The 222,019-nt window shown below is 38.6% G+C and overlaps 3 protein-coding genes and 1 long non-coding RNA gene across 4 annotated transcripts in view; all 4 read right to left on the bottom strand.

The window, feature by feature from the left end:
- Positions 1-19,709: 19,709 nt before the first annotated feature.
- Positions 19,710-37,452, bottom strand: LOC139728027 (A disintegrin and metalloproteinase with thrombospondin motifs 13-like). Its single transcript, XM_071638992.1, has 18 exons — positions 37,373-37,452; positions 37,000-37,131; positions 35,774-35,927; positions 35,246-35,335; positions 34,703-34,918; positions 34,091-34,208; positions 31,575-31,723; positions 31,142-31,265; positions 30,248-30,328; positions 29,580-29,847; positions 29,058-29,136; positions 28,318-28,446; positions 27,701-27,860; positions 24,877-25,035; positions 23,696-23,866; positions 22,561-22,745; positions 20,644-20,777; positions 19,710-19,731 (listed from the first exon to the last, which is right to left on the bottom strand). Exons 2-18 carry the CDS (start codon positions 37,077-37,079, stop codon positions 19,710-19,712), a joined length of 2,319 nt encoding a protein of 772 aa, XP_071495093.1. The 5' UTR covers positions 37,080-37,131; positions 37,373-37,452.
- Positions 37,453-37,463: 11 nt separating this feature from the next.
- On the bottom strand, positions 37,464-144,665 carry LOC139728026 (A disintegrin and metalloproteinase with thrombospondin motifs 15-like). The gene is made up of 25 exons (XM_071638991.1): positions 144,408-144,665; positions 143,653-143,953; positions 142,836-143,092; positions 141,988-142,077; positions 141,512-141,660; positions 140,745-140,903; positions 139,900-140,031; positions 139,094-139,265; positions 133,283-133,366; positions 130,717-130,932; positions 124,337-124,457; positions 123,729-123,886; positions 123,188-123,314; positions 122,866-122,946; positions 120,743-120,971; positions 118,802-118,880; positions 116,391-116,519; positions 115,676-115,880; positions 114,297-114,431; positions 63,722-64,017; positions 57,773-57,971; positions 49,250-49,428; positions 48,449-48,538; positions 38,255-38,403; positions 37,464-37,512 (listed from the first exon to the last, which is right to left on the bottom strand). The coding sequence occupies exons 1-25, from the start codon at positions 144,663-144,665 to the stop codon at positions 37,464-37,466; spliced, it is 4,044 nt and encodes a 1,347-aa protein (XP_071495092.1).
- Positions 144,666-156,018: 11,353 nt separating this feature from the next.
- Positions 156,019-222,019, bottom strand: part of LOC139728024 (low-density lipoprotein receptor-related protein 1-like) — a 232,661-nt gene continuing 166,660 nt past the window's right edge. The window contains exons 44-89 of the mRNA XM_071638990.1: positions 221,145-221,378; positions 220,457-220,634; positions 219,363-219,567; positions 218,702-218,894; positions 218,147-218,272; positions 217,254-217,379; positions 216,838-216,954; positions 216,138-216,251; positions 214,433-214,597; positions 213,501-213,638; positions 212,553-212,678; positions 211,515-211,643; positions 210,486-210,605; positions 209,724-209,843; positions 208,981-209,109; positions 208,427-208,549; positions 206,886-207,091; positions 205,855-206,042; positions 204,835-204,884; positions 200,312-200,459; positions 199,372-199,565; positions 198,719-198,958; positions 196,496-196,627; positions 195,415-195,534; positions 193,542-193,664; positions 192,602-192,727; positions 191,756-191,763; positions 188,284-188,371; positions 187,092-187,217; positions 186,022-186,135; positions 184,883-185,008; positions 183,906-184,025; positions 182,847-182,978; positions 181,830-182,089; positions 176,420-176,598; positions 173,474-173,697; positions 172,240-172,431; positions 171,520-171,663; positions 170,466-170,541; positions 168,960-169,178; positions 168,243-168,439; positions 167,195-167,318; positions 166,714-166,757; positions 165,181-165,265; positions 164,177-164,333; positions 156,019-158,947 (exon numbers count right to left, since the gene is read on the bottom strand). Of these exons, the coding sequence (XP_071495091.1) occupies positions 158,798-158,947; positions 164,177-164,333; positions 165,181-165,265; positions 166,714-166,757; positions 167,195-167,318; positions 168,243-168,439; positions 168,960-169,178; positions 170,466-170,541; positions 171,520-171,663; positions 172,240-172,431; positions 173,474-173,697; positions 176,420-176,598; positions 181,830-182,089; positions 182,847-182,978; positions 183,906-184,025; positions 184,883-185,008; positions 186,022-186,135; positions 187,092-187,217; positions 188,284-188,371; positions 191,756-191,763; positions 192,602-192,727; positions 193,542-193,664; positions 195,415-195,534; positions 196,496-196,627; positions 198,719-198,958; positions 199,372-199,565; positions 200,312-200,459; positions 204,835-204,884; positions 205,855-206,042; positions 206,886-207,091; positions 208,427-208,549; positions 208,981-209,109; positions 209,724-209,843; positions 210,486-210,605; positions 211,515-211,643; positions 212,553-212,678; positions 213,501-213,638; positions 214,433-214,597; positions 216,138-216,251; positions 216,838-216,954; positions 217,254-217,379; positions 218,147-218,272; positions 218,702-218,894; positions 219,363-219,567; positions 220,457-220,634; positions 221,145-221,378 (6,635 nt within the window). The 3' untranslated portion in view covers positions 156,019-158,797. The remainder of the gene's footprint in view (positions 158,948-164,176; positions 164,334-165,180; positions 165,266-166,713; positions 166,758-167,194; positions 167,319-168,242; positions 168,440-168,959; positions 169,179-170,465; positions 170,542-171,519; positions 171,664-172,239; positions 172,432-173,473; positions 173,698-176,419; positions 176,599-181,829; positions 182,090-182,846; positions 182,979-183,905; positions 184,026-184,882; positions 185,009-186,021; positions 186,136-187,091; positions 187,218-188,283; positions 188,372-191,755; positions 191,764-192,601; positions 192,728-193,541; positions 193,665-195,414; positions 195,535-196,495; positions 196,628-198,718; positions 198,959-199,371; positions 199,566-200,311; positions 200,460-204,834; positions 204,885-205,854; positions 206,043-206,885; positions 207,092-208,426; positions 208,550-208,980; positions 209,110-209,723; positions 209,844-210,485; positions 210,606-211,514; positions 211,644-212,552; positions 212,679-213,500; positions 213,639-214,432; positions 214,598-216,137; positions 216,252-216,837; positions 216,955-217,253; positions 217,380-218,146; positions 218,273-218,701; positions 218,895-219,362; positions 219,568-220,456; positions 220,635-221,144; positions 221,379-222,019) is intronic.
- LOC139727998 (uncharacterized) lies at positions 188,372-191,451 on the bottom strand. Its single transcript, XR_011710783.1, has 3 exons — positions 191,335-191,451; positions 190,721-190,840; positions 188,372-188,397 (listed from the first exon to the last, which is right to left on the bottom strand). It is a non-coding gene; the product is annotated as an uncharacterized lncRNA (long non-coding RNA).

Below are 222,019 nucleotides of genomic sequence, written 5' to 3'. Positions count from 1 at the left end.
AATAAGACATTGTTATTATTATTATTATTATTATTATTATTATTATTATTATTATTATTATTGTTGTTGTTATTATTATCATTATTATTATTATCATCATCATCATCATCATCACTACTATTATTGATGCATTTCGAAATAACTTAACAGTCTAAATGCTAGTACAGGGTATGAAAGTATAATTTGTTTCCAACATTTTGCAGAAAAGCCATTAAATTTGGTTTAGTGGTCATGGAGAAATGTGAATCTTCGTCATGAATGTCATGGGTCCATTTCTCCCAAGTTTAGCACTTTGATGCTTTTGGCATCCATGTTAACGAGTAAAATAGTTTGCTCACAACATTACTGACGGGGCAATCAAAAAAATCAACTCAAATTTTGTACATTACATCAATATGTGAGTGTACAAATTCGTGATTAATAACTATTACTGTAGCGTTGACGAAAGAGAGAGAGAGAGAAAGAAAAAACAAGAAGAAAATGAAAATATAAAACGGGGAGTCAAAAGGAAGAAGACTTAATCCAGACTTCAATGAGTCAATGATTTCTTGTCTTTATATCTTTATTTAATCGTTCATTTTCACACCTTGCTGTTGTTTGCAAAAGTCAGAAATCTGTATCCTTTTTGATGTAATATTTTGTTCATCTTTTTTAGTCGAAAATGAAAAGAAACAAGCAGTCACTCTTTCAATAGAGATTTTTGTCAGACGACACGATGAACAGCTTGGTATTTGTAAGGTGTGAACACAATTATGTGCCTCCATATAAAACTTGGAGGGAATTAAGGGACTTCTGACATGCTTTACAAACATCCCGATTTCTCTGTCACCACTGAAGCAAATCGAATTGGGTTTTCTGCAAGATGTAGGCAATAAGCTGTAGTTTCATGCCCTCAAATTGAACTTTGATTGATTACTTTCAATGTTATCGTTGCATTAAGTCCGATTGTATTTTGGTACATACGTGATATATATATATATATATATATATATATATATATATATATATATATATATATATAGACTCTTCTTTTCACACACTATATATATATATGTATATATATATATATATATATATATATATATATATATATATATATATATATATATATATATTTATATATATGTATCAAATCATGTGTAGATACTGTAGATCCCTTGACAAAGGTCAAACTTTCCGGAACAGGCGTGTATGTTACCACTGACGTTGCGCATGATTTTGCTCATCGTTTTTCTGGTTAATACATTTAATCAGTTAGCTATTTGGTCAGTTGTGCGTGCATGCATGTCTCTAATCCTCATCATGCTTCAGTTCAAAGCTTTGGAATACACTCATGTGGCAACCCCGTGATCATTAGTTCTTTACAAAGAGAGGGCAAGAAAAAAGAAGAAGAGATAAACGAGTAGCAGCCAAGATCTCGTCTTTCAATGAGCATTCCCCACACTTAATAGATCTTGGATAATCCTTAGATGCATGGTTAAAAGGGCCTAACGCTTAACTCAAAGTTGTGAAATCAGTGGTGTTTAGCAGGATGACCTGAAGAGGTTGTGGGAAACTTTCAGTTAAAATCTCCACCATTATTTCACCTTCTCTTGCAATCCTGATAGCTGAATTCAATGCTAGCTAATGTCAGCTTGGTCTATATATTGAAGTGCAAAGGAAATAATTCATAAAGAATGATTTATTATGATTAAACAACTAAAAAATAATCGAACAACAAATAATAATAAGTGCAGAGTAAGGGTACGGATAACAGAGAGAGAGAGGGGGGGGGGGGAGGGGGACGGAAAGCGGTCATTTTTATGATAGTGATAGTGATGACCGAAGGCAAATCTTTGGTGTGAAATCACCGTCGGCATAATATGATGGAAAGAATTGCAACCATGGTAACGAGGACTGTCACGCGGTAGCAGTAGCAGTAGCAGTAGCAGTGGTAGTGGCGTTAGTTGTAGTGGTGAATAAGAAATGAAGTAGCAGTTTTCAATTTGTAATCTAATGTTTCAACCAACGTGTAATGTTCAAGTCAAGAAGAACTTCAATTCCGATTAATCATCTTTGAGCTACACATTGGGTGATTTCGAGCACAATGCTAGTGCTGGTGTTAGTGCTATCTCAACACTATAGCAACAGTGATAATCCCGAACTTGAAATCACTTTAGCAGGATGACCTGAAGATTACGAAGCAATACCCAAGGCTAATGCTGGATGTCGTCTTCTGAACCCGAGCTCCTTCATTTTTGTTACCTAGTTAGTTACTGATGTAATTTATAGGGGCAAAATCAAGATCGTTAATTTTTCAAGATGCCATGCCATTTTTGGCATTCTGGTTGTTCTACCGCATGGCCGGTCTGATATAATTATGATATTGTTCGTGGCTGCATCTTTTCATATTTCTCTTGAACCAAACGCAACAACTTTCTTTTTCCGTCGTGCAATTTCCTCGCGTTTTTGCGCTGGTAGTGTGAAGGTAAAACTTGGGTTAGCATGGGGATCGATAATCTTTATCAGTATTGCTTGCATGAATCTGACCGTCAAGAAGATTTAAAGAAGACTTCTTTTTTATGGGGGGGGGGGGGGGGGGATATAACACCAGCGATAGCACGAACACCGAACTTATTAAAGTTACCTTTATGAGTAATTTCAAGTTCAAGATTACAAATTTACAACAAAATTATGATTTTGTTATGATTTTTTTCTTGCAAGTTATGATTGTTTTGGCTCTCAAGTCTCAGTAAATAAATGTGGTGACCTGTTGAGTTCAACCACGGAGATTGAACAGATGTCACTCCATGTGAGTTCACACGTAACCTTGAGATGTTTCCGGACCGGATACTACGTTATATGCGTATTCACGTGGTAACGATCAACAAGCCAACTCCGTTGAACAATTGCGAATTATCACTTGGATGCATATTGCATTGTTACATAACCTATTGTTGCCTTGTTACCAACGTATAACCAAAAAACGTACAGTTTGAACGAACCTTGTGATGGTCACAAGATTTCTTTGTGGTGAAAAAAGGGTTTAATTGATAAGAAAACTATCTTTCCTGGAGAAACCACTCCAACTAAAACTCGATGCCAGTATATAATTACACTGGAAAGGCAACAAATATTAGGTCGTTATTGTCACCGTGCTCCATGGTGCGACATTGCACTCCTACTCAGTCATAGCATTTGATTCGTGTGACTCCAGATGGAACGCTGCAATCATTAATATCATTTTCTTGAATGTGATCTGAGATTGTGTTCTTTGATGATATGTTTGACGAAACAGCGCGTACAGACACCAGGCAACGGGTTCAGATCCGACTCATAACAAAGTTCTAGACTGGATAAAGGGTTAAGAAGGATGCTCTCTACCAAAACATAGATCCATACACTCAACGTCAACTTACAGGCTTTTCAGGGACTTTTCTTTTCTTTTAGGTAAGTTTGGTCGTCGATTTTTCTTAGGCCTATGAGACCTTTTCCGTCATCCGATGGAGCAACGTACCTATGTCTTGTATGTCGAGTTTCCCCAAAACATAATAACGATTCACATTATCTTAGAACTGTGTTAAGAGTAAAGTAATGAACAAAATTATTTGTGGTAAAACTTCATACATATTCCATCAAAGCGTGCAGTGTGTAGATGTAAATAATGCATAAAGTCACTGCAGTGCTACTTGTGATAATGTTCCCACAATAAATTGTATCGTCAGATTAAAGTTATTGTCAATGTTTTTTCCTTGCTTTCCGGATATAGATAAAGGAACAACCCACTCTCTATTATGAAGCTTGAAACCCCGAAATGGCGAACGAAAAGGTAAGTTGAAATTTGTTAATATTTTGGATATCACTTCTGCCTGTATGAATGTGGAATATGGTCTATCCAATTACGATATCACATCCAATGACATGGCTGCGAGTTAGCTCAGTGCATGGGGTTAGTGTATCTGTCTTTTAGTCGAATGGCTGGGGTTGGGGCCCGGGTTCGAATCCCAGTGAGTCTTAGCAAGGAGCCAGGAGGTACTTGATAGGCTATAGTCACCAGTACCGCCTTAGTCTTATTGTTTAGTAGAATACATCAGTGAAGATTTGAGGAAAATCGGACAATCCGTTCAAAAGTTATGAATTTTTGAAATTTTGGTGACGAGACTGCTGGATAAGAAGACTATTAGAGAGCATCATCACATTAGTACGGAAAACAATGTTACAAAGAAAATATAAAATTTCAAAGTTTTCCCTTTTCTAGCATAATGAAAGACACTAGACTTACCTCTTTCAGAAGCAACAAGTCAATGGAATGTGTACTTTTCATATGAAATGATATTTTGTGAAATTTTCTTTATATTTTTCTTGTATCCATAGACGTCATGATCTGTAGAAGTCTCCTGATCACGTGACCTCGTCACCAAAACTTAAAAAAGAATTAACTTTTGAATTGATTGTCAAAATTTCCTCAAACATTCACTAAAGTGTTCTACTAATATTGCGGCATTCACTCAACCCACATGTATGATTGGGTTCCATTCCCCTTTAAATGTCGCTCTTTTCGTCTCTATGATTTGACTGTAGGCCTACTTACCTGAACTGATTATCATATGTGTTGCAATCATCGAGGCACCTAAATATGTATAAAGAGCAGGACGGATCCAGGGAGGACCGCAACCGGCGTACGCCCCCCCCCCTTTATTTTTTGTTGAAACAAAAGAAATAAAAAGAAAAAATGGGGGAGGGGTGCGTGCGCCCCCTTCTTTAATTTTGTAAACGCGCCCCCTCTTTACGAAATTCCTGGATCCGCCCCTGAAGAGGAAGAACAATGTTCCCAATCCTTCCTGTGAATCAGCAAGTAAAAAAAGAAAAAAAGAAAAAAGAAAGCAAACACTTTTTCGAGTTCATATTTTTCATAGAAGATTTTGATGAATATCAATGTATAATATACCATATCAAAGGTAATTTGATTGGCTATAAAGCAAATAGGTTAATACAAAGGGAAACTTTACGCATGAGTGAACACATCTATTTTTGCCCTCCATGGCACAAAAGTAAAAATGACAAAAATTGACATGCTGTCTTTCAGTTGCAAATGCCCTTCAACATAACAATAACAAACGACCAGATAACACAATGCGTGACATGAATGAAACAGCAAATATACGTCTTCGTTCTCTTTATCTATTTATAGTATTTAGTATCTAAAAGGAGCCATAATGTCTTTTTCCAATGTTTAGGTCCGACGAACCAGAATGTAACATGAACATTGAACTGATTCCTATCGAGAAGCATTCAAATGGAGAAATCGCTTCATATGGTGGCCTTCAAGACTCAAGCAGAGATAAAGGTGACCAAGCACATGGGTCAAAATGATGTAGGCCTATGGAGGTATTATAATGATAGAACATAATCTTGAATGCACCATGTTATAATATATACAGAACATAATTATGCCTAGTTAGTTCAAGTGCAGTTTTATTACACCAAGGTCGAAGGGAGTCAATTATGCATTTGGAGTGTATATTGACTAGATTAGTCCATGAAAGAGTACAGTCAATAAAGTTTGTCTTGTCTATACATTGATTTATAATAAAATATTTGTTTAATCACACATAGGCCTAATTTGTACAAAAATGAAACGATTTGGTTCATGATCGTAAACTAGAACAAACTCAATGAACGCTATGTGGTACAAATTCGAAAAAAAACAACACCAAAAACTTGTTATATCCCTGCTGGAAAGAACACACTGTGAATCAGGACATTATTATGTAAACACTTTTGAGAAAAACCACACCACAGACAAGTCATCTTCACACTGCTAAGTTCGAACGTTTTCACATAACCGAAGCTACATGCAAATTCACAGTGAACGCAAGTACCAACAACAGTGGATCCTTATATTGCATACATTGAATCAGATTAACGGATTCAGACAAAACGGAAGCATTAAAAAATTGGAGAAGAAAACTAAATTCTAAAAATGTGTGGAATCAGGTTCATCTCAATGAGGATTGTATCTGTGAATATTATTTTGCACTTTTTGAGTCACTAGTTGTGCAGCCAAACCAGTAATGTTTAAAACGATTCATTAGATTTCAGACAGGAGCATAGAATTCAAATACGGTTGAATAGTTAAACCCTATTTCTCTCCTTCACTCTCTCTCCATTTTGGTTCTCATTGGTCAAAGATATTGCTCACGGGAATGAATTATTTTTTCTTTCAAATTCTAGAGTTTATTCATCATTATTCGAAGCATGAAAGAATGCAAGAATGGAGGAACTGATATAAAATTACGCCCATATAGTGCAAGTTTTATGTTTATGAATATTAACTGCGTTAACATAGCAAGCGCTGTATATAGTATGACACGTCTTTAATAGGAAAACATGTGACGCTTTAAAGGAGATAAAATTATCCTTTCCAAAATTCAAGCATATGAAATATCCTTGTTTGGTTGATTGCATCGTGCATTCTATACAGTTTTAAGCACATCAATGTAAACGTAGGCCAATAATCATCCCTGATCGTTGGATGGAATATGTAAAATGGATTTTTGTAGTTTAGATGACCTTTGCATTATACAGCCAGAAAATTACTATGAAATGAAATAGAACATTTGTATTCGAGCTTACTGATGTGAAAAGAAAATTGTATTTTATTACTTGGTATTTGAATTCATAATATAAGAAATTGTACAACTAAGCAAACTTGTAGGTCCATGATTGGAGTCTGTCAGTATTTTGATCAGCACGCATCCGCATAATCCACTGGAAATGTACACCGTAGAATTTTGGATTAACTCTAAACCAAGTCGATTAGCTCTTATTCGAAATCACTGTCTCTACAGCAATGTGCAATGTCAATGTTACAAGATCGATTTGAATGTAAAGTGTATAGATAGTCCCTGCTGAATTTGTCCTTGCTTTTACAATCATGTAAACACAGATACTACTTGATGCTATATGTTACATATATATATATATATATATATATATATATATATATATATATATATATATATATATATATATATATATTTCATATATTTGCTTTATGTCTCCAGGTTTTATGAATTTCTCCTCTCGTTTTCTTTCTCCGATATACTGTCAGAGAGAAAAACAGACACCGCCACCTTTTGGAAGCATGTATACTACATCAGTGTCGTATCTCTCGTTCTTCTGTTCCTTGTCGGAGCATGTTCAGTTGGTAAGGCGAATATCTTTATTTAAATATGTCTTCTTCTAACGTTCAGAAGTCACAAAAATCATCAATTTTACACATCTTTTTTTTTTTAAATTTCTACCAGCTGGAAAAGTCAGCGTTGTCAGATACCGAGTAAAAACGAAAGATACTGTAAGCATATTCTACTAACATGTTTGTATTTTCAATTTAAGTTGATAGAAATTATTACTTGTGAAGCTGTGCTTGTGGATACGAGAGAAGTTTGCGAGTGGGGTAAGGCAGAATGCATGGAAACTAATTTACATAGATTTCGAATCTAGATAGTGATACATATATCCTGTAGAATTATTTAAATTCTTATGCTTATACATTTTGCATAAAACAATATGTGGCTGAACGACATCATAGTAACATCACGAATATTTGATGAATCGTGATGAAATCTCGCTGCTTCAGACTCACTCGAACTGTTTGTTATCTTTAAACGTTATTTTTCATTTGTAAATTCATGGGTTGTACATTTGAAGCGTTATTATTATCAATAATTCTTTCATTTCAGCATTTGGCAAGGCAATGGACCGTGCCTCTGTACTTGCTTTCGGGGTAAGAAAAACGCGTTGTCTTTTTTATTTTGTTGTGCTTTTTGTTTTGTTTTGTTTTCTCATTTCAGGAATTTATACAAAACTAACATTTTGAATAAATTCCCGAAATGAAAAAAACAACAATACAAATCTTGAACAGCCTTGATCTTTACAATATTGAAAATCTGCAATATCAAAATGAGATGCAATCTATAAACTCGTGAATGAGCACCACATAGTTGGGCCTCACCAAGGCACATTGCAGTCCCTTTGTCTTTTGGTTTACCTATATGACTGTATATATTTCCCGAAACAATGTGTGTTCTCTTTGTAGCTTGTAGGCACAATAATTATTGTTTCCTAGTTGAAAACAAACGTTTGTTTAGGTCCCCCATAGTGCATGATTCCTAACTTTTCGAATTGATTCATTTATTTCCACTTCATTAACACAAATTTTGCGTAATAATGGAGTATGCATGGCATCAAGTATGTGGTGGTGGAATCGAGTGGAAAATATAAGCTTTGTAAAAGTGATAAGAATATCTAAATAATACTGTAACTGCATTTAATAACTAATATTGATGTTATAAATAGTTCAAACACAATTACAATTAATATGATTGTTCAAAATACGCAAGAAACATTGAATTCATACAAAAGTCAAAGAAGAGAAAAAATAAAATCCCCCACATCGAGATACTCATCAATTTGAAATCAGCATCAAAAAACGTTTTTATATCTTTGTGATCTTTTCGTTAAGTTATACATACCTGCTGATCACCATCCAGTCGTTATCTCCGGCCGGAACATTTAACAGGTTAACAGGAGACGCGCGACCCGGGGCCAGTTGCATAAAAGTTACTATTACGGTAACTTTGCCATCCAATGGTAACTACCATGGCAACAATACTCAACAGCCAATCAAAATCAAGAATTCCATGGAAGCTACCATTGGATAGCAAAGTTACCATAATAGTAACTTTTATGCAACGGGCCCCTGGTCAAGTAATGGCAATCTTAATAAAGGAGCAGATCACTGGGTATATCCTCTGAATTACCGTAAGGCCGTGTCACACCAGCCTTGCGTGCGACTTGCAAAGAACAATTTTGACTACCCGGAGGTCCCCGTAGATATCCGCACATGACAGTACCTAGCATGTATCTCAAAAGTAGTCGCCCGGAGGTGCGCACGCATATTTTTTTACCCGCAACCGTGTTTAGGCCCTGTCACACCTTTCCGGGCAAGCTACTCGGGCTTGTTACGTGTAGGGATTTTCTAGCATACCGGACATTCCTGAGGGCGGAAAAGGATTTGTGCGAGTCAGCGCATGTGTCTTACTTGCTGGACGCGTTATACTTGCGAGTATACTGTGTGACCTTTGTACCAGTCGCGTGGGGGCTGACAACTTAGTGAAGGAATTCCTCTAATGGAATGGCTGAAATCTCACAGAATTTCATTATCTTGGCTGCATATGGGACTGCGAAGTACCTGCGTGGGAATTGCCTGGGAAGTACTGCCGCTAAGGGTCTCCTACTGGCGTTCTGCGTGGACCTCTACGGGCATTCCCGCGACTCACCGGAAAAAGTTTGGGTCATGCTCAAAACTTGGCTGCGGTTATATCGGACTTGCGTGAGCACCTCCGGGCAACTACGCGCTAGATACTGACAGGTGCGGACCAACTGCGGAGAGCTCCTTGGAGTAAATTTGTTTCCCCGCAAGTCAAGCCGCAGAAGTTCCCCCGTACGGTATGACAAGGCATGAATGAAAATTGCAAACATTCTTGTTCGCCCGCTGAAAATCTTCTACGTGCTGGAAACTACCTCCTCGCCACAAGCCCGCGTTATGGTGTAACACGGCCTTAAGAGTTAAAGGCCGTGTCACAACTTTCCGGGCAAGCTACGAGGGCTTGTGGCGAGGAGGTAGTTTCCAGCACGTAGAAGATTTTCCGCGGGCGAACAAGAACATGAAGAATGTTTGCAATTTTCGCACTTGTTTCTTACCTACTAGACGCGTGCTACTTAGATTCTACTTGCGTGCATTCCGTGTGACCTGCGTGAGAGCTTTGAAACCGATCCGTTTTCTGTTACGAGCGACTTATGGGTACTGAGAAGTACCTGCGTTGGAGTTGCCTGCGAGGTGCTACCGGGGTAAGGGTCTCCTACTGGTGTTCTGCGTGTACCTCTGCGAGCAAACCCCCACGACTCACTCGGAACAAGTTTTGAGCATGCTCAAAGCCTTGTCATATCGTATCTGGGGAAGTTTTGCGGCTTGACTTGCGGGGAAACAAATTTGCTACCAGGAGCTCTCCGCAGTTGGTCCGCACCTGACAGTAACTAGCGCATATCTCGCCTGTAGTTGCCCGGAGGTGCTTACGCAAGTCCGATTTAACCGCAGCCAAGTTTTGAGCATGATCAAAACTTTTTCCGGGTGAGTGGCGGGGATGCCCGGAGAGGTCCACGCAGAACGCCAGTAGGAGGCCCTTAGCGGCAGCACTTCGCAGGCAACTCCCGCGCAGGTACTTCGCAGTCCCCGTATGCAGCAAAGATAATGACATTCCGTGGGACTTCTGCCATTCCTTCATAGGAATTCCTTCATTGAGTTGTCAGCCCCCAGGCGACTGGTACAAAGGTCACACAGTATACCCGCAAGTATGAATTTAAGTAGAACGCGTCCAGCAAGTAAGACACATGCACTGACTCGCCCAAATCCTTGTTCGCCCTCAGAAATTCCCGGTATGCTGGAAAATCCCTACACGCAACAGAATGCATAGCTTGCCCGGAAAGGTGTGACAGGGCTTAAACATGGTTGCGGGTAAAAAGATTTGCGTGCACACCTCCGGGTGACGCGGGTGAGATACGTGCTAGATACTTTTTATGTGCGGCTCATTCCGGGGACCTCCGGGTACGAAAAATTGTTCTTTGCAAGTCGCACGCAAGGCTTGCTCGGAAAGGTGTGACACGGCCTTTACATGAGCGACGTGCATGATTGGAAATACGCATCGGTTAAACAGCTCCAGTTTAAGATGAAGTGCAATGCTCGTTATCGCTATAATCACCAAGCGAAATTGAGTATTCGTTAACATTAACCTTTTTTAACCGTTGTGTTAAAGTCACTTTTATAAGTGGCCGAGGACCGAGACCGAGGCCTCGATCCCTGTCAAGCTGCTGCTTATGATCGCGGTCTCCTGCTTTTTTGTTATTATAATAGCTAAAAATGCTTAATTCTAAAATCAATACATTTAAATCCCCCTCTTTTATCTTATTTTTTTTACTTCTCTGAAATTTGTTTATTGGAACGACATGACACACACTGAATGAATAATCAATCATTATTTACCTAATTTACAACTGTTAATTCAACGATTCGCTTCTGAACATTTTTTGTGAATGACATTATGCTACACGTCTCTTACATCGAATACTGTCATGTTCAGTAGTGTGTATTATGTGCTGTGAATTAATTTATAAGACAGTATGCTGGCTTATGCGTCGTGTAATGTTAATTTCTAAATTAAGTGCATTTTTTTATTACATGTGATTTGGAAAAAGGCAGAAATAAAACCAAACCAAACCAAGAATGGTTTTAGTTATGAATTAGAAAACTTGGAATCAATTGTATTCTATTACATTGCACCACGTCAATAACCATACGGGTTCTTGAAATCAAGCTTATCGAAACTCCATTAGTAGTAAGGTGCATGTCCAAGTCGTTAAATGAAAAATAACAAACAAGCAAGCATTTACCCCGCGTTCTTGATGTAGATCTCATTCATCTCATGAACCATTTCAAGGTTCTGTCCAATTTTTTCCCTTGACGTTATTAAAAGTTTATGGCACCCTGACTTATCATTGCCTCGGGAAGGGATACTCTCTGATATGTCAAAAACTCACCAAATCATTTTTCGTAGAAGACATATACCGAGAAACCTGCCTTAGCGGCCACCTGTCTATAACGGACGTTTTCTGCGTCTGCCTTTGGTGGCCGCCATAAGCAGGAGGGTAGGGGAATAGATTCCGCGGTACGTTTGTTTTACTTCCGTGTATATATCTCTAGCATCAAGCTCCCCGGCCACAAATTTATTGCGTGGACAAGAATTTGAATTGGCACAATAATTTGACAGCAATTGATCATTCATAATATCATTGTCAGTGCAAGCAATGAATATCTAAGAACGTCGCATCAAATATCATGTCATTACCACGTTGGAAATTAAGCTGTTCACAATGTCATTCGTTGTACAATAAATCCTGAAAGGTCATTGCACGTGTATAGACATAAATGAAAATAATGTGTAATTAGTTCAAAGATATGAGGAGATTCCAAAGTCGTTAATTACCTTTGAAGACAGATGATAAAGACACTATCATACACACACCTAAACCATATATATATATTTTTAATTATCTTCTTTTCAAACAGCTGGAGTTGTTACTTGAAGGCGTATGTGCAGGGGTTGTGGTTTGGTTATCCCACTCAATGCGGAAAGGGCACACATCACAAGATGAACATCGGAAATTGGAACGCATGTGCGTATTACTCGGCGGGTGGTGACTTTCATTTGCTGTATAATGACTCTCGTCTTACACTTTATAATCATTTTTAATGACAAGTAGGTTCTACGCATTCCCTCGCTAGTTACTGATGTAGGTCTATGTAAAAGGTAATATCATCCCCTGCCTTTTGAAAGAGGTAACTCCTGAGCGCTTTCATTACGCTGGAAAATATGTGGAGTTGTCCTAAATTTTCGTTGTATTGTTGCCCTATTGTAACATCATGAGTTGTTGTAATCTTGTCAAGTGATGACGGTACATACCAAAACTTTAAAAATCCAAATCATTACTTCTGAACTGATGGTCCCATTTTCCTCAAATTTTAAAGATGTGTTCCACCATATTTCTGCATTCACTCAATCCACATAATATGTATTTGGGGGTATATTGCCCTTTAAATCAAATTCTATGTTATTGAGGCCTTCCAGGCATACAGAGTGATAGTGATTTTGCTATGGAATCATCATTTTGACCCGTATGAACGTGAGAATGACATAGTTATCACATTAATTCAAGTTTCCTTTCTCTGTTTCTTTGCAGAGCCCAGTTTTTGCTGAGCGTTTTATTCTTCACCGCCGCCGTCCTGATTGTTCTTAACTCTATTCATAAGTTATATCATCGGAAAATTGAATCAGTGAGTATGATGATGTTTCTTTTCTTCATTTGGTAAAGGGAGAAAGGCGCATAATGCAGTTAATATTTCATAGCATATATATATATATATATATATATATATATATATATACATACATACATAACATATATATTCTCTTAATTCGTGGTTGCTTGACATTTCCATGATAAACATTGGCAAACCTGGCGACCCCTTTGCGTTAGGTTTAAGTTGTAACATATCATTTGAAGTGATTCTGTTGAGATGAGATTTTTCAATGTAACCTTTTGATAACATAGAATTATATGTATATTGATGTACGAGAAGAAGAGAGACTGTATGCAGGAAAATTGAAGAAAAGATGCAGAATGTGTAGAACAGGAATGAAAAATGTTAATAATACTATTAAGATAGGGAGATGAACATAAAACGCCCTATGACCTTAGACAATTGTTAGACTGAATAGAGACTGTTAATTGACTTGATGTTTCGTCTTTATTAAACTCTACAGTCGTGCCTTCTAATCGCGGTGGTAGCTACTGGGGGATTGATGGAGATTGTCTTCAGTGTGTTCAAAATTCATCTCGGCAGAAAGCTGCAAAGTTCTTCAGTTTTAGCAGACGGTAATTTCAAGCCTTGAAACATCAGAATTTTCAATAATACAATCGTTAGGGATATGATTTTGTTAAATAATGGCACTGTCGTTCATCTGATCTTATTTCAAAGTTCTTCTCACACGCTATTTTCTTGCTCTGAAATGTTGCATGCTGGTCAAAGAGATATTTGTTGTTACAGAGCCGCTTGATGTACTCTTTCTAAGTTTCGCAAGAAATGCAAAAAAAAAAAAAAAAATCCGAAAATGGATAAAACAAGATCTCAATATTAATCCAAGAGCTTTTCGGAACCACTAGGCTTCCTCTTCTGTGATGGAGGAGAAGGGAGATGACCCTTCTCCACAAACAGTAAGCTTGATCCTCTCCCCCATCAATTAAGACAAAAGACATCTGCACCTGTTGGCTGCTGTTGCCTTCAATCCCGATTGTACTAGATAGAAAGGATAAGCAAGAGTAAACACAATTTATACAAACTTCCTTCATACATAATATCTCTATTCACAAAAAAAACATATCATTCAACTACTGTAACAGATGTCTGCAGAAACAATCTATCAGTCTGGTAACACCTTCACAGCTGTAGACATGTATCGGTTCAAGATGGGTTAATGTTCGTTATTCCGAAGGTTCCTTAATCCAAAATTGAAATAATGTTCAATGATCCGAAAGTGAAAAAAAAAATCGTGCTAACGAGCCTTCTGACTTTGATTAACGAACCTTCTGAATAACGAACGATAACCGTTTTGACGACCCATTCTGAATTTGCTTACCAGGGAGGTGTGTGATACCTTCTATGCCTACCAAATGTTGGTTATTATAATACCTGTTTTATGAAGAGTTAAAATTGATTATATACTTGATTTCAACTGTAAGTCTATGGCAGCCGGTGTGGTAAGGAAATCTAAAATCGATTTTATCTTTTGATAAAACGGGGCCCAGATATGATAAAGATATACCGTTGGCGAGCTTTAGGGGCTTATCATTCGAGAAGGCAACACCAGTCAGCCTTCGTAGTCTCACGGAATCGGGCGAATATGATGACGTCCTTAAATTGCTGCTTCTCTTTCTCACACAGGTATGACCTCTCTCGTGTCTGGCGCAGTTGGATTAAGCATCATACCATGTCAGTACTTATCTCCTGACGTACCAAAGGTATCACTGGATCACGTGGTCGGTATCGTTGAGGGAATCTTCATGGCTCTCTACGGACTTTGGTAAGTTAACTTAGCCCTTCATGTGAACGTCTTCATTGTTTTGTGTCTTCAAAGTATTCCTCTTTCCTACATAAAAATCATGCGACTGATGCTTATATCCCCTTTTATTTAATTTCTTTTGTTTTTAGTAATAGCTACTCTGTCAGTAACAGCCTACGTTTTGAGTCATTATTTTCGATTCAATTCAAATCAATTCAATAGTTTGTTTATTTCCATCATCAAAAAATAAAAGAAAAAGTGAACATGATCCAAAGTGGTACAATTTTTTTTTCATTTTGTCTTACATTCGTGTGATAAAGGATTTTTATTTCAAGTACAATGTAAAGTATATGCACGAATGATGTCATAAAAAAGAAACAATGCACTTTGCCATGGTAACAAAAATAGTCAATAATAACAACGATGGAAAACAGTGTTCCACTAAAAAGCCAAGCTTGTAAGACGTGGAACACTGGAACAAAACAACAACAGCATCCGATGTTCCCAATGAAACATATTCATTTTAAATTCTTCTATATACTATTGTACATTGAAATTACTCATTGATATATGATGCTGATACTATGAACAATATTTACTAGAATTTTAGGATGCAAACATATAAACTATATAACCTATCACATTTATGGCAGACACTTTATGGCCAGGTATGCCAGGAAAATTGACCAGAAAGGAAGATATGCAATCGGCCACAGAAAAAAACAACAACAACATAGCGACAACAACAACAATAACAACATAAAACACAGAAATAACAGAAATTGAGGAAATACACTCAGACAGATACTGGACAACGAAGAATGAGGAAAGAGGAGCAGGGAAGAATAGAAAAGGAAAAGGAGAGGGAAAAAGAGAGGGATGGAAAAGGTCTGTGGACACACTACAAAATCTCAAGGACAAGTGAAACATAACAGGTTTTTTCATTAAACAGAATTAACTGGTATATATAGAAAACAAATATTTTTTAAAGTTTATACTTAAGTGTAATTAACTTCACAGATTCTTTTTAATCATTATCTAAGCTATTCCAAAATCTGGGTGCGGTATAAACAAAGGTATCTTGAGTGTGTACAATTCTCACTAAGGGAAGATGAAATTCTTTAGATTGTCTCGTGGGATAATTATGTACGTAGCTATTACGGTGAAATAAAGAATGAAATATTTTGGGTCGATGGTTGCCGTTGTAATTAAACATAAATCGACCAAGTTGAAATAAATACAACTCTTTTATTTTCAGAATTTTGTGTTCAAGGAACAGCTTGTCAGTATGTGCTCGGATATAAAGGTTAAAAACAATTCTGAGCGCCATCTTTTGCAGAAGAAAAAGTTTATCTAGCAATGTCGAATATGTATTCTCCTAAGCAAGAATTCCGTTATTCAAGTACGGCAGTACCAAACTTGAATAAAGCGTAATCAAAGCAGAAGGAAGATAATGTTTCAATCTATTCATTATACCTATGTTACGTGCAATTACAAGTATTATTTATATGACACTTCCATGATAACTTATTATCAACACAAACACCTAAGAATTTAATAAACGAAACCTCTTCTCGGGGAGTAGTGTCAAATATAACATTACCTGGTAATCTATCTAAGGAATTACTGAAAAACATATACTTTGTCTTCTCAATCTTCAGTGACAATTTATTTGCATATATCCATTGTGAAACATTCTTTAATTCATAATTCACTGTTCTAATTAAAGTATTAGGGTCAGGGTGGGAATAAAAAAGATTGGAATCATCCGCAAGTAATATAAAAGAGAGTTTATCGAAAGATCTATAAAAATTATTAATGTAAACTATAAATAACAGTGGGCCTAACAAACTTCCTTGCGGAACGCCACATTCGATTTTCTTCATAGAAGAATCAAAACCGTTCACATGTTCATATTGAGATCTGTCAGATAAATAAGTCGTGAACCATTGCAAGGCTTTTCGACGAATACCACAATGGGATAACTTAGAGAGAAGTATTTTGTTCAATGTACGGCTTAGACTTTGAACCTTGTAAAGAAATAAATACACATAAGTTGCCGTCTGAGTCATCCACCTACTGCATGCTGACATAATGTGACGATAGTTAGGATTAAACCTTTCATTGGATATTGCGTACACTTGTAAATACGTGTATCTTCAAGTAAACACGATAAGTGTGGTTGTGGCGATATCTCTTTAGAATGATAACTGTGACAGGCAGTGTGTGTCATAAAAAGACGTTTTAATTCTCACGGATGAACTGATGTTTATACAATATGTGTATTCACATTCAGGATGCTCTTCCTTGGCATTTCCAACGGAGCCACCATCTGCAAACGGAGAGTGAAGGAAACCCATGGTGAGGAGTTAGAAGATCATCGATGACCACAAGATATCAGATTGTGCCCAATTCTTTGTAATTAATTTTGTCTTTCTCACTCACCCCTCTTCCTCTAAAATTTTCCTTTCCCCTCTCTCTCCCTCCATATGTTTTGTTCACTTATCGTACGTAACTCTTTCTGTACATTTTTCTTTTTTTTTTCGTCAATATGCTTATTGCATTATGGCTATTTTGTAAACAATTGTATCACTGAATTGCTATTGTGAAATATGCTTCAATGTATTCGTGTTTCACTCCGATACCAAGAATGGGTTGTTGAGTATAATACACTTTCAAGTATATCACATAACTTTCAAGTACGTGTATATGAACTTTCAAGCAACACCTGTTGTTTGTCTTTTGCTCCTAGATAGGCTAGTGTCTACTGGAAGCATATCTCCCTTATAGTCTTGGTTATATCAGACCATGAAGAAGATGAAAACGAAAATGTTAAAAGTTGACTGAAGTCCGACGAAGACTGTTGAAAAGTGATAAGAATAGATCACTTGAGGCAATGCTTTTTACATGAATTTCCTTGTATGTATGTTTTTTTTATATACTGTATTATAAATTTATTTATAATATACCGGTATAATGTATATATATATATAATACAGATAAAGAGATTTATGTCTTATGGAATCATACCTTCCATATCATAGTTGGTTTGAATCAGACCATGAAGAAGATAAAAACGAAAATGCAAAGAAGTTGACCAAAGACGGACAAAGACTGACGAAAAAGCGATTGCAATAGCTCACTGAATATGAGCTTTTATATTTTTCTACATGTAAGCTTATTTCCTTATTATGTATGTGTGGATGTTATACACATGTTTTATATACTATAAATATACCTATACATATATTCATATAATATTGACTGGCCTTGAGGGAGATACCAGAAAATATTGCCCAAACTGAAAGAATATTGCCCTCGTCTTCGACTCGGGTAATATTCTTTCAGTGCTGGCAATATTTTTTTCTGGTCTCTCCCTCAAGGCCAGTCAATATCATAATTATTACATATCCCCTTGGTAAATTAGGAAAATATGTGAACACGGCTATACACTATGATATAGATCAAGTCACATTTGACTACCTGTAGATCATCACCAACGTGTCGAATAATTGCAAAATTGTTCATCAATGTACATCATTCAACTCCAGCTTCCAAGTATGTAATTGTAACAGGCGAAGTTCAAACATCTGAACGTATTTACACTTTGTTTTTGCTTCTGTTCGTATCTGGAGAGTTGTAATACAATTCACTGATGGTCACTGTGATGTTATTGAGCACAATGTACTCGTCATTGTTTGACGCGTAGTGCTGCTGGAAGTAGTCGACCTTGTATGAGCTGATTTATTGGCCTTCTTCTGCTGTGCGTGTGTCCAAGATTTGTGAATGTCGCCTCTTTGTGATTTACAGGAATGTTTACATGTAAAGTGAATGGCGAGACCCGGATGGAGGGTGATACGCACTAATATCGCCCGCTGACCTCGACGACCGATCAAAATACCAACTACAATTGCCCCGCAAAACTACCTTATGTAGGTAATGATTATATCTAATATATGTTTAGCAAAATATATATATACTTATATATATATATATATATATATAAGTACATACAGGCCAAGACTAACCAAAAAGCTATCGCAATAGTTCACTTGAGCAAATGCAAAAGTATTTTCTTTTATGTATGTTTTACACATATATTTTATATATCATAAATATATTTTTGACCCGTAATAGCACATATGTATATATGTAAATATATATATATATATATATATATATATATAACGTGAAATTTAGGCAAAAACCGCATTGGATTGGTTTCTTTTCTTATTAGTATTAACTGTATTTCTCCATTGATTCTATTTCCGTAAAAAGAATGTATAAGAGTATTATAAACTTTCTGGTATCATCGATTTCAACCTATATACTAGTGCTTAATCGATTTGCAACACTTCAAAGAGTATCAATTCAACTGAATTAATGTGATAACGTATACTACAGTGTCAGTCCAAGGAAAATATCAATAAATATGAATACACCATGCAGTGATATACCTGGCGTCACACGAATTTACGTCTGTGGTTACTAGTATGCGGTTATGGTTATGTGGTTATGTAAGGCATTATGTCAAAACAGCCCGTGACGTCTTTTCTTCCCACGCGTGATGTCACGAGAAATTTTTCATGCAAGGCATCTCAACAGACCAACACATTATGTCACAACATTGTGATTATTCGTTGCTTACGTTTATGGGTCGTGAAATATTTGTATTAATTCACGATTATGATCTTGGCTTGATGTTATGTGGCAAACGTGATTTTAGCTCATGTGTATGTGTGCCTGCGTGCCTGTGCCATTTTTCCTTTTCACCTGTGTGTATGTGCGCGTGTAACTGTAGAGGCTCGTTTGTGTGTAATAATACATGTATTACCTACTTGTCAGGCACACTTTAAAGATGACTAAAGCACATGTAAAACACAAAACATAGGAGTCTTATTATAAGAGGTGATTCACAACACCATGTGACTACAAACTTTAAATGACATTCTTCTTAGACGGTCGACAAAAATAGTTTAATGTTCTGACATATCAAGAGTCAACAAAATAACACCTGGTTTCAAACCAACAGACAAAGGCAAATAATTAACACAAAATAACATTTGTTTATCGAACTGAAGTAATACATGTAATGCACTTTGAAACCAAAGAAATATTTTGTAGGAATACTCACATAAATACTCTTTCTACCCGTTTGAAATGAATAAAAAAGGCAATGTGATCGAGACATTCACAACCGAAACCTTTGTTCGATAATAGTGCATGGGTCTGTGCTTAAATCGTCAAACTAGACGTAAATCATCATACCAATAGTGACATGTATAATCACGGAGTTAGCTCTATGGTATAGTTCAAAGACAGTACGTTCAAAATACTGTCATTCACATAAAAAAACCCTAACAAAACGGACAAGCAAATCTATGTGAACATGACATACGTAATAATTCATATACATACGTTCTTTTCCCCCTTTCACAGTGTTTCCAGGAATTTGAACATTGCCCAACGATAGCTACAGGCGCTTGATTCGATGGATTATTTTAACATGGCAAAGAGGTGAATGTGAATGCTAGAGAAATGCACCATGTCAACAGCATGGTACTCATAACAAATACGAAGATGCATGCACACTACACACATACGCACATTCATGCAAACATATCATAGACATACATCTTACACACATATTCACGCACACACAGACGTTATAAGTACGATTTTATCACAATACCTAACCAGAGGCCTTCTCTTCAAATCGGATGCACAGATGACATATTAAGGTGAATATTATTACCCTAAGCACTTAGGAAAAATAATATTACTCACCGAGAAAGTGGTTAAAATTCAAAACAATATTTACTGAAACGAAAAAAAACAACAACAACAACACTGGCACAAAAGCAGAGGACCAAAAGTAATTTGAATGTATTTCATTTTGCCACTGTTTCCAATGACGGTACTGTACTTTTTAAAACCATATTGGCCACTTTCGTTCGAAGTAAATCGTATTAAACCGTCGTATCCTGAAAGTCTAACAGTGTATTTTGATGACGTTGTACCGCATCGAACCAGCTTGTCCATGGTTAACAGGTCTAGCATCTGAAATACAAGAAAACAATTATGTTTTCAATAAATGAATCGCCCAAGCAGCATGTTATCACACAGTAACAGTTAATCATCGGCTATAGTATACATAAAATATCAGCTATAGATAATTATAAATGAGTGGCCCACGTTTCTTCAAGCTTTTCTTTTACGTGGGCCTCTCTTATCCAATAACACAATTATATTGAACATTGATGTTAGTTTCATATATACAGTGTATAACACGTATAGTTATAATACATTGTACTTTTTCTCCTGGAATCGGTATCAACAAAAATGTGCAGTTGGAAATTAAAATCTCATTTGAATGTGAATTTAAGGGAAATCCTCCTCTACATCATGATTGACAAAAAAGCGCCCTGGGAATTAAAAGGAATTTAAATGATAATGATAGATCGTTTCAGTTCAGATAGTTTGACCGTACATTTAACACAAGTGCCCCTGATTCCAAAACACATCGGAAGACGGCGCAGAAGAGTCGTTCACATGTTCGTGGGCTGTAGTGTACACACAGACACAGATTAGCTGCACTTGATTAGCTTGATCAGCTTACACTACGCTTCTTTCCCGTAAATGCAGAATGATTATAAGCAATGAATCTAGTAGAAAAGTACTCATTTCCACCCATTTGACAGGATCCAGACAGTGAGCCGGATCAAACATTAAACATCATCCTTGTGCCATTATATATCAACTTTTCCAAAAAATCTTTTCATAAAACATTGAGTTATTCTGCAAACAACACACAAAGAAACCACCACCGATAAAACATAACCTCCTACGCTGAGGGAAATACCATGATTTTTCCTAGCTCTCTTCTTGAAGTTTTAGCGGAGATTAAGTGGAATGCGCCTGCGCACCTGTTATAACCGTGCTCTCGTCATTTTGTGCAGAAGTTATAGTGTGTATAGTATGCATTCAAATCGTGAAAGGTGTAATGCCAGTATAGGGTGGGTGAAGACAAGGAGGTTCAAGAGACGGAGTTCTAATTGGCTATGATTACTCAAACAGCTGTCTGTGTCCTATGGACGCACAAAAGTATTTCATAGGTTCATTTGCGTCTTTGCTGATCGGGTTTCGATGCCGCCGTCTTTCTGAACAGTCAGAAGAATCGTTTCTAACGCGAACACAATATCTGGTATAATATCATTTTGCTTGTTTAAAAATCAAACGAAAATGAAACTTCACCTAGTGACACCAAAATCATATAACACAAAAGACAATGCCATCCAAACATTTCGTATGTGCAAAAGTGTGGATCTGAGCTGTATGTTGTGAAATATCCACCTAGAAAGCTGATTTTGTCACTAAAACTTGTGTGATTTTTTTTCACGACAAATGAGACTGATATGGTATAATCTTCAAGTATAGTTCTTAATAAATCGATGTTTCAGATTAGTGTCCAAACATGTCGCAGTCGAGCAATTCTGATTTTTATTTCAGAAATATTTTGCGCAATTTTTACTCGCGCATCCCCTAGTCTTTACCATATTAATCGACAGCTCATAATTCATAAGTAGGGATGGCCAAAAGGAATTACCGTCATAAAGACATAACGTCCTTAGAAAGAGGCTGGTCATGATGCAATAGGACGTGTATCCATTCATTGTCTTCCTATCTGTTGGGCAGATCCAGTTTGGCACATAATTCAAGTTTGTTTGACTGATGGCATCGAACATGGGTTGTAAGGTGATATACTATTGTGACTCCATCTCTCGAACCTCCTTGCTATGGTGAACATAGGCGAATGCAGAGATTCACTTCATGATATACATACCTCTACTCGATCGTGCTTACACCTTGGTTCTTTTCCTTGCAACTTGAAGGCCTTCACGCGAAACGTAATGATGGACCCCGGATGACCAACGAAGCGATACGTGCAGTTCACATTAGGCGGATATCGGTCCGGCCAACCAGGGCTGGATAGCTTGGTCTTTTTGGCAGTTATCAAATGATCGCAGGCTATCAAAATTGAAGAGAAGAGTAATTGTGCATTATCACAGCAACGGGATGTGCTTGTGGGTATGTGTGTTAAATGAACAGGTAGATTTCGCTACAGTAGCCTAAAGAAAAGAAGAAGAAAAGTCGGGGTTTCTTTTTAAATAAAACTATGGCAGCAAATGGAAGTGACATATAACTGTAGGTTGATAAAGATACTGAGACTGCAGTATAAAAAAAAAATCCAAATTTGTAAACACAAACATCAACTAGGACGATTGGCACTGGCAAGGTTTCAAGGCAGTCACTTAACATCGCACAACCTATGCATCTGTTTCATGACATCCTTTTACTGTGATTACACTCATGCTTCTGAAATGACGTCAAGTAGAGCAATATCTACCGTGATTAGCACACGACAGAGCAAAATACATGAAGAACCTCAATGGGCTAGAAAATTGGGAATAACGGACGGACAGAGCTTTTGACGCAATTGATACGCCACAAAAGATAATGGATGCTAGGTGGGAAGAGGAAGATTGAACAGCAACAGTGTTGATAATTATGGGGTAGGAGAGGGAAAAATGAAACGAAATATCGAAGTTGGCAGATTGGTCATCAAGTGTATAAGGAAAGGAAAGGCAATGAATGAACAAGCGAAGTGCGACGGCTGCGGAAATTATCTACTGACAGGAAATAATAAGGAATGTTTGTAAGTGAACAGATTCAATCTGCTGAGAAGTATCTACAAGTGGCAGAGGTGGTAAATAAAAAAAAATGGGAAAACATACGGTTTGTACGCGTCTTCGATAAAGGGATAGTGAGAAAGATGACACACAGGATACATATTGGAATACGATGGAAAAAGAAACACAAGGGAAAAGATTAAAATGACGACAAAATGTCACAATGAACATTTTTTTATCTTTTGTGCAGTTATCACAGGTTTGGACATAAGAAACTTGGCAACTTACCACTAATATCTATACGTTTCCGTAGATGATATTCCAATCGGTATCCGTGACTTTTTCTATGTGTTTTATGCTCTATGGCCACAACGTTGCTATGTGTATCTATCACGTAGTTATGACGCTTGCCGCATAATCTTTTCCTTTCTTCTCCTATTCTGATCTCCAAAGATTCGCCTGAAATTTAAATGACAAGATACAATGACAGAAAACGATACAAATTTCCAACATTGCTTTATTTTGTGTACAACCATTGCATGAGTTGAGTCTTAAGGCATGCACAACCTTAATCTACTGAACATGAAGGGTTCTGCATGTATCATCTATCAACTGCGGTATATAATGTTTATATATATATATATATATATATATATATATATATATATATACATGTATATATATACCCTGTTATGAGAAGACTGAATGAAGACTGAATAAATAAATAAATAAATAAATAAATAAACAGCTTGAGTGATATCGCTTTACTGATGCTTATAATGGCAAACAAATAATCAGAATTACATTTCAACCGTACATTGAACGTCAGAAAGGAAATATTGGTTCCGCTGTTCATCTGAACAAGTATACACAGGACTACAACGTACCGGAAATAGCCACAGAGCGAATATAAAATCATATACATTTAGAGATTTTTTTTTCGCTGCTACAAGTCATTGTTGCTATCAAAGGTTCTAATGAAATCTATAAAAACAATGACTGCATAAATATTATTTCAGAATTAATGAATAACTTGTTAAAGTTGACAGGATAAACATTTCTAATAGTAACAATACCTTTAATGACTATTTGATTCAGTTGCCCACAATCATACGCACTAACTTTAATTGCTAAATTAATTTTGGCCCCATATCAGTATATAGAGTTACATATTATCAAAGTGTGTAATTCATGTCATACATGAGATAGGACATACATGAGTTAGGACTCCTTTTACACTGCACTTCCTTGCTAAATTGTAACATTGGTTATTTGAGCTCAAAATCATACCGGTGTCTTCTACTAAACGTATATTATATATTGCAAACTTTCGAAGAGCAACTTAGTATGCAGGGCACAATTTCATTTTTTACCATTTCATCTCGTTTCGTTTCGTTTCATTTCATTTTATTATTTCGTTATTCATTATTCAGGAAATTGTATACGAGGATGCGTGGTCGTGACTATACCTGCTCGACAGTCGATATTCATGTCTTTTATGATGACCATGACGACTTTCTGGATTGGTGCAGTGATGACGGCTGTGCAGGCATCGCCGCCTGTAGCTTTCCTCATCTGGTCGATGTAACCCTGTTTGCGCTTGATGAGTCCGTTGCAGGCAATGTCAACTACAAGGGAAGAGAACATTCGCAACATTAGGTCATGCTCATAAATTATCATGTACAGGAACGGCCAAGAACCGGGGGTCACTTTGTTATCCTACCGTCACATGGCACGAAGGAAAGCTACATAAACCGAAAGCATACGCACGCGCACATAAGAACACACAAACGATATACAAATTGATACATAGATAGATGATGGATAGATAGATAGATAGATAGCTAGACTGATAGATAGATTGATTGATAGATGGATATATAGATAAAGAGGCGGAGGGAGAGTGTGTGTGTGAGATTCAGCTAAGTTGTTACGAGTTTGCACAAGAAATTTGTATCAGACATTATGATGACCGATTGAGTCACCCTGCGATTTTAGGAAGATAATCTCCATCATTTGGCCTTGTCGGTCATACAAAAAAAAAAATAGATAAATAAAAATCTGAGCTCTAAGGAGGTACAGAGAAGATAAAGAAAGTAATTTGAAATCAGAGATCACAGAAGACGACAAAAGAAGAGAACTATACTTGCCGAGTGTCTTCTACTGCGGGTCATGCAGGAGGGGTTGCTAGGAGACGGCATTCACTGCCACTTTCACGGTTTGGCTCACAATGCAGGATATCATTACCAAGCATGCTACATAAGATACAAACCGTTGACATTGACCAATGAACAGCAGCGAAGCTATACGTCATTTCAGGAAGTTTGACTGATCGAAGCACTAATCCATCCACATAGATTTATATACTAGTACCATGCGCTCAAACACTATGCTTTCATGCAAACTCAAGGCAAATACAATTTGCGACAAGAATTAGACAAACTGACGTATAGCATGATTTCTCTATATAGTTCAATAATTTATTCATTGCTTTGTACAATTGCACATTCATAAATTAGATCGATTGTACATAAATATTTGTTAGCAGCGTAAAGGTACATGGAGTGTTTGTGTATGAGTTGTCCGGTTCTACATAAGACAAAGTAGGACGGTTACAGTCCATGCAAGCAAACAAGCACCAGGAGTAGCAAGGAAAAAGTACAACGTGCATGCACGTGATGTTGGTGTCCATTCGGTAGTCATTTCGTCATGTGAAGCATCGTGGTTGTCAGTGTCATTATCACTTGTCAACTCCAACTGAAAACTTTCGGTCGTCGACGGGGGCAACGATGGCGATGACGATGTCGAAGATGTTGAGGTGGATGTTGATGCTGGCAAGGATGATAAGTAGTCAGATGTTGACGTGGGAGGTGTCGTTACTGTCGACGTTGTTGCTGTCGAGGTATGAGGCTGTGTGGATGTTGATGTTGTCGTCACCGATTTACGTAACGTCGAAGATGACAATGAAGTCGGACTCGATGTAGAATAGGACGTTTGCTCGACTCTTTCTCCGGTGGTCGTTTCCATTAAAGACATAACAAGTCTATGAACTGCGTCAGGCATTTGTATGGTTGTGCTAGAGGACGGAGCTGGAGATGTTTGTGTAATATGCGTAGTAGTATCTAGTTCAGTAGAGTTTGTACCGGGGTTGGTTGTACTGGGGTTTGCTACAGTGGAGTTCGTGCTATTTCCTATGTCAGGCAAGTTAGTTGCGGGACTGCTGTCAGTGACATTTTCTACGGTATCAAACATAGTTGTATTCTCCCAAAGACTCGGGTAGGGTGTGGTGTAATTGAAGCGGACCGGGGAAGCAGGCGTGGATACTATAATGCAACACGTAAGAAATAAAAGAATAAAGCGAGCAAAGCACGACACACGAGCAACATGCATTACATTATTTTGCAAACGACGGAGCAATAAAAAGTATTATGGGGATTGTGTAGAATTGTCTTTAGAGGTAATGTATGGATCACTAATCGTTGTCTAAGACATTTCTGTCGCGTTTAGGTCTCGACATCGATAAGTTCTGGTTGTTATGTGACTTTTGACAGCCTTTAAGGTCGGTATCTCGGTATCTATCAAATATGTTCATATCTAACTTATAATTACTGATGTCTTAGAAATGGTTGGTCTCGGCTAATTTTTGTCCCTTTTGCCTTCTTTGTAATCACAATCCATTGAACTGGGGCACAAAGATTAAAAAAGAAAACAAGAACCGCACACACCCAAATGACTAACTTCCATTTAACAACACCTCACTTGTATTATTTCCCAATCTATCATGTTTATCTCTCGATTGCCATGTTAGTTGATAGATTTCATGTACATATGCCCCAGTTATGTTAAACTCGTTGGACTTTTCCATTTTATTAATCCGTATAAATGTATTGCTTGAATCAGTTAAAATTTATTAAACCAGAAAATCTCAAAATACAATCACATCAAACCTCCAAAGGGGAAAAATGTCTTCAACATAGCTTTTCTTTCCATTTCTATTCAATTGCTGCCAGTTCCAAGAAGAACTGAATAGCTTTGATGCGTTGAAACAGACTAAGAAAACAAGAATCTGCATTATTTTGATTGGAGAAGACTGAAGATGCCCTTCAGCTCAGGTAGAACATAAAAAGACCACTTTGTAAAAGTTGTGTGGCAGTGCGTGTGGTAGATGTTCCTACTATCAGGATGTGGAGCCTGGAGGTTGGATCTTCATTAGGGGCACGTTTGCAACATAAAGTCAGGAAAATGACATGCACTCTGAGCTTGGAAGGGTTCGTGTCAGTAGGAGAACCTTACCTTGTGGGGCTAGGTCTGTATAGCAAGGCGCATTCGAACACCTCTCCACCTTGCTCGGCCTCTTGGTAGGATCGCATTCGCCTTCTCGCGGCTCCAGCGTCGTGTTCAGCCGGCACTCCACCACCCGCTTGCGCCGCCCAACCCCGCAGGAAGAAGAGCACTGGATTGAGAGACAGCAACTTTCATTCAATTCAGTTTAATTGAATTATACTTTATTTTCATCAAACAAAAATTGATACCTAATACAAGGTATTCATCTGTCAATTCATATTCTTAAACAATTAAAAAAAAGTACATGGCATAAAGTAATACAAAATAAAATATACGGATGATTATAATACGCAAAAAACACTTTGTAATGGTAACCAAAATAGATAAATCGATGGAAAAGAGTGATTTATTGAAAAGCGGAGCTTGCAAGACGTAAATCACTCGAAATTTTCAGCAGCAACTTTCATGATGTATATCACACCCTTACCATGCGTTAATCTATACAAAAAAAATACATATACATAGTTTAAGGTCCTTTAAACCGCTCACTCTCTTGTGGACGGAGCAACATTTTATTGCGAAACATCCGTTCTTTAAGAAGATACAGCGTATATGAAAGAACTTACCGCGCTCCACATACTTGTCATCCAGACGGGAGTGGGACATGGTCGCAGGCTACAGCTATGATGGTCAGCTGGTCTAGTGTCAGCTTGGCAAAATAGGTCACTCACTTCAACCGCCACACCTGCGATTTCCTATTGTGAAATGATGGAAAACATGAAGTACTCTTTGAAAGAATTAACAATGCCGCAAAATTAGAGAAAAAAAAATGACTTGCGTGATGACCTGTTTGGTGTACTTTATGTACTTAAAGGAAAAGGAATTATTGCCAGAAGTTCATGGTAATAAGAACAGAGCAAATGCCGTGTGTAGATCTCAAAATGGAAATAACAATTACATCTAATGCTGGCAAACTGAACTTTCAGTTGTAATCAAAAGGAATGATCTAGAATGATTGGAGGGTCAAAAATTACATCGAATTGGCTAGCAAGTGCGTTGAAGATTGTTTCACACATCTTGGGATGTAGTCAAGAAATGCAATGTCTTTTCGCCATGGAGATTACAATATCACTTGTATCAGATTCAAAGGTTGGTTTTAGCTGTACATTGTTTTTCCTTTTATTGGGGGGGGGGGGGGGGGCTGACGGCTAATGGGAGTGTAAGATCTTTGTTAGACTGGGTAACAGGTGATGATAGATAGATAGAGATAATGAATGATATAGAGACGGAAGGTCCCATTTCAATCCTCGCAATGTAGCACACGTACACAATGTGAGTAAATAATGTGTGGCTTGAATCAATTTACCTCCACACAGTAAACCCTTCTCCATTGGACACCTGGGCCGCAGGACGCCGAGCACTCTCCGCCTGGACGGTACTGCCAACTGTCAAAATTGAATGAGTTACGCATATGAAGCATTTTTTCTCTCTCCAAAAGAAGCAGTAAAAGATAAATGCTTACATGATTGTACCGTAAAACAGAATCAGTAATCTACTATCTCATTCTGGTACTTCCAGAAATAAATGTTGCGACACGAAAACATTTAAAATCATACATACAGTACTAAAAGAAAAGAATCAAGAAAAGGATCAGTGTCGTACTTGGTATTGTGAAATTCAAAAAATGTATTTAGTCACATCGGCATATAGACACCGTAAATGGGTGGGAAGCTGATGTATCGTTAAACGAAAACCCAGAGTGCGGAAAAGAAAGTAATAATTATGTTCAATGTCATGTGTGACTAGAAATGAGTTGATACAAAGAAGCTGAAACATCACTGTCCAAAGCAACACTGTCCATCACGAGAAGAACGCCAAGACCACTTACTAATACGTGACGGGGTCGCTGATGGGTGTGTAGTATTCCCACACGATGTCCGGCCTGACCCGGTTGCCCTGGTAACGTGGGTTGTGGAGGAGGATAACGGAGACTTCCAGAGTCTCGGTGGTGGGTCCGGACAATAGCCAGATCTCCTCCTGGTTTATAGACGCGTTGGCAAGGTACTTGATGAGCATGCCGCGGTGGCTGTACCGTTTGCTCAGCGGTGGGATGAACATCTCACCCCGAAAGACGATTTCATCGCCCGCGACTACAGCTGTAATATTTAGGTATGAATACGTTCTTATTTGAAGATAATGACACATAAAAGCCCTATACATTAGGTAAAGTATTACGATTTCATTTCATTTATTTCCAAATCCATTCACTGAAAACTCAAACCCATTTTTGTGCGCGCGTGTGTCAGATTCAACCAAAAATGATGAGTCTTCATTTCATAATCAAACAACAACGAATTTAAATCCTCACACACACATCATGGGATTGAAAAGTCCACCTTTATGAATGAAATGAGAAGGTGATAATGATAGATTCTGAAAATTAGATTATTCGTAACATTCGAAACCCCGTCACTTCATATCGTTTCTGTAAAGTAATAACAGATGCTAAGAGGAATGATTTTACTTGTGCTCGATATGTGAAGAAGGAAATCTTACACATGTGGGTGTATCGGAGGTTCCGATTGATGATTTTTACACGAGTTGAATTGACCGGTATCGTCAGAAATGTTTTGAAGTCTGTGAGGACAAGGAAAAGATACAATATAGTGACAATCTCACCGACCACGGAAATACTGCTTCTTTAAAGCTGAAAGACAGAAAGCACGCTTTGTAAACCTTTACTTTCATTTCACAACCATATTTCGGAATGCAGAGAACTATACTTGTGTTATGTACGCTACTTCAGACCATGATACCCTGGTATTATACAGTGTACCTATCATGCCTATTCATTACTGACGCATCCCTTCACTCGCAATCGCTCCTTTTTGTCCTTTTTTTTTTTGTTTTTGCTCTATTCTTAGTTGATTTGTTACTTATTTATGGGTGAAATGAGCTAGAATTTTTGGAATTTGAATTAAATACTATTTACGACAAAATTTCTTTCTGTTTCGATTTTGTTTTCATTGAACTGTCGATTCATACAGTCAAATACTTAGTTACGTGATTACAACAAAAATATAACTGCCAGTGTTCATACTGGAATATGATTATCTGTAACGTATAAAAGTGATAATTCAATACTTACTGATTATGCACGACAATTATCTAGAATCAATTAACTTCAGAATGAAATTGTGCATAGTTTTTTTAGAGAACAAAATGAAATGCAGCCGGAAAAAAAAGCGAACAAACTAAGCCTAATTTCAGAAGAAGGAAATAGAAACTTATTACGCAAACGAAATCACAGTACTATTATCACACTAGATAATCGATAAAAACGTCAGTCTATTCACTTTTTTAAATCAAATTTTTCATAACGTTGAAGTGACAGACGAGTGTCTATGATGTCATTGATATGACGTACACTAACTATGCATGAATGCATACCGTGAATGGCACCAACGTTCCGCACCCTGCCATCTCGACGTCTGCACGTCCTGCCCGATCCGTCACACTTCCAGCACTCATCTCGAACGCGACCCGAATTCATCGTCCCATCGCATCCAAACTCCTGTCGGTGAAGGTTAATACCGTGATGCTTAACACAAACATCCTCCATTCTATTATTATCATCACTAAGTTGATGATGATGATGATGATGATGTTGTCGTTGTTGTTGTTGTATTCTGTCGTTTTGATAGTAATTATTCATTCTTCTATCAAACCAGTATCGGCATTATGTGTGAGATCTTCCAATGCACAACAGGGACCATGGCTAAGGATGCGGTTGTAAAGTATAGTAACTTATGAAAACTTCAGCAATTTTGTTTTAATCTTATGACTAGTTTTGGCGCAAAACAGATAGAATAATTCATAGTACCTTACATTGTCCTTCCACGCATACTTTGGTCTTCTGTAACTCGTTTGTCTCGCTGTCCCAACACTGTGTGCCATCCGCAAAGGAACCCGGCTCACGTTGTGCGTAAAAATTGGCGTTAGATATACACTGCAGCTTACATATTTCATTCCCTGCGGAGGGAAAGAATAAAGGAAATAATTATTGATATTCTTTCTTCTAGAAATTATTACGCACGTGAAAATACAAACAAATTAATGTGATGTTATTTAACCCTATTTTAACTGGGCTATTTGAGACCAAGTTTTTACTGGGGGCGGGGGTCAATTTGACCCCCCCCCCCCCCCTTCAGATCTCGGCCGCCGATCGCGCGATCGCCGCAAAATTTTGCCTGAACATAGAGCCGGATGTCAACTACAAGATTACATGGTCATACAATACAAAAATGTTGATTCAATATTCTTTAATAAATTAATTATGCAAATGTACCTATGAAATCATATTTTCACCTATAACTCCATCAAAAAGACTGAAGGATTGCGAAATTTTTGTGTCAAGAGTTCCTCAAGACACATCGAACAATTTTCTTGTAAAAAATAGCGCAATCAAAATCAGTTTCTTTTGTTTTTTATTGTTTTGTTCATTTCTTATGTATTTCACTGTTTTTTCGACCTTTGTTTTCTATTGTTTTTTGCCAAAATTTGTTGCAGGCACTTTTTCAAGCTTATCTACATTAGAATTGATTAATTTCAATGGTTAAAAGTTGAAATAATGTAATCTATATTAATTTAAAAAAAAAAACAACAACAACGCACACGAAATCATGATTTGAGCTGTTTTCGGGTTGACATGCATGTGCAAAACATTGCCTAACTTCAGAACGGTGTACCCGGAGGTCGCAAATTTGGTCTCAAAATATGCGGGAGACTTCAATGAAAAAAGTCATGAAACGACGCGGCAAAATCTTTGCGCGTTGCGGAATCGTGGCGCGAAATGTCGAGGGGAGGGTCAATTTGACCCCCCCCCCCCCCAGTTAAAATAGGGTTAACGTACGAAATGTACAATCATATGCTGTAAAGGCAAGTATACTTATTAGAATCATGAGCATTACCAAACGACTTCTTCAAGGTTGCAAAGACATCATTGTAAAACACACACACAACGAAAACTAGTACCTATATTCGCGTCATGTTCATCAGGCAGCGTTCATCTTAGACACTCTGCTACGTAGCTACTAGATATCGGAGCATGTTTTGACTGAACGAATAGTCAGTTACTATAGTGCTTATCCCCTTACTGTCTCAGGTCACTAACTGATGTTCGTTTGATTTGTCAGTTGAATAGGACGTAATTGATACCAGATCGATATAAAAGTATGGAATCGACTTTAGGAGAGGTATGGTATTCTATCTACTGTTACAGTTTGCCTGACTTCTGCCTTTATTATGCATTATGCATCATGTGTATTTTCCTATTGAGAATAACAAAAAACATTTTAATCCAGTCGACAACTCCGTGGCAAAATATCACTCCACAGATCATTGCTGCCAAAACTTACTATCACAATTTCAACCTAAAGATGACGCTATTCATGAAAAGTAAGGCGGTAAGATGTCGCGTAACAGCTCTCGATGATAAAGAACATCCACCTCTCAATAATTACTGACGTTGGCGGCTAAGTTTATATCTGATGCCTGTTTGCTACAGGACAGTTGAAATGGAAATGCGAAGTTACCCAGAATATAAGATTATTCTGCAGTGAAATAGCAAATAGATAGTAGACCATACTCGATCAAATTTGCAAAGTTAAAGGGACAGTGAGTATTGTTGAAACAGTCTTCTTCACACGACTACAATGTAATCCAAATGACAATCCTGCGAACTCATTGGTTCTTTTATGACATGTCACGCATTTTCTATCTTTCCCTTTAGGAAAAACAAAACAAAACAAAAAACGTTGAAACACGCTTCACACACATTCTCCTCACAAAAATATATCGACAGAGTCCTGTATAACAGCTATGGAAGCAAATAGAGCTTTTTGTGCATGACATATGTGATTGACACCCAAGTCACGGCAGTCACGACTTGGGGTTTTCCTCAGTCTTAAAGGGGAAGGCTAGTAACTGATCAGTGGAATCAGTGGAAATGCTGGGAGATGATTGATCCAATCCTTATGGGATTCATTCAAGAGTTCATTGTATATCTATTGTTGTGTGAAAATGATTTGCTTCAGAATGGTCTCATATTCAAGTAATGTGCAGTTTAATGCTTCCAGGTTAGCGTCCCTGGTCAGTGACGGAGCATTAATCTGCACATTACTTGAATATGAGACCGTTCTGAACCAAATCATTTTCACACAACAATAGATATACAATGAACTCTTGAATGAATCCCATAAGGATTGGAACAATCATCTCCCAGCATTTCCACTGATTCCCACTGATCAGTTACTAGCCTTCCCCTTTAAGCAGTCATTGATTTTTCCATATCGATCTGATTTTTTCGACAAAATTTCCCCTATCGCAATATCTTCTCACCTACTAGAGCGGACGGTAAGAAGGCTTTCCACGTGTAGTACTGATGCATAAATTGCTTCGAATCGGTTGCCGCACATTGCTGGTTCTTGAAATCATCTGAAGTTGTATTTTCGCAAGGCTGCAAAGTGTAAGAAATAAAGTCAAATGGTTTGATTATGATGTGACCAGGACTGAAATATTTCGAAATTTTTTTTTTTGTAATAAGGTTTGCCATTGTGTCTCAACCACGACATTCAGCGAAGGAACTTGAACTGCTTGTTGTGTAAAATGATGACAACAATAGAGGGCGCACTAACTCTTCCTTGCCGGAGACTGTCGTTGCAGAAGTACAGGACCCCTCACACGCCAGTCTCTCTGAAAGTTACCGAAACGCGCTGACATACCATAAGAAACAGACGCACTTTTTGTCATTATTGTAAGTCCTTCCTTACTGCTTATGAATAAGATTCTCACACTTGAACGTAGTAATACGACGAAATAATATGATGTGCTTGAAAAGTCATTTATTAACGTTGAATCATTTATCACTGGTTCAGCGGAACAGGCTCGTTCGATCCGTTCAGTGCAGATTTTTAAAGAGAGGAGCTGTCGTTGACTCGTTTTATATCTTACCTCCATATTGCATAGCTCCACTTCTTGAGTTTTACCGGGGCAGGCGAGGCCGCCGTACATCGGCGCTGGATTAATACAGTACCGCCTCCTTACTCTCACTCCAGTCCCGCATGTCCGGGAGCACTGGCTGAAATATGGCTCCCATTCAGACCAACCGCCGTCCACTGGTTCTGGAACGCCGCCGCTTGACGAGATGCATTCACCACTGATACACCACTGAACAGAGATTACGAAAAGCAGACTACATGTCAAGTTCATTGAAGGTCATTTGATTCTACACTCAGATAATATAATCTCCTTGCCATTTGTTTTCCAACAACTTTAATAACATTCTTGTCGTTATTGTGGGTATGTTTCAAGAGGGGAAATCAATTACTCTTGAGTCAAACATGGAGACTTCGTGATCCTTTACGATATCATATCATATCAAAAGTTGATTAGCTTTTCACTCGTCACTGATGACAAATATTCTAACTGATGGGGATAGGGGACTATCCCCACCCCTCTTCACAAACACATACACACGTAAACTGTGGGTCTTACCTTGTTGTGTCCACACGTCGTGCCTTCCATGACTGTAACCCCCGCATAGTGACAGTAACCAGCTCGTTGACAACCAAGACTTCCACACACCTGTTTGCAGCAGTTATGTAGCAGTAATATGGAGCATGAGAACAACAACATCACAACATAAACAACAACAACAACAACATTCTAATAATATTACATACTAGAAAGTTAAGTGGGGTTCTTCATTAATAAGGCATTATCTGCAGGTGATCAGGAAACACAGTCATCGAAGCGATGTTCTAGAACGGCGCAGTGGTGGTAAAGCGATTGGCTTACCGTCGAGGACTCCTCCATAAGCAATAAGGGTCATTTCACAACTGAGGAATAGAGGGAGGTTTTACATCTGCAGAAAATCTGCTAATTTGAACATCGGTTAGATCAGCAAATGATGCAAAGTGTCTTGTCAAAACATAGATTAGACGTCTCCATGAAGGCAGTTCAGTGATTTAAGTCACGACAACGGAGTATTGTATTCTAAATGTATAAGTGAGAAACCCCTACCGATGACGAACACACAGTAGAGCCTGCTCCGTATGCCAGTTCGCATTGAGAGTCCAATCCGTATCTTGTACCCGGAAGATCATCTACTGGTAGTAGATCCACTTCCGGGTCTTCTATTGCTGGTGGGTCCTGAAGACATCCTGAAAATCGAGTTCTGTATCAAAATATAAGAACACAGAAAGCACATTATTATGTTTAAGGCCTGCTCCAAATATTGTCGAAGTTCAGGTTTGAGTTTCTTCAGTTTGTCTCCCTCTACAAATGAAAATTTGTTAAGATCGCAACTGCTGATCTGTAAATTAACAAACTTGTCGGAAAAAAGGAACCAGTGGGACTCGAACCTGTCATCTACTGCTTTCCGGGCAGCGACACTACCAACAGGCTGTCCCTGGTTGCCGGCAGTGACACGATGAACATGGAACAAATACCCACGCTCCGAGATTCCGACATTGTTATGTTAAGTAGTCCAAGGCGGACAAGGCATAGGATAAATGAAAGAAAGATATTATTCAGAGGGGTGAAGGCTCAGGTTTGAGTTTCTTCAGTTTGTCTCCCTCTACAAATAAAATTTGTTAAGATCGCGACTGCTGATCTGTAAATTAACAAACTTGTCGGAAAACTTGTCCATGTTCATCGTGTCACTGCCGGCAACCAGGGACAGCCTGGTGGTAGTGTCGCTGCCCGGAAAGCAGTAGATGAAAGGTTCGAGTCCCACTGGTTCCTTTTTTCCGACAAGTTTGTTAATTTACAGATCAGCAGTTGCGATCTTAACAAATTTTCATTTGTAGAGGGAGACAAACTGAAGAAACTCAAACCTGAGCCTTCACCCCTCTGAATAATATCTTTCTTTCATTGTCGAAGTTGTTGTCAAAAGGCCGTTAAGTAATCAAAACGTAAAAATTAATTTCATCAATAATCTTGTTTTTGGCAATGTTTGATGATTGTCGAAAAGTCAAAATTATGTAAAGACTAAATTGATATTTTAAAAATAAAGTACTGTTTTTCATTTGAATTGTCAGTATATAATATTGAATATCCACCTCTTCCATGTTGTTGACAAAAACGATTTAATTTCAATACAAAAGATCTTATTTCTAAATTTCGTTCAATAGGAGTGTAGAGCTCATCCAATGTAAGTCAATTCTACATCACTCTGTTTGGCGTCATGGGGCAATCGTGCTAACGGTTAGTGAAAGCATGCACTGTCTATCATTATTACAACTCACTTGAGGAAAAGCTTGATATTTTGAGCACTACACAGCGACCACTTGAAGGATTCCACCCCTACGGGTCTGGCGGACGACATCACATGGTGTCCGTTATTGCAACCGTAATCCGCATCGTGGTGGAGATTCAAGCTGGTGAAGAAAGAGAATGAGTGTGTTAGTTTTGTGAGCTGCATGTGTTAGGTGAATGTTACAATCAAGAAAAGAAACAACACAACAATAACAACAACACAACAGCATCATCAACGGCTATTTCAGACCAAAATGACTCGTGCCCTTTGTATACGTAGTAAGTGATAATGAAATGATGTGCAGGTTGACACTAAATGGACAAACACTCCATGTTCTTCGCGGGTCATTATTGGTAACTTACTTGTGGCCCGTCTCGTGAGCGATCACAGACCCCGTGGTGAGTCCATCTTCCTGGTTTACTGAACACTGCAGGGATCGCTGGCATGTTGTCCCTATGTAGGCTCGTCCAAGGAGATTCGTGTCCCGGTATTCCTTGGAGAGCTTGAATAGATCTTTCCTGAGGAAAAACAAAATGGAACACAGTTTATATTCCATCGCTCCCCTGTACAGAAACGTAATCATGTGACATAACATACTATGGTTATTATGCTTGTGGAAGGAGCAAGACTCGCTCTTCAGTGAGTTGTACGTGTCAGCCATTACACAAAGTGAATTTCTGGAATGCTTTGCAGTAGAAATTGAACTGCTAGTCAAGTCTCGAAACTATGATGAAGTTCTGCCGGTGTTTTTCACCCGTCAGAGTGATGTCACCATTTAGCCGCTTTCGGCAAGAGACAAGCCCTATTAATTACGCTCGTTAGAAGTGCACCAACAGGAATGAATTCTGAATAAAAACATCCCTTACACTTAAATACGTGTTGTGCATTTTATCGTTTTATGGGGGAGAATCATCATATCAAGTGGGGCGAGGAGAAATAGGAGTGATTGACACCTGTATATGAAATATTTCTGATAACATCTACTACCATTATCTGGAGAACACGATGTAACTATACTTACTAAGTGGAATTATATCTTCGTATATCCAGCATCATTCTCACTTTTTTTCTCACTGTCTTTGTATGTGTGTACGCGTCTACGTGTACTGACTCTATTTATGAAAATCTAATGAAAGACGTGCAGAAAATACTATAGCAGACGAATTAATGTATATGGCTGGCTTAAAGATCAGGAAACTGACGAGAAAACATTAAAAAAAAAACATATATTATCGCAGGCTAACCTGGTCAGAAGAGTGGCGATGTCCCAGTGTTCTGGGTGCTCGTCGCTGAACGGGTTGAAACCGGCCTGCCATCGGCAGAAATCCTCTAGAAGTTGCGGACCGTTTGCTTGCACGTTCAGGCTGATGTTTCGACCCAGAAGAGACATGGCCTGAAACGCATAGGAGGAATCGAGAACAAACAAATAAATGCATTAATTTAAAAAAAATAATCTGTTGGCATGAACGGTGGTCATCTAGTTTGATAAACATGATCAATAATCAACGATACGTTTATGATGTATTATTGTCATGATAATCTTCTTAATATTTGTCTGATTTCCAACATTTTTCCCTTACGACCTTTTGAAATTGTTACAGTACAATAATTAGTTGTAATTTTGATTTTATCATCTGTTTAGTTCGGTTAGCTTGTGATAACATGTCAGGATTAATGAATGCAGTCACGGCGGCATTTTGAATGTGATCTGAAAGAAGGAAACAAACACAATATCCCTCAAATAGGACACAGAAAGGCGGTCCCGTGTGTGAGAGAGTCACATCGCAAAGAGCAGGGTGCCTAATCCGGTAAAGTGGTCCGCCCCAAGCTCATACAACTTGGACCCCATGGGGGACCAGTTAGTGCAGTTGAATATGAGCTATCTAGCCACCTTGTTAGATGGCAAATGAAACAAAAAAAAACAAAAAAAAAAAACAACAACACAAAGACAAGCAAAATGTTATTCTAAAATGCGACACACTGTTGCTTCTTGTCTTCGAGCACCCGAACGTCCCACAATGCCTTACAATTTTATTACAAGTGCAGGACACCAGCCACTGGACCAAGAACGACTTGACTGATAAACGTAAAATACTGGTAAAGTGTGTTTGAAAGCCTGTGACTGTTTGAATTTTACGAGGTTTTTTTTTTTTTTTGGGGGGGGGATGATTTTCGGATATACACATCATATCACGTAAAATATCGATAGAATTAAGACCATTTGTCCTACTTTAGTTTATTTTCGTATGTCATCCCATTTTATCAATCACATTTCCTTTCATTGAAATTCATGAAATTCTTCCTTCGAGTTTTTTTTTTCAATCAGTTGCAACATTTCATTTCAGTTCAATTTAAGTAAGCCTTATCTAGACTTTTAGAGTATGTAATGTAGACTCATTACTGCATAAACGATGACCTCTGTCTATTCATACTTTTCAGATGACAACACTGTTTACGATGATGATTTATCTGTCTCAAACCTCTTGTACAAACACTTTGCGAGAGCTGTTGGTTCCTTTTTTTTTTATTTCCTGCTTCTATCCATCACGTTCAACGAAGTCCGGATTAAGAAGCAAGCTCCCTCTGCCGTAAAACATGTTTTTAACAGTTTTATACAGTTTGTATTATTTGCGGCTGTCCCCTCCAGCGCCTGTGACTATACAATTATGAAGGCTCGTACTTTGTGAAATGAGGATTCCTCAATTCTATATTCTGACAAAAGTACTGGAAAATTAGAGGTCTCGAACCAGGCAGTATAAGTGATTACGATGTTGTCAGTTTTCATTTTCTTCTATTCCTCTTTTTAATTCTTCTCCATTTCCTCGTCTCTCTCATTGTTCTTGTTGTTCTGCTATTCTTTTTCTCCTTCTCCTTCTCCTCCTCCTTCTTCTTCTCTTTTTTCTTGTTCCCCTTCTCCTTCTTCAATTTCTTCTACTCATTTTTTTCTTCTGTATTTAGATATTTCGATTATGCCCGTACGTCAATTATCTGTAATTAATAATCTTATGGCCATTTAAACTTTTGTGGAATTTGTGTTCCTCTATATTGCATTATGATGAAATAAAGTCACGTGGTATTCAAGAAGTGCAGTATTTATAACACATTTAAGTCAACATCTTTGGTAATGATCATGCTTTCATGAATGTTTCTGGTAGCAAAACGCGTGTGTCAAATTCGTTGGCTTCCACAGGAAAGCCCATAAGCGGGCGTAGATTATCCACGCTTACCTCTCGGCTGAAAGCAATGTGTTACTGTATTGTAAAGGATTTGTCAGGCAATTTTCCAAAGCTGCCTCGTTTGCGATGAAAGAGAGCGGTATTTTCCATTAGAAATATCATGCGATTAGGCACACAGCATTTATATGACATGTCATGACGTGAATAATTACCTCTCATTATTGAAGATTTATCTACGCCCGAAGGTAACACAAGTCGCAATAAAGCAAAGCTTTTTTTTTTAACGACAGCCTTTACAAGATGAGACTGACTGTGAACATGCGTTGTAAAATCTAGTGACCCGTTCACCAGTGCATCACGTTTGACTCATCCAAACAAAACGTAAATGCCAACTCTTGATCATTACATGAACGCTAGTATACGAATTAGTGAGTCATTTGTAACAAAATTTGAAATGAGTCCATAACCTTTTAATGGTGCGTCTATCTGCAGCAAAATGTCTAGCATTTGAAATTTTATGCACACTTTATTTGAAGTCGTCATCATCAAATCATGCACTGTAATTCTACACACACACTTACACTCGTTACTCAGACCCGTCGTTTATTGAAATCAGTTTTTATCATTAATATGGTACCATTTATTGAGAAGTTTTCGATGAATCGTTTTACTGACGCCTCTGTCGTAATATTTGTCTTTAACTAGACAAGCATATGTCACATTTAACTCTTCATCTTCAGACATTAACAATCACACTTGAAAAATAGTGATAAGACAGAAAACGGTGATAATGAGGATAATGCTTACAATGATGATGACGATACTATTAATATATAGCAATAATCATTATAGAATAATGACAAAGATAACAATGATAATAATAGTCATAATTATGATGATAAAATGAGACAAAAGACCTTAAGTGTTGGTGAATCATCTGTGAGATAGAATGAGACTCTGTCTCTGTGTAAATGACCAGAGAAAGCGTAGCCTTTGGAAACGCATATTTCTTTTTTTTTTTAATATAAATGACTATTCAAACGTACGTCGCTTTTCTGTGAGATTCATATTTGCTTATCACGTAACTCTCTGCTCGTTAGTGTATAGATATTCATTTCAATTCAGACTTCCAATATCACTCAGATTATTTCGAATACAGTAAGTACAAGTATTAAGGTATAGGCCTACATGGTAATTCAAAGGTAGTAGCATACTGCTATATTTTGGGACCCGACCCAGATTGACTCGCCCTTAATTATATACGTGATTTGTCCCCCTCCGGTCAATTCAAGGCAAGACTGAAGCTGACCAGGGGTCATTCTAGAGTAGGACAGGATGGGGAGAAGTCGATCTAATTACGATCAGTAGTTTGTCACACTTTTTCTCCTTCAATAGTCAGACTCAAATATTGTCGGCAAGATTTATTGTGACGGAAGGCAAAACGTCCTTCTTCTATCTCTAATACTTTATAGGGGTAGGCAAAAGTTCAAAGTGAGGGCACTTCAATAGTCTTTAAACAAGCGACTTCTTCCAAAACCACGATTTAGAAACTATGATTGTTGATACTGATATAAACTTTTATACAACTGTGACAACATTTACTTAAGTTGTTAAAACAGAGGTTCGAAAAGGTGACATCCGTATAAATGACATTGAAGTGCATATTGACGTATCAGAAAAGCATATCGTGCCAAATCTCGGCTCATTCATTTCACTGTATGGATGTCATGAATTAATATGCGGTATTTTTTTCCTCAGCTTCCATGGAGAGTGTCCTGATAATCTTAGCGAGCGATTTAATCACGGTCTTCCTTTACGTAACATCAGTTTCGATTTGACCGTGAACAGAATGTTGTAATGACAATTGAGCGTGCCACTATTGTATAGCATCACGTTTTTATCACGTTTGCATCAATGTGAGGAAAATGATACAAACCGTCGAATGAAAGGTCAGTATTCCGCACGACTTCCGAAAGTTTCGAATACATCACCAACAAACGTAAGCAGCCCTAAATACAGCCAAAAAAAAAAATTCTCCTTCTATTGGCAAAAGATGAATTTTGACAGAGATGAAAGACATAAGATGTGGACAAAACGTTGAGAAATGGGTGATTTCTATCTAGTATACAGGAAAACTTGCAAGCCCTTTCTACAATGATCCTACAACGACGACTCCACTCTTCAGGTAGGGTATAAAAATCAATCTACTTCGGAGGGACCTGCAACATTTGCTCTTATCAGTCGTTGGGATGAAGAAGGGAGAAGGGAAAGAGGAGGGGGTAACGTTTCTGAGCAAAACAATCGTTTTCGAGTACAACTCGACACTGATCTCCTTCATTTGAAATAAATGAATTTTACTACAACGTTATAACCACTTCAAGCACAGTGAACTTCGTGGCTATCATAATAATAGATTGCGATTCAGATGTGAAATGTATCATCTAAGAAGTTCTTCTCTGACGGTTTCCATGGGAACGCGTCTCTGACATCTGCTGGACTTCATCAGAGACGTGGCCTATTTGCGTTCGACCATTCGTTTTGGCAGGAGGAAACTGCCTTGGATGCGGACGCGGTATTCGTCCCAATCCGTCTAGACCAAAGAGCGGAAAGGGATGAAGGTATTAACATCATAATCATAACGCTCTCCCCTGAGAACGGGTGTGACAATCCCAAACCTCTAGCCGACCTCAAGAAGATGGTTCAGATGTTAAATATCATTTCCCTTCTCAATGCTTGGCCCACTAACCGAATCGACACAACACGTTGTTGGTCTCTTATGTCCCCTATTGTCCCAGGAGTTTACCAAGCACAGGGATGAATTATGATGATTTTACAATACCGTTGCTGTCACGAACTAGGACGAAGAGAAAGAGGATTCACGCATTCACCTACATAAAAACAAACCGTTGTCTTAAATTACCACTGTAGAGATTCGAATGAATGTTTGTTTCCCTGCTATTTGCGCTGCTTCTGTTTTCTTTACGTGATTAAGTAGATACATTTTATGACATCTTCCAAAATCATGATTTTGCCTCCGGACAATCACCACAAGAAGGACTGGACACTGATCTTTGACCTTTACGGTTCTCCAAACGACATTTGATAATACCAAGGATAGCATACTTTCCACAAGCTATGTAAAGCTATGTAAGAGTAAATGTTTTATCAATAAAAATACAAAGTGACGTCATTCTGACGTCATGCAAGAGTGACCAGACTGAAATTGTAACCATGTCATCTAGAGGTTATAAGCAAGAAATGACAGAAGTTTCAAGCTAGAGACGAGATGATACTTGAGATATGCCCTGCACACACAAAAAAGGAAGGCAGAAAGAAATAAAGACGAGATATGAAACTCGTCACACTGAAGACGAGTTAGGTGATACGCTTGGGGTCATCAGATGTCGGTCATCCGTGATCGACAAAGAAAAGAATGTAATACAGAACCTTGAAGTTCTAATGAGATACTTAGTTGAACTTTTTTGGGCCTACATTATTCAGATCACATTTGTTTTTCTGTCACACAAACTAAGTGGAAATTCTGTGCGTGTGCGACTAAGTCGATTTACGGACTTTTTGAGTACTTACAGTGCATAAACTTAGACCCCGTTTACGGTGCGGGGCTGGGCCGAGCCGCGGCCGAGCTGCAATCAAGGACAACCTCAATTGCGAGGCCGAGCCCCGCAATTTAGTCCGTTTACACTGCCGGGCTCGGCCGCGCTTTTGATTCGAACCTTTCAATATTTTGTCGTAGTGGCGCTCTACCCTTTTAAACAAACGCAATTTGGTATTGTCTGGTTTTCAGATCCTTTGCCAACTGAATTCCGTGGCGACGAAGTCGCCGTTCGGGCAAAGGCCTTTGTCGAAGGAGAAAATCCTTTGCAGGACAAAACCACCTTAAACTATACTAGTTTTCGACGTTGAAGTAGTTAATATCCTGAATAGCGAAATAGTACAGGCGAGGGTTTGGAAGCCAGACTAAAATTGGCCGCGCATTTAGCCCAGTTTGCGCTTACACTGAGAAAAAGGCCGGGCGCGACCGCGGCTCGGCCGCGGCCGAGACCACCTCCAGAGCGTGGCCTAATGCGAGGCCAATTTTGGCCCCGCATTTGGCCTTTTGCGCGTTTACACCGAACGCGGCCGAGCCTCGCACTGTAAACGGGGTCCAAGTGATCCTCGGCACGTACAAATAAAACATGACAATTAAGTGTTTATAACCATCCTGGCTTTAACAGTGGCCTTTTAAAACATGACCTTTGACCATTATTTACATAACCAATATGACTCCCTCTAATCTTGCTATCACAATGATCAGTTCAGAGAGCTCTTACAACTATATACAAGCCTGTGAGATTTACCAGCAGTAAAACCAATGAAGCCTCCGATACAAAACAGGGGATATAGAGCAAGTGAGTCTGTTTACATGAGAATGTGATTTATCCTGGACGAAAGTGATACCTCAATTAAAGAGAAAAGGGCAAAACATCACCTTTAACCATGTAACTATAGGTCTCCTCCAACTAAGAGTACACTTTGAACGTAAGCTTATACGTGAATGATAATTTATGACGATCTCACGTGATCGACACACATTCAAAGGGGACAGTTAGAAGTGGAAGGAGTGCTTAATCGTGTCATTAATTCCTAATCAATGACACCACTACTTTAGGCATATCATAATTTCTCATCTAAAATCAATGGCCTATAGGACTCATGCACCATTACTTGTATCGTGCATAAACTTTGTTTTTTAAGCTTTGAGTGAAACGTGTCATAACATAATTCTGTAATTCCATCAGCAGTGATCGATATAATAAAGAAGAAAGATATATCACCGTATTGAACGCTTAGAACCTAACGGGGGGGGGGGGGGTATTATAGCATGATACTCGGTTCTTTACTGCCCAGATGCCAACAACACCCATCACCCACGGCTACGCATAGAGAAACAGCCATGGCGAAAATAAAACTTTGCTTTCTCGTAGGCAGAATGACACAGAACCCCGTCAAACACACTTTTATTGGCAGGGATGGGCATGAAAAAGTGTATTACTAATACTAAACAGCGTATGCATTCCATTCATGTGGCGCGAGATACCTCTATAGCAACATAAAGCCTGTCTTCAACTCCGTTGGTCGAACAATGGCAACCTGAAATTTCAAAGAGATGAGCGAGACGCTATATACACCTGGCCCAGAGTTAATTTATTCAGTTCTCATTCCTACTTTAAGTTGGGTTATGCTATTGTAATCATTCCCATCTGCAGTATAACAAAACCAAAGTGAGGGAAAAGGGGAGAGAAAAACGAGAGGTGGCAAAAGGAAAACTGCATGCACAACTGCAATCCATGTCATTGCGTGTGACAGGTGAAGCAAATGTATTAGTTGTTATAGCAGTGGTTTATGAGCATAAACTGGCAAATAGACAGACAATGTCAAATATAAAAACCATCAATTTAATGTCAGAGAAGATGGTAAACAAGATGCATTGAAACTGTAACTAAATCGCTGCTCTTCTACTCGATCACGGAACGTCTAACTCTATATTCAACAAAAAACAAATGTTAGGGGAAAGAAACAAATTTAGATATAACATTCTTAAATTAAAAACAAGAAAAAAAAATGTCCACGTCAGGATTAAAAAAAAAAACGCCGCACGAACATGCATTATATTCTAGATGGGAATACGGTCTTGATGCAAAGGTCCAATGATTGTCTCATTACTTTAAAAGCAATCTATGGTTCCCTTACCATCACCAGTACCACACCACAATGACGTCTCTAAAATCAATGGTAGCACATTTATCATTGCATCATGCATTAACTCCCTTTGCCTAAACTACCAGTGGAACGTGTCATATTATATTGCGTATTTCGATCAGTAGTGATTGACTTTAAAGAAGAAAGATGATGCAAAAAAATTGAACGCTTACCACATTGCTTATAGGGCTATTCCAGTTTGGTACTGATCTGTTCTATTCTCCCAGATGCCAGCAACATAATATCACCTATGGCTAACTAGTGAAACAGCCATGACGAAAATAAACGACAGAGAACCCCGTCATAATCACTACACTTGGAAAGGTGTTGCCCGAAATTCCTCATTATGAAGCAATATCAAGTCACTTCCTTCCCTGCCTGTCTTTAACTCCGTTATTTGGTCAAACAATAACCTGGAATTCCAAAGAGATAAGCGAGACGCCATGCACCTGGACTAGAGTTAATTAATTCAGTTCCCATTCATGTTAGTTATGTAAACGAACACGTTCCTAAATATCCTGCTACAGTATAACAAGAACAAATGAAGAGAAAAGGAAAGAGAAAACGAATCGTGGCAAGCGGGACACTGTAACAAGGGGCAATTTACAACATTAAGTGTGACAAAATTATTGAAGCAAACCCAATCTCCAAACTCCAATACAAAGCAAGGGAAATAGAGCAGCCGTGTTCACGGGTTACGTACACTTGATAAAATAATACGATAAATGACATCGGAGTAAAGCTGAACTGCCGAAAAAAAAGAGAGAGAAAAAAAAGAAGAAAGAACGGATAAAAGTCCTGCGGGGGTCGAACCTCTCGCCTTCCGGTATGGCGTTATGAAGAACCAGCGCGCTAACAGATTATGCCACATTGCTGTCCTGAAGATCGAGTGCAAAACTTAAATGTAAATACTATTGTGACAGTGTCGACTTGTGATGGCGCTATTCAATTTCTCACAAGTGGCAGCGTGGATTCGATCAATATACAGTTGCAAAGAAAAATTGGGAATCGTTCCGTACAGATTGCATTCTCATTTTCAGTTTTAAATTGCAAAATTGTCAACCTGATGAGGAGATTTGAAAACATAAAATGCATGATTACTAAAGCTTATTGTCTAAACTACAACATATTTATGTTTCAGAGGAAATGGAGCAAAATCAGATGAGGTAAAGGTGCTTAAACGTTGTCAAGTCAATGCATGGTTTAAAAAAAAAAATCACCTCCCATAGACATAACACGTAAACTTGTCTGATTTTGAGTCTTTACCTTTAATCACAATTTCTAGTGTGATGACGTCATCATATTTCAAAACCATCACATGGACTTGAAAGGCAAATGTTCAAACTGCAACATATCTGAATTTGGGATAATATTGAGCTTAAACAACAGAGATACGAGCAAATGAATGTCAGAAACAGTACCTCAAAAAAATCAATTCCACTTTTTTCATCTAAAATGACGATATGATGACGTCATCGCGTTTTCCTGGCAATATTGATACCAGGAATGTTATTTACAATTCATATACTTTTGTAATATGCAATAGAAATATAGGGTCAACGGACGATTTAAAGAGCCATGGCGAAATAAACAAAGACATGTTTTTTCACTATATTTGCAGAAAGACGCGCACGTGGAATTTCAACTTTGACGCCAGTGCATTCCTTTGTTATAGGTCGAAATCGATCGGAAATCAATGGATATTGTTACTCAAAGTATCAGGAATCCAAATCAGTCAAAAAAATTGCATTTTCATGTTGCTTACGGGCTCTGCGCGCGGAATTGCGCGGACGGCCGCGCACGCGAGAAAATGTTTGAAACGCTTAAAATTGTCTGAAACTTCGAGATTTCCCATTGGGAAGTCGTTTTGAGCCTTTTAAAATTTTGACGCGCGCTTACGCGCGCGTAATGATGACCTGTGTAACTAGCGTTAAAAAGTAAGATAGAGCGTGACCTGAACTTCATGTCCACCGAAAATGATACAGAAATGACATCTAGTTATGAAGTTATGATCGATCATGTGACAAGGTCCGAAAATCACAAAATGGCGCCTAGATGACGTCATAGATATGTTACTGTCATGAAAACCTTATTGTGGCTAGATTTTGTCATGAGACATGTTGACTGAAAATGTCATGTTATTTCGTTATGTCATTCTTGAGATATTGACGACACAAAATTGTCCAGAAAGAAAGAAGAATAAAAAAAAATAAAGAGAGATTTTGACAATCACAATAGGTGATACGCTGATAGCGTATTACCTAATAAAAACAGATTTTGACAATATCAAAAGGTGATCAGAAATACTCGGATTACCTAATTTTTAGGGCAACATGAAGACGTTATGAAAGATGCAGGACTGTCGGTGAGGTTGAGGACGACTAAACAGGTCTAGATAAATCAGAAAACCGCGACAAGTCCTCAATCCACACGTGTATCAGCACGCTTGTGTGTTTAAATTGTAAGGAGGGGGGGGGGAGGGGTGTCCCTCAGTGGACTTACACTTGGTGTATCTGTGTCTAGGATGATGAACTTTGTGATTGACAGTCGCATACTGACACCCAGTGACGGCTCAGCAAATCTCCTGGACACCTATAGATGACATAAGAAGAACTCTAAGATATCATCCGTTTCACTTTACACTCTCTTTAGAGCATAGTGACACATTCTACGCATTTCGTTAAAACTTTGCATAAATGTATAAACATGATTTCATCGAGAAACGTAATGATGATAACGAGGTGATGATACTGTAGTACTATGTTGGACCGATACCAATGACAATGATAATCATAGTAAACACGTTCTTGTGAACAAAATAATTAATGTGATAGAACTTTCTCCATAACGTTGTGCAACTGCGAATAGTAATCTCGTCTTTTTTAGTTTTCGTTTAAAAATGACAATAGTGGTGTGTTTACTGTCGAGTGCAGGACGTATTGCCTATTTGTGCTATGCGTATTAATTAAACATGATTTTAGTTGAGCCTTTTGCTTTGGCGGCTCGAGACGTGTTAGAAATCCAAATTGACGCTGACAAGCATCGAAGAAGAAGCACGAGGAAAGTCAATGAGGGGCTGTCGCATCGAAAATCGAAAATGTGTACTTCAGAGTACGACGCCCCCTCGGTTAAAGTTTCACTTTTAGAAACACAAGTAAGAAAACGGCGTCGAAATGGAGAATCAAGCATAAAAATGCTGGACACCAGAAAATGTACTCAGATGATACATGGCAATGAAGTGTGAAAGGGCAGATAGAATTTAAGGCACAGCCAGTTAATCTATTAAGTGCTGAGAGAACTCACAATATTCATTAGGGTCATGGTATAGTTGACAGCCTGGTCCCCGTGGAATTCAGCCATAGTCTTGTCGACAACGACCAGGAGCTCGATGTACCTCTGGCCCACGTAGACATCCTCAACGGGAGATGTGTACGATGACGGTCCTCTCGTGTTGTTCCCTATCTCCGAGTTTGATGCCAGAGCTAGGAAGAAAAGAAGAAGAAAAAAGTTAATTGGAAAAAAGTTATGGTTGTTGTTTGATAAAAACACTAGTTTTGTGAGGCATTGTATGTGCGTCGTATGTAACGATTACAACCGTCAACGTGGTCGACTGTAAAGCGAGGGGACATCAAACCATGTATTGTCTAGAAAAAAAGACCCAACCAGATGTAGTTTATAGCACTTTGTCAATACTCAAACTATTTTCTTCCATGCAACGCGGCGTTATTATGACCCTTATGAGGCACGACGGAGATAATATCAGAAAATTAATCAGCTAGATAGAATAATTACAGTAACTCCTTTGTCATGTTTGTGATGTCTTTGTGATATGCGAAGTCAGCTATGAATTTGCTCCATAAATCAGAGAATGCAGCAAACTTCACACATGACGGTGTTTAACATTAGTTTGTGATAACAACTGAGCAACGGAATTTGAACTATGAAAAAGACGGTCAGCTCCTAGACAATGCAGCTGACATCAGTGTACGCCCGACTCCCCAGTGCCGGTATGTCGTTGCTTGATGATGATGGGGATATTGATGATATTGATGATGATGATGATGATGATGATGATGATGATGATTATGATGATGATGATGATGATGATGATGATTCACAGCAGTTGCATGGCGCCATATATCTGTTCAAAAAACATCAAGATGCGCAGACTCCTCCAAGAGATTTAGTATTTATTGTTTGGTGGAAATATGAGTCCCGAGTGAAGCTTTGACGTGCTCCAAAATTGTCCATTTCATGGAGAAATGATGGAAAGGAGGAGCACTATAGAGTAAAATGTCTGGTCCCCGTATCCCTTGAGATGTGTAATGGGCATCTGGAGAGTAAGGCCAGATGAACGAAGGCCAGGGCGAGGATGGCGCCGCTCGATCAGGGAAGACAGATATTGTGGGACCTGACCATGAATGGCCTTAAAAGTGAGCAGTAGGATCTTGAAATCAATTATTGTTCTTCACTGCAAGCCAATGCAGCTCTGTCAGGACAGAGGCGATGTGATCAAACTTTCTTTACCCAATGAGCATAGATAATGAAGCTTTGCTTTCATAAATCTTCATTTCATTGATGATGAATTACCATGATCAAATGTTATTCGTTTACCCTTCGTGCTTCTAAATCTATAATAAATATAGGCAATCAATTCCTGACTGGTAAATTTTCAAAGGTTAAGTCTTCAACCTGCACTACATGCTACTTTATAGTTATATCGTTTGGATCTAACTTTCATTTATTTTTCTGCAGCGAAGCAATCGAATGCTCACCAAGCAAACACTGTTATGTAATACACTGCACTGCCGCTGTGACTCTAATGTAACTGGACGTTAAAAACATATTTCAAATAATTATGTGGGGTTTTTTTTAACACACGTCTGGTTTCAAATCATTATTATATTGTGGACAACACTTTTGCGTCTTATTCCAAGTCTTCATAGAGTTTCAAGTCAAACAAAAAGTGGAGAAAGAATTTGATGTTTTGATGCCTGAAGTCGATGGGTGCACGCTACTCTTGTGGTGATCGTTACATTACCGTACAAGATGTGGCAAGACTTGCAATCGATTGCAGACCGGATATCTGGATATCTAACATGGGTGTAGCTCGAAATGAGATCTCACCGGGCTTTCCTGGATGATTTCCGAAACTTCCCATGGTTACCAATTTGACTTCAACACTAAAGTATGTTTAGCAAATATACAAATTGGACACTGCCCCTACATGATGAAACCGTTGATGATTCGGTGTGAGTGAACTTTTTCAACTGTTCGTAGTTATTGGTCAACATCATTCTTAGGACTATAAATCTTATATACATCACTCAAACATATTAAACTCTTACATCTGTTTGTTGCTATTGGTCAACATCATTCTTAGGATTTTAAATCTTATATTCATCACTTGAACACATCATTTTTTTTTCAGCTGCTCGTAATCATTGCTGTACATCATTCTTAGGATTATGTATTTCATACACATAACAGGTGCCGTCCAACAAATATAAATGAAATTAGTTTCGAGTGCTAGTTGCAAAGGCAAAATCTCTGCTTCAATTCATTCATTCATTCATTTATCTATTTATTTATTTATTTATTTATTTATTTATCTATCTATCTATTTATTCATCCATTCATTCATTCATTCATTGGGCAAAATATAAATGACTCTTTTCTCAATACTTAACAATGCTTAATAAAATCTGCTTCCCAAGAATCTTCAAATTTCAGCAAGTAGCACTGACAAAAGATGCTTCAATGATATCAATAACACCTCACGAAAAGTGTGTCAAATACTACAAGTCACCAGTAGATATTCATCCTTTACATATTCTTTTAATTTCGATAAAGCCCCCGGGAGGGAACCCTATCAATTAGCTAAGGCTGTGTAACTGGTAGAGGTCACGGTCGCACGGCCAAACAGCATGAATCACTGATCCATCTGCCCTCATTTGTTGTTGTTAGAACTTGTTCATCGCTTTTCTGAGAGCGTCTCACAATGATTGCATTTGTATACAAACAGAAAAAAAAAAACAGATTTCGAAAGGTGGATCCCTTTCCCATAGACAAGTCTATCCATACTCCTAGCGAACTCTAAAAAGCACTGCCCGTGGGTCACATTGGTAATGTGTTTTACAACAAGAAAACACCTGTAATACATTCACCTAGATTTCAAAGATGTGTCCTATTTCAGCAGTCACATGTTCCTGAAAATGTTGTTTCATGTCAAACGTCGCACAAATGATTGGGTCTGCGTACATATACCATGCTATGTTTAAACGTTCACAAATTGTGCCAATCGAAAGGCTGTAAACCTGGCACACAAAACTACAAATTACATCAAGGAGGTAGACATGTATTGCAAGGTACTCTGATGTTTTTTTAATCACATCACGAACTGCAGAATCCATTACATGGCACCGATTCTCCCATCTGATCTTGACCGTGGTTGTGGTTTACTTCCAAGGAGAATGTAGCCCAGAAAGAGATAGATAGGGAGAGTTACAGAGAGTGACTTATATATCATGAACACAGTGAAATGAAAGGAACAAACCAGTGAAAGTCTTGGCAAAATCAGTCAAATATTCCCCAAACAAAAATCTTGTTAGCATTGATTCGAATTCACTCGCAAAGAGGTCCAGTCATATTTCATTTTTGATAAGCAGTTATCTTTGGCTCGAAATTTCCATTTTCAAACATATGCTAGAATATCTAAATACTTCATACGAATTCAAGAAAAATTTTAAACTACCTCGTCTTGTGAAGAAGCGAACGCCCATTTCCACGCAAGCGATGAACTTATTCAACAACTTATTTCGACGAATAAATGTATACCTTGGTCTACGTGTACGTTGAATTCACTTGGAACACTACCATTTCTGTAGAATATTTCGATACTATCATTTGTTCAAACAGTATTCATTGCTATAATGCATTTTATACTTGGACCCCTCTGACAAACAGAAGACCTACACTCGACATTTCTGAATAGGGTTTTTAAATCATCGATACCTTTTAATGTTGTTTTCGCTTCTTTTTTTTAACTATAATGATTGTAAAAAAAAAAGAAAAACTTTTATGCCCTTGATGAAATTGATTCACCAATAAAAATGTGTCCATGAAAGTATAAAAAGAAAGAACAGAATACAATCCGTATTTGTCAGGCAGGTACTCTGTGGCAAAGCGAAGGATTAAGGAATTAACAGGTTGGGGCATCCAGGCCTTCTAAAAGTTGGATGTCCGCTCATAACCCAGGGAAACGAGTGCCCGTTTGATAGGAAGGTGAGGAGGCGGATCGCCTCAGGTAGTAATGTGCTTCTGGTCTCAATCCCACGGGGGTTCTAATCGCTACTTCCATCTGCGATGCAACCACCTGATACTAGTAACATTGTTTAGACTGACTTGAAACGTGAGAGGAACATCACCTTCTGAAACACTTAGGTTTATCCTCGATTCCCCTTCACCCTTTCCTGACACAAAGTTCTCTCGAGCAGCCCCTGTCATTTCTACACATGTCATCATCTCACCAGCCCATCCATTAAAGTGATTTTTAAAAACCGATTAGCAACACCGAAAACCAAACCCAAAAAACAAAAACAAAAAACAAAAACCCGACACCACGGCGAAATGTATTATCTTTGAAAACCATTACCACTGTTTGTATGAATGACAGTGACCCCAAGTTTATTGATATCATCAAAGTTTAAAATTTGGCAACGAAAAGTTCTAGAAATGTTAGCAGGTTGTCATTCAAAATAGTGCCAACCGAAACAATTTCACAGACTAATGTTCCTGATCCTATTCGGCCCCTTTTCCACATAGCAATCCTGCGCCAACACATTCAATTTTAATACGAGATGACGTAACAATTGATTACTGTTGCAAACAATTATTGTTTCAATGACAAAATACATGCCGCTACACTTCGACGGAAGTTCAACCTACACTTACATAAATCATCCCACAGTCGTAAAATACAAGTTGATATCTTTCATCTTACTACTTAAACACATAGCCCAGATCACATTTGTTTTGCTATGATCCATGTTTGTTTGGTCTCAGAGATTGTTCTTGGTTTTATGATGGCTTCAATAATGAAACTCTTGTTAATCATAAATCTGTTCCATGCACTGGATGAAGAATCTTATGACATTTTCTTCTCTCTCTCCTTTTTTTTTTCGTTAGATGACTGCTTTTTGATGGACTTTTCTAAAAAGGCCTACCAAAATAGATCACCAAGGGGGAACCGGCTTTTATGAGAATTTCCTGTTCACATTATGAAATTTCCCGCACAATGGGCATGAGACTTTGAAAACAAGAAACAAGTCGATACAGAATGGTTCCTTGAGGGTAACATATGTCGTCGGTCTACAGCCCTGTTGAGGATCGAGATCGAAGCAGTTCAGAGGAAGGACAGTGGTCAACTTGCCCCGGGGTCAATGTCACCAGACTGGAGGAAACTATAGACCACCCTAAAATAGGTTATTGAAATTGACGTGGTCAAGATATTATCTTCAGGATATATATAAGAAGGCTGTGAAGCTTGCGCTTTTCTCGATGTTTGAAGGATAATGTAAGCATATTGTACAATCAGAGTGATCATCAAGGCCCGGCATCAAGGTACATTTTCCCGTAGATGGACAGAATTTTTAAAGATATTATTACCTGGTCCAGGAGGCATGTTCTGCTTTCTCTGGCAGATTGTTCGTTGGGCCGGGGTAGATATTTAAACAGTTACAATAATTCAGTACCATCGTAGACGGATGGTAACAGTGTGCGCCTCAGCAGGACATTTCTGTACAAACTCCTGCGACAACTGAGAAGCAGGATTTTCCACAGAGAGGGGAAATGACTCTTACCAAGGGACAACCCATCCTACCACATCCAGGGTCTCTCTCGGGAGCTAAACCCAAGACATTCAAAGCACCGTCAATTATCCGAATAAGGCTATAGAAACATTCCGCTCATTTGAAAGGTTGATATGTCAAGTAGCACTTCATCAACGATAATCTTTATTTGAATTGATTTGAGATTTGAACAATTTTCAAATGAGTAGTATGATGACACAAATGAATAAATGTATAACAAATAATTTCACCGAGATGTCATCGAGAATGATCTGCACTCTCTTCTTCAGAGGGTTTCATATGATTTTCAGCAACCACAAAGCGGCGAAAGTACAGAGTCCAAAAATCATGTCTTTCCGCATGTTTTTCTCCCGAAGAAAATATTGCCTTCCCTGCGCAGAGAGCTAAGACAGGATTCATCTAGAACGGTGAGCTGTGCTTCATACACATAACGTAGAATAATGATTCATTTATTAATTTTTGCGGTGTCATAGATCCTTGTTTTATTGCCGGCCACTATAAAATATGGGCACGACAGACGATCGATCATCGATGGGCGATTGTGACCAATCAGACAAGGATACAGATAAAAGGGAAAGCATGAGCGATTGGCCTGTCTGAGGTCAAACAGTGAGCAAAGAGTCCTTTTTGTTGTCCTAACAGACATGACGCAAGATGAAGCCCAATTTCGCCCTAATCAGGCCAAAAGTGTGGAGTCGCCAAACGGGTCATCCCCTTTTTAAACCGACGAAACATATTTCGCAAAGGCCGTCCTGTCCGTTATGAGTAAAACACCAGCGGAAGCAAATTGACTCCAAGATCAAGGAAGGATGATTCAACGAAGCTGACGATCTTCTGATTGTATTACCATCATCCCCTCCGAGTCCCCCGACTTCGGAAGTCAAGGACGGTGCCTCGAGACACACAGAGCCTCTAGCGAGCGTATCAGATCTCCAGGCCAGATAAATGTTTCGTATTGTTTCTTTCCCATTGGTACATGAGAAGTGATGACATCTTTTGAATGACGAATCCTCCGAGAGGACGAGGGCAGTAATTTGTTTTTGTCTTCTTTGGCTGCATCAACGGCATACAAATTATTTCCCGTTTCTTTCAGTCGCGTCGCCTCGCATGATGCAAGCAAGGCGCGATATGGGTCGTCACCAAAGTCTCTTCAGAAAAGACATTCATGACTGACAAGTCGGACAGATGTGACGAAAGACCGGCAACCATTTTTTTTGTGTGTGTGTGTGTATGTGGAGGTATATCAATCTTAAACAAAACAGACGACGGCCTAATCTAGGCCAATGAGTTGTCGGGCTACAAGGAAAAGTCTCTATACGGGTTAGGATCTAGAGTTCGGGTAGCTTTTAACAAAACCAAAAATCTTGTATTGGTTACACCTCATCTGACAATTCTGACCCATACACTACACTTTACATCGCTTGTGTACGCATTCACACACCAGTTCCTTGTCAGTGTGAATGGCTCAGGTTTAAACATGTGATTTAGAAACCTGCGAGCTGTTCTTGAAGCGAGAAACCTGTCACAGGTCCAATTCATTACTCATGGAATATCCAGGTCAACGATTATCTGTAAATGTGATTAGTAGATAATATCAAGCAAATTGATAGAATAAAAACTAAATGTTCGGGGAAAAATGCTGCATCATTAGAGAGAGTATAGAGGGAAGAGAATCTCAAAAGGGAGAAGGAGAGAGACAGAGGGGGCGGCGGAGCGAGTCACTGAAGTTTCATGCCAAAAATGTCAGGGTGCTCACAACGTGATTGACGTGTTAGGCAGGTACAAGAAGAGACGAGGCGAGAAGCGTAAACGAGCTAAAGGCAATTAATTAGCAGGTGTTTTATGTTTGTTTTGTGAATCCAACGTAATTGACTGTCCATGACACTCACTTTCTCTCCACATTTTGACGTCTTCTGCGCAATGTGATGGTGATTATCGGACGCGGACAGACGAGATAGACGAGATCAAACGTGTTCATTGGTGAAACACGGGCAACTGTAATAGTCTCCGCATGTTCCTGACAATTTATACCTAGCGCTTGTCATCACCCACATCCCTAGACTCTACTTCAACCCAATGTACATCAGTTGCTCCAAGGGAGGTGGAAAGCGATCTCTTTCCACCTCCCTGGTTGCTCCTAACTGCGTTTGTCAAAAGTTCCTAACCAATGTTGGGGCATGGAGTTACTAATTAGCTACATGGCTCGAGTGCTGCTTCGTGGTCCGACTTTGCAATGATGCATAAAGTCAAGACTGTTGTTAGTGCTATTGTGTATCGATGAAAAGATTGTTTAAAGACAATACATTCAAAGAATGCAAATAATGTTGTTCATGTATGCGACTTCGCGAAACACCCAACCACACTCTCCTCTGTTCCTTTCTGTTCTCCCAATGCTGCTCTTCATGATTATTTATTTCCTCTTTCTTAACTTTTCAAAGGTGTTTAACTTCTCCGACTTCATCTACAGAAACTTAATAAAACTTTTTGAGAAATATTATTTTTCGTAAATTCAAGACACGGTCAAACGAGAGAACATGAGTAAAAGAATACAAGTGAGAGAACTTTGGGTGTAAACATGCTGTAAAAATCGTTGTTTTGCCTGGGAAAGTGTTGAATGTATACCTGATGACATTATTCTAGCTGAATGTTTTATTTAAATTAGTCGGAATACATTTAAATTGATTTTCATGATGATCTTGTTCACTATAGCTTCGCGAAAATCTTTCGACAGCTGGAACAAATCTTACGATTTGAAGCAAAAACATTTTGTTACTTCGGTTTTTTTGATAAATCATGACCAAATATCAAACTTTGAATTTCTCTACCACATGCATTATCACATTATATTTCGTATGCAACATTCTGTATGTTCCTTTCCTGCCAGTCAATTATCTATTCGATATGTTGCAATTATAACTTTCCATTTTTCACATGAGAATGAGTCTGCACTACTCACCGTCGTCTTCTGATGCGCAGAATTTTGTCGGATCTTCGTGCAACCGCGGCCTCGTCGACTGTAGGCTGGCAGCGCTCCTCTTGTATACGATGTGCGGATTGTCGTGCCGGATATTCGCCTCTCTCCTGAGCCTGGATATATGGTGATCTCGGAGCGGTTCAATGTATAAATCCGTGTCTTTGTGGCTGATGACTCCCCGCTAGTTTTCAAAGTAACAAAGAAGAGAATAGGATAGATTCGTCAACACAGAATATCCTGATGATTTAAGGCTATCCTCTCAAGAAGCTTGTGCAAACAACTTTGCGTCAACACAAAGTGATTACATTATTATATCACCCGAAATAGCGATGAAATAAATGTACCAACTTTTTTCATCTACCAAAAAGGAAAGTCACGATGGGAGTAGACATGTGGTAGACACATTAACATACTGGTACACAGATTTTACTTGTCACATTCAACTTGTAGTCGGCATATTATTTCATCATATTCTTTTCACAGCAAACCAAGCTTTGTGATCATTTATGTTAGTTATATACAATTAAAAAAATACAAGTTTTTATAGTTGTTCGGCCGGAGGGCAAGTTATTTCGAGTACCGTTATAAAGGACTAAAACCACTGTTGTATATTCTTGTTGTCTTTACTGCACGAGCGACCACAGGAACATAATTTTCCCTGAGAACTTTTGCGACATCCACGCTACATGGAGCTACCAATAGCTCCATGCATGCTTGAAAAGCATGGTTGTAATCCAAGTACGCAAAAATTATTTCGTTTTTTTTTCTCTCTCTCTCTCTCTCTCTTGGTCGTTTATCCTGACCTGTCAGCATGAATAAGCATGCAAAATTTCCGCGAAGTGTTAGGAAACTCAGGGTTCGCTTCTCACGTCGAGGCACTTTAATTACTCGAAGATTGACGGGTAAGAGTCAAGCAAACCTGAAAACTAGGATACACCCGATTGAAGGTGACAAGAGCAATAAGATATCCCCGGGTTATAACCAAGTTGGTCAGACATTTGCTAAATTTAAACGTCCGCTTATTTTGACCACTATAACTTTTCAAGAGCTGCTAAACTCTGGTCAAACATGTGACCCATATTTATGAATCACCTGTCGAAGAACTTGTTTGCGCGCAGGGTATGGCGTTGACAACTGAAAATGAAAATTGTCTGAGAAGATATTTTACACATCAAAGCGATAACTCTCATCACATTTTTTTTTTTTAACCGACAAAAGATATGCAGTGGCCCGAAATAAAAGCAAAAGTTTAACATTCCATTTTAAATCTTATATAGTTTTCCTATCGTGCCGCCAAAAGATAGTTTTGTGTGTGTGTGTGTGTGTGTGTGTGTGTGTGTGTGTGTGTATCTATTTCTCCATATATCGCTATGTTTGTATCAATTAACAATTCTTCCTTTATTTCAGCCCGCACTTTTACGATTACTACTACGTCATATAAAAAGTGATTAAAGCTACAACATAGTACTCGTAAGGGCTCAAAATTCACCTTTCGCCAATTTGAATTTGCTTGCAATAGATATCGGAAATTCTCCGAAAAAAACTTGTCTGGCTGACACGACTTACCAGGATGATATGAGTTGTTTGTAGTATCTAGAGTTCAAAAGTGCAAAATAATAAAAGTCGTTATACCGACTTTATTCCGGCAGCGCCCTCCCTTGTTCAGCAGAAGGTGCGTAGAACGCTGCTTGTACGGTGATGACCTAATCGTGTCCAAGCAGTAGTATTGAATCGCATGCTGAGCAAGCTGCATGCATTTCACTCTCGTGCGTGATGAATACTGACTAATACATGGCCCGATATATTGTAATTGATGTAATCGAATGAAAAACATGTAGCAATCACGATCGGGTGAGCTCTGAGATCGAGTAGGCCTAATTCCGGCGAACCTTTTTGGTTAGCATTTCGCATTGTCGTCGTTACCCATCAGTTATCGTGTTATCATGTCTTTCGCACATTTCTTATATATTAGTGTATAACATATTAGAGTAAAACTCGACAGTTCTGCACGCACAAGAGAAATATGTTTTCACTTTAATCTTTAAACAAAGCAACGACTGCACATTCACCGGAGCCAAGATTGTTACACGCGGCTTTCATGCCAATACGCCCTGTAATCACTGATTTTGCCTCGTCACCGACACATCACATTCCATCACGTAAATAATCCTCATCAGGATGACATTGTACGTTCTCCGCACCATTACTTCACAGTTGATTCAGAGCGCAACATCAGACGCGTGTTTGTATTATCCATGTCCCACAATTTACTCAGTCACGTGTTCGAGGAAATGTCAATGTCAGTCTATCTACTCCTCGCCTAAAGAGGAGTTCGAAGAAAGTTCAGCATTTTCGCGCATACAAAAGCGAGAAGTCTAATCGACTGTACCAATGATTTGTTTATGTTTGCACTTCTTACTGTACTTTGATTTCTTTAAGGAGATAACCACAGTTTACGCGATTGATATTAGTTGACCAAATCATGGTCATATACGTTATTGTTCATAAATGATAGAGTAAGCCCGGTTTATCATCGTTCTACCCGCTGGTTTCAAAATGTGCACACACTTGTCAACAGGGGGGCGTTTCATCAACGAGTTCGTCGGAGGTTTTCACCGACAAATTTGCTATCAGCCAATCAGACGCAAGGATTTACACTGGCAACTGTTCAAAGCTAATGAAATCCTTGCGTCTGATTGGCTGATAGCAAATTTGTCGGTGAAAACTCCGACGAACTCGTTGATGAAACGCCCCCCAGGTGTCATAACTGCGTCTGACCAGTGCAGTGTATAGTATACCAAGCCACAAGTGGTGAATTGATGAAAACAGAGCTTGATATTCGAGGTAATTAATGAAAACAGCATTCTGTAGTGTAAAGCCACTGTTTCCCTGACTTTCTTTGCGAATATAGGCTAATTGCTAATCACAGGGGTACATTGATGGATACGTATAGTCAACACACAAGCAAGACCATCACACAAACACACATACAATATGACTTTTGCATTAATGTAACTTCCCAAGTTCCCACTATGATGACTTGAAAACATTAATGAGCGATTGACTTTTTCGCTGACAGTTTACGATAAGGGAGGGGAGTGACCAACATCTTTTTTTTAACATAATCTAAATAGATCAACATAAAGAAAAAACACTTCCTTTCGTTCCCGATTCAGCATTTGGCCTTTTGTGATGCATTCGGTCTTTTGTAAGGCCTGCATAGTTGGTATGTTTGCAATTCACGTAAGATATTACTTCAATGAAATCTCGCGACTGTGACATCATAATAAGTACCACATCTGTAAGGATCTCGTACTTGTTTCTTTAAATAATATTTCAAAGATGTGCCTTTGCTGCCACTAAATTTCTTATGGCATTGGCACTAGATGGCAGAATGTCATGCGTGAAAGGTAACTCGAAGTTGTAATTTGTAGGTTATTTGTACGTTATAATTTGCGGCAGGTAATAAAAACCAAATCCAAGTTTCCTGTTCTTCTACTTAAATGTTTAGTGTGTCTTCCAGTCCCCCTAAAATGGGATAGTGATATGTTTTTTAATGAAATCGAGCAATCGCGTTTCGATTTTTTTTTTCTTTTTAATACTGAAGTATATCGATTATTACTTAGATTTGTAGGAGGTGACCTTCGGAAGACCTGTGCAGTTAGGCTCAGAACGGACAAATCATCAAGAGTCAAAACCAAGCCACAATATCTCGCTATGATTCACAATCGCTGTTGCCATGTAACAGAATATGCACGTGGAGTGAATTAGGAGCTGACCGCAAGATCAAGTCTCCTTAACCCAGAGTATTCTCGGGTGATTTCGTATGACAAAAGGAGTTCATGTCAAGTTCAATACCAAGGCATTAATTAGCACAATATCTTAATTGAATCTCAAGTGAAGTCATGCTATAAATGCCTGGTTGAGGGGCAGGAACACGAATGGGGTTGTCCGAGAAACCGACGATCCCATGAGTACTGCTCTCCAGGGCTTGCCTGGAAATTCAGCAGATTTCAAAACAGGGAGGGCGTGTCTCTTGTTAGAATATAAAAAAACCCTCCACACATTAAGGAAATTGAGAGCTACATTCCTCCTAGAAAAACATTCGTTGTGGTGACATTAGAGAATTTTGTTTGTGCTATATAATGTAAACCTATATATAGAAGCAAGAGAAGAGAAATTGCTTTGAGCTGCTCTTAAGGAAAAAAAAAGAAACAGAGAATCAGCTCCCAGCTCTTTTCATTCTTTTGTTGCTTTTTTGGCACGCAGCATCTTGAAAAGAAAATTCTTGAAAACAGAATGGTATAATAGCAACAATGGCAGTATATTTATACATTTTTCTCACTTAAGTAAATGCATTAGACTTTACATTCGTTAACCTCCTACCTATTACGCCAATCACAGAGTTCGTCCATTGCCCAATACCATACTTCAAATGTGATGTTCAACATAATTTAAAACAACAAATTTATGATTGCTAGATGATGTTTACACTTCTCACATACTGTATTCTTCAATACGTTAATGTGTGAGTTTGGCCTTCTCTTCTCTTTTCAAGATTGCACTCGTAGGACCCTAAACAGTCTATGAAATGTCATTTCATTGACTTTGATATATCCGTCTCTGCTGTGTGTCAGCAAACAGAGATGATGGATTTGTCATTGTCAATGTTATTAATTCAATGGCCATCATGTGTTGTAAAGTTCCAAAGAGTCTCAAGTAATAATCGTTCAGCAAAACATGGAGGACAAACAAGCAAACAAATAATCAAACAAGTCATGAAGACATCCTCTGGTTTGAATCCATGCACTTGGAGAGAACCAATCATTCACGTTTCTGAGCGACAGTGCCTAGACATTTCGATTCACATCACACTACGCGTGTCGTTTATTTCCGTTTATAAGTCAAATTCATGTGTGACCTTCGTAACACTTATTATAGACACACTTTGAAATTGTGTGGATATCATGCAACCTCAAAACCTGAGTTGAATTCTGTATAGTGAGTCCATCGACCCCATGTATATGAAACAAGTAAAGTGTTGATTACTCATCCCTTGGTATAAAGGAGGTAGAAATATTGAATGGAAAGGAATTGAGCTCAATTTATCACTCCTTCCTCTTTCTACTCTCTCCTCCCCCTTCCCGTCCACACTTGAGGCTTGTATTTGTTCAAGATCTGTCACAGAACTTCAGAATGAAAGGAAACTGAGAGGGCACAAAGAGTTCATCCAACACATCTGCCGGTTGGGATGAAGAACAGGACCGAAAAAAAAAGAAGTCATTCCTGTATTTGATTTCAAACTTACGATCTTGACTTCAAAAGCCCGCCATCACACAGGCCGCCACTTTTGTTATTTCTCTCAGATGACCTACAACATCTTTTCTAATTATCCCCTTGACATACGTCCCTGAAATTGAAAAGGAAATCTGTAGTCATCGCAAGTCGCGAAAGAGATCTAGCCCCCACCCCGACGAATAAGCACACACACACACACACACACACACACACACACACGCACACACACAACTTCTCGACGATAAACTTGGATTATTCCTCCTCGTCCCAGCATAGATGTACCTCTGATAGCATTGTCCCCTATTGAATACCTTGGAGATGTGAGAGGTCTCCAGTCAACCCGACCACCTCAGAATAATGGGATATGCCATCAGCAAAATAGATAATGAAAGCATCACGTGACATTTACGTTGGTAAGTCTATTATAACAAAAAGAAACACACCATACTTTGTAATTTCCCTTCAGATATAGAAAAATATTTGCCAGCATTTGGATAGTCTGCATGTACATTCAAATATTTATGAAGACATACTTGAATAATGATTATTCAAGTATGTCTTCATCAATATTTGTTTATTATCTGGCATGATTGCCTAAATCTACTGGATGATCTTGGCAACGGTCGTACTTACCAACCCATGGCAAGTACTGATGGCTCCTACTGACTCTCCCGGATGTGATATAAGTTCACTATAGAAATGGCAATGTTTGTTGTAGTATTGCTCCTTCCTCCACACACCGTCGGCTCCTAGCCTGTCCACCGTCAGCCCTCGGCGGTGTAGCCAGACGTTTCTCTTGAGCCTCACATGATAGTCTTCACCGAATGCCTTGAACTTCAATTCTCCATGGCTCGGGTGTGTCTCGGAAGCATCTAAGCTGCGCTTGTGTCTTACATCTTCAACAAAATGCGGTGATATAATGTCGTAATCTGTCGAAGATGAAACAAAGAGAAATAAGAATTTGAAAATAGGACCGTTTGATATCAGATCATCAGATGAGGAATGCAAAGTCCACTAGCACGTTGCACTTCTTGTACGTATAGTGGAAGTCGTAGTTATAGTGGTAGTCGTAGGTAACAGAAATAATAGATGTCATAGAAATGGTATCGCTGGCAACAGTTATAGAAATGACCGTGGCAGAAGAAGTGAAACTATAGTGCAGTATTGATAGTGCTTTATTATGCAAAATGATGCACAGGACAGAGTGGATCGGTGAGAACTGGATGTGCGAGTGGGTTTTACACTGCTTCCAAAGTTAAACGACCGAGAGCATCCAATTCTCACTGATCCACGAAATAAACATGTGCATCATTCGTTTTATAAAATAGGCCCGTAAATTCATGAAATCCAACCCTTTTCCCCGTCATACGTCCGGTACACCTGCACAATACTACACAAGGCTTGAGCCATGCGTTCGGATTTTGCCGGACTTGTGGCTCAGTGTGGATCAGTAAAAAACAATACATGATAATTGACCACGCAATAAGAATGCAGAGATTCTAAAGCCAAATTTATAAAGAAAAAAAAAAACCCCTCATTGGTAGCATTTGTAGTGTAAAGAAGTACTGGTATAGAGATTGTATGAAGCAGCTGTATTCTGTGTCTCCCTATGTATACTACATCATGTTATCTCAAAAGAGAAAAAGGCTTCCTTTGTAGCTGATCGTCTTGTCATCATTTTGAACATGTTGAAACTCTGGGATGAACAGAATTTGAAAAGAAGCTGGATTTTTTTTTTAATTTCATCATTACCTAATTCACCCAGTCTGCCTATGAAAAGAAATATATGAGAAGAAAGATAGAGGTAAAATCATTAATAAGCTAATACAATGCGGTTGTCGTCGATCCCCAAACCTAATTGGTTGTCGTCATGTCAATACAAATGTACGTTTTCCCCTCATTTTGCAACCGCGTCCATACTGTCCATATAGAGTTGAGTGCATTAAATTGCTCTGGAACTGGCATACATTCAACGTGTTCCCATTTTTACGATTTTACCTATGTGTCTTTACGTTGCCGCCGGGAAGCACTACAGTCAGTCCTTGTAATTCGAGTAAACTTTTGCAGCTTAATGAATACGAGCACGTACATACGAGAGGATACACAAATATATCCGAACAAAAGGTTACTTCGGGGCACATCTTGCTAAAGCCGCTTTCCCACACACCCACGTCAATGCTGTTTTATTTTGGTCAATAATACTATATAACAGGATTTGAATAACGCGGGAAGGTTTGAAGTGGCGGATACTTCATTGATAACGCGATAAAGAGGGTTTCTGATACGGGTATCTAACACCGATGAAAAGAAACTGGTCAACAAGATCTTGCTCCGATTACAACTTATTTCATTCTTTATATAGAATGCTGATTTATCATATTCAGGTAACCCTCCGTCACACTTATCTCTTTATAGTTTTTGCTGTCGATTATTATATGGTATGCACGCACGCTCAGTGACGACATGGACGAACTGTTGAAGTAAGGCAAGTTTCAATCACCTTATATATTGTTAGCATTGTTAGGCCAGGCAAACTGGGGGTTTATGTACCACAAATGTATTTCGCATCATTCAAGTTTGAAAACAACAACAACAACAACAACAACAACAACAACAACAACATACAACAACAACAACAACAACAACAACACCTACAACAACAACAACAACAACAACAACAACAACAACAACAACACCTACAACAACAACAATACACATTAGGTACACGCCAGAGGGTAATGTCGGAACTTGTGAGGCATTGGTTTGCCTTACTTTTATATTTGCCGTATTTTTTGGGTAAGCTGTATGCATAGACCATTATTTTATTGATATTCGATACTTGAAATGTTTGACTTTGGGCGGTGTTACGTGAAACATTTCCTTCACTTGTTCCAATGACATGATATATAATTGGAACAAATGATGGAATCAGTGCCACAAAAGATTGTAATATCATTAGTCTTTGTGCCACCGTCAAATCAAAGAATAACCTTTCAAAGAGCTGTTAGGTGTTTCTCGCAAACAGAGATGGGCAGAAGTGAGATATATCCATGACCTACGATGGAGCACAAATCCCATAAAGTCGTAAGATATGCGGCAGAACTGCGCTGTCAATCAGCAACGCCAGGCTGACGAGATCGTCACTTCCTCGTTTTCATATCATTTGGATGTCTAGACTATTCAATCATATCATTAGCCTGCATGGTATAAACTAAATTTAGCTCTTATGGTAATGCGTGATCTCACAATACATTATGACCGTCATCTGTCCACGCGTATAGTGGTAATGATAACAAAAAAAGAGACAGGACTTCTCTCTTACAAGTAGACATGAGCGGAGAGCGGACTCAGCAGTCATTTGCCATTATAGGAGTCATCAGTCTATAGAGAAGATGTCAGATTCCTAAGCGTGAAAGATATCATGGGCTACGCACTTCTTAGAAACAATAGAAATAACATCTTGATCAAACATGCTGATCAATGTCCATCCGGGTATTTTCCCATCCGCGATGTGACGTCAAACCAAACAATCATTTTTATTAAAAACAAGCAGGAGAAGATCACGACTTTCTTATAAACAAAGGGGAGATGGATGTTAAAAGGACATTATGTACGTAACAACGTGTTGTATCGAATTGAACTGAATTGAAATGAGTGAATTGAAATTAATTTTATTGAATTGAATTGAATTGAATTGAACTGAATTTAAATTCAATTCAATTCAGTTGAACTGAATTTGAATTGAATTGAATTTAATCGAATTGCATGATTTCCCTAGCCTCTGAGGAAGCGATGAATGTTTGCAAAGCAAGCAACTGGCCACGAGCCCGACGGCTAAAAGGCATCTCCGAAGGTGGTGGCCGTCGTCATAGATACGAGAGGAAGCGGGATGACATGAATTTGTAACGCGGCATGATTTCCTCCAAAAAACATATTTCCTTCCCGTCCCATGATGTGTCAATCAAGGATTGCTACCCAAGATATCGCTATGCCTTCATGTCTTCGCAGCGCACTGTTTCTAGACCATTGGATGTACAGTCTCCGTTGGCTATCACTCTACCAGTTGCGTGACGATGTCAAAGTGCAATACTACTCCATATTTATAAATATTAGATACAATGTATGCAACAACAAATAAATTATATACAAGTTAGAATGTGGCATATGTTGCAACAACAACAACAACAAAATGTCTTTATGTAAATGAGATGAGGCATGTCATCGTCTCACAAATTTCCCACTAGTCAGGACATAAAACCCGAAATAAAGATCATGTTTCTTGCTGCCAGTTAACCATCAACATTCCTGTGATCTGTTATAGAATTATAGTAATCATTGATAGGTTACATCTGCAATGATTTAAGGCAAATGATGAGGCTACTTCATTCATTTTCATTTCATTTCTAACAAGGAAAGTTTGTATGAGGTCAATCTGAGACTTCACTTTATCCAGCTTACAACATTTCATGTGACTAACATACCTTATTCTTGAAAACTAGTGAAACTTGAAATTTTCTTATTGCTTTCTTATTCCTAGAAAACTTATATTGCTGTGTCTGTTTAGATTTCAAATACTCACTTTATAGGGAGATTTTGAATATGGAGTGGGTTTTTTTTTTCCCATGGATTAACCTTCCCCATTCTCCTTGAGGATGGATCAAATGACTTGACATTTATTGTTGACTCAGGACTTGCACGTCTATGAGACACAAGATTACATCGCCACGTCATAAAACAATGCTCGTACTACACCAAAGCCATAAGATGATTAAAACAGGTGAACTGCTCAATCACAGTAATCATATACAGAATTTGATTTCTCATCTTTCAGTCTTGATGTCGGACTACAGGGGTAACGATGATTCCAAAATGTTGCAGTCGTCAATGATGTGTTCATCTTTAATAACACAGAGGGCTGGTTTAAAAACTGTGGGTGCTTTGAATGATTACAATAATTGAATACGTGGAGTGACTCATAAAAATGATATCCAGGGATTCCTGAATACTGTTTTTAATCTTCATTGGTGCGTGTTTTATTGTCTTTTTTTATCTGAAATTTCTGACTCTTAATTACGCGATTGTCTACCACGTTAAGCATGATGAAACTGCACATTGTTATACCAGTCTGAAGGAGACAGAATATAATCTAATAAACAAGAATTCATACAAAAAAGTGTTTGTTTTTAATAGTGACATGAATGATTGTAGACACTCAACTAATTATAATTACCTTCTCACGAGAGAGAGAGAGAGAGAGAGAGAGAGAGAGAGAGAGAGAGAGAGAGAGAGCTGTGGTGGAAATCTCGATATAAACAGAACGTGTGAAGGATGATCTTACCTTCTATTCTTTGGTTGCTGGTGTATGTGTGTAGTTCATCCTCAAGTAGATCGACTTGTCTCTGCAATGTCAAGGGGAGAATAAGGTGGTATCTATCTATAATTTGACCGATGATTCACAGCTATAACAATTAATATTCATATCTTGATGTTATGAAACAGAATCGAACATTTATTGTAATCGTATCGTCTGTTTTTGTCTAATTGCATAGATTCTCGAATTTTTCTTTTCACTCCATTTCATCATGAGAGAGTTGAGGTAAGGATTACTCCTTATGGGGTAATCCTTACCCCCTTATTGGGCAAGGATTATCCTTTATACCTGAACGACAACGATTTCCTTGATTCGAATCCAAAAACGATCATAAGATAGAATCATATCATCATGCAGGCACAGACAAAAAAAAAAAAGAACGAAGATATTTATCATGTATTCATGACCATCATTGCCAGTTGAGTGTCATTATAGTGACTAACAGATGTATTGACATGATCAACGCGATGTTTTACTGTATTTTATAACCAAATATGATCTCAGTCACTTAAACATGGCACAAAACAAAACTAAAAGAGACATTGTATATGAAACAAGTCCTTTAAAATGGGGGTCACCATCAAATCAATTAAACTTCTCTCTTCATACCCCTCCAGCGCTTTGAAAGAAACCTGACAAAAGTGCGAGATCCTATCAATAAACGAAAAACATGCACCCAACCAGGGAATCGTTATCGAGGAAATGCCCTGTTTCAAAAAGGGGAGGGGCCTTTTCGACTGATCTATGGGGAAACCCCCGGAAGGGTTGACGCTACATCCGGCGTTGACGTCATCGCGACGGCTCGGTATGGAAAGGAAAGGGAGTTTTGTTTTAGACAGTCATTGCGCTGTATATAAACAAGTGCGTGCAAGAAATTGTAACCTTTATTTGTTACAACAACATCAACATAGCTCAACCTTCAGCCGTTCATACTGTTGGAATTCTCATATTCTCTAATACATGATGTGAACAACATCACAAGAGACATGAAAACTAATCCTTCTGAATACTGAATGATCAGGGTGACCTCACAAGTAATGTCTGAGGCAGTATAAAGAATGCAAAATTCTGAAGGCTCACTTCTTACTTTTTCTTCATTTGTTGATTTCTAATCCTCTCTTTCCGATATACTATGTCAATATGTACCCAGCTGCACGGTGCCTGCAGATGACATTTGACATCAGGACAGTGTTTCGAGTTTTAGTACACGATGGTATTACAGCAACTTATCACAGCAAGGTGTGTCATTAATAAGTCCTCAGGCAATGTCAGATACGCTTGATGGCTAACTTTCTCATGCTTATGTCGTACAAGTAAAGAAATCAATTAATTTCATGAACCTGTGCAAACGACAGATCCTATCCTATCTGTAAGAGTTCGCAGTCACGCTGCCAGGGAAAGCAATGCCCAAGAACAGAAGTAAAAAAAAACACAAGCTGACCTCTCAAAATGACGGATCTGGATGGTTGAAAGACAAAGTCATAATCAATTCCTATATACGTTTGATGCAATAGTATTTTGTTTTATTGATTGTCCACCAAAAGTACAATATTTCGCTGTCGTGTACTACCTTTAAGGTCTGGACGATAATAAGAACAGACAAGGTCTTTTATTGGGCACACCTTTACCGGTTTACCTTGAAAAGAGTGTTGGCGTAGCATGAAAAGTCTCGGCGGTCGTCTCGGCAGAGCGTTTGACACCGCACAGCCAGCCGAGCGAGACCGGCAACTTCCCACACCCAAATAATCCTATCGCCCTCTATCTTTCCCGCTCGTTAACACGTATAGTTAACCTATTCAGTTTTATTGCCTCATTACAAAGACAAGCGATTCTTCTTGTCAACTTTACATCCTTCTTTTCTCTATGATGTATGACGCATCACCTACAGCATTGCACACAGAGCTATACGAGAAATACTTGCTTTGATAGCTCCAATGTATTAAGAAACCACACGAAAGATACTGCCAATACTCATTTCAAAATTCTTGAAGTAAAGAAAGGAGATGTCATTTGAAAAGATATGTGCAAGTACATTTTTTAAGCAACATTAACCATCATAGTTACAGTTTTCTTTAGTATGATAAGGAAATAGCTAACTAGTTCCGTATTACAAAGACGAGCAAAATAAGGTTAAAAACACTCATATTCTAGTTTTTCTTTCACATTGTTTGTACTATGCACTTACAACATCTCTCGCTGACCAGTGCAGCCCTGGAATCAAGACTTCAGAGGAAACCATAACAACCATCACATTTCCAAGAACGCGGTTTATGACAATGTCAAAAATAACAAATCTAAACGAATTCCTTAAAATACAATGCCAATATACCAAGACATGCATTTGGTGGAACGATGCCATCAGCCCTCCAATATTACAAAATTTTTATTTTTTTAAATAATTTTTTTGTCAATGAGAGTTCTTTTAGTCTCGTAAGAGGAATAGGGAATAGAAATTTAGCGCAAACTTTTCAACTATGTACGTGCTCGATGTAGTCAACGACTTCGGCAAGCCATTACTATATACCTGAGTTCGACAGAGTATGGCAGCGTATACTTATCATTACATGTGGCAAGTCAAACAGTGTGTCAAAGAAAAAAAAAACTACCTTGCGTGGTGGTGAACAACAACAGCCATTTGAGTAACATTTTGTTTCATTGCATGCTTAGTTTGTCTTCCAGTTACATTGAGAGGGTCAGTGTACTCCAGCATGTTTGGAATATTGTGAAACATCCGCAAACTGAGGCTCGATCACTTTGTCTATTTACATACGGACAAATCCTCCTGATGTTTGAAAATACGTATTTCTGTTGGCATAGCCTCCAAATTAGTGATAAACAGATAAATGAGCTTAATGATATCTAAACTTACTCAATTACGTGACTCACAAGAACATTCTTTGATGTGTAAAATGACTGTAATCGTTCGTTTCATCTGCCAAATTCTTGTTACGAAGACAGTATACAATAATGACTGCCCAAATCACAAGTGACTGATGAGAAGAACTATAGAACGAAGCTATTTCTCTTATCTAAAGGAAAGCAGGAATTTGATGTTACATGAAGTGAATCACACAATGCGAGGCTTTGATTACGCTAAATGCCTCAATTACCTGCTCTAGTCAAATTATTCGGGTGTCATCCTACGCACTTTCGACACTTTGATTGATGCGTATTGTCTTTTTTTTCTCCCTTTTTGCACGCATAAATGCCGGTGGAACCCATCCTTTCCCTCCACCCATGACCTATATAGATGGGAGTAGAATATACCTTTCCACAGGGAAATCGCTAAAGGAATTTCTCAGCGTTCGGGAAAGAATCACTAAAAAAGAATGGAGGTCGATCTTCCGCATCTTTTGGCACAGCGATGCCCACTGTCTCGAAACAGTGGGTAGCCTGTACCAAAGGAAAGGCAGGGAAAGGATTGCTGCAATGGATGTACACCTGCCGATCACCCCCCCCCCCCCTCCATCTCTAGCTGCACCCCTTTCAGGAGGCACACCATCGTTCATAGGCATTGTTTAACAATGTGACAACTTTGACCTGCAACAATCCTACATGCTCCTAGTACCTCTGGTAGAATGTAGAGAAAATGAAGCTGTGAAAAGTGTGGTTAATATCATTGTCAAAGGCCTCAAAACCAGTCACGCAAGAGACCATGCACCAAATATCAGAATAGACTACTTCAGAAACTGTGTACTAGAATGTTGATAGTCACATCAAAGAACCTTGATATTGATGATATAATTTCATAAATATTGCTGTTGAAATCATCAAAATACAGCTAAATCATAAAAGTTCGACTTTGTCCTTTTTTTTTTTGGGGGGGGGGGGGGGTGTTAACCCTTTTTGTGCCAGGGACTTTGGACAACGTGCAAAACATTCAAAAGTTTTCTGTGCCAATCGGCGCTAAACATAGATCATATTTCTGCTCGCAGAGAACATTTTCAGTTTCCATAATCCCTTCGATGGGAAAGTCTATCATGCAGTTTCTACAATGCTTATAATGGTTATGTAATCACAAGTATCAAACAAACAAGAATGAGAACAAAGTTTCTTCAGGATCCTTGGCACAATATTTCTACATCTGAATAGTCAGCAAATAGCAGTGTAATGACAGTCGAATTAGTAAAATATCATTGAAACGGAGTTCATTCTCAACGTCTTTATTTTTAAATGTACGATGGTTTAGGTTGCAATCGTTGCACAAATATTGCAATGATCTAGCCTAGGCACAGTCATTTATCTGTAATGCTTTTGTGGTTTGTGGATATATCTCGACAGAAAAAAAAAAAGAAGATGGATGGCAACATAGGCCTACAGCAACCGAAGATAGAAATATGGTATATACATGGTGTCTGGCATGGCATGCATGAAAAGCTGCGGAAACCACATTTCTTCCTAGTGACTTCTGTCAATACGAACTATCACATTAGCATGCAGTATAAACACGAACATTGTCCGATACCACTGAAGTGCGACTTCTCTACTTTGCCTGTGTGAACCGGGCATGAAAATCTTTTGACTCTGTCGTTGTTCGGAAACCTTGACTTTCAGCTTTATGACTTAAAAAAAAAAGAAGAAAAGGCAAAGAAATAGACTCTGAAACATCAGTACATTTTGTAGTCCAGCGTTGGGGATTTTTTTATTAACTCCCAGAAAGATAAATGTTGGCAATAATGATGACATTTGTAATTATGAGGCGCGCGCGCATACACCCACCCACCCACACACACACAAACACACACACACACACACGTACATACATATGTGCGTGTGCGTGTGTGTATCAGTCAATTTACATACATGTTCCCAATGATTGTTTTTCATGATTATTATTTTTTAATAAATATTCGATTTATTGTAATATGAAATTGGTGCACTTGTGTTGTCATGATGACAAAACCAATCATCACACCCCAACACCTAAGACTGCACTGCGGCTCGTCGGGCCCCTGATTCATTCGATAAGCGCACTCATCATGAATCGACACGGTCGATGAATCCGCCTTTGAACACACTCAGTGAACTCTGTCAACCTTCGAGGTACATCCCAATTTATTGCTTTCAGATGATCGACGTTTTTCAAAGTACGATCATTTTAGAGGTAGCAGTTATCATTTTACAGAGCACGATGAATATGTTTATATCTCGGCGAGCTTCAAAGTGACCGGTCATGTAATCTACAGATCAAAACATTGTCATCGAGAAATAGTTATAATGAGACATTCATCGCTAGAACTGGTAGACGTCGTCGCACGAACTTGGAGACAATGAAAGAAATGGGTCGCTTTCCATCGCTGAACATGACGCATTCAATTCGGATGCTACAGTTGTTCTCTTCACACAAGGACTGGTCAGAAATCGCGAAGGCTTAGAAGAAGATACTAACACATTTAAGTGCAGTTAATACTTTTGTTCCTCCATGAAAATGATTTCAATGTTGAGCTTCACAAATTGTCTTAATGTATTTCTAACTTTAAAAGGATTATCAATCTCTTTAGACGTTTGCATGTCGTAGAAACTGTATATTCCTTGTAAGGTGATTTGTTTTTGCTCATAATGATGGCGAAGTTTGTGGAGGTTAGATGATATTGACTGATGTCAAATGATACCAATAGATGTCTCCAAGTGACATTTACAGACACATAATACATGAATCGACAATCAGTTTGAGCTTAGACCGTCCTAAGAGATATACGTAAGAACAGACATGAATGAACGCACGGCGCTCCTAATGGGGTGCACGTCACGAGTCCGACACCCACGAGTCATACAGCCTACGAGCTATAGCCCGGGAGCTCGACATCAAGTAAGACAGGCCTAAGAGCTATACGGTCCACCAGATCGACATTAGGCTAATAAGGCCCATGAGCTCGACACTAGACAAACAAGGCTGACGGCTCCGACACTAGGCAAGAAAAAAAAAATACACACGGAACCGACATTGCATCACGGGGCTTTACGCAGTTTCGGTCTCGTGGGCTTATTTTTTTGCCAAGTCTGACTCGTGAGCCTTGTCTGCGTAGTGTCAGGTTCATGAACCTTATTTGCCTTGTGTCGAGCTAGTTGAACTTTTTTTCCTCGTGTCAAGCTCATGGGCTGTATGACTCATGGGCTGCATTATTCATGGATTTTTTTTTCATGGGCCGCATGACTCGTGGGTGTCGGGTTCGTGGGATGACCCCTTCCCCCCCCCCTCCAATGTGGATCACGGTGAACGATTATCTAAAAATATTTGACTCAATTAAGACGTCTGTGAATCTAAGGAACAAATAACACATGAAACCATTTTACCCGGCCCTTATTCAGTGTCTCATTCCATTGCGAAACACTAGCTTCAAGCGGAACAGCCACATCGAGTCACAAACGGGTCACACAAGCTTTGGGAATCTTACTCCTATCATACCATTTGCAAGTGAAATCATATCATGGACCACATTATTACTTGAACTCCAGTTTTAGTTCTATATAGTAATAGAGCAGAAAGGAGTAAACTAATCAATTCGATGCAAATTATCACGAGATTGGAAGACGTAACGGTGATCTGCTTCGTGAGCGATTAAGAAATCAAGACCTATAACCAAACTTTAACTATTGCAGGGTGTGAACGCACACTCTCCTTTCCTCTCCTTTTAAACATCCGTCCTTCGACTCTCTTTTGTATCTGTCGTATGATTTTCTTTCTATAACTCGCTCAGAGCTACCAATGCTGCAGATTATGTCAGTTTATATGACTATGCTGTGAGGTCGTCACCCATCATTACACGCATTCTCATATTTATTATCTCCTACTGCATCCGGAGAAATGAAGTGATAATGACGGGATTATGCCTGCTTTTTGACAAGAAAATCAGTAGCACGGGTTGGTAATGATTTCTTGCGAGTGGGTCTAGAATGACAGCAACTTTTGAGAGAAAGATGTGCTTGGATCTTCGTGTAGTATGGTTGATGTCATTGATGTAGGTACAGACTGGTCATGATTCCTAGGGAATGGCGGGAGGCATATTTCGTTTCATAGTTTGTGAATTCTAACTTGCGTTGAATTAGAGACATCTGGATCACTGAGGATTTCACTGATTGCTGATGATAGTTCGACATTACTATCCAGATATATGACGAATGATGGGTCCGTCACAAATAACTTACTGATTACAAAAGACAAAGGTAAACGTATAGTTCGGCAACCAAATACCTATCAATTTCACGATCATCTTTTGCCGGAAAGAAAAACAAAGAGAGAGAGAGAAGGAGAGAGAGAGAGAGAGAGAGGGAGAGGGGGGGGGGGGGAGGGGTGGGAGACAGGGGGGGGGGGGGGCTGAGGGAAAGGGGAAGGGAATGTTTTGCATATTATGATTTCACTTATATTATTTATGTTCGTGTGCTAAGTACTCGAAATCAGTCGGGTTAATTCCCGATATGTTTGAGGCATGCGTTAGCTCTTTGTCGTTATCAATTAGTTAGGCCTTTGTTCTTATTGTTGTTTTCTTGCTGAGCTTCTGACATTCTCGTTTTTATCACCACACAAAGGTTAAACCCGGTCTTCCCACCTTCCTCCATGGTTGAATTCACTGATTTCCGTTATATTAATAGTTTAACGACCCGGAATCATGTCAGTTAATCAATTGAATTCATTACAATGTTACTTCCCCTTCCATTAAGGTAAGATGCAACTTTGTTTCCCCGGTCAGCTGTCGGCTTTTACCACTTGCATGGTGCTAACTAAAGCAGGGAGGTGGAAGAGAGCATTTGGTGTCACAGTATATTGTGCGTCACATTTTGGATTTCATTGCCTCTGGATTTGGCAGGGAGAAAATGAACATGATAGCAGAACTTTCTTTGGCACCCTTACAATCAACAACGACATTAGTGTGTGTCTGTTGTACCCATGAAATGGTCTGATTCATTACACATGCCACGCGTAACAACGGTGATTTCGAATGTCAATCCCTGTGAGCTACAATACGAGTGGTTATAGCTCTATGGTGTAATCCGTGACTTGTGTCAAGATGCACGGTGTTTTTTCTCTACGCAACTACCATGATGATTTGCCAAAGAGAATTGCTGTTTTTGACCATCAGTCAAAAGGATGGCATAAAGAAAATAAAAAAATCTCACCGAATGGGCGTCACTGTGGACCCAGGGAAGATAAAACACATCTAACAAATGGTCTGAACATATGTTAAGCATCTTACTGAACTGTCTATACAATGTCTGCGGGGATTACACGAGTTTAAGAGGGATCATGTGGACCATATGTCGACTGTTTCTTTGCATGTTGTTCGACAGAGAGCGGAACAGATGTGCTCAAGGCTTATGTTTGGATGTTAGCCCCAGTTTGACGGTTTTCAAAGGGGATCACAGTGGAGGGAGGTCCATGAAAACATTAAGTAACATATTACACCATCTGAGGTATTACCAAGTGGAGGTTACCTTTTTAAAAATATGAACAAGTCCTGATAGACACACCCGGAATTAAAGAGAGACCTATTTTAAGCACAAATACAGACATACTGAAAAACTGATTTTTTCCCCCCCTAAGGAATTATATGATACCCGAGTCTATATGCTGCATTATTACGAAGTTGGACAAAAATATTCTTACAAACGAACAAACCAAATTATAACATATACATTTTATGTCGACTACACATCTGAAAAGGCACATTTTCTCAGGCGTTGATTGCCACATACATGTACCTCGCTACATTGTAACACTAATATCTAAACAGGTAAAAGTTGTGCCTAATAATCATACAAATACAACTACAAGACAACTGATACAGCATTTTCAAATCACTTTCTTGAAAATTCGTTGGAATATCTCGTTTGCAAGTTTTGGGTAGTCACAGGGACGCCATAATTACGAGACATTCACAAAGCACATTCATCCCAACATGGGAACGCGTCATCCCTGTTACAGTTCCTTTCCATCGACAGATAGTAATCACCGAGACATACGAAGTTTTGAACTTTTCGGTTTCCTTAATCAAATTGCTATAGCTGCCCTTAACCCATTGAAGACGGACTGATTTTGCTATAACACGCATTTCCCATAGACCCCTGCCCGAGTATACTGGGGACTCGTCTTCAACGGGCTAAATGCCTGGTGGGGTACACTTGCCAACTGGAAACCACTCTATATAACAAGGATGATTTGCGTTGACTTTTAGTACAGTGGGGTTGTGAAGAAACACTGTACAATATGTCGTTTATGAAAATGAAACTATAATTCCCTTGATATCGTCACGAAAAAAGGAGAGTGCAACGTCCTCGATTTCTCACACCGTCCGAGAAAATAAAACCCAAGAACTTGAGCATCTCATAACTCCGATTTCCTTCAGGATGTATACATATATGTAAATATACATGTAGGTTGTAAACATATAGTATATTCATACTGAGAAAGAGAAAGGTAAAGAATTTGACTAATTTAACACGTCAAAGAGTAAAAGAGAATCGAATATAATTCTGTTAAATGAAGACATTCGTTTGGCAATGCCTCACTTCTATACATTTTCTCTCTGTGGATACATTGCAACATGTTGCAACTGAAGCAATCTATCATGGAAATTTAAACTATCGTGACTAGTGTTTTTGGAGAAGAAAAGATGCTTCCAGACAACAGATAACATTTAAACCCACAAATAGCAGTTGATGCCTAAAGCAGGAATTATTTGATCACTGTCACATCATCAGATTACATTGTTTAAAAACAAAACGTGTCCGGCTCCGTATCTCAAAAAAAAGAAAAGAAAAGAAAAATCAATGAACTAAATATGTCACCTTATTCGATATAGAGCCATATGGTAACGTGGAAGGCGGTTATATGATCTTTAGATTGGATTGGGGAAATCGAATATTGTTAATACAACAGACTGGCAGATCAAGCAAATCAATTTACTTCACATGTTGATGCCAAAAACTAACCACCCTACTCACGAAATTGGAAGTGTAGAGAGTGAGACTACTTCGGTCTGTTTAGAGGAAATGATTTAACGCGCTGATCATTACTACTTGAGTGGCAGTCCACACTTGATTAGATTGCGGTTTTACAATGATTATTCACATGTTTGATTTCAGCGATCATTAATTCAGAACTGACTCACTCATATCTCACGTTACAGATGGCACACGTTGATACATATGACGTGCGTGTGTGTGTGAGTGTGTATGTCCGTCTGGTTGAAATGGCTGTACATTTCAGAATACCGGATTAAAAGCAATAACCCTTTTGGATAGCCTCTAATTTCACCTGAAAATGTCATTTCTTATCAGCTAATATTGCATGTGCTGGATGAGTTATGCGTTAACCTATAAGAACTTCATGGCTCTCCTCCATCATTCCTTGAGATGTCATCAAGCAGCCGTGTGACGTAACAGATCCAATTTTGTCACATAAATGTTATGATGCGACGGCGATCTGAATACTGCAATGTGCCTGCGGAGCAGATTGTCACTCTACGAGCCCAATTTCTGTCCGAGATTAATTTGAAACGGGGAACTCGGAAACCACCTTTCACAAATCATAGTATGACGGGTAGATGTATAGTCTATTCCGAGCATCTCATTCGACACACACACATCGGTACGTTTCTCGTTAGTAGATTAGCTTCACAATCATTGACTTCACTTACAATAATCTTAACCCGTTGAGGGCTAGCAGATGTTCATATAACACGCATTCCCCATGCATAGACATCTATTCAAGTATGCGCGGGACTAGTCTTCAAGGGGTTAAACGCAACGTCCTCTATGATACCACAATTTAGTAGTAGAAACGATTGGACGTTAAAATTCCACGTAACTGGTTGCCGCACCACTCGTAATCAATGATGGCAAATATTCTTGTATTCTTATTTTGTTTTCGGATGGTCAATGCTATATTTTCTTTTGAATACCATCTTTTGTAATTCAAAACAAAACAAAAAGAAAATCTTCGAATACAATCATGACGAATGTGGATTGTGAGAATCTGAAACATCCATAAACATAGTGACAAGTCACAAAGAGGATTTCGCAGCCCCTGAGTTCTAACAGAGCAGAACCTAACTTTTTCTTTAATCATCGCTTCACCAGAAGGCCCAGATTTCCGTTTTAAGGAGCTACCCTAGGAACACCGAGGGTCGTCTTTGGCACTCGGGCTAACGAGATGAGATTTAATGAACTGTAAAATGTGTTAATGCGGTTTGACTCGGCATTGTGCATTTGTCTAATTTTCGTCCGGTGCTTTCTAATCGTGCATTGCGTATCATTCTCATGTCTCGATGACAAGCACGTTACCATCCCATTGTCTTGGTTGCAAATAAAAAGTGGCCTTTTTATCGGCTACAGTCTGTTGCACATTGCAATCAGAATGATAAACTAAAGCAAATACGCGTGGTTATGACAGTGTGTAAGGTATGTGAATGTAAAGAGAGGCTGATACTAGACAAATGCCTGTGGTTGGTGGAGGCGCGATATAATTCTATAGCACTGATCCAAAATTATTTCTGAAGTCATTTTCCCATTCAAATGTCAAATATTGCAACAAAGCTGTAAAATTCCAATTGTGAAGTACCAAAAGTAAGTGGAATGGATGACAGCCTAAGCCGGAAATAATTCATAAGCTGAGGAATGTGCTTCATTTATTCCACCTGCCACTCTTGTCAATCTTTCTGATTCTGCCTGCGTCTAGTTTTTTTTTTTCTCTCTCGACCGATCAGTGCAATCAATTATTATATGTATATGATTATGTGTATTATATGTTTGTGTGCATATTATCGTGTGATGAATGTGGCTTTCGGTATAAATATTAATTTATGAAGATATTCAATTTTAAGTGCACGTGTAAATTTGGATTCATTTATCCCTAGAAATTCGCTATTTGTAAAGAGAATAAAATCTTATATTTCATACTCTTTTCCCAGAAAGAGATGAAAGCTGAAATCAATCACGTCAATTTCGTGTCTGTATATCAATTCAATTCAATATCAGACCTTTAAGGAGTCTTTTGTGCTTCAAGTTAGCAGATCAATCACCATAATTGAGTAGTCCGTGATTTTGATAGGATAGTAGGTCTTGTCTTCATGATATATATACTTATTCTTTTTTGTTAATGGATAAGATACCTTTGGCCTAGTCTCACGCACTGAATGACAATTCAACAATAGGTTGACATCATTTTGTTTTCTCACATCCTGAATAACTGATACATCGTGACCTGAAAGAGCGATTCCATTACATTCTTTTTAAAGAAAAACAATCTTGTGTCGATCGGAGGGGGTATGCATTTTGACGTTTCTGAACTACATGTTACAATTTACTAAATGTAATTCTGTAACCTTCATGTACACTTCTTCAGCAGAATATCAAAAGGAGGTGACATCACTCGGACGAAATTTGTTTCAGTCTATTTCAAAATTGAATTAAAATGGCGGCGAGTCCCTTTCAAATGACTGCGCATCACTTGCTAGCCAAAGAAGGTAAAGGTCAAAGCTATCATCTTGGGAATCGACCACGAATTAGAGATGAAACCTTGAAATCAGGAATGGGAGGAGTGTGATGCAGGAGGAGCGAAGGAAACAAATGACGATCTTTTGGTGACAAATAATTCACTGACTACCGTAGCAAGGCAAGCAGTGGGTGTGAGGCGAAGGTTTGAAGTGAAGATGTAGACTTGTTTGGTTCAGCCTAGATTTCAGACAGTGCGTAAAAAAAACAGGATAAAAGCACTGTTCTTCTGATTAATTTCTAGGAAACATTACATTCTCTTTCATTGATTTCTGCTAGCCTAGAGTTTTCCTATATCAAACGTAAAAAGATCCTTTCAAAAACTGATCATAAGGTGCCCTATAAATTTGTCCTTAAAGGTCCTCCATCTTCCAAAGCCAGAGGTTCCTTCGCTCGTTTATCAAATCAGGGTTATCATTTGTGGCAACCGAAGCGCAGTTCTCTATTCACAACTTTTCTTGCCAGGCCTTTCAATCTCATTCATTTCCATCCCCATTGCCCTTTGTGACATGCCGTTTTAGGTCATGGGTTGGAATTGTATACGCTAATTTCATTATTGCAGCTCGTATGAGTTACATTACACTACGTTTTGAATCGTTGACGAAATGTCAAATTGCGTTTTTGTGCAATTGTTGTGTCATTCGATTCAGGGCTGATGTGAAACCCCGTCCAGAATATCATTTTCGACCATTAATGCGGAGAAACTCCCACTGATATTGTGTTCCGTGACACAAGAAAGCCATGGTTACTGCTGGAAAAGAAAGAAAGCAGGTCATCTAAATATCGCGATGTTGCAGGGCGAGATCCAACCTTGCTCTTCTCAGCAGGCATACGACCCCGACACGCAACTCTTGCTTTCGTCCTATCCTATAGCAAAATGTTATACCTGGCATTTTTCCCCGACAGTTTGACTTGTTCAGAGTAGTTGCGGCTGTCAAATTAACCTTCACCTTGACGTGCGGTCCTTTCTTCTTCTCGCCTTCTCTCCCTCTCATTCTCTCTGTGATTTGTACCAGAAAAGTTAACTTACAATCTTAGTTCGAGACAGGTATATTTGATGACAGTCCCTTGTCGAAAATGTGTGTGCGCAATCTCCAGAGAGTTGCAAGAGAATGCCGAAGTTGCGGTGTCACGGAACAGTCTACTGCAAATGTTATTTGATTTTGATTTGATTTTGATTTGATTTCTGAATTTATGGAATGAAAAAGTAACTATCTAGGGACTATGTCAATATTTACTTATCGACAAAAACGCCTATAACCACTGATAACCAATTTGATTGTCAGACATGCCTCCGTCTATCTTTAAGAGTCACGTCGGTAAAAGAAATATGAATACGTTTTTTATTTTGCGTGACCACCATTTAGGACCAACGGCAGTCTAAAAAGTGTGCCGTGTATCAGCTTTGTGAATAAAACTGATATTCAGCCTGAAAACAAACAAACAAACAAACAAACAAACAAACAAACCAAATGCAAGCTACCTTCAACGCACTTCAGTGTATTTTCTTTACGCTCCTGCAAACTACTGTAAAACCCTATACTCGCCAAATTTTTAAATTTTCTCTCATATGCCTTCAATCTTATATTCATTTTCTTCTTCATCAATGAAAATTGTGCATGCTTGCATTATATAACGCAATGTATGAATGCCCGTCATCTACATAACTATCTTCGTTAGTGAAAACAAAAATAGCACCAGTAGCTCACTCTGGTGTCCGTTTAGTATCAACCTGGTTATATCGATTATATACCTATCTATCCATCATTTCACCGTACATCTAATATCTATCTATCTTCTAAGAATACAGCACTCATTATTATGAACCTCTTGCTCCCGAGATGTAGATTTTCCCCTTGCTATCATGTTTTATCCCAATGTCAACTCATGTGAGCTATGGTCAAATGCTCTTCTTCCTACTGCATTCGATGACTCAAACTGGTACCAATTATTGTGATGTGTGTAAAGTTAAGCAGATTTTGATGGCTGACACGTTTCGTTTTGATGGCTGATACGTTTTGTTCTGCGTACTGCGTCTTCGGCATCTGGGCATGCTGACAGACCCGCATCAATCTTCGCCGTCAGTGCTCAGCTATGAAATGATATCATATATCATATAGCATGGCATTCCCATGGGCTTCCACCCGCTGACCGATGAAATCTATACGGTCTGTCAATTATCAGTCAGTGAGTGAGTTTCACTTATTTTACAAATTTAACCAAACAAGTTTTCCTCTTCTACACAGGGGCTAGTGCTGATGTGTTGACAGCAAATGTTGGCGTACTGCGTGTGATCGAAGCGGTGCTCAGTTCGTAGCTGATCCTCATTAGTTTGCATATCATGATTTGTGTCAATTCGATTCAATTTCATGAAGTTCGACGTGCCGGGAGAGAATACGAACGGTACTTCGTGCCAATTTGTACCGGTAAACAGAGCTCGTGCTTATTGCAGTACAACTAGTTCGTTTTGTTTTGAGGCAGTGTGACAGTGTCTCACGCTTTAATATAGAAAAGGACCGTTAGTGCTATAGGTCATTTCTTGGGGTGGAGGGACCCTCATTAATTGTCAATTCAACACTGGATAAATGACGCTATAAAACAGAAAAAAAAAAGAGATTTGGAGAGACTTAAGAAGAATGATTATCATCACCTCTCAGAGATAACTTATAGTGAAGAGAGGAGTCTAAATAGATTGGAGGGTAAATGTGCTCTTGGCCAAGACGTCAGATAAAAACTTATTTGTAAGAGTCTCGAAGACGTGTGGAGCATCCAAAGAAAGAAAGAAAAAAAAATCGGGATTTTTTTTTCGCACATCGCTGCCAAATGCATTCATATAATGCCACCCTTGTCATGAAAAACTTTGGCAGTGACAGATAAGAAGATGTACTAGGCGCTACTGCCTTTTGGCGCGCTTTTGCCGAGACCGAGTTTGCAGACATGTAGGTCATACCATAGCGCATCTCTGAGCAGCCAACGCCAGAGAACACATTACTAATTATTGCACTAAGCACTAGATATTGTACATCTCCCTCCCTTTCCGTACCGGGGAGAACGTCGATCAACACCCCGCCTACTCCACCCTGGTGTCGGGTGTAACCTCAATCTCTTTGGGAAGGGTGTGTATAGCGAAGGGTACGGGAACCTAGCAAGAGGAAGTTGGTGTCTTCCCGACTGAACCCGGTGTCATCACCATGAGAGCGTTACTAGCTGTCATTTTCTTCTGATTGAAAACATGATTTCATAGCTGCTGCATTAAGAGCTCTTTTCATGCTTCAGCTTATTCTTACACAACTATATTGTACAACTATATTGTGAGCTTAAAGATCTAAAAAGTGCAGCTGCTACTATTACTTTAAGTTCAAGTTCAAGTTGATTTATTTTATCTCTAACAAATTAGGGATACAATTAAGTTCGCGTATACAAATAATGTCACGAAATCAGTACAACAATATGATAAACATAATAACATGTAATAAAGAGAAAGATAAATTATTAAGAGAGATACAAATAAGCCCTAAATGCTATATCATTATGTTTAACACAGAAGAAAAAATTGTTGGAAATGGAGGTGACTGCTAAAAAGCAGAGCTTGCAGTATGCAGTCCCCTCATAAAAAGTGTAAAAAAAGTCAAATTGCACCCAAAAAGACAGGACAATTTGCCTAAGAGATAGAAAAAAGACAGAGTAGTACACACATAAATACACTGATGTACAAGTACACACAAGGACGCACATTAACAATCACGAGGTAGCTCTCTTGTAAGGGAAGAAAAGACTTTTGCTGTCACCACAACTTATACAATTTCTACTGAATTTCTACTAATGCATTAGCCTAATGATGAAATCAACATTTACATTCCTCATTATTCGTGGAAATGTAGATACCATGGTAATTTTACCACAATGGCAAAAAGTATATGACACTGCTACATCCGCATCTGTTGCTGGAAATGAGTTCTACAAAGCCTTCCGCTCTTTCTACAGTACTGTTATTACATAATCATGAAAATCCTGATCTTACGAAAAAAATAAAAAAAAATAATAAACTTCGAGAGAGGTATTGGGATAAAGGAAGTCTGTACATATAATATATACGATTTTTTGTTTGTTTGTATGTTTGTTGGTCCGTTTGTCTGCTATTCGACCTGTTCTTGAACCGCAAGACCTGTCAGCATACATCATGAAACCAGCAGACCTCAACACCGCCTTTGTCTCCTAATAATGAGAGCTGTCTCATCCTGGTGGGTGTCCGTGATTTCCCTACGAATATTTCGAATTCCTCTACAAATTCCATCCCTTTGTGTTCCTATTTAAACAATACCGCGCCAAACCTACAGCATAAACACAGTGATGCGACTGAGCTGGCTCGGTGTTAGCTATAGTTCACAATCCCGGTTTTGATATTGTGGTATAAGTCGCCATTAATTGCAGGCTAGACTTGCAAAATGAATTTTCAGAGCAATGCTTATCAAATTTTAGAAGAAAAGGGTCTAAAAGAGAAATGACAGTCTGTAAATAATTCAACATAACAGTCTGCGAGACGCTAATCAGTTTGGGTTACGATTGCGTTATCCCAAAACGCCCTAATATACTTTGATTTTTCACATTTACAAATACCCTATAATCTTTATCATCATTACATGCATAAACTCCGGTTCATTTGAGTTCAAGACAAGCGACATTGTGTCATTTTCTCAAACAGTATTGATTCTTTCCTTTATATACCCTGTAATTTCATATTACTCTTGATGATGAGATATGCTCTATACTCTATTCCCTTATGCCACCTTCAATTCCCCTCCCGATACCTCATATAGGACAGGATTTGTGAATAGGAGTGGGCGTCTTTTTACTGTCATAAATGAATCATAATTTTTAACACAGTACACTATTCTTTTCGATGAAACGTAATTCTTTTTAGCAGGAAATTTCTTTGTACGGCTTTTAGAGGTGACGAAATGGAACCGCTTTTGTGATCGTCGGACGGTGCATGGGTACGACTGACGAAGAATTCGGAACGATAGTCACATTGTACTGGCAAGTGTAAATGTCATTGCCCTGCAGATTTCGTCAAGGTTCTTTTGTGATATTCCAGTCGATTTTGTGCAAATTCACACGGAGTGTGAAAATCTTATTAACGTTGAAAACACTATGTGCGAGGTTCTAAAATATGATATACACTGTAAGTATGACAATTAAGTAAATGAACCACTAGTGGTTGAATTTTTACCATGCTCACAGAATATTGCAGTTGCTAAAATGAACTAGAGATGAAGCTAAATTACAAAAATCATAGAGCCAATTAAGCTACTGTTCCTTCTATATAGGTTTAGTGCATATCATACATAGAATTGTATGAATTGTCTCACAGTCACCAGCTTGAATCTGAAATTCTTTACTCTGTAAATAAACATTTCACTTGTACCACCCTCTTAGTTTGCAATCTTTTCGAGCTGTAAAATAGCGCATCGTCTTTTGTCACTTTATGGTTTGATTTTGAGATTGATATTTTTTTCGTTATGCATCAAAGTGACAACGGTTTCTGTTTCCTTTGACATACATCTCCAATGTAAATTAAAACTCGTTTGCGGTTTGATAAATATTTCTCGATCTATTAAAAAAAACTGATACATGCAAAACACATCTCAACTTAGACAATATACGACTCTATGGAAAAGACGAAGTGAGAATTTTATCATGACTGTTTATAATTATTCGAACTCTCAGTTATCAGCTATCAATGCACTTGCTTCTTTAGCCTTTGTTAAAGGCAATTTCGCCGTGGTTATTGTGAGAAAATTTCAGCACGTAATTTTCGGAGCACAAGAGCGTTGATGGTCTTTGAAAGAAGCTATTACTCCCTGCGAGCGACAATGAGGGTAGAGAATATATTACTCGTTGATAGGTTAGGCAGGCCTCGGGGCAAACCTTCGCCATTGGGCTTGACACCCTTCTCTGAAAGAAATACTCATGAAATACACCGTGGGGATACTGGCTTTGTGATCCCGAATCTTTATGGATGACGACTGAACAAACTCTTCTTTCATGTCTGGTTTCATGACGACCGTTTGAAAAGGTATAATGTCTCAATAGAGTTCAACGACCTCGGATCTAGATCTGTCTAGAGAGATTGCGCCGATATTTTCTAACGCGGAGATGTGGTACTGGGTCATAAGTAGAGGTGACAGGTCTTTTCATGAGTTTTATAATGAATTCTATCAGGAACACTTCTAGAAATAACCATGGACATGATGCACGTAGTACAGAATCCTGTGCTATTGGCAAATTCATCATGGATATACAGAGAAACAATAGGTGTATGTTGTCACACGTTTTCAAATAAAACAATGTACAGATATCTAAATCACTAGATGTGTCTATATCAACGGTGATTATTTACTATTCTACCCTCTTTTCCACCCTACCATTTTGACTCGTCTTACTATTTGCAAAGAAAATGGTAACAGAAAACCATTAATTCTCTAATGTTATGAACAAATGAAATTCATCGTGTGAGACTTACAATAATCATGATGGGAATCAAATTACACGGGTCTGTATCAATGTGGACTGTGCTGATCGCATTATCCACCGATCACACGTTTGCTCTCGACCAATGTGTGCCATGGGGAGAGGTGTAGAGGCCATCGTTATCTCTTCTCAGTGTTCATGTTGACTGCCCACATGTGACAACACGATGAAAGTTCCACGTGATTTCGGGCTCATTAAAACGCCGATTCGCTGCTCCTCAACCTTCACAAGTCACAGTCTGTGTATCATCGGAATTTCATTCCAGGACCCTGTGGGTAAAGTGTTCTTCTTCTTTTGTCCATCCCTCCTTCTCCATCTTTCTCTTCCTCTCCTCCTCCTTCTTCTTCTTATCCTCCTACTCCTCCCCTCCCCTTCTTCTTCACCATCCTTCATGGAACTAATTTTGGCCGATAAAAAACAACTATACATGTAAGTACATAAATTGTCCTGTTTGAATGACCGCCATCATATTTGCAGTGTTCATTTGATTTATTGCCCACAATATTCACAAAATATTGGAGAGTGACGGGAAATCATGTCATCATCAACTGTGGCATATCCAAGCCAGTTCAAACTGAACTCGACCAGCAGAAAACCACGACAGATGTATAGTGAAGACAGGACGATGTTCTATTCTAGTCTTATAGGTATCGATACCTGCTCTTTTACACTGATATCACAGCAAAACTATTGGCAAGATTCGAGAGCATAAGTGTTAATAAATTTATTATGCCACCTATACCTGGCCTGAAGTAACTTTGTTGAGCCAATTTGAATGTAGTTTGGAACCAATGGTGATGACGTCATGATGTATACATCTTATCCACCATCACATACGCGTGCCCCTATACAACAATCACTCAGATTTAACAATGATCACTCGGACTGAATTGTTTATCAATAGATGTGTTGAAGTGGCTTTGCATGTGGACCGTAAGTGGATAATTAATATTTTATGTTCGTGAACAGTAGTGATCCATGAGAGCGTTACAATAGTAATTCCGATTTATGAGCAGACGACTGATTGATATGGCAATATATGATTATCATCACCTATCAATCACACGTTACCTAAATGCCAGAACCCGTCAACCTACACCATTTCCTCATTACATTGTATCATGGCGGTAGAAAGACTATACCTCTATAATTGTATCATGTTGTACCATGTTTGATACATGTCTAAACACACATAACGGTGTACCCAAGCGTGCATACAACTACATGTACTTACAAGGTGTATAGCTATACATTGTGATCATCCGTGGTGACGTGTTAAATGTATAGTCACCTCGACTATATAGGGCTTAGTCACTGATTCCCAGTAATTGAGTGTGATTAAAGTATTCAAGAATACGCGCTGTTATGACAGCCTCATCAAACCTTATCACGAAGGTCACGACACGGCCATCCAAAGGAAAGTGGGTCATGATATGACAATAAGAAGTCCTCTGTGAACTTGAAAGCCCCAATTAACCAGACTTTGCGGATAATATACCTTTACAGTAAAATCATATATTCCATATCATTAGTGGCAGGTTCGGTTTGAGCAGTTATTCAAGTACTTGCAGCATCGCATCTCGACAAATTAGTCTTTTCTTCGTGTCTTTTTTCTCCTCCGTCGCTTCTCTTTCTTTTCCTCCTTTCCCATTCCTTTATTTTTATATGCTTTTTCCGTGTTCGTTTTTGTCTTGGTCTATTTCTTTGTTCCTCTTCTTCTCTATCTCCTTTCCTTTTGCTTTCAGCTTCTCCTTCTCTTGATCCTCTTCTCATCTTTTTTTATTTCCCATTGCTCTCAGGCTTACTATCCATTGCTCTGCATATCTTTTCTTCTTCTCTATACTTCCTTTCCTGTAGCATGTCTTTTTAGTTCATATTACATCGACCATATACCCCCGTAGAAGCAATGCTGCCTTGTAGCTAAGGTCACTGAATGGCCGAGCTGTAAATTGTATAGCTCCTCATCGCTGGAGGCACCAGTCTACACGGATGTTAACCTTTTTAACTCACGGAAGTAAGATTCTTTTGACACAGTGAGGACGCCGTAACCCTCCTGCGTCCGTTATCCATCTCATATCCACGCCCAGTGAGGAGATCCTCGGGGGTAAGAGAAACTGTAAGGTGTAAGTCGTTGTCTATATCTATCGATGTTTTAAGTATTCATTATCTTGCTATACTCTGATGACCGCTTCCAATGTAAGAGTTTATAGTTACATCTTCTCAACATTTCTCTCTTTTATTTCATTGAATTTCCTTGCTAGAAATTAAGTTTTGTCTTTCTATAGTCTTTCCAGATTCCACCCCTGCCCCTAACTGATTATCAGATGTGTTTTCTACGACGATTCGCAAAATAAATGTTTACCTCTACCCGTTTTCCTTCTCCACCTATACCCGTCTTTCATTTCAATCTATTTACTTTCTTCATTCCTAGTTTTCTCAGCGTTTATTATACTCAGTAGATCTTTTCCTCCCTTTTCCCTCCCCTAGGAGCTTAAATCATCTTTATTACCCTTATACGTCTTCCAGTAATTGGACATTGTACGCTGGTCAAGCGTAAAAAGAAAGAATTCAGCGGGATGATTCCCCGATGCCATTTTGCCCACTTTTTATGCAGTCGGTGATTACGCCAGATTAAATCTTAGTGGATTAGCTTTGAATAAGTTACTTTTACGGTCCAATTTCTGTTCACAGGCGAAGGAAGAGGGAAAAAAAGTTTTGTAAAGGGCGGGCAATGGTCGTTACGATACGTACTGTAAATCCAGAACCTCGGAGTCTGCAATGCAATTCTGCTGTGATACCAATGTATTGACTATACGTACCATCTATAAACACTATAATCATATACTTAGTACGCCATGTATGTGGGCAATATGGCAACCATAACAATTTGCAATAACGTGATTGGTAATTTCAGGAGTCTAACCCGATTCATGGGATGATGCTGGTTGTGCATGTTGTATGATGTCTCTTGAATCTCGTAAATGAAGAATGTACGAGTGCACAGTAATAACATACGATACCAACTGATACCAAGAAACAGTTTGAGGAGTGATCTCCACAATACAGGTAGCTCACTGTAGACAGGTATACAGAGGGATGGTGTGTGTGTGTGGGGGGGGGGGGGATTAGTGGGCACTTCACTAAGGATATTGCAGTAATACATGAATAGACAAGCAACAACCCAGACGAGTTTTAGTGTATAGCTTGGTGCAAACGTAGGGTGGAGCAAACTCCAATGCATGCTGCAGATGAGAAAGAAGTACGAGTTTCATCTCAGACTGCGTGTTAGATCCCTCTGGAGTCCCCACAACTTTATGATAGACGTCCTAAATAACTACTTTCCTCTGGTACGAGACGAACGGTGCTGTACTTTTTCGCTCACACATCAGTTTTCTAACCTCGTTTTCCTATCAGTTGATCTTAGAGTTTTGCTATCATCACCGAGTAGTGAGGAAATTTAACGGTTTGTCACCCCTTCCTTGGATATTTCACGCTGGTCTGCTCTCGGGATACATAACATCAAGGATGCAGCAGCCTCATTAGGGCTGCAAGTTTACAGATTTCTTTCTATCGGCTCCAAGAAAATGAACTCCCGTTTCTTTTTCATCTTTACGCATCTTGTTTCATTGACTTAGTCTATAGCTTTTCCTTCATTGCCTGTGTGATCAAAACATGTCTGTCTCCGGATGCATTTTTAGCATTTCGCATTCACATTTAAAGATAATCTAAGGACGATTATTAATATTGCAAGTGCGGGTATAATATTCCAACAACAACAACAACAACAACAACAACAACAACAACAACAACAACAGAACTTTGTAATGTACTTGTTTTTATTTCTCCCTCTTGCACGGCTAAAATGACAACGCGTACTTACGTCCTTTGGTTTCATGACAGCATAATAATATTCTTCGAAGTGAGACATTATACAAGAACATTATAATAAAGAGAGGGAACTTACGTCAGGTAGCCGCTACACACTGTCACACTGCCGCAGTCGCAGTGATCTCACCTAACCACTGTAGCACCACACCCAGCTCCAATCTTATCATCATGTAAGTCATTAAAAAAAAAATCATATTTTGGGGTTCATGATGCGTTGAGATTATTTTGATTGAGTTTTAAGGGCTTAATAATTGTATGGTACCATATACATTTGCCTATTTATAAGGGTGTAATTCAGAATCAGTGGATCTATGTAAAGGTTGTTGGAGTTGATGTGCACGTCGCAGATGTATACGACGTAAAGAAAAAAAATCACTAATATTACAAAATGATATTACCAACTCAATGTTGTAGAATTCACACCAACCATAATCTACAGCATGCAGTGACACAGGTGAAATTCCATGATGAAATGTCCTCTTGATATAAACTATTACATTGGAGGCACTGTGGTATGGTGACTTTGAAAAGCAGGTCCCGAGTTCGAGTCCTGATAAGTGCTTATGTCCTTGATTACGCGCACGCGCGACCCAGCTGTATACATGGGTACGAGACAATATTGGGGAACACAGCGCCAGGGTTCTCCGGAAAAAAATAGTGCTAATGCTGAAGAGGCTACCCGGAGTAAATAAAACCTACTGTTTTCTTTTATGTGTAAACTTTGTGTACGATCGTCCGTAATAGACGTACATTATCATCCCTGAAAAAAAGCAAACAAACAAATAACGCCTAAAGACATTAATCTGCCAAAAGCAAAGCCGCCGGGTGAAGCTTTCGACTGATTAAGAATAATATCCCAGTCGTAACACAAAATTAATGAGACAGATGTCAATACTAGTCTTGACTCCGATAATAAATACTAACAGGAATGTACTCTCGGATGCCATTCACTCTGTATAAGGCATCTGAGGGCGACACTTTGCAGAGGAACATCTGTTTCGTTTGTAGCTCCATGAATAAAGTTACACTTTACCTCCCGCCCCCAGTCATTCCAACTTATTGACTATAATAACAACGATATAAACCAAACTACATAGCACGCTACTTGGATCCTGTCAAGAGAAGAGCAAGGTCATTAAAAACAGATAATAAAAATAGACCGAGAATAAAATGTGACGTCCGGTTAGGACGTCAGTGTGTGTATAGCAACATTGCAACCCCTACCGATTTGCTAATTAACACATAATTTATAAGGGGTTCACGGGGATCCGTCACTAGGAACTGGTGCTGTGGTTTACATTGAGATCCGATGTGTCGCAGAAGTACCCCATATACTCTCGGAAATATTATGCTTATTCCAAGCTAAATCCTTGTACAGGATATACAGGATTACTTAAGGAAAGCTAAATTAGGAGTCATTTTTTAATGCCCCTCTGGATATAGCATGGATATCCTTCACCAAATCTGCACCAAAACAAGAGACATGCAGATATAAACAAAAAGAGTAATTTGCATAGGGCCTACTGTGTACAAACCATTAAGTGTATTTAACGAGGGAAAAGCCCTTGGCACTTACCTTGACTATCTTCCCGACGGTGCTGTGAAGTATACATGACCAAATCGAAACGAAATTGAATAAATTCCATAGATTCACGTTCATGTTGGTTCAAATTGCTCTCCGAAGCATGAGAGCACTTCCAGAGTTCTTCTCAAGACAAGTTGTCAAGAGGGGCACGCCAACTCTCCGCTACTCACACCTGAGCCCGCCGCGGAACGTCGGCTTAGAGCAAACAGTTGAGAGTTCGTGTAGAAAAGGGATTTACTGTAAATGGTTTAATCGGGTTTATAAATTCAGCGCAGTGAATAGTCAGTCGGGGTCGCGAAGCAACGGCGAGTTGAGTTCAAGCCGAGCGTCGAAGTGACGGCTGTCACAAGCACTTCTTCCAGTCGCTTTGATGCGTTTGTCACTCATTTCGTCTGCTACGACTTTATATTGTGGTTAGCCTTGTGCACGCGGGCAGACGATACGAACACATGGCTGCACGTTGTTTGAAATGCCGCCGCAGCTCGCTCGATCGCCTGCGCTGAATGCTCCCCTCGCGTGTGTCTGCGGTTACGTTTTGACGCGGAACCACGCTGAACGCACAAATTGTCTCCTCCCACCCTGGCAGCTATCCGACAACGACGTTGAGCAAATAGCGTGTGTGTGGAATGTGGGTGAACGAAATCAGCTGACTACTTTTGATGAATTGTTTAGAAGCTCTGCGGGGGAAAATCAAACCCACAGCAACACACAATCGTTAGTGTTTGTACATGACAAAAATGAATTCCAATGGAAACAATACCACAGAGCTGAAAGGCATTGCTCTTATCAGTGACAGCAATGACAGATCGATGGTAATTTCTGTCACTGTTGATGTCGCATCATATTTCATTCAGAGCCTTGACAAGAATAGAGGCAACATTCGCGGCTTCACCCCTTGCTGGCCTACCCTAGTAATCACTCACTATAAAACATTTCAATCATCTGGCTACAGGGCCTACCAACTTCGTATGTTAGGGGCAAGTGCTAATGAGAATGATCATGCCCTGACCTTACACCCTAAAACAAGGAAACTATAATCCTAGCGGGAAATCCACGTGTGACGCAATAGGAGGTGATAAAAATAATCCTAGAGTTTCCATTCCCGCTCCAATCAAACGCTGACGAAGCACGGGCTAACATCTCTGTTGCCAAACATCATTTTGATTACTTTCATGCTCTTTTATTGTAAGGGAAGTCTTTAATTTCAGCCTACTTCTGTTGTAGGACCAAACTCTTCGGGATCGTGTGAGTCGGTGTCACGCCGCCGGGTCGCAGACTTATTTAATAGTTTCATTTGTGCCAAACCAGGAAAGCCACCTCCCTGGAATCTACAAGGAGGTAAATATCATACCTCCATGCTGAAGTCATTCGAACCTCGCTGTCCTATGAACGAATTTCTGGGCTAGCTAGAATTGGATGTGTCTTAAATCTTTAGTAATGTAACATTTCTTGACATAATGTTTATCATTACCCTGCATGAACACTTTCGTGAAACTTCACATTTGAAATATTTTTGGAATTGGTTTATTTGAACAAAATGATCAAGATGAAAATAAGAGACTATATGGCAGCAGGGGTTTGCCATCAAACTCTGTAAGTATTGATATACCTTGCAATGAAGAGTGACGTCTGGGGCTGGTATACCTTCCATGAACAAAGGCGAATTGAATCTTTAGAGTTTGATTTCCATGTAGATAAGAGAACAAAGAACTAAGAATAGCATAGAAGTGAAATAAAAAGGAGGAAACGCCATTAAAAAGTCGCTCATGCCTTGCACGGTGTATATCGTTTTGTTACCTGGCTCAACAATAATGAACTGTCATATCACCCCATATTACAGCACATAGGATAATTAGATAAACCGCCTGGACCTATACTCTATGGAGAGACATACAATGAAAACAGTTTCAATACCAGTGATCAATTACCTGTCGCTGTTATTGTCGTATCATGATATAAAGTGCTTCTGTTGTTATATCAAATGCCAACTTTGTTTGCCTGGTTGTGATAAGTGAGATAATAACCGCCGCTGCAAACATTCGCAACTGGATTATAGAACTCCTGGGGGTGATTTTTTTTTTCTTCACAAATCTTTCTAGCTGATCATTGCCCTGGTTCGACAGCACGTAGGACTACAGTTTACATAGGTAACAAACGACGTCTAATCCGCAGTTATTGTAGGCCTACCTGGCAAGACGCAAAATACGTGACCATCGAACGTTGAAGACAAAATAAATGGCCCAATGTTTTCACGTATAGACACAGGCTAATGCCCACGTCACATCCCCCTGTTTCTGCTCGATATACACGTACTTTGGAGTTTGTTTACATCATAAACTGTTTTTATTTTGTATTATATTAATTAACAATTTCCTTCATTTCCCTTTTTTTTTTGCAAAATGATAAAATGGAAGACAGTTCTAACACAGTATAAGCACAAAATACAAAGGTCCCACCCCCGTGTCTGTCCAACAAACCAAACAGACATTCAAACGTGATACAATGCATTAAAGGGACTGTACAGTACTGGTTGAGGTGGGGATTCATATTTTGAATATTCTTAAGTGAGATAATGAGAAACCTTTTACAAAATATGAAAGAGCATGTAATTTTAAGAATTATTCAACGTTTATTTGATGAAAATTGGTTTTCAAATGGCTGAGATATCCAAAAAAAGTGATAATAATAAAAGGCGACATGCCACAACTTCATTAGGATCTCTTTGTTTCACCTTGTTTTTGGATATCTCAGCCATTTCAAAACCGATTTTCATCAAATAATATTTTGATACCCCTTAGAATTGCATGCTCTTTGGCATCTCATAGAGTGGTTTTTGAATATCTCGCAAAACATTAAAAGCTAAATCCTCACCTTGACCAGAACTGTATACACCCTTTAAATGACAGCGTATAAGAGTACTATAGTATCTCCCCTTCCACAAAAAGAGAGGTTATCACAAGAAAACAACTTCCACAAACGAACAAACAAACCTTGCCACTTCCCGTATTTGTTCAGTTGGTTTAGGATGTATGTGTCAGGAATATGAAAGCAGCCCCTACAAAAGAAGTAAACGGTGAATTTGATGAATAAAAGAACTGTGCATGCACACCTGTTGGAAAGCAAAAATAGAGAGGGGGTGGTTGATGGAAAAAGTGGGATAAATGGAAGAGCAACAAAATAACAACAATACATGTAACACTTGATTCATGAAAAAAGACGACAGGAAATATAATAACAACAATCATCATCATCATCATCATCATCATCATCATCATCATCATCATCATCATCGTCATTATCATCAGGTCTTCTTCATCCAGAGTAGCCTCTTCAGGCAAGAAATTTTCTAAGACATAAATATGTAAATTCAATTAATACAGTAACAGATAATGAAACGCATCAGTCTGGGCTTGTGAGGAAAATCGAACGATCGGTTCAAAACTTTGGATGTCCTACGAGAACAACGATATCAAGAATTATCAAAAGAATTGAACAAGATTCTTTTTTCCCTATGACATCGGAGGAGTTCGTTCAGAAGTATGTAGGATTATCATATTTATTAGCCTTAACATATTTCTGTATTTTAAAGAATAAGTGTGTTTTGTATTTCAAAAATTAGACTTTGTTGTAATCGATTTCAACATTATAAAGAGCCTATATATTTTCGGTCGTGAGACCTCTTCTTCACGAATAACGATATTTCTTTAAAAAGTCCTGAAAGCAAGAAGTTCAGTTTAACTGTCAAGATATCCTGTCTATAAACAAGATTGCACGCAACGCCACGTACAACCCCAGATGCTGTGTACTATAAGAGGATCAGTTAATTGGGTACAAGAGCAAGATTAGAGGATACGTTGTGGCGCGCATCTGTCACAAGAGGTGAAAAATGAAAGTACATGTAATGTTTCAATACTCTTCTGATGTGTCGAATTTTAATTTTCTTTAAAAAAGGAAGGAAAGACAGAACGGAAATTCATAGTTGGAAAAAAAAATAAAAAAAAATCATAGACCAAGTTCCCTACTCTCTCACATTTAAAAAAAAAAAAAAATCTGAAGTCTTGGACATAAACGGATATATGAAAAAACAATATCCGGAGCATGAGAACCTTGATTCAATTCAATTCCATTCAATTCAATAGTTTATCTATTCTCATCAAATATCTATAAACAATCACCAAAGAAAATTACTTTGAAACTCATAATTCAAGTTCTGATATTCTTGGTAGAAAATCTTCAAAGAGGGGAAATAATGTAGCAACGGTGTAGTGCTTGGGAGATTCGCAACATCCTTTTGTTCTGAAAAAAACAAAAAGAAAAAACCGCAAGACGTGTTTGTTCAATTGCGTTCACAAAAAAAAAACCATAAAACGCTCGCTGGGACTTGTCCCCTCGTCCCCGCGAAAAGTCGGGTACCGCAAGACGTGAAACATTCCTTGTCCCGTGTCACGCTCACTCTGTGGCACAATGTGGAGGGAGACCAGGAGAAATGAAACAAAGAAAACTCCTTAATCAGCCTCATGATGCATACTTACAACCACCGCCCACGTGCTTAACCTCTTGTTTTTCAAAAAGCTATTCTTGGAAGTACCATTTCGTCGGCTAGACGTGACTCGAACGACAAACAAGTAATCATCACACAAAAGCGATAACTTTCCAACTAATGCTCCAAGTCGATCCTCTTTACTCGCTCAATGTTTGTAGTATGAATTATGAAGAAAGTTGATCTTAGAGCAACATCTTGAGGAAGTCTTGATTTAATGTTTGGTCGCCGAGGTCACCGTCAATTATAAGGTGTCTGAACCCCGAACACGGTCGGAAGTTGTTGGCACTCAACTGGTCAGGCCAGAGGACGAGAAATCAGCGTGGAAGACGTCCCGAGTCCTGGCGGTACACGGGTAATCATCACGATCAGACATAAATATGATTGTACACCTGAAATGTCACGATAGTCACTGTCATGATATCCATTTTAGGTGCTCGGCGAGTAAACTATGTGGGAATTCTGTAAGCAATGGAGGTATATCAATCAGTGTGATTGTTCATGGAAGACAATTGTTCAGACAGGAAAAGTTGCATTTTCAGTCAAGTATATTATAAGAATTATTACTAATTCACTCACATGTTTCTGGGCATTTCACCTTTGAATTCACTTTATCGCATCTTTCCGGGTTGTGCAATCATGAGAAGAGTAACGAATCGTTTTCTACATACAATTTTGTAGTTTTATATAGAGATTCAATTCATTTGTAATAGTGATTTATACATGTATATCCATATATCTACGTATTATATACTTATTTATCATTTATCCATTCTCGATGTTTGTAGTTTACAATGTTACATAAAAATATAACTGCATTGTGTATTTTCATGTAGAATTATGTTTGTTATTACTGCAGGGCGCTTTTGGAAAGCAGTTTTACAAAACTTTCCAGGCCAACCTTGCATGCAGTGTAAAATGAGTAAAATAAAAAATATACGGTATAATAATTATAAAAATCATAAATATTCTTGGCCACAACATGAGGACTGTGTATATGAATGGTTTTCTCCCATCAGTTTGGCGATTTAAAAGAGGACACCTTGTTCTATGGGTTTGCGTTTACTTTACGCATAAAATATGAATGAATGTTACAAAATATAATTGATGGCACCATGCACTTTAGTGCTGATTCTTACAACAAGACTTTATTAGGTTAAAACCCACTCAGTTGTTATTGCTTTATAATTGTGTATCAATACGATGCTTTTGTACGTCACTTGTGCACAATCTTTTACCAACAAACATACAAATACAAAGTCAACGATACACTTCATTTACGAATGGTCATCACTCCTTAAAGGTAAACATTTTCCTTAAACTCTTTCTATGCCAGAACTTTGAACGGTGTGTACAACGCCATACGGTTTCTATGTCATTTGGTACTCAAAGCACTTAATGCTACAGTCACACACGGCCGGATTTCGAACCGGGTTCATAAGTAATTAAAACCGTATCGACCCGGTTCGAGCCGTAGAGACCCGCATTGATCCGCATCGTAACTCGTGTCAATTCCTGATCGCTTCCGGGGGCTACGATACGGCGGTGAAAAATTTTTTGGTCATTGATATCCGAATTGACTCGGTTCAAACCGCATTGACTCGCATCGACCCGCTGCAATCCGCAGCGTAAAACCGTATGGACCCTTGCCGTGTACCGCATTGCCTTCATGCAACGGATGATGACAAGGTTTACATCCGGGTCGGTACGGGTCGAAGCGGGTTGACACGGGTCGATATATAGGGGTCGAAAAGAATTCAGTTACAGGATTTAAAGCGAATTTTTATACGGTTCGATACGGGTCAATACGGGTCTCTACGACTCGAACCGGTCGGCGCGGTTTTAATTCCTTATGGACCTGGTTCGAAATCCGGCCGTGTGTGACTGTATCATAAATTACCCTCCATTCCGGGACTAATCCGGCTCATTTTCACCCGGATCAAATCCGTTTTGTGACCCGGCCGTGTGTGACTGTCATTACCGATTCCACTAAATGCATGGAAATACAAGGGCAGCCAGACCTGTCAAAATCTCATTTTACTGCCGACGAAGTGTTTTTCTTCCTCTGAGAAAGGGCTCTGGTTTGGGGGATAAGTTACACAAGCATGAAAGAAAGACAAGCAGTGATTAAAAATGATAGTTTTAATGACTTGTGTTCGTCGTCAGTTATGATGTGAAGATGTCAAGGCGGAAATCCTCGTCTCGCGAGGCGAGACTTCTGTACACAGACTGGATTGCTGCACGCAACTAGAACAAGACATATATTAGTAATCAAGCCGTTCATTCCCATCCCCGAAATTATGTTTTTCCTCCAACGTATGCACATAACTTTTCTTAATCTAAACGTACATTATCAGCTGGGATAAAACAAACAAACAAACAAACAAACAAACAAACAAACAAACAAACAAACTTTAAGACTCTCAACCACGAAACCATCGAATACCAAGTAAAGGAAAATTTCCAGCTCAGAATAAAATGCATCATTTCAATAATTGGATTACCAACTACTCACCAGTATACGGTATATGCGCAATAGTATGATTTTCCGTGTGTGTTTTTAAAAGTAGTTGAGGGCATTTTTGTTGTTTTGTATTTTGATTTTTTGCTTTGGTTTTCTTTGTATGTGTGTGTGTGTGTGGGGGGGGGGTGCCCTGTTCTTTTGGCTGCGACCCAATTTTCTCACACTTGGGAGTTCTGTCATAGGGGGTCGAGTTTTTGAGGAGCACAGTGAAACCTGGCATAGAACTGGGAGACAAGATGACAGTCCCTCGGGATCACCTGTGAAGTAAATAGTCCTGCTCTCTCTTTGGGTTTTATCAAATATGTTCAAAATACCGTGTGCTCGCTTGGTCTCGGCAATTTGAAATTACTTTTATATATGAACAAAGCTGTTATTAAAACACATTATTGATTACTCTGTTCCTGTTCACTCATTTCGTGAAAATGGCATCAGTAGCAGTTTATGCAGTTCTCATGAAATTTGACTAATACAGAATTCCATTATCTGTGCAACTTATATTAAACATTGTTAAAGTTAAATACTAATAAAACATGATGAAAACATGAATTCTTATCTACCAAGCGCTTAACTACAAATTAGATACCCAATTTGAATTTGCGTTTATGAAAAAAAATGACAAAATGTGTTTGAATCGTAAATTGAAGGTAATAATATAGAGTATTATAGAGACATAATGTTTTTTTTTTCTTAGATTTATCATTATTTTATTATTTATCTAAAATTATCACAATATGTGCACAGTCACAACCTATGGATTTGTCTTCGCTCAACGACAAATCTAGGAGTAAAATGTTGCACCTTCTGACTCCCATGGACAGCTGGACCGAGCTTTCGATTTTCGCAAGAAGATACTAAAAGCTCGCAGAGTACCTCCTTGCCATGTTTTGCAGGGGAAGTTGGGATTAACTGTCGACAGTTAGTTCACCCATCCCTTCCCAAACATCAACAAACAATAGAGGCGTAATTAGAGGATTAGGAAGGGGTTCTTAAACGCGCCAGTGAAGCCGCATCCCGACAAGCGGAAAACATAATGACGAGCCTATCAATAATCCTTTAATCATCACAATGCATAGAGTTGGGCAGACGAGACTTTCATCTATCACAAAGTCAAAGATTTCCCAAGTTTGTGTCTGTCAACAACAGATTCAATCTTGCCGAAGCCATAAGCTGTCTGTGATAGCCCGTCGTGTATTTTCTGACGTCCATCCTCCAGCAGCACATTTACCATAGTATAGTAGTAGGGAAGTAGGTAGTGTCATCAGCATAATCATAGTAATGGCACGAATATGAATGTTACAATAAACCGTTTGTTTCAATCATCATCTGCAAAGCAATTATAGCGTGTCAGTCACAAACTTGTAGACGCCCCTAATGTTCTCATTCTTATTCTTCACTTGTCATCATTGTCAGGATATGCCATCATGTTTTCATCGAACATCATTAGGTAAGATCATCTGACTTCATGATATATGGGTCTTGGCAATTATATGCATAAAATATTTACATTGAGGAAAAGACAGTCGTCAGAAGATGTCAAGCGCAGTAGTTGATTACCTAATCGATTGACTTTACTGAACAGCCTCGCGAAAAGACTTAGCAATACATAGTTGGGTGAGAGGTGGGAGTATATGGGACCCAATTTCTTTTCAAACCCGGCTGTTTACAGAATACAACGCTTTTGCTTCCTATTATGTTCGCATGTGCGTCGATGTTGAGTAAAGAATAGTTTAATTCTCCTTTGTAGCATTCAAGTACGCTTGTATGATACAAGAACATTCCACCATGACAGTAACCGTTATATCCAACATTCCACGTGTTGTATTTCGTAACACAAGGGAGAGCTCGAATGTGTTTGGCTGTTAGCGTTGATAACAAAATAAACCACGACTCCACCATTATACTAGTAGTCTCTCACCTGTGTGCGTTGATCATAAAAATAAAAACATCACGATGTTGATAACAGGAAGTGTCTGAACATTTTGAGAGCTAACACTTGTGTGGAAACTGGTTGGGTTGCGCTAACTTCCTTTATATGATAGTATGAAGAGAATTGCACAGATCTGGTACCAATATCGCCCTTTTCCTAACCTTTCAGATCAAAAGGAAATAGCTTGGGAATCAGCAATTAAGCTTCTTTGTTTGGGTGTAGGGTTTGGGGTGATAGAGGGGAATGAGTTATTTGTGGTAAACAGGTACCTTGCAATGAAGACATCAAAATAGCGATGTACCAGCACAAGTGATCTTAAACTTGATATGGGATTCAACCAGCAATAAATTAAGGTCATGTAAGATTGGGGATAAGATTTCAAATATTCCGATTTTCGAGGTACGAGTCTTACCGCCGCATTTTGTATGCATAGTATTTAATCTTTCAGTGACTGCTGCTTCTAATAAGCAAAACGTTAATAACTGGTAATTAAACATGAACAAGTCTTTAACGTTCCCTGATCCTCTCTCCGCCAACTGTTAATACATGTACTGCATGATCAACAATTGGTATTATTAGAATGGTTTATTAGGCAAAATTTGCACAATCGTAGCCCGAAGGCTAAAAATCATTGCAATGACAACTTGATTTACTCAAGGTGGCAAGGTCGCAACACCTAAATAAAAATATTTCCTGAAGTGCGTGGCACAGAAATAACGCGAGAGAAACGGTTCGACAGAAAAGACCGATAGACGACCAGTTGAAATGAGCATAATCGCAGGACATTCGAATGACAACACCATGACAGTTGATCCATTAATCAAGAGCCTTTTATTTCGTCCACCCTATAAAATAAGCTGCCCCTTTTGATGACCTTAGCTTCTTGAACTCTCCTTCATCTCCTTGTGTTCGGTTTTATGTAGAATCAGGAATGTCATTTTATGATAATGATCATATCTTGCCCCTTTATCTCTGTCTTCATCAATCAAAATGTCCGATTCACATCGCTAGTCTGATTGTCAGCATTTCACTCTGACCTACTCTTGGTTAGACCTACTTCTTTCGTGCACATTAACACGTACATGAGATGCCATGAAATGCATACACCAAAATTATGTATGTTTCCTCCATATCTATTTGCTATTATGTGACGCTTAATTCCGCTTTAAGATGGACAGCACTACACATGCATGGACCTATAACAGTGAATCAAGAGGTGAAATTTTTTTTGTAGTTACTATACTCTTTATTCGCTTCATAAAAAGCACATATCATAAGATTATACAATAAGATATTCCGTAATATGCAGATACACCAGTACAAACGTAATGTATTGAAAACACACGCACATAAAATAAAGAATAAATTAATTATATGAGTATCTTGTACCACCAATACAGCTCACATATTTTTTTACATTATTGGCTTGTACGCGTTCGTTTCATTAAAAAGAAATATGAATGCATGCATGCAACATTGGAATCAAGAAACCGTCTTAATGGCGCCTGTAAAGAAAGGGGTACAACTCTACATCAACTTGAATATTTCGTACTGGGAGAAACACAAGAACAAAGAGACAAAATATAGAACGACAATATTACAGACTACCACGCCGGCCGTTGCTATAGGATTCGTTTATGCGCTGTTTTTGATATTTTTGCCGGTATTATGGGGCCCAATATCATGTAAGACTTGAAATAATTGCCCCCCTTTTTATTACAAAAATGATTCCAAAAACAAAATAATGCAAATAAATCCGCCAGTGCACCTTTTCACGAAGTAGGCCCATGGCTGTTTTGGGGTATGCCAGGTGGAAACAAAGTCGACTCTTTGCTCTCTCTTTGCTAAGTATTTTAGGTTCTGTTGCTGTTTAGACTGCCCTTTGGGGGATAGTGCTAATACGGTCGTCTTTGCGAAGCACTTGTGCGCACCTTCCTCATGAAAGATGGTGAAAAAAATGCCGGTCATCAACAAGCTTGGACGGGAATGCTTGTGGTAAGTCATCACTTTGTTTGGTGTTCAGATTTCTTTTTCCACCTTTTCTTTTTAGTATAATCTTGTTTCATTTTTCTCTTCTTAGAACGCTTGTAAGGGTTTTTGGAAACCATATAAAAACAAGGCAGTTTTCAAACGTTTCACAGGGGACTTGATACACTGCTTTGATAAGCAAAATTAATTATTCATTTTCTGAAAATCAAAATGCAAAAGGACAATTATTTTTGGCCTCCGCATAGGCCTATACGGCCGATATAAAAACAATAAAATGTCTCATTACGCAACAGGTTACCCCACGTGCCAAAGAACGTTAATCATAATAAGAAAGGTGCCCCCCCCCCGCACTAGTTTATCAAACATATGAGAATAACGACACATTTGCATCGTTGTTCAAAACTCATTAACATACATTGTATACTAGCACTTGGAGTTATGATGCTGGACAGATTTCTTCTGAATGTATAGTTTTGTTTTTGTGTGTGTGTGTGTGTGTGTGTTTTTCAAGTGAATAGATACGGATGCTGACAACCAATAATGTACCAAGGTAATCATCACTTACTGAGAAGACGCAGGCTGTGGCAGTTCCCAGCAATATAGTGTCTCACGACAGGCATCAATGGCTTCGGTGCAGTCACTGGATCAGTTGACATGAATTGTATTAGCATTGAGACTTAGATTAAGGATTAGGATTAGGGCTCAAGTGATCGAAAGGGCTCAACGTTGCTCGTATACAGCCACTGGCGTTGCAAGGCGGTTTCCCAGATTTCTCTGATAACGTCAAAACGGAGCCAGAGCGTAAAGTTAGGGGGAAAAAATCAAACAAGACAAAATAGAATTGTATCAGTGTCCGTAATGAGTGATACCTCGACACATAAAAAATCATCCAGGAAAAAGTTTCTGCTTTTCAGAGAATTCTTCTCATCACCCCCTCTTTCTATCTAATTCACACAATGAAAGAGGAAGAATGGTACTTCTGACTAGTTATTGAGTGGTGCATGTGACACGTATTCAGTAACAGGCGCTACGTCAATGAGTACAATGTTTCACAATGCTTTTATTAAGTAAGTCTTTGATCATAGTGATAAATGAATCTAAATCTTTCCCTTCTTCAAATCGACGGCGAAGAAGCATGGCATATCAAACTTTGTTCATTAAGACGCCTTTGTTTATCATTCATTTCATTTTATTCCATTTCTAACAGCACAAAACATTTACATACACATAGTAACACAAGACCAGTACAAAGTTGTTACAAAGAAAAATACTGTGAATTTACAATAAATACTGTTTATCGAATTGGTTCCCGCGGAAAGTTTATCATTATGCACTCACTGACTTGTAAGATATACATAGTGTAGTGGAAGGTCGGTAGGGAGACCAGCCCACGTTCGTTTTCTTTCTGGAAACCCTTCAGTCCTAGCGTTTGAGTGGTAAAGTAAATCGGTTTAGTACTCTTTTGTTGTGGCATTAGTCTGAACGTTTACATTTGAGGTCACAACATACATTCATGACAAAAGACCTGTCGCGAGCCTGCAGCAGCCGCAACATTCCAAGAACGCGAGAGGACACCAAAATATGAGGGGCAGGATAGCAAGTAAACATTGTGTTAAGAGGTGAAGAATTTCTTAAACATTACTATTGTCGGTCCTTAACCTCACTTCACTGATTAAGAAATTTCAAGAGAAGCCATTTTTGTTTGCGAGCCGAGATAAGACTACCTTGTCACTTAGTACCAGATGAAACAAAACAACAAAACCCGCGAAACTCTAAATTTCACCTTCAGCAAACGCTATACGAGGACGAACCTAATAACTGTTAGCTGTCTTTGATGCCAAGATGTAACCCTTATTCAGTAAACTTCGTCCTTGCTTTTTTGTTTGTTTTTGTTTTCTCTTATCTACACTGGAAACAAAGAGCTAGTAGTAGTAGTAGTAGTAGTAGTCGTAGTAGTAGTAGTAGTAGTAGTACGTAGTAGTAGTAGTAGTAGTAGTAGTACGTAGTAGTAGTAGTAATAGTAGGAGTAGTAGCAGTAGTAGTAGTAGTAGTAGTAGAAGTAGTAGTGGTAGTAGTAGTAGTAGTAGTAGTAGTAGTAGCAGCAGCAGCAGTAGTGGAGGCAGTAGTTGCAGTGCAGGTCTATAATTATTAGGTTCCAAAGTTGGCCTCTCCAGTGTTTAACACTAAAGGGGCCAAAATCGCTGATCTTACAGCGGTCCTGACATGATCACCACGACTGCATCCGTGCAGGTTCTTATAATAAAATTTTCACACCCTTTTTTTTCTTTCTTTTTTTTTTTGGGGGGGGGGGGGGTCAAGTGGATCAACTTGTGCGAGGAAAAAGGGTTCAAACAGGATTTGAACTTGGTGTCTTCTTTTAATGAGTTGACGAATTGACAAAATCATACCACACTATGATTCACCTGTCGCGTTGAATTGATTTATTAAAACTGATTATGAAGGGTGATGGTGTGAGTTTTATATGCTGTTTGCCCGATGAGGGCAGTACAAGCATGACAAGGGATCAGCACAAAACTGTGCTTTCGTATTATCTTATAAAGGCAGGTTAGGAGGTGATTTTCATTGATGTTTAGCACTTTTCATTCATGTAAGAAATCTTTCATTGATGTACAGCATTTCATAACATACTAGTAAACAATTTTACTTTATGACCATTGAAAATATGCTACAACAGACGGACAGAATGTGGATGTACGCCACTTACAAAAAGGAAACAAAGACAACGGCAGCGACAACAAAGTGAGGGGTTTAGAAGAACATGTTTTGTTCTTTCTCTTTTTTTTTTGGGGGGGGGGGTAGATTTCGACAAATGTGTGCATACTGACTTACAAAATACTACAACCTCAAAGCAGGAACATTTCCTATCATATCTATCATAGTAATCATAATCATCTTTAACATTCTAATCAAGGTAGGCCCAAATGAGTTCGATATGAAAGTCATTACACGATGAATATAAAGAAGCAAGTTCATTGCCACCCACAAAGGCAAGCTGCACACACACACAAAAAAAACCCTGTTACCCAACAAGAACGTTAGAACGCAAGAAAAAAACAACAAAAAACAACAAAAAGAAAAAAGAAAACGGAAGTCGATTCAGAATGACGATCATTGCAATAACATGTAATGAGAACGCAGAAGTGCAGGAAGAAACAAAAAGATTCCAAGATCTTGACACTAGGTTTAGTGGTTCCGTATTACTGCCGGGATCGTTGAGTCATAGTCCACCTTGGTCTTCTATCAATCATCACGCCCTTGTTAGTACGGAGGAGGACACGACATCCACCGACCAGCTCACACCTCAGCGGACACAGAAATAATGATTTGTTACCTCATGCTGGACGTCGGAGAAATATGACAGTGGATGCAAGCAAACTAACTGCCCTTGATCATGATGTGGGATTGATTTTTGGGAGTAAGGACAAGAACAAGGCAGAAATCAACTTAATAGATTCGTGCATTTTCCGCGTCTTATTCTTCTGAAGTATTGACGCAATGACATTGACTGGTTTCATGCATCCCTCCTTTTTTGAAATTGCCTTGCTCGACCAAATCTAAGACTTATGACGTCAAAGAGTTTTACCGACTACTCTCCATTTAGACTTATAATTATTCAGGATGTGGGCTATATCACTATTTCAGACAAAATATGCAGCCCTTCTGTATTTGAGTTCATCACTTCCGGCATCACACAAGATGATGTCTATGATCTTATAACAGAGAAACTCTACTCCGGATCTCAAGTTGACTTTGACAACTGAACAAAAACGAACTATTCAGAACAGTGCGAGTTTAGAAAAGGCTTCACGAAACACTTATATTGGTATCCATAATAATCACATAGGCCTACTATGCAGACGAGATGAAGTGATGATGAAATCGCTCCACAAACCTCTTATTAAGCTGCAAATAAAACTTTCCCTGAACTTTGTTTTATTAAGTATTGCGAATAACGTCATTCTAGTCTCACTGATTACAACTGTGTAAAGAGAAGAGGTGGGGTGGGGTTGTTGTAATTGGAATATTTTTCCAGAGTAAATGCTCAAGTGTTGCTCCTGTTCTTCCAGTTTTGTTGTTGTTGTTGTTGTTGTTGTTGTTGTTGTTTTCCTGTTATCAGGTACCTATTTATACAACTAGGTCAAGAAGGCAATTGTGGGGATAAAAGCATTAGGCAAGATTCGAACCGGAGACTTTCTGTTTGAGATTCCAAAGTCTTATCCACTGCACCACCGTGCTACCACAGTGAACGAAGTTTGATAATGGACGTAAAATGTGACGTCAGACAGAAGGATAACTACGAATCACTGAAACATCACAAGACTTTTACGAACGACATTGACATTGATTTTAACCAATGTGTACGATACAATGGTTTCAAAACAGAGAAACACTAGCCGTTCTATTCGTATTCCCTTTGTCCTTGTTATTGTTGCTCATGTTCGCTTATGTAAAGCGACGAAGGATTTTGTCTTGATCAGGCTCGTGCTGGTATAAAGTGCGGTAGGTGAACTTGTCAGAATCCCTATTGAGAGTCGCATTTCGCCTTAAGAATGATGCATATCTGATTTCCGCAGCTATTCAAATCTATTTATTCATTTTCAGATGGTCGAATTTATCGTGATGCCTTCAGTTTTCTTCTATGCATGTCTCACACACGTTGCCTTAACTAACCTGTATTAGTGCGGGATTTATTGGAAAAGTGAGAAGTGTTCACATCTTATTGCTTCTGCCTTCACTACCCATCCTATCCCATCCCTCCCTCTCAGTAAGACATCACCCGTCTACTCTCGGGACCATGTTTAGTTGCAGGGACGCTGCAGTCAAATATGGAAACATTAACGACAAACCTGGAGAAGGAATTGCTGTCTCTCCTTGCCTGAAAGGTACTGCATATTTCACGCCGCTGTATGAAAAATCTATACCCAAATATATTATGTAGATCCAGTAAAGGTAGAAATATTTCAAGAACGTATTACCTTAAGGAAAATTGGTCCATCTGTTATAAATCATTATGTTATCATTTTAAAGTTAAAATTCAATTTATGTGAGGTCATAGCTGAAAAAAAAGGCTACAATTCGTAGCGTCACAGTAGAATGATAGAAAATGATACTATACTTGTATGTGTGTGTGTGTGTGTGTGTGTGTGTGTGTGTGCTTGTGTGTGTTTGTGTGTGTACGTGAAAATTCCATATTTCATCGACAATTACAATTATGTAGAGTCGCCCCGCTGTCTGAATGACGTAAGTCAATACTCTCTCATTATGCTTGAAAATCAAAAATATGAGGAATTCTCTTTATATTTTCTTATCATATTTCAACAACTATTTCATCACGAACTGTTAATGTAACTTCTCTTTTTCTGTACCAAAACTTGAAAAAGTTCTAACTTTTAAACGAAGTGTCCGATTTTCCTCAAAAATCACTTTTGATTGTTCCATATAATAATAATTATGATAGATTCTATTCAAATGAGCGCTCCCTCTCTTTTTGTCCATTCTCCTCACCCTATGTCTCCTACCAATAACTCGGATCAGTCTTCAAAGATCTCGCTAGAAGACGGCAATAGTCTTCATTTAAAATCAGAATTAAAACGACGTCCATTTCAGTTCGATTCAGTTCAAATCAATTAGATTCAATTCAATTCAATTCAATTCAATTTCAATTTCAATTCAACTATACAGTTGTAGTTTGGCGATGTATAAAACTATCTATTGTACATATACAATCCATATGTTGTTTCCAAGAAAGCCTACTATCTACAGTTAGACCAAGAAATCTAACAAAATGAACCTGTTTAATCACTTCATTTTCAAAAATTATATCATGTGGCAATATCATGTGGCAATTTATCAAGGATATTATTAAATAAGATCATTTTTCTATTCTTTTTTTCTGATACCTTCAAGTGAAGTAATGGAAGATTAAAAAGAAAGTGTCGGTCGATCATCACAACGAGTGCATTTTAAACTAGTGACCAACAGAAAACTATCAAGAACCAGAGGATCCAAAAACCACCAAGACTCCGGACGGCTTGCGTGAGGTCGCGCGCGGTACACCACTCGGCAAATCATCCGCCTCATCGCCGAAAGATCGCCAAAAATGATAGGGGTGATGGGTTCTGTGGTGGGAAACCGAAATCGCGGAGGCAATAAATTGGATCAAGAAATCAGAAATCTGAATCAAACCTCGTCAAAAGAGAGGCGAAAATCGTACATCGTCTGCGGTTGAAGAATAAGAAGAAAGAGAGGGAGAGAAAAAGAAAGCGGGGGGGGGGGGGGAGGGAGATTAAACGGTCGAACGACCGCTGCATATAAGGCAGGACAGCACCGCAAGTTCATGAACTCAATGCCATTGTGAAATCCCTCGAGGTGATAGCTGCTTTTTTGAGGCGACATTTATTGCTGATTATCTTTAAAGTCGATCGAAATAACGGCACATTGGCTTGTAGGTCGACCTGTGGCCTCCGTCTGTCTATGTGTGTACAGCGACCCGCAGATCACCGGTGGAAACACGCCGCCCATGAACCGAGTTCCCTGACCCGCTTCTAGAAGTGTAAGGCGGCGAAAAGTCCAGTGTCGTGTACTCGTACTATTTAATCTAGTCTTTCTTTCCATACAACTGCTGACTGTCAATGGGTAACTTTGTATACGTTAGTTTGAAATCATCCTCAGTATGCTCCAACCTCCACCCACTAGAAAGAAAATACAAACATGAAAACGAACCTGAGCAGACGGTACTAAAATTTGTCAAAATATGATAATCTGGTTAGTAAAATACCCTAAAGGTGCACTTTACCATTGGGAACGGTGATTTCAAAAATGTTCAAGTTATCACATTTTATGCATAATATTATGTGTGTCGGTTGTATTCCAAAATATCCTACCATATAAAAAAAAAATTGCAATAAAGCCTAAAATACAAGGAGATGTCAGTATCTTTTCCACTAAACCATAACTGCAGACACTTCAGTCTAGACACAATTCTATTATAACTATTGTACACATTTTGTATATTTAACAATACTTAACTTTGATTATACTGATTAATATTTTTTACACTGGTTGTTTCTATCCCTCACTCACATTTCACAACTATTTTGAAGCACTAAAGCAGGGTTTTTGTTTCGTCTGCAAATGGCAAATTATGCATTTAACTTGCATTATTTAAGGTTGTTCTAAAGTTCCATGTGTTTTCACAAAGATATCTTCCGTTAATTGAAAAATACTGTAAAAAGATTATTTCATAACTCAAATAGTAATTCGTTTCTTTTTGTTATATACCTTTCTGAATTACTATATACCTTCCTGTCTTGTATGTAAAGCGTATAAAGAATTCTTTCATGCGCTGTATAAATCACAATTATTATTATTATTACTGTTATCTTTTCTACTATTGATGGAACGCACATACACGCACACACACACACACACACACATATATATATATATATACATATACATACATACACATACATACATGATACATACATGCATACACACATACATACATTCGTGTAAACGCTAAACAAGGAATCTCATGTAGCCTTGCTTCTGCAATTACAGGTAAAAGGATAAAAAGAGCTACGAGTACAGTATGTCCCAAAAATAATTACAACGGGGGCCTCCGCAATGATATCTTTAAGAATAGTGAATCAATCTAAATACAAATTCAGGGTATGAAACTATAACTCATTGCCCACATCTTACAGGAAACCCCACTCGATTTGCTTCAGTGATCAAAGAGAAATACGGAATTTTGTAGAGGATGTCGGGAATCTCTTCTGTCCAAGTTCTGTCTATTATTCACACACAAGATCATCAAAATGCTTAACTCGGAAGAATCCTATTCATGACATGCTTTACAACAATCCACATTTTTCTGTGACCGCTTAATCAAATCAAATGGGGATTTCTGCAAAATAGAGCTAAGATGTTATATTTTAAGACCCTGAAGTAGCATTTAGAAATTTAATCACATTGGGCGTTATCAATTTCTCTGTGACCGCTTAACCAAATTGAATGGGGTTTTCTGCAAAATAGAGCTACAATGTTATATTTTAAGACCCTGAAGTAGCATTTAGAAATTTAATCATATTGGGCGTTATCAATGCGAAAATCTGATTGTAATTTTTTTTTTTTTTTTGTGGGGGGGGGGGGGGGGACATACTGCAGTAAGTCGCCCCAAAATTAACAATCAGATTTTCGAATTGATAGCACCCAATATGATCAACCTGTCTAAGTGCTACTTCAGGGTCTTAAAACATAACATCTTAGCTCTATTTTGCAGAAAACCCCATTCAATTTGGTTAAGCGGTCACAGAGAAATGTGGATTGTTCTAAAGCATGTCATGAGTCTCATTCTTCCAATTTAGCAATTCAATGCTCTTGTGTGTGAATAATAGACAGAATTTGGACAGAAGAGATTCCCGACATCCTCTACAAAATTCCTCATTTCTCTTTGACCACTAAAGCAAATCGAATGGGATTTTCTGTAAGATGTGGGCAATGAGTTATAGTTTCATACCCTGAATTTGTATTTAGATTGATTCACTATTTTTTAAAGATATCATTTGCGGAGGGCCCCGTTGTATTTTTTGGGGGGACATACTGTATATCTTTGTTTCTGCAGCAAATATTTCAATTTATGAATCATATCTTTAATTGACTCATTCCAAACCAGCCTCACATCAAATATCTATGTATTATGTGTTACCCTTCATCGCTGCATTGATCGTAATTCTTCCCCTGTCAGATTTAATTTCGGATGAACAAGCTGCGTGTTCCCTTTCCCTGTAAATCACCATTTATATCATGTCTATATGTATGAACGCATACATATCATTATATCCTCGTGATATCACAATCTGGTAAAAATGATGAAAATGACAACTGATTTCATTTTTTTAAATTGTTTTTACAAGAAAGTCTTTAATACAAGGGGCAAAAGTATTGAGGGCTCTTGATAAATCATTCACACACATTTCTAGAAAATTCGCAGATTTGCTCATCCTAAATATGTCATGGTATTTAATCCATTTCATTTCAATGTCTATTAATGTTCACCACGTTCAAATTTACATACTGTACATTAAAGTGGTATTGTTTTAACTCAAGCTCAAGCAGTTGAGTAGCTGTTGGTTTTGTTTTTCTAAGTATGCGTGAAGACAGACAAAACAAATGAGGTTTATCCTCAACCCTACGTCTCTTCACAGTATCACCCTGTTCCCTTCATCCTGAAGTGAGTAGGTGCCACTAAATAATGGAAACATTTCTTTTTTCTATTCTTACCGAACCAAACGAAAGTCACAAATTTACGCAAAGAACGTTGGAATCTGTCCACACAGGATTACTTCAGAAAAATGCCACTTACAATTGTAGATAACATACGATTTGCAATCAAGTCCTACTTTCATATTTTGCGTTGGTTTCCCGAAAGTTTAATATCTAGGCGAATTTGAAGGCGTAGATTGTTCGTGGTTACCTGACGTACTGAGACATGGGCAGCAAGGGGATGGGGAGGAAGGGATATACTATGCAAAATAATTCTGCAATAAGGATGCAGGATTTGACAAATCTCAATGCAGTTTTATAAAGCTGTAAACGCTGTTTTGCTTTTGTTTTTGTTTTTTTGTACATGGAATTAGTTGAGAGTGACACTGAGAGGGGTGTTACAAACCGCTCATGACTATCCCTAGTGAATTATGTCTTTGGTATTGGTATAACGCCTGTCTGGCAGAGACGTTCATGAAATTGGAAACGTCATTAAGAGACTTCTCACGACCTCGAGTTACCCTCTGATGTCCACAGATAGATATGGCACTTATGGTGACATCTATAACATTGAAACGTTGCCTTTGTCAGAGGGTGATATTGTGTAATCGTCGAGATAAAGAACTGTAGGCCTGAACTAAAATAAAATGTCTTGTAAAACATACTAGTAGCCAACACCACTGCTCTTTAACCACGGGCTAATAGGCTCTCACAGACAATAACACTACATTATCCTTTGCTAAGTAACAACCTTAAGAAAGATTACTCCCAGAAAATGGGAATCGTCAAGAAAGACAGACGTCTCGACCATAACGTCTGGGAGGTTTTTATTATTATTTGTCCACCCAAAATAATGCAGCTCATCCATGAGGCATTAGGAGCAATCTACTTCCTAATCGTATGTTACAGTCCACTGTCTTTTCACTTCAAACTGTGCATGAATGCGCATAAAAACAGTTGGAATGCTAAGTCGCGGAGACGGGGGTGCGTGCCATTTGCGTGTCCTCTTGGAATAGATGAAAGTGGGTTTTCAGCTGTAGAGGGCGTTACCCTTTGCTGATTTGTTTCGGTACCAATGTTGCCCTGTGTACTGCCAAGGGCCGACATATCGACACCCACGCTGGTAATGTCTGTCCCCCAATCACCAAGCTCAGTCGAGTCCGTATGACTCTCGAGATTCGCTGTGGCGCCACCTTGTGTTGTAATCTCTGCATGTTACGAGAAAAAAAAATACGACAAAATAAATCACTATTGCTTGCGCCCATCTGCGTGGGACTAGCTTCTCTAGACGTTGATTTGATGTCTTTTCTGACCTTTTTTCCCCCTCGAAGGATTATACAGGGAAATATAATATAATGGCTGGACAAAGTTTCTCGACTCCTTGGAATAACCATGGAGTGAAGCTGCATGGAATGATGTAACATAATTCTGTACGAACAGTCGTAGCATTGCACACAATAACGCTTTGCAATAATAGAATGCATTTATATTTCTATTCGGTAGTTCGAGAAATGCTCAACCTGTAATTATGTTTTGCCTTTAGCCTATATATGATGTGAATGATGAGCTTTCAAAAAAAGCCTTGAAAACACATCTTTTCAGTAGCAACTAGTTCGTAGCTGTATATATAACATTTATCCAATTATACATACTGTCGTACATGTTTTGAATTGATTGTAAGCGCTTTGGGCCTTGTGGGAAAAGCGCACTATAAATAATAGTAATAATAATAATAATAATAATAATAATAATAATAATATATATGTCCTGCCTAACGCCTTATTTAAACTTGAAAATTAATCCCCTTTTCTTGTGTACGAAATACTTCATTCCTATGTTCCACCACTACTGAGCTTCAGGTTTTCGAATGAAATAGAGTAAGTCACATTCAGTGAGTCATCATACTCTTAGCCAACCTCCAAGAAAAGGACGCCTCTAACTCTAAAAGTAACGAATCATAACCATTATGATTATTTCGACCACCGAACCGAACCTGCCAAACTGAACACTAGTGGGTCAAGCAGATGGTAGACTTCATAATCATTACTGGCTTCCTCCCTAGTCAGGACATCGCCAAGTTTGATGACTACTATCAATTAGAGCGCGAAACAGTAAGGCGTGTTTTTCTCTTACAGACGATGCTCGTACTGATGTTGAAAACGCAACCAGACACAGTCGTCACAAGAACAGCGATGGCGACTTATATCTTTGGCTTGACTTGCATCATGAATTAAAACACACTGCAAAGGATATCCTGGTCACTCTTTACTTGGAAACTAATTATATAATGACAAGGAGGAAATGCTTGCCTAGTTAGATTTATTGCGTTATGTCATGAATGAATTGTATTTTTAGCTTTCAGGTTCGGCATTCATGATAGAAGAGTAGTAGCCTACTGTTTTTAAATTTGAGTTTTGTTGTGCCAATTACTAAGATTTGGGAGGCATCCTACCTAAAGTTGTCGGGGATGTAGTGGTAGGTAAGGTAGTGGTAGGTAAGGCAGTGGTAGGACAAGGCTCTTCCTCGCACCCCTTGGTGTTGTTAGGCCTGAAGCAACAGTGCGCTATACAGTCTATTGTAGGGGCTGGTTGCATCGTAGACCCCTCGATGCAGTCGACTGCCCGGCTGCGCTGGCCGGTGTCGCACGTTGCCGAACACTTGGTGGTTAGTTAAGGAAGAAACAGAACCAAAAACATGTCACACAGTGTGCTGATTTCTTGGGTTATTTCACAGTGTTTCATGACGCGTTTTGTCAGACAAATTTGTCCGACAAATTTGCTCTCAGCCAACCAGATGTAAGGATTTCCGTAACTCATAACAGTTTGCCAGAAAAATTATCAGACAAAACGCTACATAAAATGCCCCCCTGGTCTACACATTTTAGCGAGTTTCTTTTAACAATTGCACAGACCAGACACTTGCACTAGATAAGTGATATGTCTGAAATCACTCTGGTTTTATACTAGCTGTTGTCTGCGGGTATGTCAGCCATTGCTTAGGCTTACAAGGATGATTCAACAATAAAGCATTTCGTTATAGACGTGGCTGCTTCATTCTGATTTGAGGAGCTTTCATGTAAATGACATTGACACTGAAATCAGCAGACATTTTTTTTTTCTTTTTTTTTTTTTTTTTTTTTACTTGTGATCGAAATCACATTGCCATACCTCGGACCACTCGCCTATCAGCCACATGAGTCCAGGACAGAACTGAGTGTTACAGGGTGGATACTCGGCTGGTTTAGTTTCAGCGTCACATAGTCGATGACTGACGTTCATTGGAACACCGTCGACCTCCTTCGAGACGAAAAGGGGCAAGATTAAAACTGACTGAGAATAAATAAACAAATTAATACAATCTGGTTGTGAGTCTTTTTGTTTCTTGTTGTTTAAAATTCCCTTAAGACCAGTATGACGGTATGACAATTTAAAATATATAAAAAAAAACACCTACATGTGTTTGATACAATTAACTTACGACTTGATTCAATTCAATTCAATTCAATTCAATCATAGTTTATTTCCAATCATCGAAAATAAAAAAACATAGTACAAAGTATACATGTGATGAAATAATATTGTTCAAACGTTTGCAAAAGGTTCATGTAATGATGAATAGCCCAAATGGAGAGTTTCCTCACTTTCTCTTCTTTGGTCTTTCAAAATGAATTCAGTGTTTCTTTGTATTGTATAAATTGTACAATTTATGTTTGTTTCCACCTAATCACAAAATGAATATATACCCTCATACAGTACATGTATTCAGATTCCGCCCCGGCCTGATCAGGGTTAAATGGTCAATTTGACGGGGTCATCCCAAGAGCCCGACACCCACGAGCTTGACATTAAAAAAAAAAAAAAAAAAGGTCCATGAGTCATACAGCCCATAAACTCGACTCTAAGCAAAAAAGGCCCTCCGGTGCCACACTAGGCACAAGGCCAACAAAACCGACACAAGACAAAATACGGCCAACAGGCTCTACACTAGGCAAAAGAAGGCCCACGAGACCAAAACTGCGTCGGTCGGTCTCGTGGGTCTCATTCGCCTGGCGTGGAGATGGTGGACCGTACAGCTCGTGGGCCCATTCTAGTTATTTCGAGCTCAATGGCCTCGTTCACTATATGTATAGTGTCTAGCTCCTAGGCTGTATGACCCGTAACCTGTATGACTCGTGGGTGTCGAGCTAGTGATTTGCGACCCGATTTACTATTCAAACTTGGAGCTATCGATGGTATTGATACATTGAGAAATTCTATTGTGTCGCTAATCATCACTCAGGTGAAATTAGGATTGAATCTGGATCTGGATCTGTGTCTGTTACTCTGAAAGGCTCAGCATCTCTCCGAACGTGACTGTGAATGGAGTGCCGCTTAGTCCAAATGCAAGTCGCTTTAAAGGGTGTGTACAGTTCTGGTCGAGGTGAAGATTTAGCTTTTAACGTTTTGTGAGATATTCAGAAACCACTCTGTGAGATGTGAAAGAGCATGCAGTTCTAAGGGGTATCAAAAGTTTATTCGATGAAAATCGGTTTTGAAATGGCCGAGATATCCAAAAACGAGGTGAAACAAAGAGATACTAATAAAATTGGGGCATGTCGCCTTTTATTATTATCACTTTTTTTGATATCTCAGCCATTTGAAAACCAATCTTCATCAAATAAACGTTGAATCCTTCTTAAAATTACATGCTCTTTCATATTTGATTTGATTTGATTTGATTTGATTTATTCATTCTCCGTATGGCAACATTTACATTTTTTTTTCAACATAATCAAACATAATGAAATACAAATATGAAACTCATTATAGCTAGTTTCAACAATTTCAACAATTTTGATTACAAATGCATTTAAGACGACATTACAGTACATGTGTTACGAATTACCATACAGAACGGCCGCCAATAATAAGCTATAAGCTTGACCCTTTGGCAACCGCTAATACAATACGTTAATGCAATAAAAGAAGGGGGTCCAACATGATGCTCGCGGGTTAGAAGGATAATAGGAGAGACAGAAAGAGCAGGAAAAAGAGGGTGATAGAAACCTTCCGATACCAGGCTTGCCAGATCAAACTCACAGTAAATACGTACAGGTGTACATATGATTATAGATTACAGTGATGTATTCACATTTCATGCACACATAGACATGATACAGTATTGCTATTGTCAAATAAAAGTTACATTGAATTAAGAATACAAGAGCAATAAAAACAACTACGAAGTATACACAGTTCAGCGTCCTACCAGGGCGTATAGAAGAGGGTAACTTGCCCGACATAACAATGATAGATATCAGAGACAAAGACCATGGGAGGAGTGCGGAATGGGCACAGGCAGGTGCGTCCCGTATGTGCAGAGTCTCAAGAACAAACTATAAAAGCCAGGGATAAAGAATGAATAGGGTTCATAAGAGTTCATAGGGTTCAATTTCATAAGAGGCTTTTCATTATCTCACTTTAGCAGGAATGTTCAAAACATGAATCCTTACTTCAACCAGTACTGTACAGTCCCTTTAAAATAGGCCAAATGCAAGTGCTTTTGTGGAGCTGTTTTGAATCGACTTGTGATCTTTTACCTCCACGCAGAAAATATCGGCAGTCGTGTTTCCACCACCACACGTGACCGGACATTCAGTTAGAATCGTCTGCCTCCAGCTGGGAATGAGAAAGATGCAAATAAAAACACATATGAACAATAAGTTACACGGATTTATGGAAACACATAGAAGTAATAATTTACATGACAGATCTTCAGCTTGAAATTCCGAACATACCTGATAGTTCGCAATTGAATAGTAACGGCTCTGCAATGCTTGATTGAAAATGTTAACAAGGTATTGTGCCAAAAGGTTAAAAAAAAGTTAATTCTTAACATTTCTTTCACCGAATATGACTCTATACGTAAGTGTCATTTATTGACCTCAAATAACACTTGATGTACACTGTACTTTCAGATACAAGGCTCAGACAGTTTGGGACATTTTCCTTTTTGGTATTACTTTCATACCAAATTTCAGACTGCGTTAAAAAAAGTCCAACAATATCAGACGATGTCAAAGTGTCCAACAAGGGTAATAAAATAAACTCATTGAACCTTTTATAGCTTTTGGTTTGGTTTGGTTTATTTCTGTATTTTCTTTCTCCAAATACAATTGCAAATGAAAACAGAGTGATAAAGAGTATGCAAAAAAACAAAAAAGAGAGTTAACATACAAATCAATACAAAAAAAAAAATATCATTTTCGTAACAACATCAATCTGTTATAGTGACATAGGAATCAAAATATCATATTAAGGCATACTGTATCTATGAACAAAGCAGAAATCAATACAGGGGACCGTCATCATACGCAGAGCTTGACGTGGATGAGGCCCTATCTATATAGTACAAATATAATACAACACCAATTATATATGTACTCATAAAACTCTTAATCTTGATTCACGAAACACATTTTGCTAAAGAAAACTGAAAAGAAAAACAGTGACTTGGCGCTTTAAAAACAAAAAAAAAAAAGCACCCAGCACCATTGATTTCTGCATGGTATAGTAGACAATAGAAGTGTAGGTGTGTGCGAGTGACAGTGCGTCGTGTGTGCAGGTGGCAGTGCAAGAGAGAATGAATGCTATAGCATGCCTATTTTGGGGGTAAGGTATGTGCTTTACGGAGGGTATGCAATATCAAAATAAGTGCCCCTGTAAAGTCATTATCAAAGAAAAGAACGGGAGGGAATGGCACAAATCGAAGGTTATTCCTTCCCATATCTATGAATAACCTTCAATACCTCCTTTGTCTCATTTCTATTTCTTCTATTTGAATTTGTGTATTATATGCCAGTTGAAAATATGGTTATATAAAATAAGTTATAGTATAATAGTTGATAATGATAATAATAATAATGATTATAATAAGAATATCAATGATAATAATAATGGTATATTACGGGACAAATGAATTGGGCTGGAATGTGACTTAACTTTCCGTGGTGTCCACACTTGGCCTTAGCAATCATTTGAAAACATTTTGTGTCCACACCAATGAGATAGTTGTGAAGCAATGTCATGAGAGTCTCATCCATCCAGCCTCAGTGACATTGAACGACATCGGGCTTGTGATCACATGCAAACCTTTGAAATTTTATAACTTTCTCATTTTTGCCCTATTTCTAATGAAAATTTCATTGTCGTTTGCTTCCTAACCTGCTTTTATCCATCAGTCAACTAAAACTTTCATCTAAACATCATCAGCTTTTATTTTCTGGCGCTTAATTGCTGGTGGACCAATCCGACCGTGTATCAAAATCGCCCAGTGCTCCCATGCCTGCAGTTCGCGCCCGCCGCAATATGTACAGCTGTATAATGCTTTCAGCACACCCATGCGCGCAGTTATGGCGCATTTGCTGTCAGGTCGGACGAAACTCAGGGAAAAATTGCCACGGATAAAAGACAATAGAAAAGAAAAAGTATGACAATATAACACTCACTAGTAGGAGACAGGGAGGGAGGTTGGCTCATACCATTCCCAGGTGAACTTAGGAAAGCGGCTAGGCCCGAACCAGGAAGGCCAGTCCATTTTACCCTCAACCTTGACTTTCCTTAGCGTGGGTCCAGACATGACCCAAATCTTTTCCCAATCGTATGTATCCGCGTAGTGCACAATAAGTGCGTCTTGCACAGTGTAGCGTCTGTCTTGCACTCGGTCGAGCGTTCTGGGTTGAAAGATGGATACCCCACCGTAATACAACCCTTGGTATGGATAGAAATCAAGCAAGCTTCAACGTTAAATTCCCTTTACATGTGTATTGTAAGAACTGAAATACGAACCTTGAAAAAAAACCCGCACACACACACACACACACACACAAATATGATAATATAATAAATAAATACATAAATAAAGACAACCAACCAAACTGAAAAACAAACAAACAAACAAACAAACAGCAGAATACATATTGAGGCCAAATGAATGAAAGGGATTATGTTTCAGTCATTCAAATGTATTTCCGTCAGAATTAAAGAGCAACTGACATATCAACCTAGCGCAAAGTACAAATGACAGAACTTTCTAATACTGCGCTGTATTGTAATTTCAACGTTTTTATACAATTACAATTGCACGTTCAGGTAGAAGGATGGGAGCAATCGGGGAAGGCCTAGTTTTTGGAATGTCCTACAAAAACTGTGAATAGTGATTGATTGCCTAATTATTGTTATCTATTTGCATGTTATTATTCATTAATGATGACAAATGTGCCTCGACGAATGTCGAAACTAGAAATGTCGCTACAGCGACTGGTTATACCCCCGCCAACCAACATTTCATAAGCTTTGGTCAAAACAACATTTCATAAGCTTTGGTCAAAAAACTGAGGAAGTAGTTAAATCCGCAAGATCTTTGCTTGATCTTCTGCCATTAATATGCCGTTACCATGGCAACGTACTTTCGGGTACTGTCGAAAAATGCGTCTTGCACATCTACAACCAAAGGCACACATCTGTACCAAGTTTCATGGAAATTGGGCAAAAACTGAGGAAGTAGTTTGCAACACAAAATTTTCCATCATTTTGGCTCATAATATGTAAGCTGTTACCATGGCAACATACTTTTTGTCACTGTCAAGAAATGTGTCATGCTGACCTATATCCTAAGACAAACATTCAATATGAATTCCATGAGAATTGGAAGAACACTGATGAAGCAGTTTTGCCATGAAGCATTTTGCCCTATATTTTACCAATAACATGCCGTTACCATGGCAACGCACTTTTTGCCACTGCGGAAATATGTGTCTTGCACATTAACATATTCAGATGAACATCTGTACCTAATTTCATAAAAATTGATCAAAAACTGTGGGAGGAGTTCGCGACGCAAGATTTGTACCCATTTTTGCCCATAATATGCGGTTACCATGGCAACGTACTTTTGGGTACTGTCAAAAAATACGTCTTGCACTTCTACAACCCAAGGCACACATCTGTGCCAAGTTTTATGGGAATCGGTTAAAAACTGAGGAAGTAGTTCGCGACGCAAGATTTGCAACGGACCTACCGCCCGACCGACCGCCCGACCGACCGTCCGCTGATTCCTATATACCCCCTTCAAACTTCGTTTGGCGGGGGTATAATAATTGTTCAATGATTTGCCCCAATGCAGGAGCGTAATGAGAAAATGTACAATACAATGAAAGATTTAGCTGAGATCCTGGGGCCCGTTTCATAAAACTTGTCATTGTTATCATAGATGTGACAAGCTACTGAAATTCTTGCATCTGATTGGCTGAGAAAACATTTGTCAAATGTAGCAGTTGTCGCTGATTACAAATTTTATGAAACAGGCTAAATGACTCCGAGGTGGCATGAATAGCGCTGGGTGTCGCAAAGAAATTCGTTTGAGGAGTGCAAAATTTTTTCGTTTTGCTTTGTTTTGCTTTTTAATCCTAGAGACATCTTTCATGCGTAAGAGGTGGTACAACTCAAGAAAATGGCGATACGTGTTCTCATTTGCGGAGAAAAAAAAGGAACCTTATCAATGAAACACAAATTTAACCGAAACAGAATCAAATGACAGCAGTAGATGAAGAATGATAAGTTGTGAAAAGGAGTAAGGCAGAGCATAATTATTATAGTGACTCACCTAATGTGCAGTATCGATTGTTCATGTTAGTGATGTTGATTCCAACAGCGCCTCTGGGAACGATAAACAGCTTATACCACTCTGCAAAAATGACAACATCTTGAGATTAGGCATAGTTCTGCCTTGTTTCCTCGCTGTGTTGATATTACTTTTCATTAGCTCATAAATCAGGAGAAACAAATACCAAGTCATGACTGCAATAACTGCATAATGTGACTGCTGAAACATCAGTTTTTGTCTCCTGTCAATGATAAAGTATGGAGTTGAATAGAAAAGTTTACAAGTGACTGGTGAAGAGCTCATAAAATTAACATAAACTCACCTCTACATCTCGGTAAAGCCTCATTGAGTGACCCGGAGACGTGGGTGCATGTTCGACCGGTTCCTTCGCATATGCCACATACATCCTTCATCTTTCCAGAGCCGTAAATTCCATCACATCCAAACTCCTTGAAAATAGATACGATGTATAAAAACAAAATATGTACATGCAGAGCAATTCAAAACAAAACAACTTACGAAACGAGATTAGGTTAAGCATGCAGCTGGTTTAATGGCTCACTTGTCGCGAAGATGACTGTTTGGAAATGTTCATAATTATTTTGCTTATATTTGTATAGCACTCTTTGTCAAATGTATATTTAAAGCTCGTACATCTAGTTTCATGTAGGTCATGTAACTTGTCCAACCTTCTTTTCGGTTCTTTTTTTTTATTATTATTGTTTCTTCGTCCCTCTTTTTCCTCTTTCTCTCTCCGACTCTCTTCTGTCTCTCTTTGTAGAATTTAGCTTCCGTGTCTGTATTTCTGGGAAAAGAGTACATAGCGTCTCTATGACAACGGATGAACACATGTTCATACTTACAACACAATGCCTATCCACGCAGTGCCGGGTTCGTTGGAGTTCCTTCGAGTCGGTGTTGTACTTCCAACACTGCAAGCCGTCAACGAACTTGTTGGGATCTCTATTGGCGAAGAACTCGCCGTTCGTGGTTCTGCACGCCAATGTGCAAAGTTCGTTACCTGTGTTTTGTTTCGTTTCGCAGAGAAGAGAATGATTCAAATACTAATGTGAATTGTGCCTCATCGCTTTTTACTAGCCTAGATGTAGATTGCCATCCGCGTCGCCATGGATACAAGTTCAACGCGCAACGTGAGAGCGCATCGTCTTTACTCCCCGAGTAGTATGTCTAATCCTTGTTTTGCTCTCTGCCGTAAAACTCTGTTTCTTTCACCTTGATTCTCATTTCAGTAAAAACCACATCAAACATTCACGAAATGAACCCTGAATCTTCCTCTAATCATACACATCAAGTACTAGTACATATCACTCTTTTACAACTAGTTAATAGCTATGATGTAGTAGGTAGGCCTACGTATTATACATGCATATTTTTAGATGAAAATCTCGGCTAATCCTGATAAAATGTTGTCAGAAACGAATGACGGACAAAAGGAATGATATAATCTGACCGTCAATTCGTCCCTCGTAGTTTGGTTCCCAGGTAAAAAGTCGATTCCTGAACCTCACGGGGTTTGTTGCTGTACATTCCTGTCGCCTGAAGTCATCAGAGGTAACTATTCCAGGACAGGGCTGTGAAAGAACGATCGCAGCGGTATGTATACTAAATTGAACGATAAATGGTATGTTGCCGTGGCTACATTCACATGCGGATGCACACACATACAACGTGTGTACACTCACAGACAAATTTTTCTCTATCAGGTTTGTTGGTTGTTGCTGTTTTCTGTTCTTTTTTTTTGTACAGCGTTCCTGATTACAGTCTAAACAAGGCTGCGCGAATACTTTGTATTGGAAAATTTCATTTCATCTAATTTCGTTTCATTGCACGATTTCATCAATTGAGTAAAAGAATAGAGCAGCAGTGGCAAATCCATGGCAACGCATTATGCGATATTAACGCAAAAGGTGTATTGCACATCTATCTTTGATAGCGGTCACACATGTCAAATCTGAAGTCAATTGCTCAAAAAATGATAGAGTAGTTTGATCCACAACATTTTGTAGGATTTTTACAAAATTTGCTGTTGCCATGGCAACGCATAATAAGATACTAACAAAAGAGGTATCTTGCACATTTTCCTTTGACAGCGGTCACACATGCCAAATCTGCATGGGGCTAATTGCTCAAAAAATGAGAGTAGTTCAATCCACAATTTTTATGAAAATGTGCCGTTGCCATGGCAACGCATTATTTGATACTGACGAAAAAGGTGTTTTGCACATCTACCTTTGATAGCGGTCACACATGCGACATTTGGGGTCAATTGGTCAAAAAATGAGAGAGTAGTTCGATCCACAAGATTTTTTGCAACGGACCGACCGCCCGACCGACCGACCGCCCGACCGACCGACCGACCGACCACCAGGTTACCCGCCATCCAAGTGATTCCTATATACCCCTTACACACTATGTGTGGGCGGGGGTATAATAAGGATTACGGGAATGGAAACGGAGGGTCCCACTAAAAAGCAAAGCTTGTACGATATGGTACCCTCAGAAAATACGTAAGAGAACGATTATGATTTAATGAAACTACAAACAGATAAAACAAAATCAAAGGAACCAACGTCAACTGACATGAGATCAAATTAGGAAGAAAAACTAGAAAAAAAAATGAAACTACAACACGTGCCATCGTGGACACGAGCAAACTGGAATCCATGATGTAAGAGTAATGATAAGACGCACCCTGGATTGTTATATTGCAAAGAATTGTGTAAGAATGCAGAAGAGCGGACACCTATCAATATTATACATAAATAGTCCCAAACTAAACAAATACAAATCTTTCATTTTCAATATATTTGTTAAAAAAGCGGTACAGTATAATACAAAAATGCAGTATGACATTTTAATTTTTGTAATACATGTAGAAGTAATTCATCTCAGAGTGTTTGATATGTATTTGCCCATCCGAGGATTTCATAATTTGAATAAGGCAATATTACAGATGAATATAATGTAAGCAGGGACGATAAAGGAAGACAAAGATTAAGCTTGATAGTTATACCGATGTTTCGTGACATAGTTTTGCATAAACTGTCAATAGGAAATGTCCATGAAAGCTTATCATCGACTGTTATTCCAAGAAATTTAACATAACACTTTCCAGCGCAGTACTGTCAAAAACAATTTCACCAGATAGTGCCTCTGTAGATTTGCTAAAAAGCATATATTTTTTGTTTTTTGAAGATTGAGAGATAATTTATTTGCTTCTATCCATAGAGCGACAGTTTCTAATTCAGAGTTTATTGTATTTACAAGGGTAGCATGATTATTTTGTGGAAAGAAAATAAATTTGAGTCATCCGCAAAGAGAATAAAAGAAAGAGCATCTGATGACCTACAAAAATCATTTGTATAGACAATAAACAAGAGCGGACCTATACTGAAATTCTCCGTGGGAGCCCGCGCTTGCATAATGTTGGTTAGAACAATTTCCTTTTTTTTTCCCCATTGTGCGACATTTTCTAATTCACAGTTTTTAGGTGATACGCTATCAGCGTATCACCTATTGTGATTGTCAAAATTTCTTTTTTTTTATTCTTCTTTCTTTCTGCCACATTTTGTGTCGTCAATATCTCAACAATGACATTATGGAATAACATAACATTTTCAGTCAACATGTCTCATAACAATATCTAGCCACAATAAGGTTTTCATGACAGTAACATATCTATGACGTCATCTAGGCGCCATTTTGTGATTTTCGGACCTTGTCACATGATCGATCATAACTTCATAACTAGATATCATTTCTGTATCATTTCCGGTGGACATAAAGTTCAGGTCAGGCTCTATCTTACGTTTTAACGCTAGTTACCAAGGTCATCATTACGCGCGCGTTTGCGCGCGTCAAAATTTTAAAAGGCTCAAAACGACTTCCCAATGGGAAATCTCGAAGTTTCAGACAATTCTAAGCGTTTCAAACATTTTCTCGCGTGCGCGTCCGTCCGCGCAATTTCGCGCGCAGAGGGCGTAACCAACATGAAAATGCAATTTTTTGACTGATTTGGATTTCTGATACTTTGAGTAACAATATCCATTGATTTCCGATCGATTTTGACCTATAACAAAGGAATGCACTGGCGTCAAAGTTGAAATTCCGCGCGCGCGTCTTTCTGCAAATATAGTGAAAAAACATGTTTTTGTTTATGTCGCCATAGCTCTTTAAATCGTCCATTGACCCTATATTTCTATTGCATATTACAAAAGCATATGAATTGGAAATAACGTTTCAAGTACCAATATTGCCAGGAAAACTCATGACGTCATCATATCATCATCTGAAATCAAAAAAGTGGAATTAATTTTTTTGAGGTACTCTTTCTGACATTCATTTACTCGTATCTCTATTGTTTAAGCTTAATATCACCCCAAATTCAGATATGTTTTACTTTGAACATTTGCCTTAAAAGTCCATGTCATGGTTTTGAAATTTGATGACGTCATCATACTTTAAATTGTGATTAAAGGTAAAGACGCAAAATCGGACAAGTTTACGTGTTATGTCTATGGGAGGTGATTTTTTTAAAAAACATACATTGACTTGACAACGTTTAAGCACCTTTATCTCAGATGATTTTGCTTCATTTCCTCTGAAAATTAAGTATGTTGTAGCTGTGACAATAAGCTGCAGTAATCATGCATCTTATTCTTTGAAATCTCCTCATCAGGTTGACAATTTTGCAATTTAAAACTGAAAATGAGAATGGAATGCGGACGAAACGATTCCTGATTCATCTTTCACGTACATAAGTTTACGTTCCTCTAATTTTCTCGTCGAGACGTATGGCCGAGTGGTTAGAGGTGTCGTCACAGAAACGTGAGGTTGCACACGTACGGGTTCGAACCTCACAAGAGCACGAAAGAAAATAATAATTTTTTTTTTACTTTTTTTCTTCAATGGAGTACTACACCTTCGTCCATGTAGAAGTCACGTTCGCATGTAAACACACCTATACGCACACACTCACACAGTATCCCTTTGTTTATCGTTGGAGACTGCATTGCTTCGACTGCTGCAAAATATTGCAGGCTGGGCTTTTCAAGCTGATCATGGTATATTGTAACTAAATGAAATTTGTTCATATCAATTCAGTAACACAATGTAGTCGTGGTTACTTTGTGCTGATTTTATACATGTAAGAAGCTATAGATTGTAAAAAAAGGTATTTGAATTGTTCCTTTAAGTCAGTCTTCTGTATTAATGATTATTTGTCAATTAGTGATTTTTGTGGAGTTTCAGATAATGATAAAAAGTATGTATGATAAGTGCAGCGATACTTTCTACAGTTAGTTCAAAGTTGTGTTACAGAGGTTTGATACATACATTTAGCATTGTGTTTGTGTGTCCACGTGTGTATACAGGTTGGCCATATGGCACATTCTAGACAATAAATCTTAATTAATTAGCAAACGCGATCAGCTGTGGAACTGAATATGGTACTAATGTATGATGTTCATGATTCTCATTAAACTGTGACGAGTTTAAAGAGATAGCTTAACTGTGTGTAAAAATAAAGCAATAATAAGGAAATTTTAAGGGAATTTGATAACCATGCCTATAATAATTTCATACAGGTACTAATAGCTGCCTCATATTCGTGTGATTGATCGTCATGTCAATAGCAAACTGACAACGTACGATTAATATATTATACATTAAACAACTGTCTTTCAAATCCATATCGATGTTTTCTAGTTTGATGACGTTATCATACTTTAAGTTGTGATAAAAGTAAAGACACAAAATCGGACAAGTTTACGTGTTATGTCTATGGGAGGTGATTTTTTTTAAAACCATGCATTGACTTGACAACGTTTAAGCACCTCTATCTCAGCTGATTTTGCTTCGTTTCCTCTGAAACTTTAGTCTGTTGTAGCTGAGACAATAAGCTGCAGTAATCATGCATTTTATTCTTTGAAATCTCCTCATCAGATTGACAATTTTGCAGTTTAAAACTGAAAATGAAAATGGAATGTGGACAAAACGATTCCTCATGTATCTTTCACATACATAAGTTTACGTTCCCCATATTTTCTCGTCGAGACGTATGGCCGAGTGGCTAAAGGCGACGTCTCAGAGACGTAAGGTTGCGGGTTGGAACCCCACAAGATCACGAAACAAAATACTTAGCTATTTTACTTTTTTTTCTTCAATTTTGTATTACATATTCGTCCATGTAGAAATCACGTACGTATATAAACGCACCTATACACACACACAGACACACACACACACACGCCATATCCCTCTTTTTTGTGTGTTGGAGACCACATTGCTTCGACTGCAGCACAATTTTGCAGGTTGACTTTGTCAAACCGATCATAGTATGTAATGACGACGACTGAGGTGTTGTACTTTGAACAATTGTCTTTCAAGACGATGTCATTGTTTTGTAATTTGATGACGTCAATTCACTGAAAATTGTGATTAAAGGCAAGGTATCAAAACCAGCCGATTATAGGTTTTATGTCTGCGGGACGTATTTTTCCCAAGTTGCCAGAAATGGCATAGCGACCTCAGTCGTTACAAGGCCGCTTTTCCGTCTAGCAATGCAATAGATGTTCACACGGCCACGTTGGTTGAGTGGGCATTGACTTTCCCCCTGTTATATCTATACATTGTTTTTTTTTTTTTTGTCTTACCATTTCCGTGGATGACCCGTGGCCGAGTGGTTACAGAAACGGTTTCGCATGTACGCTCAATATAACTTCAAGGTGCCTATATCACATTCTTTTCTTTGTCGATCACAGATGACTGTCATCTGATGACCACAAGCGTATCACCTAACTCGTCCTCAATGTGACGAGTTTTCATGTCTCGTTTTTTTTTGTATTTACAAGGGTAAGAGGACTGTTTTGCGAAAAAAAAATACATTAAGTCATCCGCTAAGTAAATAAAAGAGCTAACATCTGATGAGCTACCAAAAAAAAAAAATAAAAATCATTTGAGACAATAACAAGAGCGGACCTGATAAACATCCCTGTGGGACCCCAAGTTTGATATTTAGCATTTGTGAGTTACAACCATTTAAAGAGACATATTGCTTCCTGTTCATGAGGTTGCTCCTGAAACCACTTAAAAGCCTTCTTAAAAATTATAATATCATGATTATTGGTGTAATGTGTAATGCTATGTTTTTCCCTAAATCCAAACTGAGAATTTGAAAATATACAATTTAATTTTACAATATATGTTGTTCTTTTATGAATATTTTAAAAGAATTTTGGACAATGTACATAACAAAGAAATTGGTCGGTAATTGTTAACATCTAATTTGCCACCTTTTTTCAAACAAAGGGATGACTTTTGCTATATTCATACTTTCGGGGTCGATGCCGTCAAAAAAGTAATGGATTAAATATGTGAGTGAAAGGATCCGCAGTTGACGATATTACCCGATTCAGAAGAAAATTACTGACGTCATGGTGTCTAGGTGTTTTTTTTTTAACTACTATCGTTAACGATGTTGACTATCTCAAGTATGTTTGATTAGACCGGATTCCAAATTGGCGGTGTGATAAATAATTTTCAGCACCGTTAAATTCAATACTATTACACTTACAAATCAAAAACCACAAAGTACATCGTTATTTACAGAAGTTCTCATATGTTTCCAGAAGAATTTCAATTCCGATTAGCACAAACACACACACTCACGCGCACACACACACACACACACACACTATTGCTGTGCTTAAAATCAGCCATTTCAAAATCTAGTGGACATAACTGACATTTAACCTGCTTTAAAAGTAACCTACATGAGTAAACTCATGAAGGCCGATATAGGCATACGATGTAGGACAGTGATCGACTCACCTCAGTATTACACAGCCGCATGATAGCTGAGCTGCCAACGCAGCCCTTCCCACCGTGACGGGGGCTAGGATTTTTGCAGTATCGCCGCCTCCACACGACTCCAGTACCACAAGTCTTACTACATGTGGTGAATTCGCCTTCCCACTCCGACCATCCCCCATCAATCGGTGCGGGAACTCCTCCGATTGACGACTTGCAATGTCCGTTATAACACCACTGGAGCATAACGCACGAAACCACTTAACTTACATGTTAGCTTATTCAGGAATGCCATATTTGCAGATTTAAACATAAGAACATAAATATATGTTTATATGTAAATAACAATAACTGTTATTTATATCGCACCATATCGATTAAATGAAATGCTCAAGGCGCACTCGAAGATGAAAGAACAAAGATATTCAAGATAAAGAAACAAGACACGTTCAAATGTGACATGTATATAATTATGTATGTTTTTAAGTAGACATAATTTCGTTCTATAGTAGTCCATGGGCCAAGACCCGAAAAATGGGTTGTTGGTACCATTTGAGGTGGCACAACCTTTTTGGTGTCATTTTGTTTGTCGGGCATAGATATGCTTATCAAGCTATGATAGCATTTCCAAATGAGTAGCTTAGTCATAATAAATGCACTTTTAACCAATTTGGTCTCGTATTTATATCCCTATACTTCTGAATCGAAACTAAACCGCTATACAAAGAAGAGCACTGCCTTCTGTATGTCCACATGTGTTCTATTGTAAATGCGGTGCGCTTAGTCTTTATTCAAGGCAGCGAAGGGAATATCCAAAGGGTTATGATGTCCACAGCTGTCACGCGGTGCGCTTAGTTCTTTATCTAGACCAATGTACTGTTATCATATCTAAAGTTCCTCATAAAAGGGATTATCTATACTGTTTTTATACTACCCTATCAACAAATACATCAGTTTTAAACAAAAATCACTCTGTTCATTTACAATATCATTCATTATAATGTATCGTAGTGTACCGGTACATTGTTTTTGCATTATCTTATATTGTTGGAGGGAAATAAAGCGACATTGGCGTGGTATCAGCGTTTTCACCGTAGCGTTTTCACCGGAAAATGATAAATGATTGAAAAATACGGTAATATTCACTAGGAATTGCTTTTGTTGTTGTTGTTGTTTTTAGATAAAAGGATATACACTGTATCATACGCTTTGGATATTCTCTTCGCCGTCTAGAATAAAGACTAAGCGCTGTGGACATCATAACCTTTGGATATTCCCTTCGCTGCCTTGAATAAAGACTAAGCGCACCGCGTTTACAACAGAACACCTGTGAACATACCATAGAGCTGCATTTTACAGCTCTATGGAACATACAGAAGACAGTGCTCTTCTTTATATGGCGGTTAGTTTCGATTCAGAAGTATAGGGATATAACAACGAGACCAAATTGGTTAAAAATTCATTTACTATGACTAAGCTACTCATTTGGAAATGCTATCATAGCTTGATAAGCATATCTATGCCCGACAAACAAAATGACACCAAAAAGGTTTTGCCACCTCAGATGGTACCAATATCTGGCCTGGCCCATGGACTATAGGGTGACCCTGACATAACCAACATGATGTACCCTGAAATCTTAGACAAGGGACTCTTGCTGTGTGAGTGCGTGTGTATTTGTGTGTGTGTGTGTGTGTTTTCTTTTGAAGACATTAAATCCTAGTATTTCACATTTTCTGTCAGAAATTATTTCTGTTTCTCGCTGATCGGTCAAAGCAAAGATGAGTTGAGGGCTGCATGCTCTTATCTCTTTTGCGACACACAGAACTAAGTGATATACATTGTATTACACGTTGCTTTTTTGATGTGTGCGTACAATTATACTCTATACATCTACTGCCCTAATGGAAACTTTCAAGGATTCTTTTTTCACATTAATTTTGGGACAAATACACTTCAGAAAAGCCCTAGTGGAAATAAAAAATGATACGACCAAAATGTTGATACTTTACTGTAATTTAGTCCATACTCTGCATTGATCATCACTTCAGTGTGCAGAACAATTTTTCTTTCTTACTGTACGAAAACCAATCCTCTTGAAGAGGAAATCCACCCCAAAAATAGATAAACTCCAAAAGACGAGAAAAAGAGAGAGAAAATCCCTTCATTACCTCCCCAAAATAACAAAAGCCGGATAAGAAATATGGAAGATATGACATATCGAAATTTCACATTTTTTCAGAAAACACTTCTTAATTATCCCTTATGAACAGTCAAATGAGCGAGTTGATGATGTCATGCCCGCACAATTTTTCATGTTTCGTTATGAAAATTTGAAAACTTGTCAAAAGCTACATTTGACTGGTCAAGAAGTCTTTTCCAAAAGATTCTGAAATTTCCAAATGTCATAACTTCCTTATTTCTTATCCGATTTTGATCATTTGTAGACTGTTTAGACTGCAGGGAATTTCGTTTCTCTTTTTATGGAATTTATAAAGTTTTGGGGTGGATTTCTTCTCTAACGAAATATATTTTTTCCGGTTTTGGGCTGATATGTATTTTTGCTGCAGTCAAGGTTAAAACTCACCTTATTTGTCCCGCACGGTGTGCCCTCCATCACTTGAATCCAGCCGCAGGAGCTCCACACCTTACATCCAATATGACCGCAAGTCTGTAAAATTAGAGAGGGAAGTTTATTAATATATTTGGCGAGAAAGCAACCAGTGTTTTCTCCCTGGAGATGCTATATTGCACCCTCACATATCATTTCATTAATTCTGAATAACCCGCCATCTCCACATGGTGAAAATATGTGTCTCATTTCGTGGGATCTACAGCGTTTAGACTCGGAAACAAACATGCTAGGCTCAATCCCGTCGTTATCCCTCTATTATCCCCCACTATTTTGATGAGACCTAACTTCAGGTTTCTAACAATGTTTTAACGAGATAATGAGAAACCTCTTATGAAATGTGAAAGAGCATGTAATTCCGAGAGGAATTTATCGTTTATTTTGATGAAAGTTGGCTTTGAAATAGCTGAGATATCCAAAACAAGGTATTCCTAATAAGAGTTTGGTCCCACCCTGTATTACGATTGTTTTTTGGTTCGTTTGTTTGGTTGTTGTTGTTGTTTTTTTTTTTATGTCGCAGCAATTCCACAATTTTTCACCAACTAAACTTTGAATTCCTCTTAGAACAGTTTGCTCTGTACTATTTCACAAGTGGTTTCTAGGTATCTCGCATAAAGTTAAAAGCCCAATCCTCTTTTCCGCCAATTACTGTATCATCCATTTAACCATTCAGGTTTCCTGGAATACTTATGAATTACACCCAAAAAGGTTAACCATTCACGTTTCCTGGAATACTTATGAATTACACCCAAAAAGGTTAACCATTCAGGTTTCCTGGAATACTTATGAATTACACCCAAAAGGTTTCCCAAGTGGAGGAGAAAAATCTCTTTGATTATTCCACTGACTGGCAAGAACGCCCTCATGGGGCGCCGGTAGTCAAGACCGGGGAAATGGGACAGTAATTCGAATATAGCAAAGAGGTCGAGCTATATGTGATTTTTATACTCTAGCGTTAAAATCAATATTCAATTCAATTCAATTCAAAGGTTTTATTTTCACTTCTTTCAACAGAATGTACAAAAAGTATAAATTCGACATGCGTTTGCAGGAATGATACATAGATAGGAAAAAATAACATTTGTCAGTAGTCAAAATGAGGCATTTTTCATACAAACATATATATACATTCTGCGAAAAATTTGAAATCGAGCAGTGTATATTTTGCTCTCATTGTTTACGCCATCTCTGAAGTGGGCGTGTCTTATTTGTTTCCAGTTCATGCCAGAGTTCTGGTCCTTAGATAGCCTTTTTTTTTCAAGGCCCCTCGCTTTAATGGGCGAGCGACCCCACTCAGCTGATCTCTTAACCATACAGCGAGAGGGTCTTGTCAAAAAGAACTCGATTAAAGAATTTAATTAATCTGCATAATTACGAGTACCCGCTGCATCAGCAGTGGCTGTCGGGCGGAAGCTAGGTGGTCTAGTGGATAAGATGCCTGTCTGACAATGTCCGGTGATCAGGAGGTCGTAGGTTCGAATCCTGCCCGAGTATATGTATATGCCCATAATATTTTTGTCGTGGCTACTACTAAACAACAATGAATATGGTGCTTATTTACATCACGTACGGCAATGTGTTAATCAGTTGCAATAAAAACAAGTCGACACACGAATTATATTAATTTGATGATTAAAACCACTTTCTCGTTCTGCAAACCATCTTAAAATTAGCACTACCACTCAATGTGATTAATACCCCATCTAACACTGAGAGAGTTAGCTCAACCAGGAAATGCTTTATATGCTTTTTATTGAAAAAAATGTTAGCATGGCAAAGTATTGTTCAACATCAGATAAATCAAAATGTATATTTTGTTCACTGATAGTCACATGTTCCACATATAAAGAAAAGTGCTCAAAACCTGAGTGAGTAATTGGCAATTTCTAATATTTTCATTTAAAAATGCTGCTACCATGTCAACACAACGTTTAACATGAACAAAAAAATGAAGTCAGCACAATTATACCGGGTGTCCCAAAAAAAGCGGAACGGTGGATTTTCAGTACCTTGCGTTCTAAAAGTGATATATTTTTTGACATCATTAGAAAGAGCATCTTCCGCAGAAGACTATGATACCAAAACCATTAAATTTGGTTTAGTACTTTTTATTCTACGCCAATTTCTGTAAATGCAGTCATTTTCAATTTTTTGCGACTAATGAGATAATAATTTGGGTGCGACACGCGTTCCATACGGTGAATTGTGTACGCTCGTTGATCCATGTCAACAAAAGATAAAGCTTTCATATTGGGCGTACACACAAACACACAGAGACACAGACACACACACTGTTTTTTTCTGGCCCGTGCCCAATGTGAAAGCTGTATCTTTTGTTGACATGGATCAGTGAGCTTACACAATATTCACCGTATATGGATCGCGTGTCGCACTCAAATTATTATCTCATAAGTCGCAAAAATCCGGCGAAATTTGAAAATGACTGCATTTTCAGGAATTGGCGTAGAACAAAAAGTACTGAACCAAATTTTATGATTTTGGTATCATTGTCTTCTGTGGAAGATGCTCCTTCTAATGATGTCAAAAAATATATCACTTTTAGAACGCAAGGTACTGAAAATCCACCGTTCCGCTTTTTTTGGGACACCCGGTATATTATAGCCGTCACATGAGCCAAATTTCAAGCCAAATGCTCAAAGACTGAGGGAGTCAGCTACATGTAGTATCCACTGTTTTTTTAATTTTTTAATTCAAAATATGCTGTTACCATGGCAACGCATTCTTCAACAATGACAATGATTAAGTTTGCACATCTACACACCATAGCGGTCACATGTGCCAAATATTAAGCCAAATGCTCAAAGACTCAGTGAGTTAGCCGAAACCACAACATTTTTGTATGATTTTTCAATTAATATATGCTGTTACCATGGCAACGCCTGTTCAACAATGATGAAAGATTAAGTTTGCACATCTATATACCACAGCGGTCACATGTGTTAAATTATAAGCCAAATGCTATAAGACTGAGGGAGTTAACTGAATCCACAGCATTTTTGTATAATTTTTAACGCACTGTTCAAAAATGACGGAAAAATAAATTTGTACATGAATGTATCATAGAGGTCTCATATGCCAAATTTCAAGCCAAATGCTCAAAGACTCAGGGAGTTAGCTAAATCCATTGTATTCTTGTATGATTTATCATGCAAAATATACTGTTACCATGGCAACGCCTGTTCAACAATGATGAAATATTAAGTTTGTACATCTATGTACCATAGCGGTCACATGTGCCAAATTTCAAGCTAAAAGCTCAAAGACTGAAGGAGTTAGCTGAATCCACAATAGTTTTGCATGATTATTCATTCAAAATAATCTGTTACCATGGCAACGCATTGTTCAACATTGACGAAAGATTAAGTTTGCACATCTGCATACCACAGCGGTCACATGTGCCAAATTTAAAGCTAAAAGCTCAAAGACTGAAGGAGTTAGCTGAATCCACAATAGTTTTGCATGATTATTCATTCAAAATAAGCTGTTACCATGGCAACGCATTGTTCAACGTTGACGAAAGATTAAGTTTGCACATCTGCATACCATAGCGGTCACATGTGCCAAATTTCAAGCCAAATGCTCGAAGACTGAGGGAATAAAGTGAATCCACAATATTTTGTAATGCTTTTTAGTGAAAAAAAGTTACCATGACAACGCATTGTTTAACAAAGACGAAAGATTAAGTTTGCACATCTACGTATCATAGTGGGCACATGTGCCAAATTTCAAGGGAGTACTCAGTTAACCGAATCCAGAGAAGTTTTGTATGATTTTTCATTCAAAATATGCTGTTACCATGGCAACACATTGTTCAACATCAACAGAAAATGTGTTCTGCTCGTCTACATACTGTAGTGGTCACATGATTGTGCCAAAATTCAAGTCAAATACTAAAAAACGCAGAGAGTTTTGTCAATCTTCATATTTTTGTATGTTTAGCATAAAAAATGCTGTTACCACGGCAACAGACTTTTTCGCACACACATGAGGCAAATCCCTCGTTTGAAGAAGCTACACCCCTGTAGACAATGCCAGTGTATATCTTGGCAATCAAGGATTTAAAAACCAAAGATATAAAACACCTGTTTCTTGACCCTGGTCTAATCTAAGCATCAGTCACCGCCACAGGGAGGGGGGGGGGGGGGGGGCACCCGCGAGAGGAGGAGATTGTTTTGGTTTTGGCATGGGCTATGTAGCTCCATGGTGCGTGTGTGTATCGACAAATTTCTACAATGCTCTCCTTATTCCTGTATTTTCGTTATTTATGGGTCAAATTTTTTCGTTCGAAATTCAAAACGGATGACTATAGAATTTCTCAATATAATATAAACTCTAAAACTTTAGAAAGAATAGAGAAAATTGAGTTCACTTTGAATGGTCTGCCACAGGCAGATATCCTTATTATGCTCTTACGTAATATGACAGCTTTTGCAGTCATTAAACCCTGGCTTGGCCTCCAGGTTTGCCACGCCTGAGTAGAAAGTTATTTTGCAGTGGGCAAATACATCGACTTCCACTTCTCAAACAAGGAATTGTTAGGGGGGTATAGCACCCCATCAGCTTCGTTTGGCAATGGGGTCTCGCCTCAAACGGGGGTTTGACGGCATGAAAAAAAGGCATCTTGAAATAGTAAACATTACATTGATTGTATATCCCACATTTCAACTGAATTGCTCTAAAACTGAGAGTAGTTTAATCCACATTTGGCAAGATTTGTTTAAAAATTTGCCGTTGCCATGGCAACGCATTATGCAATACTAACAAAAATGGTGTCTTGCACATCTTCCTTTGATAGCGGTCACACAAGCCAAATTTGGGGTTAATTGCTCGAAAGATTGAGAGAGTAGTTCGATCCACAAGATTTTATCAAACTTAGCCGTTATCATGGCAACGCATCATGCCATACTAACGAAAAATGCGTCTTGCACATCTACCTTTGATATCGGTCACACATGCCAAATTTGGGGTCAATTGCTCAAGAAATGAGAGAGGAGTTCGATCCACAAGATTCTGCAACGGATCGATCGACCGACCGACCGGCCACCCGATCTCAGAGTGATTCCTATAATACCCCCATACACACTATGTGTGGGTGGGGGTATAAATAATTGTATGCTGATGCTTACAAATTAAATCATGTGACCCATCATTCATTTGTTTGTTTGTTTGTTTTTTAAAGCCATGTTTACATTTATAGTAAACTAATTTATAGTAAATTATCAGTCCATTTCATGAACGCAGGAGGCACGGCATCTTGGACTAATGAAAACGAGTTGTGGCTGTGTCTCAAAAGATAAATCCCTCTCCCCCCCCCCCCCCCTTCCCTTCTCTCCTCCCTCCCTGTCTCTGAAAGATAGTAGTCTTCATTTGCATAGTTTAAAGGAGCTTCTTATACATCATCACTACTCTACCAGGGAGCTCTGTCGCCATCATTGCCACCGCCTCGCCAACTTATATTAGACTTAGGGGACAATGGACACTGTGGGTATTAAAGTGTCTTGTCCGAGAGGTTGAACACACCTGGTGGCATTTCAACAAGCGTTTTGTTAGATTTTTTTATCTGTCAAACTGTTTTAAGCTACTGAAATCTTTGCATCTAATTGGCTGAGAGCAAGTTTGTCAGAAAATATCTCACAATGCGCTTGCACGAACCGGGCAACTTCTTTCAAGCTTCATTCATCATATCGAGGTGGCGCTACCACCTCTTTTTATTTCTCATTTATGATCTTTCCTTTTTATGCTCACGTTAAGTCGATTCGCCCAACAATATTCCGTGATGCGATGGTGATGGCGATACGCTTTATTGCACTGCTCTAGTCGATCGTATCGCACTCCTGGAAGCTGGTCCCACGTGAGGAGTTGGACGTTCTCCTCATCCGTTGCTGGTTCGTCCAAGAGGCAGCTTGACTTGTCTGATCTGGCAACAAAAAAGAAAAAAAAATAGATCAATTTAAAAAAATGACGTTCATCAAATAGTGAAAGACACGATACCTTATTCATGTGCATAAAATGTAAAACGACCTTAGCTAGCCCATAATGTTGGGGCTTTGTGTCACTTGCGCCTGTACTGTATAACATCTGCTGTAATTGAGCCGGTCAGGCCTGCAAGGTTTATCACACATTTCACATGGTGGCTTTTCCTGTTTTGTCAACCTATATAGCGCACTCATTATGACTATGCATCCACCTTCTATAAAGTGTGTATGCGCGCGTGTGTGTGTGCGTGACACCCAGTTACTGTGTGTCAATGGAAGAATAGTCTACCGAAAAGACGTGGAAAACAGCACCAAACTCTCGACATACAATAGTAGAGTAGGCCTACTGTAGGTTCGATAACGCAATTCTCTGTGAACAATGAGGAAAGTAAATATGCTTGGTAGCAGTCTTCGAATAGTGTTATGTCACATTAGTAGTATGGACTTGGCGATGAATTTAGATTCCCACTGATTCTTAATACATCTACAATGTCTATAACGATAGAATATCTTAACATAACAGACGAAGTCGCAAGTCGCTGGTACAAACGGAGCAAGAGAGGTCCAAGGACTTACTCAAGAAAGTCGGCCAGGTACTCGCGGCTGCACTGCGACCACTGAAGAGAGTGGATTCCCGAGGGGCGCATGGATGACATGATGTTACGATTGTTCTGGCAGCCGTAGGTCGGATCATGGCTCAAACTTAGACTGGTTGGTGTGGAAACCAATATGAACAAAATCAAACAAACGCACATACGTTCCACAAAATCTTAATACTGCTTATAATTTTGGCATATTTCATTACATGGTATCTTAAAAGGTACTATGTCAAGACGCGATGTCAAACGGTTTTCCATGTCACGCGTGAAAGAGCGCAATTTGTGAGGAGAAAAAAAAAAGTTTCCTCTCTGGATAGAAATCCCGGACAAAATAACGAAATGAGTCATTGGTTATACAGTGTAAATGTACGTAGATTAGTTAATTTTGTGTAATTGTTGTCAACCTAACAAATCTGTTGCGAATACAGCTACATTGTTATTTATTCACTGTGTAAGTATTTGTAAGTGTGTCACTACCTGCCATGTGTTCAGAATAGGACCATGGACCTGATATATATGTCAACATGTCCTTTGTTTTTATTTATTAATAAAGACAAGATTACAACAAAAGCGACATCAATGGTCATCGGAACTGATGCAGCAACAAACAAAATAAACACTGTCCCAACGTAATCTCAACGTCATATGTCATTAATGGTTAAACATAGTATCAATGAGAAACGGGAAAGTTTGCGTTGAGTGGTTGTATCTAAAACAAAACCTTGTCAAAGATATTACTTATTGCCAGATTCTATTGTCTGATTATAGTACGTACTATGATTGATTGGCATGCTCATCGATGGCCATTTTCAGCTAACCCACCTGTGACCCAGCTCATGGGTGATCACAAAGCCCGCGGGGAGACCATCATCCTGGTTGACTGAACAGGACCACTCGGGGTCACAAATTGTTCCGACATAGGCACGGCCGAGCAGGGAAAAGCTTTTTCTATTGTTAGCTGCCATCGTGTATAGATCCAACCTTATCGAATTAAGTAAATGCAATGATCATTAAAGTAATTTTGATATTTTGTTATCAAATGACTACTTTGAAATTTTCACAGTTACAGTTTCTTTAAACAACAGCCAGTTCTCAGCCTTCATTCCTGTCTACTTTATATTACTGCACTCTTATCAAGGTTGTAAAATACTCAGTTTTTTGTCAGATGCATTGTATTTGTTATGTAGTAGTAGTGAGAAGTATACTCCCTGAAAATTATAAAGTTAGATATAATATGAACTATGATTAAACAAAACAAATCAGCAAATTTAACAAGTAAAGACATAGAAACAAAACTCTGAGCAATATCCAAACAACAACTGAGGGTCCGACTTCTATTCATTTGCTTCCAACCCATCTCAACCTATCGTGGCTGAAAATTCGTCATTATAACTGTGGCGTCCCAGTTCCGCACGCGTGTGCTGAATGCATGATATAATGTTGCGGCGCCGGCGAGCGCAAGCCAGTCGCCATTACATTGTGTATTCGCCATACGTGTGCGCGCATGGGACACCGCAGTTCCATAGCGTTGGGCGTTCGCCAAGTAGGATATCGATCTATACTGCCACGCTCACGGCAGTCAGACCTACCTTGTGATCAATATTGCCGTATCCCAGTGGCCCGGATCGTCGTCACTCACGGGGTTGAAGTGATACTGCCAGCCACACAGCTCATCCATGACCTCATCACCGTTGCCAGAGACGACCATTGTTCTATTTATCCCGTCAAGCCCTATCATCTGAAAATTAAAATGTAAAATGGTCGTTGAATATACCAGGCCCTGCCATTCTTCTTTGCTTATACGGTTTCCTTCCATAGTAGAGGGCACGACTGACCGATTACACGGCAATGGCTTTATGGCAAGGCTGTGCTGGTTTGCAAGCCGTGAAAGGGAGATGGTAAAGGAAAGCATATTATATCCGTGTCGGATGATTTCATTTCATTTCATTCTTAACAAAAGTATGAACTATAGTATGCACTTGAACACGACCTCAGTTTCTTGACGCCGGCACACTGCCAGGCCGTATACGGCAGGTTTGCAGTTTCCAGGAAATGTGCGACTTACCCAAGGCGTGTTCGTCGTCAGAACCAAAACCCGTACGATAACAAGTCTGATCTGTGCACCGACAGACCCTTGTGCATACCTCCTAGATACCTGTGTAAGAGAACAGAGATCTGATTAACGTTAAAGGTGTGCTAAGATTAATATCCACGTGCAGAGTAACACACCCTCTGATCTTGTCCGGTGTTTTCACATCTACCGCTGAGGTGACCCTGTGCGTTGCAATCTCTTGCACTTTAACTACCATTTAAATTATTTCTCTTCGGGGTAGTACAGACTGCATCTATGAACAAAGCGAATTAGGATCATTCCCTATTGCGCTGTATCTTCCCACGATGTATCTGAACAATATCTTGCTAGACAAGGATCCCTTTGAAACTGTCAAATTTAGGGACAAATTTTACTACGTTCTGAATCTATTCACCTACAATGTATTCATTAACCTATCTAGACACATAAAGGTATTGACCTGGACTGAAGGCAATGGTCAAACATTTTGTGCAATACACCACTGGTCTTATTGGTCGCTAGAATTGAGGGAAAAAAAATCATTCTTGTAAATCATTTTATACAGAGTTACCATAATATCAATTATTTCCTTATTCTTCTTGGTAAAGTAGCGAAAACACTTTAATCAACATGACCAAAATCTATTTTCGTCAAAACTACAGCAGCAGAAGTATTCAACTGCCTATATTTATTTTTTTTAGCTTAAAAGACTAACGATTTTGAAATGAAATGAGATCTGATGAAGATATGAAACGAGCGTGAACGCTCTGCCGTGGTTGCATAGGAATGGAGTTGTTGACATATGTAAGTACTTGTTTCGGGTTGTTGTAGTGGTCACTTACTATGTTCATCAGAGACATCGTGTAATTAACAGCATCATCGCCGTGGAATTTAACCATCTTGCGATCGATCAAGAGAAATATCTCGATATATCGCTGCCCGACCACAGCCTGTCGGAAGTCTTCGAACCTCGGCTGCTCGTCTGCCAAGTCCTCTGTTTGTGGCTCCTCGTCGTTAGATACATCCGCCCTCCCCACGTTAGGATTCACAGAAAACGGCGGCAATTTCTGTCTGGGCTGGTATGGGTTGTGTCCAGGGGCTTTCAATTTAACGGAGATTGCACGTCAAAAGTGTTAAATTAATATGATACAGTGTACTTAAAAAATAGCAGATTGTAATTCATTGAAAAAACAACAATCGAGCATCAATATTGATAAAATGGCGGACCAGGAAACACAATTAAGATTAGATAGGAAACTACATATATGCCGAGACAACAGAGCATGATATAAAGATGTAGGAAAGAAGAGGACGTATAAATGAACGAATAATGCACTCGCTAATGGTTGAAATCTTTAGTGTTGTGTCCATTTACTGTGAAAATGCACATCTGACTGTGAAAATGTGATATTCTCTAAGGTAATAATTAATATCATGAAATCTGACAAAACCTGCAATCAGCTAAGAGTAGCAAACTGCTGACAGGTTAATGGTGATTTGAACCCATCAGACGTTTTACTGTTAGAGTTACCCATGTGAAACATTATTTCAATAACTAAAATGTAGGTCATATTTTGCTACTGACGGTTATATTTGAGGACTTTAATTGTCCGCTGTTGACAAAAACTTTCTCGTCAAGATGACTTTTCGTGCACTCACGTGTAGCTGGAGAGCAAAACTTCTCTGGTTCTGTATCGTTGTCACGGCCGACATCAGCCTCGTGCTGGTCCTCGTCAAACTGGCCGTACTCGTCCTCGTCTTCATAGCTGCTCGACGAACTTTTCGACGACGAGCCGTACGACGGCGACCCACTCGACCAAGGGCTGGTCGCACTTCGTTTGTAAACAATATGAGCACGTTCTTGCGTCGATATCCCGACATCGCGTCTAAGGCGAGACTCGTGATCGTCCTTTAGCGGTTCTACGTAAATTTCATTGTCTTCGTGAATAATGACACCGCGCTGAAAGGAAATCATACATTGTATTAAAAATGCTGATGACAGGTTACTGTAGAGATTAATACATGTACTTGCACAATCTATGAATATATTGACTAGAGTACTACACTGTGACTTCAGAAAACCAACATTGACATACGATACATATTACGTACATGTATGCACATTCATTTATGTGTATTACAACAGGTATAGGAATGCAGAGAGCAGCATATATTTATACCATACATTTGATCTCGCCGTTTTTGGTAATCACGAATACAATTGTCCTGTAAGGTTTTTTTTTTTTTTTTTCTCATTATTGCAGAGAAATAAAGTTCTCAGAAGATCAATCAACAGCATGTAATGTATGGATATTGATAAAGCACATATCACAGACTGATATAGATTTTAGGCAACGCATGGATGATATGCGCAGGTTGTACTTGTTACATGGTACAGTCTCCAGTCTACTCACAAGTCCATTACACGTGCTGAGGGCTCCCTCCGACTCGTCTCCATGCGATAATAAACGCGCGAAATAGTGACAGTCTCGGTTTGGCGAGCTTTCCTCTGTAATCACACCATCTTCTCCCAGTGTCTCAATAACGAGGTTTGGCCGCATCAGATAGTAGTTCGGGTGGAGATGAACAAGGTAATCCTCACCGAAGGCACGGAATTTCACCAGGAGATCGCCATCAACGGCTGATTGTGAGTCTACACTGCGTTTAGTCATCACGGATGCATCGAGATATTCAGGTGACGTTATGTCGTGATCTAGAATAGAGAGAATTTCATTGATTTTTATCAGTAGAGATTTACATAAAACAAGCTTGACATATTACAACAGATTAATCTCGCCCCACTGATATATGAAGAGATGATGAAGGCAATTCCCCCAGGTAATGGTGTGTCTCATATTATCTGTTGCCTAACATTTATATCAAGATATCAACGTTCTTTTGTCCAGATGTTAATACAAGGAAGAAACAACACACTGGTCCAAAGGGTGCACATTTTATTGAACGAATTAGTGGTTGTTCAGCGTTTCTTAACTGGTAAAAGCAATATTCCTACCTTGTTAAATGAGCTATAAGTCCGTCACATTTTTTGTTTCTTTTTGTTTGTGCACGTCTACTTCCTGAAAAATCTCATGTGATATGAAAAAACCGACAATGTCATTTCATGATGAAATACAATACATATTATGTACGAGCGACTTCTTACTGCTGCATCCCTATATCCAAGAATCACGAATTGCACGAGTTACTCACAAATTTATGAGTAGATAGTCATTATTGCCTTATAGTCCGATTATGTACAAACATGTATACTATGTCACAATCACAAGTTCCCTTATTTCCTGCAGCGAAGGTACGGTGTAAAGTCGTCAGAGGTGAAAATGTCGGAGGTTGAAAAGTGAGAGTAAAAATATGTGAGGCAAAAAAGTGCACATAAATCAAACTCACAAAAGAAAAAAAAAGTAGCTTACAAAAACTTTACATTTTGTCTGATTATCAACTTTCCTTTGTGTGTGTGTGTTCACTGATTTTCAAGGGAGCGAAGTGAGTAATAAAACACCTTGAGCCTTTTTGTTGTGAAAGAGAAAAGGAGATATACGTATTAAATATTCCGGTACATATGAAGAAATTCGGGCTTCTCGCTATATAATTCGTGGCGGTTGCTCGAATGTTGTAATTTTCACAAGGGGGGGGGGGGGGGAAGTTGGCTGCAGCCCCCTCTCCCTGTACACCTTCTTCATCGATCATTGTTAATCGATCGTATTCCCGGGATCGTGTCTTTAATAAGCCCAAATAGATAAATTCAATGCACCAATGCACATCATTTTTGCGTATACATAGATAACATAACCACATAAAGTGCAGTGCTGAAATTATGGATTGACAATAGTATGTGGCGATCATCAGCAGGGGAAATTAAGCGTGGAAAAATAATGCTTTTTACAAAGTGAAAATGCTCTCTGACGAATTAGTTTCGGAGACTGCAATACTATCAGATTCCATCCTACTGGAATCTCGTTTTATAGACTCCTGATGAAGTCATCAAATATCTCACATCTTAAATCTTGGGATTGGGAAAACTGAAACAACGCAAATATAAGATTACACAAAAGTAAAATTAAAAGGAGGAAAAGAAAGCACGGCAAAAATGACACCATTTCTAATGAATCTTCGAGCATGCACTCCAAAATGTAGCGGGTATTATTAAAAGATCAACCTTTACGTTACAGTTGATTTCCTAGAATATTTGACCAATGACATGTTTACCTCTGACATTTAAACCTGGCACCGTAGTGAGTACTTACCATCTATGTCCCTCCCATTTGTATAAACATGGACTTCTTCAATGGAAAGATGCAACGGTTTCTGAAAATGAAATGTAATGAAACGAGAAGTGCTGATAGAAGTCAAGAAATGATGCGATCAACGTTCAACTTGTACGAGTAAGCCTCTGGTAATGATGGATTAGCATTCGACCTCAAGTTGTTAACCCAAAGCTCAGCTATTTTCTTTGCTGGATTTGTTTTGTTTTGTTTTTGTTTTGTTTGTTGTTTTTTTTAAATTGCGGTTCTGCATGAACGATTAGATATCTAGAAATTTTTCAAGAATGAGGCAACGAGATCGATCTATCCTGCGTCATTGAGTTGACCAATTCCTACCACCCACAACTCCATTTCTTCGTCATAGTAAAGTTACTTAGTAGTCCCCGCCACATTCATCATACTTACAGATGCAAAAATGTCACGTTATGGTGAACCGGTATGAAGACTGTAGTTTACAATGTCCGCAATGTATGTGGAATATGAATAAAATTTTCCTTTCATTTCATTTCATTTCGGAATCAGTGGCGGCACTGTCGGGTGTTTAAATAGTGTAACTGTAATGACTTCAAACTGTACGAATTCCGTACTACAGTAATAGTACGTCATCTTTTCAAATGAGCTTTTAATTTGTGGTGACATCAGCCCTTATCCTGGACCTGATCCTGCAACACTCTCGGTTCATCGACATTTGTATTCCTTGTCGACACTTAACCAACTGAGACATTCAAGCGAGACACTGAGAGCACCTTTGTCTGCTTGGAAAGTGATGAAAAAATCTCGGCATTACGGCTATTTCCCTTCATCGTCGTGGAACTCGGGTGGTACGAGAAAGCAACGCCGTCATACACAACTTTGTGTGAATAATACGACAAGCGAAATAAGCTTGAAACCGCAAAATTCCAGTGAGAGTAACTTTGCCGCACTTCCAACCCCCAAAATACTAGACTCCAGAAATATGAAATGGGATTCCCATATATCTGACCTACTGAAACGATGTGAACAAAACACTACATGCTAAAGTATCTGAAAAGATACAGCCATCGCGTGACATGACCACAATCTATAGTGGATACATCCGTCCTATCCTTGAGTGTATACGGAGCACCTTCTTCAGGGCCAGTTTAACAATAGAAAATAGTGATCTCCTTGAAAACACAACGGTCTTTCAGGATAATAAATACCACGTATGATATGTTCCTTGGAAACCCTCAGAGACAGGTGAAAAAAGCTTTACCTGGATTTTGCCACTAAAATCGCCAGAAACCCATTGTGCAGTGATTGGCTTCCTACACTACCCAGGATGTCAATTACAGTCTACGTATACCAACAATTTAACTGCAAAACAAAACGGTTTATCAAACTTTATCAAAGTAGTGCCCTTCCCTATCTCATACGCTTATTAAATGAATAAGATATGTTTTGCTTGTTTGTTTATAAATGTTTTATGCCTCTTCCATAAGGTGCCGCCGGGCATTTCACTATTTCCCTCATATTTATGTAAAGATGTAAAGCCTGAAAGTATTTTTATACAAATATGGTGTGCACAGTACGCAATGCGAGAGTCTCTCCATAGGAGAGGTTTGGACCATGGGGCCAAGGGTTAAATGACATGTTAAAATATTGGAATAGTATTTTCTCCATATCTCCGAATTGGTTCAAGGTACAATGTATCTTCATGATGTAACGTTTCAGCGTTCTGGTGTTGTTTATTGTTTGAGATCCGATTCTGTCGTAATTATGTGCAATCATAATAATAGAAATGTTGGTTAGATAATTTTGTTATTCGTTGGTAGATATAACGAGAGAGTGTGTGTATTAGTGGAATGGGAATTAGAAGAGAGAGAGAGAGAGAGAGAGAGAGATGTGCAAATATTAAACGCTATCTTTGTATAATAATGTAAACATAGTATTTAGTTATTTATTCACAAATTTGATTAAATGTGTTTTGTGGAGATTGAATAAATTTTAATAATTATGAGAGTTAATGCTTACAAAGAGAAGATTGTTTCTAACTCTCAATTACGATCTCGTAAAGAGCATAACATAATTATCTCAAGCTATTCTCTCCTTTGATGAAAAAGTCGCCGAAGCCGTAGACCAGTGCTATCATACAGTGGGAGTTTTCCTGGACTTCTCCAAGGCCTTCGATACCATCGATCATGAAATACTTCTTTATAAATTGTGTCACTATGGTATCTCATTAAATACATCATTAGATATGTATATTTTCATATTCTAATTAAAAAGAGGCAAATTTTTGCTGAAGTTCTCAATGTAAAATTGTAAAAGTATTGGAACATTTAATTTCGTTTTTTCTCCAATTTCATGCGTATGGCTTAGCTGCTCCGTTAATTCACTCATCACTTGTCTCCACCATCGACATTTAATTTACTATGTGTTTTCCAATCATGTTATCAGTTCTTCATCTCTCTCTCATATTTTGTAATGTTGACATATTTGTACATTGTGCTTATATCTTATGTGGAAAAAAAATGTATTTACAAGTTCTGTTGGAGATGGAAAAATAAATGAATGAATGAACGAATTGTGAGAAAATATTTTCTTTTGTTAAACTTATTTTTGTTGCATAAAATGTGTAGATTTTAGGAATGTTTATAACATCATCACCTGTATTAATAAGTATAAGTGACCGCTATACACAACTGACACATTGATCTACTCAATTTATTTATAATTATCGCAACTAGTGATTTCAGAAATTGTAATTTTGTGTTTGTTTTGTAGACACAGGTTGATCTCATTGTGCAATAGCTATGATTAAGCCTGATTTTTTTTGTTCTATGTATTCTTTTATTTACTAAAGATACGTTGTATCATGTGCATATTTTTAATGTATTCATGGTCCCTTGTGTACAATGTCTGCAATTCAGCCTGTGGGCTGCGATGGATAGGCCCTATTAATCAATAAATCATCTTTTTCAATTCAATTCAATTCAAAGTAAAATGATTTCTGCGACCGAATTCCCCAACAGCAAAAAACAAAACAAAAACAAAGACAAAAGCAAAACAAAACGAAAAAAACACCCAAAACAAAAACGAAAAACAAAAACAAAAACAAAACAACCCCCCCCCCAAAAAAAAAAAAAAAAAAAAAAACCAAAACAAAAAACGAGTGAGCCAAAGCCAATGACAAAGGTGTATAGGCCTATAGATCGTCAGGTTGGTTGTAGCACTATATAGGCCCTGTGGCTGTAGATCTAGAGTCTGTCTAGACTTCTAACGTTAGTTCTAGATATTGAAACTTCATGCAAGTCTTTGATAGATTGGAAAATAGACATCTATTAAGCTGTAACGTTCGGTCCTGAGAAAATCAATCAATGACAATACAACAATCAAGTGAGTTAACGATGTGATTCTGAGATTCTAAATTCAACAGCAGTCGCATTAGACCTAGATCTAAATGATTATTTTGTATTAACCAATTGTAAAAATAAGTCTCGGAGTTCTAACGTTATACTTACAAGTACCTCTGCAGTCGCTATCGAATTGAAACAAACTACCATCGACATCGCCATCGTCATCATCATCGCCAGTGGCATCAGCCTGACAATGACATTGTCATTGGTGTCACGATACTCGCCACGACAGTGCGTTTGACCCATGATTACAGTTTTTGGATGCAAGTTGCAGTCTGGGCAATCTCATCAATTCAACTTTGTTTTCCAGAGATGAATTAGTGGCATTCATACATGACAGATGTATTCACTTAAAATGTGAATGAAAACGGGCGACCGGCGGCATAATAATCACATTGCTAGCCCAAGATTATCAACATGATTATGTGATTACACACATGCTGATATGATTACAGTATGCGCAAGCGCAACCCAAGCCGGCCATGCCAGCAGCACATCATCCAATACAAAGATCCTACACAAGATACTCGTGGTGTACGTAACCGTATCACACAGTACGGTTACACTTGAGTAGGCTTCCACGTATCGTTTTGCGACGTTGCACTGTGAAAAAAACCAACAACAAACAAATCGCGCATCACTCTGCCGAAGCGCGTATTAAAGTCGGTCACGCTCGCGAACTTGCTTTAGGCTACGTCACAATGAGCACATGCTCCGTCATAAATTAGTACAACGTGTACAAAAATAATGAATGTTTATGAGTGCAATAGTGAAAGATGAAAATGATCCATTCAACGAGGCGCAGCCGAGTTGAATGGATCAAAGGTGTCATCTTTGACCGAATGAAATATTCTGTCCATTGCACGAATGAAAAACATTTATTGTTTTGTTTCATATAACGCCTAAAAAGGGGGCCGCGGAACATTTTTTTTTTTTTTTTTTTTTGGTGTGGAGGGGCTGCGGGACGCGTGTTTTTTTTTAGACGGCACAGATTGGGGAAACTAAAAATCTATCGGGGACCCTATCCCTAAACCTAACCCTAATCCTAATCCTAACCCTAACCATCAAACCCTAACCCTAACCCTGACCCTAACCCTAACCCCAACCCTAATCCTAACCCTAACCCTAACCATAACCAAAAACCCTAACCCAACGTTTTTCCCATAGGTTTAACACGCGCCATGCCCCAATCTGTGCCGTCTTTAAAAAAAAAACGCCTGCGGGACGGGGGGTTGAAGGTCAAGAACCCCCCCCCCCCCCCCCCCCCGGCTTAGACGTCGAGAATCTGAGAGCGGAATCTTTGGAAACTAAAATTCATGGGTTGTGATTTTTTTCGCATTCTTTTCTTCTTCTTTTTTGCGGACCCAAAAGTGTGTGTGTGTGTGGGGGGGGGGGGGGGTAGCAGCCCCCCCCCCCCAGCAACTATTGCATAATCTGCTAATGTCTTGATAGAATGCAGTGGGACTTTGTTTGGATTTATATGTTTTGAGCAGGCCTTTAAGTCGTTTGCGTTCTAGTGTTATCTGCCCCCTTGGATCAATAATTTCATCTTTCATCGAATGAAATATTTTGTCCATTGCACGAATGAAAAACATTTATTTGTTTTATATTACGTCTAAAATAGATCTTTATCATGAGATGTTTTATGAATTTAGAAACAAGAGAGAATGTGCGGGATCTGAGATTGAGAGTGTGCTCACTGAGCGCTTTACGCTCGCCCGCTGGACATCGCATACACACTTCAAACGCAAGTGTTTTACTCGCGTAGTGTGCCGGGATATCGGCGTGCGTGCTGCAATAGAGCAAATCGTATGGATCCAAAATTGCACGGTAAATAAAGCTACAGTTGCACGGATGAGGACGTCATAGTGAAATGGGCCGAATGATCAATGTCAAACAACCAATCAAATGACAAGGATCTATTTAGGCGTTATATTATGTAGATTATATCTAGTTTATATCTTCATTAATAATCTTCATTACATAACGCTTGAAGAGATCCTTGTCATTACTTTTGATTGGTTGTTTGACACTGATTATTCGGCCCATTTCACCATGACGTCATCATTTGTGCAATAGCAACTTCATTACATTCCGCGCAATTTTTTTGGATCCGGGAGGATACGATTTTTTGCTCCATTGCACGCTCGCTGAGAGCCTGGCACACTATAACGCGTGTAAAACGCTTGCGTTTGCAGTGTGAATAATAGGGAGCTTTAGATTTTAGACGCGCGGACGTTCAAAGGAAAAAAACATGATCTGAGCTTGCGCAGTAGCGCGCGTAAAGTCAATCTATTTTTAGCTTGCGTCGCCTGAGTTGTTTACTACGCGTAGTGGGCTATTTTCACGTCCGCACAGTTTGCGACGTAGAGAGCTTCTTCATGCACTGATCATATGGGGGCGCGATTTTATTTTTTATACGTTGCGTCCCAGCGTAATCTAAAGCTACCTTTCCACATGACGCAGGGAGAGGAGAACGTCCAGCGCAAGCGTCGGCTCAAACGTCCGCGCGTCAAAATCTAAAGCTCCCTAATATGCGACAGCGCGCTACCAGTGAGCACTCTAACGATCTCAGATTCTCTCTTGTTTCTAAATTAATAAAACATCAAATGACAAGGATCTATTTTAAGCGTTATATAAAACAAATTATAAATGTTTTTCATTCGTGCAATGGACAGAATATTTTATTCGGTGAAAGATGAAATGTTTGATCCATTCAACGCGGCGCAGCCGCGTCGAATGAATCATTTCATCTTTCACCTCATGAAATATTCTATCCATTGAACTCATAAACATTCATTATTTGTGCAACATTATCACTTTATTGCAGTTTTATTTAAAGACAAAGGAGAACATTGAAACAGGTATAACAACACAATGTTAACATCAATTTATTACAGCAATCACTGCATTCACATTGATAAGGTGCATTCCGTTAACAAGTAAACCATGTTTCCGAAATCTCATTTCACAATTTCTTACGATTGGTGTGTAGCTTTCATTGCTCTTTCGAGGTCACCGAATAGGCCTATATATACCCTCAGTTTTGTCCGGCAGAGAGAACTGACATTTATTATTTAAAAAGCGTAGGCCCTACCCTAGAGCTACCTGCTGCAGTTCAAATTCTAAATTGCTTTTTCCCCTGATATTGACAAATGACAAAAACATGCCGATTTTCTGTTGTGTAATTTCTATAACTTCGTTACACAGGCGTCATACGGTAACACAAATTTGTGATGTTACGTCGTATTGCTATTTAAAGTGAAAGTGAAATATCAAAATCTTTCTTTAAAAAAAATCTACAATAAACTGAGATTATCAATTAAACATCCAAGGGCAATTTTGTACTTGTCATTGTGTCTGTCCTTTTTTTTCTTTTTGTCGGGGGAGGGGCTGTTTTCATTAAAAAAATAATAATAATCTCGTATTTGACGTCGTATGTATGGTCCCATAGATGAGAGGTGGTCGCGTTTTACATACAACCGGCAATGTAGTTCCTATCAGGAGGTGTTGAAACATCGTAAAAGGGAAATGACAAGCGGTAACGGTATGTTGATATTATCATGATACATTGGGTCATGATATTGCGTCAGTAGATTGGGAAACTGTGTGAACCATGTATTATGTGGTGCATATTCTGTGAAGAACGTTTGCTTTGTTGGATGTTAATTATAAAAGTGCGGGATCTGCAAACCACGTGACCGTATATATGAACATTGCTCGTAACAGTTAGAACTCATTCAATTCGTTTTACAGGTGTAAATGAATGAAATTCAGTTAGTCCAGATCTCAAGTCCAGCACTACACTTTCTCGCTTCAGAACATTATTCAAACGACATACTTTTAAGAAACTGTTATCCATGACTGAGTAGACTGCTTGATACCAGATTTCTTCTTCTCTTCACTTCTCTGATCCTGACATTGCTACTGAATGAGTGTGTTGCGCTGTGTGTGTGATAAGAACATGTTGTGTGTGTATAGTGTAGGGCTGATAAGTTTGTGTGTGTGTGTGTGTTCTTTTTTTCCCCTTCTTTTCATTTTTGCACAATATGCCATTAACAACTGTATTTTGTATAATTTTGTTTTGGGCCCCAACAACAAGCACCAGATGCTTCAAAGGTGTCCCGGCATTAATTTCCATAACATGTGCATGTATGTTTATGCACATTGCTTTTGTTTTTATTGTGTACATAATGTACTTTTGCTTTATTTTGTGCCGAATAAATTGAATTGAATCGAATTGAATGTGAGCGTAACGTACTATGTGTGTATATAGGGTGAGCTTGTGGTGGTGATGCCAGCCTGGATGCCAATAGTGGAATAGGCGAGTATAAAGGTGCGTTCCGAGAGCAGGGTTGTTTTGTGTCCGATGATTGGGGCTCCCAGGGAGGAGTCCGCTCAACTAAGGGCCTGTCATACCCCCTTTCACAAATGCTCCCACAATTGTCCGCATATTAGCTATGCGGAAAATTAAATACATTGTAATTCGATAAAAGTTGTGTTCACTAGCTCTGAAAATAACGTGCACCCTTAGGAGTAATGATTAAAAAAAAGTTTGAAAAAAAAAAACCCAAGCAAATGGACAATTGTCATGGTAACCGCACACGCCAGTCCGTTGAGCGCGCAGCGGAAAATGTGACCTTTTGACTGCACCTTGGGAATAATGCACATTGTTTTGTATTACATCTAGTTGTATTCTGTAAATACGGCTGAATGGGCGATACTCCTGTTTCATTATACACTGCTCTCTCTACTCTTCGAAACAATCGACTACGCACTAGATATCCAGCGAGACAATAGTCGGGAACACAAATTTCTGAGCAAATTATGGCGAAACCTAGGCATCTTTTCATGTTTGCTTCTGTTTTCGTGTTTCGATACAAGTCCAGAATTATTTGTACGATTAAAATTAACATTTAATCGGTTAAAAATCATATTCAGTATAAAAATGGTATGTACATGTACTTTATGGTACGTTTATATCTATCATAATGTATGCGCAACATACATTCCTCTTTCACATGACCATGAAAAAAAAAACAACTTTCATTCTCTTCCCTCATTGTTCTCAAAATAAAGACACAAAACAAACACAGAAATATGGCCATAACATGTCATACATATTTCACTTGGTTTAATTTACAAGCAGACAAGAACAAAAAAATTCTTGTGAAAGCACCGCCACAATAGTGAATGAATGAATGAATGTACGACATTTAAAAGTGTTAAAGACAAGTGATCACCGGCATAACAACAGATGAATTTGCATTTTCAGTTATGACACGCACATTTCTAAATTACTCACACCTAATGAATTGTCTTGTGGGTGGGTAGACAAGATAACTATGTATAAAATGGCAAAATACAGAAGATAACCACTCTCAAGTAAACATATTCATATAGCAAGATGAATCGAGATGAAAGACACCTCACCGAAAGAAAGATACAAGGATAAAATATTTACGGCTAGCACCGGCAAAAATGTTTTTGTACAGTGATATGTGAAGCATGGTGACGTCCATTTCATACCAAATGTACCAAGCCAATAATTTAGAATGACGAAAGGTTAGACAAGATGTGTCAATTAAAAATCATTTGCCTCACAGACCAAAAAAAAAAAAAAAAAAAAAAAAAAAATGAATGAGAAAATGTCCATCTTAGATTTCTTTTGCAAATCAAAATTATCAAAATTATTCAAAATTACATAATTCATAATGAGCACAATAGATTTAAGTCTTGACAAAACCTTGAATTTTCAAAGGGACCATAACTCTCATACGAATACAAACAATGTGAAATACAATGCCAGGTAAAAAGTCAATGCACATTCAATCAAGTGGTAAATTCTTGGATGAAGTCGTAAAACATACATTAAGTTAAGAAATTAATCGCAATAAAGAATAGACAAGTACATGTATTAGTATAGAAGTTTGAAAGAAAACGATAGGGCATATTTAGTGGAGAGCACTCTAAATATAGGTAGCTGCATAAGAAATGACTTATAGATACACCATTGAGTTTGTTTATGATGAATAGTATGATGTGGAGAATTTGGTCATTTTCTTTTTTAAGAGATGAAACATAAGTATGAGAAAAAGAAAGGGGAACACCAACTACCTTGATTTTTATCAAGCAGTGTATGTCTTTCGTCAATATGACTTGTATGTGATTTTTGTTTAATACATACAATTTGAATAATAAAAATGAATCAAAGTGAAAAATAGGTTTAGGTTCTTTCTGGCTTTAAATGAGAGCACTATTTTCTACAGAATTAAACACAGTGGAAGTACTTACATAATCATTACTCTGTGCATGGCATGCTAAACTGCACCAGGGAGGTGGGAAACCACCTTCACTGACTGCACCAAACACTTTTTATCCTCTCCAGTAAAATCCAAATCAAACTCCATGAAGCAAATTCAATTCACACTTTAACCTAGGTTTATAAAGAACCAGTTGAAATACAATTCTTTGCAGAGCAAGCTTCCAACAACCACAGTCTATATTTCAAAACAAAAATATCCTGTTTGTCATAAAACAAAACAAAACAAAACAAAAAAGATCTAGTGTGCACAAATACTTTAAAGTGCACTCTCTAGTGCAAATCAAAACCAAGTTCATCCAGTTTTCACAAAATGGTGAAATGTATTCCATCAGTTTTGCTACACTGTCCTTGTATGTCTCTTCCATTCACACTAAAACAAAGCCTGAGTACATTTATTCCTGTAGAATGCCTTAGGTCACAGTACCTGGATATATTAAAAGATATCCTCTGGTTAGTGTGACACAGACTGTTTGCAGTGCTTTGTGCTGCACTATGTGACAATCATCTAAAGGTCATGATTACCAAATCATTCGATGTAAATCAAAGCTTGAAATTCACAGCTTCATTCTGGATTTTCAGTAAAAATGTCAATACAATATATATTTCCTGTGGGAACTGCTGCCACAGACGATGCGATTTGTTTCAAGCTCCAAGAACGGGAGACAAGAAAAGTGCTGCATGACGTTCTAATAGGCAAACTGAAAGAAACAAACAATATCTGTGAAACTATTTCAGTGCTCAGTCAGTGAGGAACGACACAAAATAAGACAGCTTGAACTCCCCAAAACATCAGCTTGAAATTGTTTACCGATAGCTCCATACTGGTACATTATGCTATGATACTGTTATGTACCTTGGAGTAAATAACTATTACAGTAATAGGGTACATCTTCTGAGACCTTGAGAGTCTTTGTGAAGAAACCTTGCAAATAATTATGTTTGAAAACCCTGCTTAACCGTTCTGTAGTTTACAAGAGTTGTTAAATATCATTTTGGTCTCGACTGTAACAACTAAAAAACTTCGTAACACAGAAAAATACCTGGACAGCAAGAATGGGGAACATCAAGGCTTAAGCTGTGCACAAACACGATTCTGAGCACTTTGCAAATCTATAAATACATTTATATCACAGCGCTGGAAAAAACAATGCAAAACAAAACTAAAAAACCCCAAGATGTGCAAGAATGTGAAAAGGTAATACACAGAATAGAAGCTGTAAAAATAATGGAAAAAACAATACAACTTGTCATTCACAGCTGTTTGGGTGACAAAACATGGATGACATGTGATGACACAACTGGAAATATATCTGTACATATTATAAAGTACAAAATTAAATAAAGAAAGAAATATGCATCACATACACTCTTTATAAATACAAATGAAGAAGAATAATACATTTAGCAACATTTTGTCTTTGTTTCAAGAAAAGTGCAAAAATAGATTATAAAAAGCCTCTCTGTTTGAATCAGTGCAGTCACTCTGACATTTGTCACAATTCAGGATGATAACATTTGTCAACTCAATCAATGTAGACACACAAAAAAAGATGCTATATCACAAAAGGTGCGTTATTAGTTGTTCACTCTGTCTGTAAATGTGGTAAGCAGCTTTTTGGTGCAGTTACCGGAAAAATATGTAAATTTTGGTATGGGTGGTGGGACAATTTTGGAAAGAGCTTGAGAGAAAAAAGTAATATATATGAGAAACATTCCTAAATGAATCTGGCATAAAAATGTGTCCAAGACTGATGCAAATTAGCATGTGACCATGGCAATATACATCACATCAAATCTAGATCAAGGCAACAAATATTTTCTGCTCCAACAGGAATCAATTTGCATTTGCTCTCGATGACAGGTATGTAAGCTATGAGTTGTACAACTTTCTTTTACCAACAAATTATAGAAGTATTAGAGTTATGATTAATCCAACTGATAAACCCCACAGACCTTATAAACTGATGTATCTAATATACATGGTACAATGACATTCAGTACAATAATTATAGAACAGAGAAACAGAGAAGCATAGAATTTAGCATTCATAAAAGGAGATACGAACACTGTAATAAATGCATAAAATATGGGGTAAAAATTTCATCTTCCTTTTTTCCAGTCTTGTAAAAATATATTAGTATCTTACTTTCAAACACATACTGGCATTTGGATTTTTTTCATTTCAGTACTGTTTCATCACATGAATACACTCAGGTGCTAATGTTCTACAATGTTCTGTACATGTCAAGACATTGTTTTCATATTATGCATAATAATTAGTGAATCTATACCTTGGCATACAAGAAAACAAAACAAAACTGTTATTTTTCCATCTTTGTATTAACATGTGTTAGTGCTCAAGCTCAAAAAATGTAATGGTGTTAGACATAATGTGTTCAAATGAAATTTACAAACAATTTATCATATCAGATGACTTTCTGAAAAGTATGTAACCTACTCTTTACACTGATGAACATTCAATCATGAACGCAAAAGCATAGATAGTGTTTAGGCTGAGAGTGGTCATATTTATAATGTTCTTTCTTCTTTCTTTGTATCCATTCTGCTGCCAGGAACCAGTCATGAATGCTGCATACTTCTTACATCAGCTCTCTTACCATGGAGAATGGTTTCGCTGCTCCCTTACCTGCTGGTCTTCCGATCAAATCTCCCCACAGGAATAAAAACACAGGAGCAGTCAAAATCTGATGCTCAACAAGTTCCATTCATAGTCAATCTTGGCAGCACAAAATTTTAAAAAGTCATATTTGGTGTCAGCTCAAAGAGGATCTGATCAAATTCTGTCTCTGTCCGTCTTTCTCTCAGATCTCGTCGTCGTCGTCGTCTTCCAGGAGACGTTCCGTATCTTGCTGCACTATGTCCATGCCTCTGTTTTGCTCTTCCAGACTGAGTTCTGAAGCCCTGCTGTTGATGAGTGAGCCGTAAATTGGGTTGGAGAAGTTTGTCCTTGCCTGCCATTCACACACACACACACACAAAAGAAGACAAGAAATCAAAAGTTAACAAAATCTATGGGAATTTAATTGTCTTTCTGTAAGAAAAGGAGCAAGAAAATTCTGAATCTCTTGATCCTGTAAAACGAGGAATATTTGTGTGCATTTTAATTCTGCGCATTTCGCAAGCGCCAAAATTCACGAAATTGAAATGCATGTGAAAGTTCTCGTCTACACTATAAATGCATTGAATGCCAGTGGCAATTTACAAAAATTTCCTGCCGTGAAAAAGGCCGTCGGGTCCGATTCATGAAAATTTCATGCCATGAATATATCTATCGTGTTTTACAGTATCATTTCAAAATGAAGAACACCCTGCACATGTATCGACAGGCCGGGCATTCAGGAAAGAAATCGAAAATTGATGCACTTTTAAATCTCGGGTAGTCAATGCACTGTGTGCTCGTAAAAATGCACAGTTCATCAACAATGACAGCGACGATAGGCTCAAGCCTATTCATGGCAGTCACTGCTGAAGAATTGTATGTATCATGAAACAGTGTCTTTGGTGGTAATGTCTACTGACCAGGCATTCAAGAGTAGACAAAGATGAAACAATACTCCCTTTCACAAATGCATCCCCTAATGCAATAATAATAATAAATAAAAATAAGAATAATGCATGTGAAAATAATCCACATTATTTTTTTTTAAACAAACAACCTTAAAAAAATTATTCTGCAAATAAATATAATCATCATAACTGCACATGCTCCTCCCAAGATGTACTGTTTAATCCGCACGTGCAAAAAACAGGTGAAGTTTTGAACGCAGCTTAGAACTAATCCGCGTTATTGTGGAATTGCATTCACAAACTTCACGTCTTGTCAAAATGCACATATTAATATGGATACTTGCAGCACTGAAAATAGGCAGATCGCTCAGGTCCCATTCCCATTTATTGATCAAATCAAATGATGTGGATATTATCTGCATGACTGAAAGAGGTTTATTCTAGTCTAATGCCCCTTTTTCTAATAAACAGCATAAAAGCAATAAAAGCAGCAAGCTGAAATCTAGGTTTATGTGATGAATAATGTTGACAATCAAAACTTGTTTTACTGGACTTCAGGTCACATGTGTCTGACTGCTTTCATTTTTTCAGACATTCACGCATCATGTCCAGCATATGAAAACTTCATAGAATAACACATGCACAATACACCAAAGCACATAACAAATTTATGAACTCCACATATGGCTACATATGCACTACACAAATGAACCAGTGTCACATAGACTGAACACAAAAATGCACTAAAAACAGAAATACTGCTATTCCTGCACATGATCACCAATGTTTTAGGTTCATCATACTCACACATTTGATTGACTACCATTGATTATAGTCCAGAAATACAAGCAAATAAAAATAACAAAGCTCTGATAAACAACACAAAGGTACACAGTTGATATCTACTTGGTTATACGTTAAGCTAAGAGACCCCCTCCCTCTCCCCTTCCAATTTTAGAGTCAAATCTCAAACAATTGGAACTTCACTTCAACTGGAAAGAAATGACTCTGGCTTGTATGTGAAAACATTGGCTGATTCTCACTCGCAAGCAGTATAGTATACTTCAGCTTTCCAATGAAGTAGCCTTGCATATTTATTTGTTTGTTTGTTTGTTTGTTTGGGGTTTTCTGTTGTTGCTTGTTTGTGTTTTGCAAAGTGTCTCCCTCCTCAATCTGGTTTCCATAAACTCTCTGTCTTTCACTGTCACCCTTCGCATCATTTCAGTGTAGTAGTAGGACATGGATCTCAAATCACTATCACAGCAGAGTTATATGGAGCATATTAAATGACAAGGGAGCTGCAAGAATACAGTGTAGATCCACTCGTGCGCTAGAACTAGACAATGAGAATATAACTATAATGTCCATCAACAAATTTTAACAATCTGAACTTCACTGAACAATATGATGGACTAAACATTGCCCAATGCAACTAAAAACCACAATCAACAATTCCTTAACATGACTGACATGCATGTGATTGAGAGCATCTAATCTAAATATGACTTGGGTCAAAATAATACAGGCATCATAGATCTATCTGGTTTATTAAGCAGTTATCTTAACAATGGTCAGCTTAGAATACAGTAGCTTGACCAGCAGATGATGGCTAGAGACAAATTACATTTTGATAAAATTTAAAATTAATGGAACCCTTTAATGACATAACTGTTAAAATGGTTTCCATAGGGAGAACACAATGTATTCCCAAGCCACATGACGACAAAACATCAAGGAAAGCAATTCCCATCTATTTGCAATGAGTAGCTGTAAACAGCTTTTATTCTTTATGCCAAACTTAGAGAAGCTTTAACAAAACAGTTGGCTCACAAAGAAAAGAATGAGAAACTCTAGAAAAGCACATGATCACCAATCATAGCATGCAATAAGTTTGAGAACAAATATACTCCAGCAAACAACCTGCATGTATGTATTGGAGTGGGTTGGGCTATTTAAATGTTAGAATCGACCGCAAGGTCTTCAGTTTCATTGTTCAATCTCTGGTAAATTGGTGTGTTGAGCTTCTTTGCTCCCTGCAGCAACCAAGGCGGGCAGCATTGAAAACAAAACAAAACACATAGAAGAATGGAGATATAGTGATAGCCAGCAGAGTACAGAAACAGGCTGTGAGATTACAACACATCAAAAATAGGATGATTGCAAGATGGCATTTTGAAACACAGCAAAGTTTCACTTTATCATGTATTACAATATAGAAACAACAGAATCCTTCGTTCCAAAAATAAACTATGAACAAGAAATGCTTATTTGACAAACAAAATACCAGCCATGCATAAAAAATGGCATTGTTTAAAATCATTCTATTTTAAACAAATGTGACCCGCTACAACAAAATGGTCCTAAAGTCGCGCACGGTCGAAGCCGTCAAAATCGAGTTTGAAGTTAGAGCATCAAAATTGGTCAAAACTTATGGTTTTCTGAATTTGACAAATTATTAGAGTCTGACATGTTTTCTATCATCTGTCGAAATTTTGAAGCAAAATGATGAAAGGGACAAAAAATAGCGTTTTTCTGGGCCATGTTTTTTGACGTTTCAAGGAAGCAGAAACTGGTTCGAACATTTGGATTGAGCGCCACACATAGGCTCCACCCCTAACAACGACCAGAGTGATCTCATTGGTCAGTTTGCTGCTTGCCGCTAACCGAAGCATGAAGCTCGCACACTGCCCAGTCGACTGGTGCGTGCGGGCGGGTTGCGCTATGCCTAGCCGCTTCTCCTGACATCCTGGTCACTGATTGGTCGGTGAGGAGACCGCCGACGCTGTGTTTGAATGAGCATTTCGGCGGTTGCTAGGGCTTAACTTCTATTGTCCGGAGGTGAATACTGACTTGCGTGTCTCTTGATTGTGATTGCGTCGCAAGGAGAACTTTTAGGGCGCTTTTCTCGAAACAGTGATTCCCAGACGTCTTGACATGCTCTCTTTTAAACATCGATATCTCCGCAGCCGATTATTTTTATAAGACGTGTTATATATCAATTTAAAGCAGAAAGATTAGGGAATTGTGTCATGCAATTTTCAAATAATCGACCTCGCCCGACTTTAGGATCATTTTGTTGTAGCGGGTCACAAATATCCACTAGTGCAAGGCACGCCTAGATTTGCAATTTTTCTCCCTCTCTAATGCAGAACCAATAAAACTCTTTCATAAAAAAAGGCATAAAAAATGGTGCTCCTTAGTCAAAATAATAATAACTATATACAAATAAAAGAAAATCTTGTAGAGGACACAACAGAATAGCAAAAACAAAATATCAAAGGCTGCAAATGGATGTGCATTCTTGGAAAGCACAATTACTGTTTCTATTTTCTTTGATTATCATTTGAACTTCTGGACCTGGTCAAATTTTGAAGGCGTTTATTTTGTAAAAATCATTTCCACAACGTACAGGTATCTCAAACCATTTGAATGGTATGTGTTTTATCATTTCCCAAACAGTATCTTAAGAAGATCAAATTTTACCTGTGTTGACACTGACCTTTCAACACTTGTGCTGGTAACTTTTAATTTTCCTCTTTTTTTTTTTTTTTTTTAAAGCTGTTGTGAAGTTTCCCATAGTCCTGCAGGCAGAGTGCTTTTCAAATAATATATCTCACTGCATCCACTTTTGACTGTACATAAATGCCTGGTTTTCAAACTTGTCATGACATGTCATCATATACTAACAGGATTTCCATCAAAATTGATTAACTATAACTGAAATCAGAAATAAATGATTTACGGTGAAAATGAAATTCCTTGTAATCATTGACTCATGGGCAATGATGGTAATGTAGGAACTATAAGACTGTGATCACATTTCTGGATATTTAAGCATCTTTGGTGTGAGTATATGTATCAAACATGCCAACCTAAAAAAAATGTCGCCAAATGTCAGTTTTCGGTTCTTGGTATTCCAGATTCTTCAAGACTCTCAGGATTGCACATGCCTCAGTAACAGGTTTCAAAAGGAGTACAACGTCTATACATTTCAAACATTCTTAGACATTGATATTCAGACAGAAAGTATTTCAGACATTAAAATTGTAGATTTATCACTGAAAATTTAATATGTTTGCTTTTCAACTGAATCACCTTTCACTTTTGTAAGTTTCCGGAATTTAACATCTACGACTTTATTGTTTCAACAAGGTAATGGGTCGCATAATGTTTTTATCGAGAGACAGGGTGCTACCCAGTAAAGTGGTCCACCACATACCCACCCTGGAAAATGGGTGAATGATGCCGACCCCTTTGTGATTCGCTCCAGATGACTAGTGACAGTCACCTTATGCTATCTATCATCTGAGCTCATTGTAAAATGAGAATCATCAAGAGACTCATTAATTCATGGACTTGAGATCTTGATTCCACTGAAAAAGCACATAAATGTCTCCCATACAGGGGCAGATCCAGAAATTCTGTAAAGAGGGGGCACGTTGACAAAATTAAAGGGGGGGGGGGCGCATGCACCCCTCCCCCATTTTTTTTTTCTTTTTATTTAAACAAAAAAACAAAAACAAGGGGGGGGGGGGGGGGGGGCGTGCACCCGGTGTGGTCCTCCCTGGATCCGCCACTGCCATAGTCCCCTGTGTAGATACATCTTGATATGCCACCCTACAGAAGACAGTGCACACAGTTAGTCTCCAGAGGAGTGGAAAGTATATGCCTACCTTGTGATCTCGTATCGTGAAAGGCCCCTCCATCTGATCCCCCTCGTCCTCCTCCTGGTTCAGCTGCCGGGAGTATTTGAAGGTGGGGTTACCAAACTCCATGTCATCCTCCTCCTCCTCCTCCTCTATCCTCCGGTGACGGAAACTGTTTCTCAATCTGTTCGCATGCCAAGAAGGTCAGAGGTCAAGAAGCCAACACTGGTTCATTTATCCCTTGCTGCTAGCAAGGAGGTAGCCATCATAGTGTTTATGCTTTTTTTTTTCATATTTCTGATGGTTTTTCTTTTATTGTTCTGGCATATTTTCAGAATCTGAACCATTTGAAATGTTCATCTTACTACATTGTATATCTCATCATCTTATACCCACTTGTCTCAGGGCCAATGTACAATGTATGACATATTTTCTCATTCTGTCATGGCTCTTCATCATCAATAAAAACATTCATACACATAACAGGTAACAGGTGATAGAAAGAAGCCACTGGACTGAATGTACATACACATCTTTGTATGAAAAAAAGAAAAGAAAATAAATTATCAACACCATGTGACCTTGGATGTGACATGAACCAATCTCAAACATTAAAATGAGAAGTACAGAGCAAATGAAACAAGAGAATAAGTGATATGTCAAACTTTGCTAACCTCCGGCTACCTATTGATATACCAAATTGCACCAACCTCTCTCATTACTGATATTAGCTGTCACATTGTCAGAAATAAAGGAATTCCCTTTTTATTCCCTTCTGTCAGTATGTTGACTTCTGTTTTGTTTTGTTTTCTTCTTGTAATTTAATAACGAAATGATGCAGAGTTGCAAACTCTACTGAAATACGGAGTTAGTATTCAATGGCTGATCTGTGGCACCAACTGAACAAACTAGGAGAGCATTATTTACCATGAATGCTTATTTGAAGAAAAACGTACTCTGGGGCTGTGCCCTTCAGAAATAGTTCAGTATATAACATTCAGGTTTTAAAGACTTGAGGCATGATTTCTTACCTCCCTCTCCACCGGTGACAGATCAAAACCATAAGGATGAGAAGAACTGCCACGATGAGCACAGAGATTACCACAGCCACTGCAACTGTGCGTGAATAAAGATGGAGAGGATAAAAAACTAGGCTCAAAATTCACATTCTTGGTACAAGCATGAAATGACAAGAACATTAACTGTAACTTTTTCTTAGCTATTAAGGAAGAGACTGACTATGGAAGTATGTCCTACATTGCAGCATGAGTCTGTAGAACTCGAGAGTCCTTCACCGTTGCTGATGTCCAAAGACATCCTAAATACAGGCAGACAGACAGACAGACAGATAAACACACACAAACATGATGACACACACAGACACAAACACTCAACTGTACAACTAGTCTACTTGCTTTGTAGGTACCAACATTTAAAGGGTGTGTACAGTTCTGGTAGAGGTGAGAATTGAGCTTTTAACGTTTTGCGAGATATTCAGAAACCACTATATGAGATGTCAAAGAACATGCAATTCTAAGGGGTATCAAAAGTTTATTTGATGAAAGTCGGTTTTGAAATGGCTGAGGTATCCAAAAACTAGGTGAAACAAAGAGATCCTAATAAAAGGCGTGGCCTGTCGCCTTTTATCACTATCACTTTTTTGGATATCTCAGCCATTTGAAAACCAATTTCATCAAATAAACGTTAAATTCTTCTTAGAATGACATGCTCTTTCATATTTCATAAGAGGTTTCTCATTATCTCACTTAGGAATGTTCAAAACATGAATCCCCACATCAACCAATACTGTACAGTCCCTTTAATATCAAAAAGTGAAAAATGTTGATTTTATAAAGACTGCCGGAACAGGGTGGTAATATGTTGTAAAGCCAAGATATACGGGATCACTATTGCATCACCATCACAAAAGTTTCCCTCATCACTAGCAATAATATTACATTGTATTTGTTGTGTGAAAATGAGCATCACTGTTAAATCTGGCCGTGAAGTAGGCTATGGAAAGCTTTCTCTGTTTTCCAGTTAATCACAAGTGAAACTTTTCCTTCTAAAATTCAGCTAACTCTGAGCAACAGGTAGGCATCATGAATGAATCACTCTCTTGTGCATGACATCACAGTATGCACATTATTAGTCATTAAAAGTCAATGAAGTTGTGAGATCATCGTGTTGTAACACTGTACAGAAAGACAGATGTAAGATTCTTCCTTTCAACTGGTAAGTTAGATACAGTGTTTTGGAATGGAGAAAGAATTTTCTCCCCCTATCTTTGTCGTACAGCCATTGAAGTACAAAATTAGGGGCCCGTTGCATAAAAGTTACAATTATGGTAACTTTGCCATCCAATGGGAACTTCCCTGGAATTCTTGATTTTGATTGGCTGTTGAGTATTGTTGCCATGGTAGTCACCACTGGATGGCAAAGTTGCCATAATTGTAACTTTTATGCAACGGACCCTAGAATTCACTATACACTTTAATGTAAAACTTGCAGTGCATGGAAGTGCAGTGTTACTATAAATGTCAGGTACCAATGCAGGGACTTACTGTTAGATTGCCGGGTATTTTTGGACGTATGCTTGTCGGGCTTACTGTTGAAAAGAAACACAAACAATATAAAAGCTTTATGTCATGAATATATCTCCAACTTGACAACAATCTTTGAAAAAACAATCTTAATTTGATAAACAGCTGGTACTAAAGGTCTTGCTATTATAGTCTAGTAGAGCTGAAGGCTCCAGATATATGGCTTTGACAAACTAAGTTTTCCAATAAAAAATCAATACATGCGCAAAGAAGATATATCTCGGCATGCGACGATGAACTATACCTGAGATTGTTGTCACCAAAGATATTTGCAAAGTGAGGGAAAAAATATTGAACAAGAAAGTGTCATAATGATGCAATGGAAATGAAAGTATTTTATTTATCTATTTATTTATTTATTTATTCTTTTTTTTTGGTGGGGGTGGGGGGGGGGTAAGGTTTTGTTTTTTGGTTTTTTGGTCACTGCCCCTGGCATACTCACATGCATTTTATGGCATCATTCTCCAGCGTACAGGAGTGGTTAGCTCCACTACAATTAGCACAGCGGTCCACCTCACACTGTGGCCCCTGGTATCTCCATGAACAGACACACTTGACTTCCGTTCCTGGTAGAGGAAACACACAACACAACTTGTTACCTCAAATTCATTCTTACATGCATGAATAGTCATCAACAAAAGTCTGAAAAGAATGCCACCTCCACCATGCAAAAATTCAGAGTAATACTGACACTTGATAGTTCTGGTCACCTCTATCTTTGAAGACAATTTACTCCATTATAGACCTCTGTATGTGGCACATTTTGAGCACTATGCGGCAGGAACCAAGCATTTCACAAATCAATTTATTTTACTGGAGTACAAACAGATAATTTCAAGTAGGCTCTAAAAGAAAACTGAAATGGAAACTGAAGGTAAAAAAAAATAACTTCATATGATTTTACTCGAAGAAGTATCAAGTTCAAGAATTAATTTTAAAAAAAGACATATGAATTTGAAGTCATAGAATACCAAAGGATCTTATGAAAATGTGGAGAACACAGCTAAATGACATAGCCATAGCATTTCTATGTAACTACATGTAAGCAAACATTGTCTAAATGAATGCAGTTGAGCAGCTGAAATACATAAGCTTTTTTCTACACCATGCATAAGCTTTTTTCTACACCATAAACAGGCATTACATTCATCTCAAAAATCTTAACATTATTTCTTTGCTAGCCTTGAAAGCAAGTGGTAGTTACATTCTTCCTGTTTTACCAAAGGACACAAATACTATCAAAACTACAAAGGGGCTAAAAATTCACTTGATTATTCTCATCACAAATTCCTGAAAATTACTACCAACAAAATTTGTGATAAGGAAGACATTAAATTTCCAATCATTCCCGACATCTGAGAACATGTGAACAATTTATTTCATGACTCTACAATGCCAAAGTATGAGTAATGAACATCTCATATTCTCATTCCATAAACTAACATCAGCCGTCCTTATAAACAGCCCAACCAAGAAAAAAAGCTTCTTACCTATTTGCTCGCAGTCATTGCCTTGCCCACACAACTCCTGGCAAAACGGCAGGCCCTCACACCTTGTACCGGGGAACTCCTTGGGGCAGTGACAGGTGGGCTGCCCCTGGTTGTCATAGCGACAAACACCACCATTCTGGCAGTGGTTATCGCATACTCTTTCGTCACAGCGGTCTCCCGTCCATTTAGGGTCACAGCTAATTTGTTGAAAGAGAGTAAGAGGCAAAGACATGGTGGCAGATTGAACACATGAAATCTCTACATGCAGAATACATGCAGAGACGAGTAGAATTACCATCTGAGCACTGGTATCGTGCAACTCTTGCGCAGAAAATGGTAGAGTGCAAACACATTCACTCTGAAGTTCAAAAAATGGGAACAAACTGGAAGCAAACGGTGCCAAAAAAAAAAATGTATTTCTCATCAATCTTCAAGAGTTCACTGAAAACAGATGTCTGAAAAAAAAACAAAAAAACAAACAGAAACACAAGAAAGAATAAGGCTTATACCCTTTCCCTGAAAAAAAAAGAGAAAAAGGAACAACCCTATTACAAAAGGAAAGCTGTTATCATTCACACTTTATAACCTGATACAATGATTATCGATGCTTTCAGCCATAATAAAAGTGTGTTAATATCATTTAAGTCAATATGCATCACAACAAACAGGACAATGGCTCATTTCTGACAAAGAATAGTAACAAAGGCCCAATCCTACCTGCATGAAATTGTGCCATCAGCTTGATTTTCAATGCACCTCCCATGGCCGCTGCAGAAGCTGCGACATTTGTCGATGGTGCAGTACGGTCCCTCCCATCGTGGTCTGCACTCACAGCTAAGGACTCCCCCTGCACTGTAGGTACACTGACCATTATTTTGGCAGTGGGACTTGCACCTGTCTCTCTCACAGAATGGACCATAGAATGGGAACGGGCACCTGTACCATAGAGGAGAGAATTGGGGGGTGTTTCATCAACGAGTTCGTCGGAGGTTTTCACCGACAAATTTGCTATTAGCCAATCAGACGCAAGGATTTCAGTAGCTTTTAACAGTTGTCAGTGTAAATCACTGACAAAAAGTTTCATGAAACGGTCCCCTGCATGATACGCCTGTGTTCAGTTTTGATTCTATCAACATCAGCATGCCATAAAATGCGTACAATCATTGCCTTCCTAAATTTCATTGTTACATGAACAGAGCGGCTACTGTTGCTTTTTGGAGCCTTCTCAGTCTTTACATGACAGTACACTTAACTTATAATACAGTAAATATACACACAACATACAACTTAGATTGAAAATATGATAACATTGCTCGAAGTCTTTTCTATCAGTAAAACAGAGTAAGCATTTAAAAATGTATGAAATATGACTTTTACAAAACCATTCCTTGTCATAATCACACATGAGCACCTAAAACTAAAATCTTACTATTTGTAGTAAGACCAGGGTCCCGTTTCATAAAACTTGTTATCAGTGACAACTGCCACATTTCTGTGACAAATTTGCTCTTAGCCAATCAGATGCAAGGATTTCAGTAGCTTATAACAACTATGACAACTTGTCACTAATAAGTTTTATGAAACGGGGCACTGCCAGACAATGTAGAGGTGTTAAAGTTGTCTTTATCAGGCTTCTTCTTTTTGTGTATGAGGCAGGGGCAGCTAAACAATGTCTCTTACAGGTGTTCTAGCCAAGTTACAGTCTCAGGGGAAATGTTAGAAGTGTCTATTCTGCATTATATACCTCACTTGATAAATCCTCGATTCTGATTGGTCCAAGGTGCAGTAAATAGTTTTTGCCACACTGCCCAGCAGTCAGATAGTGGCTTTTCAAGATGCATGTAAGTATATCTGGCACACGTATCTATATGTGGGCATTGTGATATGATATTACATGTAATTTCTCTGACCAGTGACATGGCAGCTTCATTTCAATGCCGTAATTCAGCTTAAAACTTAAATCACGTGGGATATGGTATATAAGACATGTATTTACCGGTACTGCTTCTTTTTGGGTTCAGGTTAAAACTATTTGCCCTATATGATTTCTGAAGTGATATGCCCCAAGATGAAGTCTAAGGCATAGCACTGTTGAGAGATCATCTCTGGGTGAATAGTTTTAACCATGCCCCTCAAAGCAGTCAATATATGTATACTATGACCCTGATGTCAGTCTGAGGGCAGAGATTTGAAAGTTTAATTTTTTTTTTTAAATATCTTCACCTGCATTTCCCCTTTTCATTCACTTTGATGCAAGTCCCGTTATTCATGCACTGGACATTTTGGCACGGTGACTGGACTGTAAAACAGAAGAATAACACATAAAATATGAACACAAATGAGAAAAACAGCAGTCATAGTTTCAGAGAACACTAAGGTAAACATTGTCCAAACATTTAGAGTGTAAAAGACTTTCATTCTCATCAATGGACTGTCAAGGTACACCTGACTTGAACATGCAATCAAAGGAATGCCAAAAATTTACTTGCCTGCAATTCTGCATAATTTCCAAAGTAAGTATCTCTGAAAGTTCTTTTAAAATGGCCCCAACAATGCACTTGAACATGTACATTCTTTATTAAATTAATCCAAAATGTGAGTTACTTTGAAAAAAGATTATTCAAATTTTCCATAATGTTCAAATTTACTGTCATATTCATACTACTGCTGATAATATTCATACAAATGGACACCATCCCCCATGTTTGGTACAAAATGGTTACTACTGCTCAGATATGTCTGCGTAACAGTCACATACTGGTATTGCAAACAAACATTGACAGCGCTGTGCTGACTAGAATTTAAGCCTGTGTGTTGGAATGACAAAAAGATCATCATTGTTTGATGAGAGCAATATGCGAAGTCATGACACATTTACAGTAATTTACATGTACATGAGTGAGGAAAGCAATCTGTTAATTACACTACACCTCTAATAAGTGCCTGCTAAATAGTCCTCTTCTAACACAGATATCACATAGAACATTGAAATGATGATTTCACGGTCTTTTGTTATCGCTTAGTACTGGCTCCAAACAAGATATCCTTGCACAGGGCTTTGGGTAGTGGGTTGGAACCAGGTACAATCATTGCTAGCAGCAACCATTGTGTTCACAGCTACAAATGTATTTGGGCGGGCTTGTGAGGTTGTTCAGAACCCGTTTCCATGACGATATACAGCTATGAAGTCACACTTTGGTACTCTATAGTTTGGTGATTGAATCAAGCTACAATCCAAACCCAATGCATCAGAGGATGTCTCCTTGCAAAATCTCACCCTGTTCCTTGATGCATATTCCTCTGGTCATGATGTAACCATCCTGGCAGAGACACGTGATGCCTGCGTTGTCTGCCATGAGATCATTGATGAGGCAGAGCTGGTGGTTTGCACAGGACTTTGGCAGACAGGGGTTGGTCAAAGCTGGACAGTGGGGGTAGTTCAACATGGATTGTAAATGGCTCAACTTTTCATCGGCATCAAGTGTGAATCACTTCCAAAAATACATGAGTAAACTAGCCTATGCATTTTACAAACAATGCTTTCTGACATGTTCACAATTCTATTGAATTCATTTTGAACATTAGATGCTCTCTCAGTAAGGCTCCTTTTTGGCTCAATTCTTTAGCCAGGTTTACAGCAAATCACACAAACACTGGCTGTAGTTACTGTTAGCTTCTGAAAGGCAAGAGCATATTCTTGAACATACTTACAACGCATATAATATAGTCACTGACATACAAGTACAGTCTCAATGCATGTCCTTCAATAAAATGGAATTCCATTTACACTCCAGCCGATAAAACCAAATTTAGCAGCTGAAACAACAATAAATATTCATATAATTTAATCTCATAAATTGCACAAACACTGATTATCTTGAACAGCTATGACAAAAGTTATTAAACAGTTACAGTAAAGTTGTAGATACACATTACTAATTCTGTACATGCACATGAATGTGTCAGCCAAGTCAAAACATTTGGAACGAATACTCACTACTATCCTGCTTGTTTTTCTGGACAATCTTGACCATTGACATCCTGGTCAGTGGCTCGGTCAGATAAGTCAGCTGACCACTTTGGGAACTCTCATTCCCAAATTTGTTGACCCTGAAGACCCTGTATGGTGTCTTGGTAACTCCATAGATCCATTCCTCAAAGACATCAACGGAGAAGGGCACACCAGAATCTGTGAAGTCAAAAGTTGAAAAAAGTTCTATCAACTCTTTTTAACATGTGCCACAATGTAAACCCCCTGTGTGCCACAATGTAAACCCCATGTGTGCCACATTATTCTGAGACTGCAATGCACATGCGCTTGTTGAAAACATTCTGTATTTTAAAGCCATGTAACTTGTTATAAAAATGTTTACACTAGACATGCAGTGAGCAAAGTTGTACACAAAATTCTAAGATTTCCAGGGATGTCAATTTAATGATAAATCAATTATTTTTTCCCCTTTCAAATGGCCAGGAGCTACATCATTAGCCAAGACTTTTGCACACACAACTATTTTATAACAGGCAATTACAATTTCCTGAAAAAACAAATCACTTTAGGGAACAATGGTATTCAATCAGGTCTAGGGCAATTACCCCGGGACCCTTCCCCTGACCCTTGGGGGCAATTGCCCTGATACAATTCAATCACCACGCAATGCAAGCTACATGTGAGAGGAATGGAATAGCAAGTACGCTAGTGAAACTATCACTGTACTGTGGTATTTGGCAATCTGTAGATCGGTTTGGGTGGGTTTGTGTGTTTGAGCAAAATATGCAAACTTTGCACACCGTCAACTGATTCAGGCATGCCAACGTGGCACTTGAATAGTTAATGCTAACGCCATGAACTGTATGCATCACAATGGAAGGTTTATTTGTGGTAGCAACAATCTGAGTTCAGTTCATTCAAAACTAAAAACTGTGATACAACACAGCATAACAAACCTCAAGCACATCACACTTTCAATATGGACACAATAAACTAGACAGTCATGATTGAAGTTGATTGTATTTTATTCGCCATTTATCAATAGACTATTTCTGTAATGTATTCAAATTCTATGCATGCTTTACTCGCAAAAGATTGCCTCTCTACTAGAGGGAACGGAATGCTTCCACACAACACTGCTCAGGGAGACTGGGATCGAATGCGGTAGGGGCCTACCCTTGGATCTGGAGGCAAACGTGCTACCGACTGAGCCAAATCACCACCCGGGGAGTTCACTGACCTTTGGGGAAGGAGATAACTGGTACACGGTTGCTACCGTTCAGGTCTGAGCACTCGATGCGGCGCCCCTTACTGTCTGTCCAGTACACCTTCTCGGTCACATAGTCCATGGCGATGCTGGTAGGCTGGTCTAGGTTGCCCTTGACTATTGTGACAAAATTGGAGCCATTCATGTTGATGCGATGAATTCCAGGTTCATTGCCCCATGTAGTAAAAAAGACCAGGCTAGATTTAAAAAAACAAACAAATAAACAAACAAAATGTAGAAAAATAAAAATACATTCACCATTTTTTTTGTAGATCTAGAACCTATTTAGGGCTTGCAATGTACATCAATACAAACTTGCTTTTTTTATAGACTGTCCTATCATATTTCTCAAACATTTGTACAAGTTGAGCTGTTTATTGCAACTGATTGACAAATTGCCCTACTTCGACGTAAATAAGCACTGAATTGATCGGTGTTTTAGTAGTAGCCATGATATTGACCAATTGCCATCACAACTAATGCATGTATATCATGTGTATATATTTTCTTGTTTGTTTGCAATTGTCAACGTGCAATATTTTGTGTCCATTATAATTCATAATGTATCCCATTATGAGAAGCAAGAAATAAATTTATCAAAAGAATTCAATTGAAAATCTATTTCAACAAATACAGCATGCACTGTGGATGCTTCGCATGACGTATCTAGCCCTCCGCCAATGTCATACAGACAGTTTATGCCCTAGACTGGTGTACATTATGTATCTCTTGGAACTGTATTTAGAGTAATCCTGAAACATCCAGCTATAAATACTGTAAATGACACGTTTTATGCATTGACATGTTGGTACTTAATACATATGTGACCGGCGACAATAGTTTCAGGCAAAAGTCGGGAATTTTGAAAATTCATTTTTTCATTGAATAACATTGCCCATTTCCTAAGCTTTACATTGATATAAAACACTTGTATTCTCCGGTACTGTAAGTGGTCATATAAAGCGAAACATAATGCACTTTTTGATTTGTTAGCCTGACAAAATTGCGAGAAAACGTGCTATAAAGATTCCCATCATGCTCGAAGACAATGCCCAGCGGGGATGCGAGGTGAGAATCACCCATCCGTACAATCGTGCCAATCGGGATTAAGCTCCACATCTAGCAACCACAACGGCTTCTGACTGGCTAACTGAGAGAGTCAAATTTCCCGGGCACCTTCTTCGGAACTCGGCATATGGAGCCCAATGCACAATGCTTTTCAATCCCGTTTGTTTACCAGTACGTCTGTCAAGATGGCGGATACGATAATTACAAGCTGCTGGTTACGTGTGTATGGTGCATGTATTACTCAATAGCATCCACACGCTATGCCTGTGCATATATGTCACAGGAACGGGCGGCACATTCGTATCCACATCTTTACAAATCACGTTTTCATAGCGTTGATTTGTCTCGTAAATTTCATCATTGGAACTCTTTCGAAGGCAAAAAGATGAAAAGGGTATCGCTTCCTGTTTTTTTTTTTTCAAGCCGTGCAGTTGTTGCATTGTGCGGTAAACAAGCAGACAAGCAAACAAACAATCAAAGACGACTTCACTTTAATAGTTAGGTGCAATTTTGATGTTTACTATGTTGGGTGTATTATGTGAATACTGGTCATTTCAATGACCACTCCTTTTCTCTCTTTGTTGTCTTTTTGAGTCAACCTGCTGTCGTATTTACCACAAGCACAATTAAGAAGTCAATTTCCGATTGTATGTTGCACGATTTGTGTGGCAATTTGCCACTCTGATACGCTTAAACCATGTTCCCCATCGTAACTATTTTTGCATTACGTAAGTTAGTGCTGCATCGTGTTGCTGTTCACGTTTTGTTTCACTTCTGTTGTCAAACACTGCGGTAGAAAAGCTCGGATAGAAAGCCAAACGAAGAGCGTACGCTAAAGACCGAGTGTACTGGTATCTATTGTTGCAACAACAATGGAGCATGCATGCGTGGACAAAACATTTCCGATACGCTGCAAGGCGTATCTCCGAAAGCCAAACTATGTAAATGTGTGTGACGCACTATCCAATCACACACGAGATGCCGCGCCATAGCAACACTGGGCATAGTGGCACAGCGTTCGAAAGAAGATCGAAACTGACGAGTGCGATCCAACATAGGCTGTTTAAAAATCCATTTTCGGTAGGAAAAACTTAGTGTTATGCTGTGAAATTTAGTGTAGATGTAGAAAATATATCAAAGATTCAATTTCTGCATAAACCCAAAATCGACAAAAATAATGGTCAAAATCTTTGTACCCCGCCTAGGAGGGAATTTGCTCTTGCGTCTTTTGCCTGAAATCGTTGCCACGGGTCACATATTTTATTAGTGGAGAAATGACAAAAGAAAATGGGATTCCATTTTTCCACTAATGAATTCTATTCATTTCTGGTCAGTTTCATTCTGCTTACATTTGTTTAATACATATTTTGATGGACAATCAGTATTCCTTCATCTATGCCATCAGTGCTAAAGATTGATGAAGAATATCAAGAATTCTCCAAGTGGTACACACACACATACACACACACACACACACACACACACATTCTTTCATTATGCTAGAAAAAGTTTCCAAGGGGAAACTCCAACAATCACTGAATCTTTAAATTGATGGCATAGAATATAAAATGAGCACATGAAGGGTTTGATAAACAAATAGCTGAATATGAGTTTTCCTACACGAAGGGCAGGTAGCCAAATACCCATTTTGATCTTCTTCTTCTCACTTTTATGAAATGTAAAAGAAAATCTTAATGTACATGTATTTACTCAGTAACTTGAAAATAATGTGTGCAAAATGAAAATAAAGGATTGATGCAATATGCAATATGCGATATGCAACTTTCTAAAGCACAGTTAGTCCTCCCCTTCAGTGATATGGACTTGTCTGTTTTTGTGTGTGGCACTTACCCCCTCTTGGGATGTACCACTATAGCTTTGGGTGATCCGACAAAGTTTGACAGGAGAATCCGCCTGCTTGATCCATCCAGTTCTGCCACCTCGAGTGTGTTGAGGGCGCTATCAGTCCAGTAGAGCTTGTTGCCCACCCAGTCTACAGCTAATCCCTCTGGTCGATCCAGCTCCAGGAGCTACAAGTGTGTGCAGTGGGGAAATGAGTATTCATCATGTCCCACAGGCAGTAGTTGCATGTCATTCAACTCAACAATGAACTCCACAGTGCGCAATATGAAAGGGGAATGATACCCAAATATACTGTAAAACAAGGAATTTTCGCGTGCATTTTAATTTCGCGAATTTCGCGAGCGCCAAAATTCGCGAAATTAAAATGCACGCGAAAGTTTTTGTCTACACTACATGCATTGAACGCCAGTGGCAATTCGCGAAAATTTCATGCCGCGAAAAAGGCCGTCGGCTCCAATTCGCGAAAATTTCATGCCGCGAATATATCATGTTTTACAGTATTGTTTTGATATATGATTTAATATGTACATTATTGGTAATCAATTACATGCCACACTTTAATTTAATATTTTTCCATATTAATCTGCTTAGAAATGCCAGTAATAAGCACTGTATAGGTGTTATTCTTCATTATTATTATTATCATTATCATTGTTATTATTATTATCATTATTATTATTATTATTATTATTATTATTATCATTATTATTATTATTATTATTATTATTATTATTATTATTATTATCATTATCATTATTATTATTATTATCATTATTATTATTATTATCATTATTTTATTATTATCATTATTATTATTATTATTATCATCATTATCATTATTATTATTATCATCATCATCATTATCATCATTATGTCTGGGTTGAGTGAATGTAAGATTAAAATATTTGATATTTATTTCTGCAATTTCATGACATACATAACATACAAATACTTTTCTCTTCTGTACAAATCATAGGATCTTTTAAAGAAGAATTAATAAACTTCATGAATACAAAATATTGACAATCATTTAATACAAATTACACAGTATATTGGTAGAACACATTACTGAAGTTTGAGGAACTTTGGTCAAGCCATTCATAAGTTATGAATTTTTAAAATTTTGGTGCCACCATCACTGGATGAAAAGACTACAACAGTTTGCATGGGCGTCACCAGGGGGGGTGCGTTGGGTGCGAACGCACCCCCCTTCAGATCCTTTAAAAAAAATAAAAAAAATAAAAAATCAGTCTGCGAGCGACCTCAACGCCGGACGCTAAATAACTATTCCTTTCTATTTCTTTTTTTACATTTTGCACCAGGGACACACACACACACACACACACACACACACACACACACACACACACACACAAAATCGTCGGCAAAAACAATTCGCACCTCTGGTTCTGGCAGCACTGATTTTATACATATTTATTAGTATCCTACAGTGTTTACTATTTATCGACCGTACTGTACATCCGTACGATACGGAGCTCTTATACACGTTTGCATGTACGTGTGCTACTTACAAATAAATTTATGTAGAGACTATTTACGTTACTTCTGACCAATCCATATTGCCAGCCCAAGAGCGAGCCTTAGCCTCATTAAAAAAAGAAATGAAAAAAAGAAATGGAGGGGCAAGCATATCATTTTGCCCCCCCTCCATAATTCCAGAGACGAGAAGATTTTCTTATCTTTTTTTGACAGAAAAACAAAAAGTTACCCCCATAAAAATATTGGAGGGGCAAGCATATTTTAATTTTGCCCCCCCCCATAACTAATAATTCCCGAAATGAGAAGATTTTCTTGGTTTTGAAAGAAAACAAAAATGTTGCCCCCATTAAAATATTGGAAGGCAAGCGCACCATTTACCCCACCCCACATAATCATAATTCCCGCGATGAAAAGATTTTCTTGCTTTTTTGTTAGAATTCAAGAAATCTGTCCAATCACTGGGGGGGGGGGGGGGGGGGGGGTGCGCCCCCTCCCAATCCGCTGGTAAAAAAAAGACTTACCGAAATAGTAGTTCAAGTGTTAGTAAACTGCTTTTGAATGAAAGAGTGATCAAGAAATAAGATATTTTTGTATGATTTCTTTTAACCATAATTAAATAGGTATATAGTGTGAAACATTGTTCAAAAAGCCCGGACCCGACAAAAGATTAAGATTCAGCGTGATTCCTGGTTGGCATTCTGCATATAAGCAAAATGTGCGCAGTGTACTCAGTAAATCCGAACGAAGAGTCGCTACAATGTTGCGCAATGTGATGTAGAATGTACACCTTTGTACCTTACGCTTCGTTATATCAAAGCTAGATCATTGATTTTGCAGTGTTGCTTTACATGCTAGTCTATATAAAAATGTCTTGCATTGCCAATAAAAAGACTTGACCTGGGCTAATTCCTAACTTTTCCAAGTATATAATACACACACATAAACAAACACGCACAATTAGTTTAGGGGATGCTCTAAAGTGCAGATTTTGAACATCCTTTCCCCGCTTGGTCACTTCGACGCCACCTCGCTGGTCATACCTCCCCCAGTCATGAACATAAACCCACACTCTTGACTACCAGTGGCGGATCCAGGGGGAGGGGCGCACCGGGCGCCCCCCCCCCCCCTTCCTTAATTTCCAAAGCGAAAAAAAAAATATAGCTTCAAACGGCAGTTTTTGGACAGTAAAATGTCAAAATTTTCAAGCTCGCTTGCTCCTCTCGCTCGCATTTAGTCGTAATGCCATTATCCTGAAGTTGCTGCCAGTAATTGCCGGCAGTTGCGCCTGGTGCGCTTCCTTAATTTCCAAAGCGAAAAAATATAGCTACAAACGGCAGTTAGGGGACTGTAAAATGTCAAAATTTTCAAGCTCGCTCGCTCCGTTCCCTTGCATTTAATCTTTATGCCATTCTTCTGATGTTGCTGCCAGTAATTGCCTGCAGTTGCGCCCGGTGCGCCCCCCCCCCTTAATTTCCAAAGCGAAAAAATATGGCTAAGAACGGCAGTTTTGTGAGTGTAAAATGTAAAATTTTCAAGCTCGCTCTCTTCGCTCGCTCGCATTTAATCGTTATGCAATTCACCTGATGTTGCTGCCAGTAATTGCCAGCAGTTGCGCCCGGTGCCCCTCCCCCCTTAATTTCCAAAGCGAAAAAATATGGCTAAGAACGGCAGTTTTTGGACTGTAAAATGTAAAATTTTCAAGCTCGCTCGTTCCGCTCGCTCGAATGTAATCATTATGCTCTCCTGATATTGCCTGCCAGTATTTGCCCGCAGTTGCGCCCGATGCGCCATCTTAAATTCTAAAGCGAAGAAACATAGCTACAAACGGCAGTTTGTTTTTTTACTGTAAAATGTCAATATTTTCAAGCTCGCTCGCTCGCTCGCTCGCATTTAATTGTTACGCAATTCTCCTGATGTTGCTGCCAGTAATTGCTGGCAGTTGCGCCCAGTGAGCCCCCCCCCTCCTTTATTTCCAAAGCGAAAAAATATGGCTCCAAATGGCAGTTTTTGGACTGTGAAATGTCAAAATTTTCAAGCTCGCTCTCTTCGCTCGCTCGCATTTAATTGTTATGCCATTCACCTGATGTTGCTGCCAGTAATTGCCAGCAGTTGCGCCCGATGCGCCCAACCTTAATTTACAAAGCAAAAAAATATGGCTACAAACGGCAGTTTTGGGACTGTAAAACGTCAAAATTTTCAAGCTCGCTCTCTTCGCTCGCTCGCATTTAATTGTTATGCCATTCACCTGATGTTGCTGCTAGTAATTGCCAGCAGTTGCGCCCGGTGCACCCCCCTTAATTTCCAAACAAAAAAAATATGGCTACAAACGGCAGTTTTTGGACTGTAAAATGTCAAAACTTTCAAGCTCGCTTGCTCGCTCGCTCGCATTTAATTGTTGTGCAATTCTCCTGATGTTGCTGCCAGTAATTACCGGCAGTTGCGCCCGTTGCACCCCCACCCCTCCTTTATTTCCAAAGCGAAAAAATATGGCTCCAAATGGCAGTTTTTGGACTGTAAAATGTCAAAATTTTCAAGCTCGCTCTCTTCGCTCGCTCGCATTTAATTGTTATGCCATTCACCTGATGTTGCTGCCAGTAATTGCCCGCAGTTGCGCTCAGTGTGCCCCCCTTAATTTCCAAAGCAAAAAAATATGGCTACAAACGGCAGTTTTTGGACTGTAAAATGTCAAAATTTTCAAGCTCGCTCGCTCGCTCGCATTTAATTGTTATGCAATTCTCCTGATGTTGCTGCCAGTAATTACCGGCAGTTGCGCCCGTTGCACCCCCACCCCTCCTTTATTTCCAAAGCGAAAAAATATGGCTCCAAATGGCAGTTTTTGGACTGTAAAATGTCAAAATTTCCAAGCTCGCTCTCTTCGCTCGCTCGCATTTAATTATTATGCCATTCACCTGATGTTGCTGCCAGTAATTGCCAGCAGTTGCTCCCGGTGCGCCCCCCCCCCTTTAATTTACAAAGCAAAAAAAAAAATATGGCTACAAACGGCAGTTTTCGGACTGCAAAATGTCAACATTTTCAAGCTCGCTCGCTCCGCTCGCTCGCATGTAGTCGTTATGCCATTCTCCTGATATCGCTGCCAGTAATTTGTCGTTTCACACCGTCATTCCATAATCCATTTATAGGGGGTACAACCCCCTCCGGCACTTCCGCACCCTTGCTCGCTCCCTCGCATACTAACCCCACCCACCCCCACCCACCCCCAAGATGAAATCCTAGCTACGCCGGTGCCCTTTCCCCGCTTGGTTTCCCTCAAAAAACAGTAAAAGTCTAGGGATTGAGAGCTTCCTATATTCCAAATGTCTGTTCAAAAAATCTCGTAAACATTTAGTGTCAAAACGCACCCCCCTTGAAAAAAAGCTGGTGACGCCCCTGGTTTGTGACATCACTGCTGGACAACGATATAAAGAAAATTTAAAGAGAACTGAAAATACTTTCATTTTTCTAGCATAATGAAAGAGCACTTGACTTCCCTCTTTCAACAAGCTGGGAAATATCATTACCCATAAGCTGTTGAGGATGAGCTGCTTTTGCTATAATACGTTTCCCATAGTCACCTGCCCAAGTATACTCGGGCCTAGTCTTCAACAGTTAACATATGTCAGTAACAAGTAAAGGGAATGTGTTACTGTCATAAAAAAATGAAAGTATGTGGAATTCTCTATCTACTTTCTTTACATTGTTTTCATGCAGGAATGTCATGAACTATCACAGCCTTCACAGCCATCAACTGTAACAAGATAATACATTATTAATGAATTTTAGAAGTTGTGTATACATGCATTGAGGCAATCATTCAACATTCAACTATCTCTATTACAGGCAACATATTAGACTTTGGTTTGTTCTACAAGAAATTCTGTAATGTATGAGCAGGACGAACCTCCACTGCCCCTATTGAGTTATCCACTTGTCGCTTCTCTCTCCTGGCATCGTTGTTGAGTGGTAACCGTGACAACCTGAACCCCGTGTCGTTGAAGCCGGACATGAGGTAGACGTGACCATTGGCGTAGTGGATGTCAAGAGACACAATTCGAGTTCCGACATCGACACTCGTGTCCTCGCGGAAGAAGGAGTTTGCGCTATGTGTCGCAATGTGATGAAGGGCTCCCTCTTCGGCCACAAACAGATATGGTTCTGGGCCTGCAAGGAAAGAGTTAAGTTTTCAGTCCAGTGAAAACTGATATCATATATATATACACTGCTATCGTCTCATACACAGATGATGCTATTATCATTTATTGGTAATGTGTATACAGTGCTCACCCAATAATCAGGGTCCGCTTTAGCGAGAACCCTGTTCAATGTAACAATTTATTACATGTTATTTCACTGCTTAATTGGAATCATTAACCGCTTTATCATGACATATTTTGGCTGAGACACTTCCAATGTCCATCATAAGTGTCCACAAATTATAAGTAAATCCCTAAAGTATTCAAATTCCAGAGATTTCATTTCCTAACAAGGATTATTTTCTATTGCCTAAACAGAAACAAAGCAAGTATTTCATGGAACTGCAATGCTTTGCAGAATTGTCATTACTTCATGTACAGTCTCAGTCATAGAAAGCAGAAATGTGTTCAGACACCATAGATAGCCCAAGGCCTACTTAAGACTGTATGAATTTCACTCTAATTGACCCTTGACCCCTTTGCTCACATTCTAGAGGTTCTGTGACATTCTGTAAAGCAAGAAATGTTCCCGCCATGAAATGTTTTGCGAATTGGAGCTGACGGCCTTTTCCGCGGCATGAAATTCATCCAAATTTCCACTGGCATTCAATGCATGTAGTGTAAACAAGAACTTTCGCTTGAATTTGAATCTCACAAATCCTGGCTCTCACGAAATTTGTGAAACTAGAAAGCACATGAAAAAAATCTGGTTTGACAGTACTTACCCTCTGCGCGACATGTGGTGGTGCCATTTTGCCGGTTCTCCCGATAACCCTTTACACAGCTACAGACAAACGAACCCTGCTTATTCTCACACTCCTGGGAACACACACCAAACTGTCTGCACTCATTAATGTCTGCAACACAAATGAAACATAAAGCAAGATTTTCAGTTGTCATATCAGCATGTATTTGTTTTCCACTGATGGATCCTTACAGCTACATGTATAGAACAAACAGCTCTACATGTACAGTATGATATGAAGATCTCAGAAATTACCAATCTCAAGACTAAAATTATCTCACGTCAAATTCACATCTGCCATGAAATAACTTACAGCTGGTGGATGAATGGACACTTCAAGTGTCATGAACTTCTGCTAGCAGTTCACAGGCTCACAGTCATTACACAATCTTCTCATCCAACCTGAAATCTACTCCTAACTATCATTAGAAAAGAACTCATCATCATCATCACCACTGGTATCTCCACATTACCACCACCATTATCTTTGTCATCATGATATTTCATTGATATAATATATATCTATTTTTATCATAACTTCAGCTGCCACCTTGCAGTGAGCATCTCCTTATTCTGTGACGTGACCACTATACTTAAAATCAAAGTTTAATCATTGCTACTAGTGTAATCATCATCATCATTGGTATCATCATCATCATCATCATCACTGGTATCATCATCATCATCATTGGTATCATCATCATCATCATCATCATCATCATCATCATCATCATCATCATCATCACCTTCATCACCATCATCATCATCATCATCATCATCATTCTTAGGTGGTGACACAACATTTACTCCTGTGACATTTGCTCCGGTCTTATTGTATCCATGGACTTGGGGATAGGGTCAAAGTTGTGATATGGTTTTAGGTTCAATTTGAAGTGAGGATTCGCTTTAGGGTTAGGGTTATGTTTGTGGGTAGGTTTTGTATGTTTGGCTTATAGTGTGCAGATATTTCCTGAGAGCAATTGTCGCAGGAGCAAATGCCATGGAACCGCCACTTCTAGCCCCATCACACTTGACATACCTCCACATGACACCCCATCTGGCTGTAGCTCAAAGCCTGAGTGACAGGTACAGTAGTAGCTGCCATTCACCAAAGAGCACTTGTGGGAACACTCAATGTTGCTGTTATTACAGTTGCCCCCTAAATGAAAGAAATAAAGTTACAAGTCACAGAGCACTGCACATCGATTCATATCTTTGTTGTAAAACTCAAAGCTGTTTGCTTTAATAGCACATAATTATCAAATAGTTTTCATTTGCCTGGAGCAGTCATGTCGTGACAGCATTATGACATATAATAACATATTGTGATTATTTGAGGTTCTTCTATGCATTGATCCCGAAAGCACGGTTTAAAAAAAGAAAAAGAAAAAGCTGTCTTGTTATTACCAAAATGATTTCCAAATTTGATGACTGATCATAATATTACATGGCACAGAGAGGGAACTCCACAGACAATATTCTCATTCATTTAGCTCAGAAACCATTCCACCACAAGACAACTTTTCATTTTTGGTTATAACATTTTCTCTTCCAGAATACTTCACAATCCCATGTCATTTCCCCATTATACAAAGTTGTGTCTTGAATATACTACTGTAAAAGCTGTAATTTTTGCATACAGATATTTTTTTTTTTTGCAAATGAGGAAGTCACTGATATTTTCACAAGGTGCTGTTTTCGCATTTTTGACGCCGAGGCTATAATAAGTGCAATAATACTCTCGCATGTAGCAATATTTTGACGTGTTGTTAAATTTGCAACCCACCAGGGATTCACAAAATTTGCAAAAATTAAACCTCGCGAAACAAACAGCTTTATAGTAAGTCTCTTGGAATTGTTTAGACCCAAAGAGCACAACAGCTCATACGTTTTAACCCATTGAGGACGAGCTGATCTTCCTCTCACAAGCATTTCCCACAGACACCTGCCCGAGTATACTCAGGCTAGTCTTCAATGGGTTAAGAGTAAAAGGTGATAAGAAAGAAGATTACTCACTGCATCCCCGTTCATCTGATCCATCCCCGCAATTGTCCACACCGTTACATAGCAGGCCCGAATCCACACAGCGGTTATTTCTGCACTGGAACTGTGAGCTAATGCAGGGTATGGGAGGCTCATCACCTGTGGTATTTTTCATTCACATATATCAGATTATAATGTCAAATATCATTGAAAAGCAGACACACTCATTGGTCAAGGCAGCATAGTTTATCATGCTGTTTTAATAGTGATAATCAATACCATGGACTATCACAATTTCTAAACCATTTGTGAGAAAAACAATAGTTACATTCAGATGGTGATCCTTAACTTTGGAGGATAAGCTCTACGGGGCGCCAAGCGTCGTACAGATGATTTCGACATGAAATGGCCATTTCATTGCCGAAATGACTCATTTTGAAACAAAATGGACCATATGACTCTTGGCATCCCATAGTGCTTATCCTAAAAGTTAGTTTATTCTTGAATTAAGGATCACCGTCTGAACGTAACTAATATGATTGTCTACTTCTTCAGGGGAAATAGAGTCTTCTTGAACATGGGGTACAGGGCAAAGACGTCATACACATTCATAATCACAGTTCATGCACATCATTAACTTGGACATATGTGGAATAAAGTTAAAGTCAACCTTACTAACACAAAACTAAATGTCTCACCTTGATATAAAAATTTATAATCGATGCATCTCTTATATTTTTTAGTACTCTAATGAGGGGACCAAAATATAATCTATATCATATGGGATTTATCAAATCAACAAAATATACTATATTGATAAAATGACAACATAGATATTTTCCAAATAGCTATGAAAGGACTGTGGAAACTGATCATATCTCGACAAAAACAAAAGCACTGGATCTGCTACAAGTCATACTTAGCTGCATGACATGAATGAGAAATTTTCAAGTTACAAGTACAATGTACAGTTGTACATAGTGAATCACATAGAGAGATCAGAGAGATGTAAAGTATTTCATTATTTCCAAATCAGTTTGGATGTTTTCTATTGCCATATTTTTTTTTCTCACACAGGTTTCTGAATGTATATAAAAAGAAACTTAGGAAGGAAAAGAACAAAACTCAGATTTCTTTTAAAAAAAACAAAGAGCTCTTCTTTTAATACTCACAGAACTGTTCGTCACTGCCATCACCACAGTTGTCGATATCATCACAGACAAAGCGTGAATTGATGCAGATGTGATTTGCACAGCGGTATTTGGAGACAGGACAATGCATGGTAGCTGTCGTCCAAACGACACCGAATGGAAAAAAAAAGACATTAGGGTGGTGCTTTCTTCATATCACATACAAGTTTCTCAATAAAATAACCCACAGCAACATCTCAAGACAGGCTGATAGACAGCCTATTGAGTCCTTTAGAGCCATTAAGACAACACGCGACTAAAAAATGCACATTCATTATTAAACACTAACCTCTAAGTTACAGCAGTGTGACAGGTTTATCACATGATACATAAGATAAGAATCCCTCACAAACTCAGATTTCAAATAAAGTTAGGGTTTACATTGGTAACACAAGTTAACAACCAAAAACAAAAAAGACAATAAAGCTGTGATAGGTAAAAAGTGGTGATTCATCCAACATATCTTTATACTGCAAACAGCAAACAAGTTGTGTGAGATGTTGTATCTACTTCTTTTCAGAAAAAAAAAAATTGAGGGAAAAGACTCTAATCTGTACAGGAATAATATCACAACCTTGATATACATTCTACATGGCTCAGTGCCATGCAAAGTGTCCTCTTCATGTGTGTCATAAGTGCATCTGCATCACTTCAGATATAGGAGGAGTTCTGACACAATATCAGAGTCATACATGAGATGCTACATGTACTTTGCTTGACACTATCTGACTCCATACTTGACATTTCACACACATCTTTGACAAGTCATGACCTTCATTCATCTGTCATATCTCACTACACCACTCACATAGAGTGTCTGTTTGTTTTCTTGAAAAACCATTGCAGGAATGCAAAGTGGTTTGTTTGTTTGATTTATAAACCGGTCGAAATACTTGCACTCAGCTGTCAGGCTGTTTTCACAGCAAGTCCATATGATGCGTTGTAGGGCTCCCCCTTTAAAAATGGAATCAGGCAGACCCTTTACTTCAGTGGGGTTTGTCTGGACAGGGGACCTACATGGGCCTATACAATTATACTTCAGAAAGTCTTACCACACATTTCCAGATTTTCATCTGACCCATCTCCACAGTCATCCTCCCCATCACATCGCCATATCTCGGGTTTGCACCTGTTGTTGTCACAATGAAACTCATTGTCATGACATGACTTGTCCTGACCTAGAGAAGAGAGAGAGAGAAAGAAAATACATTACATACATGTAGGTTTGACAGTTCCATCTTGATTATCTGGCCATCTCTTTTCTGGATTTTTCTATCATTCAAATAAGTTCACGCAATGAAGAAAAAAAAATGATTTCAACCTCGATTAAAACTCCTACAAAATTCAAATGATTTACCTGTAATATTCCCAACAGAAACATGTTATGAAATTTACATTAAAGGGATGGCGTAGTATTGGTTGACATGAGGATTCAGCCTTTAACTTTCTTCAAGATACCTAGAAACCACTTTATGAAATGTTAATAAAGAGCATACAATTTGAAGAGGAATTCAAAGCTCATCTGATGAAAATTGATTTTGAAATGGCTGAGATACCAACAAAGCAAAGCAAAGCACTCATAAAGTAAAAGGTGAGTCCCATCTTTTGTTAACATTAGTTTCTTTTTCGGTTTATTTCAGATATCTCAGCTATTTCAAAACAAATTTTTATCAAATGAACTTTGAATTCCTCTTAGAATCATATATTCTTTCATATTTCATAAAAGGTTTATCATTGAAAGAAAGATATTATTCAGAGGGGTGAATTTGTAGAGGGAGACAAACTGAAGAAACTCAAACCTGAGGTTTATCATTGTCTGAAAAAAAATATCATCAATAAATGTTGAAAACCTTAAGTCCTTTCCAACCAAAACTGTACCATCCCTTTAACCCGCTGAAAGCTAGTCCCGAGTATACTCAGGTAGGTGTCCATGGAAAATGAGTATCATGGAAAAATCAGCTTGTCCTTAATGGATTAAAATGTCTCAGAGAGTCCATTCTACTGTCAGGATCAGTCAAGTTTGTTTACAACAAAAACCTCTACACTTCTACAGAGAAAAGTATACAATATTACAAAGTTTCTACCCTACAAATGATGTTCAAACAATAATGATGTTTGTAAAAGCCTGCTTGAACCTCTACATCTGGTATGCAAAAAATCTACTACCAACATTTAAAAATCCCTGGCACAATCATGCAGTCATTTTGACAAGGATATAAGTAAAATTCAGAAAGGGTGGCTCACAATTTTTCTCATCTGATTCATCATTACAGTCTGGATCTCCATCACACTGCCAACGTCCCCAGATACAGCGACCATCATCACATTGGAACTCCATACTGGTACACTCCTCTTGTGCTGCTTGCAGAAAACAAAGTGAAATGCATCTTAAGGCACCGACCTTAATTGAAAATGTATTCCCATATTTGTGACCCGCTACAACAAAAGGATCCGAAAGTTGGGGGAGGTCGATTTTCTGAAAGTGACATGACATTATTCCCTCTCTCTTCTGCTATAATTTCACATACAGCTGTATAACATGACTAATAAAAGCACTCGGTTACAGAGATATCGATTTTATGAGATTATGTTGAGTGGTCTAAGAAATCAGCATACAAAGTTTTCCTTGTGACACAATCGTGCTCAGGGGGAGGTAAGGCAGTTTTCACCTTTAACAATAGAATGTATGCTCCTAGCAACCTCCGCAATGTTCATTTAAGCTTAGTGCCAGCAGTCTACGCATAACCAATAAGTAACCATCTAGGATGCCACGCACTGACCGATCCAATAAGATAACTCCTTGTTGTTAGGGGCAAAGTCTATCTTTGGCGCTAAATCCAAATCTTCAGACGCGTTTCCGTTCCGTTGAAAGTCTGAAAATCATGGCCCAGGAAAAAAATATTTGCTTGCCTTTTCCTTGATCATTTAGCTTCAAAATTTCGGCAGATGATAGACAAAATATTAGACTACAAAATTATGCCAACAACAGAAATTTGATGGTTCTGACTGATTTTGATGATCTGACTTCAAACTCAATATTCACGGCTCAGCCATCAGTGACTTTCGGATTCTTTTGTCATGGCAGGTCACATTTTCTTTTTCTCCCACTGATATGGAAAAACACACTAATAATGTCTCATCCATCCAGGGTAGCCTCTTCAGTGTTGCCACTGTTCTACCAGAGGGCCCTAATATCATTATTACCCAAGCATGGCCAGGTCCCCGTCTATACACCTGGGTTGAGAGGGACGTGGTGGGTAAAAACATCTTGTTCAAGGATGTAGGCACTATTCATGGGACTTGGGATCTCTGACTGAAAGGCACATATCGTATCTACTATGCCACAGTGCAGCCAATAAGAGCCAGGGATGGCATATACATGTATGACCCTCGTACAATTACTCTGTGGTGCCTGTCCCTGGTATATCATTACGTCTATCATCATAGCACCCTCTACGGGATCCAATAAAAAGTATCCTCCTTTACTCATAAAGGTATCTACACACAATACAAATTAACCATAACTGCTCCAAACTGTAAATGCCATATATTTTGCTGTGTTTTTATTTTTGTAAATTTTACTAGTCTGGTGCCATCGGTAAATTTCAAAACACACAAAAAGATCAACTCTGATCCCGACATGAATGTGATGCACACATGTACATTTCTCTGTCCATTGCTCTACTCCCTGATTGACAATTTAACCAATTTGCAAAATTGCCAGGAAGTCCCTATTCGCCAAATATTAAACTCACTAAAATCTATGGTGTATACACCAAAAAAAGAGACAGTGTCAATCCAAAGTTACAGAATTCTGACCCTTAATAACCCTGAACGTAGGCCCCTATGGAGACCATATTTCCCATTTAAATAACTTTGTGTCCCCTACTCCCAAGTGTGATCTCAAATCTGATAAGAGTGCATTTTGCAGAAATACTTACATAGGGGGCAACTGAGTTCAACTCTGGAAGAGCAATGAACATTTGTTTTCCCTGCCCTAAAATTGGTATCATCAATAATCCCACTACTTGGTTTGGAAAAGGAATACATGTACTATACTTTTAGTTTTTATAATGACGTAGCATATACAACACTTACAAACTGCAGAACTTTGTATAATTCTGAGCCCTTCAAAGTGATGACTGATACACATCGGGCATGCAGATTAAAATGTTAATCAAATAATTCACTCCTCATCAAAATGTAATCCACATAGAAGACAAAATGGCCTATAGTGCCAAAACTTATTTTCTTCATTTCTAAAGGAATGTAAATACCGTCAGCCTTGCCTAAGTCAAATCTATTTGGACTGAAGAAATGGCTTTGACTTACAATCAATAACATATAAAGAAAAGAAGATTTGAATAGACCTTCGACTTTGGCGATTATACAACTTATGCGCGGTAGAATTAGGCAAGGTTGACTGTACAGTACAACTTAGCCGAAAATCTTCTGAATGTGATATTTGACATTCACTCAAATTTTGCTCTGGGGCCCTTTTCCTGGGCCCTTTAGGGACCAAATGTCGTATCTAAGGGACCTACGTACTAAAAGACCCTAAAAGTAATTACCGTGAACTTTGGTGCAAAGTAACCATATAATTTTTCTTGTTATTGTTATGTTTGGCACGAGCCAAATTAACTCTGTTTAACGATATTACAATGGCTATGAGTCAACTTACGACAGATGTCCGGGTTTTCATCCGAGCCATCGGAACAGTCTTTGTCTCCATTGCACTTGAGCTCCATCATAATGCATTCATTGTTGGCGCACTGGAAGTTATTCGGTGGGCACAAATTACCTGCGATATTGATATAATTAAAATGTGAACACAAACTCTGATCACGGGGAATACTGAAAGAATACAATCAAATCTAAAAGTTTAATTCACTGAAGACACTCCAGGCTGTTTTTTTTTTTTTTCACTTCAATTCTTTTCTTTTTCTTAAAGTTTACCTGTCCACATTAATAGGAATCTGAGCAGCTTGTTCGAGAGATCACCAAATCAATTTCTTCTCTGGATTCATATAACTTCCTCTGTGGATGTTCAGTGTCATCTAATCTTTACACAAGCAACAAAATAACTTATGTCAGTACCAACATTCTAACTATTCGTAAATGGTTCAAAAGTTTGCAAAATGGCTAATTTAATCTTTTCTCAAGAAACACAGTCTCCTCATGGCTGCTTCATACACCCAGCGCATGGTTACAAAGACAGTTCAACAACAGATGTTTTATGCAGGTTTAACAAAAATACAACTCCTTCATGCACTATGATCTCTATTAAACACTTACTGCAGTTGCGTTCGTCGGAACTATCACCGCAGTCATCGTCACCATCACATCTCCATGGCCGCGGCACACAGCGGAAGTTGCTGCAACGGAACATGTCGCTAGGACAGGACTGGTCATCTGTCAACATACAGAGACACAGAAGGATATTTCATCATTTCATTATCCTTTGGACATGATCTCTACAAGCATGACGTCTCAGACTCTTCAGCCAAAGAAATGCACAATATATAAGCCAAGTACAGGATGGAAAATTGGCCTTGCCTCATAAACTTTGTGCTTAGCCATCATACCACTTTCTGGAATCTTGTCATCTTCATTTTCTGTTTTTTGTTTGTTTGTTTGTTTGTTGTTGTTGTTGGGTTTTTTTAGCAGTAACACAAAGGATAAGATTTCAAGAATGCTGACTATTCTTAAAGTTCACCTCAAGAACTGGATGCCAACAGCAGATTTAAATAAGACAAATGATTACAATAACAAGAAATAACAAGTCCTGTCAAAATATTCTATGTCAATAAATATGTGGTGACAAGTCCTGTCAAAATATTCTATGTCAATAAATATGTGGTGACAATTACTATTTTTGATGATCTCTAGTATCTGCAACCTGAAATTAATTCAGTGTGCTGTTATTAAAGGACAAGTTCACCTTCATAGACATGTGGGTTGAGTGAATGCAGTAATATTAGTAGAACACATCAGTGAGAGTTTGAGCAAAATCTGACAATCCGTTAAAAAGTTATGAATTTTTGAAGTTTCTGCTCACTCACGGCTGGATGAAAAGACTACTATAGCTTGTGATGTCACATGAGTACAACGATATAAAGAAAGAATAAAGAAAATTCAACATATTTCCATTTATCTCGCATAACAAAAGAACACTCGACTTCTCTCTTTCAGAAGGCAGGGGGAATAATATTACCCTTAACATACGTCAGTAGCAAGTCAAAGAAATGTGCACTTTATTCAAAAAGTAAAGTTTTGTGAAATTCTCTTTTTATTTTGCTTATATAGTTGTACGCATGTGACATCATACACTGTAGTAGTCTTCTCTTCCAGCAGTGACTGCGCAGATACTTAAAATATTCGTAACTTTTGAACGGATTGTCCAATTTTCCTCAAACTTTCACTGATATGTTCTACTAATATTGCTGCATTCTCTCAATCCTTATGTATATGAAGGTGGACTTGTCCTTTAAAGCCTAATAAGCAAAGAGATATCATCTGTGAGTGATTTTGATGAATACCAGACTATGAAGCAATCACTCACGACATTCTGACTCTTTCTCATCGGAACCATCCACACAGTCCCTCTCCCCATCACACTGCCATCTCAGGGGAATACAGCGGCCATTGCTCTCACAGGCAAACTCATTTGTCGGGCAGGAGCGGTTTTCTGACAGGAAACAGACAAAATGAGCATAAAATCATTAAAAACTGTATATATTCATCAAACCTGTGGAAAAGAAAAGAATAATAAAAACATGAAAGAGAGAGTCACACTACTGTGAAACAAATCCTCTCCATTTCTATTTCCTTGACTTTTTGATAGATATCAACAAGGAATACAGTGATGATAGACTGTAAAGGCCACTGAAATGCCAAACAAGTCTGAAACGCACTACTTGTACATCAAAACCAACAATCATTATCATTATTAATAAACAGGCTAGGGGAAGGCTTGTGACTTCATTGCATATACAGATGTGACAAGGTAAATACTGGTGAATCACAGAAATACGCAAAATAACTGAAATTGTATGAGTATCTGTGAACGCAATCATTGCAAGTAGAACGTACCATAAATATCTAATGGGAATATGATGTAAAAATGTGAATACCGTACACTTCTCTACTGCTGTATCAATTTTGGTAATACATTCTATTAAACTCAAAATATAATGTAAGACATACAAGAGTACATTTTCTACTAAGAAACGACAATTGCAGGGTTGACTTCCCCCTAATCTCAAGAAAACAATGTGTCATATATTCAGAAATGGTGGATGCATATGGTTGGCATTGCATTCAGTTTGGTATTCCCAGCATTCAGCCCTGACCATTGGGCATATCTCTTGCAATCTCCGCAAATTTACCAGATAGGTTTGTGCACACTGACTTTGCCTTCTATAATGCAGAAGAGGAAAAGAATATGGCACCCCGAAGATTAATCATCCGGAAAAGAAAAGGTGAGCAGTTTATAGACTCACTGCAGAAATCTGGTTCATCCGTGCCATCCTCACAATCTCTCTCCCCATCACACTGCCATACCAGGGGGATGCAGCGATGGTTGTCTGCACACTGTAGGTGGTCGTCACGGCAACTGACTTGGGCTGTTGGCACGAGGAAAACAGTACTTCATATAGAATCTACAACCAGCATATGATTCCACACTCCAGGGCCCCATTTTATAAAACTTTTTATCGATATGAGTTACGATAGTTGTTACAAGTTACTGAAATCCTTGCATCTGATTGGCTGAGAGCAAATTAGACATAGAAATGTGCTAGTTGTTACTGACAAGTTTTATGAAACGGGACCCTGATAACAGAGTCAATATGACAGAACAACTACCATGACAACAGAATGACATAATGTCTACTCCTGTTTGAGCATCTTCAAAGAGGTATGTCTAAAATGTATCTCTTCTTAATTACAGGTATATGAATATCATTAAGTATGGGTTGCTCTCAGTTTGTTTACTGTCGTAGATTTTTATGTATCCCATTTCTTTAGGCATGAAGTACATCCATTCCCTATAAAGACATTTAGAAATTCCCATGAACTTTGACATACATTGGTCACAAACACAGTGTGTTAAAAAACTTAAAACAAGGTATTATGCCGAACAAGAGTGAAGCATTTCATCTTTAAATGCCATGCGGAACATACATCTTTTTTTCATCAAATATACTCAATATATTTCAGAAAGGATTTGCACATAGGTTGCCAATTATCTGATAAACTTTTCATTTACCAAAACATTTCATTCTGAACGAAGACACATGGGGGACATTCTCCAACTATAAGTGAACTCACTTACTGTAAAAGTGGATATTTTCGTGTGACTAATTTTTCGCGCTCAGCCGGGTAAGAAGAGTTTTGCATGTTTTTAAATCCGCGGAATCAAGACATCAACTACTGAAACATATGGCAAGTAATAATATTCGCATGCTTTTATATTCGTGTTAGTTTCTGGTTGTGCGAAATGCGCGAAAATTTCCACTTTTACAGTATCTATACTGGAACTGAAGTTAACATTGATGCAATTTTCTGATTTACTTGGTACTAAGGTCCTTCAGGAACTTACAAGTAATATCATCACACTACAAAGGTAATCAGTTAAGCTGAACTTACCATGGCAATGAAATATCAATTAACATTATGGGTAACATATAATCATATGAAAAAAACTGGACACATTTATTACGACACAAAAAGAGACCCCAACACCGTTCTCTTCATTTTTTCCATGCATAACAAAAATTAGCCATAAATACAGTGTGAATTACCCCAGTTATCAAAACCAAGTCATTGAAGCGGAGACAAAGGCAGACAAAGAGAGACACGGAGTAGGGATGACAGACAGACAGAGAAAGAGACAAAGGGAGTGAAAAGAGAGACAACATAACGAGGTAAGATAGACTGAGTGAATGATAGAGTGACCGAGATATGGAAGAGAGCAGGATGGAGAAAAGAGAGATCCAAAGCATGAAGAGGGTGATGGTACATACAGTAGGCATACAGGTGATGATGATGTTTATCACGTTAAATGATGTATATTTTCATGTTGATGACGATGACGATGTTGATGATGATGATGATGTTAAGACAATAGTGATGATGATGACGATGTCGATGACTCTGATGATAGTGATAATACTGATAATTATGATGATGATGATGATGAAAATGATGTCGATGATGATGACTATGAAATCAGTGATTGCTATTTTGATAACAATGATACTGATAATGATGTTGATGATGATGATGATGACGTTGTTACCAACGACGATAACGTTGATGAAGATGATACCAATCATGGTAATGTTAATAATGGTGATGGTGATGGATACCTACCACAGCCTTCCTCATCTTCCCCATCCTCACAGTGCTGCACACCGTCACACTTGAATGCCCGAGGAATGCACTTGTTGCTCTTCTTACATTTGATCTGACTGTGGAGACAAGCATGTGTCCCTGGGGAGACAAAATACAGTACATTACAAGCAATGAACGACTGATCAACATTTGCGGTTCTTTAAGGTATGGTGTAAATAGAACTACTGTATGAGTACTTCAGCCTATTGCATATCACTATTATGTGCTCCTAAATCCCTGCACATTTGTGTTCAAAACACACACACAATTTATGTGTGTTGCTGCATGAACTTGGGAGTTCAAGTTGCATAAATTTTGGTAAAATTTTTTGGTAATTTGTTTGTCTCTCTCCCCCAACCCCCCGCCCCAGTTTCTCCACATCATAAAGTCACTTGTGACATCAAATTAACATCCTCAAATCCAAATTAGGGTGATCTATTCCAAAGTGTAATCAGGAGGATACTTGTGTTACCTGTACATGCAAATCGCGTACATGGGCCAAAATCACAACCAAATCAGGGAGCCTTTTGTATTTGATTGTCAGGACATGAAAACCTACCAAAAAGCACTCTGAGAGTGCAGACCTCCACCAAGGAGCTAATTTCCACCCATACACACATGCTGACAATCGTCCAATTTCCCAATATACAAGCCTTTTGTTTACATCATCAGCTTCCAGTTACGCGGCGCCTAGCCCAAGCAGAGCACACACTTTAGTCCATGTATGGAAACCTCAAATACTTTCAGCTTGAACTCCCAAGTTTACTGACTCTACATGTATATGCCAAAAGATTAAAAATCCTTCAAAAATTCGTTAAAATTCCCAGATCACTACCTAAATTCAATCATCTGTTCCTTGAGTCATTCTAAACCTTTCCTTTAAGTTCCATCCAAATCTGTTCAAAACTTCTTGAGTTATTTTGCACACAGACAAACAAACTTAAAAAACAAACAAATGCCAATGAAATCATAACCTCCTCCCTTGGTGGAGGTAAATAGTTCAGTTTTCAAGAAGCCTCCTGCAGAATTAGGGGGATTTGGCAGCCTCACTGTTACTTACTACAGTTGAGTTCATCGGAGCCATCAAGGCAGTCATTCTCCCCATCACAGATGAAGGCAGGATTAATGCACTCTGGCGCCATCTCGGTGGAGTTGTGGCACTGGAACTGTCCCGGTGTGCAGTGAAACTCACCTGATAGAACAAAAACACATGTCATGTGGCTGTCAAGTTAAGGTCAAAGGTTACACAATCAAAAAATCAGGGCATGTGCAGTGAAACTCACCTGATAGAATGGACATATATCATTTGGTTGTTGAGTTAAGGTCAAAGGTTACACAATGGAACAAGAGACCCGCGGGTCTAGTGCTCACCTGAGTATCGCAAGTTCACCTTTCACGCAGTCACTAATCTAAATTATTCACAGCTCTACTTAAATTTGACCAGGCATTCTCAAGTAGAAGATGAAAATGTACAATAAGGGCCCAAATTTTAAAGATTCCTTAATTTGGTGGGATTGGGGGCCCATGGGGCCCTCTGGGTGGGGCATGGTGCCCATTTTGATAAATTGAGATCCTGACCCCCTAGGGATGCTACCTGCCAAGTTTGACAAAAATCCATCAAGAGGTTTTCAGGAAGAAGATGAAAATGAACAATTCAGGCCCCTATTTGGACCTTCCCAACCTCTCCCCCCCCCCCCCACCCCCAAGAGGGGCACCCCTGGATCTGCTATGAACAAACTTGAAACTACAGTCATTAAATACTCACTCATAGTATTATCTTAGCTCTATAACTTCTGATACTAGAGAAGATTTTTAAAGATTCCTTCATTTGGGGGGGGGGGGGGGTTGGGGCCCCCTGGGGGCCCCCTGGGTGGGGCATGGTGCCCATTTTAACAAATTGAGTTCCTAACCCCCTAAGGATGCTACCTGCCAAGTTTGGTGAAAATGGGTCATGGGGTTCTCAAGAAGAAGATGAAAATGTACAATTTAGGCCCTATTAGGACCCCTCCCCACTCCCCTCAACTGGGTCCCAAGGGGGGCACCCCCGATTCTGCCATGAACAAACATGAAACTACAGTCATCAATGTACCAACTCATAGTATTAACTTAGCTCTATCACTTCTGGTTCTAGAGAAGAAGATTTTTACAGATTCCTTAATTTTGGGGGGCTGGGGCCCCCCTGGGGCCCCCTGGGTGGGGCATGGTGCCCATTTTAGCAAATTGAGTTCCTAACCCCCTAGGGATGCTACCTGCCAAGTTTGATAAAAATCGGTCCATGGGTTTTCAAGAAGAAGATGAAAATGTAAAAAGTTTACGCACGACGCACGCCGGACGAAGGGTGATCGCAATAGCTCACTTGAGCCTTTGGCTCAGGTGAGCTAAAAATCAGGGCATTGCAGCCCAGTCACCATCACCAATGCAAAAGCACTGAAAAAGAGAGAAAAAAAAGTTTTCTTTCTATGGTTCAAGCTAATGAACAATATTTCCCAGTTTTCTTGAAAAGTAAACAGCAAAAAAAGTGTACATATCTCACAATATTATGACGCCACTTAAAACAAGCGGCGAACCAAGGCACTATTAATTGCCTTTGCTTGTTCATGGAATACAGGAAATACATATGGTCTGGTGCCATATTTCATGAGGCTGAATGGAATATAGCATTACACTGTACATATATTTCATGTATTACGTAAGAACAAGTAGGGGGCAATGATTTTATCTTTTAGAGTAATCTCATTGATAAATTTTGGATAAATACATAGACCCCCAATTCACATTTCAGTAACTTTGGTCTACCAATCACTTATTCTTCTCTTGTCCCCCTATAAACTACTGTATACGCCATATATCTAGCGAGTCTAAATTTTTGTGAATCGGGACTTCCCTACGTCTTTGCGAGTGGTCAAATTCGCGATCTTGGGGTACTGCACTGAATGGAGAAATGTATACATGTGCGTCACATTCATATCAGGATCAGAGTCATTATTTTCGCCTGTCTTTAATTTCGCCAAGAGCACCTGACTCGCAAAATTCACGAAAATAAAATCCTCACGAAACATTTGGCGAATACAGTAGCTACTGCAAACTTGTAGTAAACTGTAACAGTTCCAAGTGTGTGCAGTTGTGATGCATGCAAATGAACAACGATGCAAAAACCACAATACAATAAGGGCAATGACCTCATTCACATAATATGGGATATATTGCCTTGGCCAATGAGATTACAGAATTCACCATTACTAAAATATAAGACAGTACATCACAAGACCTGCAGTAAACTTACGACAGTCAGCTGGTTCATCAGACCTGTCCCCACAGTCGTTCTCTCCATCACAGCGCCACCAGAAAGGAATGCACTTGTCGTTGGCACAGACAAACTGGCTTCCTGTGCAGTTCGAGACGCAGGTGACCCCGTCGGTCGCCAGGTAAAAGTTGTTTGGGCAGGCACAAGTCCTACCGCCCTCTTGGTTCAGTAGGCACAGGTTGCTGCAGCCTCCGTTGTTCACATCACACGCACTGGCAACTAGGGGTAGAAGACAAGCACATGGCTCAGGCATTATCTCACATGCAAGTCTTCACGATACACTACAGATTTAATATGAACAGCAACAATGAGCATTATGATGGCAGCTCACAAAATTAAACATCACACTGCTCATAACAATTTCTCTTTCAGGAACAATCTGTCGGTAAGTCAGATCATCACCTTGCCTAGTTTTACTGTTTAATGCAATCATGTTCAACTCTAAACTTTCATAACTTTAAAGGTTTTGACTGGGTGCAAGGAAACTTTGTTCTGTCTGTTTCACTTGGCTCTTGTCACTGCAGCCAAATCAAACACAGAGTTGAGTTCCCTTTAAGGTCCTCCATCTAGGAGTGACCACACCCCTCAGGCAACTTATTCTTGATCCCATTGATTCCAAAGGTGGGCCTCACCTATTGGCTGCCGCAGAGGATGCAGAACCTGGATGTCCATCGGTCTGTGGAGCACCATGGCAACACTGTCCCGAGGTCGACCGTTGAACTTGTGGGCTCGCTGCACCTTGCGCAGCTCCCAGTCCGTCCAGTAGACAAAATCACCAAAGAGACTCATGGCAAATATGTGAGGCACCTCTGAAACGACTGTGCGCCTGTTTGGAGTGCAATTCATTTTATAGTTGTCATGTCAAATCATACAATGTCAATTCTCCTCAAGACTAGTATCCATCAATTGCAGAACATTCATCAATTCCGAATTACATATAAGTTAAACTACACCACAATCAATACAAGTCAATAAAGATCATCCGCCAACTATTAAAGTCGATGCTCATGGGACTGTAGAGATTAGATTGTACTTTTGAATAGCTTTTTGTTCAAGACAGAGGAAAATACCCAATCCATTTCACTATCATTAACCTGCACGTTGAGGCTACACATAGCTGATTAAAGTATGTATCAGGGCATACATTGGCATTTAGGGGAAATAAATACACCTAACTAACATCAATGTAAAGGATGTTATATTCTACGACAAACTGGAAGAAAGTGAAATGTCTGTCTCCAAATGTGAGACAGAGACAGGGAAATAGAGACTGAAAGATGTGTTAAACAGCCAATTAAAGACAGATCGGTTATAATATTATGGTCTTCCTCTTAGCCCGTTGAGGACAAGTCCCGGGTAAACTCGGGCAAGCGTCTATGGGAAATGCGTGTTGTAGCAAAATCAAACTATCCTCAAAGGGTTAAATTTACTCAATCACAAATTATAACTTCAAGCTTTAGCCCAGAAAACCTCTTGTTACAGTTGTACTTCCTCCATACAATACTTCATACAATCCTTCACTGGAATGAGACGGAAAGATAAAATGATGATAATGATGTACGAGAACCCCACCTGTTGGTCCCATTCCAGCTGACGAACTCGATGCGATCTTCCCTCGCATCACCCCAGAAGATAAGGCCGGTTGTGTTGTCAATGGTCAGTGCATTTGGCCACTGGATCTTTTCAGTGACCAGTTTAATGGCATGCTGGCCATCCATACCTATTTAAAGAGAAGGACGAGAAAACACAATCAGCACAGCAGTCCTTTCTGTCTGACCTTTTCTTGCTTACAAAGTCTTATGCCAAGATGGCGGCACTCAGGAACATCATGTGGCAAATGTTAGCTGAAGCCATGAACATAGCAGTGAAGAGAAATATAATTACTCCTAGACGAAAGTTCTGTTACAAATGCTGCTGACATTTTCCATGTGCTCACAGCAACAAAACTAGGGTCTGCCATGTCATGCAGTGCAAGGTAAAGTCAAGTGACTAAGAACTAAAGTCAAGTTCCAACATAAGGGCTTTTTACACTTGTAAATTTTTGCTTAGCCCCAGACCAACGGTGGGGCTAAGGGGGGGGGGGGGGGGGGGCTTAGCCCCACCGTTGGTACGGGACTATCCTTTAGCCCACTTTCTGTTTACACTCGTTTTTGTCAAAGTGGGCTAGCCCCACCGATAGTACGGTACTATCTGGCCCTGCAAAATAGCAGGGGTTAGCACCGCAATTGCGGTGCCAAGCAAGTGAGTGTAAACAGAACGAAAAAATAATCCTGGGCTAAGCAACGGAGACGAAGTCCGACCCTCACTGACCAATCAGAAACGAGGTAATCAAGTGCTGCCGGTGCGTGCATGTACGTGTACAGTACATAGCGTAATTATGAATATTCATGTGGTTTGGAAAGTCCGGGGCTAAGAAATATGAGTGTAAAAAGGTCAGTTTTCTCCTTAGCCCCGGACAAGAGATAGTACGGGACTAATTGGCGAGTGTAAAAAGCTGAAAAACTTGGTACGGGACTAACGATAGTCCTGGGTCAGAGAAAGTCCGGGGTTAAGAAACACAAGTGTAAAAAGCCCTATAAATGCCACACCTAATGTACAATGATGTAATATAGAGCTTGCATGTCTGTCTTTGTATCCCACAACACCTTGCTCTGATTTGAGGACTGTAGGAAGTCAAATGAATTTGAAAAATTTGGAGTCTTTCATGTGAACTATGTTTTTAGGAAGTTATGCACGTTGAGTTCGTCATACAAAAAAGCATTTCAGGAATCTAAAAAAGGCAAGGGCCACGAAAAAAAATATATATATACATAGGTCTTTATCCACTTATACTATATATTTGTTTTGCAAAACTGCCTGATAAAAACATTGAAATAACAGTTCATTCATTCTTCAAAATAAGTTAATGTCAGCAAACATCTTAATGTCATTGAAAGGCATTTCTTTAAACATGATCACATGAAAAAGTGTGATAATGTGTGTTATACATATCCATTTCAGACTATCAGCCTCAACACACTTATAATATATATCTACTGAGTTACAATTTTAAGAAAGTACCATGGATACTTGTGATAAAAAGAAACAATGCTTTAGAGTCATTTTGAGAAGAGTATTCTTTTCTGCTCTATCTCTTTAAAAATCATCAGAGTCTTGATATTTTTTAGGGAAAAAATGGTGTGCGGCCTGATAAGATTATGATCTAAAGAAGAGGGTGTTGAGATGGTCATTCCATGGAAATGAATACAAATCATTCATCAAACATCACTTGTCTTAAAAGTTGACCACATGCATTGGACATTCAAACAAAATTGAAATCATGCGATGAAAGAGTCACATGTACAGACTTTCTCTGTTGTTATATTCGATGTTGGTGTTTATGAATTCCATATCAGTCTCATGAAATTAGTATCTCACCAATAACTACAATAAATCAACTGGAGCACCAAAACAATGTGAAAACTAATATCATTTACATACAGGCATACTGACGACCCTCCCATATGTGGTAGCATTTTGTCTTGATCAATGTTTTATATTGGAACTATGTATTAAGTTGTTGCTTGTGAAATAATGTAATCTCAAATACAATACAGAGGTATGTAGTGTATATCATACACCCAGTTCCATGAGCAGTGGATGACAGGAATTACAATGTGTGCTCCTTATTTCTCTGGCAGGGTGTTCAGTAGGAGGCACCAAAACTTAAAGTGTATTGTAATTACATTATAATTTGCTCATGGAAAATAAAATAAAGCCCAATCTAATCAAGCAAAGTCATTTTTAGTGGTGACTTGACTACAGCTTCATCTACACAACCAGCATATGACCACAATTCTCCCTTTGTTAATCTGGCTCCATTTCTACATGTAGTTGCACATGGAAACTTGAGAACTGGTGGATATGTGTTACATGGAAACTACTGTACTTGTCATGAACGCTTTGAAGTGTTGATAGTTTGTAGATTGTAGTTAAAGTGACCTTTGTGTACATGACTATATTGCAGCTAGTTTTACACCATTCCAACACCCAATAATACCAACATTCCCAGATGACTCCAGCATTTCCCCATTCATTCACTTCCCAGGATTCCCTCAGGCAATGCATGACATGCTCGCATGCCATCTCCTCCTCCTTGTCTACAAAGCTATCAACAACCAAGCCCCCTCATCCAGATCATGTGTCCAGAACATAATCTCCCTCCGATCCTATCAATCAACTTCTTCTGCACTTTGACATCTACACTCCCACGTTACTGCCCACCTTCAAAAGCTTCCAGCAAGACACGCTACAGAGAATGCTCATTCGCAGTTATTGCAGCCAAGTTATGGAATAATTTCCCCATTCATATACCAGAAGCTCCATCAGTAGAATCATTTAAGTCACTTCCAAAACTCACCTTTTTCCATAATTAGTCACCTGCCCCCAAAGTCAATGTACTGAGAGTAAATCTCATTACTTTACCCGCCAATTACTGATACACACTGATGTATGTCATATTCTTCTTTATTTACTTGTAATCTGTATTTTTGACATGTTTGTTACATGTTGTGCCTCTCAATTTTCATTTTCCTTTCCTTTCCTCTCATCTTTCCCCCTGTGCTTAGAAGCATTGTGTTAAGCATGTTACAAATAAAACATATTACCAAACACGTATCATCATCATTATTATGTAGCTGTATCATGCTACACCACTGCACCTGCTACACCTAGCTCCCTTTACTCTCACCCCTACAGATCTGTACATGGGCTCTTCCCTGTTCCCAACATCCCAAGGGTTGCTCCTCCAACCCCCAACACCCCATATGGGTGGCTCCTCCTACTCCCCAACATACCCCATGGGTGGCTCCTCCTACCCCCAACAGCCCCCATGGGTGGTTCCTCCTACCCCTCACATCCTTTATGGGTGGCTCTTCCTACCCCCAACATCCCCCATGGGTGGCTCCTCCTACCCCCAACACCCCCCATGGTTGGCTCCTCCTACCCCCATGGGTGGCTCCTCCTACCCCCAACACCCCCCATGGTTGGCTCCTCCTACCCCATGGGTGGCTCCTCCTACCCCCAACATCCCCCATGGGTGGCTCCTCCTACCCCTAACATCCCCCATGGGTGGCTCCTCCTACCCCCAACATCCCCCATGGGTGGCTCCTCCTACCCCCAACATCTCCCATGGGTGGCTCCTCCTACCCCCACTAGACCATAACAGGCATAACTTTCCATGCAACACATACATTTCCACATTTACCATGCTTTTACGATGACATTCCTTTTGTGCATGCAGACATGTTATTTGTAAACTGTACCTACATTTCACCGCTAATAAGGACACAATTTGCTCCTACAGCAGTTGTAATCATGTGAGTGCATTACACCTGTAACATTCACAAGAAAACTGAACCACACAAGAGAAACAAGATCACATGAGGACAAGAAGGACACAAGCTCCAGAGAGTTAGTGTCCTTCTGACTCCAAATTGATGAGAGACAGTGAGATAACATATTGCAGCTGAACAAAGCAAAGGGACTCACAGTACAAAAGAAGGCTTCACAACATGTTTACACTGACATGAATCATAAAGTGTAAGTACAGATTACTGTGCTCTACAGCAGACTGAAGCTAACTTGCATGAACAAGCCACTGCACAAAAACTTTCACATCCATTCATGGCATAACTACTGTCACATTCATCTCTTTTCCATAAAGTTCGATTTTTTTTACATAATCAATACCAGTGGAATATCAGCACATTTAGCTGCATTACTGGACACATAATTCCTCAAACTAGTCAAAGACAAATGCATGCCACTGACTACACATATTCTTTTAATCATTGTCACTTCAAGTCTATCAACCTATCAAAAATTCAAGATCATGTCATTGTCTTGCATTATTCAGAGAAGCAGTGCATACCTATAATAATCAAACTGCATGTTAGCAATCCTATGTTGCAAGTAGTGCATCATTGAATGCTCTCAAGGGGAGAAAATAAAGTTAACTAAATTGATTTTATGAGACAATGCAGAGTTTGCCAGCAGAACTACTTTTAATACTGAAATCACCAACACTTAACGAGAGGAAAGATATTTTAACTTACTTGCACGTCCAATGTGAGGGCTTGATCCCCAGTCTGTGTAGAACAAAAGACTGTGGACAAGAAAGGAGTCTATGTCAAATGTAGGCCTACAGTGATTGCTCAATAAAGTCTGAAGTACTTCCATTCTCTTGTTTTTTAATATCATATTTCATTTGTTTAAAAATCATGGTTCTGAATATGTTTCACACAAATCTGGAGGTACGTTTTCACTGCCAATTGAGGGAAGAGAGATAAAACATTCTTTCATTAGAAATATGATGAGGATATAAAACACACACAGTCTGAAAACTAATTATAACATCACTGAACTGATCTTTACCATCATTTTTCTACAACAAATGCATATTCATGAGTTACACTTGCTTGGTCATTTCCATACACATATTTGAAGGAGGTTTTTCTCTCAGTCATTTGTATTGCTCACTCACTGCTGTTAAAGACAATTTCATATAGCATCAACACCTATGTTTACTAGTTAACTACAAAACCACCAATAATATCAGCTACTATTAATATCTGAAAGTGCACCTGCCCCCCCCCAAAAAAAGATAGAAAAACATATCAACATATCACTGCAATATACAAATATTTTAACATGGCATTAACAAATTCACATACTTTTCTTTTTTATTTCTTTTTCTGCCATTAAGTGTCATAAGCAGCTTTTTTGACGGATTGTTGCACATTTGGTGTAAACTGTTATCATTACTATCACTATCATTATCATCATCATCGTCATCATCGTCATCAACATCATTATCATCATCATCATCGTCATCATCATCATCATCGTCATCAACATCATCATCATCATCACCATCATCATTGTCATCAACATCATCATCGGCATCATCATCGTCATCAACATCATCGTCATCATCGTCATCAACATCATCATCGTCGTCATCGTCGTCATCATCGTCATAAACATCATCGTCATCATCGTCATCACCATCATCACCATCAGCACTGTTGTAGAAGACCTTTACAGGACTGACCGTCACTTCATTCAATACTTACCCTCGTCCCGGTTCAACAGCTATAGCTCTGGGCTCATCCAAGTTCTCTTTGAGCAGAGTCTTGCGATACCTGCCATCCAGGCGGGACACCTCGATCACATTCAGACCCTTGTCACACCAGTACAGGTTTCGCCCCACCCAGTCCACTGCTAGGCCATCTGGATTGAGTACCCCAAGGTCATGTAGTACCTACAGAGAAACAGGGCAAGACATGGCACTTAATGCACACAATGTACACATGTTCAATTCACTGCCACTTAACACTGATCGTCACTAACAACTGCAAGTCTGTAGTTATCATGTCATATATCATCATAAAATGGTTATATGGATCCCGATCAAATGATTGGCTGAGAGCAATATCACATGAGCAGTCTTTAATTTTGCCCAACATGCCCAGCGGGCATAAGTTTTTTTACCATTGACCGCGTACAAATGATCAGTACTAACGACCACTCAGAGATATAGGCATGACTGTAGCGTGTGATAATCATGCTCACTGATATCCTATATAACTGTAAAAACTTAAACAGTCCCACAGCTATTTACTTTCAGTAACAATGTGTCGACAACGTGTGCCCATGCACAGCATGAGCTCTATTCTGTTGATTTGATCATACATACAAAAACACAAAGCTCTATCTCTATCTCCAAACTTCCATAACTTAGTAGATTTTCTCAGCAAAATGCTATATGTTGGGAAAAGAAATATCAAGTTATAAACTGGGTAAATGCAGTTCTATTACGAAGTGACAATGTTTCAGTCATGACAAAAAGGAAAAACCGTGCCTGCTGCATAGTAACTCTGCAATACCAGAAGTGCAAAAGTAAAGACCAAAAGTGCGACTCCCCTTGATCTCTGTGTGTTGAGCGTGGGTGCATAAGACCATCTTATTCATTTGCATGCAGCGTATGGCCAGCACACGGACCCAACCGTTAGTGACAAAATGTTCACATTTATATACGATAGGGAGAATTGAGTGCAATGTTTTTCTCAGCCTGCCAATGGTGAAACAGGGAATTGAGTTTTACCTCTATGGTGCCCTCTTTGATGTTAGCCCGGCTGATCTTGCTATTCTGCTGAGTGACATCAGACCAGTAGATGGTCTGTTCTCTCCAGTCAAAGTCCAGTGCCACAGCGTGAGTCACGTTGACGTTGGCATGGGAAAAGTTGGATCCATCCACTCCGACAATTTGCAGCTGGTAGCGATTGGAGAACAGCAGGTGGGGCTTGGGCTCTACAAGGAGTCAAGAACAAGAGATGTCCGATGTCATTTGAGCCATTCCACAAATTTCACACTAGTCATAAAATCTTAATTTTAGGACCTTTTTTGGTGCTAATATACATTCATATATCAAAAAGAATTGTCACTTGAGGAATTAGTAATATTGTGTAAGTAGAATCAAACAATGGCAATGCACCATTGAATACATTGTATCTCAAGACCTCTGATTAATAAAGTAGAATTTCTGTGCAATGCAACTCAGTAGGTACATTGTATAATCTCTCTAGAAGAATCTTAGTCACCCCATTCGGCCAGTAGTGTTTTGGGGCTATGGCATATGTTTGTGATCACTGATGTGTAGCAAGATTATGAAATTAGCAGGACTGATGATGTACCGTTTTTGTGAGTGTGTTGGTGCGTATGCATAAGCCTGTGTGAAAGAGTGAGGGAAAGTGACATAGAGCAAAAGGGTGTGTGTGAGAGGTAGTAAAAGGGTCAAAGTGAATACTGAACCCTTATCACCTGTGTCTCTGTTGCGGTGTAATGTTGGGGAACTGTTTACAACTTGCCCTGTCAGTATATTTTCTGTGATAAGATCTCATTCTATTTGTGTGTGTGTATTGCACTCTTTCTTTGATATGAATACTTGTTTTGGAACCATTGTTGTCTCTTTTACTCTGTAATTCTTTGTGCAATTCAGTCTTAAGACTGCCAGACATGAATATCTCGCAATAAATAAAATATCAGTCATCTATCTATCTATCTATCTAATTTAAGATAGGGCAAGCCTTCAAAGTTTAAGTCCCGAAAACATCTGGCATAAACTGGGGAGAGAGAACAGATCTTGTGGGACCTAGAGTTCCTACAGCATGAAAATCAATCAGCCATTGGAAAGAAGCAAAATGTCTTCTCTACAAACCCTTAAAGCACCCTCATTCTCAGTGTACAAGTGTGAATTACATCATATTACATCAATGACCACAGTGAAAGTATTTCTGTCTCAAAATATTTTTTCAATAAAATTAGGCAGGAATCTTCAACAGTTATATAGGATAACTAAAATGTTACCCTCATTTGCTAAGAGCAAAAAGATATTGTTGGATTTGAGAGTTGCGTTGCGACTTTATGTGTTAACATCATTCTGTATGGAAATAACACACTCAACTACACATAAACTGAGTTGGATTTTATCAAGTTTGCAATCAAAGTTTATGGCCAACATTCTGCAATTCAAATTGCAGTCAAAAAGAGGCCTTCTAAGAGCCTGGTCTATATTGTCAGTTTGAATCATCTGTGCCCGGTATGCAATTGTACATGGTGAGGACACCCTAGTAATGAAGCACTCACGGTTGGCCTCCAAGGCACAAGTCATGTGGTCATTCAGCAACCGGAATCCAGGGGTGCAGTAACACCAGAAACCATTGTTATGGTTCAAGCAGCCCTGGGAACACGGCATGTCAACTTCACAATCTGTGTCGACGCAAGGAAGAAAACATAAACAAAGTTATAAAATCACTTTTTTAAAAAAACAATTTGATTCCCTACATTTTTTCTTGACAAAGAGAGATCTCTAAAGTCAGTCATCACTCTTCTGAAAAATAATCAAACAAAAGACCCAAATGATTGGTCAAGTATACTTATTACAAATATTTCAAATGATTTATACCAAGAAGACGATAAACACTGAGCAAAAAGATATGTACTTTGTGGCCATCATCTCAAATTCCAAAATAACCATAACGAAATATTTGCACCATGCGATTACCAGTAATTTTTCTCTCTAACATTCATGCAGTTGCATTCAATATGTATTCATGTTTAATGAAATCTTACTCTCAAAGGCACAACTACCACACTAGAAAATTTCAACTTGAAAAATACAAATCACTGCAAACACTGACCGCAATTCATTTCATCGGAACCATCACCACAGTCGTTGGAGATGTTGCACTTGGCAGAGAATGGCACACACATCCCATTAGCACACTGGAACAGGTTGTTCTTGCTGCAGTTATTAGGCTTCAGAGAAGCTTGACATTCAAACACAAGAGACACAATGCTTTAATCATTCATGTTATAATCATGATATTACATAGATATTTCAGAAATCAATCTCTGACTGCAAAGCTCTGACTGTGATATCTCTAGGAGATATGGAAACATAGTGCCTTGAAATTATAAAGAATTGTTGAGATATATTGTGGTGTGATTTTTGTGTGTGTCAGAATATCATATTGATATGTGATACTGCAGACAACTTTGTCTTGAGGGTAGACGACAATAATTCAGAAATTTTATGTGATTCAATGTCAGAAGGTTTTAATGTTATTTAATTCTATGCAACTGAAGAATGCTTGCAGGTACATCATGTAGTTGAGTGCATAAAGTTAATATGTCTTCATTAAACTATTAAAGCAATAAAAGCCAAAGTGGGTTTGATGGTCACCTGAGTTTTAACAAAAATTTAACATCGATACAACTCTCCTGGGTAACTTTAAGTTGATAGCACAATGACATTTACCTGCTTTGTGACTACAATTTTGTACCTTGTCAGGGGCCTTACAGACAATCACAACTTACAATTCTTTACCTTAAAGGGTACTCACACAAAATACAATTCACAAAAACATTGGAAATAGCTTACATTCGCAATCCATTTCGTCTGAGTCGTCATGGCAATCCTTGTCCCCGTCACACACCCACTGAAGAGGAATGCAGCGTCCATTGTTACACCGGTGTTTGTCACTTCCACATGTTGGAAATTCTGGAAAGTAATTTTGATCAATGGAAGTTAGATATAAACACATATACAGTTAGCCAGCATGCCAGCACAACCACCTGACAGCAAGAGTGGTATTTGGCAATACCAAGATTTCTGGAGTTTGTAACATCATGCCAACTGAATCTGTTTAATGTCATGTTTTTATACAATTATTTCTTTCAGTTTGACTTTCTATGTTTGTTCAGTTAATTATTTATCATGCATTATTTTATATTCTTCACATTTTTTAAAAGCATCATCATTTATAATCTACGTAAAAATCCTTCATTTAATTTCCTGTAATGTTTTTTAATGGATGAGTCAAAATGAATTGAACTGAAAAAAAATTAACTGAAATTGAATTGAATCAAGAGAAAGAGATTGTTATGATATTCAATTCCAAATGTTAAATGGATGTTTCCCCAGGTTTAAATTGACGGACCATTCTGGTCACCTGGTCTACGCAAGTTCATCCTTTGTTTAAACATAACTGATGAATTCCATAGAATGTTATTTCGGGCAAGCTTATGTATTATGTCGCTTTGAAAACGAATGAAGTGCCTAACCAACTTATGAGAGAAAAGAAAGGTCATTTGTACTTATGCACACATGAGTGAACTCCTAACGGGTTTATTCTCTACTCACCACAGGTGTCTGGTTCATCCGATCCATCACCACAGTCATCGTCATGGTCACATGTCCACTGCTTCTGGATGCAGCGACCATTGGCGCAAGCAAACTCCTCATCCTTACACCTCGTCACATCTACAAATTGCAGGAAAGGGAAAGAAAGACATAGATTTTGAATTCATACATGTACAGTTCATACACATACACACACATAAACGCGCATACATTGTACAATTGTATATGATGATAATGAACACACATTCATTCATACAGCACCATTTATCTGCGGAACATTCAAAGGCACGAGTGGCTCCCACAATATGTCAAACATTATTCACAAAGTTGCTAGAAAAGATTTGAAAGTATCAAGGTTATTACAATTTCAAAATAGGATTGGTAGAGAGTTTCACAGATGTGGAGCAACTGAAGAAAAAAAAAATCAAAGTAATTTTTCTGGTGAGTTTAAGACAAATAATCATAGATTTAAGCCATGAATGCTGACACTCTTGCCTACATTTTAGGATCTGGTATACCACACTCCCATACTGAACTGGTCATCTTGTCTTCTTTTCTTTAACCCATTGAGGACGAGTCCCGGGTATACTCCTGCAGGTGTCTACGGCAAATGCGTGTTGTAGCAAAATCAAACCGTCCTTAACGGGTTAACATTGTCTTTCTTATCTCTTGCTACTTATATCCACTGGGTGGAAAATCATTTCACATCACAAACTATTTATGAAGATGACACAAAGAGAAGCAAGCTGTAGTATAAAAATCTTCTCCTCCCTGGCTATCAGACAGACAGATGCTGGATGACAAAGGGGCATGAGAAATCAGATACAGTCAACTCCCGTTATAACGAAGTCCTTGGGACTGGCAGTTTTCTTTGGTATATCAAAATTTTGTTGTAAATGAACAAATCACCAATAAAAAAACAAAGAGTGGATAATGTTTGGGGCCTGAATTTTCACTTTGTTGCATAAACCAGAATGTATGAATACCCCTGTTTGTTAAACGAGAATCAACTTTAAAGCTTAAACTTACTGCATCCCAAGGACGGGTGCTCATCCTCATTGTTACCACAGTCGTTGTCTCCGTCACAAACCCACGTCTGCGAGATACACCTCCTCTGGGCAGTGCAGCGGAACATCCCACCTGAACATGTCTTGTTATCTGTGACAGAGGAAAACAAAAATGGATTTTTACTATCAATCTACTACAGACCCAAAGCTCTCTAAATAAAATCTATGCTTTTCTAACATGATATATACTGTATTTGCCCCATAAATGCAATGATATCCTACAAAACAATAGTTTAACATCCACAAACTAAAAGAGATTAAATATGAGCTAGGTTTATAAACTGCATACTAAATATCCTCAGATTCTTGGACACTGATTTTCCCAAAACATGCAAACAATCACTTGCATATATACACTTCTGCACTCCAAGAGATTAAAACAGTATGTAGACTGAATGAAATACATTGATTCTTGGTAAAGGTCTCTACACTGTACACAACGTGATCACTACATCAGATTTCAAACTAACATACATGTGACAATATGTTCTTAACATATATGTACATGTATGAAATCAAGAATACCAGGGAGACCAAAAAAAGGATGACTTTGTTGCAGCAAAAATGTTGCAATACAGAGAATATGGATTTTGTTTGATCAATACTGTGTGGAAGTGAGTGGTCTGTCTGAATACTGATTCTACAGAATGTCTACCCTCACTCTGATCAACACACATTGTCGGCTGATAACCAGAAGGGTGTTATCGTTGTATTGTTGTTATTGTTGTTGTTGTTGTTGGCTTTATCAGTATCATATTGCAGAGCTCCATCACCTCAACAATATATATAAATCATTTTCCTTTTCAGTAAAATGTTAAAATTCAAAACCACAAGGGTGCCATGTGCTTATAAATCTACCCACTTTTGATTAAATAAACTTTTTTATTTCATAAAATTTTTATCTCTGCTCATATCTTAATAGAACGTGATAGCACCCTTCTGGTTCTCAGCCCACGACATCTACATTTGGGTCGGAAAGAAAGACACATCTCCAACTTACAGCAATTATGGAGGGTGTCGTTCTCGTCACTGTTATCACCGCAGTCGTTGTCACGGTCGCAGACCCAGGGTTCAGGGATACAGTTACCATTGGCACAGGCATACTCACCGGGTGCACAGGTCTTAGCTGGAAGCAATGATGAATCAAAACACAAAGCATTATTCAAACTTCAGGTGTGCCTTTTAATCTAAATCCCTTGGATTTGGAGGTATGGCATTATGACACATAAACTGGGCATAACTAGAGGTACAATTGTAGGAAGGCAATTTTGAATAGGACAAAAAATGCAGGACTAAATTCAAATCTTTTGCACATGATGAAAAAAAAAATCATTTCAGGTTAAAATATTTTGACAACTTTTAGGTACTCCCATCATGTAGGCCTACATGAATGTAAAAAGTACATGATGAGAGCTTCCTGGAAAATCAATCTAAACATGTAAATCAAGGTGTCACTGACTTTAGTTTCAAAGACAAAATAAAGTCTACAGTATAGAGCTTAACAAAGAGGGCCTCTCCCTTGCAATCATACAAAGTTACCTTGCCAGTTGAAATTACATCAGCACTGTCATACAATGTATGTCAAAATTGTCAGTACAAAGTACAATTTTTAACATTTTTCCACAAAGGGAATAGACACAGAAGCATGACAAAGAAATTTACAATTTTATCAAACTGTGTGCTGAGTACATTTTAATGGAATCAAAGTGGATCATTAGGACTCACAGATATACAGATATACACTTTTTTTTTTTGGAACAGGAAATGTCTCAAAATCAACCAAAAGTACAATGTTAGAATAGTGTAGGAACAAGTAGATAGTTATGTACACTTAAGCCAGACTTTCCTGTGATGTAAGATGTATCATATTATGTCTCTACTTTTGGTTTTGTATTCTTTGGTTTGAAGGATTATTGTGTGTGTTGATAAAGACAAGTACATTACTCACAGCACTGTGGTTGTTCCTCATCAGAGTTATCCTCACAATCATTCTCTTTATCACACACCCAAGACTGCTGGATACATCGACCGTTGGGACACTGGAACTGATCTTCAGTGCAGGGTGCACTGGTAGTCCCTCCCTCATCTATCGCCATGGTAACCGGAGAATCAGATGGCAGGGCATCAGAATGAGGTATAGAAAGCTTGATGTAATTTATCTTCAATGAAGAGTTTAGCAACAGCAATATGAATTCTATAGGTTTAGAACCATTCTCTGGCAGTGATTGGACATGGCTGTGGCTTGCATAACATTTGAAGGACCATACTATATCGCTAGAACATTACTATCATATAAACATTAAATTCAAACTCAAGGATTATATTCCCTATAAAATCATAGACAGAGAGTAAGACAGTATACATGACATACTGATGTTGTCATTTTGTCTCAAATAACAATATTTCATATACTATCAAAATCTAAGTCCAAATTATTTTATCTTCTCCAAGCTTAGGCAGGTGGTACTAAGTATTACTGCCAGACTGCCATGCTTTGACAAAATCACCGATCTCAAGAAGTAACATGCTCTACCTGCTGTTTCACAAAACCTCCTAAACCCAATAAGTATGTCAAAGCATTTCAAGAGTTACATTGTTCATAGTTTTGCCAAATGGAATAGCAGCCGTGTAAGACTTTTAATTTGGCAAAACAATGTATCTAAAAAAACAAAATGATATATATGTGGATTTGCCTCATCATTTTGAGCCAGAATTACAAATGGCTTAAAATAATCGAGATGAAGGGACAAATTTTGGCAGATGAGAGGCTAAGCATAAATGAGTAAGAAAAGTAGAAAACCTAAAATTGGCAGAAATTTGAGATACAACGTTTTGCCAAAACACAGCTGGAGAAAACAGTGTCCATTTAAGTGGTCTCACCTTCATCACAGTTGAGCTCATCTGTACCATCCCCACAGTCATTGGCTCCATCACACCTCCACGAGGGATGGATGCACACCGTGGTGTTGGGACAGTTGATGAAGGTGGAAGAGTTGGTCAACACAAAGAAGATCTCCTTGCTCCATTCCTTGCAGTCAATGGGAGCTACACAGGCAGAGGGGATGAAGACAGAGTTCAATTTCCAGTATTATTATCTGCACAGGACGTTAATAGCGGTGCATTAAAACCGTGTATTCTTATCTGCTCGACTTTCGCTGTGCAATATGAGAGCATATTGCACAAAACACAAAGGCCAACATAATTCCTCACAGGCTACTGCTGTTAGTGGCCATGCAATAATACACCGTCTTCTCTCTCATCTCTTACACGAGATTTTGCTGAGTGCCGGAACACTTGTTACTGTACTAGTGCGCTCATCTATCCCTCTTCGATACATGCAATATGTGACCCGCTACAACAAAAGGATCTGAAAGTCGGGGAGGACAATTTTCTGAAAATGGAACGACATTATTCCCATACTCTTCTACTTAATTTTATATATGATAGCACAACTCATAAAAGTACTCGGTTGCGGAGATATCGATGATTTTATTAGCGCATGTCAAGCGGTTGAGGAAGTCAGAGTTTCGAGAAAAACGCCTTCAAAGTTGTCCTTCCGACGCTATGATGATCAAGGGGTGGCGAGGCAGTTTTCATCACTTGACAATAGAAGGCATGCTCCTAGCGACCTCAGCCATGTTCAATCAAGCTTAGCGCCAGCAGTCTACACACGACCAATTGGTAATCAGGATGCTACGCACTGACCAATAAGATCATTCCCTCGTTGTTAGGGGTGGAGTATAGCTGCGGCGCTAAATCCAAATCTTTGAACACGTTTCTGTTACATTGAAAGTCAGAAAATCATGGCCCAGAAAAACGCTGATTTCTTGCCTTTCCTTTGATCATTTAGCTTTGAAATTTCGGCAGATGATAGACAAAACATTAAACGACAAAATCATGCCAAAAATAGAAATCCATTTGTTTTGACCAATTTTGATGATGTGACTTCAAACTCGATTTTCTTGGCTCGGCCATCAGCGACTTTAGGATCCTTTTGTTGTAGTGGGTCACATATATTGGCCCTAACTCGTGCAATATTTCCTGGTATCTTATTCACTGCCATCTTGTACATGTACTTCTAAAATGTAGAAGCAAATCAAATACAGCTTTAAGTCATAACACAGGGGCTACAGAACATATTTCAGGGGGGGGGGGAGGGCTGTGGATCGGGGTCCCCCTCCCACTTGAAAATATGTACAGATGAATCCTTCAGAAAGTCATGGGTGTTGTGATTTTTTGCAATTTGTTTTTTGGTCCGATTTTTTTTTCCTGTTTCCCATCCCCCCCCCCCCCCCCCCGACTCAAAACAGGGGAAATAACCCCTATGGCTCTACAGCCCCTGTAACATATTAGCTCAGTTCAGAAGAATTTCTTAATGTTGAATGATATCCACACTGGTCATTCTGATACAACATGCACGTGAATAAGCCTTACCTGAAGCCACTCAACTCATTTAAATGAAGACAACCTGATTTGCAAGATCTAAAATGGCACAAACGGAAATCATTTTTCCCTCTTTCAAGAATTTTCATGGCGAGTATCCTGTAACGTACAAAGGATAGTAATGAAGCTTTAGAAAACTCACTACAAGTAGTCAGGAGTTCGTCGGAGCCGTCGGAGCAGTCCAGCCGATTGTCACAGTGACTAGAAGCTGAAATGCATGCACCATTGGCACAGGTGAATTGGTTCTCATTGCAGCCTGTAAAATCACACAGATGTGGAATGCAATGTTCAGTCAAACAGAATAGCCTGAAGTACATGTACATGTAATAATTCTTGTGTCCCCTTTAAGCCTTTGAGTGCTTTGTGGCACAGAAATCTCCATTTCATTGTACACACTGCCTGAAATCCCTGGCACAGAAAAGGTTGAAACATTTGGGAAACCATCCTTTGGCAACGAGTGTGATGTAACATGAAATTCTGATACACCACAAAGCTACACCAAGTATTCAGCATGTTAAAGTCTCTAGAGCTTCATAGTGCATGGGGCAATGAATGAATTGAACATTGTTGAAGATTTTCCACATCAATGTTTGTATAAACGGATAAAAACTTACATAGATGATGAAGAAATGACTGAAAACTATATCAGAATTATCAACAATCATCACATCACTTGTCAAAAATATTACCACAAGATATTCAATTGACATCGACTTCACTTATGTGCTGGACACAATTGCTAGAGATTCAAGCTGAGTGATATAGTTACACAATGAGCTACAGAAATATTTGTTCTGAATATGCAGCACATGTCCCAAGGCGTGAAGACATTTCCTGCTTACCGCAATTCTCTTCATCGCTGCCATCGCCACAGTCATCTTTGCCGTTGCAGCGTCGGTTGGACGACACACATCTTCCATTGTTGCATTTAATGTACCCCTCGCGACAGAATCTTGTATCTATCAGGAGAAAAGGGACAAACATCGTAAAACCTCCACGCATGACTGCTACCACCCTACATAACATCAGTGGTGAGAAGTAAACCCTGTATAATCTAGTCCAGCAACACACAATGAAATAAAAAATGTGTATTTGGAACACATGAAAGCCACTATTTGTCATTTGCAGATGAAAAAAAAAAGAGCTTCAAGAGCTAATAGTTCTAAAATGTGAGTTAGCGACAGAAACAACCAACGTAAAATGTTAATCAGTATACTAGTAATCAAGCCCTGCACACGCATGCAACTGGCCTACTCACTGCAGTAGTTAGAATTCTCATCCGATCCGTCCTGACAGTGGTACTTCCCATCACAGCTCTCCTCATACAGCGCACAGGAGCCGTCGCGGCAGATGAACTGGCCACTGTTGCAGTTTGTGTCGGTAGCTTATGGGAAGAAGAGAGCAGAGGATGGGCTTACAAAGGGTGAAAGAGTGTGCAGGATATTCACAATTTATCAAAGCAGTGAATTTTTTAGAATTTCATGACAACAACTCATGAAAGACACAATTTGTTTGATATGCCTAGAGAACGTTATTCACCACAGCCTAAAATTGGACAGTTCTCAGTACTGCATAGAACACAACCAACACCCTCACATGATCAATTGTACAAACTCTACAACAACAACTTCAACCACAACATGTTTAATAAAAGAGAATGTTATAATAACTAAGGAAATCTAAAGAAGGAGACACAAGTATGTCTTACATTGAGAAAGAAGACTTGTAGATTGATGACATTATATTTACCTATATAATAGGTTGCAACCAATAATGCTATTTTGTGAAAACATGTTAACCTGATTTACTGTGTTTATTGATTTAACTTTTAAAGTAATGACAGTATTACCATTTTCTTTGCTTAGATTCATGCCATTCAAAATCAACCTACATGTGAAAACACAGACAGGTTTATCACTCCCCCCCCCCTCTCCAGTTACAAACAAAAGACAGGAAACTGTGAATACAGCCATGATGAAAAAAAACAAACAAACAAGCAAACAAACAAAAGAAACTTGGTGGCAAAAGCCACTTTCGAGATTAATTTCATTCTGTAATAAACATGTCCAGTTCACAAGATGTTTCTATATTAAAATGAAATGTATGTGTAGAAGTAATTAGCAAGTCATTGAATAGAAAGAAGTGACTTACTGACACATCTTGTTTCATCAATCAGCTGCTGCCTCTCTGAACAGTTGCAGATGACATGGCCGCTCACGTTGACTGTGCACGTGCCATCGCATCCTCCGTTGTCATAGTAACATGGATAAACCGTGCCTATGGGGACAAACACAAAGAATCAGTGACATGCCTTGCTGACAGATTAGACTTTTTCACAATGCAAATCATTTTTCAGTCTTGATAATGTTAGATGGATTTTCAAAGCTACATTATTTCACAGAAGAAAGGAATTCCTATATCTTAAACAGGGTAGGTGTGTGTGCATTCACTTGATATATTTTCATTGTTCTGCTTGACTCATTTTGACATGATGAACATAAAGCTGCATATTTCTTCGAGATAACGAAAGGATAATGTCATCATTGACCACACAGCATAACATTTGTAATAAAGGAGATCTCATCATGATGACTGTGGGACCAATGATATCTCTTCCCCGTATTACAGCAGCACACAGCCACATAACACTCCTCCACAAACATCAGATCCGAAGACAGACAGAGATGCGGTATGTTTGTCACTTACAATTGTTGACATCTCTCGCCATGACAACGATGCCCATGGGCTGCTGGGGGATGTTGTGTCGTAGTATGGTGACATCGCCTGCTGTGTATTTGTCCACCCGGATGACCGCACGCCGCACCCAGTCCGTCCAGTAAACATAGTCCTCAAAGACAGCCAGACCAAAGGGATGGACGGGATCTGTGATCAGGAGGACCTGTGTACCAACAGAAGTGTTAGTAAAAACAGTGTACTGACTTTCCAGCATGTAAACTACCATATGTCTACCAAAAATTACAATCAGACTTTTTGCAGCGATAACCTTAAAAGTAGTACATTGATCAAAATGCAATTTCAGGATATGAAACTATACCTTATTATCTACATCCTGCAGAAAATCCCATTCGATTTGCTACAGTGGTCACAGAGAAATGGGGATAATGATTTTTTGTGTGTCATATCTACTACTAAAACACTAATCAATTCAGTGGTTATTCACCGTTCAAAACTTTTTGAGTTATTTTGCACACAGACAGACAAACGCCAGCAAAAACATAACCTCCTTAGCGGAGGTAATGAACTCAAGATAATAAACATGTAATAGTAATAAAGGTAATAAACAAGGTAATAAACAAAAATTTGGATAGATTATCTTGGAAACAAACAGCTGATGACAGGTACTCACCACTCTGTTGCTTCCATTAAAGTCACAGCGTTCTATCTTGTCCAGCTTGGCATCAGACCAGTACAGCCTCCGAGATTTGTGGTCAATAACGAGGCCATTGGGCATCTGGATCCTATCCGTTATGATGTCAGTCACATTGCTGCCGCCGTGTGTTGCCCTCTGAATACGTGGGTTAGCTTCATTCCAGTTTGTCCAGAACATGTAACTGTGAAGTTATAAAAGCATGAAAAAAAAAAAAATGTTCATCCAGAATATGCAACTGTCAGATACAGAGGCGTGATAATAGGTTCTGCTTGTCTTGTGCCAACAGACACAAATATGAATGACTTTAGCGTTCCTTATTCAAGTCATAATAGAGTATTACAGAATAATTCTAAGATTTACATGAAACTCTTTAGCCCAAGGACGACTGATTTTGCTTTAACACATGTTTCTCATAGACACCTGCCCGAGTATACTGGGACTAGTCTGCAACGAGTGAAGTATGTGCGTATATTGTTTGAGCATATTATGCTCAATGATGTATTTCTACACTGAGACAAACAAACACAAAGGTTAAAGCCTTGCATCAATGTTAAGTGTATTGATATTGTTCTCTCAAGTACAATTTTTCTTGTTGTTATCCTTTGGTCATGCATGTGCAAGACCAAATCTTGTTAATATACATGCACCTTTAATCAATGGTGCAGCACCACTTGAATATGGTATTTACTCTGGACCGAATTCCTATCCAGCCTGAAGATTTAAATCGCGTAAGTTTCATGACCTCATGTATTTTTTCATTTCATAACTGCATATGCTCTCTTTTTTGTCTGAAGTAAAATGAGTTCATCAACACAATGCATGCAACAACAAAAGAGAGAAAGAAAAAAAAGTACCAAGGAGCTTGAAATTTTGTTGCGACAGTGTATGCATATTCCTGCCTTAACCCGTTGAGGACAGACTGATTTTGCTACATCACACATTTCCCACAGACCCCTGCCCGAGTATACTCAGGACACATTCTCAACGGGTTAAAGATTTTAGTGGCACCAGTTATTGTGTTGTCATTGAAGTTCTCTACATAAACATATTAAAAATGAATATTAGCTCACTTCAGACACATATAGAGGACAATGCCTCTTGGATGGTCAGCAGCGGTCAGTCTGACCAAAGCCTCTGCTCTCGATGGGTTGTCCAGGGATAGACGGCTGATGGACGAATTGGTATAGCTTGTCCAGTAGATCCAGTTGAAAACTGGATCGTACGCAATGCCTTCTGCTGACCCAATACCTGCCAAACGCGACAACACACAAGGAGATTTTAATAAAATTCAACTACTAGATATTAGACAAACAACTGTACATCAAAACTCAACAGACTTTGAAACGAATGTGAATGCTAAATGAGCTAAATTTTCTCCTGTGAAAAAAATCAAAACACATAATTTTCTGAGATGAGTGTGTGTGTGGTTTTTTTTAAATATCCCATAGTGCAAGGTGCAAGGGATCGTTGGGTCAAAGTCAGGTAAAACACCAAGACTCACACAGGCTCATGGTTTCGCTCCAACCGATGTGATTAGAGTCGCAACTTTTCTCTGTGAAACAGTGCGATTTGGACCACAACTTAAGTCTTGCTTGTGTATAGTGTGAACCAGAATGCAAAAAAGTGCAATTTGAAACAAAATTGCGTGCAAATGTGCTTATAGTCTTGCCCTTGATTCTACAAATAAGCTGTGCTCCAGTATTAAGACAAACAAAGAAACTAAAAACCTCTCTACTTCGTTTCCATGGCAATCCTCACCAGAAATGATGGTTTTGAGCCCAGTCCCATTGATGTTGATGACTTGGATGCTGCCCAGTTGGATGTCTGTAAAGAAGATGCGCCTCTGGTCATAGTCCACGGCCAGCCCGATCACATTGCGGATGAATTCTGGGTTGGTCAGCGGCTGGACCGGCTGGTTCTTGTCCGAGGCGTTGTACACATTGATGCTTTTGATCACATTCCGTTCCGAGTAGAGCATATAGGCCTCATGCTCTGTGTGTGTGTGTGGGGGGGGGGGGGGGGGGGGGGGCAAAGTGGGCGAATGGTCAGACAGAAAAACATGAGAGGCGTCAGTAAGAAGCTAGCAGGAATGATCGCGTAGTGACTCAATTTGACATTCACAAAAACTTTAAGGGCAACTTGTACACAGTGGAAGATAGCAACAGTGATTTTCAGTTTGAGTAACAACATAGCAACAGTGATTTTCAGTTTGAGTAACAACATAGCAACAGTGATTTTCAGTTTGAGTCACAACACGCTGCTTTATGAAAATGAAATAAATCTTTCCATATTTGGATTAATAGTCATTACACGTAACCACACATTTGGTTCAGCTTTTATAAGTAAAAGTCCAAGTTTGCCCAGCTAAGGAAGAGGAAGCTGTCTACGTACGATGGACATTGTAAATGCCGATCAGACATCCTTGTTCAGATGACAGTAGAAGGAGAGGTAGAAAAAAATAGGCCAGGCTAGGAAGTAGGAAAACAGGATGGATTTACAACATCAGGAAGTAGATGAATGGAGGAATGGTCGTGGCCAGAGCAAAGGCAAACAAAAGAATGCAGACAGTTCTATGAGGACTAAGGCAATACAGCAGCATCAATCAAGTTAGGCCTACTCTTTCCTCTGACCAG

Source organism: Diadema antillarum, unplaced genomic scaffold (assembly GCF_040938485.1).
Source record: "Diadema antillarum isolate AM-2024a unplaced genomic scaffold, OU_Dant_1.0 seq00000161_RagTag, whole genome shotgun sequence".
NCBI lineage: Eukaryota > Metazoa > Echinodermata > Echinoidea > Diadematoida > Diadematidae > Diadema > Diadema antillarum.
Note: the sequence above shows the minus strand (reverse complement) of the source record. Positions and strands in the feature narration are given on the sequence as shown.

Bases quoted from the DNA above. Each gene is read 5' to 3' on its own strand.
- LOC139728027 (XM_071638992.1), bottom strand. From the start codon at position 37,079: ATGTCGTCCGCCAGACCCGTAGGGGTGGAATCCTTCAAGTGGTCGCTG. The intron at 31,266-31,574 runs GTACTATGAATT...CTTCACCGACAG, and splicing joins GCGTGGAAGGACAATGTAAG to GAGTTTGGATGCGATGGGAC. The intron at 22,746-23,695 runs GTAAGTTGCCAA...CAATTTTGATAG, and splicing joins GAAACGTATAGATATTAGTG to CCTGCGATCATTTGATAACT.
- LOC139728026 (XM_071638991.1), bottom strand. From the start codon at position 144,665: ATGACTAAACGCAGTGTAGACTCACAATCAGCCGTTGATGGCGATCTC. The intron at 124,458-130,716 runs GTGAGTCGATCA...GTTCTTTCACAG, and splicing joins TGCGGCTGTGTAATACTGAG to CCCTGTCCTGGAATAGTTAC. The intron at 114,432-115,675 runs GTAGGATGCCTC...CGTAACATGCAG, and splicing joins TACATCCCCGACAACTTTAG to AGATTACAACACAAGGTGGC.